General features: G+C 52.1%; 9 protein-coding genes, 1 long non-coding RNA gene and 1 other non-coding gene across 23 annotated transcripts; 6 read left to right on the forward strand and 5 right to left on the reverse strand.

The window, feature by feature from the left end:
- Nucleotides 1-6,147: 6,147 nt before the first annotated feature.
- On the forward strand, nt 6,148-102,649 carry GATAD2A (GATA zinc finger domain containing 2A). Of its 6 annotated transcripts, none has more exons than XM_070373416.1 (14): nt 6,148-6,494; nt 22,849-22,908; nt 45,309-45,397; nt 67,784-68,052; nt 91,178-91,310; nt 91,412-91,543; nt 92,783-92,872; nt 93,509-93,640; nt 93,777-93,944; nt 95,517-95,796; nt 98,067-98,365; nt 99,006-99,080; nt 99,403-99,598; nt 101,189-102,649. In XM_070373416.1, exons 3-14 carry the CDS (start codon nt 45,383-45,385, stop codon nt 101,317-101,319), a joined length of 1,920 nt encoding a protein of 639 aa, XP_070229517.1. In that variant the 5' UTR covers nt 6,148-6,494; nt 22,849-22,908; nt 45,309-45,382; the 3' UTR covers nt 101,320-102,649. The 6 variants fall into 6 exon arrangements, with proteins under 6 accessions (XP_070229517.1, XP_005910489.1, XP_070229518.1 ...); XM_070373417.1 differs by lacking the exon at nt 6,148-6,494 and adding an exon at nt 20,145-20,419 and having other exon boundaries at nt 67,789-68,052; XM_070373414.1 differs by lacking the exon at nt 6,148-6,494 and adding an exon at nt 20,146-20,419.
- Nucleotides 102,650-107,184: 4,535 nt separating this feature from the next.
- TSSK6 (testis specific serine kinase 6) lies at nt 107,185-109,451 on the reverse strand. The gene has a single exon (XM_005910428.3). It carries the CDS (start codon nt 108,697-108,699, stop codon nt 107,878-107,880), a length of 822 nt encoding a protein of 273 aa, XP_005910490.1. The 5' UTR covers nt 108,700-109,451; the 3' UTR covers nt 107,185-107,877.
- A 56-nt stretch (nt 109,452-109,507) lies between these two features.
- NDUFA13 (NADH:ubiquinone oxidoreductase subunit A13) lies at nt 109,508-117,887 on the forward strand. The gene is made up of 5 exons (XM_005910429.3): nt 109,508-109,645; nt 115,529-115,607; nt 116,897-116,968; nt 117,433-117,502; nt 117,694-117,887. The coding sequence occupies exons 1-5, from the start codon at nt 109,552-109,554 to the stop codon at nt 117,811-117,813; spliced, it is 435 nt and encodes a 144-aa protein (XP_005910491.1). The 5' UTR covers nt 109,508-109,551; the 3' UTR covers nt 117,814-117,887.
- Nucleotides 117,888-118,037: 150 nt separating this feature from the next.
- YJEFN3 (YjeF N-terminal domain containing 3) lies at nt 118,038-127,531 on the forward strand. Of its 2 annotated transcripts, XM_070373421.1 has the most exons (6): nt 118,038-118,528; nt 123,052-123,160; nt 125,064-125,174; nt 125,383-125,496; nt 125,580-125,730; nt 127,289-127,531. In XM_070373421.1, the coding sequence occupies exons 1-6, from the start codon at nt 118,470-118,472 to the stop codon at nt 127,492-127,494; spliced, it is 750 nt and encodes a 249-aa protein (XP_070229522.1). In that variant the 5' UTR covers nt 118,038-118,469; the 3' UTR covers nt 127,495-127,531. The 2 variants fall into 2 exon arrangements, with proteins under 2 accessions (XP_070229522.1, XP_070229521.1); XM_070373420.1 differs by lacking the exons at nt 118,038-118,528; nt 123,052-123,160 and having other exon boundaries at nt 123,169-125,174.
- A 392-nt stretch (nt 127,532-127,923) lies between these two features.
- CILP2 (cartilage intermediate layer protein 2) lies at nt 127,924-136,953 on the forward strand. The gene is made up of 8 exons (XM_070374799.1): nt 127,924-128,216; nt 129,112-129,210; nt 130,278-130,550; nt 131,127-131,282; nt 132,356-132,634; nt 133,517-133,625; nt 133,826-133,983; nt 134,207-136,953. The coding sequence occupies exons 1-8, from the start codon at nt 128,153-128,155 to the stop codon at nt 136,540-136,542; spliced, it is 3,474 nt and encodes a 1,157-aa protein (XP_070230900.1). The 5' UTR covers nt 127,924-128,152; the 3' UTR covers nt 136,543-136,953.
- Nucleotides 136,954-150,839: 13,886 nt separating this feature from the next.
- PBX4 (PBX homeobox 4) lies at nt 150,840-206,976 on the reverse strand. 5 transcript variants are annotated; one of them, XM_070373422.1, is made up of 8 exons: nt 206,727-206,976; nt 185,190-185,263; nt 160,975-161,219; nt 160,539-160,729; nt 160,160-160,295; nt 156,553-156,709; nt 156,099-156,205; nt 150,840-151,201 (listed from the first exon to the last, which is right to left on the reverse strand). In XM_070373422.1, exons 1-8 carry the CDS (start codon nt 206,876-206,878, stop codon nt 151,094-151,096), a joined length of 1,170 nt encoding a protein of 389 aa, XP_070229523.1. In that variant the 5' UTR covers nt 206,879-206,976; the 3' UTR covers nt 150,840-151,093. The 5 variants fall into 5 exon arrangements, 3 of the variants coding, with proteins under 3 accessions (XP_070229523.1, XP_070229525.1, XP_070229524.1); XM_070373424.1 differs by lacking the exon at nt 206,727-206,976 and adding an exon at nt 190,181-190,353; XR_011464742.1 differs by having other exon boundaries at nt 151,189-151,201; nt 156,543-156,709.
- LOC138988496 (uncharacterized) lies at nt 152,721-156,084 on the forward strand. Its single transcript, XR_011464743.1, has 3 exons — nt 152,721-152,787; nt 153,221-153,288; nt 154,511-156,084. It is a non-coding gene; the product is annotated as an uncharacterized lncRNA (long non-coding RNA).
- On the forward strand, nt 193,682-193,788 carry LOC138988732 (U6 spliceosomal RNA). Its single transcript, XR_011464987.1, has one exon. It is a non-coding gene; the product is annotated as a U6 spliceosomal RNA (small nuclear RNA).
- Nucleotides 206,977-208,162: 1,186 nt separating the features above from the next.
- LPAR2 (lysophosphatidic acid receptor 2) lies at nt 208,163-213,881 on the reverse strand. Of its 3 annotated transcripts, none has more exons than XM_070374800.1 (4): nt 213,589-213,879; nt 213,243-213,403; nt 211,866-212,607; nt 208,163-211,087 (listed from the first exon to the last, which is right to left on the reverse strand). In XM_070374800.1, the coding sequence occupies exons 3-4, from the start codon at nt 212,605-212,607 to the stop codon at nt 210,774-210,776; spliced, it is 1,056 nt and encodes a 351-aa protein (XP_070230901.1). In that variant the 5' UTR covers nt 213,243-213,403; nt 213,589-213,879; the 3' UTR covers nt 208,163-210,773. The 3 variants fall into 3 exon arrangements, with proteins under 3 accessions (XP_070230901.1, XP_070230902.1, XP_070230904.1); XM_070374801.1 differs by having other exon boundaries at nt 213,243-213,473; XM_070374803.1 differs by lacking the exon at nt 213,243-213,403 and having other exon boundaries at nt 213,589-213,881.
- Nucleotides 213,882-214,546: 665 nt separating this feature from the next.
- Nucleotides 214,547-224,394, reverse strand: GMIP (GEM interacting protein). The gene is made up of 21 exons (XM_005910432.3): nt 224,243-224,394; nt 223,162-223,246; nt 222,587-222,662; nt 222,419-222,476; nt 222,021-222,146; nt 221,864-221,928; nt 221,647-221,754; nt 221,131-221,211; nt 220,876-221,046; nt 220,655-220,792; nt 220,038-220,225; nt 219,682-219,788; nt 219,520-219,609; nt 219,111-219,188; nt 218,883-219,037; nt 218,503-218,691; nt 218,269-218,406; nt 217,971-218,167; nt 217,255-217,642; nt 215,455-215,521; nt 214,547-215,322 (listed from the first exon to the last, which is right to left on the reverse strand). The coding sequence occupies exons 1-21, from the start codon at nt 224,259-224,261 to the stop codon at nt 214,949-214,951; spliced, it is 2,898 nt and encodes a 965-aa protein (XP_005910494.1). The 5' UTR covers nt 224,262-224,394; the 3' UTR covers nt 214,547-214,948.
- Nucleotides 224,395-230,040: 5,646 nt separating this feature from the next.
- On the reverse strand, nt 230,041-245,570 carry ATP13A1 (ATPase 13A1). Its single transcript, XM_070373425.1, is given in 28 exon segments — nt 230,041-230,232; nt 230,235-230,286; nt 230,370-230,513; nt 230,597-230,613; nt 230,616-230,707; nt 230,850-230,992; nt 231,860-232,056; nt 232,144-232,258; nt 232,331-232,491; nt 233,641-233,737; nt 233,823-234,022; nt 235,485-235,593; nt 236,371-236,496; nt 237,484-237,594; nt 237,667-237,842; nt 238,146-238,303; nt 238,703-238,823; nt 238,903-239,040; nt 239,123-239,249; nt 239,666-239,721; nt 239,839-239,968; nt 240,484-240,590; nt 240,668-240,737; nt 240,841-240,996; nt 241,168-241,240; nt 242,639-242,829; nt 242,909-242,998; nt 245,159-245,570. Coding segments are annotated over 28 exon segments (3,594 nt in total). The 5' UTR covers nt 245,540-245,570; the 3' UTR covers nt 230,041-230,176.
- Between the last annotated feature and the right edge of the window lie 13,064 nt (nt 245,571-258,634).

Below are 258,634 nucleotides of genomic sequence, written 5' to 3' on the forward strand. Positions count from 1 at the left end.
AGGGTTGTAATATAACATAACAACATGTATTAACAATATTAAAGGCTTAGCCAAATTCTCTGGCTGAAAAAAGTTTGTTTTTTTTTTTTTAAGCAGGGAAAATCATCATAAAATCTCTACTGATATTTTGAGTCATTCTTTTTTAAGACTGTTCTTTTTTTGATGTGGACTATTTTTAAAGTTTTTATTAAATTTGTTACAATATTGCTTCTGTTGGTTTTTTGGCAGCAAGCCAAGCGGGATCGTAGCTCCCTGACCAGGGATTGAACCTGCACTCCCTGCATTGGAAGGTGTAGTGTTAACCACGGAACCACCAGGAAAAGTCCCTTGAGTCATTCTGATGTCTCCTGGAATTCAATGTGGAAAATTTTGCATTAATCAATGTAAGATAGCATTCTTGAAGAAAGCATCCAGGAAGAAACTATAGCGAAAAGAAGGGGCAAGTAGAGGGCTTAAAACATTAAGTCAGGATTCAATCTTTACCTTTGATGATGGAGATCATTAAAAAAATTTTTTTTTCTTCCTGATTTATATAAGCAATGCAATACAGTCTCTGTAAAAATCAGAGTGTTTTGAGTAGGGTGTCACGTGGTCCATGATTTAAGAGAAATTAGTCCGACAGTTTGCACACGGTAGTCCAGGCATCTGTGGTAGAAATGGAAATTGCAAAGAGTAGATAGAAAAAGGAGGGCTTCCACAGTGGTCCAGCGGTTAAGAATCCGCCTGCCAATGCATAGGACACAGCTTCTCCCCCCGCAACTCCCCAGCCCCGCATAGTCCAGGCGCTATTTGACTTTCTCTTAGGGAATCAGGGAGACATCGTAGGCCAACATCTTGATTTAGTGGTGTCTATTTCTCTCTGGATACAGGGATTGCCTGTTTTTTTTTTTTTTTTTAATTGAAGTATAGTTGATTTACAGGGCTCCCCAGGTACTGCTTGTACTGCAGGACTTCCCTGGTAGCTCAGACGGTAAAGCGTCTACCTACAATGCGGGAGACCCGGATTCGATCCCTGGGTCAGGAAGATCCCCTGGAGAAGGAAACGGCAACCAACTCCAGTATTCATGCCTGGAAAATCCCATGGACCTAGGAGCCTGGTGGGCTACAATCCATGGGGTCGCAAAGAGTTGGACACGACAGAGAGACTTCACTTCACTTCACTTCCAGGTACTGCTAGTGGTAAAGAACTCGCCTGCCAATGCAGGAGACATAAGAGACACAGGTGCGATCCCTGGGTTGGGAAGATCCCCAGAAGGAGGGCACGGCAGCCCAATGTGACTTAGCACAGCCCAGAACACACAGTTGACTTACAATGTTGCATTACTTTCAGGTATACAGCAAAGTGATTCAGTTATACATATACATACCTATGTATCTTTTTTTTTCAGATTCTTTTCCTTAAAGGTTATTATAGAATATTGAATATAGTTTCCTGTGCTATACAGTAGGCCCTTGTTGTTTATCTATTTTACATATACTAGAGTTAAACTGGGCTTCCACAAACTAAATAAAAAAAAAGACAAAAAGAAAGACATTTTTTTAAATGAAAAAAAAAAAAAAAAAAGGGCTTCCATGGTGGCTCAAACGGTAAAGAATCTGCCTGCAATGCAGGAGACCCTGGCTCAATTCCTGGGTTGGGAAGATCCCCTGGAGGAGGGCATGGCAATCCACTTCAGTATTCTTGCCTAGAGAATCCCATGGACAGAGGAGCCTGGCGGGCTGCAGTTCACAGGGTTGCACGGAATAGCAGCAGCAGGAGTTTCAAATTCAGTGTCTGGGACTAAGATATTCCTAACTTATCCCTCCCCAAAGGAACTGACTTATTACCACCCTATCCCCGGGAGAATCAAAGCTGATTCCAGTGGACCGGCCGAATGATGCATGTTTCTGTAGACTAGCAACTCAGATATGTGAATCTCATGCGTGTGTGTGTGCTAAGTCGATTCACTTGTGTCTGACTCTTTGTGACCCTATGGAGGCCTGCGAGGCCTCTCTGTCCACGGGATTCTCCAGGCAAGAATACTGCGGTGGGTTGCCATGCCCTCCTCCAGGGGATCTTCCTGATGCAGGGATGGAAACTGAGTCACTCATGTCTCCTGCACGGGCAGGCGGGCTCTTTACCACTAGCTTTACCACCTGGGCTTCCCAGGTGGACTTCATAGTGCTTGGCAAACCCAAATGAATTAGGCAATCCAAGAATCCTAGGAGGCAATGATGGAGGGGTGTGCACCTGTGTGCTCCTGAACTGCCACAATCACTGAGCCACACTTGTGGGCTTTGATTTTCATGCTTAGTACCCTTTCTACTCACGGTCAGCTGGTACTCTTCCTTGTCCAGGACCACGACCCCAAGAGAAGGTCTCTGCAGGGTGGCAGCCCCCCAGGTCCTCGGTTTTCTAACTACTGCCGAGGCCTTGCTCCCTCGCCGCTTGTGCACTCACCTGGCTCAGTTCCCATTTCCCCTATTTGGATGTGAATGTCACTTAGCCAGTTTGCCCACATGATTTCCCAGATCCAGGAAGGGACACGCCTTGATGCAGAAAGATGCAATCACTGCTACCAGTGTGGAAAGGAAAGCCCATGCTTGGTATGAGTTGAGTGCTCTTCTTTTTTAATGTCAGAAGCTGTGCTCCTGTCATCCATTTCGGTGGGTCATTTCACTCTCTCCAACGAATGCCATTTGCCTCTGATTCTTCAAAGATATAATTTTCCAGCCAAATGGGACTCTTGTTTACGCTTAGAATTCCAGATTTCATTGACATCTCTTATTTCAACCAATATTTCCTCCTCCAGGCAATGCTTTTTTTTTTTTCCCTTTCCCCAGAGAATCTGAGAAATTCTGTGCATTCTTAAAATAAAAAGGTGAGATGTAATTATATGTCCTGACATTTCCAGGGATCAATCTGGAAATTACATAGAGTAGCTCTGAAATATTAATAACCTCACTTAATTTGCAATTTCCCTTTGATAAAGTTAATTTAGGTAGCCTTGACCCTGGTCAAGGCCCCCACTTGCCCTTTGCTCTTGAGTCTGGGGACTCTATTAGAACTATTTTCAGAAGCTTCTCACAATTGCCTGAGACAGAGGTTAGGCCCAGGGAATTCTGGGTTCTTCCACAACTCTGCCTTGCACAATGGATCAGGGGCACAGGTCTCCCTCCTTCTCATCTTTCCTGCACAGAGGCCAAAACAGATTAAGACGATGCAAGTTTAGGATTCAGCCGTCAAGTGCCAGTGGGATGTGAACAAGTCACAGTTGCCCTCTGGGCCTCTCAGTTTCTCCTGTATAAAATGAAGGGGTTGGACAATGAACTGCTCTTTGATCCCAGTTCAATTCAGAACTATAAAAGCACTGAGGGATTACTTAAATGAATAAGGCTGTATTCTTGCTCTCAGAAAGCATCCTGGTTAGTGACTGGAATGAAACAAAAAGCTCCCAAGTCCTATTGCACACCAGGTACCACACAAGGCACTTGGAGCTCACAAACCTCAGTGCAACCTGTAGAGAACTGGTGTTCCCTTTTTTGATATGGCTAAGGGAAGTAACTTGGAGTAGGAAATGGTAACCCACTCCAGTATTCTTGCCTGGAGAATCCCATGGCCAGAGGAGCCTGGGGGATTACGGCCCATGGGATCACAAAGAGTTGGACACGACTGAACGACTAAGCATGCATGCACGGGAAGTAACTGGCCTAGCTAGAGAGTGACAGGTGTGGGTTCGAGCCCAGCTCTGCCAGTCACCATAGTCCAAGGGTTTACTGTCCACCCAGACTGCTTTAGACACTTGTAGAATGTGGCAATGGCAACCCACTCCAGTTCTCTTGCCTGGAAAATCCCATAGACGGAGGAGCTTGGTAGGCTGCAGTCCATGGGGTTGTTACGAGTCGGATACAACTGAACGACTTCACTTTCACTTTTCACTTTCATGCACTGGAGAAGGAAATGGCAACCCACTCCAGTGTTCTTGCCTGGAGAATCCCAGGGATGGCAGAGCCTGGTGGGCTGCTGTCTATGGGGTCACACAGAGTCAGACACGACTGAAGCGACTTAGCAGCAGAATGTGGCAAGTGCTACAACAGAGGTACAAACAAGGCACCCTGGGAACACGGTGTCTTCATGTTTCCAGAAGTTTCCCTTCCTAGCCAAGGATTCTGTCAGCCTTACCACTTAGGTCCAGGCTGAGCTCACTCGGGGAATCAGGCCCCACAGGGCTCTCTGCCAAGCCTCCCATCACTTTCTCAGCATTTATTTTTTACTTTTCTCCCAGGAATGTCAGCTCACTTGTAACAATAACAATAATCCTTTCTACAAGGGAACAGTGGTTCAAGGTTTATAAAGCACTTTCACATCCATTATTTCATTTAATCACTTCCTCCTCTACATTCCTAGAACCTATTCTTGGTATCTCTTTAGTGTAACAGTCTGCCTTGTCCAATAGGCCTATTTCCCTTTATTGTGTTCATACTGGCTCCCAAGTTCCATACTGTAGTTGAGGTATCCCAGCGTCTTGCATATTTCTGTGCATAGGTCAGTGGGGGTGGGGTGGGGTGGGGGCGATAACAGTTTGACATATTGAATCCTCAGAGTGTTGTGGATCTTTCTCATGGCTGCCTTCTTCACCCCTTCAATTCAATGGATGTCTGGCTGCATGCAAAGGGTCTAACTGGGCTCCTTGGGGATAAATCAGGGGAGGAGTTCACAAGGGCTGAGGGAAGACAGAGGTGAAAGCCTCAGACACCTGGTAGGCCATGGTGATGCTACAGCAGAGTTTAGTTACTGCTTAGTTTTGTCTGGGGACAGGTGAGAAAAAGGACTGCTTCTTGGAAGGGCCCCACTCAGTAGAGCAGAAAAGTGGAAATGAACAGCCCAATAGGGGACAGAATTAGGAAGCGCCACAGATTCGACCCTTGGGAAAGAACTGACAGCTGCTTGGAAAAATTCTCATAAAAAAAGAAAAAAGGGAAGGAGAGCTAAATGGATAACTCTTCTAGGGCAGAGGAGTCAAATGGTTGCAGTTCTTAGGAAAAGAGGAACTCTTTCTCCAACACTCAAACACTGCTTAGAAAAAGCACAGGGAGCACAACTCCTCGGCAATTATTGAGTAAAAAGGATGAGGCGCCATCAGTTTCCTGCAATTTCTCTCTGGAGAGAGGAAGGGTGCTTTAAGTTCCAAGTTTCTCCTCTGGTGGAAGGAAGGACTTGCAAGTTATGAATTTCCCAAGTTATCTTCAGAAGTGAAGGCCAAGGACATGCAACCCCCACTGGCCCTCAGACCAGGGAGGAAGAAGGCCAGTGGCCACCACTAGGGCTCAGAAAAGAGGCAGGGTATGTTCACTAAATATTCTCCAGGAAAGGCAGAGGGCCTCCAAATTGTCCTTAGTAAAGGGGACAGGGGCCCGAATCCCTGCAAGTTTTCTTAGAACACAATCATTCTTATCCTGGCAATTCTCAGAAAAGTGGGCAAAGCAAGAATCGCTAAAACTCTTCTCAGAAGAGGGGCCAGGGGTAAGATTCCTCAAAGTTCTCCTCAGAAGAGGGTCGAACCCGTGACTCTAGTCAGAAGAGAGCCCAGGGCAACGAATCCCCTAGGGAACAAGAGCTGGCCACAGTTCGCCCAGAGTCCTTAGAGCGCGCCTCATGCGGCCCCGCCCACTGCCCGGCGTAACCGCTCCACGCCCGGCCGGCCTAAGCCGCCTCCGGTGCATTGTGGGTGGGGCGCCCCTGCTGAGCACTGCGGGGAACCCCCTGCCCAGACAGTTGTCGGCCGCCGGGTAGCCGGGCAGAACCCCCCGCCAGTGTCCGAGCAGCCGACCACGGATTGACTCGTCCTCACGCCCCGCCCTCGCGGTGTTCCTGCCCCGAAGCTAAAGCCCCGCCCCCGAAGCGCCCTCACTGGACCTGAGGTCCGCTCCACTCTCCCATTGGCAAATCGCATGTCATTCATCTTGTCCCGCCTCCTCGGGCCCGCCCAAGCCCCCGGCGCGATCCCGAGGGCCAGCCGGCCCGTATGCTCATTGGCCGCCGAATGCTGTCCGTCACTAGGCTGGCCACACCCTCTCCGGGGTGCGGATCCCGGGAACCCTGGCCGGACCTCATTGGCCTGCGGCGCCGCCACTCGGTGAGACGTGCCTCAACCCGGAAGTGTGAGAGGCGAAATCTGCCTAGCAACCGGGGAAGCCGGGCTGCGAAGCGGGCAATTTCAGTGTGAGACGGAGCGGCGAGACCAAGCGGCGGCTTCGAGCGCGGCGCGGCGGCTCCTCCCGCCCGGGGTCAGCGCCCCGGCGCGCGCACGCGCACCCCCGCTGCCCGAACGCGCTCCGCGCCGCCCGCGCAGTCAGTCGGTCGATCGTCCGTCGTCCTGTCGCCGCCGCGGGCGCCGCCGCGGGCGCCACCTGAGGGAGCTGCCGCCGCGAGACCCGAGCGGACGGGATCCGACCCTGCCACCCGAGGCCGTCTGGGGCCCAGCAGCCGCCCGCAGAGGCGCCGAGCAACTTCGGTGAGTGAGGGGCGGACGCCGCTGGTGGCGGGTCCCCGGCTTCCGGTGCCCCGGGCTTCTCTGGGGCTTCCGCTTCTCCGAGGGGGCCGCTTCCATGCGTGGACCCTCTTGTCTGGGGGAACCTGCTTCTCTAAGGGACCCTGCCTCTCTGAGGGGAGCCTCCCTTCCCTGAGGGTGCCCCATCTCTTTGAGGGACCTCCTGCTTCGTTAAGGGGCCCGTTTTCTGAGGGCCCCGCGTCTCTGAGGCACCTCCTCTGAACTTCTCTAAGGGGACCCCTGCTTCTCCGAGCGGTTGCTTTTTATGTGGGACCGTCTCCTTTTCTGGGACCGACCCCCATCTTCGCTGAGGGGCCGCCACTTCTCTGAGGAGATACCCCTGTTTCTAGGGGACCCTGCCCCTCAGTTCTCTGGGGGACCCCCACCTCTTTAAGGAGAACCCTGCTTCTCGGAGCTGTTGTCCCACTGTGTACTGTGTTCCTTTTTTGCCCTTGCTTTTTTGAGGCGTCCCCTGCTTTTCATAGGTTCCCCTTCCTCCCTACCTTTCCGCGTTGCTCTCCCTGCTTCTCTGTCCCCAGTTCTTTGGGTGGCCTCCCCCTTGGCTCCCCTCAACTAATCTGAGGTGTTCCTGCTTCTGTCAGAATCCTTCTTGGAGGTGTTCCCCACTTTTTTGAGTTGTCCCCACTTTTGATGGGACCCCTAACTTTTTGATGAGTACCTCCATTTTCCTGAGGGGCCCACTACTCCAAAGTGCTCATATTAATGACTGGATCCTCATTTGTCTGAAGAAATGTTCCCCACTTTTCCAAAACAGTTTCCATTTTGTGGGGACTCCTACTAATCTGTGGGTGCCGCAGTGTTTGGAGGGGTCCCTGGCTTCTCCAGAGGTTCTCTTCCTAAAATGAAATGTCCCACTTTATTAGGCTCCTCACATCCCTGAAGTGTGCCTCCACTCTTTCAAGATACCCTCTCTCTGATTGAAGAGGGAATGAGTTTCTTCACTTCTCTGAAGGGTCCCCCTCCATTCCCAGGGGTTCTCCTTCCACTTGCCTGAGGACATTTCCCCTTTCCTAAGGTTTCCCTCCTGATTCTTTAATGCAAAGACTCTTCCTTCACTTTTCCTTTGAGACCCCAACTTCAGACCCCTGTTTCTGTTTTTGGTACTCAACTTCTGTTCTGAAAGGAGAGATCAGAAATATGCCCCTCCCACCTTCAGTCTTCTTTCTGGCCAGATTAGGGGTATTCTCTGAATTTTTACCTCAGCTTCAGAGGACCTGGAGGGAAATTGTGGCTGGAAGGGAAATTGGGAGACAGGCAAAAAACAAAACGCTGTTTTCTCTTATCCTTTAAGGCCTGCTAGATTTGGGGGAGCAAGAGCTGTTGTCAAATGACAATTGTGGTTACTCCATGTTTGAGTTATGGGGCCACTACAGTGTTGTCAGGCCAGTGCAGAGACAGGACGGACAGGGCTGGAGCACTGTACCCCATTATCACACCTTCATGTTGTGGGACTGACCCACTTCCTGTCCCATCCTCAGTCCTCCTCTGCACGCTAGAACTCACCCCCACCCCTGCAAAAGGAGAAGAAGAAAAAAAAAAAAACGCTCATTCAGGTCTTCCTGCTGTGTTTTCTCTCCTGAGGTCAATTCATTTACCCCTTGATCTCTAGTGGATCTTCAGTTTGTGGGACACTCTGGTTTGAAAGGCAAGGCAAGAAGCAGGAAATGGGTCACCTTCGATCAAGGAAGGGAGGAAGGGAGGCAGAGAACAGGGGATTTGAATTCATTTCTCTAAGTTAGGTGACTTCAGCTTGGCTCAAAGGAAGTTTTTACGTGGCTTTTACAAATCTCATGTGTACTTTATTTTAGTGGCCCACCCTGGATTCCAAGTTCACTCCAGTAGCTAATTTTATCTGTTTTGCCAAACGCAGAGCTCTCTGGAGCCCAAGTTGATGAATGCTGGCATTGAGAGATGGTCCAAAGGACAGGAATGAACTCAATTTGAAACCTGAGTAACTTGTAACCACTTCGTGTCCATGCACAAGTCTCAGGCTAAAAACGTGGGGAGAAATGTTCCTGGAGTTCCGAAATATAGGCTGAACTTGTTTGGTTTAGCATTTCAACCAGCTCTTCCCTCTGACTGCTAGAACTGCAGTTCACTTTACAGTTTGACTTAAGACTCTCTCTCTCCTGTTCATTTCCATCTGGGTCTTGCTTAATTTGCGTCCTTTGTGAAGACTCCTGCCGAGGCTATAATTTGAGTTCTAAATCTGTCGGTGGACCATGTGGACACAAGTTTCGACTCGAGCTATTTTCTTCTGTGGAGAAGGGCTTGGAGAGTTTCCTGGGCCCTCTGCTCCTGCAGTAGTCAAGTCCAGGCAGGAAGCTGCCCCAGACCTGGTTGCTTCTCTGCTGCCTCTTCCTGGTCAGCTGTAGGCACTGCCCTGAAGGGAAAAGGAAGATGGTGGGGAACTCAGGGCTTAAGATGTCCTGAGATAGGGCAGAGAAGTGCTGGCACATGTTTATTATTTGAAATGAAACCCACAGGACCAGCAGGGTTAGGGAAGGGGGAGCTTTGAAGTCAGAAGGACCTGATTCAGATTCTGGGCCTGTCCTTCCTAGCTGTGTGGCCTTAGATAAGTTTTGGCACAAGATTAGCACATTACTAAATATTTGAGGGGGGTCACATCTCCGTGAATATGTGTGAAGGTGCCTACAGATGGGAAGTGCTTCCTAGATGTGTGAATGAATGAATCTGGGATAATGAGCCGGAGGCAGCCAGCGCAGCATCTAGCACGTGGTTGGTGTGCAGTAAAGGTTGGGTGTTGTGCTCAGGAGACTATGGTTCTGGCCTGGACTCCCCGACCAGGAAGCATTTGATATTTTGCCAAGGCTAAATATGCCTGAAGAGCAAAGAGAAAGAAACTTGTCTCTTGCAAAATCCACTGCCTATCTGGGTCTAGCATTTTTCCACGTTCAGATAGCAGTTGTGAGATAGATTGGCTTTGTGGCAGGGGTTTGTGTTTGCCTTGGCCTTGCTTTCTCCCTCTGTAAAATGGGGTAACCTGTGAGTTAAGGACAAGGAGATATATTACTATAATTAGACCACAGGCCGGATAGAAGATTATTACAAACTTGAATTGTAGGAAGAAAAAGAAGGTGAACCATATAGGATCCTAGGCCAGATTTTGGGACCGCTTTACTGAAGGATATGCAACCCGATAAGTGATCTCTTCTTATATTAGAACCTTGGAAGACAAACCATTCTTTTTGGGTAATGGATCAGATTTGGGGACAAAAGACTGCAAACGTGATGTACAAAGGCATTTGTTGCCACACAATAATAGTACATTGAGTGTGTAGCGTAGTGCCCGTGAGATCAGAATTCACCTTGAGGTCCCAAATATCCAGAGAACTGTGGAGGTGCTAACTCAACCTCTGTGGATGGGGACTGGAATGAATGGGCAGGACACTTTTTTTTTCTGAGAAGCTGTTTTTCTTAGCAATTAGTGAAAGCCTTAAAATTGGGCCTGATGAGTTGGGCTCAGCCTTTTTCACTTATTCATGTGGGGACAGATGGCACTTGTCTCTGATAGCTACACCCTGGGTTGCAGGGGAATAGTGAGTGAGAAATCTGAGCTAGGCCTCCACTGCATTGCTCCCAAGTTAGAAGAAAAGGGTTCCCTCCAAAAAATATCCCCTCTCCCTTCCTCTGCCCTCCACTCCCCCTCTCCCTCTCTTTTTCATACACACACAGTGAATTTAACTGTTGAAGCTCAGAAATATCTGCCAGTCTTAAATTTCTCTTAATTATCTTAAGGACATTTATTCCATTATATGGGAAAAGAGCAAAGTTTATTATTTTTAAAATATAAAACACAAGGTTAAGAACTTTAAAGGGATTATTATCCCTTCTGAAATTATGTCTCTTATGTACCACAGACTTCACTTTGGTGGATGGTGGCGCCACCATCTCATCTCTTTTATCTAACAGGAAGTTTTTTAAACCTTTTTTTTTTTGAATTGAAAGATCCTTACAGCAATAAAAACCCTTGGATAGTTAGAAATGATATTGATCTAGGTACATTCATTAGATGTAATGTAACGTGGTTATCCGTTGGTAGGCTGCTCTAAAAGGCATGTGGGTCCCAACACTGCCCAGCTTCTAACTCTGGATGATAAACTGTTGATTTATGTAACTGAAATAGCTGGGGAAGTCAGGATTTCCTTCCTGTTGGAGACAGCACTGGGGGGCATTAAATCCCTGCGGGATTTTGATGATAAGAAAGAAGCTGACCTCTTTCGAAATTGGAAACTATTCTATGGAGTTGTTCTATTCAAATGAATGGATGTTGTTATTTTGAATTTCTAGTTTTAAGTTTGACATTATCCTCTCTGCACACTGTCTGCCTTTGTCTATATGGGTGTGTTGCTTGGATATGAATTTATCCCTCCAAACTGGCATATAAGGGACGTTTGAACACTCAAGTAAGGGCTTAACTTGCTACGAGTTTTCCTGTGTGGCCCTAAGGTAGGGTTTTTGTTTTTTAATGTAACTTAAATTGAATTGGAAAATAGAAAGTGTTAGATCTTCTGGCTGGTATAACTTCCTATGCCAGCAGATAATTCAGCAATAAGTGGGTGCCAGTGATGCACCAGGCACACCATGCTCGGTGCTGGAAGTCTGGCAGTGAGCTGGCTAGAGAGATGCAGTCAGGCCTCTAGGACCTTAAGTCCTGGTCAGAGACAAATAAATGAACGACTATCTCAGGGCTTCTCTGAGAATATCCCTGGATGTTGAGACTTTGGGGTAGGGTTTCTTGAAGGTTTGGAAGTGAAACCTTACTACCCTTCTAATTTCCTCACTGGACTCTTTTTTTCTGTTTCCTCCCTCTGAAAGAAGGCAGAAATTATGGTGTTTTCCCAGTTGATTGTTGGCTTTTGGCACTAGTTGATCCAGGATGACTGGGGCTATAGTCTTGGAGAAACAAAAGGGATTCTGGAACGGTTATTTCCCAGAGCATTTTCAGCTTTGCTTCTCCTGAAGCTAGTGGCAATGTGTTTTTGGAATCCCGTGGTATTTCTTCATGGCAGTGCCTATTATGCAAAGAGATGCATGCATGCATGCTAAGTTGCTTCAGTCTTGTCCAACTCTGTGCGACCCTATGGACTGTAGCCCACCAGGCTCCTCTGTCCGTGGGATTCTCCAGGCAAGAATACTGGAGTGGGCAGCAGTGCCCTTCTCCAGGGGATCTTCCCAATCCAGGGACTGAACCCATGTCTCTTCTCTCTCCTGCACTGGCAGGCAGGTTCTTTACCACTAGTGCCACCTGGGAAGCCCAGATATGCAAAGAGATACACAACTCTAAATGTCCTCTTGCGTCATTTGGAATCTCTTAAAAAAAATCAGACAAGGGTAGTACTTGGCTGTTGTTTATGGCAATGGAAAGGTGAGTTTCGAAGAGCTAAGTTGCTTTATCTTGTAGTATTCTTGGCGGAGTTCCCTCTGCCCTACGGTTCCTTCTTATACTGGGACTGGGGAAGCACTAGTTTGATTTTCCTGTGTTGTGGTCCAGATTTGATGTTAGTCCACGTAGAGCAATCATGTGACAGGTGTTTTTCTTAAGTAAGTGTATTTGTGAGGGGTGGAGCCAGAGAGCAGGGGTGGATACTCATTCAGGGCCCAGGTTCCAGGGGAGAGGGAGCATATTACAAGGAGTTCCTGGTAGTCTTCTTTTCCTTTCTCTCCACCCAAGTACTGACTTCTGAGGTGAAGAGGAAAGCGGAGGCCGGAAGTGGGCGTGGACAAGTATTGCAACTGTGCACGTGATCAGACTCCCACCTCTGGGCTCTGCTGCCCTTGGGAAGTGGATGCTTGCTCTCTCTTCACTTCCTGTTCCCTGCCCTCCAGGCTGCGTTCTTAGGCTCCAGTGTGAGCATAGAAAACATGTTAGGCTCTCACTTTTTGCTCAGTAAGCTGCTCTGTCAGAGCTGGGAGCTAGTGGACCTACACTTAGCAGGGCTGGGGGCCCAGCTCATGTACCCACAGATTCAGGACTGTCTGGCAGGGTGGTTAACAGGACAGTTTCCTGTTGCATTATCACAAGGTTCCCTGCAGTAGCTTGCCTGCAAAAGGCTGCTCTGGAGATGTGTATAGAACTTACGGAAGCGACAGTAGATAGATCCTTCTGCAAGAGTGTGTTCTTGGATAATCGTTTGCTGTTATTTGTCTTTACTGCTTGGTAAAAAGTGCCATGGGAGGCCCTGTGTGCAATAGAAACTTTAGAGCCAGAAGGCCAGATTCTGCCACTTGCTGGCTCTGTGCCCTTAGGAAAGTGGCCTAACATTGGAGCCTCAGTCTCTTCATTTGCTGGTGGGGATGGTAAGCACGAAGCAAGCAGCCAGACTGTTGTAGGTGCTTAGTAAAGGTAGCTTCCTGGGTGGTTCAGTGGTAAAGAATCCGCCTGCCAAAACAGGCGATCCCCTGGAGGAGGAAATGGCAACCCACTTCAGTATTGTTGCCTGAAAAATCCCATGGACAGAGGAGCCTGGCAGGCTACAGTCCATGGGGTCGCAAAGAGTCAAACACGACTTAGCAACTAAAGAACAACAGTAAAGGTAATTGTTATAGAAGCATACCAAGGCTGGCTATTCCTCTTGAGGTTGGCACCCGATAGCTACCAATGGCAGTTAACACTGCCTAAGAGCAAACCAGTCCATGTTGGGGCCACAGGCTGCTGTTTATGACTGAGGGCCAGTGATCTAGAACAGCAGTTCTCAATTTTTTTGGCACCAGGGGCTGGTTTCATGGAGGACCGGAGGGAAGGAGGAGGGTTCTGGGATGATTCCGGCGCGTTACATTTATTGTGCACTTTGTTTCTGTTGGTACATCGGCTCCACCTCAGATCATCAGGCATTCCCAGAGGCTGGGGACCCCTGAGCTGGAGGGTCCTGGATTGGCTGGTTTTTCCCAATGGGTTCCCTTAGTTCACTGTAGCCTTAGACTGCCCCTGCTGCTGCTGCCACCACCGCTGCATCACCTTGGTATATCCTGTGGACTTGCCGTGCCTTCTGAAGCATGACAGGGTGACTAGGAAAAAGGCTCAAACTTACACACTATGCGCCTGCAGTATGTTACAGTAAAACCCTTACCTTCGAGTGTGATGGGAGTGCTCATTTAACTTGTTAAGGGTTAGGCGCCTGGCTGGATACAGTGGCCCTCATATGCTGCTAGGAAAAGAGAGGTTCCTGAACTGGAAAGTGCAGCAAAATGCTGCAACTGGAATGTGGAAGGAGGGATGGATTGGAGAGCCTGCAAGGGAAGGGGAAATGTGGAGAGCTCCTTTTTAGGTGACTGGGCATTCACGGGAGAGGAACAGCATGGGCATCATCAAGCACCTGGATGTGAAAAACAGTCTGGTGAATTCTCTTGACCTGAGGTGGTTATGCTCACTTACAAATCAGTTTGAATGGAGCACCTTTGGCAAGAAAAGCTCAGTCACCTTCAAAAGTAGAGAGTCTTATAAAATGTGTCATAGTAGGATTCAAGATTGAACTATAAAGTTGTATTTAAATTGACCTCTGAATAAGTATTTTCAATCAGAAACCGGTGGTGGCTAGTGAAATCAGACTGTACAGACTGTCTTTGTAATAGTATGCAGTCTACATGGAGGACAGATAATGGGGACTGCTTCTGATTTTTCTTTTAACATTTATATATTTCAGCTGCACTGAGTGTTAGTTGCAGCACGCAGGAGCTTTAGTTGTGGCATGTGGAATCTAGTGCCCTGACCAGGAATAGAACCTGGGCTCCCTGCACTTGGAGCGCAGTCTTAGCCACTGGACCACCAGGGAAGTCCCTGTTTTTGAATTTTTTCTTTTCTTTGAGAATTGTCATTAAAATTTATTTTAAAAACTGTATTGATTTATTTTTGACTGTGCTGGGTCCTCATTGCCGCACAGACTTTTCTCCAGTTGTGGTGAGTGGGGCTGTGCTCTAGTTGCAGTGCCCTGGCATCTCGCTGCGGAAGGCGGGTTCTGGACACGCGGGACAACTTCGGGAGTTGTGGCGTGTGGTCTCGGTGGTTGCAGCTCCCGGGCTCTAGAGTGCGGACTCAGTAGTTGCAGTGCACCGGGTCAGTTGCTCTGTGGCATGTGGCATCTTCCTGAGTCAGGGCTTGAACCTGCGTCCCCTGCATTGACAAGTGGCTTCTCTACTACTGAGCCACTAGGGAAGCCCTAAGCTGGTCTAAAATTCTTAACATGCAGAACAGTTTTTTAACTTGCATGACATTTTCAAGGTTTAGGCTTTATATTTTATATTTATAGAGATTTCAAGTTTATTTTTATCCTCTTAAAGTATCTATACTGAAGGTTGATTTTTTAAAAATTTTATTTTTTATTGAAGGATAATTGCTTTACAGGATTTTTGTTGTTTTCTGTCAAACCTCAACATGAATCAGCCATAGGTATACATCTGTCCCCTTCCTTTTGAACCTCCCTCCCATCTCCCACCCCATCTCACTCCTCTAGGTTGATACAGAGCCCCTGTTTGAGTTTCCTGAACCATACAGCAAATCCTCATTGTCTATATATTTTACATATGGTGAAGGTTGATTTTTGACCCAAATTTGAAGAAAAGATTTTACTGGTCTCAAACCAGGAGTTGGTAAAATTGTAGGCTTGACTAGGTCAGCATGGAATAGGGCAAGCTGTGAGGGAGAAAACTAGAAAGACCCACCTCATGTATTTTCTATAGTAAAATGCTGGGCACCAGTGGAGGCGGCAAGTACTCATCCTATTAGGAAAACTTTGGGAGGAATGTTTTCCTCCTTCCTATGTCAAGTTGGAAGATCAGCCATTTAATAACTGGGAGATGGAGGTATGAACTGGATACTAAGGTTTTAAAGTATGTTTGTCTTCATGTCTAAACCAAGGATGTTTATTAGCAAATGAATGATGTGACTAACAGTTTCTTTGTTAAGCAGGTTTGAATAGATTTATTTCTAGACTTAAGACTGTCATATAGCACTTTTTTTTTTTTTCCTGGTCGTCTTCTGATTTTTTTCCCTTTTAATTCTTTAATTCATAGAAAACATGGTTCACTGACTAACTTTTCAAAGACTTAAAATAGATCTAAATTAGGTGTGCTTTTTTTTTTTGTCAGCCATGTATAGACACAAAAGAGATACTCCTTGCCAACTGGTGACACATGCAGATGAAGACAGAGTGGGAGATACACTTCCGGTTCACGGGTCACAGTGATACTTCTTAGCAGTTTGTATTTAACCCTTGAGGGAAGCACTTGTGCTCAGAACCCTGTAATAGAGGGGTATCATCAGGGTCACAGAGACTAACACGCGGAGCCTGAACTCCATGTTGCATTGACACGAAGTGCTCAGAGTCGTGGTTAGAAAGGATATTCAAACACGTGTTGACAAGGCGGCTCATCTCCAGAGAGCTGCACTTCAGAGAGCTTTCCTGGGATGAGGCAAACAGGAGCTGATATCTCCCACAAACTCCAAGACTAGTGTAAAAGTGTTGTGATTGTTTTTATTTTTTTATTTTTTGTGATTGTTTTTAAACAGTGACATTTGTGGTAGCAGCTGTAATGTGTTGGGAGTCTTGTATTTTTCTTAAAGTACATCCTCTTTAACTCTTTTCTGGTCCTTGAAGAACGTACAAAAAATATCAACGTACTAGGGAAATGAAATTCACATAGAAACGAATCTTTTCCTTTCCCAACCCAATTGCTTTGTAATCTCACCATCTGAATATGAATTTGGAGTGAAATAAGAAACTTAAAAATAATCCTCTTAGAGACTGTGGTTATATTGTCTCTAAACTCAATGAAAATAGTTTTAGACTTTAGAGTACTAAAAATGCAAAGTGTGGAAAGCAGTCAGTGCTCTTTTGCTTTCTTTCTTTTTAAATAATCTTGTTTTTAACTATTTATGTCTGTGTTTATGTATTAATTTTTGGTGCATTGGGTCTTTGTTGCTGCACGCGGGCTTTCTCTAGTTGCGTTGAGCTAACTCCTCTCTGGTTGTGTTGCACTGGCTTCTCCTTGTGGCTTTTCTTTTGCAGAGCACAGGTTCCAGGGTTTGCGGGCCTCAGTAGTTGTGCACAGGATTAGCTGTCCCTCAGCATGTGGAACCGTCCCGGACCAGGGGTAGATTCTTAACCACCGGACACCAGGGAAGTCTAGTGCTCTTTGTCATAAGGGTGCCTTTTAAAAAATATGTATTTATTTTTTATTTGGCTGCACTGGGAGTTAGTTGCAGCATGTGGGAGCTAGTTCCTTGACCAGGGATCCAACCCGGGTCCCCTGCATTGGGAGCTCAGAGTCTTAGCCATTGGACCATGAGGGAAGTCCCTTTTTTTTTTTTTAAACTTGAATGAACAACCTGTTTATTCTTTGGAGAGCTTCTTAGAATACAAGTTGGAGCTTAGTATCACTGTTTGATAGCGGCAATCTGAAAATTGGTTAAAGTCTTCATAACTAGGGCTGCTTAGCTTGTGAATTTAAGCATTCTGAGAGAGAAAGCCAACTAGAAAGTTTAAAGGATAATGAATCCACCCCTTTTCAGCCCTTTCTGCGCCGAAGCCACTCCAGGAGTAGCCAGCTCTGGCCCCTTGCCTCTGCTATTCTCGGTGCCTAGGATGTCCATCCATTAAGAGCTGGCTCAAATGTCACATCCGCAAAGATTTCCCAGAGCCCTTCCCAGGGAGGGGAGCAGTCCTTTCCTCTGTGAGTCCTGTCTTTCCTACGAATGCATTTTCTGCATTGAAATCATTCTGTGTCTTTCTGTGCCACCAGCCTGTGAACTTGTTGAGCTGGTGCCTCTAGGCTCCCCAGCCTACAAAATCCAGTTCTTGTTTATCACGTAAGACATCTTAAATTTTTGTCCAGCAGAAACTTCAATTTTCTGATTAAAACCCAAAAAGTACAGTACCTTAAACATTCAGTAGGTGATGCTACTCCTTTTCAGTTTCACACTATTTTGGAGCCTTTGACGAATTTCTGCTTTATAAATGAGGACACGAACATGGAATTTGGCCCAAATTTCTTTTCGTCAGTCCCTCTGTTGTACAGGAATTTAGCTCAGATGGTGTTTGGAAGTTTATCTAATAGTACATTAGAGCGATAATTAGAATATTTCTTCAGTGGTTAGGGTGGAAGGAGGGTTGGCTATTATTAGCAAGGATCTGAACGATATGAAGTGAATTTGGCAGAAAATTTTGTTTAACCTAATAACAGACGTGTTTTTATGTTAACTGGCATCTATAAGTATTAAGTGACTGCCTGTTCTTAGGGCAGAGGGAAAAAACTTCAAGAGAAACATAGTTCTAGCCCTACTTGTCTCTTAGTGTTTTCAGTTTTAGAATGGCATCTGCAGGTGATTGCAGCATATTTCTTAATCACCAGCTGAACTGTTTGCTGTTTAGTCCAGTACTATGGCACAAGGCCTCAAAGCCAAGCAGCATCAGCATTCACCCACCTGAGCATCTGGGACTCCAAACAGGTCTGGATTCACCATCACTTTTTCCATCTACACACTTGGTCCTCTCTTCCTATCACCCTTTGCCAGCCAGAGAAGTTGGCACTATTCTTTGGAGGACCACCTGTCACTAATTCGCATCTCAGTCCATGGGGCCGTGTCATTACTGCGTCACAGCTGATGCCTTCCTCTTTAAAACAGGATGGTTGTCACCTGGGTGATTGACACAGGGTTTGCCAGCTCAGATTCTGGGATCCCTATGTCAGGCTCAAGTCTTGGATCTCCCACCTGACCACACTTTGCTGTGTCTGTATTTAATTAAGTAGGATTAATCACGACCCAGTTGAGGAGCAGTGAGGTAATATTTTGCTTGTATTGCTTTAATATACATCACCTGATTAATTGTTGAGTAAAGCAGTTCTCAAAATACAGAGCTGCCAAATTAGAGTGAAGATCATATTTGCTTTACCTTTGCCTCTGGGATCAGGGATTTTTCTGCATTCCTCTACCCAGTTACCTGTTTGAGAATAAAATGTTTTTGTTTGGTTTTTGAATTTGAACATTTAAATTTCTTTGTAGCAAAGCAAATTGTTGACAAAACTGGGTCAGGCAAGGTGTCTGCGGGCCAACAACTTGTATTTTGTATCATTTTTAGTTTGAGGAATGCTTCTCTTTTGGCCCTGGAGAGATTGTACCAGATATTGGCTTTAAGCCCTTGGAAGATTTTTTGGGTGGGTTGGGGGACGGGGGAGCCTGGTGGGCTGCTGTCTCTGGGGTAGCACAGAGTCTGACAGGACTGAGGTGACTTAGCAGCAGGGGGTGGAATCAGCAACAAAAAGTTGCCAGTTAGGTATGGAACTCACAATTAAAATGGGCTTTTTTGAACTTCTTATTGAGGTGGGGGGGGGTGTGAAACATGGCAGAAAACTTTTTATTTGTAAAACTTATTCTACATTGTTTTTAAAGTTTGGGGTCAAGACCAGTTGTGGGTCAGAATTATATTGATTCTCTTTAAAAAAATGAAGTAGAAAAATATCAGTACATTTCAAGTGGTAAAGGTATGTTTGGTGAAACTTTGTTTCACTTGATGAATATGTATCAGGATGTGTTAACTAGGTGTCTCATCCTGAATTATTTGTATAAATGCCATAAAAAGAGCTTCCCTGGGCTTCCCTGGTGGCTCAGAGGGTAAAGTGTCTGCCTGTAATGCAGGAGACCTGGGTTCGATCCCTGGGTCGGGAAGATCCCCTGGAGAAGGAAATGGCAACCCACTCCAGTATTCTTGCCTGGAGAATCCCATGGACAGAGAAACCTGGTAGACTTACAGTCCACGGGATCGCAGAGTCGATACGACTGAGCGACTTGACTTTCATAAAAAGAACTTGGGAAGGGCCTTTTTGGTGATTCTTCAGAACCTAACCTTGATATTGAGAGCTTCTTGGAATACAAGATATTTTATTTTCCCTATTAAAATTGTATTTTGCTTTATGTAGTTGGATATCTCCAAAGCCCATCCTCTCGGTTTAGACTGTTTGCCGTGTTTCCTCCACGTCACTGCAGAGGGAAGGGCGCAGATTTGCTTTCTTGGGAGGTTTCACCTTCTCCTAGAGGCACGGGGCAGATTGGGAGGTAACTGGAGAAGGAAAGCAGTCATCTCTTAAGTGTTTTTAAGTGGGTGGGTCTGGCTCTTACTTTGTACAACTCTCTTTACTGAGCTGGAGGAATTATGGTTTTGCCGATCCCCTGGAGGGGAACTTCTGTGTGTCGACCCCGCGGGGGTGGCATTCGAACCTCGGTTTTCAGAAGCAGTTGCTGGATGTCTCGCAGCCCAGTTGGAGCGAGATCAGCAGTGAGCGCGCCGTGAGTCAGCCCTGGGCGCGGCCCGCTCGGCTGTGCCGCGCGGGTGAGCTGGCGACGACCCTTCGGCGCTGCTACAGGAGCCCGCCCGAGCCCTCGTGGGAAACCGGCGCACGGGGCAGGGCGTCCCGTGGAGGGCGGTCGGGAGGGGCGGTGCTTCCGGGGCGGTGCCGGTCAACTGACCCCGCCCACCAATACCAGGCCCCGCCCACAAACCGTCTAGCCCCGCCCAGCCGGGCGCGGGCGGGCGGCGTCGCCTTTAAGAGCTCCCCGGTGTTTTGGGGGCCGCGGGCCGGGCGCGCTGACCTGGTGCGCATGTCCCGGGCGGTGACGCCGGCGCCGGGCTCCATGTGTGCGGCCGAGGGGCGCATTATCTGGCCGGCGGCGCGGGCGGGCGGGCGGACCGGCGGAGCGAGCGCCGCGGGCCCGGGCGGCCCCACAGGCGGAGCGAGCGCGCGCGGCCAAGCGCCCCCAGCCCCTCGGCCGCCCGGCCCCGCAGGCGACCCTGACCCCGGCCCCGCGGCCCCTTGAATCCGCACACTGTCCTAGGGCCCGGCCGGCCCGCGGCCCGGTAAGTTCCGGACCAAACTTGGCGGGGGGCGGGGGCTGGGGTCAGGGCCGGGGTCGCGTGAGGGAGACTGGAGCGGCAGGGGCGGTGTGGGGTGGGCAGGGTCGGAAGGTCTGGGGGCTGTGAGGGACCCCGATGCGAGCGTGGAAAAGTGAGAGCGAGCGAGTTCTACTCCTTGTATTCCGGGAGCGTCCTCCTCGCGCTGCCCTGGAAAGTTCCGCGCTCCGACGCTGCCCGGGCACGTGGGGGCCGGGCCGGGCGGGGGTCCCAGAAAGTCGCGGCGTCGCCCCTCTTCCTCTTGCGCTTTCTCTGGGGGTCAGAGTCGGGGCCAGGTGCAGCATCCGAGCGTCCGGGACGGGCATGGGGGCAGTGGCACGTGGGCGCGCGGGGCGGGGGTCCCGGGCGGGAGACGAGGGTCGCGGGCAGGCCGGGCCGCGGCGCTGAACCCCGCGGCGACGGCGACGGCGGCTGCGGATCCCGTGTCAGAATAAGAGTCCCCGCGCGCCCACGCCTGCAGGGCTGGCCCTCCCCCCGGCTCGCGCCCTTCCTGCCTGACCCCGGGGAGCCACGGGACCCTTCCCCCTCTCTGGGTTCCGGCCTTTCTCAGGGCCTTATACTTTAAATTTGCCTCTCCATCTAGGCGTTGGCTGTATTGATTTCTTTTTTCCCACCTGGAAAGGGTTGGCATCAGTGACTAGACAGCAGCAGCTGGCCTTTTAAAGGGATTATTGCCAAGAATCGGAATTGATCACTTCAACAAGGAAAGGCTTATGGGCAGGGCCCTAGCCTAGAGCGTGACTGACACTTGGTGTGTGTGTAAACACTGGGACCCAGAAATGAATGGGGACCCCTCCCTTAGGCACTGAATGGGTTGGGAAACCTGCGTGCACGTTTCTCCCTTGCCCTGGGAATTTTGCAGGGACTGCTTAATTTTGTGTATTTGACTCTACCTTTTTACGTGTGTGGTTCATCCTTATCTTTAGAGCTTTGGATTCTTTAGATCAAAGTCCGAGTGAGTCACTTGAGCCTTTAATTTTTCTCTCTTCCTTACCCTTTTACTTCTTTCAGTTTTCTCGGAGTACACAGTACTGGTTAAGTCTGTGGTTCTTGTGTGTCCATTTCACACAGTGACACCTTCTGGCTGTGGTAGCACAGAGAAACTGCCGGACAGACAGCCTTCTGTGCAGTTCCTTCAGTCTTGGACCTACTGTCCTGTTGATATTCTTTTTCTTCTGATAGTGGTTACAAGTTTTCTTTTAAGTTCAGTTCAATTCACTCACTCAGTGATGTCCAACTCTTTCCGACCCCGTGGACTGCAACACGCCAGGCTTCTCTGTCCATCACCAACTCCTGGAGCTTGCTCAAATTCATGGCCACTAAGTTGGTGAGGCCATTGAACCATCTTATCCTCTGTCGTCCCCTTCTCCTCCTGCCTTCAATCTTGCGTGCAATGTTCGCTGGCACCAGAGTGGTGGTAGCTTGTTAGACCTGACAGCAAACTGTGGAGGAAAGATCAAACTGGCCCCGATTTGAGTGCCCACTGTATGCTAAGCTCAGTTCACAGACATATTATTTCAGTGTCACTAATAATCGGATTTGGGAAGGGAGAGTATAGTCTTCATTTTACAGGTGAGATAACTGGAGGCCAGGACTTCAGGAGGCCAGGCTGCTTGCCCAAGACTGCTGAGTAGTAGAGAGGTAGAGCTGGGCCTGCGCCTGCCCTGTGGGGCACCAGAGCCCAGGAATGCTCCCGTTTGCAAGCTGTGTATGAGGATTTTCTGGGAGCTCCCACAACACAAAGCCATATACTTGTCCAAGCTCCAGTACACCTCTGCTTGGAGTTGGGGGATGATCTGGTAACTCTGTTTCTAGCCCTGCTTTGTCCTTGGAGAGCAGAGTTACCAGGTGGCTTTTAAGAACCAAGCCACAGAGTCACCCCATTGCTTCGCTTCTATAGCCTATAACTCAGAAAAGTTGGCCCTTTTTTGGAGGAAGCGGTTTAGATTGGGGATTTTGAGAGTGATCTGCTAGACCCTCTCCTCGCTAACTCCCCCACCCTTCAGCTTTCATCCCCTCTGCTGCCCCTAAAATTCTGAAGCTGGTTTTTGCAGAGGATTGCCTGTCATCTTGGATGTGGTGTAGAGAATGGGATTAATGTATTAATGATTTGGATGCATTGTTATTTCCATTCAGATGACATCATTTTTTTTTTAAATGTCAAGTCATCTCTATTAATGCAGTATCATTTGGCAGATCCTACAATCTTATATTTTGATAGAGAGGAAAGAAATAATGCTGCTTTTGATAGAAAAAAATCCTGGAAGGATTTGTAGCAAGATGTCAACAAAATCTTTGGGTTAGGATTAGCAGTAGTTTTTTGTTTTAAACTTTTTGGTGTCTGTATTTTACTTTTTTTTTTTTTTTTTTTTAAGAAAGAAGACTTTTAAGTATTGAATGATAAAGCATTTAAAAGATTCCAGTTCTCAACTCTTGTAAGTAGTTTTTCTCACTTGTTTTGCATCACTTATTTTGTGACTTTGTGGCATTGCAAGTAGTGATTTCTCTATTGATTTATTCAATAAATATCAGAGTGCATACTGTGCCTCCGACACTGTGCTAGGAATCTCTCCCTGCTCAGTGGAGTTTACTGTGAGATTAGTGGGAGAGCAATTGTAACAAATCTCATAAACTTGGGAAACTTAACACGGGCCAAGGATAGAAGGATGCTGTGAACTGGTAAGCAGGACTCGAGGGGGCCTCCTTCCTTCATCTGGGATCAGGGGACATGTAGGAGCTAAATAAGTGGAAAAGGGAGAGCATTTCTGGCAGAGAGAGTGTTTGGGATTGAAGGAAGATCAGTGTGGTTGGGGCAGAGAGAGACAAAAGGGCAGGTTCCAGGGCTGAGGGGGTCCGGAATTTGCCATAAGAGCAGCGGGACCCAGCTGAAGAGGGCAAGGCAAGGGCCAGTGTGATGAGGGTGCATTGAAGCTCACAGCTAGACCTCCTTGGGCCTGAGATCGCAGAGGACTAGAAGATGCACCTGAAGGACACGAGTGGGAGAGTAGTGAAGCTGTTTCTGAAATGTTGGCATTTTCTGGTGTTCTGTTGGGAGAAAATAAAAAATGACCAGCAGAGTCCTGAATGTGTCAGTTTCCAAGACGCAAAAGTGTAATACTCTTACTACTGAATCCAGTTAAGGACTGTCAGTGTGAGTGTGTTAACCTCTGAAGGCATGGGCAACTCAAATACTTGTCTTGATAACTACCTGTTTGGACTTGGGGTGTTCCTGTGTCATCAAATGGAATGGACAAGACTGTTTTCCCTGGGCTTATTTTTTTCCCCCCAATAATTGAGATAATTTATGCTCATTGTAGAAAACCAGGAAGGTTATGAAACAGGGGAGTAGGTGAGGTCTTCATGAGCCGTCGTCCTGGGGTAATAGAGCATCGTTGGGATTTCCTTATAATAGTTGTCGGGTTGGGAAGTGCCGCAGAACCAGAAGAACGAGTTGGCAGTGTCATAGTTTGAGGCTTACAGAACTGTGCTGCCAGCTAAATGTGGTTGGTTGTTAGAATGGATGCTCTTGAGTTATATGAACTGTTTTAGGAGGTGAGTTAGTCGGTCTGGCTTCAGATTGCTATTTGTTCAGCTAATGAAACTTACTTCATGTGCCAACTGTGCAAAGCTACATCTTTGTCTTGAATTAGGAAGGCGGTGTGTAAAGAAGGTGGAGGTGAAAGGCAGGGGACCTGAAGAGGTGGCAGTGAGGTGGAAGGTGGTGAGACTGTTATTGGAAATGAGTAGCAGCTGGGGACCATCTTGCATACGTGTGGGTTTTGGCAAACGTGATGCAGGACTTTTTAGTCAAGAGGAGTGTCAGACCACAGGCTTCTTGCCCCTCCCTTTGCTTTCTAGGCTGTATTTGTGACCTCTTTTTTTGTCTGATGAAAATGTAGGTTAGTCTTTTAGAAGACAAAGAAACTTACTGTAATTGAAAACCTGCAGGTCGCCTTAGGAAGTGACTGGGAATCCTCTGGAACACTCCAGGGTATGTGAGAAAGGGTCTTTGCAGCTTCAGTGCACTGCATCCACTTTCTCGCTCTCAGTCTTCACAGGGGTACCTGTTTCACAGGTGAGTTTGACAGGGATCTTGCTTTCCTGTCCTGATCCCCAGTTCTTGGATTCCTTATGTGAAAGGACTGAAGATTTGATATGTGTCCGAGGAAATCTGAGGTAGAATGTGCTGGCTGGGGTGGGCTGTACCTGCAAGGGGGCTCTCAACAAAATTGAGGCAGGAGTTTAGAGGGAAGGTTTGATGAGGTTGTAAACTTTGAGGCTGTTTGGCCTCAGGTCCAGCCATAGCTGGGGGTGGGGTAGAGGGCAGAGGCGGAGTTGGAGGCAGCGTGGGATTGGAAAGAAAGTCTTCACTTGAGGCTGAAGAATCCTTCAGCTATTCTTCCTGTGTCTCCATCTCTACACTTGACACTACTTGACCTGCCTTGATGGCCAGGTCTTTTGATTTGAACCTTCAAACCTAATTCATCCTAAACGAGGTAATGCCTTTGAGCGCTCTCTAGTACTGCTGGATTACATGCTCATCCAGCTCCTCCTGGTGTGGGGGGGGGGGCAGGGTTCCCGGGCAGCAGGTCCCTTTAGAGGTGTCCTGGGCCAACCTTGGCTCTGCCTTAGGTTGGGTGTGGGCTCCACCCAGCCTCTTCGTAGTGACTTGACCTTGGTGAGCCTCATCCTCTGTTTCCCATTTCTTCTTCTCTTAAACATATTTGTTTTAATTACTTTATTTGGCTGTGCCAGGTGTTCGTTGTGGCGTGGGAACTCTTAGTTTCCTGACCAGGGATCGACCCCGGGGCCCCTGCGTTCAGAGTGTTAGCCACTAGGCCGCCAGGAAAGTTCCCCGTGTTTCATTTCTGAAAAGGAGGAAGTATTGTCTCCCATGATGACTGAGTTGGAAGTGAGATAATAAATGCAAAGGGGCATAGTTTAGCACCTAGTGTGTACCTGCTCACACTCGCAGGGCCACTGAGTGTACTCTTGTGGCTGCAATAGATGAGGCAGAGCTTAAAAGCTCATTGCGCTGCTTCTCACGTGTGGAGCACCGCCATGCTTGTGGAACAGATGTCGCTGTCTGCCCCTGAGAACCGCAGCCTGTCTGCACGTTTGAGATGGAAGAAGGTGAAGCCCCTACAGAGGGTGATGCTTGCCAGGGTCACCTTTTGCTGGGTTTTCTACATCTGGGCCTGGGCCCCAGCTTTTCTAATCTCAGACTGAATGTTTCTTCGTCAGCTTTGGTGCCTCCCTGGCAGTACAGAACGCCTGGGTTGGTGATGTCTCATGGGGCAAAGGGGACACAGCCCCTCTTCCTGACCCTGGGCTTTCTGAACCTCACATTTTGATTTTCAGGGGGCTGCTCTTCCAGTTGTAAGATGTTCACCAGGCAGGTCCTCATGGGGTCCTGCCGTTGAGAACCAAGAGGGGCTTCTGTACGTCTGGCCTTATCATCGAGTTCCCTTTGGCCAGGGATTGGAAATGGGTTGCTTGATGGTGCTTGCAGTGACTAATGGGAGAGTTTGGGCCTGAACCCTGTCTGTCTTCTGCACTTAGGCTGCTTGGGAATCTGAAGATCTGACAACAATTTACCATTTTTCAGCTGTGGGCAGGTTGCCTGGCCACCTGGCCTCAGCTTCCCCACCTGTAGATGGGCACTGTGTTTTTAACCTCATGGGATGGTTGCAAGGACAACTGAGAAATGTTTGAAAAAGTAGTTAGAGGTATCCTAACTCTTAGCCCTCCATTTACTTCTGAGATCAAACTCCTCCCCTGAGGGAATTCCCTGGTGGTCCAGTGGTTAGGACTCCTGGCCCTCCAATGCAGGGAGCGTAGGTTCCATCACTGGTTGGGGAACTAAGATCCAAAAACAAGCCAAAAACCAAAATCCTCCTCTGCCCAGAGGACAATTACAGGAATATCCCCCCCCAGTTTTACATCTCAGTTATCAAGCACAATGAAACACTCAGATGGAGGAGCTAGATTTTCTTTATAACAAAATTCTACCACAGCCTAACAATTTGGAGGTCTTCTGAACTCATTGTAAGGAGATCTCACCTAAAAAGGTCAGTCAGGTTGCCCAGAAGGGAATTAAAAAACGCCTTGTGGTCTTAACTCTGCATATAATCCCAATATAACATTTCCTCCAATTCCAGTTATTCTGTGCAATTACCCTTTGAGTCTGTGGCTGTTAAACTTGACCCAACACATTTTTACCTAAGAGGAAGGTTCTCACCAGGACCTTGGAGGTGAGCAGGTTTCCAGGCCAGTTTTTCCTTACTTGAGTTTACATTTGTTGGGCTTTTGTGGCAGTGACAACAGATTTAGTATTCTTGTGTGTTTTGGGCAGGCTCTCACTGCTAGCCAGCCAGTTGTGAAAATTTTGCTGCTGCAACTTTTATTCACCCATGGGGGAAAGTTTTTTTTCTCCCCCAGTTGTTCAGTGCTGTGGGGAAAGTAGGAGCATGGCAAACAGAATCCTTGGTTTGAAGGTGTTGGTTGCATTGGTTGAGTCACTCCAGACCTGTGATATTCTCAGGGCTTGCTTATCATTGACAGAACACTTTAACTTCTTTTCTTTCCTGTATTATTGTGTATGTAAAAGCTTAATGCATTCCTTCAATGGCAAGTGATTCTTTCAGAGGATTCTGGAGTCAGATCCCTCCCTGGGATTCTTGTTCGTGCACTGGGGAGATTTTGAGGGTTTGGTTAGTGTTTTCCTTGACACTTGTTTGATTAGCTGACCTTTTCAGCAGTTTGTGTGTTGGTCATCTGTCTCCTGCCTCTTTCCCCCAGACCTTTAAGGTTTTTATTGTTGAGGCTTTCTGTCTCTTTCAACCCCACAAGTAACATTTCCTGATACTAAAGTCTGGGGAGAAGGTGGGAGTCTCAGTTGTCAGTAGTAGTCATGCCCTGGTCTGCTTTTGAAGTTTTCTTGGTTAAGGATATTAACAGACTCGAGTCTGGATTGAAATATCATTGCAGCCTACTGTCAATTTCGGTTTGTCAGGAAGAGCATTAGAAATGTAACTATTTTTGGTCCTTGGGCAGCAGACAAGTTTTAATATTCACCTGGGACTAGCTTCTGTGTACTGTTTTGCTGAACCCAGCAGGCGGCTTACAGTCTTCCAGATGAGTGGGGCGGGGCTTGATGTTACAAACTGAAAACTGAGGCCTGAGAGGGGGAGTGGCCCGCCCTGTGTTAACTTGCAGAAGAAAGAAGGAGGCAGAGTTCTATTCCCTCCTGGAGCCTCCTGGTCTGATGCCTTATCCTTACTTCTTTATGGCTTGGTTAGTTTCACAAATTTTGTTTTGTTTTAGGTTTCTCTTCCCTTTATTTATGTAGTGTAGGTCCACTGGCAAATTTCCTTCCTCAGGACCTTGTCTTTTGAGGTCATCACGGTATCTAATGTGAGGATGGGACAGGACACAGGCAAGAATTAAGGCTGCTTCTGGAGTCTCTGGGCTGCATTTAAAAGCCAGCAAACGAAACAGACTGTAGCTATGTTTCTTGTTCTGGAATTGAGTGGTTGATGGCTTTTAGTTTTAACAGCATTAAACTGCTTTTCCCTATCTATTAAAAAACAAGAGATGGCACTCATTATTTAGGCATCCTCCAGATGAATCATTTTGAGTGACCATTTCAGGATTCAGAAAAGCTGGACATCAGATCCTGTATCAGGCTCTGCTAGTCTAGGGCAGGAGGGACAGTCCTTAACACTCAGGTAAGGGTGAGTCTAGAACAGCACAGGCTGGCTGCTGAAAAGCTTTGAGAGAGGTTATTTCTCACTTACCCTTTATATGTGGGGGGAGTCTGCTCTGCCTGCTGAAGTCATCTTTAAGCTGTTTCACAGGTGAGCTGGTTATAGGGATTGAATGTGTTCTTGGATGAGAGAAGATTGGGGTAGGGGGTGCTGAGGGGTTCCAGGAGGAATGTTAGTGATTTGGGAATCTTGGCTCAGGATTGGACAGTTGTCCTTTCCTGTTGCTGGTGCCATCACGTACCCACTCAGCCCCCTCAGGGAGGATGGAAGGGGTTCCTCTTAACTTTCCAGAGATAAAATCAGGTGGCTCTGCCATGACATGCAGCGAAAGTGGAAGGTCCCTGGGGAAGGTGCTCTGCATCGGGTGAGCACAAGAGAGACCTGCACGCACCTTCTGTGAATTTAAGATGGTGGGAGCATGCCCACTTTGTTGCCTTGGTTTACTGCAGAAAGGAGAAGGAAACTTAAATTGTAACCAGTCTTCTGTGAACCATTGTTGGCTGCTGCTTTTTCTTTTTTTAAGTTATTTTTTAAAAAGTTAGCCCGTTGACATTTAAGAGCCTAAGTTACTCTAGTAGGTGACCCATGGAGTGAAATGCAGTGCAGACGTCTCATCACTGCACAGTGAGTTGGTGACTCATACTTGGGCACACACTCAGGCCACGGCACGAGTTGCGGGCTCTGAGATTCCCTAAGGAGAGATGCTGAGCTGGGTGACAGAGATGTCCGGATGTCCTCAGGCCCAGGTGGCCCCAGCCCAGCTCCTCAGTGAGTTGCCCTCATATTACTGAAGTGCACTGTGCACATATAATTTTTGTTACATGTCATGACATGAGAAAGATGGGGCATCTGATCTGTGCTTGCCATGCACACCATTCTGAGAAGAGACGATTTCCTTGGTCTTGGGGGTCTTAACAGCTATTGTGAAGCAGGTTCATTGTGTGGGACTGGACTGTTGGAGGGAGTGTTCCCTGCACTGGAGTGTCAGGGAGGGATGGCACTGGCAAATCACTGTCCTGGACCTCAGGGTTTATGGAAAGTCTTAGTGGGAAATAAGTTTGAAAAATGATTATCGTTGATGACCTTAAATGGAGGGCTGATGACACTTGATACTAAAAGCACAGAGAGCCCTCCGGTTTGTGAGGAGGAATATGCTGACTTGAATTGGGTAGGGAAGCCAGTGAGGTAAAAGGGCCACTGATAAGAGGCAGGCATGAGCTGACGTTGCCTTGAATTTGCCTGATGGGGAGTAAAAAGCAGGGACAGGTGCCAGAGATCCTGTGCGTGAATATAGGGTAGGGATTAACTGGATACCAGGGGCTGAGGACAAGTCATCTGTTCATTCAGCAACTGGGGTCCCTTCTCTGCCTGACCTGTGCTGTGCCCCTGGGTTCTGGCGATGGGTGAGATGGCTGGCTCCTGTCCTCGGGGGTCTTAACTCTTCATGGGGAGATAGGGCGCGGTGCTCTGGGAAAGAGGAAGGGTGGGCAGGAGCGTGTCCAGGTGGTGGCTCCCGAGTGGGGACTGGAGGGTGGCACAGGCCCTGAGATGGTGGGCCTTAAGTTTTCAGGTGCTGAGTTTGAGCTAAGGTGAGGTGAGCTGGGTCCTAGAGAAGTGTGGTCTGAGATCGTGTCTCCTTCCTGGGAGAAGCCAGGCGTTGTGAGACAGCTCAGCCTGTGGGCCTGGATGGCCGCTCTCTGCTTCACTGGGATTCATAGTGGATTGAGGTATGGGGGGTCGTGTGTGGTCATCAGGACCCAGGACCCTCATGAACTGAGAGGTGTGTGTCTTTGACCCTTCTCTGGGGGCTGGGTGGGAACTTGATTTGTCCTTGTGTCTCCTCCTCCCCAAACTAGCAGTGCTTTGTGTTAGATGAAAGTGTGGTAAATAACAGATAAAAGAATAAAATATCTGAGGGATGGTCCCGTATATGAACAGTTTGTTCTGCTGTGTTCCCAAGAGTGAAGTAGTGATGAGTGGATTGAAATTAGGAGGACACGGCCCTTAACTTCGTCTGAGAAAGAGCTTTGTAGTAGTTAAGAGGGACCAAGAAGAGGCTCAGTGTGATTCCTGTGCCCCAAGAGCTGGTTGGTAATCAGCATTTTCTAAAGTCTGAGAATTTTCCAGCTTGAGGCTTTGGACACTTTTCCAGACAGACCTAGAGCGATTAAGACACTTCCCTGAAACATCCACATGAATTTTTCCAACAGCTGCTACTTTCTAGTTTGAAAAAGTTACCCTGTTTCATGCATTGCTCAAATGCTTTCAAATCCTGACTCTTCTGGCAGAGTTCAGGGAAGAAGACAGGTGGATGTCCTGCCAAATGACAGTACGGGTTTTGAGAGTAGGGAGGCGTTGTGGACGCAGGAAGGCAGGGGGCCTTGGAGACTTGGCCCTTGGAAAGAATGACTTGGTTCTGAGAGTGGCATCTGCCTGATGATGGCCAGGGGTCCCAGTTTTGAGGTTAAGGGTGGGAGTGAGGAATCAGGAGAGTTAGGCTGAGGGCATCAGACTGGTGCCTCGTGCACAGAGCTGGGCGGGCCAGCATGCATCCCGGCCTCCAGCCACCTCAGGAATCCCTCCCTTCAGGGCCCGGGCTGCCCCCGGCTCCATGCTCCGTGGGCTGGGGAGACTGCCGAGTCAGTGACCAGAGGACCTGTCTCCTTCCCCGGTCTGTGTCTGCTCTGTCTCCTGCCCACTGTGAGCACTTTGCTCTTCCGATGGAAGGAGAGCAGCTCAGTCTGCACGAGTCCTCTCTGCGGGCCCCAGGTCTGCTTGGTGGATGCTGAGTGTGGTTGGCGTATGTGTACATCTCACACAATGGAAAAGACGAAAGGGTCTTCATTTATATTTACGGCCCGGGCTGGCAGTGTTGATCAGGTCCTCTTCCCTTAGCTTGTGTGTACCCTGGCAGGTAGGCGCTTAGAAATCTGTGCTTCAGCACCCTCCGAGGGTTTTAGTGCCTCTCATGGAAGGTGAAGACCCACATAAGTCCCTGAATTTGCTGTATGGTTCGTGGAATGGGGTTTGCACAGCGAGGTTTCCTGAAATTCAGGAAAGGGTTAAGTTAGTGTGCTCTATTAAGAGGAACGGAGGTTGTACTGACCTTTGCTTTAGGACGTTCTCCCAGAACCTTGGGAAGGATCCAGCCTTAGGATGGCCTTAGTTAGAGACAGGCTGCTCCCCAAGGTGTCATGGTTGAGATTGGAGCCTGGGTCTGGATCCCCATTTAACCCTGTAACCCTGGCCAATCACCATGACTTCTCTCAGCCTGTTTTCTCACCTGTCAAGTGTTCGGTGTGACGTGTGGGTGACGTTGGCGGTCCCCCCGTGTGAAGTGTGGGTAGTGTTAGCGGTACCTGTGTGGAGTACGGGTAGCGTTGGTAGTACCTCATTCTGTGGTTATGAGGATTAAATGAAATCAGGCATGTAAAGTACTGGCACCATGCCTGGCACCAAATAAAGAATTTAATAATTGTTAGCCACTGTTACACTTTTTTTTTCCTCCTTTAGTAACAAAATCTCTTGTCAGTGTGCTAAAGGTGGTTCTCTGGATGTTCCCGCCTTTGTCAGCAGTGGGCTTTTTTTTCTGCAGTGGTTTGAATCTGTGTGCCCAGCGGTGGCTTTGTCAATGAAGAGTCAGGCCCTCCCCTTCCCATGCCACCAAAACTTGATGAACACTGGAAGGAGTCCTGGACCACGGGGGACCGCGGAGCCCCCACTTCCAGCAGTCATGTCACTGGGGCCTTGGGGACAGAGCTGCAGTGACTGGGACCTAGGTCTGTGTGAGGCGGCTGGTGACAGAGCATGGCAGTGGGGTGGGCCGTGGAGGAGGCCAGAGGGGTCCTGCAAGGTGCGCCCAGTAAAGGGGAGGTGACTGGACACCTCGCTCTTGCCTCCCTGGCACTCCTCCTCCTCCCCCCTCTTCACCCCTTTTGGTCTGGGAGGGCTGGGAACCTGGGACTCGAAGCGACTTCCCAGAGGATTTCTTGCTTAGGTTGGCTTATGTTGGCAGGACTTGTGTCATTGGGACGAGATGGACTTGTGGGCTCCTTGGGGCCACTTAGCACCGTGTTTCTCTAGAATGTGTGGTCTGTGCTCTCAACAACTGACAGCTTCGAAGTGTACCTTTGCCTGGAAGATAAAGTGTGTGCTGGCTGGTGTGTGTGCCCACGTGCTTGTGCTTGTGCACCCGTGTGAAGGCTCTGTGTGTGCCATGTGTGCCTGCTGGCTGGCGTAGAGCCCGACCCAAGCAGGCACTCTGCTGTTTGCAAATGGAGCAAAGACATTCAGTCAGTGTTGGATGTGGACTTTGTGTGGCAGAGTCCTGCCTTTTGTGGGGTCCCTGGCTTACTCTGGGGTGAGTTTCAGGTACAGGCAAAGTCCCCCTGAGGGCACAGCCCACAGGTTCTTTGGACTTCTTATCTTAAGGCAGAGATTCACATGGCGTTTGCATTGTACCTCACAGCCCATCAGTGTAGACTAAAGTCTACCACCAAGGAAAATTCCGATTTGCAGCAGAGGACAAAGCAAAGCATATTTCAAAATTCTGGTCTCACCGCTGCACCCCTGGAGGTAGGCACTCTCCTGAAGCCTTGGTAGGGGAGGGGCCCCGGTGCCTCTCTCCTGGAGCCGCTCCTCCAGGTGTCCATGTCCCTAGTGCAGTTTCCTTCCTGTCTGCTCCCCAGATGCTGGCTTCTTGGCCGAGTGGAGCAGGACTCTTCCTAGCCAGCGAGGCACCTCCTCTCCGCATTGGCCCTTCTGTGAGGAGGAAGCACTGACGGCCACAGAAGTGGGTGTCGCCCCGCTCCCCTCTTGCCCGCCTCCTCTAAGACCTTGGGGGCTCTGCTTCTCCATCTTGGGCTCCACTTACCCTGTAAGGGCTGGGGGCAGTGGACAGTTGGACGGTCCCCTGAAACACCCTCCCTTAGAAACCCCTCTATCCTGACGCTCTCTGAGCATACCTTTATTGTCGGGTACGTTGTCAGGAAGATGCGGTGTATGTTCATGTCATCTCTGTTTATTTTTAATTGGCTTGTGTAGTGCAGGCTTGTGTGTAGGACTTCCCCGGTGGCTCAGATGGTAAAGAATCTGCATGCAGTGCAGGAGACCTAGGTTTGATCCTTGAGTTGGGAAAATCCCCTGGAGGAGGGCATGGCAACCTACTCTAGTATTCTTGCCTGGAAAATCCCACGAACAGAGGAACCTGGTGAGCTACAGCCCATGGGGTTGCAGAGAGTCGGACACGACTGAGCGAGTAAGCACAGCCCAGTGCAGGGCCACAGTTCACTGGTGGGTGTTGCCATTGTGGTTTCTTTTTTGAAACTTTGCAGCATTCTAATCAGTTGTGCAATTTAAAAGAATTATTTTTCTTTATGGCTACGCTGTTTGTTGATGTGTGTGAGTTTTCTCTAGTTGTGGCAAGTGGGCACCACTCTGTAACTGTGGTGCTTGAGCTTCTTACTGTGGTGGTTTCTCGTGTTGCGGAGTGTGGGCTGAGTAGTTACGGCACATGGGCTTAGTTGCTCCATGGCATATGGGGTCTTCCCAGACCAGGGATCGAACCCGTGTCTCCTACATTGGCAGGTGGATTCTTTACTCCTGAGCCACCAGGGAAGCCCTTGCCAGTATTTTTTTGTGCAGTTTATTTGGGGAGTGGAGGGAAGGACTGAGTGATAGTGAAGCATGTCAGGGACTTGGGCCTGGTCTGGGAAGCAAGTTTCTAGAATTGTACTTGTAGCTGTGGGTATACCAGCCCCATGGGATTTGTTCTGTACACAGGCCTCAAAATGTTAGAATGATGTTGTTCTGCCTCGGAAGAGGCGTTGTGTTGAGTGAAATAAACCAGACAATAAAGCACAAGTACTGCATGATTTCTACTTAAATGAGATGCCTAGAGTAGTCAGATTCAAAAAAAAAAAAAGAAAAAAAAAATAGAGTAGTCAGATTCATAGAAACAGAAAGTAGGATGGTGGGTGCCTGGACGGGGTGTGAGGGAGGGAAGAATGGGTGATTAGTGTGTAATGGGGACAGAGTTTCAGTTTTGCAAGGTGAAGGGGTTCTGGAGATGGGTGGTGCTGATGGCTGCACAGCAGTGTGAGTGTACTTAATGCCACTAAACTGTGCACTTCAAATGACTAAGACCAGAAAAATGACTAAGTCAGTCAGTGTTACATATATTTTATTAATACCACATTGAGGAAGAAAAACAAAAGGGAACCTTTGTGAATATAGAAATATCCTGCATCTTTATGAGAGCATTATTTTTATCCTCCAAATGTTAGCTTAGAGAGAAATGAACAAAGGCACTCCCATTTTGATGGTCTGCCTTATGTCAGATACTAGGGGCTTTAAAAAGATACGCATAGTTCTAGAAGGCTCATTGTAACATCATCTTGGGAGCATGATTCCGTGGGTGTTCTTTGGTCCCTAGGAGGGTGGGGCCTGGATGCTCTTCTCCCCTCGGTGGGGTGACATAGGACTGGGGTCTGCAGGAGGTTAGGGGGGCAGTGTCCTGGAACACCTGAGGTCTCCCCCCCCGTGCCTGAAGAGGCTGAAGGTACCCCTTGTTTCCCGTGGCCCTTTGTCAGAGAACCCCTCAGGGTGGCGCGTATTTACGGGCGTGCACACAAGGGGGACTCGGGTTCGTAGGTCCTCGCTGCCAACACCGAAGTTGTTTCGTCTTTTGTACTGACATTTTCTTCAGGGTGTCCTTTCATAACGTAACGCACTAATGCTAAACCCTTCAAACACTAGTCTCAGGTCTGTCTAGAGGTGGACATTTGATTCCTGTGCATTTTAAATATGGGGGGAGGTGGTTTCTCTGATGTTTTGAATGCACCTGCAAGGTGGATTGCTTGGGCAGCTGCTAGGGAGTGAGCGTGAAGACACTGAAATGCTACTGCTAAGTCGCTTCAGTCGTGTGTGACTCTATGTGACCCCATAGACGGAAACCCACCAGGGATTCTCCAGGCAAGAACACCGGAGTGGGTTGCCATTTCCTTCTCCAGTGCATGAAAGTGAAAAGTGAAAGTGAAGTTGCTCAGTCGTGTCTGACTCTTAGTGACCTCATGGACTGTAGCCCACCAGGCTCCTCCGTCCATGGGGTTTTCCAGGCATGAGTACTGGAGTGGGGTGCCACTGCCTTCTCCAAGGACCCTCATTATAAGGAGGCTTAGGATTTTGAGGAACGGCAGTAATCATAGTCAAAGAACTAGTTGCTTCTGTTGGAGAGCCTGCCTGGAGCCAGGCTCTGTCGCTTGGTCCTCAGGCTGATCTTGAGTCCTAAGGGGTAGGCGAGCCCCCAGGGGCACAGTCGGATTTGGCCCCAGAGTGTTTGAGTTGTCAGGAGAGTCGGGACCGAGCAGTTGGTTGTGTGTGATTCATCAGGAGGACTCTGTCCATCATCATCAGGGTGGTCTGGTGGTGTGAAAGGGAGGGATATCCAGAATGCTTAGGAGAGAGGAGGGGGGTTGTGGAGTCAAGTCTTCAGGAGGGCATAGGTCTGTTGGAAAGATTGTTGATGGTATTTTTTCAAGTGAAGTCGCTCAGTCGTGTTCGACTCCTTGCGACCCGTGGACTGTAGCCCACCAAGCTCCTCCATCCATGGGATTCTCCAGGCAAGAATACTGGAGTGGGTTGCCATTTCCTTCTCCAGGGGATCTTCCCGACCCAGGGATGGAAGGGATGCAAAAGGAGAAGGGGGCGGCAGAGGGTGAAATGGTTAGAAGATCTCATCGACACAATGGACGTAAGTTTGAGCAAACTCCGGGAGGGGGTGGACAGAGGAGCCTGGCTTTCAGCAGTCCATGGGGTTGCAAAGAGTTGGACGTTGACTGAGTGACTGAACAACTACAACAAAATAGAGTTTTGGCCATAAGAAAGAGGGAGGGGATGTTGGTGAATGGGTGCTGGGGTAGCGCTCACTTCTCAGCAGTGACAGGGAGGCGCTTCTGACACAAGGCCAGTGAGGACTGTGGGAGTTTCCAAGCACCTTTCGCCAAACAGCCGTGTGAGGGAGTCGCGGGAGCGCCTCCCCCGAGAAGCCCTGGCCCCCAGGGGCTGTGGCGATGCTGTGGCCTTGCCTGTCTCCACGTGTTGTTTATTCCTAATGTTATTTATATTGTTATGTTTTTCCATCAAGTTGGTGGTGAAAACAGGCTTCCCAAGTGGCTCAGTGGTAAAGAATCTGCCTGCCAATCCAGGAGACATAGAGACGTGGGTTTGATCCCTGGGTTGAAAAGATCCCCTGGAGAAGGAAAGGGCTACCCAGCCCAGTGTTCTTGCCATGGGGTCACAGAAGAGCTGGGCACGGCTCGGCGCCTGAGCACAGTGGCGAGAGCGCAGTGGCTGGGTGCTTGTGACCGGCGTAGAATGCCGTGGTGTCGTCTCTTCTGCATTCCTTGTTGGGCCTTGGATAGGATGAACAAGAGCCCTTCCTCTTGTGGTACGTGGAGTGTTTGGAGGAGAGAACCGAGTGGGATGCTTGTCAGATGTCAAGGTCAGCCATGCCAAGTGATGGGGTTTTAACCCTTGGGGATGAAAGGGAGAGGGTTTCTGAGTAATACGTGTTTTGAGTCTGACAGATGAGTTGGGGGAAGGAAGTACTTTCCTAGGAGTGAGAATAGCATGTGGAAAGTCCGGGTCATAGAGGAAGGCAGATATGGTGGGTAAAGGAAACAAGACCGGTGTGGTTGGAGGCAGGAGTATAGTGTATGTACCCACACGTACGTGCATGCCTATACATACGTGCATGCCAGGTGACTTCCTGGGGTCGCCTGCCTAAACAGACAGGGTCCTAAAGGCTGTGGTGAGGTGTTGGGAGCTTTAAGGAGCTTCAGGAAGGGATGGTGTGGGGACACAGTCTGTCTCTTGGTGAGGCCATGGTTGCTGTGGCTGAGGGGGGACAGGCAGGGGCCCTTCAGAGGTCTGGGGGGCATGTACTGCTTGTTACCCCAGTGGGTGCTCTGGCTTGACGGTGGAGATCGTCCAGCTCTGGTTGCCAAGGATAGGCTTGTGCAGCTGGCCTCACTGTCAGCTCCGTGGCCCTCGTGGGGCTGAGTCTCCCTCTCCAGTCTGCCTAGTCATGCTCTTCCTGCCTCTGTGGGGATACAGGGTTAATGAGGCTCTGGGCCTGGGGGAGAGCAGGTACTGCTTGGTCCCGGGGGGTGTGGAGCCAGAGCACACCCTCGCTGCGCCTGCGCTCTGATCTTGTCTCAGGCAGGCAGCTTTGACCGAGTCACCTCTGTCCCGGGAATGCTGAGCGGAGCCCACCAGCTCGGTCTCGTTGGCTTTTGGGGTCCACGTTGTCTTTGTCACTGCTGCTCAGCTTTGCCCTGTGGACGAAAGCAGCCCTAGACAGGCTGACCCCGGGTGGATGCGGCTGTGTCCTAGGAAACCCATTTCCTAGAGCAGGCCCAGGCCGGAGTTTGTGATCCTGGATTAGGGAATTGACTCTGAGCCAAGTTAATCTTTCCCTAGCCAGGCAGCACATGTTGGAGCAGTGTGACCTTTGGGCTTCCCTCTGGTAATCCACTGTTGGCCTGCCTCAGTTTCTCCCTTTCTCATAGGGCTGGCTGGGGATTTCGTCTCCTTGACAAGTAGCAGTGCAGTTGCTTCAATTGTTGGCAGAAGGGTCTAGGGTAACCCTTTGTTTCCGGAGGTGGTGCTTGGACCTAGGGGTGGGAGACAGTGAATGGGATTGTTGGGTTTCACCTTGGCGGTTTTTTGGGTTTAATACCATGTTCTTGGGCCTGGATTGGAGCTAGGGTGGTTAAATGTTTGGATGAGACACAACTGAGGAATTTCAGAGGCAGCACAAGTGTTTGAGTGCAGACAGTGCTGAGGAGGAGACCAGAGGCGTGAGGCTTCCACAGGACCAGGCCTCGGAAGGGGCGCTGTGGCCCTCGGGGGAGCCCCTCAGAGAGCCCAGGCTTCCCCGGCAGGTGCCCTTGGCCCCTGAGAGCTGTCCCTGGGCTGGCTGTGGGCACTGCAACTTCAGTGTCTCTGAGGAACACTGGAGCTCCCTAGACAGCAGCCAGTGTCTGGCCGGGGCCTCCTCACCTCAAGTTCAAAGGGCGCGGACCTCACTTGCCTGACCTGGAAAGGAAGTGGCAGCAGTGGGCTTCTATTCCCTGAAGTGCAGTGGCTTGATTTCATGTAAATCACCAGTCACTGCCTCCTCACCAAGCGAGATCTCCCTCAGGTTGGGAAATCGTTCGGGTAGGTCGAAGGTTTGGGGTGTTGAGTGTGTGCATGTTAAGTGGAGTACCTAGGTGCAGGGTCAGAGCCAAACCATAATGATTTTTCAAGGGAGCGGAAGAGTCTCTTATGAGTTGGTAATTGTGTACTTAAGGGTTACTCGATACTGTTTTAAATGTATGGGTTGGAAATAAAAATAGTAAAAACTCTCTAAACCCCGGCTAATGTGGGGTCAATGGCACAGCAGCCCAAAGGATATATCCGTGAAAACTGATTACGGTTTCTTTTAGAGAGGTGCTCCCAGTTCTGTTGGTGCTAAGGGGTCTCTGCTTGGTTTCTGCTCCTTCCTGAATTTTGCACTAATTGTATCAAGGGGTGATTGCTTATGAACTCCTCAGGTTGATTCCTTCTCCTTTAGTGTTAAACCGTCTCTGCTCATTCATTCCATAAACATTTATTGAGTGCCAGACATGCTGCAGGTGCTTGAAATGAAATTAGGCCCCAGGCAGATACCCCTTTCCTTGTGGCGTCTTTGTTCTTCCTCTGAGAAAGTCCATAGACATGGTAACTATGTTGTGTGCAGTTTGAGGAGGGCTTGGGGTGTGGAAGAGAAGGGGCAGAGTGAGCAAGGTGGGCCTCTTTGAGGGAGACATTTGAGCAGTGATTTGGGGGTAAAGGGAGGAGTCAGTCCTCGGAGTGAGAGTGATTGAGGCAGAGAGAGCAGCTAGCACAAATGGTCTAACAAGTACAGTTGGAACAGACTGTATACAGACATTTCTGAGAAATCGTGTGAAGCCGAATATGGACTGGGCATTTGTTGACATTTAGGGCTTATTGTATGGTAGTTATGTCTTCAAAGGCCATTTTCAACTTGGGCTGCAAACTGAAGACTTGATTGTTTAAAATGATAGCATATCTGGGATTTTGTTGAAGATCTTAAAGGACCCCAAGGCAGAAGAGTGCATGGTGTGTTGGAGGCCAGCATGACTGGGAGGTGGGGTGGACATGCCTCTGGGATCAGGAGAGGACAGGACTTCACTCTGAGTGAGAATGCAGGGCCTTCGGGGGGTTTTGAGCTGAGGAGTAAAAGCAGGAGCTCCAGTTTGCAGACCTCCGCCCTACTGCTGGAGGATGGTGTGGCCAGTGGAGGTGTGAGAGGTGGGTGGACCCCACATGTGCTTGACAGCAGAATCAGTAGGATTTCCTGATGGACTGGATGATGGGTAAACTGATTAAGAAGGTAACACCAGATTTTAATCTGAGCGTCTTGAAAGACTGAATTTGCTGTGAGGTAAAGTGGGGAATGACAGAATGTGGTCCACTGGAGAAGGGAATGGCAAACCACTTCAGTATTCTTGCCTTGAGAACCCCATGAACAGTATGAAAAGGCAAAATGATAGGATACTGAAAGAGGAACTCCCCAGGTCAGTAGGTGCCCAACATGCTACTGGAGATCAGTGGAGAAATAACTCCAGAAAGAATGAAGGGATGGAGCCAAAGCAAAAACGGTACCCAGTTGTAGATGTGACTGGTGATAGAAGCAAGGTCCGATGCTATAAAGAGCAGTATTGCATAGGAACCTGGAATGTCAGGTCCATGAATCAAGGCAAATTGGAAGTGGTCAAACAAGAGATGGCAAGAGTGAATGTCGACATTCTAGGAATCAGTGAACTAAAATGCACTGGAATGGGTGAATTTAACTCAGATGACCATTATATCTACTCCTGTGGGCAGGAATCCCTTAGAAAAAAAGGAGTAGCCATCATGGTCAACAAGAGTCCGAAATGCAGTACTTGGATGCAATCTCAAAAACGACAGAATGATCTCTGTTCATTTCCAAGGCAAACCATTCAATATCACAGTAATCCAGCCTATGCCCCAATCAGTAACGCTGAAGAAGCTGAAGTTGAACGGTTCTATGAAGACCTACAAGACCTTTTAGAACTAACACCCAAAAAAGATGTCCTTTTCATTATAGGGGACTGGAATGCAAAAGTAGGAAGTCAAGAAACACCTGGAGTAACAGGCAAATTTGGCCTTGGAATACGGAATGAAGCAGGGCAAAGACTAATAGAGTTTTGCCAAGAAAATGCACTGGTCATAACAAACACCCCTTCCAACAACACAAAAGAAGACTCTACACATGGACATCACCAGATGGTCAACACCGAAATCAGACTGATTATATCCTTTGCAGCCAAAGATGGAGAAGCTCTATACAGTCAGCAAAAACAAGACCGGGAGCTGACTGTGGCTCAGATCAGGAACTCCTTATTGCCAAATTCAAACTTAAATTGAAGAAAGTAGGGAAAACCACTAGACCATTCAGGTATGACCTAAATCAAATCCCTTATGATTGTACAGTGGAAGTGAGAAATAGATTTAAGGGCCTAGATCTGATAGATAGAGTGCCTGATGAACTATGGAATGAAGTCTGTGACATTGTACAGGAGACTGGGATCAAGACCATCCCCATGGAAAAGAAATGCAAAAAAGCAAAGTGGCTGTCTGAGGAGGCCTTACAAATAGCTGTGAAAAGAAGAGAAGCAAAAAGCAAAGGAGAAAAGGAAAGATATAAGCATCTGAATGCAGAGTTCCAAAGAATAGCAAGGGAGAGATAAGAAAGCCTTCCTCAGTGATCAATGCAAAGAATTAGGGGAAAACAACAGAATGGGAAACACTAGAGATCTCTTCAAGAAAATTAGAGATACCAAGGGAACATTTCATGCAAAGATGGGCTCAATAAAAGACAGAAATGGTATGGACCTAACAGAAGCAGAAGATATTAAGAAGAGGGGGCAAGAATACACAGAAGAACTGTACAAAAAAGATCTTCATGACCCAGATAATCACGATGGTGTGATCACTCACCTAGACATCCTGGAAATGTGAAGTTAAGGGGGCCTTAGAAAGCATCACTACGAACAAAGCTACGACGAACACAGCTAGTGGAGGTGATGGAATTCCAGTGGAGCTATTTCAAATCCTGAAAGATGATGCTGTGAAAGTGCTGCACTCAAGATGCCAGCAAATCTGGAAAACTCAGCAGGGGCCACAGGACTGGAAAAGGTCAGTTTTCATTCCAATCCCAAAGAAAGGCAATGCCAAAGAATGCTCAAACTGCCGCACAATTGCATTCTTCTCACACACTAGTAAAGTAATGCTCAAAATTCTCCCAAATCAGGCTTCAGCAATATGTGAACCGTCAACTTCCAGATGCTCAAGCTGGTTTTAGTAAAGACAGAGGAACCAGAGATCAAATTGCCAACATCTGCTGGATCATCAAAAAAGCAAGAGAGTTCCAGAAAAACATCTATTTCTGCTTTATTGACTATGCCAAAGCCTTTGACTTTGTGGATCACAATAAACTGTGGAAAATTCTTCAAGAGATGGGAATACCAGATCACCTGACCTGCCTCTTGAGAAACCTATATGCAGGTCAGGAAGCAGCAGTTAGAACTGGACATGGAACAACAGACTAGTTCCGAATAGGAAAAGGAGTATGTCAAGGCTGTATATTGTCACCCTGCTTATTTAACTTCTGTGCAGAGTTCATCATGAGAAACGCTGGGCTGGAGGAAGCACAAGCTGGAATCAAGATTGCTGGGAGAAATATCAATAACCTCAGATATGCAGATGACACCACCCTTATGGCAGAAAGTGAAGAGGAACTAAAAAGCCTCTTGATGAAAGTGAAAGAGGAGAGTGAAAAAGTTGGCTTAAAGCTCAACATTCAGAAAACTTCAGATCATGGCATCTGGTCCCATCACTTCATGGCAAATAGATGGGGAAAACAGTGGAAACGGTGTTAGATTTATTTTTTTGAGCTCCAAAGTCACTGCTGATGGTGATTGTAGCCATGAAATTAAAAGACGCTTACTCCTTGGAAGAAAAGTTATGACCGATAGCATATTAAAAACCAGAGACATTACTTTGCCAGCAAAAGTCCGTCTAGTCAAGGCTATGGTTTTTCCTGTGGTCATGTATGGATGTGAGAGTTGGACTGTGGAGAAAGCTGAGCGCCGAAGAATTGGTGCTTTTGAACTGTGGTGTTGGAGAAGACTCTTGAGAGTCCCTTGGGCTGCAAGGAGATCAAACCAGTCCATTCTAAAGGAGATCAGTCATGGGTGTTCATTGGAAGGACTGATGCTGAAGCTGAAACTCCAGTACTTTGGCCACCTCATGCGAAGAGTTGACTCATTGGAAAAGACTCTGATGCTGGGAGGGATTGGGGGCAGGAGGAGAAGGGGACGACAGAGAATGAGATGGTTGGATGGCATCACTGACTCAATGGATGTGAGTCTCGATGAACTCTGGGAGTTGGTGATGGACAGGGAGGCCTGGCGTGTTGCGATTCTTGGGGTCGCAAAGAGTCGGACATGACTCAGCAACTGAACTGAAAGTGGGGAAGGTTGTGGTTCAGGGTGAAAGTCTGAGATGACCTGAAAACGTCTTATATGTTGCATAGTGTCCATTATGCACTGTGTGCACTACTATAGCAGGTTAAGGGACTTGGCATTCGCCCCTTAGGAAGATGTCCAGTGTGTCTTATGGTTTCAGAGTTGGGGTACTGGGTGTTGCAAATCATCTGTCCACATGAGCGTGGGTGTGTTCTGTTCATTTATCTGCTCATCTGCTTTTACCTGCATGTCACGCTCTTGGTTACATACTTGATGGTATGTCTCCAGATTTGTTTCATTTTCAGTGTTTCATTATTCTAGGTCTTTTGCATCTCCATATAAATTTTGGAATCAGCCTGTTTTTTTCCCAGCGAAACATGCTGGCAAATTTTTGATTGGGGCTTTGCATCAATTTAGGGGAGAACTGACAACTTTCTGATCCATGGAATAGTCATCTCTCTATTTGGGTTTTCTCTCACTAATCTTGGTGACATCTTACTGTAATTCAGGTTACAGGTCTTGTCCATGTTTTTAAAAATCAGGTTTATCCTTAGGTATTTTACATTTATGCTTTATTATTACTGTTTTTTTTAGAGCTTTGCGTTTGTTTTTTCCCCCAAAGATTTATTACCTCGTTCCTTGTCTGTGGTGGATCTTTGTTGCTGTGCACAGGCTTTTCTCTGGTCGTGGGCAGGGACTGCTCTTGGTTGTGACGCACAGGCTTCTTACTGTGCTGACTTTTCTTGTTTCGGAGCATGGGCTCTAGGCGTGCAGGCTTCAGTAGTTGTGGTGCTCGGGCTTAGTTGCTCCTTGGCGTGTGGTTCTTCCTGGACCAGGATCCAACCTGTGTCCCCTGAATTGGCAGGCAGATTCTTAACCATTGGACCAGCAGGGCAGTCCGAGCCTTGGGCTTTAAAAAACTGTATTTACTTATTTGGCTGCGCAGGGTCTTAGTTGTGGCATGTGAGATCTAGTTCCCTGACCAGGGATTAAACTTGGTCCCTAAGAGCAGGGAATCTTAGCCACTGGACCGCCACAGAAGTTCTGAATTTTGATTGTTTGTTGCCATTGCGTGGAAATACCTCTGACTTTTGTATATTGACCATGATCCTGAAGAGAGCAGGTGCTTGGAAAAGCCCCGGACTACTCCTGAGGTTTCCCTCTCCGAGGCAGAGAGAGGTGTTGGCTCCAGGGAATTAATGGTATCTACTGCATTTCCCAGACTGAATAGGGTCTAAAAAAGTGACAGAAAGGGCCCCTCTCCCTAGGAGCTAGCCCTAATGGTGGCTGTAGCCAGCTCTGGGCCCCACTGAGGAGGGCTCTGTGTGCTCCTTGGTGCCCAAAGGTCTTTCCATATGATGTTTGCTTATTTTGCAAGTTCTCCTGTGGGAGTGTTTCTCGACATCCATGAGCTGTGAATTTCTGTGACCCCAGTTTAAATATAAAGGTTTCATACCAGAGTGAGCTCCTGGTAGTCATGTGGGTGCAAAGAATGACAGCAGAGGTGACACTGACAATATTTGGCAAGCTACAACTGACAGCTGCCGGGGAGGCTGAGATTTGGCTGGTTCCCTGGCTTGAGCCTGTGTGCCCATTGCACTGGACATCTAACCTCACAAAGGAGGGAAACTCATGCTGTCTCTGTGACCTTGGGAGAGTTCCTGAACGTTCTTGAGCCTTAGTTTTTGGGTCTGTAAAACGAGGCAGCCCCTTTTTGCCTGGGCCGTGTAAGCCTTTTAGAGCTGATCCCTGGGTAAAACTTCTAGTTGCCCTGTGGCAGATGAAGTTTATCCATCCTTGGGCACCTCATGTCCCCAGCTTCATGAGGGCAAACTCTGCCCTGCCTGTAATAGTGGGTGGTTTTCTTGGGGTCTGTGTTTAGGTGTGGGGACTGGAGAGGGGAGAGGTCACCTCGGAAGAGGGAGATGTGGTGACCTTGGACAAGTTCCTGAATATCACATATGTCAGATCCCTTAGCTGTCAAATGGGAATGATTTTGTAACTTAACCCTGAAACTGTCCAGGGGATTCAAAGAGGTAACTGAATTTTAACGTAGTACCTGGAACTCACTACTGAACATCTATTAAATGCTAGTATGTCTGTTTTTGCTGTTAATGTCATTACTATTATAATCACAACCTTGAGCCGTTTTTTGTGTGTTCAGTATGTTGGCTTGTGGTTGTGTACCACCTATTGTCTCTATCCATATTGTTTAAGATGGGATCTTTCGTGTCTGAGATCTTCGTGTTGACTGGTTAGTGCACCATACTGGGTCATACAGACAGAGACTGATAGAAATTGATTTCTTCAGCTTGCCCTCCTGTGGAAGGGTGCAGTCACAGAGCTCTGGCTGAAATCTAGAATTTTGCTGTGTAATTCCAGGGATTGGAGACATTTAAAATTGTCACTATGTACCAGTAACTTTTTTTGGAAACTCAATGTTTCTTCCTCTGTTCTTTGTTTTAGGTTGGCCAGCACGTTGACAGAAGTTGCCTTTTGACATAGCTCCCACCATGGCCGGCTGGTAGGACCGCTGTCCCATGCCCAGAAGCCAGGTGAGTGCAAGGTATCTCGCATCTGTGGAATGGAGGCTGGCTTACCCCATAGGCCCATTCAGGTCCTTGGACATTGACACAGCACTGCTTCGGAAGCTGATGGCCACCTCCTAGCGAGGGAAGAAGGCCGGCACCTCGGGTTTTGCACATTGGGAGATCTCCTCGGGGCTGCCCAGGCCCTGCCTTCTCCGGATGGCCTTTTGCTCTCTTCTTATGTCTCACAGGTCACTTGTTTGAAAAGCCCAGGCCGCAGTAGAATGAGCCGTCCTCTGTGAGGATCAGGGGCAGAGCATAATCCTGGCCAGGTGGCCTTTGCCCTCTGGCCATTCCTGTGGTTTTCCAATGCCACGATTAGAGTTTATCCTTAACCACCCGTGCTTGGAGCGCATTGACCTTCCTGCACTCTGCGTCTGTGGGGAAACTGAGCCATCCCCCCCACTGCTTTGGGGTCTCAGGTGGAGACTGTCCAGGGCTTTTAGGACCCAACAGGACCGAGCCCAGAGCCGGGTAGTATTTTGTCTGTTACTATCAGGGTCTGGCTAGTGATGTTTTGGGCCAGGGCTACTTAACTGGAGAAGGTAGGACTGAAAGACGTCTTAGAAGATGAAGACACCTTGGAGACCTCCTCCTGGGTCAGTGAGCCGCTTCCTCTTGTAGGCCGGCCGGCGGGTGACTTTCCGAGGGGTGTATGCCCTTGAAACAGTGGCACAACCGCATGGGGCGAGACCTGGCTGCAGGGACACCTCTGCTGGGTGAGCAGGACATGTGACAAGGGTTGGGTGTTGGTTTGTGAGGTTTCAGCTCTTACCTACATAGAGCAACAAAGTATGGGAATGGTCAAGTAATCCTGGGGTCAGGAAAACATTTCCAGAATGCTTCCCCAGCAAAAATAAATTTTCCTGGTGTTTAAAAATTTTTAATTGAGATAATTTGTATATCATCTAATTCACCCGTGTGTAGTATACAATTCAGTGGTGTTTCGTGTGTTCAGGAGTTGTGCAGATGTCACCTTTGTGTAGTTAGGGAACACTTTCCTCACCCCCCAAAAAACCCCATACCTATTAGCAGTCCATCTCCAGTCCCTCTTCCTCAGCCCCCAGCAGCCACTCCTCTCCTTTATATCTCTGAATTTGCCTGTTCTGGACATTTCTTATCAATGGAGTCAGTCTATATGACCTTGTGCGTCTCACTTCTCATACTTAGCATGTTTTCAGGGTTCAGGGTTCGTCCACTCTGTAGCGTGAGTCAGTGCTTCGTCTGTTTTTGTGGGTGAGCGTATTCGATTGCATGGCTCGACTCCGTTTTGTTTATCTATTATCATCTGGGATAAATTTGGGCTATCCCCACCTCTTGGTAACTATGACAGTGCTGTGAAGATTTATGCATGCAGATTTGTGGAGGTGTGCTTTGAGGTCCTCTGGACGTGCACCTTGGAGTGGAATTGTTGGATCACGAGTCTAATATTCTGAGGAAATGCCAGACTGTTGTCATGGCAGCTGCACCATTTTACACCCCCATCCTACCCCCCCAGCCCTACCCAGGGACCCTATAGCTCTGGTGAAAATGTCTCAAAGAGTCTGTGCCGTTTCTTAGAGCTAGTTGAGGATCATTGGTGTTAATGGTGCTCGTTACCTGGTGCTGGTGGCAGCGTGCAGTAGGCTGGCCACCTAGAAAGTGGGTTTGGCCCATGGTTGTCAGCAGGCTTTCTTTGAACGTTAGCATTTAAAATTCATGGTACTTTATGTCTAGAAAAGGTCTCACTGCAGCCCAGGGTGAGGTGAGTGACCATCACTTGTCTAGTAGCCTAGGGCATTGTCTGAAGGCAGAGGGCTGGCTCAGGATTCTTTGAGGTCCTAGGCTGGATGACCTCATACCTGTCTGGCCCTTTGTTTTGTTTTGTTTTCAATTTTGACCATGGTTCGGCATGTAGGATCTTGGTTCGCTGACCAGGGATTGAACCTGCACTCTGCAGTGCAAGTGCACCATCTCAAACACTGGACTGCCAGGAAAGTCCCTGCCTGGCACCTTGTTTCCTGGGAAGCACATGGTCCGAGCAATAAGTTCTTGGTGAGAGAATGAATGAAAGAAAACTCCTCCTTTCCTATCACAGGGCCAGCAAGGAAGACATAGCCATAGCATTAGAAAGCAGTCAGGTTGGGGATCTGGGAGGGAATTTCTGGAAGCCACCTCAGGTGTTCCCTGTGGTCCTGCCTCTCTGTACCTGCTGTGTGAAGGGCTTGATGGGAAAATACGGTCTGCAGATGGCGGTGGCCGGTGATGGTCAATGTCAAACAGGCAAAAGCACCCTTGAGCAATTATTTTTAAAAAATGTATAAATACATCAGCTTGTGTACTTTTGGTCATGGGTGTAAGTCAGCCGAACAGATTGATTGATTGATTGTTCCACTTTCCACTGAACCGTGGCCTGTGGTCAGCTGGGGTCTTCTCAATCCTGCTGCCTGGGACTCAGTGGGCATGGAGAAAGAGCAAGGCGGGAGAGGGGCCGCGTCCTGGAGAGTCTTCCGACACGCACACAGCCCGCACACCACAGCCCGCGTTGTACGTGGTTGTCAGTGTGCACACTGAGGGTCGGTCTGCTTGCCTGGGCTCATGGAATCGGTGTCTACCCTTGGCTTCTGCCAGTCAGGTGTCTTGTCGTTTGGCAGCTGCAGACACTGCTCGTGTGCCCAGAGACTGGCCTCATGCTTGGTGTTAAGGACCAGAACGGGTACGACGTGCAGAAAAACAAACAGGGAAAAGCAAATGCAGATGACCTGTAAGCGAGGCAGGAAAGAGACTCAAGTTTTTCCCAGTACTGGGAATAGTGCTCACTGGAGCTTCCCTAGGACGCTTCTGACCCTTGGTCTCGAGAGGTGGAGACTGTTCTCTTGGTGGGAACCGGGCACCACCGTATATTGCGTTGGGAGGTTCGCAACACCTCAGAGAGGGATTTGCTCCAGTGAGTTCACTTCTCAAAAAGGATCCTGAAGATACTGTCAAAAGTAAGGATTGTGGCTGGGCTGTTCTCTACAACATTCTGAAGTAGCAATCTGGAACTCACCTAGCTGTTTGTCAGTTGGGGCCAGGACTGATGGGGCTGGGTCTGCCAGCGGGGCGGAGCTGAGCCCCTGAGGGAAAGAAGGGATGGCTTCATGTCACTGTGATGGGATTTCTAGGGTGAATTAAGTAGAAACAATAACAAACTGAAGGGTAGATGTATTGTACTCACTTTCATTCCCCATGATAAAAGGTTAGGGGTGGGATGGAGACATAATGTGTATTTGTTTTTATTTTATTTTTTAGAATGGATATACAAACCATAGATGAACTACATGGTCACCTCCAGAGGCATGATGAAAAGAGGATAGGATTATTGGGAGACTCCTCCAGGTTTCCTTTCTGTGTCGCACCAGATGCTTGTTTTATATAATTAGAAAATAAAGTTATGTCATGTTGGGGGAGAGGAACCCCTAAAAGCCATACGCAAAAGCAAGCTGAAATGAATCTAGGTACATACCAGTTGTTACTCAAGTGGGTAATTTAACCTCTCAGAGGATTTATTTTACATGGCTTTAAAGCATTGTAGTTTTGGAGACTTCCTGGTGGTCCAGCGTTAACAATCCTCCTGCCAAGGCAGGGGACACATGCAGCAGGATGACTTAAGTCCATGCACCTCAACCACTGATGCCTGTGTGCCTGGAGTCCATGCTTTGCCACCGGAGAAGGGCCGCGTGCAACAGCAAAGACCCTGTGCGGCCATAAATAAATACAATTGGAAAAATGGTAGTTTTTGATCACAAGGTACGAGATAATGCCATAAAGGTAAGAATTAGGAAAAAATCTTTAACTGCTTTTAGGAATCATATTTTTGGTTTCAGGTCAACAATGCCAGTAGTCTTATTATTATATATTGTAGGAGAAAACAAGTTGATCGATGTCTTTAAGAACCAAAATTGGGAATTCCCTGGCTGTCCAGTGGTTAGGACTCCGTGCCTCCATTGCAGGGGGCCCAGGTTTGATCCCTGGTCAGGAAACTAGAATCCCACTAGCCCTGTGGTGTGGTCAAAAAAAAAATTTTTTTTTTTTTTTTAAGGACAAAAGACATGTAAGTGAAAGATCAAAGCACTTAAGTGAAAATGTTTTAATTCTGAATTTGCATTGGCAATGTCCCAGTTGTGAAAGATCCTGCCAGGGTTGTATCAGAAGGACCCACAGGACCCCCCTGGCCCCCACTCCCGGCCAAGGATGGGGCAAGGGAATGTGAATGAAAATTAGTTCCCTGGGTTGGAGCATCAAATGTGTTTAAAAAAAAAATCCAGGGTTTGTATTGATGATTAGAGGAAAGGAAGAAACTCATGAGTGCCCTTCAAAAAGTGTTAGGGAATCAACTCATTTTGAAAAATTGGTAGAGTGAAGAAAAGCATTTATTTCTACAGCTGAACTTGCAAGGAACAAAATAGTGGGTGAGGGCTACTTTCCCTCAAAGGTAGATTCGAGCTGCCAGAATTTTCCAGTACGCTCTACTCATACTGTCTGATGTGGTACCTGGAATATTGTGATTGAGAAAGTCAAATTTTAGTTTTATTTGATTTAAGTCTTTTTAAATAGCCACATGTGGCTAACAGACAGTGTAGCTATTGACGCTCTGGCTAATGAGTATGGAACATGAAATTATAAGTTCATACACTTGCAGACACCTAATAAAATGGTGGGTCTAGACAGTGGTCCTCAGTAGCTGCCAGCCCTCCACCCCCACCCCCAAGGAAGGGTGCATGTGCTTTCAGAGGGATGTATGCTTGATTTGGCCTCAAAATCTAGTTTATAGGAAACTGGGGGTGTGTTCCTGGTGTGTATCTCTGGTGACTCAGATGGTGAAGAATCTGCCTGCAGTGCAAGAGAACTGGGTTCGATCCCTGGGTTGGGAAGATCCCCTGGAGAAGGGAATGGCTCTCCACTCAGTTTTCTTGCCTGAAGAATTCCATGGACAGAGAAGTTGAGCAGGCTACAGTCCATGGGGCCACAAAAAGTCAGATATGACTGGGTGACTGACAACTTTTCACACTTTCTGTTATACCACAAGGAGGCCCCTTGCAAAGCCCAGTCAAGGGAAATGGGACAGATGACCTGATTTCTTCAACATATGATTGAAAAGAATGCAATGGGGGAACCTGTGTATTTTAGACAAGTGTGACTTTGACAAAGATTGAGGAGTAATTGTTTAATTGTTGATGGTATGATCATGGAATTGTGATTTTGTGTCCTGTAGTGATAAATACTGTTCATTCATAAATACATGTTGAATGGTATTTGCTTCTTAAAGAGCCTAGGAGACGTGAGGTGGGTGAAAGACTGTGGTTGGTTGTCTGATGACCGTGGGATCTGGGTGGTGGGCATGTGCAATTTATGCAGCTTCTTTGGGCATGGTTGCAGTTTTCCATAAAATAATTTATTTTCCATAAAATAAATTTGGAAGATGAGTGTAACCCAGGCCTTCCTTCAGGGAGCTTTATGATGCATGTCACCCAGAGCAGGAAAAGTACCACTTATGAAAGTGAGGATGGTGGCTGCTTGTCGTTGGTTTAAGTTCAAGCAGAAGCCCTTCAGCAGAGGTCTGGCATTGCTGTGGGGGTGTGACAGTGGCCCATCAGCGGTGCAGCTTCCTGGTGAAGCATTCTTACTTCTGTAATAGCAGCACTGACCGTACCTTCGTGGAGCCGTGTTAGTGATAGAGTGGGTGTGTTCCCATTTCACAGGTGAGGAAGGTGAGGGGTGGAGGTGAGCCGGGTGTTCTGGGCTCGGCCTGGTGGAGGGTGGCGCTGGTAGCCCTGGCTGTTCTGTGCGCACCTCCCCCTGCCGCCCCCAGAACCCAGAGCGCATCGATCACTGCGTGTGCTGCTTCACTTCAGTACCCTGATGCCGCGATGTCCCATATGTTGTTTTCTGACACAAATTAATATATTATTCATTAGAAATCAATCTCACCTCTCCATTGGTGGTGTCTGTCCAGAGCAGCCATAGCCAATTAGTCTGGATAAAGTAGGTAGTTAGCTGGTCTTCAACGTGACTTTGTCTTATAAAAAAAGAAGTGCTTTATAAATTTGAGCCATAAGTGTGGTCCAGGGTTTATGACAGCTCCAGTGTGGGAGGGGCCTCTGCCCTATGTCTCAGCCTGCTGTGTTCACAGCCCGCCCCATACATCTGTGTGTGTCCCCAGGGGCTTCCTCGGACTGTGCTGCTACGGATGGCAGGCCTTTTGTTGGAGCCCTCAGTCAGCCCCTGGTCCGTGGTAGAAACTAAGCAAGTGTTAGGGTGAATGAGTGAGTGACGTGTCTGTGAGTCTGAGGCGCTGACACAAGCCCAGTGTGGGGCCAGTGACAGGCCTGACTTAAATTCTGCTCTACACTGGTGGCCTGTGTGACCGCTGCCCTTGGAGGTCTTGGCTTCTCACAGAGTTGGTTCCCTTTTGGTAAATTGTCCCATTTGTGTCCCATGTGGTCCCACTCTGGATCACGGGCTTGCTGCGGCCTCCTTGGCTGCTGTGAGAAGCTGATGAGGGACTACACTCCAGTGGACAGTGGCTCTTGGGTTGTTGGCGATCTTGTTACACAAAGGAGTCTTTCCTTGAGGACCATTTTCAAGTCCTGTTGGGATCAGAGTAAGCCTGCTTTTCCCTTTTAGTAGTTAAGCAGCTCTAGAGGCGCTGTGGCTCTTGAGGTTAAGATTATTTTGTTTTTGTTTTCCTGCCTTAATAAGATAATGTTCACATAACATGAAATTCACCATTTTAACCCTTTTAAAGTGTACATTGGCATTTAATATAGTCATAATATTGTGCAGCTATCACCTCTAATTCTAGAACATTTTCATCACCCCAGAGAGAAACCTGTATGTATTAGCCTCTACTCCCCCACCTCTGTGCCCCCATTCCCTAACAACCGTTAGTCTACTTTCTGTCTCTAGATTTTTTTTTCTTTGTCTCTAGATTTGCATGGTTCTGGGCATCTCAGAAAAATGGAATCATATACTGCGTGAGCTTTTGTGTCTGCTAAACATGCTAAATACTTACTGTGTTCTCACGGTTCATCTGCATTGTGACAGGGATCAGAAATTTATTCCTTCTTATGTCTGAATAATATTCCATTGTATGGATATACCACATTTTGTTGATTCACCCACTGGTGAACATTTGGGTTGTTCTTGGTGGTGGTTGTGAATAGTTCTGCTTTTTAACACTTGTATACAATTTTTTTTTTTTTTAATGAACACATCTCTTGGATATATCTAGGAGTAGAATTGTTGGGTCATAAGGGTAATTCTGTATTTATCTGTATTTAACTTTTCAAGGAGCTGCCAGACTTTTCCACATCACAGCAACATTTTACATTCCCACCAACAGTTTATGGTGGTTCCAGTTTCTTTATGTCCTCAACAGCACTTATTTTCCTTTTTTTTCTCTAAATAGCCATCCTAATGGGTGAGAGCTGGTTTTGATTTGCGTCTCCCTAATGATTGGTGATGCTGAATATCTTTTCATGTGCTTATCAGCCATTTGTATGTCATCTTTGGAGGAATGTCTTTTCAAATCTTTTGCCTGTTTTTTTGAATTGGGTTTCTTGCTAAATTCTAATAGTTTTTTATATATTCTGGACATGAGACCATTATTAGAGATATGATTTGAAATATTTTTTCCCCACTCTGTTGATTTTTTTCACAATCTTCTGCACAAAAGAATTTAAATAAATTTGATGAAGTCTAATTTATTTTTTTCCTTTGTTGATATGGAGCTTTTGGTGTATCTAAGCATTTCTTGCCAAATTGAGGGTCCTGATTTTACCCTTATATACTCTTCTTCTAAGAGTTTTATAGGTTTAGCTTTTAATCTTTAGGTCTTTGGCCAATTTTGAGTTGGTTTTTCATGTATGGTATGAAGTAAGCGTTTTGTTTTATTAATTAATTTTACTTATGTTTTGGCTGCTCTGGGTCGTCGTTGCTGTGCATGGCCTTTCTCAAGTTGCGGCGAGTGGAGGCTGCTCCTTAGCACAGTGTGCGGGCCTCTCGTTGCGGTGATTTCTCTTGTTGCCAAGCCCGGGCTCTGAACTGTGTGGGCTTAAGTAGTTGTGACTCCCATGGTCTAGAACGAGGACTCAGTGGTTGCAGCTCACTGGCCTAGTGCTCTTGTGTCCTGTGGGATCTTCCTGGACCAGAGATCGAACCTGTACTCCCTGCACTGACAGGCGGATTTTTAACCACAGGGCTACCAGGGAAGTCCCTGTTTTGCTTGGTTTTGATCATTTTATTTTCTATTGACATGAAGAGTTTGGGACTTATTTAATGAGGGAGGGTAGCGCCATAGTTGGGAGCACTGAAAGTACTTTTTCCTGTCTGTTTAACAAGTATGTATTGAACACCTATTCTGTCCTGGGCCCTGGGCTAGTATCACCGAACAGAGAGACAGTCTGTGTTCTTGTGGGGGTTGAAAGGAGGGGGACACAGATGGAGAGATGAGTAATTAGCATGTCTAGTGGTGATGAGGTGGGAAAGGGAGTAGAGACCCCCCGAGTCACGTATGTGGGGGGAGATCATGTCACTTTGCTGTTTCTGCTGAAGGAGAGAATGCTGTACAGAGATTCCGGGAAGGACCTAGCAGGAAGGACAGAGGCCCTGAGGTGGGAGTAAACTTGGCTTTCAGAGGAGCAGCTGGGATGTCTGAGTGGCTGGAGCTGAAAGAATGGGGTCGAGGGGTAGGGGGTACGTGAGAGGGGTGGTAGTAGACAGGTCAGAGGGGCTCTCAGGGCCTTGGCTGAGGCGAGATCTTGCTTTTGCCTTGAGTAGCATGTTGTACAAAATGACCACTCATGTGATATCCTTTAGGTCAGCCTAGCTATTTCTTGGAGGTTGTGATAGGTGTCTGTACCCAGAACAACCCTCTGCCCAAGGGGGAGATTTCTACTTACAGGATGGAGGAGAGAAGGAAGATTACTGTTCCAGCTCTCGCAGCTGTGCAGGAAGTGCTGGAGGAACTGTTCATCAGTAGGAACTGTTTCTTAGGCCCATGGGCTTCATTGAGACCAGAAACTTATTTAGTCCTAGACGTAGGTTTCCCTGCTGGCTCTGATCCTTCTGGGGCTGCCGGCCCTGCTGCCGCAGGATGCGTGTGGGGAGGAGCTGACAAGGGAGCCCGGGCAGGGCCTCCAGGCCCATGTCACCACATTGCTGGGTGCGCGTTTGGTTCTCCCTCTTTCCACTCCCATCTCCTCCTGAGGATGCAGAAGGCTTTTCTGGCCCTTCCTGGGAATTTCTGTGTAAAACCTCCTGCCATTTCCAGCTCGGTGGAGCTGGTGGTCAGGGCTGCTTTCTCAGCCAGGTCCTGAGGGAGGCAGCCCTGGAAGGGTTAAGGCCTCCCATTTGGTGATGTGACACCCGCTGGGCACATTGCAGATGGCAGGGAATTGGCAGGCGTAACCCTTTGTGGGCTGAGGAGGCTCAGTGACACATCTCTCAGTGACGTCCTGCGCCAGAGGGCCCCTGGCCACCGGTTCCCTGTGCGTATTTAATATCGTTCACATCCCCCTCACAGGTAGCGTCTTTATTTCCGTGTCGCCTTCTCTTCTGGTAACGTTTGTTTCTCTCTCTGGGGTTGCACTTGGGCTTCGGGTGCAGGCCCCAGCTATCAGAGGCTCAGAAACCCCTGTGGGGCCACTTGCAGGTGGGTGGTGTTGGGTAGTTACTGAGCACTTCTGAGAACAGAAACACAAAATCCAAGCCCCCTTCTCCAGAGTGAGCCCGGGGTGCTATCAAGTTTTAAAAACATTTGCTGCTGTCTCTCCCCCTCTTAAAGCATGGTCAGTTTAGGTGTGGTTTGTCCTGCCTGCTGTATGCTTGAACGTGGACATGTGGACAGGCTTTCCTCTACTGTTACTGGGAAGGGATACTCAGGCCAAGGCATGAGACTGAGGTGCAGACTGACTTCAGTGGTATCTGCGTGGCCTGGCTGGTCCGTGGTGGTCCCTGTTTTCAGAAGTTTCAAGAGATGGTCTGTGTCTGGGAAAGATAAAAACATACTCCCCACCTACCCCAGCTTACCCGACGGGACCTGTGCTTTCTCTGGCTGCCCCTCCCCGTGACTCCAGGGAGGGAGGAAGATGTTGCGGTCTGGAGACTCGGCTGTCCCAGGCCTGGCCCTGTGTGTCTCCAGGGTGAGTCTGAGTGGCTGGGCAGGCCACCAGAGGGCTGGCTGTTACTGTGGCATTGCCCCATTGAAGTCAGTGACCATCGATTTTTCTGGAGATGACTGGTCCCCAAACCTGCTCTGTTCCCTCAAGCAGTACTGGGGTGAGGTGCTGCCACCATCTTTCTCCAGGTCTGCGTGGCGTTGGCCTTTAGGAATCCGAAGACCTTTGAGGTTTTATTTGTAAAATGTTGGTGGTTGCTACCTGAGTATATTAAAATTTCTGCTTTCCGGATTAATTTTATTAAATATATCCCAAAAAAGCATTATTTCAGAAGCTGCATTTACATGTCCTCTACCTTAAAAAGGCTTCCCTGGTAGCTCAGCTGGTGAAGAATCTGCCTGCAATGCAGGAGACTCCAGTTCGATTCCTGGGTCAGGAAGATCTCCTGAAGGAAGGGATAGGCTACCCACTCGTGTTCTTGGGCTTCCCTGGTGGCTTAGACAGTAAAGAATCCACTTGCAATGAGAGAGACCTGGGTTCCATCCCTGGGTTGGGAAGATCCCCTGGAGGAGGGCATCACAACCCAAAACTAATCAGATTGTAAATGTGTGTTTATTTGTAACTGTAAGAGCCCAGGGTGTTTTATATATGGCTTTTTTCTCTTTCCAGTGTTAACAGTCTGCATATCTACATATCTGAGTGGTTATTGCACCAAGGGCTGAAGGTGACCTGATAGGACGGCTGCCTTGGTCTGACTGTGCCTTGCATGATGCCTGAGTGGTGATGGCCGTATATTTGATGTGTCATTATCATTTCAGATGGACGTAGTGTCTGGGCACGCTTGGCATGAAAGAAGTGCCCTGTTAGGAGGAGACTAAGATGCTCCTGAACTTAACCTTCACCTTTCACTCCCTAATCTGAGTTGAATCCCGCATTCTTAAATGTTGTCTCTTCCCTGAAGGGTTAGGTAGAGCACACCTCTGGGGACTAGGGTCAGAGAGTCCCCTGTGGAGAGCGTCGGTACTCAGATTGATTAGTTTGATGGAGTGACTGGAGGCACTTGATTGAAATTGCGTGCGCACTCAGGCCTTTGGGAGCACACTCTGTGCTCTCAGCACTTCCTCCCCTGTCCTTCAGGATCTAATGAAAGGTTCCAGCCCTCCTCACGCTCACAGGCTGGTGGCTGGCCAGGACCTCCCCCCCATCCCCAGTCCCAGACACCGCAGCCTGGGAGGCCCAGTCACCACTGCTAGCATGTAAGTGGCCTTACTGTCATGGGGGGATGTTTTCTCCTTCTAAGCAACCTCATGCCTTTAAAAAGTTGTTAAAAGTTTTGATCCCCTTTTATTTGGTTTCATGTACCTACTTGGGAGATGGGTTTTCACGTGCCTATATATTTCTGCCACTTCACCTTTTCTGCTCCCATTGCTTTCTCCTCTTCCATCTCTGCAACTCCAGATTCTGCTCATGGGGCCTACCTCTAATGAAACATTTCTAGATACTCCCCCTCCTGCTCCGGACCAGCAGAGCGGATTTCTTTTCCATTGTTGGCTTGTAACAAAATGATGATAGACACATGTATCTCACAGTCCTTACTGGGTCTTTGCTCTCATGAAGGCCAGTGATCCCCAAAGTGCTGCTCCTGCCTTCCACAGAGGTGGGACCCCCAGGTCACTGGCCCCTTGAGGTCACTGACTGGCACAGAATCAGTGTTTGACATCCATGTCCTGGATCAGACAGGCTGTGAACTAGGAGAAGGGTATCCCTGGTTGCTAGTAACTGACCAGGCTCCTCAGTACTGCCGAAGTTCCCTTCCAGGTTCAGGCATCACTCAGATATTAACAGCAGTAAACAGCAGTTGGTTCTTTGCCTTCTTTGGAAGTTTAAATTACTGTGTGCACAAAGTAGTAAAAATGAGCGTGGTTGCAGGTGCTAGTGATTTTTAAAACGCTCTCTTGTTCTACCCAGGTGTGAAAGTATTTGTCTCAGAGGAAGTGTGGGTTGAAGTGGTGGAGGTGTGCAGGGGTCTACACAGGGCCCTGCAGGGATTTTGCACGGCTTGTGGGCTCCTTCACTTGCTTCAGAAGTTGGTGGTTCTGGACCCTGTGTCTCATCTCATTTTCAGAATGGTTTTCCTTCCCGACAGTTGGTTCTGGAGCCCAGTGGACAGTGATCACGCATAAGAACTGCTGTTCTTTTGCTCATAAATGAATTACACAGAAAAGAAAGACCTTTTCTAAGATGATTGGATAAGATTTGGAAGTGGGAGGAAGGGATGAAAACTGTACAGACATGAGTGTGTGTAGGGGCACGTGTCTGAGTGTGGGTACACACGTGTGTATTTGTGTGACGCAAGGTTGCTTGGTGTTCAGCTAGCCTGGTGTATTGGATTTTGGGGAACAGGGAGGTATCTGCTGACACCCCGGTTTCCTGAGCCCCTCCTCTGCCAGTAAGTAGGGTGTCCATCAAGTAGGGTCAGATGCTCCCACGTCTGGAGCACCACGTGTTCATCTCTTTTATGCCCTTCTCTCTGCATACCCAGAGACTAGGCACCGCTGGCCACCGTTAGAGGCCAGCGATGACATCGCCTACCTTGTGCGAAACCTTTAAAAGAGCAAGTGAGCTCCTTTAATATGACAGAAGTGTTTGTTGGTCAAGACTTTAATTTTTGTAAAGTGGTTGTTTATCTGGCAAACAACGCTGGCTTCTCTTAACATTAAGCAGGAGGCTCAGAAAACCTGCATCGAGTCCCCAGGTCCAGGGAGCTCCAGCGGGATGGACACAATGCTGTCAGGTTGGAAGTGAGGTGGTGTGCCTGCCAGTCAGACCTAGCGTTCACATAAAGGTCAGGAGACTTGAAGGACCAAGGTGCTGACTGGGTGAAGGCTGAGCCCAGTGGCTGTTCCCAAAGCTGTTGTGGTGTCTCCAGGCTGGGGCTGAGCTGTGGAAGTACGGTTGCAGGCAGAATGCATCGAGGTTTATTCCAGATGCAAGGAGCAGGGCTGTGATGGCATTGCCTAACCCGCCCTGGAGTAGGACAGTGGGGGGCAGTGTGGTGTGAACCTGTGTCCTCCCGGACCCCACCCTGTCCCCCGCTGCCACCAAACCAGTTGAAGTGCGCTTCTTAGGGTTTCTCTGACACAGACTGCACCCTCCCGCGCCAGCCCTCCAGGGCAAAGTTAAGTCGGTTACCTGGAGAGAAACCTGATCCCGAGGCTCTTCCCAGGGACCCCTCCCCTCTCCACCCCAGGTCTTTAGCAACTCGGCTCCAGTGGACTTGATTTGCACTTTCTTTCCTGGCGGCTCAGATGGTAAAGCGTCTGCTTGCAATGCCGGAGACCTGGGTTCAGTCCCTGGGTGGGAAAGATCCGTTGGAGAAGAAAATGGCAACCCACTCCAGTACTCTTGCCTGGAAAATCCCATGGACGGGGGAGCCTGGTGGGCTGCAGTCTATGGGGTCGCACGGAGTTGGACACGACTGAGCGACTTCACTTTTTTTCTTTTCCTGGCTTAATCCTGCCCTGCCAGCCCCCACCCCAACCCCCGGTCCTCAGGCACGTGTGCTTAGGAACCATTTGTTTCTGTAACTGGGTTAAAGTTTCATCTGCTTCAGTAATTGAGTTTATAGCATGTAATTTCCTTCTATAAGGGGCCTATTTATCTCGAGAGTGTGTAGGGCTTTTAGAATGATGTAAATTTGACCCATGTAGTTGGGACAGACTGACCCTGCAGTAACCAGGATGCACTTGACACTTCTTGAAACTAAATTTCTTCTGATTTGTCAAAAGGGTTAACCTTGAGTCCTGGGCTTGGATTGAATTAACACATTCACATCCTTTTTTTGAAACCAGTTCTCTCTGTAGTCAGTTCTGCTGTAATGCTTGTTTGGAAAAGCAGATGTGTTCTAACACTGCTGGTACAAGGGCACGCGGTTTTGTTACATGAGATTTTGTCCAGGAGAAATGCTAGGTCTGGGGGCTTGGGAGCCTATGGCCCACAGGCTGGTGGCCTCTTTGGGTAAATAAAGTTTGATTGGAACACAGCCATGCCCATTTGAGAACAAACTGTCACAGTTGCAGGGCTTGAGTGACCATGGCTGAATGGCCTGCAGAGCTGAAAATACTTACTGTGTCTCTTTAAGAAAGTTTGCTGACTCCTGTATGAGATGAATCCAGAAAACTGCTCGCAGCTAAAAGAGCACCTTCTGGGACCCAAAGCAGAGTGCACGGACCTGAGATGTGCACCACAGCACGCCCATCCCCTTCTGGGTTAGACAGCCTCCTTCCTCCTGAGTTACTGTTGCAGTAACTCAGAAGCTGCACCCCACCCACAGTCACAGCAAACACCAGCTCTCCCCCAGGTGAGACACAGGCTTCGGGCAGCATTTGTGTGTTTCTTAGCTATTTAACACATTACCGTTTAAATATCAGCTTCCAGACTCTCTTTTTACTGTTACTGATGAAGTTTTGTGGTACTGCTCCATCGTTTGTACAAGCCCTGTGTTTTGACTGCATGATTTTGCACCGTGTGGCAGTTTTTAGGAATGTATATCCTGTACTCCAGCAGAATTTCTGTGCCCTGAAAGCAAACAGCAAAAGGCGTGGTTTCACTGATAACACTCAATAAAGTTGTGAACATTTAATATCTCATTTGGACCTCAGGGGCCAGAGCGAGCGGTCCGACCCCACTTCCTGCCTGTGAGGAGCTTCCTGTGTCCTTTGGACACGCCTGACTCTGGGTGGTTGATGGGCGTGTTTCAGTGGGCACTGCGCAGAGGAGCCTGGGCTTCCGTTCCCAGCGCCGTCCCTCCCACTTGCTGTGTGACTTTCACCTGCCTCAGTTTCCCTTCCTGTAAATCAGGGGCTGATGATAGCACTCACCTTGCACCTGAGATGACCCATGCGCGGCACATAAATGCCCAGTGTAAGCCATCTTGTCTGTAAACGAAGACCCCACATTTCTGTAAACAGAGGAGCATTAACCTTGGGTTGGGATCTGAAAGTGCCAGTGTTGAAAGGGAGCCCATGCTCCCCAACCCCCACCCCGGCCCCTTGGCTGGCGCCCCTCTGGAGCTGGGGACACACCAGGCAGGCGGCAGTGGCAGCTGACGCCAGGGGGCTCAGACCTTGCCGTTGCGGGGCTCTTCCTGGCCAGACCTCCCCACGGGTGCCTCTGTAGCCACTGGCAGGGCAAGTCTTAGTTCTCTGAAGTGGGGCCGCCACGGAGGCATGAGGACGGCTGTCCCACTGGTGTCATTTCAGGCCCACCTTGTGCTTGTCTCTCCAAGGTGAGGGGAAAAGAAGATTTAAGCATGATTAACAAAAGGCCTTTAGATTGTACGGTGGAATGTTCCATGGTGGGCAGCTGATAAGTATGCCAAGTAGAAGACTGTTGAACCTGGTTGCAGGCCCACTGGACTCGGATTTCCCCCCGTGTGGGATGACTGACTGGCCTTCTACCCACAGAGACTCTTGGTGAGTGTCACCTGCCCTCATGTGTGTGGGTGTGGTCGGTGCCCACCCGCATTCCTGGGCTGCAGCAGGGAGAGCCTGTTGTCCCTTGAAGGCCCATGGAACTTTTAGCCAGGTGGCGGGCCAGGGGCCCTTCTGATGATATAGAAGAGAAAACATGCACATTTCTGGAGTGTCTTTAAGTTTTCAGACCACTAAGGGTTCAGATGGCACCCCACTCCAGTACTCTTGCCTGGAAAATCCCATGGACGGAGGAGCCTGGTGGGCTGCAGTCCATGGGGCTGCTAAGAGTTGGACATGACTGAGCGACTTTACTTTCACTTTTCACTTTCATGCATTGGAGAAGGAAATGGCAACCCACTCCAGTGTTCTTGCCTGGAGAATCCCAGGGACAGGGCAGCCTAGCGGGCTGCCGCCGTCTATGGGGTCGCACAGAGTTGGACACGACTGAAGCGACTTAGCAGCAGCAGCAGCAAGGGTTCAGATGCTTTTGAACTGTCATGTTGGAGAAGACTCTTGAGAGTCCCTTGGACAGCAACGAAATCAAATCAGTCAATCCTGAAGAAAATCACTCCTGAATATTCATTGGGAGGACCGATGCTGAAGCTGAAACTCCAGTATTTTAGCCACCTGATGCGAAGAACTGACTCATTGGAAAAGACCCTGATGCTGGGAAAGATTGAAGGCGGGAGGAGAAAGGGATGACAGAGGATGAGATGGTTTGGATGGCATCACTGACTCCATGGACATGAGTTTGAGTGAACTCTGTGAGTTGGTGATGGACAGGGAGGCCTGGTGTGCTGCAGTCCATGGGGTCTCAAAGAGTTGGACACGACTAAGCGACTGAACTGAACTGAAGGGTTCAGAACTCAGCTTCAGTCAGTCAGTATGACTTGGGTTTCTTTTTGAGGATATCTTTTGCACAGGACTAACTGTGGCCCCTCTCCCTCTGTCTGAGATTCCCAGCTCAGCTGCTTTGGCCTATGCTGTTCCTCTACCTGAACCATCTCCCTGGATTCCTGTTCCTGCCTTGGCCTCAATCTGTGAGGCTCCATCTCGGTACGCTTGCCTTCCAGAAAGTCAGAATGCAGGGGTTTTTAATTAAAGCCCTTGACTGACTTGCTACATTTTGCCATGTAAGCCATCTCCAAGAGTCACCCCCTTCATGAGGCTGATTAACAGAAATGTAGGTCTAACTCAGCAGCCCGTCCTGAACCCATACTGCTCGCTCACACTGAAGATGAAGACAAATGGGGGATATCAGCCGTGGGGGAGGTGACGCCCCTGAGCATTGTGGGATTTGCTGCTGTGGGCTGTCTCAGTGAGGAGTCCTTTCAGGGAGAGCCTGCTCTGATGCTGTGGCCTGATGTCCCCTGGGGACAGCTAGTGACCCAGGTGGAAGGTGGGCTGTGGGGATGAAATAACGGGCTCAGGTTTACTGCTTAGAACTCAGAAGTTGCAAGTGGGCCAGAAGGTGGACTTGAAAGCTGCCAGTAACAAGTGGGAAGGTGGCAGCGGCATCCACTCTCCGTCCGCTGAAGGTCGAGGTTCCTCTTGGGCTCTTTGTTTGCCTGTTGGAGGAGCTGGGCTCCTCCCTCCACGAGGACCGACTCCCCTCACCGCACCTCGTGCCTCTCGTTCTGTCAGTTCTCACCCTCTGCAGTGGGCATGTTTGTTTAACTCTTCTTTTTATCTTTGTTTTCTTTGACTACAAAGAAGCTGATTGTCACTGTTAAGAGGAATAATTCAGTACAGAAATGCTTAATATAGACAGTGAAAGTTTCAGAGGGTGAGTGTTGTGGATTTTAGTCCAATTTCTTTCAGTTTCGATTTTAGTGCGCTTTTAGTATCTTTTTCTGCAGGTTGTAACTAAGCTTTGTAAAACTGTGAATGGTATCATACCATTCTGCAACTTGATTTTCTCACTCAAGGTTTTACTGATGTCACTGTTTCTCTTCACCCAGCACATGTGTGAGTTGTGGAGGGGAAACTGAGGCTCAGGAAGTAACAAGCTCCCTTGCCAGTTGCTCCCTAAGGTTCATCCTTGTTCTCTGCTGTATCTGGTGGGGGCTGGCCGTTGGGATCAATTTTTTATTTCCCAAGTTAAATTGCATCCCTTATATTTGGCCTTAATGAGGTTTGACATGATTTAAAACTCAAGAGCTGGTGTTTTTGGTGTGAGTTCCTTCCAGAACACAGCTGCTGCATCTCTGCCACTGTCTCTGAGAGACAGGCATCAGGAAGTAGCTCAGGCCGAGAGCAGAGTAAGGTCTCTGTGCTGGATGGGGAGACGTGTGCCTGTCAGCCAGGGGTTGTGGAGGGTGTGGAGCTTGGCCGCTGCCCAGTGCGGCTGGCATCTGGACCCTGTTGTCACTCAGCTCCGTGGCAGTCGCTGCACAAGCTCAGCCCCTTCTCTCCGCATGTCCCTGAGGACAGCGGCTGCGCCGTGTGCAGGCCCCACCTGTCCTCACGCTCCTAGCCTTTGTGCGCGCCGGCCCATCTCACTCCCACGTTCTTCCTCCAGATCTGCTCCATCTCTGTCCCACAAAGTCAAGTCCATCTTTTCTCAGCTGCTCAGACAAAAATTAAGAACAGCAACAAAACAGCCCTCTCTCACCTCCTGTCCAGCCGTTGGTTTGTTATGTTGTCCAAATCCTCTGAAGTTCACCCATCATTTGGTCATATCTCCCTGCTGCTCTGCCCCAGTGTGTCCCCAGATCAACCACATGATCGTTTAGAACAGATTGGACCCCTCTCCCCCTGACTTACCCTGTCCTCCATGCTCCACCTGAGGTCAGTCTGCACTCAGCATCCTCTTCCTGCCACCACCTTGATTTCACGCCCTTCTTTGGGCTCTGGAAAAAGCACCCCACGTCATCTGCTTTTCAGAGCATCAGCTCTTGTCACTTCTCCCAAACACATACTCCTAAGTCTCACTTTGCTCATGCCTGAAACAAGAGTATTACTAGTAATGTTCTTGCTGTTATGTTAGTAACAGTATACATAGCGTTTCCTAGTACAGAGAGTATTAATGATAACCTCAGGGTTAAGACTCTGACTTACACCTCTCTAAACCTCCCCTCTCCCAAATGAACCAGCCTGTGTGGGGTGCTGGTCCCCAGAGTCCTGTTTAAAAATATTGGTTCCTGCCATTGCACAATCACCCTTTTGGAGTTATTTATTTATTTATTTTTTGGAGTTATTTTAGAATAGATTTTCCACCTGAGGTCCTCAGACCAGTTGGAAGGTGACATTTAACTAAAAGCATCTTTTGGTAGAAGCAGTTGACATCTGCACCCCTCCCAGAGCCCTGTGTTAGCATTCTGCCTAGGACTTGGTGTAGCCCCCATGCTGGGATTTGTCTGTGCTGGGTGCTTGGGAAGCCTCTAGTGTAGCTGGAGCTTGTCCCTCTTGGGCCCAAGGACTACTTGGGCTGCGTCCTGCTGACCAGCCAGGTTTTGCCTGGAGAGAGTGAGAAGGGGGACGGAAGCCCCCTGGGTCCCGGCCCTGCTCCCCAGGTGGCAGCCTGTGCCCCGGGCAGCCTTGCGCCCTGGTGATGCCTCTTTTCGGCTGGCTGGCTGCTCTTGGGCTCTGCCGTGCAGGCAGCAGCCGGCTCGGATCCTGCCTCAGTTAGAGGGGCTGCTCTCTGCGGGCCAGCGGGTCTCCTCCAGCCTGTGGTGGAACTTAGGCGCTGTCACCTGTCACTGCTACTCTGCTATCCATCCCTTCGTCCTCTTCCCCTCACTCTCCAGGAGTTTTGAAGCAGATCCTAATTTGCCGGCTGGGGCGATATATCCTCTTCAGCTGCTCTTCAGAAAGCACCCTAGCGCTCTTCCTCGCTGCGTCTTGCAGAAATTGTCCGTCCTGCTTCATTCCTAGGTCACTCTTCGTTCCTCAAGGCTGGTTTCTTCCTCACAACCTCCCCCCACCCCCCCACCGTGCCTGCAGGGCGGTGGCCGCCAGCCCTGATGTGCTGGATTGGGTCACAGGTCCTTCCTGCTGAGAGGAGGGTGGGGCCCCTCCTTACTCGCACCTGCCCTCCCCAGGAGCAGTTGCCTGGCGGGATGGAGATTGGCTGACGGCAGGCCCCATGTGGGCACTAAGGCAACCGCCTTGTAGTGGTGGAGGAGGCTCCACCCAAGGAGGGGGAGGTCAGAGCCTGAGACTTCATCCCCCTCCACCCCACTGCTGTCCCCGCCCCCTCCAGCTGTGCACGTCCTTCGTGTCATGGGGGAAGGGTGCAGCAGCCGGGGCCCCCAACCCCAGCAGCCTGCCAGAGGCCCAGGGAGTGTCTGGGGTTGGCAGAGTTCCAGCCCCTCGGCTTCCAAGTGAGCTGCCCTGACGCTGCACACTGAGCACAAGCAGACGGGTCTCCCAGGTCCTCGGCTGGGGACCCTGACCAGACTGAGTCTGGAGAGAGCAGCCCCTTGGGACCACTTGTCCCACACCCGTGACGGTGAAATGAGGTCACTGGGGCACTGCCTCGCTGGTCTGATGGCCTCATGCAGAGCGACCTCCTTGTCCTCACTCCCCAGCTCTCCCCAGCCCCAACCTTGTTCTTCATATTGACAGTTGGGAGGAAGGGCTTCAGGCTGAAACTGGGGTTCAGATGAGCTTTATGGATTGGAGCCTGGGGCTTACCACTCTGGAGGCTGTCCTGGCGGGGGGGCCCTCTGGGCTGGCCAGACCGAGAGCCTCTTCCCTAAGGGACAGAATTTTCTCTGACAGCACTGGGGGACCTCCTTGCCTGAGATCCTGGACGCGCCACATCTTTACGCCCAGTAGGCTCCTCTCTGGTCCTGGAAGCACAGGTACCCACTACTCAAAGTGACCACTGAAATCTCTGCTCTCATCCAATTCCCCAAATGTTGGAACAGCTCCTGTTGTTTAGGCAGTGCCCCAAAGGAAAGTGACCGGTCCCTCCCACGATGAAGGAGAGGAAGGGAGGGTGACTTCCATTCAGGGCGTTGACTTGTCTGTAGCTCACAGGGAAACAGGACAGACTCAGCAGTCTGACAGTTTGTGCGATCTAGGGGGCTGAGGTGGGGTGGCAGGTGCAGGCTGGGGTGCCAGGAGGGTTTGGGGGCAGATCGAGGCCAAGCTGATAGCCTGTGCCCTTGAGCTTCAGAGTTCTCAAGCTCTGCCTGGAATGGGGAGCACCCTGGGGGGTCACATGGTCGTCGGGAAACCTTCTTGATTCCACCCTTTTGGACTGCCTGTGGGAGCAGATGTCTGAGTGCCCAGGCTCAGCCACGCTGGCCTAACACGTGTCAGACGGGCGCTCTGCCTCCTGCGCCAGGAGCATGGAGCAGCTGTCACTTCCCTTCCTTTCCGTTTGAGTCCAAGGCAGTGCCTTGCGCTGTTGCTCATTTGTGAAGTCGGCTCCTTTAAAGAGGTGGCAGATGAGTTGCCTCAGGAGTGTGTCCCACATACAGCGATGTGGCTCCTTCCCTGCCCTGTACCACCCCCCAGATTCCAGAAGTTGGGCTCTGAACTGATCCTGCCTGGCCCTACCCAGGACAGGCCTCCCAGGGGTTTTGCTGGGGAGAAACCCAGGTTCTGGGTGCCCTGCCTGCGTGGACACAGCCAGGAGGTCTTCAGTATGGGCACACTGCGGGGGTGGTTGGGGTTCCCCAAGGGGCTACGTGTTGGTAGGTGTGGGCATTGACTGTCCTGTGAACTGGTACTCCGGGAGTGGAGGGGCCTGGCAGCTAGATTCTTTTTTGTCCTGTGATGAACTCTCGCGTGGCTTCTTAGATCCTGACCATTGGAACTCTGGTTTCCAGTGTCCTGCCCTGTTGGAACATCAAGGCTGGTCTCTGAGCAGCCCCTTTAAGAGCAAGTACCTGTCCCAGACTGGGTTGTGGAATGCCAGCAGTCTCCCTGCAAACATCACTGCGGTCTTCCTTCACTGTCTCTGTGAGGGTTAACAACACTTCAGCTTGTTGTCTGGAACCGGTTCAGACTGGTTTTCTGGAAAGTGCTTTGTCTCTCAGACTGAATCCTGGGAAGGGTCATGTGGAGCCCAGTGATGTCATGGGATCAAAACCTGACTCAGCGTGTTTTTTTTTTCCCCTTCTTCTTTTCTTTCTTGTTTCAATCAAGATATGTGTGTGCTGCAGGTACAGGGTGCTGGCGGGGTGCTGGGCCAGGCCTCACCCCATTCAGAGTTCACTTTGTTGGCAGTCAAAGGGTTAAATGTGATTGGGTTGCGGGGGGTGGGGGGTGAGGTGAGCAGGCAGTGAGGGCTGCCCCTGGCTGAAGGGGGAGAAGGGTCACCCTCACCAGGGCAGGGCAGGGCTGGGCTTGGGCTGTGGCCCTGCTCCTGGGCCAGCACGTGCCCCCTCTTGGATTCCAGATCGCTCACGTCCAGTGCGCTTGATCCCGCCGGAGGGGGTCAGACCTAGAACAGTTTCCTCTATTTGCTCTTGAGTCTGGAATGCAGAGATTACCCCTTCTTTCTGACAAGCAGCCACCTTCCCTTGTTCCTGTCCCGGTCCCTGTAGGCTTCTGGTCCCGGACAGGGCAGTACATAGCTTGGCTTCCCAGATGCTCTGTTGCTCCTGCTCAAGGCCGCGAAGAAATGTTCTGGGCACGCTTTGTGGGCCCTTCATTTGTTGTGCCCACTTCTGCCATTGTCACGTGGTAGGGCAAACACTCCAAGCTGACATTGGGAAAAGTTTGAGAAGATAGCTACTTGGTCGTGCCAAGTTTAAATGTCGTGTTTTCCCCTTCCCCTAAAGTTCAGAATGACTGAAGAAGCATGCCGAACACGGAGTCAGAAGCGAGCGCTTGAGCGGGACCCAGTGGAGGACGATGTGGAGAGCAAGAAGATAAAAATGGAGAGAGGAGTGTTGGCCTCAGATTTAAACGCTGACGGAGACACGCGAGTGACGCCTGAGTCGGGAGCAGGCCCTGCCCAAGGGCTGCTGAGGGGGACAGAGGCGACGGCCATGGGCAGAGGCGAAGGGCAGGTGGGCGACGGGCCTGTGGACATGCGAACCACGCACAGGTGAGCGAGAGGGGCCGGGCACCGGGGACAGCCGGGGTGAGCAGGTGGAGGCGAAGCTGCCTGTCGGGCCTGCGGGAGGCAGCTTTTGGTGGGTGGTCGTGGAGACGGCTGTGGGCTACAGCTCTGACACCTGCCCACTGTCCTGGCCAAGGGACCTTCGTCCTGGGGCCCAGGCATCTGTAGTGTGGGGTGGGTGTCACAGGATGGAGCGGTAGCCTCCGTCAGCTCCCCTGCTGGGCAGCAGGTCTTAACTGAACGTGTACCTGTGTCCAGTTCTGTGCTTCTGGTTTATAGGGAAACTTGAGGTTTTCATTTGGTCCTGCCTCCCTGCTTTTCACGTCCAGGGCACCCGGGGCCAGAGATGCTGCCGCCCCCTGCCTGGGTCACTGGGCTGTGGGCAGTCTGGAGCCACCACTCCTCCTAGGCGGGGGATGTGGGAAGGGAAGCCCCTCTCTTCCCAAGTTCGGTACCATGTGCTTCACTGGTTTCCCCTTAATCAGTACTGACGGCTTCAAGAGTAACTTCCCCAATCTTCAACTTCAAAGAAATAAGACTCAGCTCACCTACCGCCGCATTTCTTCTCTCCCTATGAAAAGAATTGCAGCGCCCCACCCCTCCCCCTCCCTTCCCGGGTCCTCCCTTGAGCTCAGGTGAGCTCTGCTCTCTGCGGTGTTCACCCCTCTGTCCTGTGAGCCCCCCGCTGGTGGGCATGTGCTTGCACTGGTGGGCGTGTGCATGCGGCTACAGCCTCTGGGCAGCCCCTCAGCCGCCTGAGTGCATCTCCTGTCCTCCCCAGCACGTCCTCTGCTCTCTCCCTCCCGGCTCTGTTCGCCTGGGGTGGGGGAGGGGGCAGTAGGTGGGAGGTGCAGCTCTGGAGAGCCTGGGTGCTCTTCTCTTTCTTGTGCTGACTGATCCCACAGAGGGACCCCAGCCTGCAGGCTTTGTGTTAAACTCACTGGGGGTCCAGACGGTTGGTGTTCTAAGGACTTCAGAGATGGTCTGACTCGATATTTCTCAGCTTTAAAAATTTTACCTCCTCGAGATAAATGGAGAACTTAACTCCCTCCTGCTGGGGAAGCCCGTTAGTTGGGATGGTATGCTTTGTGTTCTTGCTACCCAGAAAGGCCTTTTCTGTCTGACTCTGCCTTCTGCCCTCCCTGTTTTGAAACCAGAGGCCTCTCTTAAAGTTCTGGAAATTAAATTGTGAGTTTGGGTCTGCTTTCCTTTCAACAGTGTCACATGTGGGTGAAGAGGGGGAATAGCCCGCATTTATGGAGGTTTGCTGGGTCCCTCTTATGTTCTAGGCGGCAGTGGTTTAGTCATTAAGTTGTGACTGGACTATTGGAACTCCATGGACCTAACCCACCAGGCTCCTCTGTCCAAGGCATTTCCCAGGCAAGAGTAGTGAAGTGATTGCCATTGCCTTCTCCAGGGAATCTTTCTGACTCAGGGATCAAACCTGCATCTCTCGCATTGCAGACAGTCTCCTGCATTGTAGGCGGATTCTTTACCACTGAGCTGCTAGGGAAGCTCTGTTTCTAGTTGTCTGGTCTGCATTTTTTCCCTGTAATCACCATGCTCCCCTGTAGGGCAGGCCAGGGAATTGTGAGGGCATTGTGAGGTTACGTGAAGGAGCATAGAAGAATGTGGAGAGCAAGCGGCAGACTAGCCCAGGCACACAGAGCAGGGGTCCTCCTTCGGGACGAGACACATCCTGGTGTCTCCAGACGTGAGGCAGTGTGAGGTGTGGAGAGTCTGGTGTTGGCAGAGTGGGGGTCAGCTCACACTCCCTGGCTGACCTTGGGTGGATGACCTTAGTCTGTGGTTCTTCATTTGTAGAATGGGTGATAATGTCTGCTTTGCATCTCTAGGTAACAGATGTGTACGCAGAAATTGACCATGGTGCGTGGCATGAGAAGTGTTGGTGACAAGTACTCTTCAGTTTTAAACTTAAAATAAGATGTCCCATAGAGAGCTTAGTGTCTCCTTGAGTGCCCACACAGAATGTTCTGTCTGGTTTGTTGGAGAGTTTTGACAGACTAATAGGATCAAGTCTAGCCCAGAACCATTCTAGAACTAATCATTTTTGGGGTGGGTGGCCATGGTTTCTGTGTTAGAAGCTGGTAGTCTTTGGATCCTCCTTGAGAGCATCTGGCTCATCCCTTGGGAACCTCCATACAGAGAATTTCATTTGATGGAGGTGTAGCATACGTGATAAAAAGTAGACATGTGCCACTTGGTATGTCACAAACCGATCTCTTTCTTGTAGCTCGAATCAAGAAATGTAATGTTTTTTACCCCCTCATACCCTCTTGTTGTCATTACCCTCTGAGTAACCACTCTCTTGACTTCGAACAGCAGAGGTTAGTTTTTCCACTTTAAATAATTGGAGTTATGTAGTCTCTAGCCTTTGCTTACTTTCATTCAGCATAGTGTTTGTGAAGTTTACTTATGTTGCTGCCTTTAATGTTTTACTTATTTTTGAGTCTTAGTTGCGCATGTGGCTCTTTCATTGTGGTGTGTGGACTTAGTTCCCCTGCGGCCTGTGGGATCTTAGTTCCCTGCAGGGACTGAACCCATGTCCTCTGCACTGGAAGGCAGATTCTTAACCAGGGGACCACCGCGGAAGTCCCCGAGGTACTTGTGTTATTGACTGTTGGAATAATCTTTTTTTCAGTGCCATGTAGTATTTTTCTAGAATTTCTGTTTGGCTCTTTTCATTTTATTAATGAATTCTTATTGTAGTATAATTGTTTTACAGTGTTCAGTTAGCTTCTACTGCTTAGTGAGATGAGCCAGCCATACATTCACATACATCCCTTCCCTTTCGGGCTTCCGTCCTATTTAGGACACCACAGTGCATTAAGTAGAGTTCCCTGTGCTGTGTCGTGTGTTCCGATCAGTTGTCTATTTTATATAGCATATCAGTAGTGTATATGTCTTAATCCCAGTCTCCCAGTTCATCCAGTACACCCCTTTCCCCTTGGTCTGGCTCTTTTTAAAACCTGCTTCTTTCTTTCATGCTGTTCTATTCTTATGATCCAGTTTAGGCATATTGAAGACTAGAGGGAGTTTCTGGTGGCTTCTAGCAGAGAGAATTTCCTTTTTCTTTAAGGAAGTGGCTGGTGAATTTAAATCAAGATACAACTTAAAAAACAAACTGCTCTGGGGGATTTCGAGCATGTGGAGATTGGTGAAGAGGCAGCAGGATGAGTTTCCTCTGTCTCTTCGGTTCCTCTTTTCATCTCTGGCATTTTTTTCTGACATAGTCTTCCAGTGTGTATGTTTTATTTTCAAAATGAGTCAAGACTGGAAGGCAGCTTCCAGCAGTGATTGAGTAAAGAGAGATTGTCAAATCCTTTCCCCCCGCAAAAACAGCTCTAAAGCAGGACAGAATTGACGGCCCAGCCCTCCCTCCTTCCCTGAATCAACTATTTCAGCATCCTGGAAATGGACCAGAAGCATGCAACAATCTGAGAAGGGTTTATGCTTAAGAAACTGCTGAAATTTGGGGTTAAAATGGTGAAAATCTGTGCCACTTAACCTGATGCTGCTCTCATGGCCTCTGCCCAGCTCTGTTCGTAGGGAGGTTCTGCCTAGCCAGCGCAGGCTGTAACGGTGAGAAGGAACTCACTCAGTTTAGAGTGGCAGGCAACAGCCTTGGTGGCTGAAGTGACAGTTTTGAAGATGAACACTTGGGGAGGGACAGTAGCCCTGTTAGCCCACATTTGCAGGCATATTTGGGGCAAGAGAGAAAACCTGCTTGAAGGAAGAATCCCTAGAAATGTATTTGAGGAGAAGCTTATCCAGGAAGCTCAACAAATCTCAGGTAGCATATATGCAGAGAGATCTGTGCCTGGCACATCATAGTCCAACTGTCACAAGCCACAGAAAAAGAGAAAAATCAAAAGTAGCAAGAGAAGAGCAACTCATGACATAAAAGGGAAGCATTAATATAATTAACAGCTGACTTCTCACCTGAGACATTCAAATGGAAACCAAAACGGAACTGAATGCATTCAAAGCACTAAAAGAAGAAAACTATCCACCCAGAATTCTCAGTGCATCAAAACTGTCCCTCAGAAGCGAAAGCAGAAAGACATTTTCAGATAAACAGAGACTAAGAGGATTTGTTGCTGGCAGATCTGCTGGTTCTTCAAGCTGAGAGGAAATGACATGGTGGTAACTTACGTTCACAGGAAGAAGTAAAGAGCTCTGGAAAAGGTAAATGTGGGCTACTGTAAAACATTTTCCCTCATTTCTTCTTAGTTAAAAGACATAACATCATCTAAAGCATTAACTATAACACTGGGTAGAATTGACAAAAATGACCATAGCTCTTTGGCAGTTGATCAAAAGTACATAACAGTCTGTTGTATTTATAACATATAGAGATATATAATATATGGGACAACAGTAGTACAGAAGGAATGAAATGGAGCTGTATGGGATTAAAGTTTTTCCATTTTACCAGGATCAGGTTAGTGTTAATCTGAAGCAGATTGTGATCTTAGTAAAATGCTGATTGTAATCCCTAGAGCAAAGATCCCCTGGAGAAGGAAATGGCAGCCCACTCCAGTATTCTTGCCTGGAGAATCCCATGAACAGAAAAGCCTGGCGGCCTACAATCTATGGGGTCGCAAGAGTCAGACATGACTGAGCGACTAAGCACAGCACACAGAGCAACTATTAAGAAAATCACTTTAAAATATTGTTTAAAAAATCAACAGAAGAATTTAGTGGTACATTAAATATTTGGCACAAAAGAAAGCAGTCAGTGAGGAACAGAAGAACAAAAAAAGAAGGAAGACATGTAGAAAACCAATAGCAAAGTGATAAATGTGTAAATCCACCCAGATCAAAAATATAGTAAATGTGAATGGTTTAAATACTTCTATCAAAAGGCAGAGATTGTCAGACCAGATAAAAAGGCAAGATAAAGCTTAATTATATATTGTCTATAAGAGACACTCCTTAGATCCTTACATAAAAGGATAAGGAAGAGACACCATAAATAACCATAAGAAAACTAGAATGACTGTATTAATTTCAGATAAAATTAACTTTGGCTTCCCAGGTGGCACAGTGGTAAAGAATCCAGCTGCCAATGCAGGAGATTTGTTAAGAGATGCCAGTTTGATACTTGGGTCAGGAAGATCCCCTGGAGGAGGAAATGGCAACCCAGTATTCTTGCCTGGAAAATTCCGTGGACAGAGGAGCCTAAAGGGCTACAATCCATGGGGTCACAAAGAGTTGGGATGTGCCTGAGCGTGTGTGCATACACGCATACACAATCGAGTTTAAGACAAAAAATATTCCTAAAGCCAAAGAGGGAGTTTTTTGTTTGTTTGTTTGTTTTTTTTTAATGTGGACCATTTTTAAGTTTTTGTTGGATTTGTTACAACATTGCTTCTGTTTTATGTTTTGGTTTTTGGCCACAAGGTTCCCCGACCAGAAATCGAACCCACACCTCTCTCAACCAGAGAACCACCAAGGAAGTCGCAAAGAGGGTCATTTTTTTTTTTAATGGCACAGCAGGAAGTTGTAACAGTCACAAATGTACATGTACTGAACGATAGAGTCCCAGAATAGCTGAAGCATAAACTGACAGTCTTGCTAATAGAAATAGATAATTCATAAATTGTAGTCAGAGACTTCATACTTCTCTTTAAGTAATTGGTAGAGCAACTAAGCTGAAAATTGGCAAGATTCTGGAAGACTTGAAGAGCACTGATTCTGTTTGGCAAAAGGGTGTCTATAGAATACTGGGAAATAATAACATCTCATATGCACGTGGCACAGGGTGGATCGTAGGCTAGGCATGAAACAAGTCTCAAGGGTGGCTGTATTAAAAAAGACAATAACAGGTGTTGATGGGGATATGGAGAGGTTGAAACCCTTATACGTGGCTGGTGGGAATGTAAAATGACATGAGCAGTTTGGGAGTTTCTTAAAAAGTTAGATGTGACCAAGTTAGCACATGACCCAACAATCTCTCCAAGGAACGTACCTGAGAAAGTACATCTGCACAAAGACAAGTGCATGGGCATCGTAACAGCAGCATTTTGGGGTAAGGGACGTTTTCTAAGCTTTGATTGTAGGGATGGTTGCACAACTCTAAATTTACTTAAAAATCATTGAATTATACTTTTATAATGAATTTTGAATGAATGAATGAATGAATGAGTGAATGAATTTTGCGGTATGTAAATTATGTCTCAGTGTGGAAGAGTTGACTCATTGGAAAAGACTCTGATGCTGGGAGGGATTGGGGGCAGGAGGAGAAGGGGACGACAGAGGATGAGATGGCTGGATGGCATCACCGACTCGATGGACGTGAGTCTGAGTGAACTCCAGGAGTTGGTGATGGACAGGGAGGCCTGGCCTGCTGCTATTCATGGGGTCGCAAAGAGTCGGACACGACTGAGCGACTGAACTGAACTGATGGGTGTTTAAAATTTAAAAATGGGGTTAAAATAGTTCAGTTTCCTTTATGGCCTCCATAAATGTGCTCATGGAAAAACAGAATCCCACAGAGGTGGAAGTCGAGCCTGTTGGTCTTGTGAGACCAGCCCAAAGGTCATAACCTGTGCTGCCCTCCCCCCACCCCAAGTCCAGACTGTTGGATGTGGCTGGAGCTGGGACAGACAGAGGAAGCTGTTTGGGGGTTCTCTCTCTTTTTTCCTCTCTAAGATAAATAGACTCCATTCCTACACTTTGCTATAAAGGAGACTCTGTCACAAATTGATCTTCAGAAGTAATCTAGGCCCACACAGGTGAGAATAGCTTTGTTTTTCCTCTCTTGGGTGGAGGTACATTTAACTCAGTAAAATAATAAGCCTCTTTGCCAGGCCTTCTCCACCTGAAAGGCTAGGACGGGGTCCCTCGGCTCCCCTGAGTGTGTGAGGTGGGAGGTGCATGCTTACACCCCCATGTTTCACTGAAAACATCTGTGTGTGCCTTTTTCTGAGTTGCCAGCTCGCCCTTGATTCTCTGGCAGGTCCTGTGCTGGTCCTTGGGGGCAGAAGTGATGGGACAGGGTTTTCTAGGGTACCATAGTGTGGTCATGCATTGGAGGATGAAGTGGCAACCCACTCCAGTGTTCTTGCCTGGAGAATCCCAGGGACGGCAGAGCCTGGTGGGCTGCCATCTATGGGGTCACACAGAGTCAGACACGACTGAAGCGACTTAGCAGCATAGTATGGTCAGAGAACCTGCAGAGGTGTTGGGAGCCTTGATTTTAGGAGTGTGGCTCAAAGGCTGAAAGTCACTGGGCACCTGAGCAGACCATCTCTATTTCCTTATTTTACCTTGGGGGGAAACAAAGCTAGGGTTCCTAGGTCTTGGGCACAGCAGGGGCAGACTTGGAGCCCCATTTCTACTTCTCTCCAGCCAGCCCTGTGGGCCCTGAGTGGATATGTGGGGTGGGTGCCATGGTGGCTGCCTTTGCTGGCTTCCACTGGGTACGTGGTCTTCAGGCAGCTGCTTCACCTGTTCTTCCTTCCCCATTTTGCGTCGTGTGTCTCTCTTGCTGTGGGACAGAGCTTTACTTGGACCAGTGGTGTGCCCTGTGGCGTGGATGCGAGGCACTCGGATGTGTGTTCTTATCCCCACCAAGGTGCCCGCAAAGCAGGCCACCTTTGAAGCGGGTATCCTTGATGACAGAATCACTGCCCCGTCCTTCTTTGAGACTCTGATAGTGGTGGGCGACACTCTGTATAGAAGCCAGGGTTCTCAGATCATTTGCCGGTAAGACAGGACTTAGCCACCCATAGTGGTGAGTGGTTTGTGGGAGCACGCCATCCACACCCAGGTTCATGCTCGAGTCCTCTTCCAAAGTGAATATGAATCTGAGGGTAGCATGATAGTGCTTGTGCCTGTCGTCTGTAGCGTGGGCTTGTGTGGATGGCCTTGTTCTGTTCTGAGCAGGAAGTGAGTCCACGGGACCAGGTGTGTGTGTCCCTGACTGTTCATGGGTTGTGGAGCCCTTGTTTGTTCGCACCTGCTTTACCAGCAGTCTTTAGGAGAGGGTGTACACAGTAGACACTGGGGTTGGCATTGCTCGGCCAGGAGCGCTGCTGGTACCGGCTGCGGATGCCTCTCCTGCCGCGGTTTTCACGTGTGTATCCACCTGTGTAGTCCGAAGGCTTACCAGGGTACAGACCCTTCACACCCCAGATGGTTCACTGGAGACTTCCGCACATACACTGCCCTTCCTGACGGGATGTATTCTCCCACTTACCATCAGTCTTGCTTCTTCTCAAGCCTCCTAGAAATAGTGTGTCCTTGGAGGGTCTACCGTCTCTGACTCCGTGTGATTGGGATTCATCCCTGTGGTGTGTATCAGCATCTCACTGAGCAACTCCTGTGTGGATATGTGTAGTCGCCCACTCACCTGTCCACGGATACTAGGCAGTCTCCAGGTTGGGGCTGCTGGGAGCATTCCTGTGGAAATCTTCACGTGAACGTGGATCATCTTGTTAAATAGGGATCAGATTGCTGGGGTCACAGGGTAGGTCAGTATTGAGTTGTTTTAAAAGAAGTTGCTGCTATACCTTTCCTCTAAAACGTCTGAGTGGTTTTACTTTTGTATGGAGATTTGGCTACTTGATCCTCACTGAGTGTCACGTCTTCACAGTTTTAGCCATGAGGTCTCCAGAGAGGTCTGAGCCCACGTCCTGGTCTGCGTGTGTGACCACCAGCCCTCTCCTTTCCGTGACAGGGTTGAGGCCAGTGCAGTTGCCACGCCAGCTTCTGTGTGGGGTGGTGGGGGTCCTCCATGGCCGTGTGCAGCCCCGAGCCCCCTCCTGCCCCGTCCTCCCCACTGTGCCCCACTGCAGCTGTGCCTGACCCTCCGGCCAGCTGTCTGCTGGAATGCGCGTCCTTGAGTGATTTGGGGGAATGTGACACGGCTGTGGGCCTGTGAGGGCTCTGCAAAGGGCTCTGGTTCCCACAGCCCAAGTAGGTGTGGTGGCCCTCACCTCGGCTGTCCACAGTTGCCAGCGGTTGACCCCCGTCTCTCCCGTACCGTGTATGAGAGCTCTGGGAGTCCTGTAGCCTGGACCTGTTCTTTGTGGCCCTCATGTCCCTTAGGTGGGGGCTCTGATACTCCGTGGAGCCCAGCCCCTCCCCAGCCACCTGTTGTGGGCTGGCCTTTCATTTGCTAATTCTCTGTCTGCCGCTGGGCGACTTCCAGGAGAGGCCAGGCAGGCTGCGGAGCAGCTCTGTCAGCTTCAACTGAAGTCCATAGCTTGCTTGCATTTCAGCATGTGGAACCGAGGGGTGTGTGCCTTCAGAAATCAGTTCCTCATTCTGTACTCCTGGCCTCAGCTGCCACCTCCCCGAACCTCTGTGACTTCTCTCCATCTCCTCCTCGTCCTCTGCTTCTCCCCTTCCCTCGGGGCTGCTCATCCCAGTTCTTCTCTATCCGACCACATCTTATCACAGGTTTGTAATTGAAATTTGAGGGAGTTCACCTGTACTTCTAAAAATCATTATTTTTGGATGGCAGCGTGACGGACTTGAGGTGCCTTGTTTTCTAACTCTCAGAGTGACCTAGGGGCATATTGTGAGCCAGCCTGGTCAGCTAAGGAGCCCCACAGTTTTGCCACTTCCCTGTCGCCTTCACGGCGCCCTCGTCTGGCTGTGGAGGGCATGGCTTCTCACTGGATAGTGCCAGCCTTCTGGGGATATTACTGTGTGACTGCCCCACCAGGAACCAGAGGCCCCTGTGTACATCATCTAGGTAAGCAGCTGGGAATTACCAGGTGGTGCTTGTGTTAAAAGAACCTGCTTGCTGATGCAGGAAATGCTGGCTTGATCTCTGAATCAGGAAGATTCCCCTGGAGGAGGGCATGGCAACCCACTCCAGTATTCTTGCCTGGAGAAACCCATGGACATAGAAGCCTGGTGGGCTGCAGTCCATAGGGTTACAAACAGTCAGACGTGACTGATGCGACTTTGCACGCACAAGGAACTTTTGGCCTCACACACATGTGAGTTAAGCAGATTGGCCGATTAAGCAGATCACTTCCTTACTTTGAAATGACTCAGTCTCATTCTGCAGCCACAGCTTCTGATGTCCGCGCATGGTGTGTGTTCCTGCTGGAGCTGTGTCCTCACAGCAGTGGGTCGTTGACGCATTCTACCTATGGGGGTTCATGAGGGAGGGTCTCCGACCAGCCCTCCGCTGTGGAGGCTCTGCTTTTGTATGCGTTGCTTTTTATCTTGCAGCTGGTATCTCTGACCTGATGAAAACAGGTGTACCAGAACCTTAACCAGCCCTGGGGGTAGGGATGGCGTATGTGCCAGCCCGAGGGATCCCATCTTGACCCTTCAGCCACCTAACCCAGTGAAGAAGTGGGCTGAAGGGAGCTCTGTGTCTGACCCCGGGCCAGCGGGGGTGACACCAGGAGAGGGACATTTCCCCAGCAGAGTGTGCCCTGAGGGAAGGCAGAGCTGGCCTGATTGCCAAGAGATTTCTGGTTTTTTTTTTCCCTTAAGATGAGCATTTGAATTGTAATTTGTGAGCCTGAAAGGGAGTGGGAATGGCAGGTGGTTTAAAAAAAAAAAAGAATGTGGGTCTGACAGCTCAATTTCACTCACACTCCGGGGTAGCCCAGGACAGGCCTCTCCACCCTCGGAGTCCACCCTCTGCTGTGAAGTGAGGTTGGTCATACTCAAACCGCAGAAGGTCCAGCATCATTCAGTCAGGTTTGTCCCAGTGCTGGTGGGAAGGAGCCTTGGGACTCATGGGTGTCCAAGAGTGAGGGAGGGGGAACTGAGTTCTCTTGTAACTCTGTGGGCCCACCTGAGGGAGGGGAGTGCAGAGGAGGCAGGGAGTGTCTGATGGGTGGAGAAATGGGAGACATACCAGACGTTGCTACGTGTCCCATCCCTTAGGTCCCAAGCTGTCAGAGAGCTTATTTTTAGAGCTTAAATCTTGAAAATAGTTGTGATGTAATCACACGGAAAAGCTTCGGGTCTTAGGGGTCTGAGACCTGGTGACATACAGAGTTTCTTGAGGCAGGCCCTTGACTGCTTTCAAAAGCAGCTTCAGCACAGTAGTGCTCTAAGGAGACCAGCCAGTCCAGGCATGCTGTGTGCCCTTCCTTCAGGAGGACTTGGGTACCCATCCGTGGGCAGTATGGGCAAGAGCAGTCTGGGGGCAGTCTCTGGGATCTCACGGCCCAGAAATAGGGGTGTTCAGGTGTCCAGGTCCCTGGAGCCCGCTGGGTTTGCCTGGAGTCAGGGCCAGAGAAGGCCCATCGTGGTGGGAGTAGGGTCGGCTTGTTGGGGTGGAAGTGCAGGCCGTGGACCACCCTCTGGAGCAGGGAGAGTTGACGCTCTGGGTGTGGGTGAAGCCCAGAAGCATGCCGGATGCCTGCTGTGAGAGCAGAGGTGCTGGAGGAGGGAGGTGCCTTTGCCTGGAGGACAGTGTAAGCAGGGAGTGCGGCGTGAGATGCAGGGCAGTTTCCCGGCGTGGGAACTGGGGTCCCCGACCTGCCTCCACAGGACGCCAGTGCTTCGCCTGCCCCTCCGCAGATGCGGGGCTTCCCAGCCGCCCCGGGCAGTGGCAGGTTCTCTGTGAACTGGCAAACTGTGGGGCTGGTACAGTTGCTGCTTTTCAAGGCCTCAAGAACAAGATTACCTGTTCTTATAAGACAAGCATCCTGGTCTTATAACCGAATAGGTTTTACAGAGAAATTACAGTGTTACATGTGAGGTGAGTCCTATTAAATTTTTAGCACACCTTGCTTTTCAAAACACAGCTTTGGCAACAAGAAAGAAACAGATGGGTTGTGGCATGTCAGGAGGACTCCATTTGGGGGGACTCTGCTCAGACTGGCTGGCATCTTCCTTCGATGGGGACAGAAAACCCTTTGCTGGAAGCGCTGACCTGGCCCCTTTTCCATCTCTGGACCCCAGAGAAGCTTAGTTGTGTGGAAAATATGTTGACCTTTACTGTGTTAGAAAAATTTGAAAATACTTGTTTATTTTTAAATAATAATAATGAACAATAATGAACCAATTCCATGTTAGCATAAAGAACATTTTTCATTTAAAAAAAAGCTATTTTGCAGCTCTCTCTAATAAGCAGACAGCTGGATTCTCCTATCTGCTTCTCCGTTTAGTCTCTCGTGCTAAGTTGCTAGGGGTGAAGCATGTGAAGGAAGTCCAGCCTCACACAGACAGGCAGGTTGGGGCAGGAGGAGTGTTTGCTTGTCGCTTTGCATAATTGTGTGTTTCTGCTTTTAGCGCAAGACACAGAGTGGCCATTCCCAACAGTTAGTTGCACTGTGGACTCTAAAACCTTGATTAGTTTTTGTACTCGGTTACATTAAAATCTATCAGTCCCTCTTGTACTTTGAACAGAAACAATTTTTTAAAAATTTTAAGATTGCTTTAGACTTAACAGAAAAGTTGTGAAGACCATTCCTACACACCCCTTCCCAGTCGTCCATTGCTAACAGACTGTTGGGGAACATTTGTCCCAAGTAGTCCTCTTGCCTGGAAAACCCCATGGACGGAGGAGCCTGGTGGGCTGCAGTCCATGGGGTCTCTAGGAGTCGGACATGACTGAGCGACTTCACTTTCACTTTTCACTTTCATGCATTGGAGAAGGAAATGGCAACCCACTCCAGTGTTCTTGCCTGGAGAATCCCAGGGATGGGGGAGCCTGGTGGGCTGCCGTCTATGGGGTCGCACAGAGTCGGACACGACTGAAGCGACTTAGCAGCAGCAGCAGCAGTTACTACTAACCACAGCCTGTATTGTCTGTTCTGATTTCCTGTTTCCAGTTTTTACCTTTTCTGTCCCACAATCCCACATGACATTTTGTCGTCATGTCTCTTTCGTCTCCTTTGGGCTGAAACAGTTTCTTAGACTTTCTTGGTTTTTATGACCTTGACGGTTGGGAGTCAGGTGTTCTGTAGGGTGGCCCTCAGTTGAGATTCGTCTGCTGTTTTTCTCATGGTTGAGCTGGGTTTTGGAGAGGACCACAGAGGGGAGGTGCCCTTCTCATCACACCCGTGTCCAGGGCACATCCCATCGGTGTGAGTTGTCACTGTGGTGTTGATCTCCTGGGTGTCTGTCGGGTGTCTTCACTATAAAGTTATTTTCTTCCTCCCTTTCTGTGCTGTGCCCTCTGGAAGGAAGTGACTGTTTACAGCTCATAAAGGGTGAAGCATCAGGGTGTTCTGTTTCTTCTCTCCCTGAATGATCCTTTACTCATATTTGAGTGTGTAGTCATACCACTGAACATTAGAAAATATTAGTTGACTAAGTTACAGAGATCTTTCAAATTCTGATACATTTTATTTTTCAGTATTGCAGAAAATCAGATTAGTTAATTATCTGATCTGTTGGGAAGCTGCTGGGCTCACAAGTTTTCCAAAATTCTACATTTTGCTTGTTGGGAGCTCAGACAGTATCATTGGTGATACATTATTGGTTGTTTTCCTGTCGGTGAACCAGCTTTGCTCTAACCATTTTGGGGAAAGTGCATGCCAGACACCCGCGTCTGAATGGACATGTCTGTCCGTGGACATGCACGGACAGCATGTCTGTCCATCCTTCCTTCAAACGTGGCAAATGCCCAAATGTGGTTTGTTTTTTCCCCTACATGGCTCTTCTGCTTTGGTATGCAGCAGGAGTGCTTTATGTTGTCACAGAATATTAAAAAGACATGTGTACTCAAATGCTGAGTTTTAATAAAATCAATAGCTTGTACTTCATCCAAGGCATTGCCTACAGTATGACGACGATGTGGATCTTGGCACAGTTTGCTGCAGCTGTTCTGATTTGGTACAAAAGGCAAATGTCGTCTCCATATTACAACAACCTGGCAGAAGCCCCGAAGGGGTCCTGAGGCCCACTCTGGGGGGCCCTGGCGGGCTATCCAGGGTGGGCACAGGCACAGATGGCTGGCAGGACTCCGAGCTCACATCACAGGCAGGACAGTGGTTAACGGCCTGATGGGGTCAGAAAGTGGGGGTAAGAGAGGCCCTCAGCTGGGGACCTTGTCACCAGAGACCTCGAATTGCAGGGCAGGTGGCCAAATGAATTGATTCAGAGCTACATTGTAGCAGAAAAGGTGATGGGAGCTGCCCTGAGTGTGCATGCACAGTACATTCTGTGAGCCTGGAGGAGGGAGGCGGGGTGATCATCCGTTGACTGGATGCACTTTCTGTGCCCGCTGCACTTCACAGCATCCTCTCAAGGTCAGTGGCATCCCATCCTGCAGATGAAGAAACTAAAGCTCTTTGAGGCTTGGTAACTGGCCCAGCCCCCCACAGCCCTCATGGCTGACCTGGGTGGAGCCTCACAGCAGCTTTGCTCAGAGCAGCTGGAGCAGGTCTGGTGGGGGTGGCGGACTCCAGAGCCTTGCTGGGAGGACATCCCCTGGGGTTTGCCAGGGCGTGGTGGGGGAAGATCCAGCAGTTCGAAACACAAGAAACTTACAGGCAAACAAAGCACTTTCTATTTATCACAAGAGTTTGTGAAGGTGTTGCAAGCTGGAAAGCAGTGTTTGTTTCTTGAGTGTGGTTTCATCTGTGCACAGCTGGCTTTTTTCTTGCTGTGAGTCGATTAGGAAGCTGATCCTAGGGGGTGTGTTTGGGCTCATCTGCTGTAGGGGGTCCCCCCATGCTGCAGAGTGCTCCTGAATTGCTCCCTAGAGGAAGGTTGGCCTGGCACATGGGTACAGTGACAGAGGGAAGAACAGATGCTAGCGATGGTGGTGTGGCTGGCAGAGGGTCCCACACTCCTTTGACCTTCACTCCCCAGGCCCAGGCCCTTTGGAAGCGTGAGTTCCCGAGTGCTGAAACATCACCCAGCTTCTTCGAGTAGACAGCAGTCCACATGTAGCAAGAGCTGGTTCTCAGATAAGTCTGAGGGCCACACCTGCGTCCTTGCTCTGTTATCTCTTTATCACCTCAGGGACTCAGCATGCAGATGCTGCTGACTATCCAGGATCTTGCAGGTGTAAATGAAAATATTTTCCCCTTTAACCTAGTCCAAAAATGGTATTTGATAAGCTGAGTAGAGGCCTCACCTGATGGTTGTGTGAAACCCGCCCTCTCTCGCCCTGCACCCTCTTTTCTAGGGTGCCATTTAGCCCTCTGCAGGCTCCAGGTGTCCAGCTGCTCTGAGCAGATGGGGGCTCGGGTTCCAGTGCAGTGTGGGGTGCGCGTGGCAGACCTTGGTGTGCCAGAGTTGAGCAGACCTGCTGTGGGCCCAGGTTATCTGCAGGCCTTGGGGCTGTGACCTCAGGAAGTCACTCTGAAGACCCCCTCCTCGCCTGTGGGTATAGGTGACAGTTGAGAGGATCGTACAGAGGCATGCATCTTGGTGGTGGGCACAGAGGTGGCCACCATAAAAGGTCAGCAAACGTCCAAATCTGACACAGGCCAGCATTTCAGTTCTGTGACTGTGGTTGTTTCCTGACAAGTGCCCCTTCCCAGATTTCTGAGCAGAGCACGTGCTGAATCGAGTTTAGCCTTCCTGGTGGTGCCCGACTGGAGCGTGTTCCTGGCTGGCAGGCCGTGCTGCAGTGACTGTGGACGGGCTGACCCTGCAGGCTGCCCCATTGCCGTTTGGAGGTCAGGGTCTTTCTGTGGGTCTCTGCCAGTTGTGGCTCAGGGAACACTCCCTTCTGCCTGTCCTTGACTTGTTTCTCCAGTGATTTTTCATGCCCCCATACCTGGCCCCCATCTCTGCTTCCAGTCCCAGGAAGGTCCTCTTGGTTCCCCTGGCCAGACTGAGTGACTTCAGGGGCTCCTGTGTTCCTAGAAGGAGCCCCCGGCAGGACAGGCCGGATGCCTCCTGGCTTTACTGATGGCACAGTGCTCTTCCGCTGCAGCTGCCTCTGCCCCCCTCTGCTCTGGGGGCCTTGGTGGGGGATGGGCTCTTGGGGCCAGACCCTGGTCACACGTATTCCCTTCCTTCCTTCTGAGATCTTTGGCCATAATGGAGTCCCGGAGCAATAGCTGGACTTGAGTCTCCAGGAAGAATTTTGGCTGGGTTTCAAAACTCCCATCTCAGCTGCTCACCTCCATGGCCTCTGTGGCCTAGAAGCACGATGTATTCTGACTTCCTGGCCCCCACAAAGCAGGCTCTGGGCTTTTGTCTTGACATCCCAGCCAACCGGGTGTCAAGTTACAGGGCTGGGAGAGGTGGTAATGGATGCCAAGAAGGGGAGCTGAGGGAGTCTCAGAAGAGCTGGGGCAGGCGGGGAGCAGGTGGGCTCCGGGGGTGCTGCAGGGACCCCGCACTCGTCAGTGCCTGCCAGTCCCCAGGGCAGGCAAGTGTTGGGCTTCGGGGCGCAGCCTGTGTCTGCATATGGCAGTTCCCTCTCTGATAACGCTGAGTGTGTCTGAGTGGATGGGACCTCGTGGGAAGGGAGGGTCCGTGTGGGGTCCCAGTGAGTAGCTCTCACGCCCAGATGACTGTGAAAGATCCCAGTGGTGTATGTCTACTGAGACAAACAGCGTGCAACTGGAAACTGCCAGTGAAACGTTACCAGGCAGTAGGACTAACCTGGAAACTGGTGATAAACGTCTTACTTTTCTCTCTTTAGAAGTTTCCTAGAAGTGCTTCTGAAATAGGGGTGCTCCCTGGCTTAAGTCTATGGAATTGCTTTCCAACATTGGCTCAGACAGCCTTCCCGGCAGTGCCCGAAGCCGCCAGTGGTGGCTCCCAGGCCTGAGGATGGCCCCCTGCTCCCCTGGGACTCCCCATGCACCCCTTTCTCTGTTGGGCCGGGCCGTCCCTGAGCTGTACACCAGTCTCCTCCTGAGTGGGCATCTGCCCCGGGGCACCCTCTGTGTTCGCAGAACTGCGCTCCTCCTTTCAGGGGAGGAGAAGGGGCTTTGAAGTTCAGCGGGGGTGGCTACTTGGATAAGCCCTTTCTTTCTCGCCTTCTCGCTCCCAGGGTAGTGTAGTGTCTGGAGTGGCCAGCCTCGTTGAGGACAGTCTGCGGGAGGCCGTAGAGCCACACTGGCATTGGCTGGCTCTCGGGGGCAGAGCTGGGCTGCCAGCCCCAGGAGTCGAGTGGCTTAAAGTACCTGTGATGCCATAGCATTGGCTGTCAGCTCTGCTGGCTGACTGGTCCCAGCTGAGCGTAGCTTCTTGGGTTCTCCTCTCCAGGGGCTTTGTTGCTCGTGTTGGGGGGCTGGGGCCATCTCTGTCTGTCTCTGTGACCCTCTTGCCAAACAGCTAGTTCGGCGTCCTTCTGTGGGGGGTGGTCTGTCAGAGCACATGTTCTCAGGGCCCAAGGGGAATCTTTAGAGCCTGTGACCTTGCTTTAGAGCTTGTGCTGCTGCTTCCTCTCTGCTCCTCACTGGAGGCCGCAGGGAGTGAGCTGCCTTCAGGGCGCACTGCAGCCTGAGTGGGCGGCTTCAGAAGGGTGTGGTGCAGTGGTCCTTTGCACAGCGTTTTGGCAACTAGGAGTGTTAGGACGCCTCATTAACATCGATCAGAGTCCTGGGCTCGCGGGAAGTGGATTTCTAGGGCCTGGTGCTTGAAAATACATAATGACACGATTCAGAAATCCTTTGATTTCTGAGTTGACCTCGCACCTCTTTGAGCAGCGTAGTATCTGTGCATGTGGAAAGACCTCCCACAGGCGCACGGTGATCAGTCTACAGGCGTTGTGGATTCTTCGTGAACTCAGACTCTCATGGAGCCAGGTACAGGCAAGAGGAGGAGGTCGGTGCACACCAGGGACGTCACCTGAGCACCCAGAGAGCAGATTCAACACCTGTCTTCACTGGGTTTGGCTGTTACCTGATTGTCCGCTGTCTGCCGAATTCACCTTCACAGCGAGCAGCTCCTTACTGCCTCAGGGGAGGTTGGGGTCCGAACTGCCCCAGTGACCTCCTAAGGCATCTGAACCTTCTTGGCATTGAGGTCTCACCTCACCCAGCAAAGCTGAGGGGCAGTAGGGCAGGAATTACTGTCCCCAACCTTGTAGGAGGCACAGAGAGGGAATGTCCTACCCTGGGCTTCTCACTTGTAAGCGGCAGGACCAAGTGGGGCAGTTTTGCAGGAGTGTGACCCCCCCCTTCCCTCAGCACGCGCAGGCTCGGTGCACCGTGCCTGCTCTGAGAGGAGGCCCTGTGGCCTGTCCACCAGGCAGCATGGTGCCAGGAGGAGAGTCCTGCCCCTCTGGCTCAGGGGGCCTCAGCCCCTTTTCCGGGACTGTGGCATCGCACCAGGGCTGGATCCCTGTTTTTGCCCTTGTCACAGCGCCCTGGGAACATCCTGGCCGTCACCGGGAGCTGCAGTGCCCCACCTTTCTGGAGAGAGGGTCTAAGTGGGAACACCGGTCCCTGGCCCCAGCCCTGGGTTGGGGCACCCACCTGTCGAGTAGGCAGTGGCAGTGTCACCCTGGGAGGCTGAGGGAGGGTGGCCCCTTGTAGGAAGGCCAGGGCGCTGTCCTTGGACGAGCTTGTGGAGTTGAGGGGTGAGCGAGCTGGGCTCTAGCGGGGCAGGGCCTCTGCTCAGGCTCTTGCCGCCCTTCAGTGTAAGGCCCCAGTGTTTTGCCCTGAGCTCCCTGCTGAGGGTGGGCAGTTTGGGGGTAGAACTAAGCAGCCTTCCCCCGACTGTGTGCCACTGGGGGACGGTCCCCTGAGTGCAGTGGGGTAGTGCTGACTCCTTCCAGGCGCCATTCAAGAAGGGCATCTTCCAGTGTGAGTTGGGTCTGTCACAGGGGGGATGAGAATATGATGGAGGGACATTCCTTGGAGTGGATGGTGGTGAAGGTGGGGGCAGCTCAGGAGCAGGAGCTTGGGGTTCAGGGGTTTGGTACTGGAGAGACCTGTGGGCCTGGAGGGTGTGAATGGGCCCTAGTGGGAGGAATGCCCAGGGAGAGGGTCTGGTGGGGCCAAGACGAGTGTTTGCTTGGTCTAGCAAAGCCTCCCCCACCCGCCTAAACAGTTAGCAACTACCTGCCTCTCCTCACCCAGCCGGGGCCAAAAGATGGGGGGAAGAGGGAGGGTTCTGGCAGGGACTAGTTGGCTACCAGCCCTGCTTCTCTGCCCCACGTTAGCCCCAAGGAGCAGTTCGTTGTCCTGAGACCTCACTGGGCCCACAGCTGCCCCCGACTTCACTCGTGTGTGCAAGCGTCTCAAGGATCTTACAAAAACGCAGGCTTCGGTCAAACAAGTCTGGGGCACTGATGCCCTCTGGTGAAGCCGGGTGGGTGGTGGTCTACTCCCGCGTGCCCCTGTCACTCCTGGTGTTGGATCTGTCCCTCCTGGCTGACCCTAAAGACAGAACTGCTTTTATCCAGGGGTTTCTCCCCACTGCTGGACACACCACCCACTTCTTAGGTTGGCTTCCAGCAGCTAGGAGTGAGTAAATAGATGAGTGAGTGTGGATCAAGTGCACCTTTCCCGGACATCAGGCAGGCACATATAGAGAACAGCAAAGGTCAGGGCTGCGTTCCCTTGATGAAAACTGCTTCCCCGGCACAGGCCAGTGAGACACTCAATGTTAACCCCGCACTGACCACTGATGGGTAAGCACCTGGGATGGTGGTGCTGTGAATGCAGAGATCTTGTTTTGAGTTAAGTTTTAATCTCCAGGAAACTTCACGGAAGTTCCGGGCATGTAACAGAATTTTTGTTTGTTTAGCCTCGGGTGGCATACAAGGGAGGAGGGTAGTGAGAACGTTTTCACGAACAGCCTGGCTTGCTTCCAGGTCACATAAAATCTCTTCTGATCATAATTTATATCAGGATTCCCAAGATGGGCAGGCTAGGCTGAATGCATTTGCCCTGAAATCATAGCTTTCAAATAAATGTGGTGCCCAGGCAGCCTCCCTGGACTGAAATAATACACGTGGCCACTACACTGTTTCCCTGGCATGTTGGGCTAGATGGTTTTATAATTTAAAATACGTTTTTTTAAAAAAAGAATGCCCATGATAATCTTGAGCCGTTGTCAAATGATTGTCCTTTTCCTTGAATTAAAAGAACTCTCTGGGAAAGTACTGAGAAATTTGAAGCACCTTGGTGTTAGAATTGAGCTTTAGGAAAGTTTTCCTTGTTGGAAACTAGTTGGGGCTGGTGGCCCTTCTGCGTTTGGAAGAGGCAACCCAGGTCCCTGTAACAGGCGAACAGTCCCCTGAGGGCCGGTGCCACACAGGAAGTGCCTGCAGCCCCGCAGCCCCAGGGAGAGCTGGCGCCTCCATTTCCTGACAGCACCTGAACCCTACCTCACTTCTCAAAATGAAGGCTGCATGTCACAAACTGGTTAGAACTGGCTGTTGCCATGGTTTTCACGTTGGAAGGCACAGTTAAAGGGTCACATGACCAAAGAGGGAAATGCCTTTGTCACATGACTTTTTGGTGGCCTGATTAGCATACAGGAAGTTCACTCCCTGCTGGCTGCTGGGATGCTGAGTGATCACTGATGGGAGGTGATGTCATCTCTTGGACGAGTTATTGATTAGTCTCGGTCCAAGATGGGACCTGGGAGAGCTCTGGTCACAGTGGTCATCTCAGGAAGCTTCAGCTTCCATGTGGTCCAGCCCCTAACCCTGCCCTCTTACCTCAGGCAGATTTGAGCTGTATTAGGCATCTCACCTTTGGGAGATGGGCACGTGCTCCATGAGATGGTAAAAAGTGATAAATCCCCGTAGGTTACTGGTGCCTCCATTTGCCCTTGCTCAGGAAGCACGGGCAGTCTGTAACTCTAGATGTGGTTCTGCCGAGGCTGCTGCTCTGCTGTGCAGCCGCCTGGGAGCCCGCCTGGGCTGCGACCAGCGGCTGCAGCTCCCGTGCCAGAGCCTTGTGTCTGCGCAGTGCCTGTGCGCATGCCCACAGAACCTGGATTGGAGCCCCGGGGTCATCTTTTATGTGGATCTTGGGCAGAGTTGGCAGCCAGCAGGGAGACACAGACTTGAAATTGAAAGAGTAGTGGTTCCTGAACTGCATTGGTTTTTGGTTTGTTGAGGCCCTAGTAAGACATCCTGGGTTATTTTATAGACAGCCAGCCAATTCCTGGACTTGAAAACGTGGGCTGCTAACCCCAGAGAGGGGGTTCTGTACCTTGAAATGGGCGCCTCCTGACTGCTCTTGGAAGCCCACCCAGTAGCTGTACCTGAGGTGGTTCTATCGCATCAGGGCTGGGCTTGCTGCGGTGCGGCAGCTCTGCTGCTCTGAGAGCTGGGATAAGGATGGCCCAAGGGAGAGCCCTGAGGGTTGAGGGGTTGGGGGCGTCAGTGAACCCGGAGTGCGGTCCTCTGTGCCCCGCCTTCCCTGAAGACATAGCTCACTCTGAGAGTGGAAAGGGCCGTTCAGTGGGCTGTTAAAATACCAGTTTCCCATCTCTTAACTCTGCTCCCCACTCAGCTGGAAGGAATGGGACAACTTTGAGCTGTTGTTATTCCCAGTTAACCTAACCGAGTTTGTTCTTTGCGTCATAGTGCCACCTAGTGGGTGAATTCAGTCCTTGGCTGGCTTTCCTGCTGATCTGATTCTTTCAACACAGATGCTGAGGCTAGATCTTAAGGGAGAGTTTACATTATGTCCTCAGCAAATGGAGCGGCTTGGCTTGGCACTAAGCACTGTCTCTAAGACCCGTTGGTCCTTATATATGTGGTCAGCAATGCCGTTAGCGGAAGCCTAGCACTTCATGGGAAATAGATGGGGAAACAGTGGAAACAGTGTCAGACTGTATTTTTTGGCGCTCCAAAATCACTGCAGATGGTGACTACAGCCATGAAATTAAAAGATGCTTACTCCTTGGAAGGAAAGTTATGACCAACCTAGATAGCATATTGAAAAGCAGAGACATTACTTTGCCAACAAAGGTCCATCTAGTCAAGGCTATGGTTTTTCCAGTGGTCATGTATGGATGTGAGAGTTGGACTGTGAAGAAAGCTGAGTGCCGAAGAATTAATGCTTTTGAACTGTGGTGTTGGAGAAGACTCTTGAGAGTCCCTTGGACTGCAAGGAGATCCAACCAGTCCATTCTAAAGGAGATCAGTGCTGGGTGTTCTTTGGAAGGAATGATGCTAAAGCTGAAACTCTAGTACTTTGGCCACCTCATGCGAAGAGTTGACTCATTGGAAAAGACTCTGATGCTGGGAGGGATTGGGGGCAGGAGGAGAAGGGGGCGACAGAGGATGAGATGGTTGGATGGCATCACTGACTCAGTGGACGTGAGTTTGAGTGAACTCCAGGAGATGGTGATGGACAGTGAGGCCTGGCGTGCTGCGGTTCATGGGTCGCAAAGAGTCGGACACGACTGAGCGACTGAACTGAACTGAGCATTACCAGATGCGCATATACGTTCTGAGGAACTTGAGTGTTAGGATTGGGGAAATAGGGCAGAGGATAATGGGCAGGGGTGGCTGGGAGCTAGTTTGTGAGCAGATTAAGTGGGTGGGTAGTACAGCGGTCCGTGAGAGCAAATGTGTTCCATGCTCCAGTCAGTTTCAAAGCATGCAGCCACTACTGCCACGTTGCCACTGGCAGGACAGAGAGCCCCCCTGTAGCCCAGGAGGGACCCCGCAGCAGGCTGCCTGGGCTGCCTTGTGGGTGCTGACACCCCGCGCTGGGGACTCAGGCCGTTGGCTGACGGTGTGTGCCTCAGCACCTCTGTCACCTGGGAAGGGGCAGGTGGGCTGTCCAGGTGTGAGGGTCGTCAGGGAGTCTGGGTTCAGCAAAGAAAGGCTGATTCAAGTGGGGCTGGCCTTCCCATCAGGTGGCTTCCAGCATGGGAAGGTAGGCGCTCCACCAGCAGGCCCAAGATCCAGGAGCAAGTGTTCTGGTTCAGTGCTGAGCCACATGGTATGGAAAGGGGCTGTGGTGGGTTCCAAAATGTGATGTTTTCCTGCAGACACATAGGTATCCTCAGCCCAGGGGACACAGAAGTGGTTATCGGGAACAGTCCTGACTTTTTAAAGGGCTCAGACGTAAACTGGCAGGTTCGAGGGCCACGTGGTGAGTGCAGTGAGAAAAGGCAGCCCGGGCAGGCGGTTGTGGGGAGGAGTGGGGAGGCCAGCCTGCTCGCCTCCACTTCACTGTGTCTGTGTCTGAATCCCGGCGTCCGTGGGAGTGCTGCCCACCACAGGCGGGGTGCTCGGGTGACAGCCCTCCTCCCTGCCCCACAGTGACATGAAGTCTGAGAGGAGGCCCCCTTCGCCCGATGTGATTGTGCTGTCTGACAACGAGCAGCCTGCGAGCCCGAGGGTGAACGGGCTGACCGAGGAGCCCCCGAAGGAGACCAGTGCCGAGGCCCTCATGGTGAGCTCTGTCCCCGCACTGGGGAGCTGCCTCGCGGTGGGGCCAGCTGGTGCTCCCTGGCCCCAGCCTCTCCCTCAACCCGTGTCCTCTTGATCTTGTAGAAAAGCAGTCCTGAAGAACGAGAAAGGATGATCAAGCAACTAAAAGAGGAGTTAAGGTTAGAAGAAGCCAAACTGGTTTTGTTGAAGAAGTTGCGGCAGAGTCAAATACAAAAAGAAACTCCCACCCAGAAGGTATGTGCATGGCTGTTCACTCCTCAGGGGTCAGTGAGAGGTATTTAGGACCAGGGATGGGAAGGCATGGGCACTTGCTTGGCTCCCTGCTGCCCCAGGAGCTGGGTCTGTGAGGAGTCAGGTTTCCTCGGGGGCAAAGGGGCAAGGTCTGAATTGGAAATTTGCAGGCTCAAGTTCATGTTTTGGATTTAGCTTAGAGGAGATCAGACTACATTTCAGTCTAGAACATTCTGGATCTGAGTATGAGAACCTCATTCCCTGTAGACTCCCATCAGGGAAATGGAGAGCAGACGTCTCTGAAGGTGCTGGAAACACAGCTCTGTCCTGAACCCCTTTCAGAGGGGCGCCCTGCCCTGTGGGTGCCTGTGTGGCCGGCAGGGGCCGCTCTGGATTTCTGGACAGACTGCTGAACGCCTGCTTCAGGGTGCCCATGCCCAACCCCAGAGGCCGTGTCCCGGGGCTTCTGCCCCGCCACCTCCCCACGCCTCACGCTCCTCGTGCGGCTTCTAAACGGGGCTTACCCTGTAATGCAAGGTCAGGCTGGTTTTGTGGGCCTCTTTTGTTATCCCATTCTGGAGAGGCTCCTGGTCTGTGACATGGCTCCCCTTCCTTACGTTCTGATGACTCTCTCGGTGAACCAGAAAGTGAATGCATCTCGGGCAGTGCAAGCTGACAGTGTGTAGACACTGCTTCCGCCTTGAAGGGAGCGAGACAGGAGGACAGTCGTGGTCTGACTTGGGGATTTGCTCAAGCTCCCACTCCACATCTAGTAAACAAGTGGGCCAAGCCTGGCATCTGCTAATACCCTGATGGATGAGCCTGCTCGTTACTTGTTTCCTTGTTGATGGCTGAAGAGTTGGTGATGGGGACCAAGTCTGTCACTGTCCCTGGTGGACTGTATGCCTGGACCAAACAGTTTCTCACCAGGGTGGGGATTGATATATATATATAATAAGCCTCAGCCTTTCCCGCCAGCCTTTTATCGTCCCCTGGAGGGCAGAGATGGCACCCGAATCTCAGTGATGCCAAGCACCCTGGGGCAGAGGGGTAAAGGGCCCTGGAAAATCCGTCCTGTGTGTTTCAAACATGTTAATTCCCGCTGCAGTGACGTGGCAGGCAAGCAGAACCTTTGAGAGCTTGATGCTTCTTAAAGAAAAAAGCAATGCTCCTGAGAATCGTGTGTGGGGAGAAGCATGGTTGGTAGCCCTCTCATCTCCTGCCTGTCCTGATCTCTTGCAGCCTGCAGGCTCCACTGGGAGCTCCGTGACCACCCCTCCCCCGCTCGTACGGGGCACCCAGAACATTCCTTCCGGCAAGCCATCACTTCAGGTCAGTGTTTACTCTGCATCATGCTCCTGAGCAGCCCTGATCCGGTTTCTGCAAAAGGCTGCTCATTCCTTCTCGTAAGACTAGAATGAGGCCTTCCAGTGGGAGCACCCACGCCAGTCACATTTGCGTCCCCGTACCCAAACTGGGCCCCTGTTCATCATGAATCACACAGACGCTCGGAGGGCCCCTCCCACGGCTTCCTCTAGTGAGACTGGAGAGACGGCCAAGATCCTGGGCGCTCTGGGCCCCCACCACAGCGCAGCTTTCTGAGCCTGTCACAGCCTCCTCTGCCCACAGGGCGCGATGGGCAGAGCTCCCACTTCAGCCGTAGGACAGAGGTCAGGCCAGGCCCACCTGCCCTCACTCAAGCCAGAGACCGCAGCTCAGACCAGCAAGCGGGTAGTGTGGATCCCAGCTAGCTTCTTATCGTGGGGGTGCCCGATCCTGAGTGAGTCCAGGTTGGCCTGGCTCTTGTTGGGAGTCTGTGTTCCTCGTTCTTTTGTGTGTTCAGAGTAAGTAGGCATTTTAGCTTTTTTCTACCACCGCCATTTTGGTGGGTATGTATATGTAGCTTTATGAAAACAACAAACCCGTTTAAAAAGCTGTGTGAGATCTGAGGGTTGTTGTTGTTGACAGACCTCTTCAGCTCGGATGCCTGGCAGTGTCATCCCACCACCCCTGGTCCGTGGCGGGCAGCAGACGTCCTCAAAGTTAGGGCCTCAGGCGAACTCCCAGGTCGTCATGCCCCCGCTCGTCAGGGGGGCCCAGGTGAGCACGGCTTACGGAACAGCCCCAAGCAACCGTCCCTCCCGCAAGAATGACCCCGGTGCTCAGACTGGGTCTCTTCCCCCCAGTCTCTCTTTATTGGCCTCTCATTGTCTTGTCTCTGCCCCACACCCGACAGCAAATCCACAACATCAGACAACATTCCAGCACGGGGCCGCCGCCACTCCTGCTGGCTCCCCGGGCTTCTGTGCCCAGTGTGCAAATTCAGGGACAGAGGATCATTCAGCAGGGCCTCATCCGTGTCGCCAATGTCCCCAACACTAGTCTGCTCGTCAACATCCCACAGGTGAGTCGTGCGACAGATAGTCCAGGCCCGTGGACTGTGGTGCTGTGGCTCCTTGGACCTTGGTGGGTCATGAAGGCTGTGGACAGGAGTCTCCTGTTGTCCTCTGCAGTCTAGCAGAGGCAGATAACTGCTCAGGGGGTGAGGGTGGGGTCACCAGAGGCTCCCCCGGCCCCTCCACCCACCCCGCCCTCTTTACCACCGCTGCCAGGCGCAGGCACGTGAGGGGAATGTCTGCAGATGTCCCTGCATCGCCAGTGCATCTATTTTTAGCCACGTGACCCTTCATCTCTGTACAGAGCCTCTGAGGTGGTGAGGGTTTGTTCCCACCTAACAGAGTGGGGGAAGGTGGAGCCAGGGCGGCAGGCTGAGATCCTCACTGACAGATGAAGTGGCTGGGTCCGCATGAGCTTTTGTTGATGTGCGAGTTAGCTTCTTTTCCTCCTCTGGCGTGGCTCATCCGTGTCTGCCTTTCTCAGATAAGAGCATGGCCAGCAGTGCTCTTCTGAAGTCAGGTTCAAGGACAGTCCTGCTACCCAAATGGAGATGTCCTGGGCAGGCCGTTGATCTACCCCATAGACGCTGATCAAATCCCTGCTGTGTGTCATGCTGCCCTCATGTCAGGAGGGTGGCAGCCAGGCAGGCAGTGGTGATCCGCGGCTCTGCTCCCTGAGGGGTCGAGGGAGCCGGCGAGGGGAACAGCGAAGCGCTGGCCGGTTAGAGGCCGGTGGCCGGGTCAAGGTGCAGTGGCGGCACCCTCTGTGCTGGGGCATCTCGCTGCCCTTTGGAGACCCCCGGGCCAGTGTCATGGGCTCCCCGAGGCCCCCGGCCTGTTGCACACCAGTTGTCAGGTGCGTGCATTTTCCTGCAGACAGTGTACACAGCTTTCCTGTTTCCAGAAGGTCTTCGGTCCCGGAAAGCTTAAGGGTCCTGGCATGGTCTGCTCCCAGTTTGGGGGAGAGCATTTGAGTGTCGGGTGGCAAGTGGGCTGGAGCGAGGAGATGGTGGAAGGTCAGCCACCAGGATCGAGAAGATGGTGAGGGGAACACAGGAGCAGTGAGGATGGAGAAGGGTGAAGGGCGGGGGCACACAGAGGTACTCGTGAGGGAGATGCCGTTGGTGCCACAGTGCGCCACCTCTGCAGCCAAAGGAAGGGGGCCACCCGGGCCTGTGCTGGAGGGGACCAGGCTACAGTGGCAGGGCAGTGGCCATGCGCCTGGGCGGGGATGGCTACCACAGGGGCACCCGCCGTGATGCTGGTGGCTTTAGGAGTGTCCTTAGTTGATAGAGTGTAGCAGGTTACAGATTTTTAAGTCATCTGGGTATCAGCTAGACCTCAACAAGTTATTCGTAAGCTTGGTCATCTCAAAGCAGTCGAGTGTGATGTCTTTTTTTCTGTTGCTTGTTGATGGCAGGCAGCTCCTGAGTTACTTTTAAGGACTTATTAGAGTAGCTGATGGTGCTGACCTGGAGTTAACTTTTGTAAGGACTTAGCGTAGCTGATGGTGCAGACTGTGGGGTTCTCCTCAGGGTGGGCCCCTCAGGCACCCTGACCAGGTCATTGCCTCCCCAAAGCCCTCCCCAGCATCGCTGAAAGGAACGACAGCCACCTCTGCTCAGGCCAACTCCACCCCCAGCAGCGTGGCCTCTGTGGTCACCGCTGCGGATTCTCCAGCCAGTCGGCAGGCGGCCGCCAAGCTTGCACTGCGCAAACAGCTGGAGAAGACGCTGCTTGAAATCCCCCCACCCAAACCCCCTGCCCCCGAGATGAACTTCCTGCCCAGCGCTGCCAACAACGAATTCATCTACCTGGTCGGCCTGGAGGAGGTGGTGCAGAACCTGCTGGAGACACAAGGTGAGCGGGCCATGGGCCCAGGGCTGTGTTCCGTCTTGAAGCTGAGGTTTCCATCATGTTGTTTCCGATGCATAGCGCGTGTGGGCACGTCTGCTGTGTACGCACGGCTGTCTTGGAGCACATTGTGGATGATCTCTCGTCATCAGTTCTTCACTTGCTCTGAGGTTTAGGTAATTTCTTTTTTTTTTTTTTTTTTAAGTTTTTCGTCAAGTGTAGTTGATGTACAGTGTTGTTTAGGTTTCTCTGCTGTACAGCAAAGCGCTTCAGTTATATACATATCCACTCTTGCTTAGATTCTATTCCCATGAAGGTCATTACAGAGAATTGAGTCGTTCCCCATGCTATACAGTAGGTCCTTATTATCCATTTCACATATGGTAGTGTATATACGTCAATCCCAGTCTCCCAGTTTATTTTCCCTCTCCTCCTAGATCACTTCTTACATGTACAGTAGGCAGCTTCTTTCTGATGGGGCCTCCTCTGAGAGCTGGGGAAAGGTGGAGCTTTGCAGAGCACTGAGTCCCCACGTTAGGGATGGATGCCTGTGCCTGGGCCAGCTTCACGTTATCACCTTCTCTGGAAGGTCTGGAAAGCCACCTGCATGTTAAGAGGTTTTAGGAACGAAAGCGCACACACCGGGTAGTGAGGAAAAAGGATGCTGGAAAGTAGGAAGTCAGGTTTGCCCCGAGGGAGTCACCAGCGGATGCGGAACTGAGGGCTCTTCTGTCCTTAAATTGGGTGCGTGGTGATGCCGATTGGCCAGCCAGCCTGGATTGCCTCCCCGCGTGGGCTCATCTGTGCTGAAGAGTGGACAGCGCTAAACCTCCTCAGGGCCGGGGGTGGCCAGGTGGACTGCACCGGAGGATCTGGGGGCCCACGGCCAGGCCCAGGGAGGAGAGATGTGGGCTCTGACACAGCTCGGACGTGTCTGCACTCCTTCAGTGACTCCTTTGGGATGAGGTCAGGTTGGCAAAAGAGCTGCTACCAGGCTTGTGTGGTGTGGCAGGCAGGAGGCTGCAGTGCCCGCCGGCCTTGCACTGGCCTGTGCTGGGCACCTGCTCTCCCAGACTAGTCTGTCTGCGCTTGTTCTCGTCAGGGGTCAGTCTCCATCCCCTGTCGTCAGAAAACAGGCCCTAGCCGTGAGAGGAGGCCCTGAGTCCTGCCTGAGGGGGCTCTGACACCGAGGGCAGCCGCCGCTGCCTGGGCAGCAGGGGCCACCTCCTCGGGGTGGGCGTGTGGAAGGAGAAGATCCAGGCTGGGGACCGGAGCTGGGGCCCACAGTGGACCCCGGGGCCTCCGGCAGCTTGGGCAGGTGGCGTCCTGTCTGCTCTGTGGAGTGGCAGGAGCCCCCTAGAGTCAGATCCCCCACTGCAGCCCCTCAGCAGGTAGAGGCAACTCAGCCAGGCCCCAGGCAGGATGGGGTGCCCGGGGTCTCTCCACATCATGGTGCATGACCCCAGGAGGCTGTTGAACTTTTGAGTGCTGCCCATGGAAGAGATAGAAACAAAAGGCAGAGTTACCCTTAATGCATATTGGATGGCACACGTGTGTGTGTATACACACTGAAGAAAGCATGACCTCACACCTCAGCAGGCGCTTTTTGTGGCTGCCCTGGTCACCCCTCCTGGAGCTGAGTGCCACCAAGTTCCCGTTCCCCAGGGCATCTGGCTGTGTGTCTGGCCAGCCGTGCACAGTCACTTCAGCTCCCCAGGCTGTTTCTTCTTGAGACAGGGCGGTAGGGGTGTCCCCTCAAGAGCTTGTCATGCGGCCCGGACGCCCTGCTGCGCACAGGACGCCAGGCACAGTGTCTGTCGTGAGCACTTTATAGATGCGGTTACCTCGCCCCTTGGCAAGGGTGCCATCACCTTACAAGGTGGGGCCTGGAGTGGCCACCGTCTCCCCCACAGGTGATGCCGTGCAGGAGGGTGGGAAATGCCAGCCCTGTGGGTAGGAAGGATGGCCGGGAGAAGCCGGGTGTCTGAGAGTTGGTATGGAGGATGCCGAGCCCACGGTGTTTTCTAAAGTGCGTCAGCGCTGTTTCTGCAGCAGAGCTTCTGGAGGCTGGTCCTGTGTCTGCACGCAGTTGGCACCCGTGTGTGTGCCGAGGGAACGAACGTCGGGGCCTCGGTGTCCCGATGCCAGTTGGACCCCCTGACCCAGGGCGCTGCCTGGACTCTGCCAGCGCGCACATCCCTCCTGGGGGTGGCGCAGGCTCTGGCTGTGCTGTTCCCACCCCTCCGATGTGAGCCGCGTTTGTCTCCCCCCTGCAGCGGGCAGGATGTCGGCTGCCGTCGTGCTCTCCCGGGAGCCCTACATGTGCGCACAGTGCAAGACAGACTTCACGTGCCGCTGGCGGGAGGAGAAGGGCGGCACCATCATGTGCGAGAACTGCATGGCGTCCAACCAGAAGAAGGCGCTCAAGGTGGAGCACACGAGCCGCCTGAAGGCCGCCTTCGTGAAGGCGCTCCAGCAGGAGCAGGAGATCGAGCAGCGTCTCCTGCAGCAGGGTGCCGCCCCCGCGCAGGCCAAGGCCGAGCCCGCCAGTGCCCCGCACCCTGTGCTGAAGCAGGTGAGAGCCGCGAGGGGGTGGACGGACAGTGCCCTCCCAGAGAGGGGTCTTGTTCCTCGCTCCCTCGGCAAGGAGCTGTCGCTGGCAGGCAGGATGTTCCGGCATTCTCTCCCACACTCGGCGATCTTCTGCCTGGTTGTTAACTGTGCGTCTAAATTGCATTTAATGGTGGCTTTTGGTGGTGAAAATACTAATTTGCAGTTTCTTTAGATTTTGTAGCTTTCACTCGCAGTTTGCCGGCTGACAAGTACTTCTTGTCTGAAAGGACTTTTCTGAAAGCCACATTGAGCTGCAAAAGGGGCGCTGGAAGAAATGTTCTAGCTAAATTAAGGAGAGAAACAAGTTTGAAATCAAGTTTTTTTGGCTGCCCTTTTTTTTCTAATGTTCTGTTTTCCCACCCCTTGTAGACCCAAAGCTCCCTGTTGGCAATTTTTTGTGTCCTTGGAAGTCATTGATAATTCATCTAACAAACTCATCTCCTCAAGACCCCTGCACAGTGGGTGGCGGTGCTGCCTCAGGAAACCGCTGTCCTTGTGGGGACTCCGCCTCGCGCGGCCACAGCTGCTGCCCCTCGGCCGCGTGGTCGCTGAGCTCAGCCTCTGGGCGGCGCTGACCTCGCTTTCAACCCCCGTTTGTGTAGGTCATAAAACCCCGGCGGAAGTTGGCGTTCCGCTCAGGAGAGGCCCGCGACTGGAGTAACGGGGCTGTGCTACAGGTCAGAACTGGGGCGCCGGGAGCCCCCCGCACCGCACAACCAACCAGCCCTCACGCCCCCGACCGTGACCGCGTCAGTCGCCGACTGTCACACTGCCTGCGTCCGTCCGTCCGTCTGTCTGTCTGTCTCTCTCTCGCTCTCTCTTTCCCTTCCTCCTTCCCCTCCTGTCTCGATGCAACTTACCTAGTCTCCTGATGTTGGACTTCCGGGATCCCGTGTGGGTGGGAAGAGGTCAGCTAGATCAAGGAGAGGCTGCGCTGAGCACCGTGCCCTCCGCGGCCCCCTTCCCTGTGTGAGCTGTGGCCCTCTCTCTCCCCCACAGGCCTCCAGCCAGCTGTCCCGGGGCTCGGCCACAACGCCCCGAGGCATCCTGCACACATTCAGCCAGTCGCCCAAACTGCAGAACGCAGCCTCGGCCACCACCCTCGTCGGCAGGACGGGCAGACATTCTGAGAGGGCCGTGAGCGCTGGCAAGGGCAGCACCACCTCCAACTGGAAGAAGGCGCCCCTGAGTACAGGTGGGCGGCCCTGGAGGGGCTCAGCGGGGACCTCCCCAGGGGCGGGCCCTTCTCGTCCTTACTTTTAACAGAGGCATGCACACGCCCAGGTTGTGGCGCCAGGGTCCTGAACCTGTACTTGCTTTCTTAAGAGCAGCTGCCTCCGAGACTACAGCCTCACCTCTCTGTTTGCTGAATAGGACACCCTGAACTAGTGGTAGCCCTGGATAAATGCTAATCACACTTGGTATCTCCACCCCCATACCTAGACTCTCAGCTCTTGACCCAAAATGTGGGACAGAACCAGTTCAGGCAGTGCCTGTCACAGCCCTCCTCCTTCCTGCCACAGAGAATGTTTGTTTCTGCTGCTACAGCGTACCTTTCACGGTGTGCTGACCCGGTGTCCTTCATGCCCCACTCTGTGGGAAAGTCCTGCCCGCTTGGGCAGGTCAGATGGTACAAAGTGCAGGATAGAAGGAGGCAGGAGGAGGGGGCCCCTGGGGAGGTGGGCAGCAGAGCCCTGTGAGGAGCAGGCATCTGAGACTCAGCTTGGGGAGGCGGAGACCCCTGGTGGCTGCGCCCGTCTGCCACAGCTCCCCCTTCCCAGGGTTGTCCTCTGGCCGCCCCCCACACCACTTTCCTGCTTTTCCTTACTCTTGTGCTCGCCTTGAGATGAATGTTAAATATCTCTTGTGTCCATCAGTAATTGGAAAGTGAAGTCTCGGCACAGAGGGCTGAGAGGAGGAGAAGGGTGAGAGCTCTCTCCCATCTCCCTCCCCAGCCCACCCCCAGGTCCCTGTAGGAAGAAGAGGCGCCATCATGAGAGTCCATCTCAATAGTCAGAACTGGGAGAGGACTGTCAGTGGAAACACAGCACAGAAAAGCCGGCTGTGCGTGCGGCTGACCTCGAGTTAGAAACACGCCCAAAGAGCAGAGCCTGCTGGAGGGTGGGGAGGGGTCATCCAACTGCAGCAGAATCCAGCTCTCCTGGAGAGCAGAGAGCATTTGTGAACATGCCAGACTGATGGCAGCAAAAAACTCATAGGCTGGTCAGAAAATTTGGGGGGGGGAATTTTGAAAGTATATGGGAAAAGTCACACAGGAGACTACGTATGTGTGCACAGTGGTAGCACCCATGGGAAAACTGCGCACTACAGGTAGCGTTTGAAGCAGAACATGAGGGCATAAATAGTTGCTCTCTTCAAATACTTGTACGACTAGATACGAAAGTGTCATGGCTTAGGAGCGGCACTCCTGGTTGCCCTGGGTTTCTGGATGGTGGTTTGAGGAAAGCTGGGCAGGACCTGGCAGGACCTCCGGGTTTCTGGAGCGCTGCCCTTGAATGCTCATGGAGGGTTCTGTGGTGCATTCAGTTTGGAAGTCTTGTTCCACAAAATAGATTAACTTGGGTCCCCGCTGCTGCCGGGGCTTCAGAACAGTCTTTGCTTCGTGCCAGCCCAGAGCCCAGAGTGTGCTGGTTGGAGGCTTTAGGGGCTTCCCCAAGCTGGCCTGTGTGCCACCTGTGCCCAGTGGGCCCAGCCGAGCCGGGGGTCTTCCCCGGAGCCTCCCCTGACCGGGGCCGTTGTGGCCTCTTGCTCTGTCCTGTCGCAGGCGGGGCCCTCGCGTTTGTCAGCCCGAGCTTGGCGGTGCACAAGACCTCCTCAGCCGTGGACCGCCAGCGGGAGTACCTCCTGGACATGATCCCGCCCCGCTCCATCCCCCAGTCAGCCACGTGGAAATAGTGCGAGCCAGGCCCAGTGGAGAACAGGCTCCCTCCCTCCCACCTGGCCCCACCACCCTCCGCTCGGGAAGATACCCCGCTCCCCAAGAGGGTGAGCGCGCGCAGGCCACGCTGCCGAAGTGAGAGCTCCAGTCTTGGCTACAGAGTCTCGTCGCGTCACGGAGGGGCGCTCCACAGGTGGACCAGGATTCATACTGGGGACCTTTCCCGTGGGCTTCCTTCCTTTCTTTGCCTTTAGTTTGCCCAACACCAGCAGAAAAGCGGACCTCGGGGCCGGCTCTGCTCCTGGCCCTCCCTCAGCCCCTGGCAGGGCTCGTGGATGGCGCGCCCAGACACTGTGACACGCTCGGGCTGCCCGGCGCTGCGGAAGTGGGGCGGAGCGTTGTTCTGTTTTGCTTTGCCCCCGTCTTAGCCTCCTAATCTTTGACTGCCTTTCTTCATGGCAATCCCTAGATTGACAGATTTTTTTAAATCACCTCACGATGATGGAGTTTAATGTAAACGGTGCAGACCCAGGGTTCCCTGGGTTCCCTGCCAAGCGCGACCCCAGTGCCCTGGGGGGTGGGCTGCTGACCCCCCAGCCCTCACTCCAGCAGAAGGCTGCTGCTCATCCCGGAGACATCCTCCGACCTTCCACACTTAAGCAGAAGAACAAACTGCAACCCAGACCGAGCCAGGGAGCCTGGGACCCTGGGGCCTGAGTAGGGAGGGGAGAGTCGGCAGCCACACCCAGAGCTGGAGCAGGAAGTCGAAGGGGCCCGGCCCTTGTGTTTTTTGTTGTGGTGGTGATTTACTTTATTAAATTGTTTCCTTTTCTCTTCCTCCTTATTTTGATGGACAGCATCCTGAGCCCTGGCCTGTGCTCCTGTCAGGCACGTGCGTGTGGGGGGGCGCCCACACACCCCCAGACTTCAGGGTTTGCGTTTGGGTCTAGTTTAGAAGCTCCGTTGAAAAGCAGGGCCATGCTGCCAGGGTCTGCCTTCAGACTTTTTTTTAACCCCCTAGCGTCTACAGAAACGTCTCAAAGGATCAGGTCTGCGCTTAGCTGTGTTCCGTTCTGTTTTCTCCCTCTCCTTAAAAATCAGTCCATGAGGAAAGGCAGAAGCTGTTGTGTGTGTGCTGCACATGGGCCAGCTCTGTGCAGGTGTGAGGGTGTCATGTGTGCATGCACACACGTGTGGAGACGGGGTACGCTGCTCCTCACTTCAGCCCCAGCCCTGGTTTTCCTGTCCATGCAGTTAGGGACTTAATTTAAAATTCTTATTTTGTAGGGCCACCTTCCTCAAATACACTGCTGCACCGTTCTAATAAAGGCTCATTTAACCCCCCCTCATGTTGTGTGAATATCCGTGTTTAGAAGACATTTTTGACATGCAATAGAAGACCTAGTTTTGCAAAATGTTTGAATTTTTTGTTGTCTAAAGCCCTAAATTTCTCATTGATTTTTGTTTTGAGTGCATAATGAAGGTGGCCTGAAGGAGGGGAGGGCTGGAGAATGGTGGCTTTCATTCCAAGATCCAGGGATTTGGGGAAAAGGGGAAATTGACCTTTGGGGGAGGGGGGAGTGGGGAAGGGTGTGTTTTTACACCAAAAAATCAAGAGTATGCAAGCATTTCTATTCCTCGCATTTTTCTGTGTGCCTGGCAAATAAATACCTGTCTTATACTACTCTGAGCTGTTAGCTCTCTCTGTTCGATGACATGGGCCAAAACTCCCAAATCCTACCAGGAGTGCCCAGCTGGCAGACCCGGGCAAACTGACCTCAGTGCCATGCAGCAACTCGGGCGTCTTGGCCAGGGTCACTTCTGCAGTGGGTGTGCCCAGGGCGGCTGCAGCCCCACAGGGCTTGACAAGGTCTGTGATCCGGGGCTCAAAACCAAGCCACTCGCATTGGCCCCGGATCCTCGCCCCATCACTCTCCACCATGCTCAGGATCCACCTCTCCTCACCTCATCTGGCCAGACTTCTCCAGGCTACTGCCTAGACCTTGTGAGCTGAGTACAGACTGACCGCCGTGGGCAGAGGACGCGGTGGCTGGGCCCTGACCCGTTCTCTGCCTCCTCCAGCCCAGCATTTGCAGGAACATTCCCATTGGTAGGACTTACTGTGACATAAATGTAGCTTTTTAAAAAGGGATCAAGAAAAAAAGGGGGGGATCCAGGAGGTGAGATGCCTTAATCTTGATTCATTTCCCCTGTCTCAAAACTTCTATCCCCCTCTTTTTCCCTTTAGTTTCCCCTTTGCATTGTCACTCCTATAAGCCTCAAGTGCATGGTTCTGTGGTGAAATTTATGATGTTATTAAGAAAGGGCATTAAATACCTTTCAAGTATGGGAAGGATGTTAACATTAAAGGTATTCTCCCAGCCCCAAAGCCCACCCCTCAAAATGGGCCACGGTTCTGGGAGTCTGTAGGCTGAGAGGATCTGGTTCCCAGGAGAACCAGAGAACGTGGGAGCCCCCAGTCCCAAATGACAATTGTAACTGCCCAGTAATCTGCAGCAGGAACCCCCAGTGGCACCTGGAAACTCTTCAGAACGTTGGCTGTTACGTGGACTGGGGTGCAGGGCTCACCAGGCTCCCTTTCCCATCTGAAATGCCTGTGTGCGGAGGCCCGCAGGTGCCCGTGGGGTAACTACGTCCACTCAACTGCCCATGGCTCTGGCCATCCCGACTGTTGTGGGGACCCTAGTCCTTAGGGTCCCGAGTGTATCTTTTGGGACCCACACCGTTGACAAGGTCAAGAGTGACTGCTCTGGGAGGTAGGGGTGGGTGGTGGCTGTGGTCTGGAAGCAAAAGGTCACTGAAAGAGGCGACAGGACACCCCTGCATGGCTCCCGAGTGGCCCACGAGTCACTGCTGTGGCTGGGGAGACACGGGAGGAGTCCTCTGTATAAATCATACGTTCTCATCACAGGCGTGGGTAATGGAAAGACGGCCCTTGCTGCTCTGCCATAGGGTTTTTCTTCGATGCCTGGTTATGCTGCACATGGCGTTTGCCTAAAGAAGTTGGACTGAGTTTTTTTTTAAAGGACAGCTAAAGTTTTATAATCCTTAAAGAGTAATAGTCACACCAGTGTAGGGTATTTGGGAGGTGGTTTGATTAGGGGGAGGAGGTTGTCACTTGTATTTATTGTGACTTTGATGATAATGTTAAAAAACAAAGTGACCACCAAGGCGGCATAGAAGTTCTAATAAAGACGCTGGAATCAGTGGCTATGTGTTGTGTCATGAAGTTTTAGAATCTGAAGGACAATAAAGAAACGGATGATGTGTTGGCTGTGTTTTCTTTTTGACTGCTCGGCCTTGGGGTCCCGCATTGTTTTCCTCCCAGCTTTGGGGCAGCTTGGAGACGGGATGGCAGGGTGATCCTTTCTTAACAGGTAAGCGAAGGATCAGACACTTGTTTCCATGGGCTTCTTTCAGATCTCGCTTGCCATGGGGATTTAGTCTTCCCCAGCTGGATACTTGAGGTGAATAGCTCAGTCGTGTCTGACTCTACGACCCTGTGGACTGCAGCACGCCAGGCTTCCCTGTCCATCGCAGAGTGGGGTACGACTTGAGCGACTGAACAGAACAGAACTGGATGCTGGGGCTTCCCAGGTGGTACTAGTGGTAAAGAACCCATCTACCAGTGCAGGAGGCATGAGAGATGCGGGTTCAATCCCTGGGTGAGGAAGATCCCCTGGAGGAGGGCATGGCAACCCACTCCAGTGTTCTTGCCTGGAGAATCCCATGGGCAGAGAGCCAGGCGGGCTACATGGTCCATCGGGTTGCAAGGAGTCAGACATGACTTGGCACACCAGCACGTACCCAACTGGATGCTATGGCCTTACCTCTGGGTGGCGCTTTGTGGCCTGTTTACCCACAGGCCCTGGGAGTGCATGCAGTGAGAATGCAGTGAATTCTGCCCCTTGGCTTGGGTTCTAGCCATCAACAGCCTCCATCCCAGAGTGGTGGGCTTTTCTGGCTCAGCATTGGGTGTCTGCTGCAGGACAGATGGTGCAGTGTGGGAGCCACCTGGTTTTGAAAACAATTCCTGGTGCAAATTTGTTTTCAGAGGTTGACACACTGTTTCAAAGGTTTACTCACAAAATGAAACCTGTGAGCACTTTGAACTCCAATATGCATAAAGCGTCCCCTTGTTTTCCTAGGTGCTTTTTTCATTTATCTATCTATCTATTGCTGCCGCTTGTTATTGGGGCATCTCTGCCTCCAGCCTGGGGTCTGACTTCCCGCCCCTGTGGCCATGGCCAGCCTGGTCTCACCTGGGCAAGGCACAGAACAGGTACAAGACACTACTGAAGTTAAACTCAAGCCTGTCACCTCTGACACGTGCTGATTGCACCCACACCCCTCAACACTGAGAGAAGCCCATTTCTGGGGTTCCACAGCCCCCTCTTCAAGTGCGTCTGCTGGATCAGGCACCCAGGCTCCTCAACAGAGGGAGGGCAAGTCTTAAGCATCTTCTCCAGATAACAGATGGGACACCACCAGCCTGGTTCCTGAGACCCTGTCCCCTCGTAACTGAGTCATGGGTGTGGCCAGGAGGGGAAGGACCCCAGGCCCACTGCTCACACACAGTAATCAGAGGGCACAACAAGGCACGTGCCCCACCACAGCCATTGGGAGCACACCTTGTGAGGGGGGTGAGGAGGGAAAGAAGGGCGCCTCGTGAGGTGCCCTTTTTAGGCCAAGTCTTGCATGAAGAGAAGGGAAAAGCGCTGGGAGTGGTGTCAGCCCATGCAAATGCTCAGAGGTGAGACCAAGCAAGGCAGGTTGAGGACAGAGGAAAGCGGTGTGCCTGGGCCTTGGGGGCACGGGGAAAGGATGTGAGCTTTTTCTTGAGTGAGCAAGACATTTCCCTCTTCTCACCCTGCTTCTTGCTCTGTAAAATGAGGTGGTTGGGACCACATCCTATTTGAAGGGAGTGGAGGGAGAGCTGGCGCATAATCCCCAAGGGAGTGGAGGGAGAGCTGGTGCATAATCCCTGAGAGCCATGGAGAGGGAGGGAGCAGAAAAGGACCGCTCTCCTCAGGGACCCGGGCTCTGGTGGAGGCAGACAGGAGGAGCACCGAGGGAGCTGCTTCCCATACACCCAAATGACAACAGCCACCGTCACTACGCTCAGTAACCTCATCACAAGCGAAATGACCCCCAGCCTTCCCCAGACCCTGTGGGGTCCCTCTCCAGACACCAGACATGTACCCCTTTACCTCTCTACCTCCATTCCAGCTATGGGAGTTCCTCGCATTATTCAGACACACCAGCTCCATCCTCTCCTGGGAGCACTCCTGTTTCCAGTGTTTGAGTCCTTCCCTTCAGCCCCTCCTTGCTCACCCCCACCTGGCATTTAGCATAACTTAAATTATTTTATCTTCACGCCATTCTTACACTTGCCACGTGCTCCCTCACTGGGAGCACGGATGGATCCAAGCCACTTGGCTGTGTCCCAGTGCCTTGCACACAGCAGTTGCTCAAAAAATGCCTGGATGAACAGAGCATGAATGAAAGCAGGAGTGGGACGGCGGGTATAGGGGTGGGGGGGCATGTGTACCTGTGGCCGATTCATGGTGTGAAAACCATCACAGTATTGTAAAGTGTATTGTAACTGTTCTACAATTAAAAAAGAATGACCGGCACACTCCTTTGCCTCACCAAGGAAGGTACCAAACACTAAGGGGAGCTTCCACCACCTCCCCACCCCACTTCAGACATAGCTGGGTGCCAATCCTGGCTGTTCTTGGGCAAGTGATACCTGTGTGGGCCTCAATTTCCTCTTTTGTAAACACTGTTTCTGTCTGGACAGACGCCCCCCCCCCCACCCCTTGCTGTCCCATCCTTAAACACCAGAAAGGTGCTGGGGTCCCCAATCCAGCACGTCCATTCCCAGGGCCATTACGTTGCTGAAAATGACACCAAGGCCCCTTCGAGTCTGCCCAGGATGGGGAGCCCGAAAGGTCTCTGTTTGAATCCTCCTAACTCCCTTTTCAGACCTGGAGCAAGAACCTCCACAAGTCTCTCTAAAATGGGGTGCTCGTGCCTGCCTTGCCCCGGGGAGTGATCCCCTCCCCACTGCTCCATAAAAGGGGGCCATTGCTGGAACTAGGTGCGAGAAAGAGCGAGTTTATTGCAAGTTCCAAGGAGGGCAGCGCCTGGAGCGCGCCTTCCCTCACCGGTATGCGAGGCTGGCTGTGGATTGACGCCCTCCGCGCGCGTCCGCTCGCCAGCAGCTTCTCCAAGCAGCCACCGCCCACCTCGTAGCGGTCGCTCACCTAGCACCCGCGCAACGTTTCTGTCTCCTCTCATCTGGCCCCCTCTTGGGGCCTTCTCGCCGGTAACCGAGGGGGCGCACGCGCCCTCCTGCTCTTGGGATCGTGTTGTAGTAGCTGAATTCCAAACAGGGGCGACTGCGGCCCCCGGCGTCGAAGTAGGGAAGGGGGAAGGGCGCGTGCACAGCGGTGCGCGGCGGCTTCGCGGAACTACCGAAGCGCGCTTCTTGCGCGTGCCCTGCGCTTGCGCAATGCTCCGGGCGGCGGGAACGGTGGTAACCCCGGCTTCTAGCCGGAGTCCCCCGCACGCAGCCAGCCGTTGCGCGCTACTTGGCCCGCGGAGGGCCTGGCCGACGGACTGAACTGCAGCAACTCGGCTATTAGTGCTTTGCAGCGCTCGGACAGCTCGAGGCCGTCCGGGTAGAGAACGCCGCGCTTCTGGCGTCGGGGCAGGCCGGCGATGTCCGAGTCGTCGAAGGGCATACACCCGGTGACCATGACGTAGAGCACGACGCCCAGGCTCCATACGTCGTACTTCTTGGGGTCGTAGGGAATGCCCAGCAGTACCTCGGGCGACGCGTAGGCAGCAGAGCCGCAGTAGGTGGTGCTCAGATCGGGGTATCCGTGAGCCTGACGGCCGAAACCGAAGTCGGTGAGCTTGACGCGGCGCTCATCAGGGCTCAGCAGCACGTTTTCGCACTTGAGGTCGCGGTGCACCAGGTGGTGGTCGTGTAGGTAGCGTACGGCACCGGCGATCTGCGCGAAGAGGTCGCGAGCCTGCCCCCCGGGGATGCGCCCGTTTCGCTGCACTGCCTGCAGTAGGTCGGTGGCGGCCGCCTCCATCACGATGTACAACTTCCCGTTGCACACCTCGATGAATTCGAAGACGTGCACGATGTGTGGGTGCCGCACTCCCCGAAGGATGGACAGCTCGCGTGGCAGGAACTTGTTGACAAAGTCGGGCGGCGCGCGCCGCCGGTCTACCACCTTGATGGCCACTGTGCCCTTGTATTTCTTGGACGTGGCCACTTTTACCTTGGAGTAACTGCCCTCTCCTATCGTGCGGCCCAGCTTATAGCCGAGTTCGCTCAGAAGCTTGTCGCCCGACATGGTGGCGCCTGGGGCGCGTGGGGAGCAGGAGGCGGCTGCTGTCGGGGGGCGGCCGGACTCCGATCTCGGGCCTAACCCATGGCGCTTGGCACCTGCACACCCGCACCCCCATGTGCCCACTCCCCGGCCCCCTCCTCCGCGGTGCCTTTTATTGCCCAGGTAACAATTTCTGCCTTGTGAAGTGACCGCGGGCGTCACCCTGCCTCGGGGTGGGGGGTGGGGGCCCTGACCCCGCCCCGTGGTGCTCTCCCCAAGGCCCTACGGCTTTGTGACTCATAATCGCTCTGAATGATCCAGTTCCCGATGAGAGGACACTAGCAAGGCGTCTTGACCGTCACCGGAGTGGAATCAGAGCCTGGGGTTGGGGCGGCTCCTCAGGAGTCCGAATCTGAGCAGCAGCCGTCCCGAACTTCGTGTAATCCAGTCCTAACCCTGCAGACCCCTGGGCTGCCCGCAGGGGGCCCCAAAGGGAGAAAAATGGGACGATACCTGGCTCCCTCGGGAGCCTGGGGGTTTCTAAGTGGCCTCACATTGCCCCAGAGGGAAGGTGAGTGGGAAGGTCCTTTGGTGCAAGAGCTCTGGCGACCAGACGGGCTGCAGGCTTTAACACCGACCAAGCCATGCCTCCATCTAGGAGAAGAGAAAATAAGGACTTTTTGGTCGCAGCTGGGGCGCGCAGTCGATCCCAGGCCCCGCTACGGAGCTCTCGCACGAACTGGGTTAGGTGCAGCGGCGCCCTAAGTTTCCCAGTCGAGCCCGAGACCTGCGCCGCAGCTTCCGCCACACTCAGCATGGTGTCGATCGCCGTTGCGTAACTTCCTCCTGCGACCGGAAGTGCAAGGTCCTGCAAGCATGGCGGCGTCGAAGGTGAAGCAGGACATGCCCCCGGTGGGGGGCTACGGCCCTATCGACTACAAGCGGAACCTTCCGCGTCGGGGACTGTCGGGTCAGTGTTGCCCTGCCCCGGGTGTCAGGGTCTGGGCGTTTTAGGCGCCGCGGCGGGGTCGGGACGCCAGGGAGTCTAGCGGGCCAAGGTTTCCCCCTCCGTATGACAGGAGGCGGCGCCCTGGGATCCCCAAAAGCTTCAGTACTAACAATAATGAAAACTGCTGCAGTTTGTCGACCGTTTACTAAGCCCTTTGCTTCCTTCTCGTAACAGCCCTGAGGTCGGTCCCGTTAATTATTTCCATTTTACAATTCATTGATTAAACCGAGAGAGGGCTTCCCCGGTCGTTAGGCGGGTAAAGAATGCGCCTGCAATTCAGGAGACACAGGAGGCGCAGGTTCGATCCCTGGGTCAGGAAGATTCCCTGGAGGAGGAAATGACAACCCACTCTAGTATTCTTGCCTGAAAAATCCCATGGACAGAGGAGCCTGGCGGGCTACAGTCCATACGGTCGCAAAGGGCTGGACATGGCTGAGCGACTGAGCACAAACTGAAGTTAGTTTAGCTCCCATGAGACACGAGAGAGGATGCGACTCCCCACTGGGCCACCCAGAGCAAAGCTGGGGCCGAACCTGGAATACCCAGGGAATTTGAAAGATTATTTTTGGGGGGGGGGGGGAGGGCGGAAAAAGTTCTGCAAAGTGGTTCCTCGCTGGTAGCCCCCACCTGCAGGATATCCCATAAATATGGATTCTTCTAATTGTCAAGGGCTCTAAATAACGTTGTAAAATTTTTTTATTGGGGTCAACACAAAAATATGTAAGAGAAAGTAAAAAACGCCCATACACTGCACACAAGATTAACAAATACAAAGAATGTCAACCAAGTTAAGAATGAATATTTTGCTGTAACTCATTGAGCTTTACATTTAAAACATGTGCATGTTTTGCAAATTATGCCTCAGTTAAAAAGCAGAAAAAAATTCACGGGCATGGTTTTTTTAAATGTTATAATTAAGACAGAGAAAAGTTAATGTTAGGTTAAAAACTCAAGTCTTCCCTTGCTCCCTACTGGCTTTTTTTGTAATTTGGAACAAAGGTTGGCAAACTTTTTCCGTAAAGAGCCAGGTAAGTATTTTCTGCTTTCTTGGCCAGACAGTCTTTCTCCCCTGTTGCTTATTTTACAACTTTACCAACCTAAAAGTGTGCTTAGCCTGAGGACCATACAAAACAGTTACAGGTTAGAGTTGGAGCACTGGGCACTGGACTGTAGACTCACTCCTAGATTCAACAAATATAATGCGATCTGTGTCATCTTTTCTCACAATCTTAACTTAGCACCCAGGCTGGAACGCTCCTCGGGTGTGTGGCATGAGTTTTGTCTATACATGTGTCCTTCTGTGACCTGTGTCCAGACCAGACCGCACAAGAACCCCAGCCCTTGGGTCTCCCTGGGCTTCCCACAGCCAGCCTCTGTCTCATTTTGCAGTCCCACACGTGGCCTCTATCCTGTTGTCAGCAGCACCTGCTGTGGGTCTTAAACACCCCCGCCTGCGCTTGTGTCTCTTTCCGTCAGCCCTTTACACCCGCTTCCCCTGTTGCATGTCCAGACCACCTCAGTCTTTCCTGGGTGCAGAGGGATGAGGAGCATAACCCTTTCCGAGGTGTGGGCTCTGTTTATGTGCCTGTGTCTAGTCAGTGCGCCTCCGTTTAGTAACTGCTGAACGCGTCCTCAGTGCTGGGCTCTATGCTGAGGAGCTCACCCAGCAGAGGAGACAGACACACTGCTTGTAATCGCCCATTGCGGCCAGTGCTGAGGCCCAGGGTAACTGGGGCCTTACCGAGCCAGAATGGGCGAGAGGACCTCTCTGAAAGGAGTTGCCCAGGCAGAGGGAACAGCAGATGTAGAGGCTTCACTCAGCCTGCACCCTGCCCTCCTTTCTGTCCTCCAGCCTTATCCGCAGCTGCTTTCTCTCCATCGGTCTTGCTCTTGTCCAGGCACTGTGACCCCCAGCTCGGCACCCACTCCCCTTTTCTCTGCCTGGACCACTCACCGCCAGCATGCCACACGTGCCAGGCTGGCTCAGGCCACCCTTGATCCATACAGCTACTGAAGTGACTGTTACCCCACCTTTCCCCTGGCCACTCACACCCCTCTCTCCTCTCTCCACACCCTCCTGTACCAGTGAGGGGCCCTTTTTTTCTGATATCTTTAACATTTTAATTGAGATTCACATGCCATACCATATAATCACCCATCTCATGTGTACAGACCGATTTTTAGTCTGTTCCCTGTTGTGCAACCATTGGGATGATCTAAGTTTACATTTTCATCACCCCAGAAGAAATGCTGTGATTAGCAGTCGCTCCACATTCTCCCCCAGCCCCTGACAATCACGGATCTGCTTCCTGTCTCTAGGGATTTGCCTCTCATATAAACGGCATAGTTAACGATGTGTCATGTCTAACTTTTCTTAGCATTTTTTTTTAATATATATTCTGTTTATTTTCGGCTGTGCTGGGATTCCACTACTGTGTGGGGTTTTCTCTATCCGAGGCGAGTGTGGGGCCACCCTGGTTGTGGCGCACAGCTTCTTGTTGCGATGTTGTCTCTCGTTGCGGAGCATGGACTCTAGGGTGCGTGGGCTCAGTGGTTGCAGCACATGTGCTCAGTAGTCGTGGCTGCTGGGCTCCAGAGCACACGCCCAACAGTCATGCAGGGCCTTAGTTGCTCTGTGACATGTGGAATCTTCCTGGATCAGGGATGGAATCAGTGTCTCCTGCGTTGGCAGGCAGAGTCTTAACCACTTGACAACCAGGGAAGTCCTCACGGCACATTTTTAATGTGTATGTTGTAGGATGCTTCAGTGTTCCGTCTTCATTATGGCTGAATAACCTTGTATGGCTGGACGTTTTGTGTGTCCATTTACTATTCGACGGACATGTGAATTGTTTCCATCTTTTGGCTGCTGTGAACATTCTTGTGTGGGTTTCTGTGTGAACATGCTTCCTTTCTCTTAGGTGAAGCGGGGCTGCTGGGTCACATGGCAACTCCACATTTAACATTTTGAGGAACTGCCAAACTGTTTTCCAGATCGGCTATACCAAATTACGTTCTCACCTACAGTGTATGGGCGTTCCCATTTCTCTGCGTCTGGACAGCACTGATTGTTTTCCAGTAAAAAAATTTAGCCATCCTAGTGGGTGTGAGTGGAGAAGGAAATGGCAACCCACTCCAGTGTTCTTGCCTGGAGAATCCCAGGGACAGGGGAGCCTAGTGGGCTGCCGTCTATGGGGTCACACAGAGTCGGACACGACTGAAGCGACTTAGCAGCAGCAGCAGCAGCAGCAGTGGGTGTGAGGTGGTGTCTGATTTGCATTTCCCTAGGGACTGATGATGTTGAGCACCTTTTCATGTGTTTCCTGGCTATTTGTGTAGCTTCCTTGAAGAAATATCTATTCAGACCCTTGACACATTTTTCAATTAGGTGGTTAGTCTTTATTATTGAGTTTTAAGAGTTCTTTATATATTTTGGACACCATTCCCTTATCAGATACATGGTTTGCAAATACTTCCATTCTGTGGGTCGTCTTGTCAGCTTGTTGGTAGAGTCACTTGCAGCACAAAAGTTTTACATCTCAGCAGCGTCCGATTCATCTGTGTTTCTCTCGTCACTTGTGTGGCCAGTGTCTAATCTAAGAAACGGTTGCCTTATCCTAGGTCACGGAATGACTTCCCTGTTTTCGAAGGGTTTTGCAGTTTTAGCTCTTACATTGAGGTCTTTGATCCATTTTGAGTTAATTTTTGTGTATGGAGGGCGGGAGATGCACACTTTATTCTTTTGCATGTGGCTACCCGGTTGTCCAATTTGCTGAAAAGACTGTTCTTTCCCCATTGAATTATCTTGGCACCCTTGTCCAAAATCAATTGACCATAACTGTGAGGGTTTATTTCTGGACTGTCAGCTCTGTTCCACCGATGCACACGTCTGTCCTTACGCCAGTGCACACGGTCTTGTATACACAGCTGCGTGCTAAGTTTGAAGAGTCCTCCAACTTTGTTCTTTTCCAGAACTATCTCAGCTGTTCTGGGCCCTTGCATTTCCACATGAATTTTCCGAGCTGCTTGTCAATTTCTGTGGGACTGTGGGGGGAAGAAGGGATTCTGATGGGAACTGGGTTGGATCTGTACCTCAGTTTGGAGACTGCTGCCATCTGAACAACGTTGAGTTCGGATCCATGAACACAGGATGCATTTCTGTTTATTCAGGCCATCTTTACTCGTGGCCTGCACCCTTTTCTGGATATGCCCCCCCCCACCCGCCCCATTGTCGTCTCCCTCCAGAGGAGGCGTGGACACCCCCGGAGGGCCTGGGGCCTTAGCCTCAGGCTGTCAGTGAGGACTAGATGAGTTGGAGGGAAGGTCGCCTTTCCTTCTTGTTGCTTAGTCCCTCCGTTGTGTCTGACTCTTTGTGACGCCACAGACTGTGGCCCACCAGGCTCCTCTGTCCATGGGATTCTCCAGGCAAGGATACTGGAGTGGGTTGCCATGCCCTCCTCTAGCACCCTACCTTACTCTTGGACCCGCACATGGCGCCCAGTGTTGGGGGTAGGAGGCCCTTACGAGGACAGTCCAGGTCTGTTCTCTGGGCTGGGTTAGGAGGAGAAACCCCTGAGCCTCTCTGCAGAAAATGGGCAGCTGTGGTCAAACACGCATCACCCAGCAAAGAGAGCGCTGCGTGCCCAGCACGGGTGGTCAGCCACTGTGTGCGAGCCACGGGCGCACTGCGGGCTGGTCCTGGGCACTCGGGCCTCTCAGTGCAGGGACCAGGGTGCCCCACTGCCTTGTCCCCCATAACTCGGGAATGTCTTGCCTTGAGCTTGTGTTTTAACAGGTTGAACTAAAAGGAGTAAAACACTGAGCCAGTTTCTCATTTCTCTCCGGCTCCAGCAGAGGTGCCAGATGAGTCCTGTGCTAGCCAGGCTAAAGGAGAGAGAGCCCGCAGGGAGTGGCTTTACCCACCATTTGCTGGCCCTTCACTGGGTGTTAATGTGGGGCTCAGTCTGGCTGAGCTTGTGAGCTCATCCCAACAACCATGAGTTCCATCCAGAGGAGAGACCAAGGCTGGAAAGAGAAGGGGGTGTGGGATGAGCCAACCCCAACCAGGCCCCAGGCATCCAGACCTCCCTGAAGACCCCAGCAGGCCCATAGCCTGTCAGTCAGAATTACAGCGCAGGTGCCCCGGGGGCTCAGTAAATATTCATTTGAGCCCCTGTCTCCTGGGGTCCCAGGAAGGGGGCTCAGTCCCACGAGGCTGGAAGGCAGCAGCATCCTGGGAGCCCAGGGCGTGGCCAGGTGGCCCCTGCAGGGCACCGCCTGCCTCCGGCAGCCCCATCCAGCCTCTTGTGGGCAACCCCCGGGGAGGTGGCCCCGGCTGCTGGGCCCTCTGTGGGGCCAGGACCCAGCGTGGACACCGTCCTTCGCCACGGGGACCAGGTGGCTGAAGGAACTCAAGCAGCCTTCTGGGCACTGGTGGGCTGAGGCCACCCAGCCATAACCATTTAGACTACCAGGCTCCCCCATAGCCTCTGCCCAGCCTGCGCCTTCCAGGAACCCTGGCATGGGGCTGAGGTGTGGCAGCCGCAGCAGCCTGGTGTGCCCTGTCCGCAGAGTGGGTGATTGGGACGAAGCGTGGGGTCTACAGTTGCCGGGGAGCGGGTGTCAGCGGGAGGGGTGGGCAGATTCTCCACAGAGACAAAACAAGTAGTCAAAGAACAGGCGTTAGAAACAGCCCTGGCTGTCTGGGCGGGGCTCCATGAGGGCTTTCGCCTTCTCCCTCTTTCCTGTTTCTGGAGCGCCTGCCATGGGGGGGTTGTGGGTTAGGAGAAGGGTCGAGGTGGCCTGTCCCTTGGGCAGGTGCTGAGCAGTGCCCTCTCCCTGCAGGCTACAGCATGTTCGCCGTGGGCATTGGGGCCTTGCTGTTCGGGTACTGGAGCATGATGAAGTGGAACCGCGAGCGCAGGTAGGCCCCGCACTGGAGAGGCGGGTGGGGACTTACGCCGTGGACTCGGGGTTCCTCCAGGCCCCCATCAGCACCTCAGGGAGCTCAGGGCCTGAGCCAGCGAGTCCATTTCTGGGCTTTACCATCAAGGAATGACTGACTAGTAAGTAAGAAGCTTTCCTCCGGGTGTTCACTAGGTACCCTTGAGCTCCACCCCCAGGTACCCCAAGGTCTGGTTTGCATAGCCCATCAGGCAGAGGCAGGGGCAGGGGGACAGGCCCTGTCCCTCAGAGGGTGTTTGTCAGTGGTGCCCGGGTAATGATACCAGGGCTTCAAAGGCAGATCATGCAAGACAATGGCCGGGCCAGCCACACCGGCCTGAGGGTCCCAGTCTGCCGTGGCCTTGGTTTGGACCCTGGCCACCTCTGAGACTGCCCAGCACTCTGTCAGATGGCTCCTCCTCACTGGCTCCCAACCAGCAGTCCCCCCCACCCTCCCCCACTGTGTCCTGAGCATCCACCTTGACCCTGCTCAGCCCTCTATGGGGGCAGTGCTGGAGAAGGTCCAGCACATGGAGGGCACTCCGCTTTGTTCAGTGAACTCAGGGCACCTGGGGGGTGCTGGACACGAGGCCCCCACCCTGGACAGGCGAGACCAGGCCCAGTCCCCCGGGGGGCACCAGGGTAGCCATGGTATGTGACTGATGAGGACAGCAGCCCCAGTCCCTGGGCCCTGGGGGCTGAGGTGGAGGCGGAAGTTCCCTGGGACCCTTCCCTGTGCTGCTGTGGATTCGTGGTGATGGGGGGACAGGGTCAGGGGCCACCCCCTGGGCTGCGTCACTGGGACTGCTCTCCCCACTCCCCCAGCAGACAGGGCTGGTGAGTTAAGAGACGCTGAAAAGCAGGCAGAAGAAAGAAGCTGCTCATGATACTCGCCCCCCCCCCCCACGGTTATTTTGAGATGAAAAGGATGTGGTTCTGTACGGCCCAGAACCTCATGATGAATGTTCCCCCCAGTTCACTGCAATCATCAGGCCCGGGCTATTTTTAGGATTAAAAAAAAAAAAGTTTTGAACTGAAAAGAAAGTGTGAAGCCAGCAGTCTTGTGGACTGCTGCCGCCTCTGCCAGCTGCGTTTCCCCACATCCCCCATGCCCATCGCAGGCTGCCGGTGGGTTGAACCCACTTCCCCCCTTGCTTGCCTCTGCCTCGCCCCCGAGCCCCGTGCCAGGGTAATGCCTGTCCAAGGGCCTCATCGTCTGCCCGCATCCCAGCCTGAACTGATCTGAGTGTTGGTTTTGGGGTTTCACAGGCGTCTACAGATCGAGGACTTCGAGGCCCGCATCGCGCTGATGCCTCTGTTACAGGCAGAGAAGGACCGGAGGTAGGCCGCTGGGGTCAGGAGGTCACAGGTCAGAGTGCCCCAGCCTGCACCGTGGGACAAGGCCAGAATGCACGTGGGGATCCACAGCCATGACCTTGTACTCCAGGGGCTGCCATCGTCCTTGGAGAGGACCCCATACTTGACTTGCAGGAGAGACCCAAGACAGAGAATGAATGTTTCTGGAGGAGGGGGCTTTGGCATTGGAGGGCTGCAAGAGTTTGCCAGGGGAAGGAAGTAAAGTGGAGAGGTCAGCGTGTGTGCGGGGCTGAGAGCTGTGGGAGGTGACGGGGGCTGGAGGAGTTGCCAGGGGAGGAAGTAAAGCGGAGAGGTCAGCGTGTGTGCGGGGCTGAGAGCTGTGGGAGGTGACGGGGAGCTGGAGGAGGGGCAGGTCTGGCAGGTTTGTTAGGCAGGGGCCCGGGGAGGGATCAGCCCTGTCCCCCACCTCCCACCTTGTCTCCCTGCAGGGTTCTCCAGATGCTTCGGGAGAACTTGGAGGAGGAGGCAACTGTCATGAAGGATGTGCCGGGCTGGAAGGTGGGTCCTCAGCCCCCCAGGGTCCAAGCCGCTGCAGAAACACAGCCTCCCACAGAAAATACAGGGCTTTGGGGGAGTGGTGCCAGGTGCCAGAAGGGGGAGGCTGTTCAGGGTAGAGGCACAGGGGCTGCCAGTCCTGGTGGGGTCCCAGCAGACTCATGAGACCTACCCATACCCCTTCATCCCCACAGGTGGGTGAGTCCGTGTTCCACACCACGCGCTGGGTGACTCCCATGATGGGCGAGCTCTACGGGCTGCGCGCAAGCGAGGAGGTTCTCAGCGCCACCTATGGGTTCATATGGTACACGTAGGGGCCTGCGCCCCAGAGACTGCTGGACCCGCGTCCCCTCCCCACTAGGAGAGAATAAACGCTTTGGAGACTGGCCTGCTTGTGTCCCAGGGACTGAGTGATTGGGGGTGGGGGTGTCAGAGGAGGTGTGGGGACTAAGCAGAAGATGCCAGTGGGGTGGCCCCTGGATTGCCCTGCAGTGGCGGCTGACGAATGTGCCTGGACTTTTCCCTGCCTTTCTCGAAACCCTGCTTGTCAGCAGCCAGCTTCTTCAGCCTGGGGATCTTCCCCACTGGGGTACCGGCTGGGTGGATGGGCGACCTGTATTGGAATGTGCCGGGCTGGAGAGGGGCGCAGCAGAGGCGGGCCCACTTGCACCCAGGCCAGGACCCTATAGCGGGGGTGATGAGCCCATCGCTGTCCTTCCAGACTTTGTTTCCCTGCCAGTATTCGGAACTTTGGGATTCCCGCCATCCTATAGGCAGCTCCGCTCCTGGCACAAAGGGGTTAAGTCCACTTGCACTTTACAGCCAATGGCCATGCGCAGCGCCTTCGCGGCGTCTCCTGATTGGCGGACACACAGTGGGCGGGAGGCGAGGGGACGCCCCCTCTGCCCAAGGATGCGTTTAAAAGGCTGGGGCAGTGGTGGCTGCCTGCGGCACACAGATCGCCTCCGCCATGAGCAGCACGGATGGCCCGGATCTAGCGGAGGCGCCCGAAGAGCGGTGTTTCCTCAGGTCAGCCAGGGAGAGGGACCAGAGGGAAGCAGGGGCATGGCTGGAAGAAGGCCTGGGGAACCAGGGGCTGTAGATGGGAGGCAGAGGCAGGGCCGGGATAGGGGGTGGGGAGAATGCCAGGCCCATCCCAGAATTTCGAATTTCCTTGGAGGGATTAAACCTGCGGCTGCCAACACCTCCAATGCTGCGTTGCTAGGGAAACGGTATCTGCAGCAGGCCCGCCCCTCATGAATTATTCATCAGCACCACTGGTTGCTCCCTCAACCCCATCCCCGCCAAATACACAGAGCCTAAGCAGGCCCACCTCCTCTCCATCTTTCCCAGGGACCCTGGAGCCGTGCGCCTTGTTCCCCATCTGGGAAGAGCTGCAGGCTTTCAGCTCCTCAAATGCTCACACCCTCCTTGGTAGTCCCCCCTGCTACTAACCCCCTTGTTCAGAGAATAAAACTGAAGACTGGGGAGGGAAGCTGCTGGCTGAGCTCGGATTAAAGCGATTTTTAAATACACGGGCCACTTGCCAGTGGGCTGATGAATTTGGGGTCTGGAGCCGGCAGCTGCGGTTGTGTCTTCCCCCTGATCCTGAGTCGCCCTCCCGTGTCCTCGGCTAAGTGTGCAATACGGGCCCCAAGCCGGGCTCTCTCTAAACCAGACCCAGCCCGCTGGCCACTCAGCCCCTCTCCTCAAGGCAGGTCCTGTGCAGCAGTTGGCTGGTACCCAGAGTCCGCTAGAGACCCAGCACATGCGAGGCAGGGGGAGGAAAATGTTAGAAGCTGGAGCTGTGACTGCACCTAGTGTGGGGGTCGGAGAGGCCTCAAATGCCACCCGGGGAGTGATGAGGTGCTGTGTGTTGGGTCAGAGTGGAGCACGGGGAGAGAAGGCCAAAGTGGGAGACATACTGGGGAGCATGTAAGTCTGGTGAGGAATTTGAATAAATATTCTCTGAATGCGGGGGAGGTTTGGGAAGTCTAGCATTCAAGTTTTCAAAACCCCCATGGCTCGTGTGGAGTTTGAGGGGACGGGATTGCAGTAGTAGCCAGGTGAGCCGGTGATGGAGGGCTGGAGGGCAGAGGCGGGAGGGTGGAGAGAAGCAGATGGAGCTGAGAGAGCAGGGAGCGTCTGGCACAGACACCCTGGCCTCAACAGCTGCACCTCTAAAGAGCCCCCTCTGGGGCTTTTGCTCCTTCTGGGGCTGGTGGGCAAATCCTGGGGCCTTGCAGCTCCTCTCCTGGGGGCGGAGGTTGGGAGAAGCAAGAGGCACCTTCATAAACTGAGCACCTTCTGCTCCTCAGCCCCATAGCAGCTCTGCCATATCCCCTGCCCGACTTGGAGCAGCTGCTGCCCCAGCCCTCAGGTTCCCGGACTGCCCTTTGCCTGTGGAGTCGCGGTTATCACTCTGGTGACCTGCTAGGCAGGAAGATAATGGAGTGAAAGCCGCTCAGTCATGTCTGACTCTTTGTGACCCCATAGACTGTAGCCCGCCAGGCTCCTCTGTGGGGATTCTCCAGGCAAGAATACTGGAGTGGGTTGCCATGCCCTCCTCCAGGGGACCTTTCCAAGGGATCGAACCCAGGTCTCCCGCCTTGCAAGCAGATTCTTTACCGTCTGAGCCACCAGGGAATCCCAGGAAGCCTCCAAATGGAGGCCAGAGGCCAAATCTTCAGAACAGAGGGAAAAAAGAGGAGGATGGATGATCTTCCCCAGCCCTCCGAGGGGGGCAGCAGAGCTGTCTCAAGCTGAAGATGGGGAATGAGCCGTGTTACTGCACACGGGCTTTCTCTGGTTGCAGCGCGTGGGGGCTACTCTTTGTCACGGAGCACTGGCTTCTCATTCTGGTGGGTTCTCTCGCTACAGAGCACAGGCTCTAGGTGCGTGGGCTTCAGTAATTACAGCTTGCAGGCTCGGCAGTTGTGATGCAGGGGCTTAGTTGCTCCAAAGCACGTGGAATCTTCCCAGGCCAGGAATCAAATCTGTGTCCCCTGCATTGGCAGGCGGACTTTTATCCACTGTGGCATCAGAGAAGCCCCTGGGCCTGCCTGCCCTGGGGTGCTCTTCATATGGCCCCACCGGGAGCTCCTTTTCCCTACCTGGCCCTTCAACCTACAGCGTCAGCCGCAGACAAGCGTGGGCTTGAATTGTGGCTCTGCTTGCTGGGGTCACAAGGCATGTCACCTTGCCCTGAGCCTCATCTCCATCATGTGACACCCTGCAGTGTGTCTGACCAAGTTTCTCAGCCTCACTCACTCTGCCTCTCTCCTGTCCCTTGAATCTGACAAGTTCACTTCCACCACGGGAAGATAACGAGCCTCGTTATTCTTGCCACTTGGATTACCTCCCACGGCACTCCAGGTCAGCTCCTCCAGGAAGCCCTCCCTGACTTCCCATCCCATAGCAGTCCTGGCTTCCCACCTCCAGCCCTCCTGCTGCCCGGCCTGGTCACACTACAAAGTTAGCTAGCAGGTTGTAGTCTCCTGCTCACAGAACTTAAGAAGGGAGCCTCAGGATTCACCCCAATAAGCCTCTGCCTATCTGTAGGTCGGCCTCGGCTTCTTTGCTCATACCCCATCCACAGCTCTGGAGACAGACCCGTGGGTAGAAGGCTCAGTTTTCCAGTTTGCTTCCAGTGTGACTCTGGGCAACCCATTTTACTTCTGAGTTGTTATATGTTCCTCCAACTCTTCTGAGCCCGATCCTTTTAAAGTAATAATTATTATTATGATGCTTTGTATCATCATTATTATTATTATACTCAAGGGTGTGCTAATAAGCTGGGGGCAAGTGCTCTTCCTCACCTGGGAGGGGTCCTGGCTAGGGAAGCTGGCATCAGGCTATAGACTCTGCTCAGCTGCTATAGACTCTGCTCAGCTGCTCCAGCCCCTGATTCTGGCACGAGGAACATCTTCCCATCCCTAGTGCCAGCTTTTCCTCTCGGAAGCCACCAAGCCCATGTCCCTTGGAAGGCCCCCTAAACTGGGGCTGGGCCCTGCTCTTAGAAGAGCCCAACACTTGGCTTAATGCTCTGCCATCACCATCTTAAAATTCTTAATAATTATTGATCAAGGGGCCCCACATTTGCATTCTGCACTGGACCTCAAAAATTATCTAGCCTGTCCTGCCTTTTGCAAAGGAGGAAGAAAGCAAGGCTCAGAGAGGAGTCAGACCTGTCACTCAGCAAGCTGGGGGCGGAGCTTCACCTCAACTACATTGGCTCCATCTCTCTGGCCACGATTATTCGAATTTTTAAAAATTAATTTATTTTAACTTCTTTTATTTTTGGCTGCCCTGGGTCTCTCTGGCTTTGTTTGGACTTTGTCTAGTTCCCGTGAGTGGGGGTTACTCTTTGTTGCAGTACCTGGGCTTCTCTTGTTGCAGAACATGGGCTCTAAGCACGTGGGCTCTTGAGTGCAGGCTCAGTAATTGTGACGCATACACTCAGTTGCTCTGGGGCATGTGGAATCGTCCCAGGCCAGGGATCGAACCTGTGCCCCTGCAATGGCAGGCGGATTCCTATCCTCTCTGCCACCAGGGAGGTCCACAGTCATTTGAATTTTATCACTCATCTAAAGTAGAATCACCAATGAGTCTCCTGGCTGCAGTCCCGACAGCCACCACCTCATGTGAACCATTAAAATCCTCTGCAGCCTTTAAAACCCGCCTCTCCCAGGCACCTCCAGTCCAGTCTGCCCCCTCCAGTGTCCTAGAGTTTCCTCAGTGGCTTCCACTGCCTAAAATCCACACATTGTCCCAACAGCTAAGTCCTTCATGCTCTGCTACCTGCGCTGGGTTCCTCCTGCTCTGGGGGCTTCAGGCATCTGGGGGAGACCCCACTGTTACTGATGTTTGGTCACTAAGTCATGTCTGACCCTTTCCGACCCCATGAACCGCAGCACTTCAGGCTTCCCTGTCTTTCACTATCTCCCAAAGTTTCCTCAAACTCACGTCCATTGAGTTGGTGATGCCATCCAACCATCTCATCCTCTGTCACCCCCTTCTCGTCTCGCCCTCAATCTTTCCCAGCATCAGGGTCTTTTTCAGTGAGTCGGCTCTTCTCATCCAGTCGCCAAGGTATTGAAGCTTCATCTTCAGCCTCAGTCCTTCCAATGAATATTCATTGTTGATTTCCTTTGGGATTGACTGGTTTGATCTCCTTTCAGTCCAAGGGACTCTCAAAAGTCTTCTCTAGCATCACAATTCGGAAGCATCCATTCTCCAGCTCTCACATCCGTACAGGACTACAGGCGCCCATGCTCTGGGGCAATGGAACGAACATGCACTGCCATGTGCTTCCTCTACCACCAGAGGGCTCCCGTGCCTCAGGCTTGTGTTCGAAACTCCCACTGCCTCCCTGGCAGGCTTCCGTTCAACCATGTATAGGACAGATGAGGGAACTGACAGAGGGTCTTCAACTCTGGGCGCGGGAGTGGGGGCGGTGTTAGGGCCTGGCTCGGAACACTAGTGGCACATTTCTGGCTCCAGCTCAGTGTCTGTCTCTCCGTCTCTCTCTGTCTCCCTGCTCTGACCCTCAGCACCGCGGAGGCAGCGGCCCTGGAGCGGGAGCTGCTGGAGGATTATCGCTTTGGGCGGCAGCAGCTGGTGGAGTGGTGTGGCCATGCTAGTGCCGTGGCTGTGACCAAGGTACCTGAGCCTGCTTCTCAGCCTCGACCCTGAGCAGACGGTCGGTTCACCAAAGCAGAGGCCTAGCTGCATGACCCCCCGGCCAGGATGGTCATTTCTGCCCTCAAGAAAGCCCTCTTGGCTTGGGGCCACCCCAGCCCATCACTCAGATGAGGAGACCAAGGTCCGTCACTGGCCCTGGCCAGGGGGTTGCTGAACGTCAGGACAGAGACAGGGGTCCCCAGAGATGTAGAAGCAACTACAGAGATGGGTCTGGGGCCCTTGACTGCCTGTCTGCCACCTCCACCTCTTAGGTCTTGAGCAGAGGGGACGTCAGCTTCCTAAGTCTGAACACCCCCAAACAGCTACCTGCCACGGGTCCAGGAACTGAGGCCCAGAGGTGGGGAGGAGTAGAGCTATATTTGGCTTTGCGACAAACCCCCAGGCTTCAAAGTGCCTGCAAGAGACCAATTGCTGTCCAGTGGTCCATGTCATGCTGCCAGACCACGCTGGGCCTGTTTCCTCGTCTGAAAAAGGGTAATAAACTGAGACCAGTGAATAAACACAAATTCTAGAAAAGTGCCCAATCGAGTCAGGGCTCCAGCAGGTAACCTCTTCCTCTTCCTCCCCTTCTTCCTCTTCTTCTGATCACCACTGTATACTTTTGAAAAAACTTCGTATCTTTCTTTACGTGGATGCCACTGTTTTTTAACTTAAACGTTCCTATTTCCAAGTGAAACGTATCCTGAGTGAGATGCTCAGAGGAAAGAAGAACAATGAAAATCAAAGCCACAAAAGCAAACCCAGTAAAGTAACCTCATGCTTGGCTGTTGAAGACCAACCATCCAGTTTTCACATTGAAAGCTTTGTGTCTGTCCAGAAGAAAGCCAGCCAGACATTATGACTCTCCCTGACTAGGTCAGGTCTGGGGCTCTGGGCATGGCGTGGTGGGGTCATAGGTATGATCAGGGTGAGTCAGGACCTTGGTGAGACCCTGGGGAGGAGACTCCAAGAGGAAAGAACTCCCTTGGTATGGTTGGAAGTTAGAGTATAGTTTGGCCCCCTGGAGACCTCAGAAGCCCATCAGAGTCACTGTTACTCCTACCTGATAGAGGTGCAGGGAGGAGTGAGCTGAGGCCGCAGAAAGTCTGGGCTGAGACTCAGCTCCTGCGTCAAATAGAGACGCAGAGTCTGAGAGAGACAGAGACGGAGAGAAAGAGACACAGGGGTGAAGACAGAGACTGGAGAGAAACAAGTATAATATTATTATCATTACTTTAAAAGGCTTGGGCCCAGAAGAGTTGGAAGAACAACACGTAACAACTCAGGAGAAGTAACATGGCTTGCCCAGAGTCATGTAGGAAGCAAGGTGGAAAACCGAGCCTTCTACCCTGGGGTCTGTCTCCAGAGCCACGGATGGGGAGTTAGCAAAGAAGCTGAGGCCGACCTATGCACAGTCTGAGAGACACAGAGAGAAAGACAGGGAGCGGGACAGAGGAGAGAGGCAGGGCACGGCTGGCTGGAAAAATACCCCCGCCTCCCGCCCCCAACCCTGGGGCCTCCTGGAGGGATGCAGGCCTGGAAACATGGGCGGGGGAAGGGGCAGCCACTGCAGCGGAAGAAGGTGGAAGACTGTCTGCAGCTCAGGCCGAGAATAAACAAACCGCACTCCGGCTCGGGTGGTGGCAGGAGGCACGTTTCTCTGCTCAAGCTTGAGAGAGCCCGAGGCAAGGACTCTGGGTCTCCAACAAGGAAACTGAGGCCCCTAGGGGCCCCGTGCCACCCCCAGAACACCTCTCCCCGGTCTCACCCTCTCGCCTCCCGGCCCGAGCCCCACTCCTTCCTCCACCCCGGCCTCAGTTTCCCCGCCGGCCTCGGGAGGCGTTCCGAACTCCGCACCTTTGCCTTTGCCGTGCCCTGCCAGGTGTTCCCTCTGCCCGCTCTCCCCCGGAAGCAGAGGACGGCGCTGGTCGTGTGCGGCCCAGAGCAGAACGGAGCGGTGGGGCTGGCGTGCGCCCGGCACCTGCGCGTGTTCGTGAGTAGCAAGGACGCCCTTGGCCTCCCAGTGTCACCCCCCTACCCGCAGCCCTGAAAATATCTCTTGCTCCTCTGCTCAGTGTCTGGGGGGAGAGAGAATACGCCCAGTGCTTGCGTCGGGCAGTTCCTGCCAAGTTGGGAGCATCCGAGGCCCAGTGGGGAGCTGGGGAGGGTCCCAGTGCCGACCCCCTTCCTGCTTCCCACAGGAGTACGAACCCACCATCTTCTACCCCACGCGCTCGCCAGACCCACTGCACCGGGACCTGACTACTCAGTGTGAGAAGATGGACATCCCCTTCCTGTCCTATCTGCCCACAGAGGTCAGCTTGGGTGGCAGCCGAGGGGTGGTGGGGGAACACAGCCCCCAGGCCGCCCTGACCCTGCCTCTGCCTCGCTCTCCCAGGTCCAGCTTATCAACAACGCCTACAGGCTGGTGGTGGACGCTGTGCTGGGCCCTGGTGTGGAGCCGGCCGAGGTCGGGGGTCCCTGCACACGCGCGCTGGCCACGCTCAAGCTACTGTCCATCCCCCTCGTGAGCCTGGACATCCCCTCAGGCACGCCAGGTGGAGGGGGGGCATGAGGGGCGGGGAGACAGGCTTGGGCGGAGGACCCTCTCCCCTGGTTTCTGGTGGTCCCAGCCTGTTTGCCCACCCGAGTATGCTTCCTCATCAAGGATGGCTTCTACACTCTGGGTGAGGCCGAGGGTCATGTCCATCCTTTGGATGGGCAGTGCCCAGGCTGGCGCCCAGGTGACCCTGGTTCCCCTCCCCCTTACACCCAGCACGGCGTGCCCTCTGCCCATCCTGGCCCAGTCGCCCAGGCAGACGTGAGCTCACTCGGCAAAGGCCTCGCCCATCCTGGCCGCCGCCCCATGCCTGTTGGAACCATTAGGCAACGGGCAGACGGAACAAACAGCTGCTAGCCAGCCGGACCCTCCGTGGGGGCAACCAGACTCGGGGGACATCCTCCGGCTTACAAGAGCCCAGGGTCATAGCAACAGGATGCCACAGAGCTGGGGATGGTGGCCAAAGGAGGAGGTGGGGTGGCTAGTCAGGGGGAGAGGCTGCAAGCTGGTGTCTGAACAGACAGCCTAGGACAGAGGGGGTCGCCCTCTTAGCTCAGGAGGGGTTATTAGTGCCCCTAGTCTGAGGGTGGAAGCTAGGGTCAGAGAAGGCAGGATTAAAGTCAGAGGGAGAAGGAATTCCCTGGTGGTCTACTGGTTACGACTCTGCACTTTCAATGCAGGAGGCACGGGTGTGAGCTCTGGTCAGGGAACTAAAATCTCACATGCTGCCCTGTGTGGCCAAAAAATAAAGAAACACACATTTTAAATAAATAAAAAGTCAGAGGGAGGAGGCTTTCAGTCAGTGGTCCCAGATGGGTTGGAGGGGGCAGAGAAGGCAAGAGCCCAAGTCTGAAGGTGAAGGCTCATCTGAGATATGGCAGAGGCTATGGTCCAGTGAGGGAGGGGCTGGGACCTGCCAAGCCGAAAGGCAAGATCTGGTCTGAAGATGAAGGCAGGTCAGAGGGAAGAGTCTCCAATCAGAAGGAGGAGGATGGATGCTCACGTTGCTAAGGGCAGGGCATATCTTCAGAGGCAAGAACCTAGCACAAAGAGACAGGTCTGGTGGGGGAGGCTTGACTGAGGATGGAGATGAGAAGTGTATTCTGAGTAGAGGGTGGGGATCTGGTCAGAGGAGGCTGCCAGGTCTGGGTGGAAAGGTCTAAGAGGGGGAGCTTAGGGCTGTTAGGGAGGGAGGGATACAGACACACAGGTCTGATTGGGAAGAGCCGCAGGTAGAAATGTAGTCTGATGGCAGAGGTTGAGTCAGATGGAGGAGGAAGATTGGGTCGCAGGACGGGAGCAGAGACAGACAAGTATGAAGGCAAAGGCTGTGGTCAGAGGGGGAGGGAGACATATCCAAGGAGGGAGGAGAAACTGGGCTGAAGGCAGACGCTCAGTTTTACGGGGAGGCCGGTCTGACCAGGACTCACGTGTCAGAGCCGAGGCCGCGCAGGCTGGGGAAGGGAAGTGGGTGGTGGGCGGCGGTTCTCCTGAGAGCGAGCACCCCCCCCAGCCTCGGCTCCCGCCTCCCATCCTTCCTCCCCCAGGCTGGGACCCAGAGACTGGCGGCGACGCCGAGGACGGGCTACGACCCGACGTGCTCGTATCGCTGGCGGCGCCCAAGCGCTGCGCCGGCCGCTTCTCTGGGCGCCACCACTTCGTGGCGGGCAGGTTCGTGCCCGACGACGTGCGCCGAAAGTTCGCTCTGCGCCTGCCGGGGTACACGGGCACCGACTGCGTCGCGGCGCTCTGACGGGCGCCCGCGCCAATAAACAGACGTGCCACCACTGCCCCCTCGCCTGGGCCTCCTCTGTGCGCCGCGTCTGCCGCGGGGGCGGGCAGCCTCCGGGGGGAACTGCCCACCGGTCCTCCGGTGGCCCAAGGCGGGAGGGATGGAGGGCAGACGCACATGGGACTTCCTGCTGGCCTCCGAGAAAACCGGAGCCAGAAGAGTGGCGGGTGGATTCCGGGTGGGATTGATTACCAGCGTGCTCGGGGCGACCTAAAGCCAACAGATTCGAAGTGAGACCCGGGGGAGGATTTCTAGCCGCCTAAAGGGCTGCCTAAAGCCTGAATGTCCGGACGGCTTCAGGCTCTGTTCCAGGAGGCACTTCCAGACGTGGAGAAGGGAGGGTGGGCTCAGGAAGGGACTTCCAGTCGGCGACGAAGGGACGCAGGCCAGCCCTAGGGCGGAGGTACAGCCGGATGCACCGAGGGGGTCGCCCCAGAGGGGTGGTCACCCAAGTCACCTCGGGCCCGGGAGTTGCCCAGACGGGGCGTGGCCTGCATGGGGCGTGGCCTGCGGCCGCGTCCCTCCCCCATCCTCAGCCCCAGCGGCCGCCAGACCCGCGGGAGTCCGACCCGAGTGCGCAGCGGAGCTGGGACCCTCCCTCCGATCTTCGGACCTGACCATGTCGTCACTGCCGACACTGCTCTGCCTCTGTGTTGCCGCCGCACACCTGGCGGGGGCCCGAGGTGAGGCGCCCCTAGACCCCCGCCCAGCCCCCCTCCAGGCGCCCGAACGTCTGGCAAGCAGCCGGAGCCTGGAGACAGAAGCAAGGGACCCACTCGCTTCCCCACGCTGCAGCCGCCTTGCCCGCCTCGGGAGTGGAGTGAGGGGGCAAGGACAAGATGGAGCTCCCTCCGGGACCACCTGGGGGCAAGAGGGGACTGCAGGGTATCCATCGCAGCCACAGCGTTTGGGCCCTGAATCATCCAGTCTTGTCGCCAGGATGAAGGGGTCAGAACTGTCCCCTCTCACCGAACTCCTCCCCTCTTGCACACACACACACATACCATTCAGAAGAGAAACTCCCATCTCTGGAACACTCAGTAGAGCCGGGCACTGGGCCTATTTTTCAGATGGGGAGACTGAGACTCCAAGAGGGAAGGGACTTGTCTGTCACTGCCCAGCCTGGCTATCTCAGACACCTCAAGGCCAGAGAAGTCAGGCTAGATTCCAAGGACTTCCCCTTGGCAGCCTGGGCCCCGAGTGCAGGGATGTAAGGTAGACTGAGGGAGCCAGCAAAGGGATGAAAGAAAATTCAGATCAAGATGAGGGCAGAGAGAAGCACAGCCAACTGAATTCATGGCCATTGAACACAGTGGGAGAACTGTGTCTGGGGGAGTGAAGAGGACAGACTTCCCCAGCCTAAGGGGCTGTGTCTGAGTGAGGGATGGGCTGTGAGAGCCTGGGGGTGGGGAGGTCAGGGGAGGCTTCCTGGAGAAGGGGAGGCTGCTGTGCTTGGGGTCCACTGAGGTTGGAGTGTGGCTTCTCCTCTGTGAAATGGAAGAGACTGTGGCAGCACCTCACATACCAGGAGCTCACAGAGGTCTCCCCCCACCCCGCCACGCCTTACCCCTTTGATAGGTACTCCGGACGCCGAGGAGCCCACGGTGACCGCGTGGGGCCTTGAAGGTTCATCGTTGCGCCCTGGCCAGCCCTCGCCAGCCCTGGAGGACTGGGAAGGTGAGCCAGTTTGGGTCTGAGTCCTGGTTCTGCTGTGGGCTCTGTGTGAGCTCTGGCTGGTGGGGTCATGTGAGAAGGGGGATGCAAGCTGGGTGAAGAATGCAGGAGGCATCCCTGGGTGTGGCGGCCCCTGGAAGTGGTGCCCTAAGAGGTCTTCAGTTTTAGGAGCAGGGAGAGTCCAGGCTGTTTGTCCAGGAGGAAACCAGGGGGGGCAGATGGAGTGGCATGGTGGGACAACCAGCTCAGTTCAGTCAAGGAAGCAAGAGTTCTGGTACTCTTTCCCAGATAGGAAGCTTCTATCTGACGTGCTCTTGAATCAGCAAAGGAGTGAGCACCCCCTGGGGGGCTGATGGAAACAGAAGCTAACCTGTGCGAGGCCAGACCCTTCCCACCTCTGGCTTCCCCGAAACTGAGGGTGCCTGATGGGTTCAGTGGGCATTAGTAAGCAAGGTCCCTTAGCGGGTTTCCCTGGTGGCTCAGGCGGTGAAGAATCCGCCTGCAACACAGGAGGCCTGGGTTCCATCCCTGGGTTGGGAAGATCCTTTGGAGGAGGGCATAGCAACCCACTCCAGTATTCTTGCCTGGAGAATCCCCTGGACAAAGGAACCTGGCGGGCTACAGTCCATGTGGTCGTGAAGAGTTGGGCACGACTGAGCGACTAAACACAGCACAAGCAAGATCCCATTTGGCACTGATGGGGGCCTGGGGAAGGGCAGCAGAAGGGCTGGTCTCAGGCGCGGCTCCTCCTGCTGCCCTTACATCTCCTTACCTCTCAAGAGTTCTGAATTCTCAGGGTGGGGGTTTGGTGACGCAGTGGCAAGAGCTCAGCTTGCACTCCTGGGCCAGCTCAGGTACTGAGCAAGGGGGGCTGCAAGAGGAAAACAACCTCCCTTGATCCCTTTGCAGCTCCTTCTGTGCTCGAGGGCTCTGGATCTGGGAAGGCTGGGCTGGCCCATGCACCAACCCGGCTTAAACGCGAGATGGGGGTGGGCAGGCCCGGGTTTTCGCATGAATTGATGGGGCCCGACCGGCGGCAGCCCGGGTTCCAGCGCCTGTGGTCCCCGCAGAGGCCAGCGAGTGGACGTCCTGGTTCAACGTCGACCACCCGGGCGGCGACGGTGACTTCGAGAGCCTGGCCGCGATCCGCTTCTACTACGGGCCGGCACGCGTGTGCCCAAGGCCGCTGGCGCTGGAGGCGCGCACCACAGACTGGGCGCTGCCTTCGGATGTCGGCGAGCGCGTACACCTGAACCCCACGCGCGGTTTCTGGTGCCTCAACCGCGAGCAGCCCCGAGGCCGCAGATGCTCCAATTACCACGTGCGCTTCCGCTGCCCGCTCGGTGAGGGCGGGCTCAGGGGGCCGCAGGGACCGGCGGGAGGTGGAGGAGGCCTGAATGTTCGGATCTGGGGAGAGGGCAGGACCGAGAGGATGTGGGCGTGGCTAGGAGGAGGGGGGGTCCTTTAGGACCAAGGCCACAGGAGAGGGCTGGAGCAGGGGAGCAGAGGGGGCTTTGGAAGGGATGGGCTGAAATGGCGGGAGCCCAGGTAGCGGGGGCAGGAAGGGGCCCCCAGGACCGCGTATCCGTCTTGCTGCCCTCATTTGCTCTACAACAGCTTCGTCCTGTGAAAGCGTGTTGTGAGCCCCAGACACGTGTGAGACGCAGAAAGAATAGCTCGGCTGGGAGGGGAGGAAAGAGAGGTCGCGGGCGGGGTGGGTGGGGCGGTGGTGTGCTGGGGGTGGACAACTGTACCTCCACTGCACATTCGACCGGTTCGCCTTGAGGGGGGAGAGGGTAGGACTTCTCTCTGACTCAGATGCACGTGCCACGAACGTTCTCCAGCCCCACACTGTCACCAGATTCTGGGTTTCTGGGGTGGGCGGCCACCTGACGCCCCCATCTCTGCCCTCTCCCCAGAGGCCACGTGGGGTTCGTGGGGCCCTTGGGGTCCCTGTTCGGGGAGCTGCGGGCCAGGCCGTCGCTTGCGCCGCCGCCGCTGCTCAAGCCCCGCGGGAGATGCGTGTCCCGGGCGTCCCTCGGAGGCGCAGAAGTGTGTGAGGCCTCGGTGTCCAGGTAGGAGGGGCGGGGCCTGGAGGAGATGGGAAGACTAGAGGCGGGGCCTGGGTGTGATGGCAGCGGGGCCAGTTGAGGGAAGTACCTAGAGGGGCTAATTAGGGTGGAGTCTGATGGGGAGGTGCCTGGAGGGAGGAGGCGGAGTCTGGGCGTAGGGGCGGAGCCTGGAGGAGCGGAACCTGGACCACGTGGAGACTGGCTTCTCCTTCCCTTCTGCGCCCCCGAGGAGCACTGGGAAAAGTGTACATCTGGACGGGTGGACTTCACGGGGGTCATGTGCAGTCATGGGCAGATCTGTGGAGGCGCTTCCTCCGTGTGCATGTTGGGGTGTGCGGATATCCCGGTGGACGTGGACACACGCAAAAGCTGGCTCATGCACTCGGGGTGCACACTTGCATGGCATTGGCAGGCCCCGCCCGTCCCCCCACGCCCACGCGGACACGCGCTCACACCCTGGCAGACACGATGCCCAGGCCCTCCCAGGGCCGGACACCAGGCCAGCCAGGAGGCGACTGGAAATTCCAATCAGGCCTGGGCTCCACAAACACGGTCTGGAGACTGCCCCAGCAGAGCCCGCAGCAGGGTGGGGGAGCAGTGTGGCCAATGGGGTGGTGGGGTCCCCACCCTACTCTGCTTGGCTGTGCGTTCTCCATGCCTCTGCCCTGAAGTTTCCAGTGGAATTTTCCATTTTATGGAGAAACCGCAGGATTGGGACTGGAGGGAAAGGTTCTGGGCCCAAGACGCAGCCCCTTGCTGGGCCCCCAGCCCTGGCCTGAACATTTCCTCTCATGCTAGAAGGAGCCTCTCTGGCCTGTGAGAGTCAACTATCCTGTCTCCTCCCTGGGGCATCTCCCTCACACCAGGACCCCGGGTACCCCCCTCGCCCCAGCCCTGACCACTCAGCCCCATGTCCTTTACACCAGGGGCTGCTCCAAGCAGGTCCATGCTGAGGACTCTCTGAGGGGAACGAGGTGGGCAGGGTGCCTAGGTGCCTTTGCTGAGGGACTGATGGAGAGGAAAGCCCTCCCCAGGAAGGGGTCAAGAGCCTTCTGTGCCTCCCTGTGTCCCTCCAGGGTGTGGCCCCAACACCTGTGGGTGCCCCGACCACATTCTTCTGGGCTCGGTGGTCACCCCATCTGGGCGTCCACTGCCAGGAGCCAGGGTCTCCTTGAGAGACTGGCCTGGCACCATAGCCACTAGTGATGCCCATGGAACCTTCCGGATGCCTGGAGTCTGTGCCAGCAGCCGAGCCAACGTCAGTGCCCAAATGGACGGCTTTTCAGCAGGCATGGCCCAGGCCCAGGCCAACAGCTCCATGTCAGCAGTGGCCACTGTTGTCCTTAATAAGTTGGGTAAGTGCCTCATGGCAAGAGGGATGAGGGGCCGAGGACCTGAGGAGGTAACTCTGGGTGACACCAAGCACTTGGGACGATATGATGCACAGCGAGGTCAATGGGGCAAGAAATAAGATGTCACAGTCCTTGGAGAAGATGTGGGGGTGAGACGTGAGTTGCAAAGGGAAGCATTAAGATTAGGCATTAAGAACCCACTCCAGTATTCTTGGCTGGGAATCTCATGGACACAGAAGCCTAGCAGGCTGCAGTCCATGGCATCGCAAAGAGTTGGGCACAACTTAGCAACTAAACTCCCGAGTGGCTCAGTTGGTAAAGAATCTGTCTGCAATGCAGGAGACCCGGGTTTGATCCTTGGGTCGGGAAGATTCCCTGGAGAAGGAAATGGCAACCCACTCCAGTACTCCTGCCTGGAGAATTCCATGGACTGCGGAGCCAGGCAGGCTATAGTCCATGGGACTGCAAAAGGTTGGACACGACTGTGCAACTAACTTTCACTTTAGCAACTGAACAATAGCAACAACCCACAATCAGGCAGATTGCGCTCTAGGGAAACACTTCTTGATGGAAATGTGCCATAAAATGGAGAGTGAAGTGACCCAGCAATAAGGAATACAGAGTTCTATAAGAAATTAAAATTTGTGTATAGAATAATAGCTGCAAATATTCAAACAATAAAGTCCGTGGCTAAAGGGGAAAAAATAGATTCTGCATTAAGGATAGAGTCTCCAGCAGATGTGAGGTGAAAGAGAGTGGGGCGAGAGTCATCAGAAAAGACCCAGGTGAAACAGGGCATCACAGTAAGAGACTGGATGGCACCTGCCTCTTGGGAAGGATCACTGGGAGAAGCTGGACCCTGACCTTTGCTGCTTTTGCCCCCAGAGAAGCCCTACCTGGTGAAGCACCCCGAGTCTCGAGTTCGAGAGGCTGGCCAGAATGTGACCTTCTGCTGCAAAGCCTCAGGCACCCCCATGCCCAAGAAATACTCCTGGTGAGTGCCCTGCCTCGTGCTCATGGGTCTCTCGCCCAGCTGTGGGCGTGGAATGGGCATCCTGTGATTCGTGGTGCCTCGGAGACCCAGAGGAAGCTGCTCTGCAACCTCCCTGTGCTGCATGGAGGGGTGGAGGGTGGATGCAGCCCCTCCCCTCTGCCAAGGACACCCATGGTGTTGTTCACCCGCCCCCCACCCAGGTTCCACAATGGGACGCTGCTGGACAGGCGGACACACAGGTATGGGGCCCACCTGGAGCTGCATGGGCTCCGCCCAGACCAGGCAGGCACCTATCACTGCAAAGCATGGAATGACGCGGGGGCCGTGCGATCGGGCGCTGCTCGACTCACCGTACTTGGTGAGCATCTTCAGTAACCCTCCCCCCAATCCCTGACACCAAACTGAGTCCCACCTCCAGCTAAAACTCAGCCTCACATGGAATCCCAACTTCAGACTGATCTCTGACCTTGCTCAGTTGCTGAGCCCCTGGCTTGAGCCTCTGACCCCAATCCAGGCCCCCAGCCTTGGCCTCCCTGGAGCTCTCCCATTTACCCTGATCTGCCTGCTTCCTTGCTCCACAGCCCCGGGCCAGCCAGCCTGTGACCCCCGGCCCCGAGAACACCTGATCAAGCTTCCAGATGACTGTGGTCAGCCAGGCAGAGGGCCCACCTACCTGGACGTAGGCCTTTGCCCTGACACCCTCTGCCCCAGCCCTGCAGGCTCCAGCCCCCGGTGTGGGGACGCAGGCTCCCGCTGCTGCTCCGTGCGCCGCCTGGAGAGCAGGAAGATCCACTGCTCTGGCTACACTCTCCCAGTCAAGGTCGTGGCTGAGTGTGGCTGTCAGAAATGTCTGCCCCTTCGGGGGCTGATCCGGGGACGCGTGGTGGCCGCTGACTCTAGGGAGCCCTTGCGCTTTGCTCGCATCCTGCTGGGCCGGGAGCCCATTGGCTTCACGTCCTACCAGGGTGACTTCACTCTCGAGGTGGCGCCTTCCACTCAGCGGCTGGTGATGACCTTTGTGGACCCCAGTGGCCAGTTCGTGGACACTGTCAGGGTCCTGCCTTTTGACCCTCGAGGTGCTGGCGTGTACCATGAGGTCAAGGCCATGCGAAAGAAAGCCCCCATCATTTTAGACGCCCGCCAGAGCAACACCATATCCCTCGGGGAAATGGGAGAGGAGGCCCCCTTAGGAGAGCTGATCATTCCGCCCGGGGCCTTCCGCAGAGCTGACGGTCAACCCTACACGGGGGCTGTGGAGGCCCAGGTGACCTTCGTGGACCCCCGAAATCTCACTTCGGCAGCCGCCGCGCCCAGTGACCTGCGGTTCGTGGACGGGGACGGGGAGCTGGCCCCGCTGCGCACGTACGGCATGTTCTCGGTGGACCTCCGGGCGGCCGGCTCCGCCGAGCAGCTGCAGACGGGGCTGGTGGCTGTGCGCGTGGCCGCTGACCAGATCCGGATGCCGGGCCACGTGGAGGCCCTGAAGCTGTGGTCGCTAAACCCTGACACGGGCCTGTGGGAAGAAGAGAGCGGCTTCCAGCGCGAGAGACCGGCGTCCCAGCGGGCCCGCCGGGAGGAGCGGGTCTTCCTGGTGGGCAACGTGGAGATCCGCGAGCGCCGTCTGTTCAACCTGGACGTGCCCGAGCGCCGCCGCTGCTTCGTGAAGGTGCGCGCCTATGCCAACGACAAGTTCACCCCCAGCGAGCAGGTGGAGGGCGTGGTGGTCACGCTGGTCAATCTGGAGCCCGCCCCCGGCTTCTCGGCCAACCCTCGCGCCTGGGGCCGCTTCGACAGCGCGGTCACCGGCCCGAACGGCGCCTGCCTCCCCGCCTTCTGCGACGCCGACCAGCCAGACGCCTACACCGCCGTGGTCACGGCCACCCTGGGCGGGGAGGAGCTGGAGCCCGCGCCCTCGCGGCCGCGCCCGCTCCCGGCCGCCGTTGGCGTGGCGCAGCCCTACCTGGACCGGCTGGACTACCGCCGCACGGACCACGACGACCCTGCCCTCAAGCGCAGCGGCTTCCGCATCAACCTCGCCAAGCCCAGGCCCGGCGAACCCACCGAGGCCAACGGCCCCGTGTACCCGTGGCGCAGCCTGCGGGAGTGCCAGGAGGCCCCGGTGACCGCCAGTCACTTCCGCTTCGCTCGTGTGGAGGCGGACAAATACGAGTACAACGTGGTCCCCTTCCGCGAGGGCGCGCCAGCCTCCTGGACCGGAGATCTCCTGGCCTGGTGGCCCAACCCGCAGGAGTTCCGGGCCTGCTTCCTCAAGGTGAAGATCCAAGGACCCCAGGAGTACATGGTCCGCTCCCACAATTTGGGAGGCAGCCATCCCCGGACCCAGGGCCAGCTCTACGGGCTGCGGGATTCCCGGAGTGTCCGGGACCCCCAGCGCCCTAGCTCCTCTGCCGCCTGTGTGGAATTCAAGTGCAGCGGGATGCTGTTTGACCAGCGTCAGGTGGACAGGACGCTGGTGACCATCATGCCGCAGGGCAGCTGCCGGCGTGTGGCGGTCAACGGGCTCCTGCAGGATTACCTGACACGGCACCCACCACTCGCGCCCACTGATGACCTGGCTTCCTTCTCCATGCTGGCCCCGCTGGACCCTCTGGGTCACAACTATGGTGTCTACACGGTCACCGACCAGAGCCCAAGGCTGGCCAAGGAGATCGCTATCGGCCGCTGCTTCGACGGCTCCTCCGATGGCTTCTCCAGGGAGATGAAGGCTGACGCCGGCACAGCCGTCACCTTCCAGTGCCGGGAGCCAACTGCGGGCCGGCCCAGCCTCTTCCAGAGGCTGCTGGAGTCCCCATCGGCGGCTCTTGGGGACATCCGCAGGGAGATGGGCGAGTCGGCGCGCGTACAGGCCCGAGCCTCAAGTCCACTCCGCACCCGCCGAGGCAGGGCCCAGCAGTGACCTGGCCCCCAGCCTCGTCCCTCTGCCCTGCTCCCGATCCCCCTGTCCTTGGGAAGCCAAGCCCCCTTCTCCAGAGGCTTGCTGTCTCTTAAGGTTTCTGGGCTCCCCTCCCCTGCCCAGGATTCAGAGTCAGGTCTGATGGTGGAGAATCCCAGCAGGTAATTGTTACTGTGTGACATGAAATGGAGTTAGTTTGTCCTGATTGTGGGAGCCAGTGTTGTGGGGTGACCGTGGGGGCATGGTGACCTACTGGGGCCCAAAGGGGATTATTCCCAGCTTGCATACCAGCTCTGATTTCATGTGTATTCAGATAATCCGCGTCTTCAGATTTCTGTGCTGAGCTGGATGCTCTGTTGGGTCCCCTACCCTGAGCTTTGTTCTTGGGGTTATTTATTGGAACAAAGCCTGCAAGACTGTCCACAGGTGTGAGTGGGGAGGGGTCTGGAGGTGGCGCATTGAGGGCGCATTGGCTCTGGGGCTGGGGGGCCCAGTTCTCACATGTTTGGTGCTTGGAGATTCTCTAGGGGGTTGAGGCAGGGATTCAATTAAAGATGCTTCATTTCCTCCTCGTTGTGTCAGTCTTGGTGAGGGAAGGATGGGGGTTGGTACCGCTAGATCCAGAGGCACCTGGGCAGGCAGAAACAGGTCCGAAGCACATACGGACATGAGTGTGAGAGCAGCTTGCAGGCCTGCATGAGGTTTCAGGCAGGCACACAGGCCCCAACTGATGCCCACAGAAGTGTGTCTGCAACACGTGTGAGCGGAGCTGACCCATGAGCCGCCCGAGCCCGTGCAGCCCTGACCGCTGAACACAGTAGCAGCTGCTGCCCTGGCATTCTCCTCCTTGCCTGGCTGTGGTCAGAGGCTCCCACCTGGCCTCGTGCCCAGGGGCTACAGTGGGCAGGGAGGAACCCTGGCCAGGGCCGCTTGCACCAGGAGGCAGGAATTGAGGCCGCCCTGGACTTCCGCAGCCGGGGCCACAGCTGCCCTGCCCTGGGTCCCACCCAGCTGAGGACTGGCTACACCTTGACCACATGGTGACTGAGCTGCCCAAGGCCATGGTCCCGAGCCCTCTGTCCTCACCAAGCCTCTCAGTCTGGACGCGCAGAAGGCACCGGACCGTCCCTTGCACGCTGTGCGCTTGGCTGGAAACCCCATGGGACAGGGGCTATTCTGACCACACCCCCACTTTCCAGACGGAGAAACCGAGGTCCCACAAGGAGAGGTGAAGAGCTGCCTGGGCTCTGGAGTGAATCCTGGCGCCCTGGATGGCCCAACAGCCCCCTCAGAACATGCCTAAGACTCCCTTTGCCTGGAGATGTCAGCCACCAGAAAGCAGGGATGTGGCATTTCTCAGGGCCCGGAAGGTGCCTGGCTGAGTTTGAGTGCAGAGTGTTCCCTTATTCCAGGGCACGCTGAGGCCTTCTGCATCCCCACCCTCTCACCCACTTCCCCTTTTAACACCCCCCTGCCCACCTGTCCACCCCGCCACTCCAGTCTCCCTTACGATTTGCCTTTACAGCATTAAGAGGTGTCAGCTCTGTGCTAACAATAGGGGCCCAGAGAGGGCCTGGCCCTGGGGAGGAGAGAGGCTCACACACAGAGCCCTACACACTGCGGGGTCAGCACTCGGCGCCCATGGCCGGCCGGCTCTTGTCTATCTGCTGAACTCTCCGTGCGCCGACCCCCAACCTCCCCAGCCCTCCCTCACACCTTTGCTCAGGCCAGATCTTTCAGGGGAACTCCTTCCTCTGTCTAGGGGGCAGACTCGGGGGCTTGGAGGATCTGGAAAAATCCAGCAAACCCGGACTATGGCCCCAGTCTCTGAAGGTGGGCCCTGGAGCTCTGCTTGGAGACCAGCAGAAGGTTTGGAGCCCTGGTGCCAGCACCCTAGCCTCCCTTGGGTCGGCTGTGACGGACAAGAGAGGGGAGATGCTGGGAGGCCCCTGGAAGCCAGGGGCATGTGCGTGTACCCGGACTTCCTTATCCAGTCTACACCCTCTGCTGGCAGAGGGCTCAGAGGGGTAGGTTCCCACCCCAGGCAATGTTGGGGTCCTGGGAAGCAGCAGGAGTGGAGGGTGTTCCTCCTGCAGCTGCAGGAGAAGCTGGCTTTCAGACCGAGTGTGATGAGGTGTCAGGCTCTGCTGCCAAATACCCTTTATTGAGAAAGTGTTGGGGCCGCAGCCGATGCCAGGCCTGGGGCAGCTGAATTTGGAGCGGGCTGCTGACCCCCACTTCCTAGGACAGGGGTGGCTGGGTGTCATCCTGAAACTCCCTCCCCAGCTGCAGTGGCCGGGCCAGGCGTGAGCAGGGGCTCCTGGAGGCAAGCGGGCCGGGACACTTGCTGGCCAAGTGTCAGGCCCGAGAGAAGGCTTGGCAGTGGCTGTAGCCCGAGAGCCTCCTCGCGCGTGCTGACAGCCCTTCAGGAGAACAGCACTCAGCTCCAGTATTCAGATGAGGAAACTGAGGCTCCAAGAGAAGGAAATCATGGCTCTTAGCTGACAGCTCTGGGCTTCTTGACACTACAAAGTGACCCCATTCTAGTTCTGAGCCAGGAGTCCCGCCCCTTCCCTCCTGAAACGTTTGCCATCTGCCTCCTGCTAAATCCATCGCTCTCCCCCTAAAACTGGGGCTGCCAGACCACACCCCGTCAGCTTGGGGCATGGACGGGCATAAGGCCTCCCCCTAGAGACCCCGGCCTCAGCCACCCTGGGGTCAGCTCAGGGCACAAGGAGGTCCTTGGTCCTGCCCACGGCATTTTAGGCTGTTAATTTTAGAACCAGGGGTTCTTCAGATTCCTAGTACTGTGAGTGGGAGAAAAATCTTGGAACGGTGCTTAGAACAAGAGGCTCTCAAACCAGTAGAATCCAGGAAGAGAAAGGAAAATGAGCATGCATCGAGCACTGACTGGATACAAGCCCTCTTTGCCCCCTCCCCCAGCCCTAACTCACCTTAGGGCCATTTTATTCTTGCCTGGAGAATTCCGTGGACAGAGGGGCTTGGCAGGCTACAGTCCATGGGGTTGCAAAGAGTCAGACACGACTGAGCGACCAACACTATAATATATATTTATTGTCATGGGCCCCTAAATGTACTTTTCGTAAGGGTGATTTTTCACACATATACCTCTCATTTCATAACTGAAGGGACTTGCCCAGGGTCACACAGGAAATGGGGACACCCTAGATCGAGAGAAGGGGTAATGTTTCCCAGAGAAAGGGACATAGGCAGTGGGTCTTGAAGGATGTATAGGAGTTTTCCAGGTGGGCAAGGCAGGAAGGGCATACCAGGCAGCTGGAAAGATGCATGTGAAGGCTGAGAAGGGAGACCTCAAGTGGGCCTGGAGATGGGAGATACCCAGGGGAGATGAACAAAGCCTTGAATGCTGAGTGAGGAGCTGGAGAGTCTCTGGAGGTTGGTGGGGAGCTACAGAAGGTGCTGACATGGGGAGGGAAAGATCATATAATTTCTCATAACAAAGACTCTTCTAGAACTGTTGTGGGAAAGCATGTTCGGAAGTGTTTCTTTTATGGAACTGGGGTCTGCCGCCTCCCACATGGCAGCCCTTGCAGGGTCCAAACCTGCAAGCCGGAGCCCCCTCCCCTCGGGCGGCCTCCTGGCCTGGCTGGACGTTGCTGGCTCCTCGTTCAGGGCCTCGTGGCCCTGGCGCAGCCACCCCCAACTTCCCTAGCCCTGTCTGTCTCCCTCATTAGCCCTCAGGGTTGGACATGACCCAGTCATAGACCCCAAAGACTGGAGCCAGCCTGGCGGGGAGACCTGGCTTCAGTCAGGTGGTGGAGGGGAATGTTTGCATTTTAATGGTGGAAACAGAGGCAGAGGGCCAACAGAGAAAGAACAGTCTAGCTGAATGCCTATGTCCAGCGGTCTGACCCCTCCAGGGGCAGGAACTGAAGCCAGACCCCAGGGCCTGGGGTAGGAGATCTAGGCAGGGAGGAGGGAGGCGACCCCAGGGGTCGGGGGAGCAACAGACGTGCAGGGAGCACCTTCCGCCCTACCCGGGTCACAGGTGCCATGCAGCCCCAGAGATGTGGCACGTGGGGTCAGGTGTCCCCGCCAGCAGTCCTGAGGTCACACTGTCCTGGCAAGCCCTGACCCTGTCCTCCCCCGTCAGACGCTCCCGCCCACACCACCCAGCCACCTTCCTGTCACTCATTCGGCTCCCCCGTCACGCTTCATCACAGTCCCACCTGCAGTCTGCCCCCTCGAAGTGCACGTGGCTGGATTTGCTGGTCACGCAGCATGGGACAGCCTCTCCGGTCATTGTGGCACCATCACAGCCACCCAGGCGGATGCGCCCGGCAAAAGCCTATGCAACGGGGTCCTGTGAGGTGCCAGCCGCCAAGCGCATTTGCACACAGTGGGGCATCAACACTCACAGTCGCCCTTGTAACACCCTGCTCTTGAGGACACGCGACCCTCAGACGCCCAGACTGCCGATTCTAAGCCTCCACGAACACCCACGGTTCAGTCCCACAAAACACAGGGGGCACCGCCCGGCGCACGTGGCACCTCCCACCTTCCGGCAGCCCTGGGGAGGGCGTGGGCTGGGGCTGGGGCCGGGGCGCCTCGGAGTCCCAGATGCTTTTCCTGGGAAGTCCTGAATCTCTTCCTGCTGACTCAGCCCTGGGGGCTGTCTGGCCGGGTGTTGCCAAACCTCAGGTATGTCCTCGAAGGCTGCTTGGTGGGGCCTCCCTCAAGGCAGTGGTGACGGGAGCCCACTCAGGACTCAGTCCGCCCCGCCCCCCGGAGCCCCAGCCCGTCCTTTGCCCCAGATGGCGCTTGAGCTCTGATGGTGGGTCTTAGGGCACGGCGCCTGTGTGGTGGAGGCTGAGGCCAACAGCTCACACCCCTGCTTCTTTGCTGCTGAGAGTCGGGAGACGGATGAGCTCCCAGCCAAGTCAGGGCCCCCAGGGGCCTTGCTCAGCCCACGCCGCTTGCCTCTGGTGAAGGTGCCTCTGTCTTGGGTGGTCTGAGGGGAGTTCACCTGGCTGCCCCTCCTGGGGCCCGGCACAGGCACAGGGCCAGGGCCAGACAGACAGACAGACACACAGATGTGCACCCGTGTGCTCTCACGTGATGTCTCCATGCAGACCTGTGGGCACGGGGATGTTTGATTGCGCTTAGGCTGGTCTTTCTAGAACCCCATTCTGAAGAGGGACCTGGAGCCACACACAGATACCTCAGCCTGTAGGGGTCTGATTTGGGCCAACAGGAGGGTCAGGGACAGGAAAAAAAAAAACACAGAAGGGCTGAAGGAAGGCTTTCTGGAGAAGAGGACATTTGCTATGGGCTTTGAAGAGTGAATAGGAGTTTGCCAAACCACTATCAGATATCCGAAGGGCTTGAATGCTGGTTTTTCACCTTCTGTCTGTGAAGGTTCTGAGCAGGGGAGGGACACAGACAAAATTCCATTCGCTACCTCCTCTTGAAGACCCAGCCTCTCCCTTCAGTGAGCTTTCGGTCTGATGGGGGAGGCAGCCAGACCCAGCATGGAAGAGTCCTCAGGTTTGTGAAGCACCTGCCAGGCATTGGGTTGGATCTCATCAGCGACAGGTTCCATTATCATCTCTAGTTTACAGCCAAGGAAAGCTAAGGCTGAGAGAGGGAAGTGCCACATGGAGGCAAGGCTGTTCACATACCGTGCTCGCTTCTGACTTACAGTTGTGGCAGCTGACATGGTCGTAAGCTGACCCTAAAGTCTGAAGGCCAGCGTGGAGGGGTTCCAATAAGTCAGCTTTGCCCAGGGTCGTGTCTTTGCCCCTGGGGTCCTGGTGAGGGGGAACCCCAGCTCATGGGACACACAAGCTCCCCCTGGCCCTCAGCACGATTGCCCCATCTCCCATATCCCACGTTATTCTCTGCTGAATGGCTTTAATGAGCAGCTTTAATGAGCGGCTTCTGGGCCAGAGGGCTGTCTGAGTAGGAGGCTGGGGGTGCTTCTCCAGGCTTTCTGGGAGGCCAAAACCATGGGCCCGCCGTCTGGCCCAGCTAAACACAAACACTTGGAAATGGCCGGCCCGACGGAATCTAGGTTGTGGTCAGGCTGTGGCTGAAGAAGCCACTGGAAAAACACGCAGTCCACGCGGCCAGACCCAGCTTACGTTTCACCAGGCAGGAGCGGCCTGCCGGGCGCCTGGAGCTGAGGAATGTCCGTTCTCTAGCTCTCTGGAACCTGCTGCCTCTGACAGGGGCATCCAGCTGCCGGGCAGTACTCCCCTCAGTCTCCTGCGGCCAGGATGTGACCTGCCTCTTAATGGGTCCTCAGAGAATCAGGCCTCTTGGCTTGTCCCCTGGCCCAGATGCTGTTGGAAACCTTTTGTTTGCTTGTATGCCCCTGACCATGGGGAGCTCACTCCTTTACACCTGTCATAGCCAGCAGCCGGGGGCCTATAACTGGACTGATTTCCCACCAGAAGCTCTGGCTCCCTTGACCACATGAAGGGGAGGTCATGCAGCCTGAGTAAATCCCACCTCACACCCTTCCATGGGTTCAGCCCCTTCCTGGGCCTCCAGACCTCCCCCATGCCCTTGGCGTCAGTGTGCCCTAAGTGGACCCAAGTGTCCTTCCCCCAGAAGGTGCTCCTTGCCCCACGGCCATGCTTCAGAGCTTATCTCCCTGTCCAACTGCCTAAGCCCTGGGATGGGCAGATGGCCCACACATCCGTTGAGCACATGCTAGATGCTGAAGCGTTTACCTGCATCGCTTCACCGACCCCTCCCAGTGAGGCTGTTCCTATAATTGCTCTCCTTTACAGATGGGAAAACCAAGGCTCAGTGAGTTTGCTTGGTGTCCCGGGATAGCTCAGCCAATTCTGGAATAGGAGACATTTCCCCGCTGGTGAACTAGGATAGGGCCCTGGTGACCTTGTCTTTGGGGCTGGGATGCCCCCTGGGGGTCAAAGGGGGAGCTGCAGCCTGTGCCTGGGTCGGCCTGAGCGGCCCAGCTTCCCACAGGCTCTGTCGCTGCCCTGCTCACATCGGCTCAGTCGGTGAGGGGCAGGGGCTCTGCGTGAACCCTTGCTGGGTCACCATGGAGACCCCTGAGCACAAAACCAGCCTCTCACGTCATACTTAAGCTGGACCCAGGGCTGGGGAGGGACCAGAGGAGGGGAGGGGCCGAGTCCAGTCTGCCTGTGGGTGAGGAGACGATTCAGGTGAGGGCGGGAGCAGTCCAGGCGGACCGGGGACGCGTGCCTGCCCAGCCTCTTGGTTTCACTCCACCCCAGGAGAGACGGCGAAATTAAACCCGAAGCTTCGGGGGGACTTTGACGATCTAGCAATACGGGGTAACTGGGGCGTCACAGACCTCCCCTCCACACAGACCACAGCTCTCATCATCTCTCAGCGCTCCCCAGGATTCGCTTTGGTCTGGAAAGTCCCCATCGGCCAGTCAGGAGTACGACTGAGGACCAGAGGGAATTCCCTGGTGGTCCAGTGGTCAGGACTCTGAGCTTTCACTGCTGAGGACGCTGGTTCAATCCCTGGTCAGGGAACTAAGATTCAGCAAGCTGGGAAGCCAAAAAAAGAGAAAATAAACCAAAATCTTGAGACCACAGAGGGGAAGATCCTCCCTGGACATACAGCCCAGTCCCGTCCTGCCCCGCCCAGTCCCGTCCTCCCCCAGGTGACTTGGCGGCATTTGGGTGGAGGTGGTGGGGGTGGTGGGGGAGGCTGGGGCGGGGCATGGGCCCAGATTGGGAACAACGGGAGCCGCAGCTCCCGCTGCAGAGGTGCCCCATCTCTGTTCTTTTATTTTATATATATATTTTTTGGTCGCGCCTCCTAGCTTGCTGGATCTTAGTTCCCTGACCAGGGATCGAACCTAGGGAATTCCCTCCCCCGCTGTTTTTGGAGTTGCCCCATCTTTATTCCAGAGGGGAAAGAAGGGCCAGACAGGAGAAGCCAAAATATTGTGGCCCTTGAAGTGCCCGTGGCCCTTGGACGCTGGTGAGGGGGCGGCGGCTGGAAAGAAGGCTGGGCAGCGGGCAGTAGTGTGTCAGGGACCCTCAGGTGTCAGGTCCGGGGAAGAGGGGCTGTAGGAAGTGGGCTGGGAGCAGAGCAGACGGGTGGGATCTTGAGGGGCCGGGTAGAGCAGCTCACGGGGCAAAGAAGCAAACAGAGGGCCCTCGGGCAGAGGGAACAGCCAATGCAAAAGCCCTGGGGTGGGAGCATGTTTCTGGGAGGGGTAGTGAAGGAGGCCAGTGAGGAGGGAAATGACGTTTAACGACACCGTTTGTAAGACCTGGAGGAGGAGGAAAAGCGAATCGGAGTCTGAGAGGAAAGTGAGCCGAGGCCTGGACTTGCTTCACGTTGTCAGTGCGCCCCCTGGTGGCCGCGTGAAGGAGAGGCAGGGAGTTGGGTCTGTCCACCGTTGACCCTCACAGGCGGTCACAGACACTGTGGCATCCTGAGCCGGGCTGCCCTTGGTCAGACCTCTGCCCTCTTGTCTTCCTGTCTCTGTGTTCCCCTCGAAAGGGGGAAAAGATGACCAGACTCTCCAAGAGCATGGACACCATGCTTCGGGTCCTCAGCGCTCTTGTGATTCCTACCAAGCCTGCGGGGGCAGGAATTACTTCTATTAATATTTCCACTTCGCAGAGGGGAAAACTGAGGCTCAGGGAGGGCAGGGCATGGTCAGACCACCTCACACCATGGACACCTGCCAGGAGAGAATGGATCCCCCCCAGGGACCAGCCCAGTGGGCCAGAACTCAAGTTCAAGTTCTGCCACTTCATATCCTCAGGGTTACCTCTGTATGCCTCAGTTTCCCCAGTGCTTCAGTTGAGGGAGGCTAGCAAGAATAGCTCCAATTCATTCTTCAAACTTTTATTTTTGCTTATGTCGGTGTCCACTTGTGGTTGTACAGTTGCTCAGTTGTGTCTGACTCTTTGCGACCCCATGGACTGTAGCCCACCAGGCTTCTCTGTCCTTCACCATCTCCCAGAGCTTGCTCAAACTCATATCCATTGAGTTGATGATACCATCCAACTATCTCATCCTCTGTCATCCCCTTCTCCTCCTGCCTTCAATCTTTCCCAGCATCAGGGTCTTTTCTAATGAGTCAGCTCTTTGCATCAGGTGGTCAAAGTATTGGAGCTTCAGCTTCAACATCAGTCCTTCCAGTGAATATTCAGAATTTATTTCCTTTGGTTTGATCTCCTTGCAGTCCAAGGGACTCTCAAGAGTATTAGTTTCTGCTGTAAAACAACATACAACGTGAATCAGCTATGTGTTCTGCTCAGTCATTCAGTGGTGTCCGACTCTTTGTGACCCCACACACTGTAGCCCACCAGGCTCCTCTGTTCATGAGAATTCCCAGGCAAGAATACTGGAGTGGGTTGCCATTTCCTCCTCCAGGGAATCTTCCTGACCCAGGGATAGAACTTGCATCTCTCGTGTCTCCTACACTGGCAGGTGAATTCTTTAGCACTGTGCCACCTGGAATGCCCAAAATCAGCTATAAGTAACATATATCTCCTCTTTCTTGAGCATCCCTCCCAGCCCACCTCCACTGGCGATTCTTTTTTTTTTTCCCAGAGCGAAGTTTATTGTTGTGTGCATTCACACAGCAAAACTGTATCTGCCAACATAGGAAGTCTAACTCATGCTGTGTATTTCCCCGCCTTCCTGGGCTGCTCCAGATGCAGATGGAAGGAGGCAGCAACACCAGACACCAGAGGGACTGGAGGTGGGGGTTAAGTTTAATTGGTCTTCGATTTGTGTGTGTGTGTGTGGTTGCTCAGAATGTGGGATCTTAGTTCCCTGACTAGGGATCGAACCCATGCCCCCTTGCAGTGGAAGCACAGAGTCTTAACCACTGGACCACTGAGGAAGTTTTAATCGTCCTTAAACGTGCCATCGAAGTAGGGCACTCATTCCAGAATCGGTTACCACTGGGTGGCCCACACTAGTCCCACAGTGCCCACGGTGCCCCTCATGCCCTCCTTAGGAACCCAATTTCTGGCCAGCTCACAGTAGTGTGGGCCCAGGAACCTATTCAGCACCCCCAGGCTGGCTGGTGATTCTTGCATGAATCAGCGCAATCATGGGCCAGTAGGAGGCCCTTCCACACTGCTCCTGCATCTGTCAGTTACCCTAAAATTCAGGTCCTCTGGCTCCCTGACCTCAGGCTCCTACACATTAGGATGTGTGTTTGAGATTCAAAGTGCTACCCTTCATGCCTGAAGAAGGTCCCTCAGCACCTGGTTCTACAAGGTCAAGGTCATGAGCCACTGCGACTGCTCACCTTCAACAAACCCTGAAAGGAGTTCAGGGAAGAGATTAGGAATGGAGCTCTCAGGGCTCTGGGGAAACTGGTTGAGTAGCCCTTCAGATAGGTAGGTATTTTCAGGAGAAAACTTTTATGAGCTCAGTTTCTTGCATCTTTTCATACTTAGAAGAGCGCTGAAATCATTAACTGAGACATCTGGTTTGTGTGAGTAGCAGCTCTTCTGAGATATGTGCTTGATTGCACATTCTCCTTCTCCAGGATCACGTACATGCTGACATCCTCCTATCCCTTTGGAGCAGTTGCTGGGAACTCTCTGAGAGGCTGTCCGGGCTACAGTCTTCAGTCAGTCCCCAAATAAAACTGGAACTCACAGGTCTCATGCTGTGCATTTTTCAAAATTTAATTTTCATTTTATATTGGAGTAACTCAACATTCAAAAAACAAAGATCATGGTATCTTGTCCCATCACTTCATGGCAAATAGATAGGGAAACAATGGAAACGGTATTTTCTTGGGCTCCAAAATCAGATGCAGATGGTGACTGCAGCCATGAAATTAAAAGACGCTTGCTCCTTGGAAGAAAAGCTATGACAAACCTAGATAGCCTATTAAAAAGCAGAGACATCACTTTGCCGACAAAGGTCCATGTAGTCAAAGCTATGGTTTTTCCAGTGGTCATGTATGGATGAGAGAGTTTGACCACAGAGAAAGCTGAGTATCAATGAATTGATGCTTTTGAACTGTGGTGTTGGAGAAGACTCTTGAGAGTCCCTTGGGCTGCAAGGAGATCAAACCAGTCAATCCTAAAGGAAATCAATCCTGAATATTCATTGGAAGGACTGATACTGAAGCTCCAATACTTTGGCCACCTGATACGAAGAACTGACTCACCGGAAAAGACCCTGATGCTGGGAAAGACCCTGATGCTGGTCCACGCCCAGACAGGGGCAGTTACCCCAGTCAGGATCACGCATTCCAGGCACACGGCTGCTACTTGCAAAACTCTAACCTACAACCAGACTTTTTCTTTCTTTAAATCACCAATCAACCTCAGACTCTTTGCTAATTGAGTATCATGATGAATACTGTTGTTGTTGTTTGGTTGCTAAGTCGTGTCTGACTCTTTTGCGACCGCATGGACTATAGCCTGCCACATTCCTCTGTCCATTTCCCAGGCAAGAATGCTCGAGTAGGTAGCCATTTCCTTCTCCAGGGAATCTTCCCCACCCAGGGATTGAACCTAGGTCTCCTACATCGGCAGGAGCCGCATGGGAAGCCTCTATGGTTAATATTAGAGTGAATTTTTCTCTGGTGGGAGCCTTGGGATTAAGCCTTTTTCTCTGGTCAGAGCCTTTCTCTGATGTGTGGATCAGAGAGAATATTAGCGGGTTTTCTGCCCAGACATCTGGCCAGAATGCCAGCCTTATCTGGGAGCTGGTGGAAATGCAGATTCCCAGGTTTGGCCTGGATCCAATGAACCAGAACCTCCATTTAAACCCATCTCTGGCCTAGACACCTCAGAGTAGCCCTCAAGACTCTTGTGTCCAGCAGCTTGGAGCCCTGCCCATGTTATGGTGGCTTTTGTCTCAGAGGGTGCGTGGAGCTCTAAGCAGACAGACTGTGCCTTCCTGGGGCTCCCAACCAGGTGATGGAGATGAGATTCCACAGAACCTGGGGGAGGTGTCCACTCACCTCTCAGAGGCTGCCCAGGACATGGATTCCCAGTCTCCATCTCCCAACAAACTGGCTCACAGAAAAAAGATCTCTAAAAAACTACACAATGGCATGCAAAAATATGCAAATCACACACGTGTTTAATTCAAATAAAGCAAATCGTGCATATTATATGCAAACCACAAACACACATGCAAATATCATGAGAGGGAGAGTGCCTGAGTGAGGGTGGTCAGACACTTTGCAAGGGACACATTGAGCAGAATAGTGACCGTGGAGGTCTTGTTTCCTGCCCTGAGCCTGACCCTTTGTGTGGATCTGCCTTTGAACCCCACAGCTACCAGGTAAGGGGTCTTCCATCCTGGGGTCCCTTGCCCAGGAGCAGCAGGTCTCCAGGCCTCCAGCTCTGTAGTCTCTGCAGGGCCCTGGCGACCCCTGGTGGACGATGGTGGGACACAGAGCCTGAATCTCCTGTGCGGTGGCTTCCAGATCCTTCTGTGAGCCTCCTCTCAGGTAAGATCCCGGATCATGTGTTCCAAGCTAAGGATTAGTGAGGGGGTAACAAGCAGAACTGACTGGGGCGTGGTCAGTGTTCCAAGGGCTCCCTCTCCTCTCCCTGCACAAGCCTCTTTTTGTTCTTGTTTAGTTGCTAAGTCGTGTCTGACTCTTTCGACCCCACAAACTGCAGCCCACCAGGCCCTTACGGATTTCTAAAATGCAGACTGCCCAAGGGTATACAGAGAAAAGAGAGACTGCTTTCCCACCAATCCCTGATCCTTGGTTCCTTCCCCAGTGGTCCTGGCTGTGACCTGTGTCTCCTTCCAAAGATATTGGATACCTCATTTAAAAAAATGTATGCAAATGGTTATCTTCCTATTCTTTACAGTAACACGTTGTGGAGAAAAACTGCTTCAGCTTTTTAAATGGTTGTATACTATTCCACTACATGACTCAATAGCCTGATTGGCGTGCTGTGATTCATGGGGTCACAAAGAGTCGGACACGACTGAGCAACTGAACTGAACTGAACTGAACTGTGCTTCGTGCTTAGTTATGCAGTCATGTCTGATCCTTTGTGACCCCATGGATTGTAGCCCACCAGGCTCCTTTGTCCACGGGATTTCTTCCAGGCAAGAATAGTGGAGTAGTTTGCCATTTCCTCCTCCAGGGGATCTTCAAACCAGCATCTCTTGCATCATAGGCAGATTACTGCTGAGTCATTGGGGAAGCCCCAAATAGTTCTCAACTGACAAATATTTCTTTTCCTTTTTTTGCAATTACAAAAAATGTAGCAGGAAATGCATCATTTTGTTCCTGTAGAAACATGTTCCTGTAGAAAAATTATTAGAAGGCAAACTGCTGAGGGAAAGTGTGTGTGCATTTTTAATATTAATAGATTCTAGAAAATTGCCGTCTTGAGCCGCTGTACTGATGAGCAGTCTCCCCTGATCAGCTTTCAGGCTCAAGGCCTTGGGTCTGCCTACCTCTCTCCTGACTGGGGGCCTGGGCCACAGGTCACCAAGCCTCTGAGCCTCAACGTCCCCTCCTGTTGCATGCAGGTGCCATCAGCTCCCGCTCTGCCAGCAGCGTGACTCCTCTGAGCTCTTGTAATCCTTCTAGTTCGATTACTGTCGTATGGCCATATTTCAGGCATTTTTTGAGTAATATAATATGAAATGTTAGTAAAGTGCGACTTTAGGTGCAGAATTTGACATAGGGAGTTTCCTCAAATTGAAACCCTCTAAGAGACCCAGCCGGAAGCTGGAGGCTAAACCAACCCAGAGCTGCATTCACACCATGGCCAGGAGAGGAGGCAAGTGAGTGGTGAGCACCGGACATTTCACATACACAGGCCTCAACCAGGACAAACAAGTTGCAACACTGTTTCCCTTGGGACACCCCTGCAGGGTTTTCTCCAGCACCTGTGCTCTCTGCCTCCTCTCCAGGGTTCAGACGACCTCCCCTGGTGCATCCCACTTTTCCCTCCCTCAGGACCTGCCTGGCAGCTCTCCCCACGGGTGTTTCCCTCTCACACCCTACGGCCCCTGGCGACATTTTTGCTGCAAATGTTCTCAAGAGCTGACTGTGCTCTCTGCCTCTGATTGCTTCCTGAACTGGCTTATGGCCCTGTGGTTCCACTGAGCCCATGCGGCTCAGTCCGGCCACGCTGGTGAGGCTTCACTTTCTGCTCCTGAGATCTGTCTTTCTGACTTGTGACATCCTCTCTTGATTTTTGTCTTGTATTTTGGCCTCTCCCAACTTCCAAATTTTTTTTTGAAGTTTTGCAATATCTCCTTTATTTCTTTCACTTTACAAAAGAAGTTCTTTTAATTTTTAAAAAACTTTTTATTTTGCATTGGTGTATAGCCAATTAACAATGTTGTGATAATTTCAGGTGAACAGCAAAGGGACTCGGCCACACATATATACATGTATCCATTCTCCCCCAAACTCCCATCCCCTCCAGGTTGCCATATAACATTGAGCAGCATTCCACGTGCTATACAGTAAGTCCTTGTCCCGGCTTCCACATTTCTATCCTGAACACGACTCTTCTGCCCAGCTGTGTGGACGCACCAAGCTGCAGGACCAGAGCTGAGCTGCCTTCCCTCTGCGACTTCCCGTCTAGTTTCCCTGTGGTTCAGAGTGCCCTGGTCGACCCAGAAACAGGCCGAATGGAAGAAGCGGGACACAGAAGGCCTCAAGCTGCGTGATCCTGTGTGTGTGAAATGTCTGGAACAGGCAAATTCACAGAGACAGAGAGCAGATTAGTGTTTGTCAGGGGCTGGGGAGGGGGACTGGGAAGTGACTGCTCATGGGGGTCTTCTTTTGGGTGGGCTGCTCAACAGCCTCGATTGAGACTCCCCCTACCCCAGGCTGTGGTTTTGGGGCTTCCTAGCATCTTAACCATTTCTGCTGAGGGAGTGCGCAGTGGAAATGTCACAGGTGCTGGGGGAGGTCCTGATGGCTGGCCCCTGCGGCTTTCCAAGCAGCTCAGCCTACAAATGCAGGAGACACAGGTTTCATCCCTGGGTCAGGAAGATCCCCTGGAGAAGGAAATGTCAACCCACTCCAGTATTCTTGCCCAGAGAATCCCATGGACAGAGGAGCCTGTGGGCTATATAGTCCAGGGGGTCACAAAGAGTCAGATACGACTGAATGCTGCAACAGTGCACTGAAGGCGAGAAAAGAGGCGCTGACGGTGCAAAGAGCCAGGCCAGGGGCGGCTCGCTGACCAGCACTCATCACTCAGGAGTTGCTGAGCTGAGGGGCAGTGAGGGCCCAGGGCTGCAAAGATGGAACTACCCTAAGGACCCAGTACCAGGAACGAGGGGCTCACTCACTGGAGGAAGATCTTCCCAGATGCAGAGGCAGGCCACTCCAAGATACATCATGTGGAGAAAGGCAGGGCATGCCAAGTGGGGACATGCTCGCAGGGACACACAGACCATCACAAACCATCTTGGTAGGACCCAACCCTAACTCTGAAGATGGGTCTGCAGGGATGCTGGTGGCGAAGGGGCCAGGGCCTAGATGGGGTCAGCTGAGATTGTAGTACCTTCACTATAAATCTATTTCTTGAGACTTCCCTGGTTGTCCAGTGGTTAAGACTCTGTGCTTCCAATGCAAAGGGTATGGGTTCAATCCCTGTTCAGGGAACTAAGATCCCACATGCCGTGCAGTGCGGCCAAGAAAATATATTAAAAAAGAAAAAAGAAATCTATTTCTTGGTTCTCAAACAGAAATGGAGATGTGTGGTAACAGGTCAGGTGAGAGCAGCAGCCTTGTGGCTGTGACAGTTAGGTAAGGGTGGGCAGGTGAATGGAAGCCAGAAGGGAGGGGGCTGAGGTCCTCTGATTCCTGGAGACCACTGTGCTTAGCCTTTTGGGGTGCAGGCTGTGATCCTGCCATGTTGCATGGCTGGGCCCAGCGGACTTTCACTCCTGCACCTCGTTTCCGGTCTGCACCCCTCACTAGAGCATCAACACCACAGTGGTGGCACCGCAGGGGGCGGGACAGGAGGGAGGGGGCGGAGACAGGAGGGAGGGGCGGAGACAGGAGGGAGGGAGGGGCGGAGACAGGAGGGAGGGAGGGGGCGGAGACAGGAGGGAGGGAGGGGCGGAGACAGGAGGGAGGGGCGGAGACAGGAGGGAGGGGGCGGAGACAGGAGGGAGGGGGCGGAGACAGGAGGGAGGGGCGGAGACAGGAGGGAGGGGGCGGAGACAGGAGGGAGGGGCGGAGACAGGAGGGAGACATGGCGGGGCTTGGAGGCCAAGAGTCAGGAGAACGGTGACGCAGTCAACTGGCCAGGATCTGGGGTGAGCTGTGTGGAGGCGTGGGGGAGTTGGAACACACTGTGTGCAGAGAAGAAACCCTCTGGACAGAAACTCAGGGGCTAGTCATGGAGTCAGCTGGTAGTGTGGGGTCAGGGCCCTGGTGATGTAGACTAATGGGCAGATACAACATATTTGCTCAGGGCCCTGGGCTGTCTGCAGTCCAGGCTCTTTTAATTCTCCCAACAGCCCAGCCCTACCTTCTTGTTTTGGCTGCACCAGGCCTCAGCTGTGGCATGGCGCACCTTTAGGTGTGGCATGTGAGCTCTGCTGTGGCACGTGGGATCCAGTTCCCTGACCAGGGATAGAACCCGGGCCTCTTTTTTTTTTTTTTTCCGGGCCTCTTGCATTGGAAGCCCAGAGTCTTAGCTACTGGACCGCCAGGGAAGTCCCCCAGCTCTACCGTCTTCGTTCCCAGGGAGGGGAAGAGGAAGAGGAGACGGAGCGAAGCCCCGCCCACCCCGAAGGATGAAGCAGAGGAACCAGGTGAGGGGACCGAGGGACGCCTGGGAGGCGGGGCACGCTGAGCGCCGAACCTCAGGCCAGCGGGATTTCAAGAGCACAGAGGCATGAAAGCGCTTGGGAAGTTTATTGTCTTGAATGACATTTCAACTGAAAATGGTATAACTTGCATTAACAGAAGAAAGAAAGTGCCAAACTAATTCCGGTAAAACCCTGAGCTCACAACAGACTTAAATCAAAACTGCATTTTCATAACACAACACAAGTCAGGGTGGGAGGCAGTGCCTGGGCGAGTTGGCACCTGGACGGACCAGTGAGCAAAAGGTCACAACTCGCACAACTGTGCTTGTGTCGTCAGCGGCTGCCAGCAACAAATCTGGGGTGAATGGTGGCAAAATTAAAATCAGTTCAAAATTTTAATGGCAGAATTGGTACCAGAATTTCCTGTAGAAATAGTTCATAGTCTTAACCATAAAATTACTATATATATATATATGTATGTATAAATATAAAGACAAGAGTTGGGAGAATAAGCAGCATCTCAAGCTGTTTCAAATCCCAGCTGATAAGCGGACGATGGCGTCAGTGTCTCTGGCTGGTGGCTTAGGGAGAGCCCTCTGCTGTCAGCTCTGGGTTTTCTGAAGGAACTCGAGGGCCAGGGAACCACAGCAGGTCACACCGTCCTCTTTTCTGCTCGCCCCAACACTTAATTAGATGCATCTGAGGTGACACTGCTGGGGTTGCCAACGGGTGAAGCGGTTGGCATTTGCTTCACCTGCCAGCCGCCCCTGGCCTGAAAAGGCAGAGACAGAGACTCAGAGGGGGGCCATGAAGACTGGTGGCCCGTCCAGCCTCCACGTCCCTTAGAACGTGCTGAGAGCTGCGAGAGGAGCCAGGAGACGGGGGGACGCAGGGGTCTGCCCTGAGTCGCAGCTGGCCTCCACATGGACGTGCTTCCTTGGCAGGGTCTGCTTCCGCTAGCCGGGCGCTGGCAGGGGAGGGACGGGGCACCATGGTACGTGCTCTGAGGGGGAGGGAGACCCAGGCAGGCCTGGAGCTAACAGTGGGCCCTGAAAGACTGTGGTGAGATGTGCTGAGCAGCAAGAGATTCAGGAACCCTGAACCCAGCAGGACGTGCACCTGACTGGAGTTAGGACGGAAGGGCCCATGGCCGCTGGCTGGGGGGACTCTGTCTGCGGTGTGGGGATGTACTGGGCACACGTGACCATGGGGTGTTCATCCACAGACCCCTCCCCCTGGAAACCACTGTTGACAATGGCTGTCTGCTCTAAGGTGAGTCCTGTGTGCAGCCCACGAGAGCAATAACGCACAAGCTCCCCTTCTCTTTCCTCATTCTCAAACTTTCCTGAACAGGCTGAACCCTCCTGCCTGCACCCTCTAATGCATCCAGCCCCACGAGGCCCAAGACCCTGCTCCCTTCCCCCTCTCCCCACAGCTGTTACCTCCCACATGTGCCAGAGGACAGTGCTGGGCAAGAGAATTGGGAGGCCGGCGCTGCTGCTCTCAGCCTCAGTCTGAAAGCGCCTGGGGCGGGGATGCTGGCCGCAGGGGGACATGCTCTGCCCTGGGGTGGGCACCGCAGGCCTGGGACCCCAGCAGGAAGACATGAGTGAGGAGGGGAGGGCTCACCTGGCAGGCCTGGGAAGTGACAGGCTGGGGCCCAGTGTGGGCCTGGGAGCCAAAGGGCAGCTCAGGGCTGAGGAGTCGGCGCCCAGCTGGGTGGGGGGTGGTAGGGGAGTGGGGGTCCTCAGCCTGGAGACCTTCTCTTGGGAAGAGCATCTGTGCCTGCCCACGCCAGGGGACTGGGGCACAGTTGGGGGTGCACACCACATCCCACGCTTTCCCACTTACTCCGTGGGGCTGACAGGACCCGGCCCCCGGTCCATGGACCCCTCACCCTGTGTCACTCTCACAGGCTTGCCCCTACTGTGGTTGCGGCTCTGGGCCTTGGGCAAGTGCAGAGCAGGACGAGCTGGCCACCTGGTGGCATCAGAGTGCTGGCTCTGCCAGGTGCTCACTGTGGGCTGTGGGGTTGCCATGGTGACGGGATGCACTGCACCAGCGGGCATCCATTCCCTGCATCTTTAAGAGGGGTACACTGAGGAGGGAGGTTTGACTCTGAAGCAAACAGTCTGGCTGCATAAGACCCTACCCACTGCTGGGTGGCCGTGTTACACCTGTGCCTGCACAGCTCTGCAGGATAGCCCTGAGCGTGCAGCCAGGCCCCCTAGCCGCCCCCCACCGTGGCTGTCAGTGGGGGGCCAGGAGGCCCCAGGGGCCGCGAGAGGGATGGCCCACACCCTGAGAACGTTCCTGAGGGCACATCCTGAGAGCCGTGACCCGAGGCCCATGCTCCTCCCAGTCGCCAAAATGGACCTTCACTCTGGCCCAGCTGGGCGCCAGCAGAGGGGGTGGCCGGGACAGTGAGGAGTGCTGAAGGCTCTGAGCTCAGGGGGCTGCACCTTCAGACCATCGAGGCCTCGTTTTCCCACCCCACCCTCTGCCTCCTCGGGGAGGGAGGGCCCCTTCCCAACAGGCAGAGCCCGCCGTGCCCACTGAGTCTTGTGAGGACTGAGGTCTCTGCTGAGCGGCCCACGGTGCTGAGCTCCCTGAGGCGGCTCTGCCCTCCTGCACCATCCCCGTGATGAGGGCATGGCAGGCCCAGCTGGTTGTCATGCCCTTCATGAGAGCTTGCGGAGACCACGATGTGGCTGAGGCCGCCGGTCCCGAGGACCAGCCACCACGGGGGCTCCAGGCCTGCTCGTCACTGGGTCGGGGACCCCACAAGCCTTGGGGTTGTGCCACAGACTCACCTGGGCCAGAAGGCCTCCTCCCCGGGGGCTGGGCTGGACGCAGGCCAGCGTCTGCAGGCGGATAAGCGCGTCTCCGGGGCCAGTCAGCGGAAATGGGCCAGAGGAGCCTGCAGGGGTCGGAGGGTCAGGACCAGCATTCCCGCCCTGGGAGGCGCAGCGATGCCTCAGGTGGCACTCGCCAGCCCCTGGGTCAGGAGGAGGCCATGAACGTGACTCCCACGGCTCCCAGCCCTCCTGCAGCCTGTGTGGGTGGGGAGACCAGCCTTCTGGGGTGCACCTTCTGTCCCCACAGCACCTGCACAGCCGGCGGGGCTGTGTGACTTGATGGGGACCATCTCCAGTGGGAACGGAAACCCCACAATGTGAGCAGAGGAGAGGCGTGTGCAGGGCCCGGCAGCTGCCCTGGAAGCGGCTCGGTGTGCGCAGCCTCGGGGGGCCACTGACCCTCACTCACTGGAGTGGGACATCGATGGGGGGCTGGCCTGGCGCCCTGAGCCCCTGACTTCGGTGGCGTCCACTGCCGTCTTGGCTGTGTAGATGGTAGCCTCTTCTTGAAACTTCCTCATGTTCTTTTTATACCGAATTCTTTTGTTGCCGAACCAGTTGGAGACCTGTGGACACACAGAGACAGAAGTAGCTGGAAGGCTGCTGGAGCGATGCGGCACGCAAGGAGGGGCGTTGCTGAGTGGCAGCACGCGGCCCCAGGATGGGGTGAGGGGCTGAGACTGTGAAGCCGGCACTGACAAACCCTGGGCACAGGGAATGTCTGCTGTGTGTTGGGGGCGCCCTGGAGTCAGCGTGGCTTACAGAGAGGGAGGAGCTGCGTTGCTTGAGGACCAGGCGCTGCTGGAGCCTGGGATGAGGAGGGAGGTGGGAGCAGGGCAGGCATGTGTCACACGCTTGGAGAGACCAGTGTGTGGTCACTGCGGCAACAGACTGAACCCTGACGCGGGACACATGCACCAGCAGCCGCGTTTCTGGGAATGCGATTGAAGCAAAGAACACAATCAAATCCAAAACTTATCAAAGGATAAAGGACCACCTGATGGAGCAGGGGAAGGAGCTGAGCACGGAGCAGCGCACGGGCAGCCTTCAGTCCTCGAAGCCGGTTGGGAGGGAGCTGCAGTCACACACATCTTGCAAGCACAGGGCCCAGCTCTGATGGCATGTCTGCACGAGCCCTCTGGGTCAGGGCTCCTCCCTGTTGATCATTCTCTGGGCGGGTCCTGAGGGTGCTGAGCAGCATCCCTGGTCTCCACTGCTGGGGGCCAGGTGTGCCCTTCCCTGCCCTCAAGAGCTGTGACAACGAAAACGTCCCTGGCTGGCTGAGAGGCTGGACAGCGCTCAGCTGTATGAGCATGGAGACGTGCACAGCCAGAAGCACCGCGTATCCCTAAGTACGGCGCCTGGAGCTGCAGTTTCATGCACACATGAGACATGTGCATTTTCATGAACAGAAACACACAGCTGAACTGCATGGCAGGACTGTGGATGACCTTTTCTCCTTTAAAATTAGTTTCTTTAACGTCTCTCTACAATCCTCTCAATGTTAATCATGGACAGAAAAAGCCCTGTGTGTGTTCCCTGCTCTCAACTCTCCTGCCCTCAGTGTTGAGTGTGACCTGCTCGCAGCCAAGCTAGGTAAGCACCTGGCTCCCACTTACCTCCAAGGAATGCACCCACACGTCTGTGCTGAAGTTTGCAGAAGAATGTTGGCAAGTGGTTTTCCATGGTGAATTCAACTGGCATTTTAGAGGGGCGAAGAGCAGACTTCCCAAGTGGGTGTCTGCGGGGGAGCTGGTTCAGGCTGGGGTCCGCCCTCCCTACACGGTCTGTCCCAGCACCTTGGACAGGAGTGAGATGCCCTCTCTGCAAGGCTAGCCACAGCTCGGTGTCACCGGCCACTCCCTGCCCAGTCCCTCTGGCCCCTTTGGTCCATGTAGCTGTAGCCACTGAGGTTTCCACCCATTGCCCTGTCCATGGGCTCACTCTCCTGTCCTTCCCCCTCGGGCCTCCTCAGCCTGCAGTTGCAGCTGATCCTTCCTGAAAACATCGGTGGTCTCGTCTGCAGCACCCTTTGCCTAATGTTGCTCCACTATTTTCTCCTTAAGTGAACCTCACAGCCTGCACCACATTTGGAGCCCTACTCAGCTGTCAGCCATTTCTACCGAGGCACCACCACAGCGGGGAGGGGTCCCAGGACAGAATTCTGCTGCTGGTGGGTGGGTGGGGATGTCAGGGCCCAGCCACTGAGCAGGAGTTGCTGGAATGTGGCCAGTGCTTTTCAAACTTTTGTTTGTCACGAGCTCTCTCCTCACATGAAATTTAGACCCCAGACCCGCCTGCTGTCTGAGGTGGCAGGCCCTGAAGTGAATCTGGTTGTTTCCAGACAACTGCTTGTGGGGACAGATGGGCTGCCAGGCCTCCCACTTCTTCTGGGCCTCAAGGTCCTAGAGGCACAGCCCTCACTTCAGCTCTGCGCTGAGGACACCACAGCAGTTCCAGGTGAGTGAGGACACCTGTGAGGCCTCGCTGCCTGTGTGACCCCGCAGGCCTCCCGAGCGCCGCTGCCCCTAAGGTGCTGCCGCACTCGGCAGGGACGGGGGCAGAGGGTGGTGACTGAAGGCACAGGTTGGCTGGGCTGGAGACTCAGCCTCCCCCTCAGCACAGGGGGCGGGGGCGGTCCCGCTTACTGAGTCCGGGCCCCTGACGGCCCTCTCTGTGGCCACAGGCGGGCGCCGACCCCCACGCTGCCCCGTGGGTGTTGCCTGGTCTGGTCTCTCACTTGCGGTCTGCCTGCACTTAACTGTTCTCATTGTGAAACCTTTCGAAAGGGCTTCCCTGGTGGCCTGGTGGTTAAGAATCCACCTGCCAATGCAGGAGGCATGAGTTCAATCCCTGGTCCAGAAAGGTCTCACATGCCTCAGAGCAGCAGCCCAGGCTGGAGCACCCATGTTGTGGAGCTCCACAGCAAGAGAAGCCGCCCGATGAGCAGGCCGCACAGCACAGCTAGAGTAGCCCCCACTCTCTGCAGCTAGAGAAAGCCCGTGCAAAGCAGCAAAGACCCAGCACAGATAACAATCAATAAGAGAAACAACAAAACCTTCTGATGTATTTCTTGGGCTCTCGCCTTAGCCCCAACCCCACCCCAATCCCACTGAGATGAACAGTCATCCCAATATGGTCCGAAGTTGTCTGAGTCTCTTCTCCAACCTGCGCCCCTGTTTCCCATCTGGAGCCAGCTGTTGCCTGTCTTGTGCCCCCAGACTCACACACTGGACTGTCTGAGCAACTGGCAGGTGATGCCCACGCCTGAATGTACTCCAGGATAACTGAAGTGGTGCTTTTGCACAAGAGCTAGTCTGTCGCTCTAAGTCCTAATTTTGCTCCAAGTTCTTTTTCTTCTCCTAAGCTTGCACCCCATCCATCTTACAGAACACAGCAAATCTTAACGACTGGGCTTCCTTGGCGGTTCAGTGGTAAAGAATCTACCTGCCAACGCAGGAGACACTGGTTCAATCTCTGATCCAGGAAGATCCCACATGCCATGGAGCAACTCAGCCCATGTGTCCCAACTACTGCGCCTGCGCTCTGGAGCCCACTTGCCCTAGAGCCCGTGCTCCACAAAAGAGAAGCCACCACAATGAGAAGCCCGGGCACCACAGTGAAGAGTAGCCCCTGCTCGCCACGGCTAGAGAGAAGCCTGCGCAGCAGGAAGACCCGGCACAGCCAAAACTAAATACATCAATAAACAAAGAATGTAAGGTTTAAAAAAAATCCCTGACGACTGCAATTCACTAAGGATCACTACTCGGTGCTATCAGGACCGCGCACTCCACACCCATTGCCTCGGGGAGCGCGGGAGGGTAGGTATGGCTTCCTGCCTGAGGCCCACGGTAGCCCAGACCCGGGACCTGAGCCCAGACGGCTGGTTCCGAGGCTGCACTGCACATGCTTGGCTGTGGCTGCACACCACATTCGACTCCTGCGTCACACGTTTGATGAACCTCCCTGGGTGTCCCTTTCGGGCTCAGGGAGGTGTGGCAGGAAAGGACCATCACCTGGGAGACCGTGATGCCACCCCTCCTGGCCAGCTCCTCTTTGGCTTCTTCACTGGGGTATGGGTTGCTCAAATGGGAATAAAAGTATTCATTCAGCACTTCTGTGGCTTGCTTGCTGAAATTCTGCCGCTTACGCCTGAGAAGACAGACAGCCTCAGCCGGTGATCGTCCACGGGGCCTCGTCCCCGTCTCTGATCTCCTAGAGGCTGTGACAGCAGCAGTCAGCACTTCCTAGCCTTCCTGGAGGCTGTATGAGGGCCGCACCTACAGCTGTGGTCATAGCCCCTGCTTAGGCTGGGAGGCTCCCGTAACTCAGACCCAAACCAGCGCAGGGCTCGCTTCCTCTTCCTGAGGTCAGAGGTTAGGGGTGGGGCCTGACCTGGCGTCGAGGAACCTCGCGCGCAGGGCCATCACAGCCTCACAGGTGCTTTGCTTCAGCTGCATCTGGATGCTCTGGAACTTGCCGTGGATGACCCCCACCATGTGCTCTATCTCCGCGGGCGAGACGGGCCTGATCCTGCTCTGCTCCTGGAGAAGGTTGGTGACGTGCATGGTGAACTCACGGCAGGCCTGGGGTGGGGACACATGCCAGTTGGTGACCACCTAGCAGGTTGGCACGGAGCCCCGGGTGGGACCTGCCCCCCGAGCCTCTCATGCAGGCTGGCTACTGAGAAATGATGGCAAGGGGCTGGGGGCAAATCAGCCACCCCTGCTATGAGACCAAGCTCGTGGGCTCTGTGCTTGATGCTGCCAAGGGAAGGCAGTTTGTACTCCATGTTTTCCTTTGACAAACGTGCATTCCCATGGAAGATCACCTGTTCATATTTCTCTAGCTCGGAGTGGTACATCTGTCGGATCTGGGACAGCTTGGCCCTGTAGTCAGAGTGCTCAAGGCCACTGTCGTTTGGACGGCCACCTGGCGTTGCTGCGTTGGCTGCTGCCGATGCTCCCCTCCCTTGCTTCTCAGGCCTGGACACGCCCTCGGCCAGCAGCATGTTATCCAGCCTCAGGAGCTGAGCATCAGGGGGGCCCACTTCCTGAATGCCATGGATGCTCGACACTGGATCAGAGAGAGGAGATGGAGTCAGTGCTTGTTGTTGGAGCAAAACCCACCACGACAGAGTGCTAGTACTGACCACATGTCTGAACATTCTTTATGCAGCCCTTTCGGGAAAGAGACTATCTCATAACAGACATCAAATAACCCATGCTGATGCTGGTCTAGGTGCTGTGCTCAGGAGCCCAGCTGGGGTGCCAGGAGTGCAGGCAGGCACGCCACAGCCCACAGCCCACAGCTGGGTACATGTGGAGCTCCAGGCAGGGCAGGAGTGAGATGGCACTGGGTGCTGCAAAGCCTGAAGCCCTGAATCACGCCTCCAGATGGGAGAGGCGGCACCTTCCAGAGGCTCATAGTGCATGGACAGGAATATGAAGCCTAGTGGCACCCTGGCTTTGGGAAGGCTGTGCTGGCATGTGTCTGAAACCAAGCCCCCCCAAAACCAAGCTCCCTCACTGAGTCTCATTAACTTCTCTATCTAAAACCTTATTCCCTTTCTCATCCCCTTTGACTTCAACCCTGTGTTGTTCAGTCACAAAGTCATGTCTGACTCTTTGCGACCCCATGGACTGTAAACCGCCAGGCTCCTCTGTCCATGGGATTCTCCAGGCAAGAATACTGGAGTGGGTTGCCATGCCCTCCTCCAGGGGATCTTCCCAACCCAGGGAGCAAACCTGAGTCTCTTGGTTGGCAGGTGGATTCTTTACCATTGAGCCACCTGTTAACATGTTAACTGAACACTAATCAACCAGTCAGATGACTAATATTCTGTTGTTGATGACATGGTTAAGGTGCTAAAATTGCTATCATAGATACTTCATCATTCATGTACAAACTCAGGTTGTGTCTCCAGGGCAAGATGAGCTAACAGGCACGGACCACCTGGAGAGTGAATCACAAGCCAGAAACATCCTGACTGTTGAAACTGTGATAATGAAATGTCACAAGATGATGCTTAATTCCAGCCTCTCTGTTCTCCCCCTTAAAAAAAATACCCTCATTCAAAGACCGAAGTGGGGTAGATCTGAAGCTTGTCTTCCACTCCCATGCTTGGCGCCCTTAAATAAACGCTGTACTTTCCTTCACCATGATCTGGTGTCAGTAGAGTGAATTTGCTTTTCAGGTGACTGAATTTTGGTTTGGTAATACATCTGTTGTGTGAGTGTGTTGAGGGGAGGGTTTCTGCTGTAAAATCAGAGAGGAAAAGATGGATCCAGAGGTGCCAGAAGAGATGAACTAACCCACTGAGAGATGGGTTAGTTTGAGCACAGACACAGCCGACTGGCTTTATAACATGCAGGAGGCATCCTAGCTAGGCGACGTGCTCAAGGGCAGGACTGGACAGGCAGTGGGTGGGCAGGGGACGAGCTGCTGCTGTCCAAGGGGTGCATGTCAGCCACGAGGCGGCCAGAGGGAGAGGCCTCAGACTGTGACCACCAGAATATGAAAGTCTTAATCGCTCAGTTGTGTCTGACTCTTTGCGACCCCAGAGACTAGCCCACCAGGCTCCTCTGTCCAAGGCATTTCCTAGGCAAGAATACTGGAGTGGGCTGCCATTTCCTCTTCCAGGGGATCTTCCTGACCCAGGGATCCAACCTCTGCCTCCTATGTTTCCTGCACTGGCAGGTGGATTCTTTACCGTCTGAGCCACCAGGACTTGAGAAAAAGGAAGATGCTGTGACAACTCCCACATTCACCCTGGAAGGCGCTACTTTTTCCCACGCAGAGCACTCAAAACAGCAGGCAGGCAGGTGAAAAGGTGGTGTCAGGCTGGTCCCTGACACAGCTCAGCACAGATGTCTGGGTGGCTGCGAAGGAGCTGCTACCTGGGAGCTGGGGCTGAGCTGACCAGTTCAGGTGCAAGTAGGTATTTCTGAGTCCTCGGTGTGTGGCGTGTGTCTGGGAAGTCTGTTTTTATCTGCCTGTACCTTCAGGTACACCTATGAGAAGGCCACACCCCCTGAATGCTAGAAAATCAGCGTTTAAAGGGCAGGCAAAGGAGGGGATGGAAAGAGTTATGAGGCAGGTGGAGGAATAATCAGAAGTGGTAGCAGTGGGGTGAAAACATAGGCTTGGGGAAGATTGTTAAGTTTGGTTCAGTTCAGTTGCTCAGTTGTGTCCAACTCTTTGCAACTCCATGGACTGCAGTATGCCAGGCTTCCCTGTCCATCACCAACTCCTGGAGTTTCCTCAAACTCATGTCCATTGAGTCAGTGATGCCATCCAACCAGGGGAAGATTGTTACCCTCTGCAAAAGCAGCTGCAGGGCATGGTGGGGTGAAGCCTGACTAGCAAGTTCAGAGGAGGACGGGAGGCAGGCAGTGGAGGGAGGAGGCTGCTGCAGGGGTTACAGAGTGAGGCTCGGGTCCAGGGAGGACCTGTTTTTGCTCTGCTTTTTCAGTGATGGAACACATACCTGTGGAGACACAGGAAGGAAGGTTGAGGGGTGGTTCCTAAGGGGATGGGAGGCAGGGAATGCAGAAGGAGGTGATGACAGATGATATAGATTCCATGTAGTTCTGACTTTCAAGAAAAACAACGTTTTAAGTCTTTTCTTAGAAACAGACTCTCAATATTATCAGCTACTACTTGACTTCAGTGCTCAAATAAGAACTGAGCTTAGGGAATTCCCTGGTGGTTCAGTGGTTAGGACTCAGCACTTTCACTGTTATGGCCTGGTTCAACCCCTGGTCCTGTAAGCCGCATGGTGCAGCTAAAAAACAACAAAAAAAAGGATAATCCTATCATATAGACATTTGCTTATTAATCATGTGCCCCTTTCTTGTTCCCTATTTAACGGATGAACTTTTTTTGGTCAAAAACTCACTAGCGAAAACTGAAGGCGTTCAAGAGATATCCTTGCAGGAATTTTCCTCACATGCAGATTCAGGGACTCAACTCACACAAAAGAACCCTTTCCATTTAGTCCCACTGGGCTGCAACAGGGCTCTTTCTGAAAGAAGTAAAGGAAAAGGGTCCCTCTTATGAGTTGCAGGCCTTCCAGTTCAGAGACATAATGCTCTAATGACCTTACTTGGTCTTCAAGAAGCGCCAGATGTAAAGGCTGGGGACTTCTGGACAGAGTGGAGCTGCGCTGCCTGATCCTTCTAAAGGCGCCCCCCTCCTAACCGCTCCTAACCCAGAGCAGATTATGGACATGCTCTTCCCTCATCCCTCTGTGTGTGCAGATCCTATTGATTCTACCTCGACACCTGACCCACCATCCAACCCCTCCCTTCATGCCACTCCTGGAACCCTGCTGCATTGACCCCTTCCTGCCCTCTGTGGCCTGTGGGGAAAGCTCTGCCCTCTGGTCCATCAGGCACACCTGCAAGCTGACTACCCTCAAACGCTGTCTTCATCATGCCAGTCTTCTGTTCAAAGACTTCAACCAGCTCTGCATCCACAGCGGCAGCCTAGACTCTGACACCTGGCACTCAGGGCCTTTCCTGACAGCCTTCCAAACCCGCCCTTGTGAACTTTCCCTCTTCTCGGCCCTTCCTTGGAAGCACAGCGACTGTCTCAGGCTTGCTCAGCAGCTCCTCCCTAAGCACCCATGGGTCTGGCCTGGGCTCAGGAGTGACCGAGAGGGACACACACAGCACCCCCTACCCCCCAGAGAGGGCCCCCAGCACAGCCTGCCTCCCAGGGCTGGAGAGGTCCCTTCACCTTCTCTCGTTACAGTTAGGGGCAGGAGTGGTCTGGACTGGACACACGGCTGAGTGAAGGGTGGCTGGGAGCACGTGTGTGTGTGTGCATGTGTGTGTGTATGACTCTGGGCTGTTGAGGATTGCTTAGTGGTCTGTCTTTTGTTCTTTTTTTTTTTGGCCACGCCTTGCAACTTGTGGGATCTCTGTTTCCCAACCGGGGATTGAACCTGGGTGAAGGCAGGGAAAGCACCAAATCCTAACCACTAGGGAACTCCCCTTTTGCTCTTTTATTTAACCAACAGTGTGAAAAGAATACACTGGTCGTAGCAAACACCCTCTTCCAACAACATGAGAGACAATTCTACACATGGACGTTATCAGATGGTCAATACCAAAATCAGATTGATTACGATTTTTGCAACCAGAGATTGAGAAGCAATATACAGTCAGCAAAAACAAGACCTGGCTCAGATCATGAGCTCATTGCAAAATTCAGGCTTAAATTGAAGAAAGCTGAAGTTCCAATACTTTGGCCATCTGATGCAGAGTCAACTCATTAGAAAAGACCCTAATCCTGTGAAAGATTGAAGGCAGGAGAAGTGGGTGACAGAGGATGAGATGGTTGGAGGGCATCATCAACTCAGTGGACATGAGTTTGAGCAAACTCTGGGAGATGGTGAAGGACAGGGAAGCCTGGTGTGCTGCAGTCCACAGGGTTGCAAGGAGTCAGACAGGAATGAGCGACTGAACAACAATAACAAGTTGAAGAAAGTAGGGAAAACCACTAGGCCATTCAGATATGACCTAAATCAAATCCCTTATGATTATACAGTAGAGGTGACACACAGATTCAAGGGATTAGATCTGGTGGACAAAGTGCCTGAAGAACTACGGACAGAGATTTGTAGCACTGTACAGGAGGCAGTGACCAAAATCATCCCCAAGAAAAAGAAATGCAAGAAAGCAAAGTGGTTGTCCGAGAAGGCTTTACAAATAGCTGACGCAAGAAGAAAAACAAAAGGCGAGGGAGAGAGGGAGAGGCATACGTGGCTGAATGCAGGGTCCCAGAGAACAGCAAGGAGCGACAAGAAGGCCTTCCTCAATGGGCAATTTAAGCAAGGGGGTTTCAGAAAAACATCTCATTGACTTAACTGAAGACGCTAAAACCTTTGTATAGATCACAACAAACTGTGGAAAATTCTCAAAGAGATGGGAATACCAGACCACCTTACCTGTCTTCTCAGAAACCTGTATGAGGGTCAAGAAGCAACAGTTAGGACTGGACATGAAATTGGTTCAAAACTGGGAAAGGAGTACAACAAGGCTGTAAATTGTCACCCTGCTAATTTAATTTATATACAGAGAACATCATATGACATGTTGGGCCGGATGAATCAAAAACTGGAAATAAGATTGCCGAGAGAAATATCAACAACCTCAGATACACAGATGATACCACTGTAATGGCAGAAAGTGAAGAGGAACGTAAAGAATCTCTTGATGAAGGTGAAAGAGGAGAGTGAAAAAGCTGGCTTAAAACTCCACCTTCAAAAAACTAAGATCATGGCATCTGGTTCCATTACTTCATGGCAAATAGATGGGGAGAAAGTGGAAGCAGTGACAGATTTTATTTTCTCAGGCTCCAAAATCACTGCGGATGGTGACAGCAGCCATGAAATTAAAAGACGCTTGCTACTTGGAAGGAAAGCTATGACAAACCTAGACAATGTATTAAAAAGCAGAGATGTCACTTTGCTGACAAAGGTAATATAGTCAATGCTATGACTTTTCCAGTAGTCATGTATGGATGTGAGAGTTGGACCATAAAGAAGGCTGAGCGCTGAAGAACTGATACTTTGGAATTGTGGTACTGGTGAAGACTCTTGAGAATTCCATGGACTGCAAGGACATCAAACCAGTCAATCCTAAAGGAAACTGATCTTGAATATTCATTGGAAGGACTGATGCTGAAGCTGAAGCTCCAACACATTGTCAGTGAAGAGCTGACTCACTGGAAATGACACTGATGATGGGGAAGATTGAAGGCAAAAAGAGAAAGGGGTGTCAGAGGACAAGATGGTTAGATAGCATCACTGATTCAGTGGACATGAGTCTGAGCAAACTCCAGGAGATAGTGGAGGACAGAGGAGTCTGGCGTGTTACAGTCCATGAGGTTGCAAAGAGTTGGACATGACTTATTCACTGAGCAATGACAGCAAAGCATCTGAGAACCCGTCATAAGTCAAGTACCCAACCAAGTGCGGAGATTAAAAACACACACACACACCAGAAAACTATGGGACTTATTCTCAACTGAAAACCCTCACAGAGAACTCTGAGAACAAAGAGAGCACCCTTTTCTCATACCTCGTTATGGGGTATGCATTACTGTGACCTTTTTTGGAGGGGTGCTTTGAAATGCTGATTAACATCTTCAAATTCCTGTTCTGAGAACTGACCCTACAGGAACACGGACACCAGTAGATGTTATATTTATAGGACACACAAGACCACACTGAAACTGTGAAAAACCAAACCTGCCTAGATGCCCAGGAATAAGGATACTCCTGGGCAGTGGATTGGCCCCAGGGCAGCCAGCAGCAGCAGAGGGACCCTGGAGCCCTCTGCTCCTAGGCGTCCTCCAACATACGCGCCAGCCTTCCCCAGACTCCCTTCCAAGCTAGTCCAGCAGGAGCTTTGCCTTGACTTTTGAGTTGCACGGCCATTGACGGTTTACATGCTCAATGAGGACCAGCAGTGGGACAACCAGGGCACCAGGCAAGTCACCCAGCTACATGGAGCAGCTGAAGGGCATGTCCCTGCTAGTCAAGGCCTGACAAAACATGGTCCACTGGAGAAGGGAATGGCAAACCACTTCAGTATTCTTGCCTTGAGAACCCCATGAACAGTATGAAAGGGCAAAATGCTATGATACTGAAAGATGAACTCCCCAGGTCAGTAGATGTTCAATAAACCAATGGGGAAGAGAGGAGAAATACCTACAAAAAGAATGAAGAGGTGGAGCCAAAACAGAAACAACATCCAGTTGTGGATGTATCTCATGGTGAAAATAAAGTCCAATGCTGTAAAGAACAATACTGCATAGGAACCTGGAATGTTAGGTCCATGAATCAGGGTAAACCAGAAGTAGTCAAACAGGAGATGGCAAGAGTGAACATCGACATTTTAGGAATCAGTGAACTAAAATGTACCGGAATGGGCAAATTTAATTCAGATGACCATTATATCTACTACTGTGGGCAAGAATTCCTTGGAAGGAATGGAGTAGCTAGCCCTCATAGTCAACAAAAGAGTCCGAAATGCAGTACTTGGTTGCAATCTCAAAAATGACGGAATGATCTTGGTTCATTTCCAAGGCAAACCACTCAACATCACAGTAATCCAAGTCTATGCCCCAATCACTAATGCCTAAGAAGCTGAAGCTGAATGGTTCTATGATGACTTACAAGACCTTCTAGAACTAACACCAAAAAAGAGATGTCCTTTTCATCACAGGGGACTGGAATGCAAAAGTAGGAAGTCAAGAGATACCTGGAGTAATAGGCAAGTTGGGCCTTGGATTACAAAATGAAGCACAGCAAAGGCTAACAGAGTTTTGCAAAGAGAACACACTGGTCATAGCAAACACCTTCTTCCAACAGCACAAGAGATGACTTTACACATGGATATCACCAGATGGTCAATATCGAAATCAGATTGATTATATACTTTGCAGCTGAAGATGAAGAAACTCTATACAGTTAGTAAAAACAAGACCTGGAGCTGGCTGTGATTCAGATCATGAACTCCTTATTGCAAAATTGAAGAAAGTAGGGAAAACCACTAGGCCATTCAGGTATGACCTAAATCAAATCCCTATGATTATACAATGGAAGTGACAAACAGATTCTATATACTAGATGTGGTAGATGGAGTGCCTGAAGGACTATGGAAGAGGGTTCATAACACTGTACAGGAGGTGGTGACCAAAACCATCCCCAAGAAAAAGAAATGCCAGAAAGCAAAGTGGTTGTCTGAGAAGGCCTTACAAGTAGCTGAGAAAAGAAGAGAAGTGAAAGGCAAAGGGGAAAGGGAAAGATACACCCAACTGAATGAAGACTTCCAGAGAGTAGCAAGGGGAGACAGGAAAGCCTTCTTAAGTGAACATTGCAAAGAAATAGAGGGACACAATATAAAGGGAACGTCTGCTGCTGCTGCTGCTAAGTCGCTTCAGTCGTGTCTGACTCTGTGCGACCCCATAGACGGCAGCCCACCAGGCTCCCCCGTCCCTGGGATTCTCCAGGCAAGAACACTGGAGTGGGTTGCCGTTTCCTTCTCCGATGCATGAAAGTGAAAAGTGAAAGTGAAGTCGCTCGGTCGTATCCGACTCTTAGCGACCCCATGGACTGCAGCCTAATAGGCTCCTCCGTCCATGAGATTTTCCAGGCAAGAGTACTGGAGTGGGCTGCCAAAACTAGAAATACCAAGGGAACATTTCATGCAAAGATGGGCTCAATAAAGGACAGAAACGACAGAAGCAGAAGACGTTAAGAAGAGGTAGCCAGAATATACAGAAGAACTACTAAAAAGCTCTTAATGACCCAGAAAACCACGATGGTGTGGTCATTCACCTAGAGCCAGACATCCTAGAGTGTGAAGTCAAGTGGGCCTTAGGAAGCATCACTACAAACAAAGCTAGTGGAGGTGATGGAATCCCAGCTGAGCTATTTCAAATCCTAAAGGATGATGCTGTTAAAGTGCTGTACTCAATATGCCAGCAAATTTGGAAAACTCAGCAGTGGCCATAGGACTGGAAAAGGTCAGTTTTCATTCCAATCCCAAAGAAAGGCAGTGCCAAAGAATGTTCAAATTACCATACAATTGCACTCATTTCATATGCTAGCAAGATTATGTTCAGAATTCTCCAAGCTAGGCTTCAGCAGTACATGAACTGAGAACTTCTAGATGTACAAGGTGGATTTAGAAAAAGCAGAGGGATCAGAGAAAAAAATTGCCAACATCTTCTGGATCATAGAAAAAGCAAGACAATTCCAAACAAAAACACATCTATTTCTGCTTCATTGACTACTGTAAAGCCTTTGACTGTGTGGATGACAACAAACTGTGGAATATTCTTGAAGAGATGAGAATACCAGACCACCTTACCTGCCTCCTGAGAAACCTGTATGCAGGACAAGAAGCAACAGTTAGAACTGGACATGGAAAAATGGACTGGTTCCAAATTGGGAAAGGAGTATGTCAAGGCTGTATATTGTCACCTTGCTTATTTAACTTACATGCAGAGTACATCATGTGAAATGCTGGGCTGGATGACTCATAAACTGGAACAAAGATTGCTGGGAGAAATATCAAACCTCAGATATGCAGATGTTATCACTTTAAGGACAGAAAGTGAATAAGAAGTAAAGAGCCTCTTGATCAAGGTGAAAGAAGATAGTGAAAAAGCCAGCTTAAAACTCAACATTCAAAAAACTAAGATCATGGCATCTGGTCCAATCACTTCATGGCAAATAGGTGGGGAAAAAGTGGAAACAATGTCAGATTTCATTTTCTTGAGCTCCAAAATCACTGCAGATGGTGACTGCAGCCATGAAATTGAAAGGTGCTTGCTCCTTTAAAGAAAAGCTATGACAAACCTAGACAAAGTATTAAAAAGCAGAGACATCACTTTGCTGACAAAGGCTCATATAGTCACAGCTATGGTTTTTCCAGTAGTCATGTATGGGTGTGAGAGCTGGACCATAAAGAAGGCTGAGCACCCAAGAATTCGTGCTTTCCAACTGTGGTGCTGAAGACTCTTGTGGTGCTGAAGACTCCTTGGACAGCAAGGAGATCAAACCAGTCATTCCTAAAGGAAATCAGTCCTAAACATTCATTGGAAGGACTGGTGCTGAAGCTCAAGCTCCAATACTTTGGCCACCTGATGTGAAGAGCCACCTCATTGGAAAAGACCCTGATGTTGGGAAAGATTGAGGGCAGGAGGAGAAGGGAGTGACGGGATGAGACGGTTGGATGGCATCACCGACTCAATGGATATGAGTTTGAGCAAACTCAGGGAGATAGTGAAGGACAGGGAAGCCTGGTGTGCTGCCGTCCATGGCGTCACAGAGCAGGACACAATTCAGCGAATGAACAACAACAGCAAGGAGACACTGGGCCTGTCGCACCCCAGGCCCCGTGGTGTCAACTGTGCGTATGTTACGGCAGGCGTACACACGTTAGAAGTTTTGTGTCTTCAAAGTTGTGCGTTTTTGCGAACATACCGTGGTCCCAGCTGTGGACACAGCTCTGCTGAGCACCTCTGGGATCTGTCAGCGGCCCCCGTGTGGAGCCCTTTGCTGCTGTCAGCACGGCCCAGCCGTTTCCCAGCGCCCTGTCCCTGGCTTGACTGCGGTCATTAGCACATGTCACATGGGCACATTAGCGTGCAGATGACTCGTTACTATCAATTACGACAAGCTCATTTCCGGTCCCAGGGGTGCTCCTCCGCTCCCCCAGGGCCCTAGATTTTGGAGCGGGTGGCTCTGGAGACCGGGAGCTCAGCTCAGGGACACTGTCAGAGGCATTCAGAGGAGGAGGGGGGGTCTAAAGCAGAGGCACTCCCCGCCAAACCACCAAATTTCCATATGTTCCCAGTTTACTGTGGGTTTAAAAACCACACAGTAAGGTAAAATAAAATTATGAATGTCAACACATTATGTTTTTTTATAAGAAACAGTATGGAACTGCTATGGACTAACTTGTGTTCCCCAAATTCACACATGAAACCCCAAATGTCCATGTGAAATAGGGCCTGTGAAGAAGTAATTAAGGTCAAATGAGGTGATAGGGGCAGGGCCCTAATCCACAGGACCGTGGCCTTGTAAGTGGAGGACAGGGCTTCCCTGGTGATTCAGACAGTAAAGAATCCACCTGCAATGCAGGAGACCTGGGTTCCATCCCTGGCTCGTGAAGATCCCCTGGAGAAGGGAATGGCTACCCACTCCAGTATTCTTGCCCGGAGAATCCCATGGACAGAGGAGCCTGGCGGGCCACAGTCCATGGGGCTGCAAAGAATTGGACACGACTGAGTGACTAACACTTCATTTCAAGCAGAGGAAGAGAGACCTCTTCCATCTACAAACCAGTAAGAGAGCCCAGACTAGGAACTGAACTTGCTCCAGGCAATAGTACACCAATGAGCAGCGGAGTTCCAATAAAACTGTTTACCAAGACTGTGGTCTGGGACTCTGCTCCTCTGTCTGTGTGTCGCTGAGCCTAACACGTGTCTGAGGAGGAGCCCACGCGTGCGGGTCCAGACGGGTCCTCATCCCTCTGCTTCACTGCCTTCAGGTCCCCCCGTCCCTAGAGTGCCTCTGGACCCTTCCCCTTCCCTGACAACTTTTCGTCCATGCGTGCAGTACAAAGCAGGAGATTTTAGTGTGTTTCTTTCCGTTTTAATGCAGACAAGGACTCCTCTAAAAGTCATGTCTGGTCTGCCTTCTGTCTCCGTAAAGGCCAGCAGCGTGACAGGGTAGACTTATGTCTATTGGAGCTAATGAGATTTTTGAGCTTATTCTTTTAGATTTCTGCTGCATTTTTTGTTTCCCTTTCCTGGTTTCCTTCCTTGCGTTTCGCATTGGTCCTGGGCAGCGGTGAGCCAGAACGCTTCCTGTGGCCAGGGGCACACTGCGCCTGGGTCGCTCTCAGAGGCTGTGGGTGCGGCCCGGGGGTACCCCAGCCCCACGCACAAGGTCCAGGTGAGGGGCAATCCTGCAGTGACACCCTCGGGGGCAAAGCTGCTTCCTCTCACACATGTGCGGGGGGCCTGCCTCCCTGCGTGTCACGACCATTCTCAGTCTTGGGGTGGGGATGGTGCTGCTCCCCTGAAGGAGTCTGGACATGAGATGCTGAGGGAAAGCCCCATGTGTGGTAAAAAGGCTCATTCCAGGTGCTCCCATCGAGGGAACACGGAGGCGCTAGGCGAGGAGGAGGGGGTCGGGCCCGGCTTGTAAGGGAAGAGCAATCCATTCTCACGGGAAGATCCATGTAGTGAGGAAGCAAGGCCCTTCAAACCCCAACAACGCCACGTTGGTGGCATCACAGATGTGGCAGGAATCCAGGCTGCGGGCGCTTCCTTCACAGAGAAGGCAGACCAGGTTTCCTGACCCAGGAGTGAACACCTCAGCCAAGGCAACAGCATGGGAACAGGCGGAGGTGGGGGTGATGCCCTGAGGAAGGCAGGGCATCAGCGACTGGGGTGAAGAGGTGGGCTGGGCAGGGTGGGGGGCAGCACAATGAGAGGGCAGTTTGGGCAGTGGGAGGCCCCCAAGGGGCCCAGGGACCCACCCTGAAGGCACGGGGCCAGAGCAGGAGCAGCAGGTGGCCCACCCCCCGGCCCCCACGTCCTCAGGTTCTGTTCTGGGAAGCTCCCTGGCACTGCCTGCTGCTGCCCACTCTCCTCACTCACTCAGCTCCAACCTGGCCGCCTGCCTGTCTCCCAGGCCATTCCTGCCTCAGAGACACTTTCCCAACGTGGAAGCAGAGATGTCCCATCAGGCAGGTCCTGGCTCAGGTCAGGTCCCCTGGGGGGACTGACCTACCCAGCTGCCCACCCCACCGCCCCACTGCCTGAAGGGGCTCTGAAGGCCACAGTGGTCTCTGCACGGCTGTGTGGGACCACCCTGCTCCCCAGGGACCCAGGGACTGTGGCTGGCTCCTTCACTGCCAGGGCTCTGGTTCCCGTAACATTCCTGGCCTCACAGAATCATGGCCCAGAAATAGGGACCTGTGCCAAGAAACCTCTCCCCAAAGGCTAGCAGGGCATTTTAGGGACCAGCACTACCAGGCCCTCAAGGAAGAGAGAGCACCTCCTGCAACACTTTCAGAAAAGAGAGACACAGGAAAACCAGCCGCTCACAGATGGAGACTAAAGGTGGGGGCTCGCAGGCAGAAGCCACAGCCCCACGCGTCCATGACCAGAGCTGAGACAGTAAAACGTGGCCAGCAGCCCCAAGTCAGCAGCATCTGTGTGCATGTGTGAGCGCAGATACAGGGGCCACAGCCAAGGAGATTCCCCTCTGAACACGGGGGCTTCCAAACTCTGTCAGTAAAAATCACCATTGTCAATGAAAAGCAATGTAAATCTATCAACATAAAGCACCACAGCAACCCCAAAGAGAAAAAGCATATCTCAAAAGATGCAAAAAGAAACAAATCGATTAAAACAACACCCGTTAATGATAAAAACCCTTAGCAAACCAGGAACAGAAAGAACCCTCCTTAACCTGATAAGGGGCATCTCCCTAAAGCACGTGCGCACACACATACACACACACTTGGATGTACTGGGGACCCTTTTGAGGCACTACCTCAAGTCAGACAGTGTCCTGTAGGTGCCAGTCAAGTGGATGGGACCAGAACCTGGAATGGGACAGACAGGCAAAGTAAAGATGGGAGACGTCACCTACTTACAGGCTGAAGGGCATCCCTGTGTGGCTGGAGTCACCCAGGGAGTCATTGATGCCACTGACAACTCCCGTCTCATCCTCTACCTCACCTCCAAACTGGCTTCCAGGTGGGGTCGGTGCTGAGCAATGGCATTCGGACCAGCTGGCCACCCGCACTGCCAAGGGGCCTTTAGATTCTTGCTTCCTGGGGATAACTTGGAACACAGCCTGCTGGTGTTGAGAACTGTCTGCATTTACCTTTGAGGCAATGTTTCCCAGGTCAGTTCTTTAAGCAAGATTCTAGATGAAGCCTTGTTTGATTAAAAAAAATTTTTGTATGTTATTTCTTTGGCTGCACAGGTCTTAGAGCAGCATGTAGGATCTTTAGTTGAGAGGCATGAGGGGTATTTTAGTTGTAGCATGGGGGATCTAGTTCCCCGACCAGGGATTGAACCCAGGTCCCCTGACGAGTCTTAGCCAGTGGATCACCAGGGCAGTCCCTGAAGCCTTGTTTCAAATCACTAGACTTTCTCAGTCCCATGAAACTGAAAGTGTTCATCGCTCAGTTGTGTCCAACTCTTTGTGACCCCAAGGACTGTAGCCTGCCAGGATCCTCTGACCATGGGACTTTCCAGGCAAGAATACTGGAGTGGGTTGCCATTCTCTTCTCCAGGGGATCTTTCCAACCCAGGGATCGAACCTGGGTCTACCACACTGAAGGCAGATTCTTTACCATCTTTCCCATAGGACTTCACAAAGAATATTTCTTTAGGGAGTGCCCTGGTGGTCCATTGCTTAGGTCTCTGCGCTTTTACTGCCAAGGGCCCTTATCAGGAATTAAGATTTCACAAGACGAGTGGTGAGGCCAAAAAAAGCAAAAAATCAAAGAATATTCCTTTAGCAAACACTCATCAATTTCTGAAATCACAGCTGACATGAACGTTAGATATTCATCAGACTGAAGGGGTATAACACTATGAAAATTCCCATCAGTTCTAATGAATCCTTAGTTAAAATACATCACAACCTAAGCGCTGAAATCTCAACCAAATATGCAAGTCGTTTTCATTTCAATACATGCTTGCAGTTGTTAATTAAAGGCCTGTGATTCTGTCATAAACTACTGAACTGCTGATGTTCAGTAAAAACGGCATGGAGTTTGCTTTAGCTTTGTCTTCTTGTGGCAACAGGGCAAAAGGACAAGACAGAGAAGTGTTGTCATAGAAAATGCAGCCAAGTAACACGTCTAGAAAACTAGTCCATGCTCTCCTGTGAGGCTTGGAGAACATTTAAGAGCAACAGCCAAGAAAAACAGCACTTATGGATGGCTTCTGTCTACCTTAAACAAACTTATTTCTTATCCCAAGAAATGCTCTAATTTCAGCAGAACGATATCTAGAAGCTTCTGAAATTGGTCTACCCAAGGTGTGACCTTTACTTTGCCGAGTCCTGCACAGGGAGTGACAGCCCAGCAACACGCACAACCATGTCCAACCCATTCCCAGGCTGGAAATCAGATTTTCAGGCCCGCCCTGGACCTAACTCCCTGGGATTGGCCCAGGGACTGCTGTCTGAGGGATTGGCCCAGGGACTGCTGTCAAGCAGGTTCTGCTGCTGCTGCTGCCAAGTCGCTTCAGTCGTGTCTGACTCTGTGCAACCCCATAGACGGCAGCCCACTAGGCTCCTCTGTCCCTGGGATTCTCCAGGCAAGAACACTGGAGAGGGTTGACCATAAAAAGGAGCATTCTCTGTCAAGAAAGGTTAGTCACTTTCACACCATGACCAGGTTTACCGATATCGACTGTGGGCCAAGCCCGTAACTGGGCTGGGATACGCTGCAGGCACGTCTGTGCATTCGTGGGCCAGCGTTCCAGGAAGGGGATCAGGAGACACACCAGAGACAAACCCGCAGGATAATTTCAGCGAATGGTTAAGCCCTAAGAAGAAACTGCAAGAGAGGTACAGACACTGCAAGAAAGTGATGCTTTATAAGAATCTGTGTACTAAGTCCTTAAGCTGTGGGCCCCTGACTAAAATCCATCAATCTTGAGTGGTTTGTATAAAAGCTTTATTGATAAATAATTCAGGTGACATACAATCCACCCATTCCCAGTGACTAACTAACTGGTTTTCCAGCACTTTCACCAGGTTGTACAACCATTGCCTAATTTTTCACCACCTCAGAGAGACCCCAGGCCCAGCAGCAGTCACTCCCCAGCCTCCCACCCAGCCGCTGGTAACTAGTAACCATCTCCTTCCGCCTCTTCTGGACAGTTCACATAAATGGAGCCACATGCTATGTGGACATTTTCGTCTGGCTTCTTTCACTCAGCATAGAGGTTTTTTCTTTTTTAATTGAACTATAGTTGATTTACAATGTTTCAGGTATACAGCAAAGTGATTCTGTTATATATACATTATTTATATAATATAGAAACATATATATCCTATTAACGTACTATATATGTTATATGTATAATATATATATTTCTCAGGTTATTTTCCATTATAGGTTATTGCAAGATATTAAAGCTCCCTATACTATACAGTAGGGCCTTGTTGTTAGAATTAAGTTTTCAAGGTTCATCAATGTTGTCGTTTGTGTCAGAAAACTTCATTTCTTTTCATGGCTGAACAGCAGTCCATCGAACAGATGGACCATATTTTGTTTCTCTGGTCATCATCATGGACATTAGAGGTTTTTTGTTAAATTCTTGATTTGTGTATTTGTCTATACGAATCCATCTGTCTGTCCAGTAGAATTTCCCCAGTGATGGAATGTTCTACATCTGTACTGTCTGATATGTGAACCACCAGGCATGTGGCTGCTGAGCACTGGAGATGTGGCTAGTGTGGCTGAAGAACGCCTTATTTTGATTTTAGTTAATTCAAATGTAAATTGTCCCTGGGGGATGAACCGTTCATAGATGAACAGTCTATGGCTGCAGAGGAGCTATGATAGGCTGGTCAGAACTGGAGGCTCAATTCACGAGTCACCCTGAGACTGTGGGGCCAAGAAAGGATACTCCAAGCAACCTGAAAAATAACCCCCAGCTCTAGGAGATCCGCTTCCTGCGCAGCCACAGTGAACTACTCCTCAGGTCCCGCCAAACACAGAAGGGGCCCGGATTCCGAAAGAAGTCACACACTGGCCCAAAGGGCAGTCTCTGGGACAGACCCAACCAGAAGGCTGAAACTACCGATCACGATGTTACAATTGCAACAGCTCTGAGTGGCTGAGGAAGAAGGGAGACATAAGTAAAAAAGCAAAATCAAAAAAATGCTGGATGACTATGCCTGAGAGCTCCCACCCAGGCCCAGGGAGCAGTGGTGAGGAGGATGGTCCTTTGCGTGGTGTTTACACCCACTCTGCTGACAGCAGCTGCCGGTGCTCCTCGGCTCCAGAGCAAGGCTGGCAGAGCTGGGACGTCTCGCTCCTCAGAGACGAAGTAAAGCACAGAGGTGTGCTCCAGGCCAGCACAGGGGACAGGCAGGCTTGGAGGAGACAGGGCAGGGCACTCTGTGCGGATTGCCTGGGATGCCTGGCAGCTCTTCCAGGCGCTCCAAGAGCCAAAGCTTTTTACACAAGCTGGCACTCGAGCTAATTTGCAGGTACAGCCTGAACCACACCAGAGTGTGTGGCTGTTCCTGCTCCGAGGCTCAGGCACTTCACACAGGCTCTGCTTCAGTCCTTGTCAGCACCACATACCTGAAACCCAAACACCTCAGAGTCCTGTCCTGCACACAGCCCCAAGGGTTTCAGGAAGAGGACTGGGCCAGTGCTGGGTCCTCCCAGCTAACTTCAAAGATCTCCAAAAAGGGTTTATTAGTTCTCCTCAGGAGCGCTAACCCTAACCCAATCTTCCTGAATCCCATGAGATGTACAAGGTAAAAGGATTTCACTTAATAGGTATCAGTCACCAGAAACTGCTCTTAATTCAACAAAAATACAAGCTGTGTACACTGTGTGTCGGGTACCAGGGCAGTCCTAGCACACGGCCAGAGACCCTGCACTCATGGGAGGAGACAGATGCCAGAGACCTAGGACACGGCCAGTCAGAGACCCTGCACTCACGGGAGGAGACAGATGCCAGAGACCTAGGACACGGCCAGTCAGAGACCCTGCACTCACAGGAGGAGACAGATGCCAGAGACCTAGGACACGGCCAGTCAGAGACCCTGCACTCACGGGAGGAGACAGATGGCAAAAACCTAGGACACGGCCAGTCAGAGACCCTGCACTCACAGGAGGAGACAGATGGCAGAGGCCAGGAGCCGCCAGTGGAGCCAACGAGAGCAGCAGACATGGAGGCAGCGCCTGGGGCCTGTGGGTGCAGGGTTCCCTCCCTGAGCCAGAACAGCGTGTGGAGGGGCAGCACGGGGCCTGGCTATGGGTTACTGGGGTGCAACCCTCTCTCTGGACTCCACTATGCTCATCTTCAAAATAGGAGTGAAGTAAATGTCTGCCTGGGGCCACTGGAAGGTTGGGGCAATGATGCTGAAACTCGCGGAGCTGCCTTGCTGTGGCCCACACCCCATCAGTGCCTCGAGTTTGTGCTCAGTCGTGTCTGACTCTCTGCGATCTTATGGACTGTAGCTGGCCAGGCTCTGTCCATGGGATTTCCAGGCAAGAATGCTGGAGTGGGTTGCCATTTCCTCCTCCCGGGCATGTTCCAGAGCCAGAGATCAATCTAGTGTTTCCTGCATTGGCAGGCAGATTATTTTATCACTGAGCCACCTGGGTACGGGCCTTTAAATCCTCTGTGCAGGTTTGGTTTTAGTTCTTATCCTAAACACTTGTCGCAGACATTAGCCAGAGGCAAATTTGGGTTAAATAAAAAAGCCGATGTGGGGCTGCTCTGGTGGTCCAGTGGTTAAAACTCTGCCTTGCAATGCAAGAGACACTGGTTTGATCCACCCTGGTCCAGGAAGAACCCACGTGCTGTGAAACAATCACAGAGCCTGCGCTCTGCAACAAGAGAAGCCTCTATGACGAGAAGCCTGTGCATCGCGATGCAGAGCAGCCCCTGCTCTCTGCAACTAGAGAAAGCCCCTGGGCAGCAACGAAGACCCACCACAGCCAAAAAATAAAATTGTGAGTGCCCCAGGAGGCCCAACCCCCAGGACTGCTCACTGGACAGAGGCCCCCAGGAACCCAGTGCAGGGTCAGGACCGCCAGCAGTTTTCTCTGGGCCAGGACTTGGTCATTCCTGGTCAGGGCGTTGGGGAAAGCTCAGGCAGAACTGAGATCTCGCTTCTTTCCTTTATGGTCCGTCCTGAGACGGGAAGGCCGGCGGCCCGCGTGTTGGACACACAGTACTCCCATGACTGTGCTTCCTACTAATATGAAAAGACGCCTGGCCACACTGAGCCTGACGTTTAGGCAGCTCTCGGCAGTCGTGATGGCTTGTGTTTTTCAAGGCTGAGTGGTGCTGCTCCATCCTGATGCCATGCCCCCAAATGTACCAGGCACCCTGATGTTTGAGTCAATCAGTGGAAAGGAAGCATGATTTTCTGGAAAAAAAAAAAGCCCAGATCTGACACGTGGCCTATACTGTGGGCCCCACAGCTGCCTTGGGACTCAGGCTGGGTGGGGTCAGAAGCCCTGAGTGTGACCCCTACAGCCTGGGAGGATGGGCCAGGGCAACGGCGTGGGCTAAAAAGGGCACCTCAGCCAGTCCTGATGGCAGTAAGTGTCGAGTTGTTCTTTTTCTCCTGAAATTGCTGAGTTGGAAGCTGACTAACGGCTGTTGTCACGTCCGTACATACAGAATCAGATGAAGCAAAAGTAGATGCGCCCAGACAGTGCAGCCGCAGCACTCAGGAAGCAGTTTTCTGATCAGTCCCAGCACCTCGCTGATGGGAAAAGCTTGTCAAGAGCCACAGCTTCTTGAGATGACAGCTGATGAAACGACTTTTAAAGATTGGTTATTATTTGCATAGCTAAGTTGTCAATAAAAACCTCAAGGATCCACACAGCCGAGGCGCTCTGACGATAGGGCCAACTGCTGGGGGCCGTGGGGAGCCCCCAGAGGGCTGTTTCTCCCCTCCAGGGGCAGGTGGGGGCTGGCTGGGCGACAGCACGCCTCAGAGAGAGGCACCAACGCTGCACAATTTTGAGGAAGGTGATCGACATCACACAGTCCACCTGGTGCTAAGGAGCACGTGACTGTGCCAGGAGCTCCAGGCGCTGGACACACACCACGTGTCCCGAGGGCAGTGTCTTCCAGCCCACGGGACTCCTGGGTTGTGCTGCTTTTCAGTTGCAGGAATGCTGCTTATCTGGTTCACACAGAGTTCTGGAGGGAGGTGCTGTGAGGCGTTGAGAGCAAACTTGTTTATAAACCCCCCAAAAGCCCGACCTTTGTTTACTGGAAGCCATAATATCTGCACCCCATAACAGAAATAAGGAACACAAATAAAAACATACATGAATAAGGAACAGAGAAGACAGACCACTAGACATTCAGACACCTGTGAGAAGCACCTGAGCAGGAGCTCAGGGGTGGGGCATTATAGGCCTGTTGGGCAAAGGCCTGTCCACAGGGCAGGGCGACCTGGCTCCGGCCGTTGGAGGCTGAGGAAGGTGAGGAGGGCAGCCGGCAGGAGTGGGCGGGGATCCGGGTCAGGGGCTGAGGTGGTGAAAAGGGATCCACGTGGGGAGGAGGAGGGATACACACGAGACGGGAGGGGTGACTGATTAAACGAGTAAAGCAGCAAGGGTGGCGGGCACAGGGTTCTGACTGTCAGAGAGGTGAGTGACCAATCCAGAGAGAGAGAGAGAGAGTGAACCCTGTGGTGCTGAGCTGCGATTAAAGATACTGAAGTGAGCGCGTTTCCTGGTGGTCCAGTGGTTAGGACTCCATGCTTCCACGGTAGGGCGCATGGGTTCCACCCTCGGTTGGGGAACTAAGATTCTGCGAGCTGTACCGCATGGCCAAAAACAGAGAGAGAGAAAGAAAAGAGATACTAGTAACTCACTGTGTTAAATAATACTCCATGAATCAATAGCGATACAAAACCTAAAGATGAATAAATGGGAAATTTAATAAGGAGTAGTCTTAGAGTACCTCCGACAGAATACTTATTACAAAGGGAAAAGGAGCGACTTTAAAAAGGAGAACTCTGGCAGACACCACCTTACTTGAGTTATCAGAGTTAGTCACCAAGAGGGGACAGAGCCACTGTGGGCACCACTGACCAGTCTTTGCGTGACAAGAGGCATGGCTTCCTTTTGAGGATGTGTAGTAGAAGTCTCATCATGGGGAAACACCACGTAAGCCCAAAGGAAGAGGGCTCGCCTGCGATCTTCCAGATGCTCAAGGTCATGAGAGTCAAGGAAACACAGGGGTCTTATCACAGATGCAACAAGACCAAAGAGATGTGACAACTAAAGGCAACATGAGGCCTTGACTCTTTTTGTCCTTTTCTCTAAAAGACATCACTGGGACAACTGGCAGAGCCTGAACGAGATCTGAGGGTTCCTTGGTGGGTGACGTATCAGTGTTCCTCTTCTGACCATGATGGTTGTTCTGTGGGTAAACAGGAGACGGTGCCCTGTTCATTGGAAATGTGCTCAAGTGTGCAGGGGTCATGAGGCATCGCGGCAGCAACTTACCCTCCAACAGTGCAGAGAGAAAATTTATTTGTGCTATTCTTGGAACATTTATGTAAATCTGTGATTGTTTCCAAATAAAAAGTTAAACACGCATAAACAAGCTTATCAGAACAAACGCAGACCACTCAAACTATAGTGGCTTTGTAAACCAAATGGAATGTAAGTTTCTGGGTTACAGAGTGCATGGAAGGTAAAATAATTAAAAAAGAAATACACCACAAGCTGGGCTTCCCAGGTAGCGCTAGTGGTAAAGAACCTACCTGCCAATGCAGGAGATGTAAAAGATATGGGGTTGATCCCTACGTCAGGAAGATCCCCTGGAGGAGGGCAGGCAACCCACTCCAGTATTCTTGCCTGGAGAATCCCACAGACAGAGGAGCCTGGCGGGCCACAGTCCACAGGGTTGCAAAGAGTCAGCAAGGATTGAAGCAACTTAGCATACACACTCATACCACAGGCTAGTTCTTATGAAAAGTCTCAGTTTAGGAAGATGAAAACGTGTGGAGGTGGATGTGGTGATGGCTGTACAACGATGTGCATGTACTGAATACCACTAAACTGTACACTTAGAAGTGGTTGAAGGGGTAAATTCTATGTTATGTATATTTTATCACAATAAAAAATATTCAAACTGTGGGAGAAAAAAAGAATATTATGTCCTTACAGCATTTAGGTGAAACTTAAATAGGTTTAAAATTGAATTTCTCTTTCAGTCATCAGATAACTATTGGAGGCCAGCACTGCACCCATAACCTTACATCTATGAACTCACACAGTCTTCAGTCATCATGAGCTAAGTGTTATCACTGTCCCCACTTCACAGGGAAGGACTAGGGACAGGAGCATTTTCAGTCACGTGCCAGGGTGACGGAACCAGAAGCAAAAAGGAATTCAGGCCATGTCACTGCCCTCTGCCACTGTCCATGTCAAGTATACATCAATCTTGCACCAATCTTGGACTTCCCTGGTGGATAGGAAACCACCCACCAATGCAGGAGACGTGGGTTCAATCCCCAGTCTGGAAAGATCCCACAGGCCGGAGGCAACTAACCCTGCACCATCACTACGGAGCCTGCATGCTCTGGGCCCGCCAGCTGCAACTGCGGGAACCCATGCACGCCTAGAGCCTGTGCTCCGCAACAAGGGAAGCCCACATAAAGCAACGAGGACCCCGAAATAACTGAATTAACAAATAGAAAAAGAAACATACTTTTGTACCACATATGTACTTTCTACAAGCCCCAGTCTTACTGAAGAGCTGTGCTCTAAAGTGACACGCAATGTTCAAATAACTGCTCTCAAGAGACCAACTCACTCTAATCAAGTGACAACCCTTCTATTGAGGACTTTAGTTTTAAAGATATCTTCACCATATTTGCTGGCTTCTCTTATAAACCATCTTTAGGGGACTTCCCTGGTGGGCCAGTGGATAAGAATCCCCCTGCCAGCCCAGGGGACACAGGTTCGATCCCTGATTTGGGAAGATTCCACATGCCGTGGAGCAACTAAACCTGTGTGCCACAATTACGGAGCCCATGTTCCAGAGCCCACGAGCCGTGACTGCTGAGCCTGTGAGCTGCAGCTTCGGAAGCTCACGTGCCTAGAGCCTGTGCTCTGCAACCAGAGAAGCCCCCACAACGAGAAGCCCGTGCAAAGAAGAGCAGCCCCTGTTTGCTGCAATTAAAGGCCTGTGAGCAACAACGAAGACCCAGCGCAATCAAAAGTTAAAACAAACAAACAAACAAACCTTCAAACTGTTCCTAACCTTTACCAAGTGACCAAGGCCAGAACTATCAGTGGTAGGATTTATTGACAGCACATACCTCAGACATGATTTCTGCCAAAGACGCACAACCTCAGTCTAATTATGCAGAAGCAATGGACAAACAACTGAAGGACTCTCTATAAAATGACTGAGCAGTCCTCAGCACAAGTATGAACGTCATGAATGAGGAACAACGACGGAGAAAACTTCACAGATTGGTGGTAACTAAGGAGACTCGATGACTACATGCAACGTGGATCCTGAAACAGAAAAAGGGCATTTAGGACCAAACCCAGGGACATTCAAATAGGGCCTGTTGCTCAGTTACAGAGCATTGTACCAACGGCAGTTTCCTGGTTTTAATCACTGCACAATGGAAACAGTGACAGACTTTGTTTTTTTGGGCTCCAAAATTACTGTGGACGGTGATTGCCGCCATGAAATTAAAAGACGCTTACTTCTTGGCAGAAAAGCTATGACAAACCTAGACACATATAAAAAGCGGAGACATTACTTTGCTGACAAAGGCCTGCTCAAAGTTATGGTTTTTCCACTAGTCATGTACGGATGTGAAAGCTGGACAATAAAAAAGGCTGATCACCAAAGAATTGATGCCTTCAAACTGTGGTGCTAGAAAAGACTTGAGAGTCCCTTGGATAAAAAAGAAATCAAACCAGGCAATCCTTAAAGGAAATCAAGCCTGAATTGGAAGGACTGATGCTGAAGCTTAAGCTCCAATACTTTGGCCACCTGATGTGAAGAACTGACTCACTGGAAAAGACCCTGATGCTGGGAAAAATGGAAGGCAGGAGGTGGGAGAGGTGACAGAGGATGAGGTGGTTAGATGGCATCACCGACCCAATGGACATGAGTTTGAGCAAACTCTGGGAGATAGTGAAGGACAGGGAAGCCTGGCATGCTGCAGCCCATGAGATCGCAGAGTCGGACACGACTTAGTGACTGAACAACAACGGTTTTGAGGGTGTTGCCACTAGAAGAAGCTGGGAGAAGGGTATATGAGAATGTTCTGTACTAGTTTTTCAACTTTCTGCAAGTCTAAATTAGTTCAAAATAAAAAGACTTTTTTTTTAAACAAAAGAACTTCCAATGGCAGAAACTTCCATGGGGCTTACTTTGGATGCTTAAAACAACCAAAACAAAATTATTCTATTTTCCGAATTCTGTCATGGTAGATCCTTTTGTAAAACAATGGAATGCCACAATGCCTCTGACATCTTATACACAGAATGTAGCTGCTTGTTACTTGCTGGCAACAGTACTTCTCCGTTACAAACTATGAAATAAATGAGGGTAATACACCAGAAAGTGGGGCTGTGACAAGTCAAAAGTGAATCATCTGAACCACTGCTGCCAGAGAAGGATGTGACGAGCAAGATGGCTCAGGATGCGTGTTAGGACTGAGCCGGGACCAGAGGTACAAAGTGGCTGTGGGTCTGGATCCACACAGGAAGTGCCTTCTCAATGGCCTACCTGTCTTTTCCTTGATCTCACAGAGCACGCTGAAGAGCGCAGGCTTCATCCGATGGCAATTCAGAGCGTGCTTTCTGAAAGAGAGGGGACAGAGGCGCGCGTGAGAAGGTGAAGAGTCATTCTGGGCACGAGAGTAAAGATCCTCCATATCGAGCCTGCCAGTTCTGCTGAAATTTCCTATGAAAGGACAGAACTGTAGTGTTTCAAATAAATTCAATTTGTACCAAATCCAAACAGTAATATTCAAATATTCAAGACATTTCTCCTTAAACACTGCAAATTCAAATAACACAAATATGAAATTTCAAAGTCCAGTAATTTGAAAGCTGTTCACATGTTGCCCTATTTATTTATGCCTTTCAGGGCATAAGTAAAACCCCAACGGAACTATCCTAGGGTCCTGCAATGTTAATTTAGCAGGACTGATGCTGAAGCTCCAATACTTTGGCCACCTGATGCAAACAGCCAACTCATTGGAAAAGACCCTGATGCTGGGAAAGATTGAAGGCAGGGGGAGAAGAAGAGGGTGACAGAGGATGAGATGGTTGGATGGCATCACTGACTCAACGGACATGAACTTGGGCAAACTCCGGGAGATGGTGAGGGATAGGGGAGCCTGGCGTGCTGCAGTCCATGGGGTCACACAGCGTCAGACACGACTCAGTGACTGAAAAGCAGCAACTGAGCAGCTTCTAGGTGCCACACATGATTCCAGTGTCACACAGACACCGATGAGGTCCCGAGCAATTAGGATGGAGACGATGAGACACCACACGAACAAACATACCCCATCAGCGGGGGCAGGCGCTTTCTGGTGACTTAAGCTAGAGTGACTAGAAGGCTTGTTGGAGTTTGCATGTCTCTAAGGTGACATCAAAGCCGAGATCAGAGTGACAAGGAGAAGTCAGGTGGGAAGAGGGCCAAAGAGTAAATGTTTAGGCAGAGGAAACAGCCAGTGCCAAGGCCCCAGGCGTGGGGTTTCCCTGGTGGTCCAGTGTAAGAATCTGCCTTGCAATGCTGGGGACACCGGTTCCATCCCTGGTTCAGGAAGCCCCCTCGTGCCTCATGGAACCACAGCTACTGACCCTGCGCTCTGGAGCACACGTGCAGCAACTACTGAAGCCTACAGGCCCGGGAGCTTGTGCCCCCCAAGAGAAGACCCTGCAACGAGAGGCCCAAGTACTATAACTAGAGAGTGGCCCCGGCTCTGCGTAACTGGAGACAGCCTGCGTGCAGCGACAAAGACACAGCACAGCCAGAAACAGTAAAGAGTGTGTAAAGAGACCAGGACGCTGTCGGGTAAGGGGAGAGGGAGACAGCCGTATGGCTAAGTTAGAGAGGCAGGCGGGCCTGACCGGAGAGTCTTGTAAGTCAGGGCAAGGACTCTGGCTTTTGCTCACCTGTGATGGAAACTGTGGCTGGTGGAGGAATGGCCCCCAAAGATGTCGGTATGGTGATCTCAGAACCAGTTACAAGAAAAGAACTCTCAAGAAGATTGATGTTAATGACTTTGAAGTGGAAGGATTAACTTGGATTACACAAAGGGACACAATCTAATTCATGTGTCCTTTTTTTTTCCTTCAAATTGAAGTACAGTAGAAATGGCAACCCACTCCAGTATTCTTACCTGGAAAATCCCATGGACAGAGGAGCCTGGAGGGCTACAAGTCTATGGGGTCGCAAAGAGTTGGACGCGACTGAACACACACACACACACACACACACATACATAGCTGATTTACATCTAATCATGTGTTCTATAAAGTGGACAAACTCTCCCAACTGTGGTCAGTGAAAGAGAGGCGATCACATAGAGTCAGAGACGCTGTGTTGTGGGCTTTGAAGACGGAGGGACTGTGAGCCACGGAACGCAGGTGGCAAAGGCCAGGAAGTGGCCACTGCTCCAGAGCCTCCAGGAGGAATCCCCTGCTGACACCTTGATTTTAGCCCAACAAGAGCCACGTTGGACTTGGAACCCACAGAAACGGAAGATCATAAATTTGTGCTTTGTAAGCTACGATGTGTTTATTTGTCACAGCTGGCGATAGAAAACAAACACAGGAAGCGACGGAGCATTTTACAGGGTGGTTTCATGTGATATGTATTGCACTTTTATTAGTGCTGATTTTTTTGAGATATAATTCACACATCATAAAGTTTACCCTTAAGGGTATATATAATACAGTGACTTGTAGCTAATTCATGACAGGCAATTCTCACCACTACCTAATTCCAGGACACTTTCATCGCCCCAGGGAGAAATCCTGTTCTCATTACTAGTCATTCCACATTTCCGCCTCCTCCCGCTCAGCAACTCCTGATCTGCTTTCACAGATTTGTCTGGACATTTCATATAAAAGGAAGTCACACAGCATGAGGTCTTTGGTGACATAGAGCACGTTTTCAAAGTTCATCCAAGATGCTGTGTATCAGTGCTTCTTTCCTTTTTACGGGCAACTAATACTCCATTCGGAGAAGGCGATGGCACCCCACTCCAGTATTCTTGCCTGGAAGATCCCATGAACGGAGGAGCCTGGTGGGCTGCCGTCTATGGGGTCACACAGAGTCGGACACGACTGACGTGACTTAGCGGCAGCAGCAGTACTCCATTGTTAGATTATATTTTGTTCATCTATTCATCAGTTGATGGACATTTGGGTTATTTCCACCTTTTGATTATTATTAACAATGCTGCTATGAACATGCATGTGTAAGTTTTTGTGTGACCACTTACCTAGGGAGAATGGTTGGATCATATAGTAACTCTACGTTTAACTTTTTAAGGAAATGGCAAACTTTTGCAAAGTGGCTGCACCATTTTCCCTTCCTATCAGCAACTTAAGAGGGATTCAATTTCTCCACATCCTCAACACTTGTTACTTAAAAAAAAAAAAAAAAATATTATAGCCACCCCTGTGGGTGTGAGGTGGTATCTCACTGCGGTTTGGATTTGCATTTGTCTAATGGCTAATGACGCTGTACATCTTTCCAAGTATTTATCAGTCACTCTTTTTCGGTTGTACTGGGTCTTCACTGCTGAGTGCAGGCTTTCCCTACTTGCGCTGAGCAGGCTTCTCATTGTGCTGGCCTCTCTGGAGGAGCACGGGTTCTAGGCGTGTGGGCTCCCCTGGCTGCGGTGCGTGGCTCTAGGCCCGAAGGCTCCAGCAGCAGTGGCACTGGGGCTCAGTAGCTGCGGCTCTCGGGCTCCAGAGAGCCGACTCAGAAGTTGTGGCACGCGGGCATAGTTGCTCCAAGGCTTGTGGAATCTTCCTGGACCAGGGATCAAACCTGGGTCCCCTGCATTGGAAAGTGGATTCTTATCCACCATGCCACCAGGGAAGGCCTATCAGCCTTCTTCTTCTTCTTTTTTTCTGGTGTATTTGGTCTTCTTATTTTTAACATTTACTGGAGGATAATTGATTTATGGGTTTCCCAGCTGGCTCAGTGGTAAAGAACTTGCCTGCCAATGCAGGAGACCATGGATTCCATCCCTGGGTTGGGAAGATCCCCTGGAGAAGGAAATGGCAACCCACTCCAGTATTCTTGCCTGGGAAATCCCATGGACAGAGGAGTCTGGTGGGCCACAGTCCATGGGGTCACAAAAGAATCGGGCACAGCTTAGTGACTAAACAACAACAACAACACAAATCGTTGGTTTACAATATTGAGTACTTCCAGGTGTACAGCAGGCTGTTCTTTAGAAAAATGTCTATTCAAATCCTTTACTTACTTGACTGCATTGGATCTTAGTTGCAGCACTTGGGGTCTCCAATGTGTCCTGCGGGATCTTTTGTTTTGGTCACGGACTCCGCCTTTTGTTTTGGTCATCGACTCCATCTTTTGTTGTGGCCTGCCGGCTCCAGAGTGCATAGGCTCAGTAGCTGCAGGGTGAGGCCTTAGTAGCTCTGTGGCAAGAGGGATCTTAGTTCCCCGACCAGGGATCAGACTCTAGTTCCCTGTATTGCGAGGCGGATTCTTAATCACTGGACCATCAGAGAAGTCCCCTTTGTTCCTTTTTATTTTATTTTTTATTTTTTTGTTCCTTTTTAAATTAGGTTCTTTTTTATTGTTGAGTTGTAAGACTTCCTCATATATTCTGCATACTAGATGCTAATATGATTTGCAAACTTTTTTCTCCTATTCTATAAGCTGTCTTTGGACTTTATAGTGTCCTTTTGAGGCACAAAAGTTTTTCATTTTGATGAAATCAAATTTATCTCTTTTTCTTTTGCTGTGTGTGCTTCAGGGGTCATATCTAAGAAGCCGTTGAGACTGGAGGGCTTTGGGGGTTTGAGCGTTGAGCACGTTTTGGGGAGGGTCTGGAAAGGAGGGCTGTGTTTTGATCAGGTTATACCTGAGATCCCTATAAGCTTCCCAAGAGGAGGAATCAGGTAGGCAGATCGCACACAGGCATGGACTCAAGGCTGGAGATAAACAACATAAATGTTAGGAGAAACACTGACTGGAACTGCCCACCCTGGCCAGGTGCCATAGTAACCATTATTGTGTTATTTTATGACAGGAGGTCCTGGTAAGAAATATGGAACTAACAAGCCACCACCAACGGGAAGAATATGCAAAAGGTCAACAGGAGACGTCGCATGTCCTACCAACCTCCCAGAATCCTCCCCGCTGGAATCCACCTTGGCTGAGTGATGCGTGCACCACCAGGATGGACCCTGAGTCACAATGATTGGCCAGAGACAATCTGGAAACTAACCCCATCACCATAAAACCTGAGACTGTGAGCCACGTGGCAGAGCAGTCCTCCTGGGTTCCCTGACCCTCCTTCTCTCCGCCCAGGCACCCCTTCCCAATAGAGTCTCTTGTTCTGTCAGCTCGTGTGTCCTCTCGGACAATTCATTTCCTAGTATTAGACAAGAGCCCACTCTCTGGCCCTGGAAGGGGTCCACCCTGCCTTCCTGCAATGTAAAGACGGAGCCCTGGGCATAGAGATGGCACTTTTAAGTCACAAGACTTGAGGGACTCACCACGGGAGGATGTAGATAGAGGGACCCAGGCCCCAGGCTCAGCCACCTGCTCTTGGAGAGGCCAAACAGATGAGAAAGTCCTGCAGAGGAGACTGGGGCCCAAACTGCCAGGTGGGAGGAACCAAGAACAGTTTCAAAGACAGAAGCGTATTCTGTGAGAAATGCCTCTGAGAGGTGAAGCAGGAGAGGAGACGTTGGATTTAGCAACATGGAGGTCATTGGTCACTGACTCAGCAGAGGGAGGAGAAGGCTGGGAGAGGGTGGGTGGAGGTGGGAGAGGAAGTGGAAGTAGCAACCACAAACTCTGACATCATCACAAAAAGCAGCAAAGAAATGCAGCAAGTGCTAAAAGAAAGGGTGTACATTTTTTTATATACTGGAGGGGAGAATTTTTCTTATTTATTTTTAAAAAATTTATTCATTCCTTCATTCATTTGGCTGCACCGGTCTTAGCTGCGGCATGTTCTGTCTTTTATGATGCTTTGACTTTGACATCCTGGGGCAGGGAGAGACGGACTTTCCCAGAGCTAGCTAAATCCACACACACTTGTCTGAGAGTGTGTCTTTCATATGCAAACTCAAATCCAAGGCCCATACTCTTAACTACTGCTTTAACTCTCAGCACCAGTCAAGATGCCCCTAGCCCTAAATCACCCCAGGTGCCAGGTACCAGATGAGGAGAGAGAAACTGCTGAAATTATTGAAACTATCCAGTCCCAAATTTGCTCGGTTGTCTACCCAGCCTCACTGCTTCCTTCTCACACGTGCACGCTAAGCCGCTTCCATCATGTCCAACTCTTTGTGACCCTATGGACTGTAGCCTGTCAGGCTCCTCTGTCCATGAGATTCTCCAGGCAAGGATACTGAAGTGGGTTGCCATTTCTTCCTCCAGGGGATCTTCCTGACCCAGGGAGCGAACCTATGTCTCTTATGTCTCCTGCATTGACAGGTGGGTTCTTTACCACTAGCGCCGCTTCGTGCAAATCATAATAAAGGCTCCAGGCCATGCTTTCTCCTCACGTCTGCCCATATGGCACTTCCCCATGTAGCCCTGCGCGGCGTGGACTGCCTTCTCTCAGGAATTTTAAGTGATAACTCTTCTTTTGAAGTTGTCTCTGTCTTTCATCTTATTATACCTGATTAAAAACAAATCCTAGGGATTTCCCTGGTGGTCCAGTGGTTAAGAATCTGTCTTCCAATGCAGATCCAGATCTGGGTTTGATCCAGATCTCACATGCCTCGGGACAAAGCACATAGCAACCACCGGGCCGATGTGCTCTAGAGCCTGTGCCCCACAGCTAGAGATCCCCCACGCACTGCAACTAGAGAAAAGCCGGCATGCCACAATGGAGAGCTCATGAGAGGCAATGAAGACCCAGCACAGCCAAAAAAACAAAATAACACCCACCCAAATCCCAGGCACAGGTCAAAGACAGGGAGAGTCAAGGGAGGTTTTTGTTTCTTTGTCTGTTTTTAAAGATGGGAGACATTAGCACATGTTTATGTGCCCAAAAGCCAGTCTAGGGAGGGGATTTGGCAACACAAGAGAGAGAGTGAGGATAACAGTAATCTCCAGGGTGTATATATATGTGAGAAGTCAGCATACAAATTTGATTGTTTGTAGCTAGGCTTCAACAGTACATGAACTGAAAAATTCCAGATGTACAAGCTGGATTTAGAAAAGGCAGAGGAACCAGAGATCAAATTGCCAACATTCATTGGATCATAGAAAAAGAAGCAGAATTCTAGAAAAACATTTACTTCTGCTTCATTGACTACACTAAAGCTTTTGACTGTGTGGGTCACAAAAAACTGGAAAATTCTTTAAGAGGTGGAAATACCAGACCACCTTACTTGCCTCCTGTGAAACCTGGATGCAGGTCAAGAAGCAATGGTTAGAACCAGACATGGAACAAAAGACTGGCTCAAAATTGGGAAAGGAGTACATCAAGCCTGTATATTGTCACCCTGATTATTTAACTTACGTGTAGAGTACATCATGCGACATGCCCAGCTGGATGAGCCACAAGCTGGAATCAAGATTGCCAATCTGAAGAGGAGAAGCGGATGGGAGAAATATCAGTAACTTCAGATATGCAGATGATACCACCCTTATGGCAGAAAGCGAAGAGGAACTAAAGAGCCTCTTCATGAAGGTGAAAGAGGAGAATGAAAAAGCTGGCTGAAAACAACATTCAGAAAACTAAGATCATGGCATCCAGTCCCATCACTTTATGGCAAATAGATGGGGAAACAGTGACAGACTTTATTTTTGGGGCTGCAAAATCACTGCAGATTGTGACTGCAGCCATGGAATTAAAAGATGCTTGCTCCTTGGAAGAAAAACTACAACAAATCTAGGCAGCATATTAAAAAGCAGAGACATTACTTTGCTGACAAATGTCCATATAGTCAAAGCTATGGTTTTTCCAGTGGTCATGTATGGATGTGAGAGTTGGACCTTAAAGAAGGCTGTGCACCAAAGAATTGATGCTTTTGAACTGTGGTGTTGGAGAAGACTCTTGAGAATCCCTTGGACTACAAGATCAAACCAGTCAATCCTAAGGGAAATCAATCCTGAATATTCATTGGAAGGACTGATGTTGAAGCTGAAGCTCCAATACTTTAGCCACCTGATGCGAAGAGTCTACTCATTGGAAAAGACCCTGATGCTGGGAAAGACTGAAGGCAGAAGAAGGGGACAACAGAGGATGAGATGGTTGGATGGCATCACCTCCTACTCAATGGACATGAGTTTGAGCAAGCCCCAGGAGATAGTAAAGGATAGAGAAGCCTGGCATGCTGAAGTAAATGGTATCACAAAGAGTTGGACACGACTGAGCAACTGAATAACAACAAAAAGCTATTATTTTAACATTTACTGCTGCTTTAAATGTTTAAAAGCATTATGACACCTATAATGCTGTCACCCAAGCATCCCTTATTAAAAGATGCTGCCAAGGACACATAATGTACCTGAAAACCAGTAACTTCATCATGGAAGCCAAATGTGATTAACACCATGAGAAAGGTCAAACATCTGCACAACTCACTATAATGTTGATCCAAGGGAGCATGCCCTCATTTTCAAATGCTTTCCAAATTCACCACGTGCCCCTGCAGGATGCCTTTCAAAAGGTTAGGGTTGGGGTGCAGAACTAAGATACACATCTCTGAAGCCAAATATGAGAAGGTTAATGGGCGATGAGATTTGGCGTTCTGTAAAGCTGAACGCAAATGTTAGTCTTTCTTACACAGTGTACAGTGGTTGATCACATAGGATATTATGCCAAAATGGTTTCCTTCCATAGAAGCAGTTATTATCATCACAAAAATGGACTCTGGTTAGAGCTTGTTACCCTCTGTGATGTAATTCTAAAAATCCAAGGAAAGAGCAAAGAGAATAAAGTTGGCTGCTTTGCTTCTCAAAGGGGATTCTAGGGAAGTGTATTCCCAGGTCAGTTTCCTGCTTATAAAACATCTTACTTAAGATACAGTACAGTGCTCGCTTCGGCAGCACATGTACTAAAATTGGAACGATACAGAGAAGATTAGCATGGCCCCTGTGCAAGGATGACACGCAAATTCATGAAGCATTCCATATTTTTTTAAAAAAAAGATACAGTACAAAGGCACCTTTGAATGAACACAAAGTGATTTCACAGAATGTTTTTTGTGGTTTATTATGAACAGTCTCACCTTATACAAATGTCTCATCTTCCAGCATGTTCCTGGCCTAGAGGTGATCAGCTGACAGCAAACCATTAATGATCTCATAAAGTATGACAGACCAGGGAGTTCACGGCGTCACCAGAAAGGATGGATTATTTTCTGCGATGGACACACCCTGAGGTGACCCCCACTGAGTGGGATCTTCTCTCCTTGAGTTTGGGCAGATTCTGTGACTTGCAGGGCAGCAACGGTGATGATATAGTCTTGCCTGCGGTTATGTTACATTATGTTATGACTCCAGTTTAGTAGACTGGGGGATGCAACCTGCCGTCCCTGAAGCCAGCTGCTATGTTGTGAGAGGGCCGTAACGCGGAACTCTAGGGAGTCTCTTAGAGTTGAGAGCAGACCCCATCTGACAGCTGGCAAGAAAATAAGAACGTCCATCCTATAACTGCAAGGAACAGTTCTGATAACAACCCTATGAGACTAGAAGAGGACCCAGAGCTTCAGATAGGAACACAGACCAGCTAACACCTTGCCTGATGCCTTGCGAGACCCTGAGCAGACGACCCAGCTCACGTGTGCCCAGATTCCTGCCCATGGAAACTGAGATCACAAAGGTATGTCGTTTTAAGCCATCAGGTTTGTGGTAACTTGTTACATAGCAACAGATAACTGGCCAGATAGCAAGGTGCTGAATGGGGACTGCGGGCAGAAGAACAAGGTCTGTGTTGGCACCTCTAGCAGGCACAGGACATGTTCTGCCCAACCAAGTATCTGCATTAAAACAAAACAAAATGTTAATATTTATGAAGAAGTAAAGTTCCAATGAATGAGAAATGATAAATCCTTTAAATAAAGAAACTTCTGAGGATAAACTAAATTAAAAAACAAATCTGTGAATATCCTTTTAAAACCAACCTGCAACAAAACTATTATCACATAGAACCATGCCAGAAAATGAAAGCATTCAGCTTTACCACCCTCCAACCCCACTTATTCAATATTTACAGGACAGACATGAGGCACTTCTATATAGTGGTCACTGTATAAGGAGAGAGGACTGTGGTGATGAATAAAGCATCAGTCACATCCTGGCTTCTACCAACAGCATACTACAGCCTCTAATGTTAGCTATTACTTACTTTTCCAAATTATGGAATGACCTGCCTTCCTGAACAAAGTATTGTTTCATTTATTTTTGGGGTAGTTGTTTACTAATTTTTTATTAAAGTATAGTTGACTTACAATGCTACATTAGTTTTGGGTGTGTGTGCGTGCTAAATCACTTCAGTGGTATGCAGCTCTTTATGACCCTATGAACTGTAGCCCGCAGGCTCCTCTGTCCACGGGATTCTCCAGGCAAGAATACTGTAGTGGGTTGCCATTCCCTTCTCCAGGCGATCTTCCTGACCCAGGGATCAAACCCAGGTCCCCTGGGGCTCCTGCTTTGCAGCCGGATTCTTTACCACTGAGCCACTAGGAAGCCCAGACTGGGGTGTACACCACAGTAATTCAATATTTTTATAGCTTATACTCAAAACAAAGTTACTATAAAATATTGTCTATATTCCCTGTGCTGTGCATAACATTCCTCAGTTCAGTTCAGTTCAGTTCAGTCGCTCAGTTGTGTCCAACTCTGCGACCCCATGAATTGCAGCACGCCAGGCCTCCCTGTCCATCACCAACTCCCAGAGTTCATCCTAACCCATGTCCATTGAGTCGGTGATGCCATCCAGCCATCTCATCCTCTGTTGTCCCCTTCTCCTTCTGCCCCCAATCCCTCCCAGCATCAGAGTCTTTTCCAATGAGTCAACTCTTTGCATGAGGTGGCCAAAGTACTGGAGTTTCAGCTTTAGCATCATTCCTTCCAAAGAACACCCAGGACTGATCTCCTTTAGAATGGACTGGTTGGATCTCCTTGCAGTCCATGGGACTCTCAAGAGTCTTCTCCAACACCACAGTTCAAAAGCATCAATTCTTCGGCGCTCAGCTTTCTTCACAGTCCAACTCTCACATCCATACATGACCACTGGAAAAACCATAGCCTTGACTAGATGGAGCTTTGTTGGCAAAGTAATGTCTCTGCTTTTGAATATGCTATCTAGGTTGGTCATAACTTTCTTTCCAAGGAGCAAGCGTCTTTTAATTTCATGGCTGCAGTCACCATCTGCAGTGATTTTGGAGCCCCCCAAAATAAAGTCTGACACTGTGTCCACTGTTTCCCCATCTATTTCCCATGAAGTGATGGGACCAGATGCCGTGATCTTCATTTTCTGAATGTTGAGCTTTAAGCCAACTTTTTCACTCTCCTCTTTCACTTTCATCAAGAGGCTTTTGAGTTCCTCTTCACTTTCTGCCATAAGGGTGGTATCATCTGCATATCTGAGGTTATTGATATTTCTCCCGGCAATCTTGATTCCAGCTTGTGCTTCTTCCAGCCCAGTGTTTCTCATGATGTACTCTGCATATAAGTTAAATAAGCAGGGTGACAATATACAGCCTTGACGAACTCCTTTTCCTATTTGGAACCAGTCTGTTGTTCCATGTCCAGTTCTAACTGATGCTTCCTGACCTGCACACAGGTTTCTATAACTTACTTGTTTCACAGCTACTAGTTTGCACCTTTCCACCCGCTTCACCCATTTAGCCCCCGCCCTCTTCCCTCTGGTAACCACCAGTTTGTTCTCTGTGGGTCTGTTCCTGTTCTGTTTGTTCACTTGCTTTATTATTTAGATTCCACGTAAAAGTGAAAACACACGATGTATCTTTTTCTCTCTTATTTCCTGAACAAGGTCTCATTTTAAACTATTGAGAAATTTGACTTAGAGATACATCCAGAGATCTTATCCCTTAGAATAGGATACTTCTTGAAAAAACTTCCCTGAGAACAACAATGATCGAATACCTCAACAAAAGACGGAATCACATCCCCTTAATTATTTTCATTTCTGAAGAACTGTTTTAGCTGACAGCTCCAGCTGTCTCCTGGAGACAGACCGAGGTGAAGAACAACAATTAGAAGACATGGTCCCTACCCTGAGGAAATAAAATCTTGATGGAAAACCTAGAAACTCACAGAGGGTGCCGAGCTCCAGAAGCGAATGCAGTCCAGGAGGCAGATGCCCCTGGCATTTTAAAATAAACTTCTTAGTAAACTAGGAAGAATCAGACTATAGTAGGTGCCATCAATCATTTGTACAGTCATTCAAAAAACAAAGGTATACACAATGAAACAAAAAAAGATAAGTAAATAGGAGTTGAGACTATGTCCTGATGCCCAAGTTCAACCATGGAAATCATTACAGCAGTTTTAGCAAAATGAAGCCTTGTATCAGGAGCTAACTTTGGCACCAGGAAACAAGGAAAAGTGTTCAATACAACACAAGAAAAATTCTGTAGGACTTGAATGAAAGAGCAACCTTTATGTAGAGTAAGTTTAAGACTGCGTAAAGCTCATTTCAATGTTCTTATTTCCTAATTTACATGTGGACTGGTCACGATTGACACGGCCCTGAAATTTCTTACTGAAAACCATGGAGAGATGAGAATCTCTCTGGGCACAAGATGAAATGGCTACTCACTATCTGGTCAACCCCTCAGCAAAGTGTTTGAGGCTCCTCACCAGCATCTCTCTGACCTGCTCCCTCCACTGGTCTTGAGAGTGAAAAGTGAAAGTGAAAGTTGCTCAGTCACATCCGACTCTTTGCAGCCCCATGGACTCTACAGTCCACGGAATTCTCCTGGCCAGAATACTGGAGTGGGTAGCCGTTCCCTTCTCCAGGGGTCTTGGGGAAGTCCTACCTTTCTGTCAAGTCCAAGACTCCAATGGCTTGGCCTATCCCAGCCTGGATTCATTACTCCCTCCTCTATTCTATTGACAGAGCTTACCAAGTCTGGCCTGGGCATGATGAAGGCCTCAACTTACACATTTCAGGAAGTCCAGGCCAGCACCACGCTTGGCACAATAACTGAGCAAAGATTTGTTGAATTTTACTGAAGGAAAGGCAGAGACGTCAAACTAATAGAGGAGAAATGAAAAGTGGCAGAGCTCCGACAGCTCTAGGCTGAAGTAGGGCAAGTGGAGAATCAAAAACTAGGGTGAGGACTGTGGCTTCCACGGCCAAAGAAGAGAGAGAAGCCAAAGGCACACAGGGCTCGGTTGGGAGCCCCTCCTTCCTGGTCTCTGTTACAGGGCTGAGCTCCTGGACACTCATCCGCTCTAGGTATGAAGAGAACATATTAAGGAGTTTAATAACGCTGCATGATGAGAGAGACAATCAGAAAGGATGATGGCCAGAACACACCACATTTGGAGAATTCCCTAGAGGTCCAGTGGTTAGGACATTGGCGCTTTCACTGCTGGGGCCTGGGTTCAACCCGTGGTTGGGGAACTAAGATCTTGCAAGCCTCATGACATGGCCAAAGTGAGGGGGTGGGGAAACACTACACTTGGGCAGGAGAAAGTGATAAAGAAGAAAGTTGCTTTAAGAAGAACTAAGAGCAAGAGTCCTTAAACCACTGGAAGGCTCAATCTGCAAGAGAAATGAGTGTCTTAAGACATTTCTGAAGAATGGATGGTAGAGAAGAGCCAATGACTACTCAACTTTCTTCTGATCCAGGACCAACACCTTAGAAAGGCTGGAGTACTTCAAGAAGTACTTATACAAGGAACAGAATAAACTTCATGCTCATTCCTTCCTTGGTGCTTGGCAAGGAATTCATGGTTGACTGGACAGCAGAGAAGACAGGCAGTCACCCCACTGAGTCCCCTCCTTGAAGGCTGTGCCCTCCACTCAGGTCTGATAGAACCACATGTTCCATGCCTTCCTTGCACTCATGCCTGCCCCAGCCTGGAATACTGTTGCCTCCTTGGCCTAGGCAAAGCCTCTCATCCAGGCCACAGTCATCTCCTCGGGGGATGCTTCTGACACCCAGCCTGACTTCAGCTGGACTCTGGTGTCCCAGGTGCACATTCCATGGGCTCTCTTCTTGCTGACAGGTAGTCTCTCTGGCTGATCAACTCCTCATCACCCTCTCTCTGGTCGCCCCTGCACTGCATTCTGCAGTGTCTGCCTCTCCTGAACTGTGAGCCTTTGGGACTCACTGCTGTATCCCTGGAACCTGGCACAAAAGGAAAGGTTACTGAGCAGTTGAGATTAAATGCTTAAGAATGAACTTTAAAAAACAGCCTCTGATGCTCCAGTCCAGCTTTCTAATCTTCCACAGTACTGGATCCGCTCCAAGCTGCTCTGAGTGATGTCATGCTCTAGGGAGCCCGTGGGGCACTGGGAGAAGCAGGGAGCACAGCAGGTCAGCACCAGAGTTCAAGAGAATAAGGCCAAATCTCCAACCACCCACACCCTAGCCATCTGACCTCAGGCAAGTTCTTGCTCAGGTCCAGTTCCTCTTCTAGAAGCTCAGTGAAACCACCCACTTCCTAGGGTTTTTGGGAGATTTAAATGAGAGACAGAAATTATGGCTGTCGTCATCATCATCAACCACTGTATTCTGAAAGAGGTGCTCAGTGCTGTGCTACGCTTAGTCACTCAGGCGTGTCCGACTCTTTGCAACCCTAGGGACTGTAGCCCACCAGGCTGCTCTGTCCATGGGATTCTCCGGGCAAGAATACTGGAGTAGGTTGCCATGCCCTCCTCCAGGGGATCTTCCCAACCCAGGGATAGAATCCAGGTCTCCTGCATTGCAGGTGGATTCTTAACTGTCTGAGTCACCAGGAAAGTCACACTTTCACTTAAATGACCAAAACCTGCTCATTTATGAAACTTTTCTGAATCACTCACATATTGCTTTACTTACTGATAAAACCACTTCAAAAGGGATTTTGCTGTGATCCTAGATAGCTTCAGGAAATCATTTTAAAACCAGCAAAGTCCAACTCTTGGGAAAAGTACACCAAGGGCAGCAAGACTTTCCCTTGGCACTAGACCAAGTCAAGCTCAGTGCGGTAAGCTAGGAGCAGAGCTAAAGCCTGCAAGCAGGCTAAGGGCACAGACTGCCAGGCACCAAGTCGACCTGCATTTACAGAACCTCCCTAAGGGTGGTGAAACAGAAAACTTTAGCGCTGAAATTTTACTTCCCGGGTTTGGACTAATAGATCCTCTCTTGCTAATGCTATCTGGCTTTAGGAAATTACGAACCATAAATTCCTCTTCTGACTCCTTGCATTCTTTGACGGGTGTGCTGAAAGGCTGAATGCTCTCTGATATGCACTAACATGCTTACTTCTAATGGTCTGTGTTCCCATATTTAGTATCCCAGAGGTACCGAGACAAGAGCCACACCATTCATTTGACAGCACATGCCTCGCCATTTGAGTAAGTTCTAAGAATAGTCAAATTTATGTCATCACCATCTTTTAATATTCAGAACTTAATCCATATTATAAGTAAAATCTGCAGAAATACTGGAGGAATTAAGCAAGTCTTACAAATTTTGACCAGTAGAAAATATCTTACAAGTCATAGAAGTAAAAATCAAATTAAAAATTGTTTCTTCCTAAGGAAAGCTATGAAGGTCCTAATTGAAGTGTCCGTTATGTTGCCTAAAAGCCAACCTGTAAATATAACCTTTTTAGTTTCAGGTACACCACTCCATATGCCGTATAGCTAGCTCCTAACACATGTATAATAGTGATTTTTTTTTAATCATATAATCTCATCTGTTGCATTGTAATCCCTTTTAAAATTTTCATTTATTAATGAATTTCTTATTTGGCTGCATCAGGTCTTAATTGCAGCATGCAGGGTCTTTTAGTTGTGGCATGTGGGATCTAGTTCCCCAGCCAGGGATTGAACCCAGGACCCCTGCATTGGGAGCACAGACTCTTAGCCACTGGATCACTAGGAGTCCCTCTTTGTCATATTTCATTTGTTATATTTAAAGCTTTTTTGCCCTAAAACCTGAGTACCATTCCCCACTGGTCATTTGCTATTATACTCAAATTCTACAAACTAACACAAATTTGAGCTGTGGTTTTATAGACTGCTGCTGCTGCTAAGTCGCTTCAGTTGTGTCCGACTCTGTGCGACCCCATGGACTGCAGCCTACCAGGCTTCTCCATCCATGGGATTCTCCAGGCAAGAACACTGGAGTGGGTTGCCATTTCCTATGTACAGGAAATATTAGAAACAATGCCTGGAGCCTCTAAAACCTGATTTCCTTGGACTGGAAATTAAACAGACCCTGAAACAACAGGGCCCCATCCCCCAGATCAAAAGTATCATCTAGTGGGGAAAACAATCAACAATTTTCTGATTTTTATTTGGTTCATTTCTAATTTTCTTTCTATATTAAGTAGACAAAACAATGCTAATATGTGACTCTTGTGGTTAATTTCAAATTCCTTATGCCCACACACAATTTGGGCTCAAAAAATAATTTCCATTTGTCAGATTAACCATCTACTCAAGGAGATCAAACCAGTCAATCCTGAAGGAAATCAACCCTGAATATTCATTGGAAGGACTGTTGCTGAAGCTGAAGCTCCAAACTTCAGTCACCTGATGTGAAGACCCAACTCATTGGAAAAGACCCTGATGCTGGGAAAGATGAAGGCAGGAAAAGGGGATGACAGAGGATGAGATGGTTGGATGGCATCACTGACTCAATGGCTGTGAATTTGAGCAAGCTCTGGGAGATGGTGAAGGACAGAGAAGCCTGGGATGCTGCAGTCCATGGGGTCGCAAACAGTCAGACACTACTTATCGAATGAACAACAAAACAAGGTAAAATGATCCGTGAAAACTGAAGTAAGTGACACACTCTCATCCCTACTCTTTTTTTTTTTTCATTCCTACTCTTGAGAGTCCAACCTCTCCAAGGGTGGTCAGGGATCAGCACCCTTGGGAGATGGTTAGAAATGTGGACTCTTTGGCCCCACTGGGACCTGGCACATCAGAATCTGCAACGCAACAGGATTTCTGCAGAGATCTGCTGCAGGTGCAGCTGAGAGACGCATTGCTCTAAAGCACAGTTGTCTGGAAATTTCTGCAGTGATGGAAACGTTTTTTACCTTCATTAATATAATAGCTATTAGCCACATGTGGCTACTGAGTACTTGAGATATAGCTAGTGTGACTGAAGAACTGAATGTTTAATTCTATTTACTTTTAATGCATTTTATTATTTCTAATTATTATTATTTTTTTGCTGCTCTGCATGGCATGTGGGATCTTAGTTCCTCAACCAGGGACTGAATCTGTGCCCCCTGAAATAGAAGTGCAGAGTCTTAACCACTGGGATGCAAAGGAAGTCCTCAATTTTAATGCATTTTAATTTAATTTATGGCAAGGGGCTACCACAATGGACAGTGTAGCGAGTACCTGCGTTTCCTTGCAAGCAAATGGTCAAGAAGTGACCACAGCAGCCAAATCTGCCAATCTGGCAGCACAATCCTTCTATCCTTCCAACATGCAAAATGACTTGAAGGCCAGTCCTCTTTAGCTGCTTCTCCCAGAACATCAGGCCTGAAGCTGGGCCTCTAGGGTGACACCGCTGACCATTCTACTTCCCTTTTTTTTTTTTTTTTAAGGTCAGAAGTGGATATATTTAGATTCAGAGAGAAGTACACTCCACAGACAGAGTGCGGGCCATCACAGAGGGCAAGTGGCGAAATTTGGCGTGGTTAGTTTTTATAGACTACTTTTGCTCAGGTTCTTGACGTCTCATTGCAGAAAGAATTCAGTGAGAGACAAGTGATAGGTAAGAAGTAGGTTTATTTAGATTCAGAGAGAAGCACACTCTGCAGACAGAATGTAGGCCATCACAGAGGGCGAGTGTGGCCCCTTTTTATTAAATTTCCAAAACTCACCTGTCAGCTTTCCCAGGTCCAGAGTTTTCACCCTGACTTCTTAGGAATCTCACTACTAGACAAAAAGTAAGTCCACCAGCCTTTGATGACTGGCAGCTTTCAGACCCCAGGGCACCTGAAGCCTGAGGATTCTCAAAGGTGTGGTATACAAACACAGTGTTTGGGGCCATGGTAGTGGGGTGGGGGACCCAGAGATTGCACCAGACTTTCAAAGGGGCCCATGATTCAAACACTGGCTAAGAACTCTGGGAGGAAGGAAGAACTTTGGAGCCTGGCAGTCCTGACAAAAGAGGCTTCAACCCGAATCTGGCAATCTCATAAACCTTTCATAGAGGGTTTCAAAGGTATTCACAAAGGCATTCAAAGATATTCATAAAGGTATTCAAAGGAAGCACATGAAAAAACTACGTAAACTTCAAAATGTAAAATGTACTATTATAAAAAATAAGGCTATACGTGATAGAGCGATATACTCAGAAAATCTTTGGCAGATGAGAGAACATTTTCTGCCTTCCTGGTTCCGTATAAGAAACGAATGAGGACATGGTCAGTGAAAGGTCCAAATCAGAACCTGTAAAACTCTCCAGGAAAACCTCAGGGTATCACCCAAGAAAGTCAGAAGATCATTCAGGGAAACTGGTTATCCCTCACACAGGAAGTCTCCAGCTGATGAGGGCTGAATTTCAACTAAGATGGTGCATTCCAAGGTCCCCGGTGTCCACCTACTATCTGTGTAGCCGGAAGGAAGAACAATACACAGTTCACTGTTCAAGACTCCATCAAGCTGAAGCCATAACGACAAAATGAATCACACACAGGCACATGGAGCTGCCTTCCTAATAACGTAGAAGGGTGTAAGAAAAACCCAGGTTTGAGGAGGACAGGTGTGCTTTCCTTCTTTAAACACATTCAATGGTGACAAAGTGGGCTTCCCTGGTGGCTCAGTGGTAAAGAACCCGCTTGGCAGTGCAGAAGAACTGGGTTTGATCTGGGGGTCAGGAAGATCCCCTGGAGAAGGAAATGTCAACCCATTCTAACGTTTTTGCCTGGAAAATCCCACAACAGAGGAGCCCTGCAGGATACAGTCCATGGGCTGCAGAGTCAGGTATGACTTAGCAACTGAACACGCACGCACGGACAAAGCCGGTTGAGAGGGCGTCAAATCTGAGATGAAAAATTCTTTCTTGCCAGCCAGTTGAGCTAAATGGACTCCAGGGGCTATGAAGGGGTTGGCAGGGCACAGAGAGAGCGCAGGGTCAAAATGACTCAGAAAGGTCTCACTCAGTTGGCCAATCAGGAAAACACAGTTTGCTCCCCTGCCCAGGTTGATAATCTACCTGGCTGCTGGGTTTACTATGAGGAATGAAGTTAAAGTGTTAGTCGCTCAGTCATGTCCGACTCTTTGCAACCCCATGGACTTCAACCCGCCAGGCTCTTCTGTCCACAGAATTCTCTAGGCAAGAATACTGGAGTCAGTAGCCATTCCTTTCAAGGAACAGGCCCACCCAAGCTGTGTTTCTCCGAAGTGGAGTAAGTGGCCTGCCCACTAGAGGACTAAAGACTGGTGTCTGGACTTGGGTGACTTTTAGGGCCCTGAATTCATCTAGAGGCTACGCAAGAAGCAGATCAGATGTGAAGCTCCCCAAAGTCTCAAAATAGAAACCCCAGCGCTCTTTCTACCGCAGAAAGAAAACAGGAATCAGCTACTTAACAGCTATGTGGTGGTAAAGCAAGTACCATACCCTCCCTTTTCAGTTTCTTAAGCTTCAAAGAAAAAGGACTCTCTGTGAGAACATCAAGTAGTGACTGAATTCCATTCTAAAGCCTACCTAAGGGAGTTGAGAATCGAGATTGACAAGAGAAAAGCAGCAGCCTCGGGGCTGTGCTGGGGTGCCACATGCCTGAGGAAGGCCGTGTCTGAGCAGAGTTCAAGCTGCTTAAGCAGCTCCAGACCTAGAACAGAAGGAACACAGGTAACTTGGCAAACAAGAAAACACTGCTTCTGTGGTTCCTGGGTGTGAAAAGCCCGTTTTCCCTTTTCCCTAGCTCCAACCAATCCTTTCAGAATCTAAGTGCCACAAAACTCGACTGAATACTAGGTGCCAGGTATTGTTCACAGCCCTGGGAATACCAAGGAAAGCACAACAATGCCCTTGCTCTCAGACTGGCTTAGCAGACAAGGCCTCACAGAAGGGCACCCTCTCCCGGCTCAGCTCTTTGTGCCAGGAATCACCTCTATTCAGCACACTGCTGTTATGATGACTGTTATAAGTCAGTCTCCCCCACCCCTTACTTCTGAATGAGCTTATTATAAGAGAACCTCTTAGCCATCCTGGTGTCTGTAGCACCTAGCACACTGCCCCAGGGGGTGGGGGTGGGGGTGGAAGTATGTATATGTGACACTCTTAACTTTCCAGATAGAGGCCTTGAAACTGGATAAGAATTGACATGTTATAAGAAGCAGAGGAAAGAAAGTTTGAAGAATGCCTGCCACATCCATCTTTAACTTGCCTTCTCTGTTTCTGGGGCTGCTGTTCACCTGGCTTTGTAACCTGTCCTCCCTAGAAGGTTCTAGGCACTGTACAATTCATACCTCCAGACCCTGGTCCCATCCCCAGGGACCCCAAACAGGTCCCATTCAACAAAACCTCATCTTCCAAAAAGTGCTTTGCTATTTTCTAATAATTCAAGCAGACCCCAAACACAATGGGCTGCCTTGTGAAGCACATTCTAACCAATCCTAGCTGGCTGACAAGTGGTAGGTGGAGGTGAGACATAAAAACCACTGATTTTCCCACTACACCTGAAATAAAACCCAGACTCCTTCCCGAGGCTTGTTATCCCCATGTGATCCTGGTTCCAGACTCTCTCCAATCTACTGGGGACTTTCAGTCCCTAGCTCTGCTTTCTTCCTGCCCTTTCCCACCCTGGGGCTTCTGAAGGTGCGGAGCCCTCTCCACCTGGCTTCCCACAGCTTTCCATCCCTTTACTTACAGTTTTTCTCACAACTTAGTTTTGTTATTATTTTCTCTCTCTCAAACCATTAGCTTGAGAACAGTGACTATGTCAGCACCCAGCTCTGTGCCCCACACATAGTATCTTAACAAATATTCGCCAAATTAATTTAAAAAAAGGGGGGATCCTTTGTCTCCACTCAGCTTCCCCACTAACTTTTTTACTGGATCATTCCCAAATCAAATGACTGCTGCCGCTGCTGCTGCTGCTAAGCTGCTTCAGTCGTGTCCGACTCTGTGCGACTCCACAGACGGCAGCCTATCAGGCTCCCCAATCCCTGGGATTCTCCAGGCAAGAACACTGGAGTGGGTTGCCATTTCCTTCTCCAATGCATGAAAGTGAAAAGTGAAAGTGAAGTCGCTCAGTCATGTCCAACTCTTCCTGACCCCATGGACTGCAGCCTACCAGGCTCCTCCGTCCATGGGATTTTCCAGGCAAGAGTACTGGAGTGGGGTGCCATCGCCTTTCTCTTTATTCCCCAGTCTTATTTCCCACAACTCATTCTCCATTACCAGCCCCCCTAATTACCCATCTTCGTAAGTACCACCTATTTCATTCCGTTGTCCATTATTCACAAATCCTGTGTGTACCCACCTCTCAGCCCTTACACCCCTCATCTCCAAAACAATCATCTCCAAACCCCTTATCTCCAAAACAATTCCATAAACCTTGAAACCACCTTTCACCATAAACCTCTCCATCCACAAACTCTCCTTAAACTCATCCCTCTCACCTCAGGACGAGCTCTTAAAATCTATCACTCAACTGCTTAGCTCCATAAGCCCCCTTTGAATCCGTTCCATTTTAACCCCTCACGTCCCTTCGGCCTCAGAATCCGGCTTCAGTCCTCCTCAAGCCTCCCCCTCCCATGCGCCCTGCCCTCCCTCTCTCCGCCCAGAGACTCATAGCATCTCTCACCTTGCACCTTCCTCACCCCTCACGACCCCAGCCGCCCCGGTCCTGGCCCCTCGGCCCGCCCCCTCCAGAGAAGCGACTTTAGATGGCCCCCCGCCGAATCCGCGCCAGCACCTGGCCTGCGCCTCGTCCAGGCTCTGGTCGGTGATGGCCATGATCTGCTGCAGGACGTCGCCTGTGTTGGAGCCCGGTGGGGGCCCAGGCGGCGAGCGGCGCGGGGCAGGCGGTGGCGGCGCGGGGCGCGGCGGGCGCTGGGGAGCGTCCATGAGCTGCGGGTGCTCAACCAGGAGCTGGGGAGACTGGAGAGCTCGCGCGGACGTCGTAGCCAACTGCTGCCGTCCGTGCGCCCCGCGCGCACACTCCGGAGCCCCGCCCCTCGCCTCTGCCTACGGCCAACCGCCGCCAGGCAGGCGATGGCGCCCCGCCCAGGGACACGCCCTACTATCGCCCCCAGCCAACCATCGCCGCCCAAGCAGCCTCACCCCGCCCACAGACACGCCCCCACCAGCCCCTCTCAACGGCCTAGGACTCTTTTGGAGGTTGCTGAGCAACGGCGCTTTCCATTTTAACCCCCTCCCTCTTCCCTGCTGGCTCAGACCTTAAAGAATCCGCCTGCAATGCGGGAGACCTGGGTTCGATCCCTGGGTTGGGAAAATCCCCTGGAGTAGGAGAGGGCAATGGCACCCAACTCCAGTGCTTTTGCCTGGAAGATCCCATGGACGGAGGAGCCTGGTAGGCTACAGTCCATGGGGTCGCTAGAGTCGGACACGACTGAGCGACTTCACTTTCACTTTTCACTTTAATGCATTGGAGAAGGAAATGGCAACCCACTCCAGTGTTCTTGCCTGGAGAATCCCAGGGACGGGGAAGCCTGGTGGGCTGCCGTCTATGGGGTCACACAGAGTCGGACACGACTGAGGCGACTTAGCAGCAGGGCATAGCAACCCACTCCAGTATTCTTGCCTGGAGAATCCCCATGGACAGAGGAACTGGCGGGGTACAGTTCATGGGATCGGACTGAGCGACTAAGAACACATTCTTCCAGCCGGAAAGGGCGACGCCGGTTTTGCTCTGCTTCGAGACTCCCACCTCTCACATCTCTGCCTTCCGCATTTCCTCAGAGCTACCACTCCTGCTCAGAGCCAGAGCCCACCCCTCTCCCCTTTTCATAGGCTCCCATGTCTCAGAGCATCCCTCAGGAACCTATACATCTCAGATCCTAACTTCTCAGACACTCCACTCTTCCTTCAAGCCACCCTCTGTTTTCAAACCTTCCCTTGCCTTTCAGAACGGCATCAACACCCGCCCCCCCCCGCCGCCCCCCCCCCACACACAATCTCCAGAAATCCTGAGCCCCAGACCCCTGCTCAGTGAGCTAGTGCGTCCCTCAGCCTAGGTCCCATCAGGTAGGTCACTGGGGCTTCTAGCCTCCTGGCTCCCCCTGCTGCAGCTCTAGTGTTCCATGGGTGGCACAGGAATATGTGGTGATGGTGGCTGGGAGGTTAAAACTGAGTGATTTTCTCAGTTGCACAAACCAATTCACCTTTCAAGATTCAGCTTAAGAGTGACCTTGCTTGTTTATTCATTCTTTCGCTCTACAGCATTCCGCTAGCACGGGAAGGATGCTTTCTGAGGACCTACCCTGTGATGCATCCCCAAATCAGAGTGAATCTTCACAGGCCTTTGTTTCTAGCTGTTAGGACTCCCACCATCGGAGGATTCTTGTGTGAGAGAAAAGGATTTATTATTGGACATAAATCACTTCTCCAAAGTCATGGGACCTCCTAGAGCCTGTTTGCTTTGGGGACAGATTTCTGACACAGGCTCAGAAAGGAACTTCAACTTCCGGGGAACATTTCAGAATCTTCTTCCCACTACTGTTGGAGAGGAAATGCAAACACCATCTAATGTGAAAACCACTACATGGTTTTCACATTAGGTGTGAAACAGAAGTTAATAGAAGTACTAGAACACGTGGGGACCATGGAAATGTCAGTGACTAGAGTCGTCAGTGACCACACGAAAGACCTGAAAAGTGGTTGGTAACTTTGGTGTCCTTCAGAGAATAGTGGTGGGGGGAGGGGGTTGAAAGCTATGAGTACCATCTGAGACAAAAAAAACCTGGTCACCTGGTAGACAGGAGAGAACCTACAGGGGAGGGAAAAACTGACGGCACAAGATCCCAAAGGAGACCAGAATTGTGTGGGTTAGAACCTGGAAGATGCTGATGCAACAGCAGCCCGCTCAGAGCACATGAAACAGAACTACCTTTGGAGACCACTGGGGGTGGTTCCCACCCCACAGGAATTGATCGACTGCCTCTGCATCTGGAGCAAATACTCCTGTCCAACAGGCACGGAGCTCCATGGAGACAAGGACTGCGTACTCATCTGTGTGGTAGAAGGCGCTGGCCAAGGTCATCACTTCTGGCAACTCAGGGCCCGGGCTCAAGGAACCACACTGCCCACCTTGGACCCTGGGATACCTAGCACCCCAGTTTATTCTTGCCTCCTCACAGAGCTGTTGTGGGGCCGGGAGAGTTTCCCAAAGGGAAACCCAGCCCCATTCCATGTAGAAAGACCTACATGTTTTTGGTTCTTTGGCAATGCATGCTTTAGTAGTTTAAGAATTTGGTCTCTGATGGGAGGCCTGGGTTCAAATTCTGGGTAGGTATGGAAGCAGAGAATCCAGATTCTGGTTCACTCTGTGCCTAGCAGATTGCCTCTATGAGCATCTGAGAGGGGGTTCATCATGGGCCTGGCACATCTGAGACCATAGAGGGAAGTGGGCAAAGCCGGGCTGAGCTTGTGACCAATTCCAGACTTTATGGAAAACTGAAGCCCTTTCTACAGGGGCCTCTCTAGCCCCCTCTGTGTCCTTCTGAAGCTATGTGACCATGGGCCAAATCTCAATCTTTTTGGGCCACTGTCCCCATATGAAAAATATGTATAATACCTTTGCCACAAGAAGCAGATGGTAATTAAATAATGTACATAAAGTACCCTGATGCTGGGAAACAGAGGGCAGGAGGAGAAGAGGGGACAGAGGATGAAATGGTTGGATGGCATCACTGACTCAGTGGACATGAGTTGAGCAAGCTCTGGAAGTTGGTGATGGACAGGGAAGCCTTAACGTGTTGCAGTCCATGGGGTCGCAAAGAGTAAAGTACATATCTGTGTGCCAGGCACAGCAGAGGAGCTTGAGAAATGGCAACTTTAAAATCGTGCATGCTGGTCCATGGACCCCACAACCCCTAGCCCATCTATTATAGGTAGGTGATAGAGTGGGCAATGGGATAGACACATCTGACTATTAACAACTTGGACTCAGACCAAAGGGCAAGCAGCAGGCTTACACAGGCCAGGAACCACTCTGGGCTCCAGAGGATGGAGACAGGCAGGTGGCAAGATGGAGGCAGGGGAACAGGTGGAGGAGACAGAGGACAAAAGGAAAGAGACCAAGCGGGAATGAGAACAGGGCCGAGGAGATGCCATGTTGAAGGATTCCAGCTCAGTCTGAGCCAAGGTGGACAATTCTGGGACACAGGGACAGACAGACCAAGCTGACAACAGAAGAGGCTTTGGAGATCTCAGAGTAGAAAAGTTTACTCCTTAAATCATGCCCTCCTTGTAGACCGCCTCAGTTCTCATGGGACAGGCAAGACCCCTGGAGGCTGCAAGGGGTCACAGACCTTTCCCAGCTCACACTTGGCACTCCCGTCTGTGCCCCTAAACAGTCAGCCTCAGGCAGACGGGGCTCCCATAGTCCGTCCTCGTCACCCTGCTTCCCCGGGCTGCATGGCCCGAGAGTCCTTGTCTCTCTCACATTTATCGTCTACACCACCACAGACAAGAAAGCAGTCCACAGGGGTTACCAGGCATGTGCAGAAAAAAAATAGAAAAGTGTCTGTTAAAAAGCCCCCCAACCTGAGATGACTTCAGAGCCCAATTCTTGCACCCCATTCAACTCTCTCCCAGTTGCATAGATGACCCTAACCCGCAGGCTCAGAGACAGGCACAGCTGTGTGCCTGGGTAGGGCTGGCAGTGGTTCATGCCATGTCAGACTGATGGTCTGCCTTTCAGTCTGGCCCGCAGGTGCATCCACAGTGGCCCGGGGCAGCAATGTGGCATTTGCTGTACCCTGCTGAAATCCAAGGTTAGCTAAAGGGTGGAGTCCATCAGGGAATGGCCATTCTCAGGAAGCATGATGCGAATGCCAGTGCCTGTGGGAGTGGAGGCTGTGTAGCGAACAGACTCGTGGGTAGATGGGCGGAGGCAACGACAGCAGAGGAGACGGCGAAAAGTGCGGCGCATCTCAGCATCACGGCAGGAGTACACCGCGGCGTTGACCAGCGAGTTGGCCTCGGCTAAGAGTAGGAAATACTTCTCCACTGCCAGGACGTTGCAGGACTTGCAGCCCAGACCATCCAGGAGCAGCACCACCTGGCCCGGAGTCCAGCAGACCACAAATGCCCCTGTGGGATACAGCCTGACATGAGCAGGGCCAGCTGTTGCAACCGCTCAAAGCTGGGGGGAATCTCTAGATCTTGGGCGACAGCTGAGCGGTTTACAAGGAAATGCTTCCTGTCTTGCTGCCTTTGCAGCATGATGGGCAGAATGGCTAAGAAGGGGAACCTTTCTCCCATTTGTCTGCCTTTCCTAACTGGGACATGATGGACAGGTGGAGTAGGAAATGGCAACTACAGTACTCTTGCCTGGAAACTTCCATGGACAGTGGAGCCTGTCGGGCTACAGTCCATGGGGTTGAAAAGAGTCAGACATGACTGAGCACGCACGCACACAGTGGACAGGACCCTGGACACTGAAGATTCGTTAGTGGGAAGGAGTCACCGTGGGACTGGCCAGTTAGTTGGTGGGGGAAAAGGAATGATTGGGAAGAGCTGCTCTGTTTCTTGGGGGTGGTATGTGTCTTCAACCCAGACCATTCATTCTACATTTAACAGCTGAACTGACCCCATTACTCCTGGCTAAGAACCCTTAAGTTCCCACGGAACTCAGAACAAGCTATGACTCCTGTCTGTACCCTTTAAGGCTGTGCTGACCTCTCCTCACGTGGCCTTCTTCTGTCTTTGGGCTGGTCCTGTTGCAGCACTCACTTTCTGTTCCCTCTGCTTGGAACTCTTCCCTGGCCTCATCTCAGCTATCACTTCCTTGAAGAACATTCCCCACTCAAATCGTCCCCTCCCATCACGCTCGATCAGATTGGCAGTTGGGAAGCAGGGTACCACTCACCTAGGATGATGACAACAGTTTTGACCAGGTTCAGCGTTGTTTCACGGTAGCGGGGGTGGCAGCTGACATGCTCGGCCATGCGCTGCACTCGCCGCCTCACATAGAAGAAGATGCGGGTGTAGACAGCCACCATGAGCAGGAAGACGAGCAGACTGGACAGCGCCCAGACGGCGAGGTAGGAGCGGCTGAGCAGGGGGGCCATGCGAGAGCAGCGGTCCAGGGCACAGAGGCAGTGCCAGGAGTGGGCGGGCAGCAGCCCCAGCCCCAGCGCGGCCACCCACACGCCCACAATCAGCATGATGACCCGGCCTGGGGGCAGGCGGCTGTGCAGCTGGACGGCCATCACACTGCGGTGCCTCTCCACGGCAATGGCCAGAAGTGTGGCCACGGAGGCCGTCAGGCTCGTGTCCAACAGGCCCTGCCGCACGAACCAGCCCTGGAGTGACAGCCGGGCTGTGCGCGGGCCTGTGTGGAACATGAGGAAGAGGTAGGCCACACCGGCAAAGAGGTCAGCTGCGGCCAGGTTGCCGAGCAGGTAGTAAATGGGTTGGTGGAAGCGGCGATTGGAGGCGATGGCTGCGATGACCAGCAGGTTGGTCAGAAGCACCAGCACGCTGACAGTCAGGCCTAGCGCCACCACGACCAGATCTTTGGGCCGCCAGTGGGAGCTGAGCTCCTTGCCACTGTTGTTGTAGAAGAAGCCGATGGTCTCATTGTAGTAGCACTGGCCCATGGTGACCATCTGGGGGCAGAGAAGGGGAAGTCAGTACAGGCAGTCCTTGGTGGAAGGACACAGAGGGGAGCAGCAGCCAGAGGGAGGGTTAAGACAGGAAGGGCAAGCGTCTCAAACTCAGATGAAAGTGAAAGCGAAAGTCCACGTATAGTCCACGGAACTCTCCAGGCCAGAATACTGGAGTGGGTAGCCTTTCCCTTCTGCAGGGGATCTTCCCAACCCAGGGATGGAACCCAGGTCTCCCGCATTGCAGGTGGATTCTTTACTAGATGTCTGACCACCAGGGAAGATGCCTCATGGCAAAGTGGCAAAGTGGACAGGGCTGACCTGGAAAGAATGCTCCATGAGTTGGGGGGTGGGCGGCTGTTGCTTAATTACAAATAAGCTTCTTGTAAAGATAGCCCCTGAATCAAATGACTGGGCAGCTTTGTTTTTAACTGAAAAAAGCAAAACAAAATTCATTTGCCCACCCGGGGCCAATCTGTAACCAACTTGTGTTGGGTGGTGGTGGGGGGCGTAGATTAGGGCAGGACAAAGGGGTGTGAGCCGTGAAAGCAGACAAGGGAGGGTCAGTTTGGTGTTGGGGTCAGTGCAGGGAGCAGAAACCAGCGGGCGTGTTCGCAGGGTGGGGCCACTGCTCGGACCTGGCAGGAGGTCGGTGCAGGGGTGTGGTGACCTGGGCGATCAGATTGGACAGTGAGGCAGCTCCATGAGTTGGGCGGCGGGCTTTGCTTTGCGCGCGAGTGCTCCCGAAGCAGGCGGTGCGTCGGGCCGCTCCGGGTGGGAGTGAAGACGCTGGCGGCCTCTGGGACAAAAGGGGCTGTCAGGAAGGCGGTGGCAGGCCTGGCCTAGGGGGGGTGGGGGTGGGACCCAGGCTGGGGGAGGAGAAGGAGGAAGGAGAAGAGGGTGAGGCGCCTGGGCCCCGCGGGCACGTGCCGCGCCCTCCCCGGAGCCCGCGCGCACCCAACCCCCAGTCGATGCCGGCCTCACCTGAGCCGCCCGTCACGCCGCAGACTGGGCGGCCCTGCGCCCGAGACCCATGGCCGGGCGACCAGAGCGGGAGCAGAAGAGCGTCTGGCAGCGCCGGGCCGGAGCGGCCGGGGAAGGGCGGGAGGCGGGGTCCCGCCGCCACGCCCCCGTCGCGGCGTCCCGCCGCCACCACCTGGGCGAGCCCCGCCCCGTCCCCGCCACCTGGAGGAGCCTTGCTTCCGCGGCCGCGGCGGGGACAGGGGCGTCCGGAACCGCAGCTCCCCGTTTCCTCTCCGTCTCGCAGCCCCTCGGCCGCCCCCTCCACTTCCGGCGCGGGACCCCCGCCTCCTGTCCCCGCACACCTCTCGCGCCTGCAATTGTGGGCCTTCGCGGGGCTGGCCGAGAGTTCCCGCCGTGACCTGGCGCCGCCCGGGGCCGCGTCCGGGTGGTCGCTTGGTCCTCGTCCCCGCGCCGACCCTCCCCCGCCCGCTCCCTCGCGTCCAATCCGTCGCCGAGTTCCAAGCCACGCCCTGATCCGACCCCGCTCCCCACGCCCGGACCCCAGCCCCTCCTTGGCTTCGCCGGCCCAGAGCTACCGCTCGCCTGGCCCCAGCTGACTGTCCTGTCGCACTCAGGTTTCTCGGAATGCCTCCCTCCTCAGCGCTGTTCCCTGCCCGGCCCACGCCCGTGGCAGCCCTGGACTCCCACGTCCCAGAGCACACAGCCCTATTGTCTCGGTTATCTGCACTTTGTTTGATTTCGCAGGACTGGATCGCACGCGGAGCTCTGGGAGGGCCGGCCCGTGTGACTCAGCCAGGTGTCCAGGCCCAGCCTCTACCGCCTGTACGTGCTCGGCGGTGTTCTGAGGTGAAAATAAGAGGGCTTTGGCTTCTGTAGTCGGTGAAAATGAAGCGGAAGACTGCTGCCTTATCGACCTCTCCTGTGTCACCCTCCCCCAGCAAAGAAAGACACTCAAGGATATAAAAGACACAGTTTATTCAGAGGCCACCAGACCCCAGGCACCACCAGGATGCTGAGTCTGGGTTGCCACACCCTCCAAGATCTGGTCACTTGGGATCAGCTAAGGAGGCAGACAGAGATGGGGGAGTGGCCACAACCAAAGTAGCAAAAAGCACCCCTGTCTCAAGGATCCCATGACCTATATTGACCCTGAGTAACCTCTGAACCTGAGTGGCCCTGATACTTGACATTGACCTGTGTCTTGTAGAGGGTAAGCTGGTACCGCCAAAAGAGTTTTAGTTCTCCACTAGGCCATGTAGTCTTTCCTCAGAGGAATTCTCCAGACACCCCAACATTTAACTCCTGGGAAGTTGGGCCCATCTTCTCAGTCCTGGCCTTCTTGATCAGAGTGCTGGAATAGTCAGAGGCGATCCTCAGCCTCCTCAGTTTGGGGGTCTGGGCAGCAGGTGGCCGTGGGCACAGACTCGCTGTGCAGCTTGGAGAGTAGCCTGGCTGTCTCCTGGGTGATCTCAAAATGCTTGGGCAGAGGGGTGCGGCGCAGAGGGCTGTCCTCACGGATGGTAGCGGCAGGGCTGGGTCCTCGCCTCTGCAAGCTCCCTTGGGGCACTGATGTGACGGAGGTCTCCTCGGACAATTTGGAAGCCACCAGGGCCAAGCCAGACAGCTGGTGGGTGACAGGCCGCACACCTCCCCGGGGATACTTCACTGGCTGGCGGCTGAAGTGGCCACGAGGCTGTGTCCCCAGGGGTGAGTCCTCAGGCCCTTGGCTGGACACTGTGGGATAGGGTGGTCAATGCTAAGCACCCCAAAGTCCTCTGGATACCACCCTCCATTGTCATCACAAAGTCCAGCAACCCCAGGGCAGGAGCAACCCCAGAACCCTGGGCTAACCTCCAACACACTCACCTTCCCCTCCCTCATTTTTGATGTCTTCGGTTATTTCCTCTTCCTGCTCACTCTGCAGAGTTGAAATCTGTAAGAAGAAACCCAGGAATGAGACCTCCAGCAATAAAATCCCAGTTCTTGGAGATTCTTGAACCAGCAATAAAATCGCAGTTCTTGGAGACTCTGCTGCTGCTGCTGCTAAGTCGCTTCAGTCGTGTCCGACTCTGTGCGACCTCGTAGACGGCAGCCCACCAGGCCCCACCGTCCCTGGGATTCTCCAGGCAAGAACACTGGAGACTCTAGAACCAGCAATAAAATCCCAGTTCTTGGAGACTCCTGAACATGCCAAAGCTCCTCGTTTCAGTTTTGTTATTTGGGGAGAGATGATGCCCTCAAGAATGTACTGCTTGCCCTCCTGAGAAGAGGTGTCATTAATCTCAACTGTGGGCTCTGTAAAGTGGGAATGTCTTTGTTCAGCAGAGGTTGTTGGTTGTTAGTCACTCAGTTGTGTCTGACTCTTTGCGACCCCATGAACTATAGCCCACTGGGCTCCTCTGGCCACAGGATTCTCCAGGCAAGAATACCGGAGTGGGTTGCCATTCCCTGCTCCAGGGGATATTCCCGACCCAGGGATGGAACCCAGGTCTCCCGCATTACAGGCAGCAGAGGACCAGCCTGGAAAGTGACAGCCATCTCTCCGTTAGGAAGGGGTGAACTACTGATCTCCATCCTGCTATACTTTCTGCAATTTTAGGCCTGCTTTTTTAGCTTATCTGTGTACCTTTTAGTTTATCCTTTCGCTAAATGCTAATAGCAGTTGGAATGCTCTCTCTCGGTCCTGAGCACTTTCTGAAGTTCTGAGTCCCACACCTCACTCACAGCCCCTTTTCCGGCTCTGGGGTGCTACAGGGGAGATCCAAGCTCTCAGGAATGGTGAGTATATCAGGACCTGAGGGACAGGAAGCCTCCCCTAAGAGTCCCATCTATATATGGTTTTCACTAACAGTAGGTACCTCTTAGGGCACTTACTATGCAAACTCACCTGCACTGTAGGTATGCAGTCAATGGAGGCTTGCACACCCCTCTTTGGCCTCACTTCCTACCACCTTCCCCTCACTCATTCATTACAGCATAAGGCTGTGTCCTGAACACAGCAGGCATGGTCCCACCTCAGGGCTGTTGTACTGGCTGTTCCCTTTGCCTGGAACACCCTTTCCCTGGTCTCCACCTGGCTTACTTCCCCCTCACATCCTTCTAGTCTTTGAGCGGACTCATCTTCTTCATGGGACGCACCCACAGCCTCCTATTTACCGTTACAAACTGCCCATTACCTCTCACCTTGGTGCCCTTGACGTCTCTTACTTTACCCAACCCTTTCTTTCCTTTAGAGTACTCATCACCTTGTAACATCCTATATACCTTTGTATAACTTTGTATCATATATCTTGTTTATTGTTGGTTTTTTCCTCACTAGAAGGGAGGCAACCAAGAGGGTGGAGTCTGAGTATTTTGCTGATATATATGTAATGCCTAGAACAATGCTTGGCACACAGTAGGTGTTCAATAAATATTCTGTTGAAGGAATCAATAGTATTCATGTTAGGATCTCTGCAAGGCTGTACCCTGTTGTTATCCCATTATTTCCCACCACTCCATTCCTTACTTTTCCTTTCAGGATGAGCGCAGGGTCAATAATAAAGGAGGAAGGGAATGAAATAGACAATTTTAAAGGGGAAGGAAGGAAGGAAGACAAGAGAGAGAGTGGGAGGATTACATGGAGAGCAGGTTCTCCCCATGTCTGTGGGCCCAGCAGGTTCCTACCTCTGGGAGCGTGGCCTCGGGATGCTTCTCCAGGGCACCAAGGAGCATGGCGTCTGGGTCCCGGTCTGAGGCTAGGGATAAGGGCAGGGGGTCCAGGACAAGTTGTAAGTGTGGTGGCTGGAGGCTAGCTGGGAGGGTCGCAGGAGGTGGGCTGGGGTCTCGGGGCAGGGGCTCAGTGGCCAGGAGGAGCTCGTCAGGCCCAAAGATCTGCTCATAGTGCACAATGAGGAACTCGACGAGCTGAGCCTGGTGTGCGGAATCCAGCAGGCAGGTGACAGGTCCGGCACCTGCTGGCCCTGGACCGTCGGGCAGCCGCAACAGCGTCGGCCCAAATACAATGCCCAGGTTGTTGGCAGACATCTTGTTGTCCTCAAACTGTGCAGCCACCCTGGAGCAGAAGGAGCAGAAGGATCAGGGCCCTGAGTGTCTGATTACTGGTCACTGGGTAGGACCTGCAAACCAGGCTAGTGGCGACTTGCTCAAGTCATGGGTAAGAGGTCCTGGTCATTGTTTGTGACCAGTAGCCACAAGCCTGGAGATGGGGGTCAAGGGTCAGCATCCAAAGTCAGAAGTCATGTATTAAGTTTCAGAGCTCAGAAAACACATACAAAGGTCAGAAGTCAGTGTCAGGGGTCAGTGGTCCCATGTCTAAGGAGGGCACAACAGTCTGAGCCTCAGATCAGAAGTCACGTGTCAAGATCAAGGACAGTGCACACCTGAACAGATGGGCCACCAGGTGCCGCAGGGTGCTGTAGTTAGAGTCGGGCAGCTGCACCAAGAGGGTCTTCAGCGAGCGGATAACCTCAGGGCTGGGGCTGGGGGTCCCAGGGTCGTGCACAGGGTCTGCATGCAGGGTCTTAGCCAGAGAGATGAAGGCATCGTAGAGGTGGAAGGGGACCACGGGGTCAGTGAGCTGGGGGTGGAATGGCAGGGGGATATGGGTGTGGGTGGGCTGCAGAGGGTCCTCAGCCTGAGCCCATCTGGCCCATGAGTCCCAAGCCACTGAGCACCCACCTCCTGGAGGAATCTCTTGAGAACACTCGAGACATCATGAGGTGAGTTCCCTGACAGGTCAACCAATGCTCGGCCATTCTCAAAAGCCTGGCACAGCCGTTCCACGCGGACCCTGGACCCGCTGACCCGATAAATGCCCTGCAGGGCAGGGGTGGGAAGTGGACACCTGGCTTGCAGTCTGGCCATTGAGAGGGCTGGGTCACTACTGGGGGTGGTCAAAGGTCAAGGCAGCACCTGCACGTGGAGCGCGCGCTGTTCTATCTCGGCCGTGCACCTGGTGATCACAAAAGGCACCTCCTCCGGGAAGTCCCTGGGCAGCTGCAGGAAGCTGACCCCAAACAGGGCTGTCCGGGCTGGTAGCCGCTTATGTCCACAGAGGATCAGTAGGGTCTCGAGGCAGCGCTTGTGGCAGGCCAGAAAGCACTGAGGGACGGTAATGAGGGTCAGTGGGGAGAGAAGGTCATAGAGATACTCAGGGGGTTCATAGGGGAGCATCAGATCAGGGCAGGCCTCTCATGGGAAGGTCTTAGGAATCTCAGGTCACGGAGATGCCTGTGGTCAGAGAGGTCACTGGGGGTCAGCAGAAGTCATTAGGTCGTCAGCCCAGGCCGTACCTCCTCGCACTCTGTTCCGCTGACCATGAAAGCCTCACACTCTCGGCACTTGGCTGGGCCCCGCAGCCGCCGCAACCGGTGGGTCTGGGCCGCGTTGGATAGTATCCACTTCTTGAAGGGGGTCCCTGGCCCGTTCTCCAGCCCATCTCCCAGGTCTGCAGGGAGGGAGACAGGGGTCAGAAGTGCCTAGTCCATCCCCAGCCCACCTCCACCTGCTTCCAGCCTCACCAGGGTCTCGCTCCTCAAAGTCATCTGAAGACTCGGTGCCTATGGATGACACTTTTACCAGCCGCCTTGTGCCAGAGCCTGGAGTCAGAAGGTTACAGAGGGTGAGGGTCACAGAGGTCATGGGGGAAGCTCCAAGGCTAAGGAGACCTTCCTGGTCTTCAGCCTTCCCAAAGCACCCACGGATGCCCTTGGGGAAAGGGTCAGAGGTCAGGGGGGTCAGACAGATCAGGGGTTAGGGGCTGAAGAATATAGGTCAGTAACCTGAGGGTAGTGGTGGTTCCAAGTTGGATCAAGAGAATGGGTCAGAGGTTGAGAAAATAGGTCAGGGATGCAAGGTAGGTCAGAGGTCAAAGAAAGAGGGTTTGAGATTGAGGGTCGGAGCCTGGCCAGGGGCCGAGGATGGTCCCACCTGGACTGGAAGTGGGAGAGTCCTGGGAGCGAGACTCGCTGCTGCCGCCCACACTGTCCACATCGCTGCCCACAGTGGGGCCCGGAGCTCCTAGGGAGGGGCAGGCCAGTCAGGTGTGGCCTTCTCCCCGCACCACGCCTGCCCGCCTTCCACGGTACTCACCCTGGCAGCCTGTGCCTGTGTCCTCCCAAGGGCCTGGCTCAGCTGCACTCTCATCCAGCTGTGGAGGGGGTGCTCCAGAGAGCTTCTTTCTTGTGTCCAGGGGGGAACTGAGAGGAGAGGTTTGAGGGCTCTGATAATCAGGAAGCTGGCCTGGGACTGACATCACCCCTGGCATCCCTTTTAGGACCCAACTTCAAGGACTTAGGTCTGCAAGCCCTTATGGCCATGGGCATCATCGCCCCCAGTGCAGTAACCCCAAATTCCCAACCCTCCCACGACTAGGACAACCCCACCCAAATGCCTGGCGCCGCCGCGTCTCCCTGGCTTCCTATTTGACCCTGCTCCTGGGGACCCACCTGTGCGTGAACTCCTGGAAAGAATAGGCGGGTGGCGGGGGCGGTGGGGAGTGGGGCCCTATGGCCCTCACGAACTCTTGGTATCGCTGGCCGGGCTCGAAGGGAGCGCAGCACTCGGCCAGGGCAGCGAAGGCGCGGGGGCCATGCTCTGCCTGAGCCCCTCGAAGCCCGAACAATCCCAGGGTCACCTGTGGGCGGAGCCCGCGTGTGAGAGGGGCGGAGCCCGCGTGTGAGAGGGGCGGAGCCCGCGTGTGAGAGGGGCGGAGCCCGCGTGTGAGAGGGGCGGAGCCTGGGAGCCTGGGGCGTGGCCTGACCCTGAGCGACACCAGCTCCATCCAGGCTGGTCCAGGCTTGGGGGCCGGGCAGGGCAGTGGGAGGTGGCTGAGGGATTGAGCCTGCCGCTGGCATAGGGGTGTGATCAGAACCCGGGTGGGTCAACCTCGGGGGAGGACCCCTTGAGTGGGGAACGAGAAAGGAAGTGCTGTCAGGGTCTGGGGGCGGGAGCTGGCTGTCCCAGGAGAGGGAGCGAGTCCTGGTGCACCAGAGGCGGTCTAGGGGCAGGTGAGGCCCAGTGGTGCTAATGAGCGTGGCGGGCAGCCGTCGGGTTAGGGTCTCACCCGCCTCAGCACTTCGTCCCCCTGCAGCACCAGTTTGCGCACGTGTGACACGATCCGCTGCTTGGCGGCCTCTAGTTCCTGTTGCCGCGCGTTGGCCTCTCTGACGCAGGCCTGGTACAGCGCTTCGGCCTCCTGTGCCTGGAGAAACCGAGGCAGGGAGCGTGTATGGGAGAGATCCGTGGGGCTGGGGGCGCCGAAGCGCAGCGGGGCACCGTCCCCACCTTGGCCTGGGCCTCTTCTCGAGAGCGCCGCCGCCGCTCCTGCTGTTTGTTGGGGCCTGGTGAGGCCTGGAGAGCCAGGTCTTCCGGCGATACCTGGGAACGCACCCGCAGCTCCTCGCTGCGCTGCGTGTACTGGAGCTGGGCCCGCCGCAGCGCCTGCACCGCCTCGTTCTAGGGGCGGAAGAGGGACGAGTCTTCCGGCTTCTTCATCTCCTCCCCCAACCCGCTTTCCCAGCCCGCAACCCTAGGCCTCACCATCCGCTTCTGCTCTTTCATCCACTGCTCCTTGAACTCCTTCCGCCACTTCTCAATCTCAGTCCGTTTGGCAGCCAAGGGCTGGGAAGGATGGGGAATGAGGAATGCTGCCTGGGTTGCTTGGTCATCCCATTCACCGGGGCCACACGTCTTTCACCCTCTGGACCCTTTTCTAGGTCTACACCCTCTCCTGGGTCTTCTCCCCCAGATCTGCCCTCCCCTACCCCCGTGGCCTCTCCGCAAAGAATCTCGGTGGTCACTTCCATCCTTTGGGTCTGGAGCTGGGGATGCCAAGGCTCTCTTCCTGAGTACACTCAGCATCTTGCCCCATGGCCCGCGGACAAACAAAAGCAGTTTTGTAATCACACAGGAAGCCTGGTTTGAATCTCTGCTGGGTAACCTTGGGCAAGTTCCGCAGCATCCCTGGTCTCGGCTTCCTCATCAGCAAATGGTGCTGATGGTAATGATGCCTCCCCGGATGCTTGTAGAGAAATGATGCATGAGGGGCCCCCTCACCTGGTAGTAGTCTCTTTTCTGCTGGGCCAGTGTCTCCATGGCCAGGTTTCCTAGGCTGAGGTCGTGCTCCAGAAACAGGAGGTAGATATATTGCAATGACATTTGGCTCTGGGCAGGGGAGAGGCAGCTGGTGTTAGAGGATGCTGAGGATCTAGGAGGGCCCAGCTGGGATTCTGAAGGGGTTGGGCTCTGGGGGCCAGTGTCTGCTCAGGGCTACCTGCTGCTGGATTGACACCTTGCCAGCCTCAGCAATCTTCATGATGTTTTTGGCAAACTCCAGCTCTGGGGGTAGACAGCAGGGGTCTGAGTTAGGTGGGGTGCGAGTACTGCAGGGTGGAGCACAGGGCCTGGGACTGGGCCCAAGGAGCCCTCACCATAACTGGCTCTCTTCTCAGTCCAGGCCAGCAAATCCTTGACGTAGCGGCTCCAGGTCTTGGCGTACTCCAGGGCTGCATCCACGCCCCCCTTGGTTCGGATGAGCCGCAAGTCCAGTTCCTCCCCTGGGGCAGATGGGTGGACCTCTGAAACTTCCCTGAGCCCTCAGACCAGACCAGTGAACCCTGTTCTACATCCTATGGCTTCTCCAAACACTGCCTTGCTTTTACGTATCCAGGTTGCTATCTTACACGAATTCTCTGCTGAGACTGGGGCTCCCTGAGGACAGGGGTTCATGTCTGCTGTGTGCACTGCCATGTCCCTGGTGCATGGAACAGGCAGTTGGTGATGAAGGACTCCTTTCTGCCCCCATGCTTCTGGGCCCAGAGCCCCCTACCTGTAAGGGGTGCAGGATCCTCTGGGGAGGGGCCACTCCAACGGCTGGTTTCACTGGTCTGAGGGGTGGGAGGAGACAGCATTCAGGAACACGCAGTGCAAGTGCCCCACTTTCCTCGGTCTGTCCTCTGAGGCCCCTTCTCCCTGTCCCCTGGGTTCCATCTCTCACCAAAGCGGCTGTGGGGTTCTTGTCAGGTTCTGGGTCTCCTGAAATCACAGGGTCTCCAGCCAGCATCTCAAGAGTCCTGGGAAGTCAGGGAGTCAGGATGCCACCCTCCACCGAGTCTGTCCCACCTAGGGTGCTAGGGACCCCAGGGCAGTTTGGGGATGGTCCTAGATATCACCTCTGTGACATCTGTCATATCTGGGGGTCCTGAGGGATGGGACTTTAGGGAGGGAAGTAAGTGAGCTTTTTTTTTTTTTAATGAAATTTGAGATAGAATTTGAAGGATCCTGGGTAACTTTGGGGTTTAGAGTAGCATTATAAAGCTCTCCAATGTTTTAAGGGATCACAAGCATCACAAGGATACGTGGGGGCCCTAGGATCGCTCTGGGGGTTGCTGGTGGGTTTAGGGGGTTGAATTTGGGGATACTCAGATGTGTTGAAGGCCCTCTCTTAGGCTTCTTGGGTTATTAGGTAAGTGCATCCAGAAGCTGCAGGTTCCTAAAGGGGCTTTGGGCATCTAAATGGTTAGGGATTTAGGGATCCTGGCAGAATTTGGGGTGACTCAGGCTCAGACTCACACGTTCCCCAGTGAGATCTCGAGGTTGTCCAGGCTTCGGAAGATGTCACTGTACCTCTTCCTGCTCTCAGGAGCCGGGGGTAACCCTTGGAGAGGGGAGTATCACACATGGGGCAACAGAAGCCTCTCTCCACCCACTGCACCTTGGCAGGTCGTTTGGAGGGTGAGGATGGCGAGCAGGGGTGGGGGTGGGATCGGGGAGGGGAGGTGGGGTGGGAGGGTGGAGGGAAAGAGAAACGAAAGAAAGAGAGAGAGAGTTCTGGTCCCATGGGGAGTGCAGGATGGTGTGGGTGTTTGAGCTGGGATGGCGGGAGTGTGGGCTTGGGTGGGGCCCGACTCAGGACAGGCAGACGGACTCAGGCACAACCCAACACAGAGACCGCTGCTTGGAGAAGCAGAGACACCCACACATGCATGGGCCTAGAAGCAAAGTGACAAAACAGATGTCCTAGATACAGCCACACTATCTCCAGGGACAGAGACAGCTTGACAATGGAGCCACATGGACCTCAGGCCAGACAGATGGAAATACACGTGGGACAGACCAGCACAGGGCCCGCGGCAGAAACACACACGGGCAGATTGAAACCCGGAGAGGCATAAAGACCAAATGACACTCAATATGCAAATCAGAGACACAAAGACTGGCGGAAACAAAGTCGGACCTCGCCACGTTTCTGCTGCGGGCACCCCTTCTAGGGGGCGCAGACCAGCATGTTCCCCTCCCTGCGCAATGGAGTAGCTGGGTGGGGATCCTGCCGCGTTGCCCTCTCCATCAGCAGTCGTGACACCCTGCCCCCATCACAAATATCAGAAGCAGAAGCGGCCACTTCCCCTTCCTGGGCCCCCTCCCCCAGACATCCGGGGTGAACTCCTACGGGGGAGGGGGTCAGGGGCTGGTGTCCCGGACCCCCTCTCAGCTTGGGAGTCCCCACAGTGGAGAATTCCCGCGTCCTCCCCATTCAGGAACTCCTCTCCCAGCTTTCCGGACAGAGAGGGACAGGAGGGGACTCTCACTGATTTAGGAAGTAGGATACGGTCGGGAGAGGCCCCTCGAGGATCACGAGTCCCGGACCGCCTACCCGGCTCTGTTGAGTCCATGCTCCGGCCCTAGGGTCGCTCGGCTAGGACGGGGACTGGGATGGAATCGCGCGCCGGCGCCGCCGGGGCCAAGCCCCGGTTTCCTGCCTCGGCCGCCGCTGCCGGGGTTCCGCGCGGCCCCGCCTCGCGAAGGCCCCGCCCCCAACCACGCCTCTGCTGCTAGGCCACACCCTCCAGGCAAAGACGCGCGGACCACGGCCCCTGCCGGAGCGGCCGGGGGTGCACTCAGGACCTCCTGAGTGACCGGCCGAAACAACTCCATCCTGGCCAGGGTTTCCTCTTTCCAGATCTTTATGGGGCCCCCTAACCCCAGCATACTCCCTTTACAGTGGCCAGAGGAGCCTGTCCCAAACTTTTCCGGTTCTACGACCCAGTGACACCCCTGCCCGTCTCTTGGAACTCAGTGGGAGCCCCCTGGTGGTGGTCTGATGTTCTGCCCCATTCCGGTTGAATCTGAAGTCTCCGAAAGCTGAATGCCGAAGAACTGATGCTTTTAAACTGTGGTGTTGAAGACTCTTGAGAGTCCCTTGGACTGCGAGGAGATCAAACCAGTCCATCCTAAAGGAAATCAGTCTTGAATATTCACTGGAAGGACTGATGCTGAAGCTGAAACCCCAATACTTTGGCCACCTGATGCGAAGAACTCATTCATTGGAATAGACCCTGTTGCTGGGAAAGATTGAAGGCGGGAGGTGAAGGGGACGCCAGAAGATGAGATAGTTGGATGGCATCACCAACTCGATGGACATGAGTTTGACCAAGCTTCCGGAGTTGGTGATGGACAGGAAAGCCTGGCATGCTGCAGTCCATGGGGTCACAAAGAGTTGGACACAACTTGAGCGACTGAACTGACTGAACACAGCAGTCCTCAATCTTTTTGTCACCAGGGACCGGTTTTCTGGAAGACAATTTTCCCATGAATAGAGGGGGTCAGAGCACGGGTATGGTTTCAGGATGATTGGAGAGCATTACATTTATTGTGCACTTTATTTCATTATTACATTGTGATACATAATGAAATAATTACACAACTCATCATAATGCAAATTAGTGAGAGCTCCGAGCTTGTTTTCCTGCAACTGGATGGTCCCATCTGGGGCTGATGGGAGACAATGACATCTGAATTGTGTTGCTTATGTCCAGTCTACTCTGGAATCTCATTCTGGTTGCTGTCACTGCAGAAAACCCTGCTTCACAAAGATGAGATGAAATAGAAGTGGAAATGGAAGCAGGTTTTTCAGTGCTTTTGTGGCAATTGCAGGATATCCTGCTTTGACTTTAATCCAGAACACGTGTGCGTGCTAAGTCGTTTCAGTTGTATCGGACCTTAAGGACTATGGACCATATTGTCCATGGGATCCTCCAGGCAAGAAGACTGGAGTGGGTTGCCAAGCCCTCCTCCAGAGGATCTTCCTGACCCAGGGATGGAACTGGAGGCAGGTTCTTTACTACTAGTTAGTTGCTCAGTCGTGTTTGACTCTTTGCGACCTCATGGACTGTAGCGCACCAGGCTCCTCAGCCCATGGAATTTCCAGACAAGAATACTGGAGTGGGTTTCCATTCCTTTCTCCAGGGGATCTTCTGGATCCAGGGATCAGATTCTTTACCATCTGAGCCACCAGGAAAGTCCATCCAGAACATACAGAAATTTGAAATGACCTCAAACATACTTTTAAGGCCACCGTCATTTTTGATCTCAAGCAGTTGATCCTTTTCTAGCATGGACAAAGTCAGTTCACCTGGCTTTTTCACAAATGGGTTGAGGATCCATTCCTTCCCAATTGGGGGGTTTTCTGGGGTTGGGAAGTAGTGCTCAAACTCTTGAAAGCTGTGGTAGGCGATCATTCATCAGCTGGGAGAAAGTAGGCCCTGGCTCAGTCCCTTTCAAAATCTCTGCTAACGTTTGAAACACGTCAAAAATCCCCAATGTTCACTCGTTGCCCCCATAATTCTGGTGTGGGTTTGAATGCAGCCACTTTATCTGCTGACTTGAATATAGTTGTTTGCCCCTTAAGTGACAGATTGAGTTCACTGGGCAGGTTGAAGATGTCACACAAATAAGCAAATTTTGCAACCCATTCTGTCACTGGAATATGCTGCCCGTGGTGACTGTTTTTCTAGAAGAAATCTCTAGAGCAGCTCCCATAACTCAAAAACTCTGGCTAGGGGTCTACTTTTACATAATTTATTTTTATCTATTATTTTTGGCTGTGTTGGGTCTTCGTTGCTTTGTGTGGGCTTTCTCTTGTGGCGGCGAGCAGGGACTACCCTTCGTTGCAGTGTTCGGGCTTCTCATTGCAGAGCACAGGCTCTAGGCCCATGGGCTACAGCAGTTGCAGCTGAGGGCTCAGTAATTGTGGTACATGGGCCAAGTTGCTCCTTGGCATGTGGAATCTTCCTGGACTAGGGATCGAACCCATGCCCCCTGCATTAGAAAGTGGATTCCTATCCACTGTGCAACCAGGGAAGTCTGGGTGATCTGCCATGAGAAAGCATCTCACTTCTGTGCAGAAGAGATGCTTGTGCTCTGTGTCTGTCTCTTCACAAAGCTGCTTGGACAGATGTGAGTTAAGGGCATGTGCTTTAATGTGGTTGATAATTTTAATCACATCATACAAAATATTAAGTTCAGGTGACATTTTTCGGCTACCAGCATTTCTTTATGGATGATACAGCGTGTAGACTCACACTCAGAAGTGACCTCTTTGACCCAAGCAGTGAAACCAGAAAGCCTTTTAGTCACGGCAGCCCTTCAGTTAATGCACATACTGATACAGTGAGCTGATACATAATTACTCAGACTTGTGGTGTTGGTTGGCAACTGAAGTGCAGGTAACATATTCTCATGAAAAACATACAGAACAAACCCTGCTGCCTTGTCACACTGGTGAATTAGTCAACCTGGATTGCGTACCATGTCGATTTGTTAATCCTAACAACTGTGCCTTAATATTCTCTATTTCATCAGTTAGTTTAGTTATGAAATTGAAAAGTGAAAGTGCCAGTCACTGTCGTGTCTGACTCTTTATGACCCCATGGACTGTAGCCCGCCAGGCTCCTCTGTCCATGGAATTCCCCAGGCAAGAATCTTGGAGTGGGTTGCCATTCATTCCCTTCTGCAGGGGACCTCCTTGACCCAGGGATGGAACCTGGGTCTCCACATTGCAGGTCTAAGCCACCAGGGAAGCCTAATTATGGTATCCTCTAGTTAAGGCACTAGCCAAAAGAGGCACACACGCCACCTTTTGAACTGCAGCCTCTCCTAAAAGTTCATGACAAATGTCCTCAGCAGCAGGAAGGATCAACTCTTCACCAACAGTAAAGGGCTTAGCTTTAGCACTAGGGTTAGCCACTAAGAATGATGTTTTCTGTTCAGACACATTTAATGAAGTGGTGGCCTTCAATAATTGCTTCTGTTCTTCGGTTCACTTTTTTTAATTTTTCTTTTGAAAAACTCCAAAGGCTTGTCTTTTAACACAGGGTGCTTGGTCTCCATGTGGCAAAGCAGTTTCGAAGTCTTCATGGCTTTGTTGGATAGCCAGTTGCCCATATTATACAACATGGTCTTAAGAGAGTGTGAGCCACCTGTTACAATGAACTCGTAAATTAACTCTGCTAGGACTCTTGGTTGCTGCTGTTTGGTTGCTAAGGTGTGTCTGACTCTTTTGTGACCCCATGGACTGTAGCCCACCTGGTTCCTCTGTCCATGGGATTTCCCAGGTAATACTGGAGTGGGTTGCCATTTCCTTCTCCAGGGGATCTTCCCAAACTAGAACTCTTGAAAATTTTTCTTTCAAATGCTTTTTTTTGGGGCAGTCTTGGAGTCTTCTGCTGTCTCACCACTGGGTCTTTCCTCCCTTACAGAGAAGCTCTCCAGGGACATTTGTTTCTACACACTTTGGCTAGGGTCAGCTTGTGGGCTTATCAAAACTGTAACTGAGTGCAGTTCGGGAAAGAGGCACAGACAGAAGTGGCAGATAAAACGGGCAGGCCACACATGGACTAAAACAGTGTCGGATTCTGACTTTAAGCCTGCCATCAGAGTAGCTGTATAATCGAAGTACATCAACTCACTGGCCACTATAAATCCTGCTAAGAGATGCAGCTTAACTGGCACTTGCCACTCACTGATAGGGATTTGAGTCTGCAAGCAATTTATGTATGGTCTCTGTGGAACCTCTCTACTACTGACAACCTGGATCTGCAGCAGCTTGCTGTGCTAGCACTGCCGCCTCAGCTCCGCCTCAGAACACCAGGTATTAGGTTCTTCGAAGGAGCGCGCAACCTAGGGATCTCGGTTTGAATCCTTGCATGTGCAGTTCATGATGCTCAGAGACTCTTAACGCTGCCACTGATCTGACAGGAGGTGGAGCTCGGTGGTAATTCGAGAGACGGGGAGCGGCTGTAAATACAGATGAAGCTTCACTTGCCCACCTGCCGCTTACTCCCTGCTGAGCAGCCTGGGTCCTGAGGCCCAGGGCTTGGGGACCTCTGCCCTAACATGCTGGGGCTGAAGACACTACTGGGGAACGCCCGGGAGGGCCCATTGTCAGGGCAGTCAGAGCACCCCTTGGACCTCTCTCATGCACGGAGGGTACAAGAACCCTTGATCATTCCCAGCAAACTCCCCCATCCAGAGTGTTCTCCTTCCCCACCCGAGTGCCTCAAATGGTCTCAGGGATCCTCTGCTGGATGGGGTCTGGCACCTCTGTTGTTGTTCAGTCGCTAACTGGTGTCCAGCTCTCTGCAACGCCATGGGCTGGGAGATGAGCAGAGAACAGCAGGCACCTCTTCCCCTCTGGACACCGTGGCGTGTCCAGGGCCCATGTGATGCTCACAGCTGGTCCCAGCCCCTTCCTCGCTCTGGCTTCCAGGGCTCTCGGTGGCTGTGGGCCACACCCCCTCTGATGGAGAAGCCTGTTGGGTGGGGTGGCTAAGGATGACCATGAGGCAGGAGCAGAACAGGGTAGAGTCCCTCACTGAGCATGAGCGGGGAGAAGAAGCAAGTTGTCCAGAAGCCTGGGCTTGGGCTCCGTGGCCTGAGGTCGTCACATGCAGCTTGTCAGTTATCAAAGGCACCCACACCGCACACTCTGGAATTTCTAACTGGAAATAAAAGGCTTTTTCTAGTTTTTTTGGCTGTTGAAAAGCTAAGAAATCTCTGACTGTGGCTCTTAGCTTTCATGCCACCAAGCCCACAGCTCCTCAACTGTAGTGGGTGAACGCTTTCTGGAAGGAAAGACAGTGTCAGTACTGAGAGCCAGACTGCAGGGCAGACCCTGGCTAGGATATGACCTAGTGCTGGTACCCGTGTGCTGCAGAATCCTGAGGGCTGCGACCTGACTCAGTACTTGTAATGACTTCAACTTCCTTGTATCTGGCACCATGAGACGAAGGCATGCTGTTATTTTGCATGTTACTTAAAAAGGAAAATTACCATGATCCTAAGACCTGAGTGCCTGAGGTGTCAAAAACAGTGAAGCTGCGACGCCATGGAGACATGGAAATGCTTACGAAACTGGAAAGTACACAGAGCATGCTCTGGGCCCCGAGCTTGGCCTGTCCAAGTGCCACATGTGTTGCAGAGCAAGGTTAGAACCTCACACTGCCCACAGCGGGAGGCAGGGGCCAGGACCTTCCTCGGGGACCACTCAGAACCTGACAACCCCTTCCGTGGCACAGAGATGCAGGTGAGGCTTCTTAAAATCATCAATGCTGCTTTATTTACCAAAGGTGCTGGCCCGGGGCTGGTTCCGCCAACCAGGCCCTCAGACAGCCATAGCGGGTAGGGCAGGGGGTGTCCCAGCTCAGTCTTGGTGGGCAATGCCAAGTCGGCCTCGCTGTGGGGGCAGTGCTCCCTCCTGGGGCCCTCGTGGGGCTCCTGCCCAGTGGCAGCAGGGGCCAGCACTGCTGTCTCAGGAAGGCACTTTCAGCTTTGGGGTTCCCAAGAAGAACTGCAGGACGCGGTCGCCAGGAACGCCAAGCAGAAGTCCAGGAGGAGGACCTGGGCGATGACCAGCTTGAACTGTGGGGCAGGGAGTGCTGGTGAGTCAGGTGCCCAGACAGGTCCAGGCCGAGTCCCAGGACCATGTCTACAGAGTGACTCACCTCCACAGGGATGTCCACGAGCCCAAACTGGCTGTTGAACTCAGGTGAGGAGCCGAGAAGCAGGCCCACAATGGCCAGGAGGGACACGGCCAGGCTCCACACCAGGGGCCTGTTCTCAGGCAGGCTCTCCATGAAGGGTGGGCCCTGTGGGGACCGACGGATAGAGAGCTGTGTCACGGGGGCCCAGAGGGTGGGCAGGGGGTGCCTGGGCAGGGGCTGGGCCTTACCTTGTAGTTAATGGCAAGGTGGCCATCTGCATGGCCATGGCCATGATATACACTGTGCTGTTGACTAGGCTCGGCTCAAACTCTTTGTATAGGTCCACAAACTGCTCCTGCCTGCAGTGACACGGGGTCAGGGCCCCTTTGTGACCCCTGCTGCACCCCCTGCCCCTCAGAGCCCAGACTCTGCTGGCCTGGCCACCCCAGGCCAACGTCTGCGCGTGTCCCTCCTGCCCCCCGGCCCTGGGCGGGCACTCACTTCTCAGGGCTCCGGGCCTGGGCCTCACGGTACAGGTAGACGAGACTCGCAAAGTGCACGCAGAACTGCAGCGTGACAGTGAGGATGGTGTACAGGTTGAAGATGTTGGGCAGGGGCCGCTCTCGGGACAGTGTCTTCAGGGGCTGCAGAGGCAGGCTGGGGGTCAGGGCCCAGGCTCAGCCTGGGGTCACCCAACCTACCCTGCTTCCTGGCAGGCCTTATGTAGAGAGTGGTCACTGAACTCTGGGGGTTGCAGGTCGGCACCAGTCCCCTGCTCACTCCTCCAGTTCCTCAGTCCAGATGCCACCCCAGCCTCGCTCAATGCCCACATGCTGCACGGCTATCACAGGGGTCTTATGACCCACCATGCCCCTGCTCTAGAATAAACGTAAAGCCCCCCGCCCCCACTACTGCTCACGGCACAGGCACGGTCAGTGCAGACCACCGCCCATGCCCTCTGGCCTCCAGGGCCTCCTGCACCAGCCCTTGACCACGTGCGACCTTTGTGGGGTTCCCGGCTGCTTCTCTTGCTCTTTATGTGCTAACTTGAGTGTCGGTACAGGCCTCCCTGGCCGGCCCCGAGGCCATTCCTCACAGCCTGTGTGGCCCCACTGGTGTTCTTCCCAGCATTGCACTTTCTGAGTGGTCTTAATCATCGTTTCCCCATCTGTCTTGTCCTCACCTGTGTGGCCCACCTGAGACCCCAGCCTGTGGACAATGCTGGGCCAGAGATGCTTCACTCTGAAGAACCCAAGTGGGCGCCCACCCTACCCTCGATCTCACCTGAAACCTGGAGGTGACAGTTCCCACCCCAAGGGCTGCTGCGCAGGTAAGTCAGACCTGCGGCTCCACCTTTAACAGCGTGCCCTGGGTGGCCCAACTGTCAACTGATGGCCAACCAGCAATCCGAGAAGCCTCTCAAGACCTCCAGGGCAGGAATCATGGCTCAGAGAAGCAGAGGGTACCCTGGGGCTGGGGCAGAAGCCCCCGCTTTTCGGCTCCTGGCCCACCTTGGAGCGGGAGATGAAGAGGAAACAGCCAGCTAGCAGCAGCCCCTGCAGCGTGGCCTGGAAGTCACTGAACTTGACGCCCTCCAGGTATAGGACGCTCTGGCTGTAGGCCAGGATGAGGGCGTTGAGTGCCAAGATCTTGAACATCTGCAGCGTGGTCACCAGTGTGCATCGGCCCTGCTTGATCACGTGGCAAACTGCGGGGGAAGGCAGGTGTGGGCGTGGGGGCCAGGCAGCACGGGCTGAGGGATGGGGCAGCGGGCGGAGCAGGCAGCAGGACTCACTGCATTGGATGGAAGAGAGCTTGGAGGTGAAGGGCGCGGCGATGCTGGCATCCCCCAGCTTCACCATGGGCGTGCTCTCGTCCTCTAGGTCCCGCAGCACCTGGCTCAGGCGGTCCTACGAAGCAGGCAGATGGGTGAGACCTGACCACAAGGGGGCACTGGTGCCCGTCCTCCTCTGGAGACTCACCCGCTGGGAGGCCAGCTGTTCCTCAGGGGCTGGGAGCCCTGACCTCTGCTTGGCAGCCCTGGAGGTGGCCCTGACTCCGCTGTTGCTCAGGATGGGGCTGTCCCGGGGCCGTCGCCGCCGTTCGACGACCCTCTCAGGGGCATTGGCCAGGAGGGCCACACCTGGTGTAAGAGTGTGTCAGGAGCCAGAGCATGGAGCCTCTGCTCAACGCAGCTCACCCAGTACCGATCCCCCCATTTCACCTGCCCACCCAACCCAAGGAGTGAGCACCTCAGAGAGAATCCATCCTACTTTCTACAAACTACTTATAGAAAAACAACAAGAAAAAAGCAATACCCAAATAAAGTATGTGACACTGCTGCTGTTAAGTCACTTCATCGTGTTCGACTCTGTGCGACCCCACAGACGGGCAGCCCACCAGGCTCCCCCGTCCCTGGGATTCTCCAGGCAAGAACACTGGAGTGGGTTGCCATTTCCTTCTCCAATGCATGAAAGTGAAAAGGGAAAGTGAAGTTGTTCCGTCGTGTCCAACTCTTAGCAACCCCATGGACTGCAGCCCACCAGGCTCCTCCAGACATGGGATTTTTCAGGCAAGAGTACTGGAGTGGGGTGCCATTGCCTTCTCTGTATATGACACTATATAGGTCCAAAGTGATTTCCAGAGAAGTTCATTGCCAAGAGTCCTGCGGTCATGAGAAATGAAGCTGATAAACCAAGTAAGTATCTGAGAAGCACTGAAAGAAGGTGGGGCTTCCCAGGTGGTGCTGGTGGTCAAGAACCCGCCTGCAGTGCAGGAGACCTGGGTTTGATCCCCGGGTCAGGAAGATCCTCTGGAGGACAGCATGGCAACCCAGTCCAGTATTCTTGGCTGGAGAATCCCATGGACAGAGGACCCTGGTGGGCTACATGGGGTCGCAGAGTCGGACATGACTGAAGCGACTTAGCACGCATGCATGAAAGAAACGAAGACAAACTGTCTTTAAACACCAACTTGCTATCTGTGCTCTGCTGACACAGAATCAAGGTGGTAAACTCTCCTGGCCTTGGCTTTTGGTGCTCACACAGTGCCTGGGGGGAGGGCTGAACAAACCGAGTTGGGTCTGTCCCATGGAACCTGCCTGGGCCCCCACCACACTCTTTCCCAGGCACGTGTATCCCTTCCTGGCCTTGGAGCCCTTCAGATCCCCAGCCCCACCGGTCCCTGCCCCATCTCTTCACCACGGCCGCCTTACAGAACTGGCTCAGTGGCGTGCCCCTGATGGTAAGCCAGTGATGGCATAAGAGCCCCCTTCCCCCAACCCCAGGCTCACCCACATCGGCATGCTTCAGGGCACCCACGTCATTGGTGCCATCTCCGCACATGAGGGTCACGTAGCCCAGCTCCTTCAGGCTGGTGATGACAAACTCCTGTTTGGGGAAGAAAGAGCGTGAATGAGGGCTCTGTGCCATGCCCCCAACGCCCCACCTGCCCTCTGCCACCCTCTGTACCCACCTTCTGTTTAGGGGCCACTCGGGCGAACACTTGCACGTAGGGGATGAGGCGAAGCAGCAGCTGGGGGTCCTCGGCCTGCAGGTGGGCCAGGCCGTCGCCCGTGAGGCACAGAGCGTGCTCCCGGGCCAGGGCCTTGGGGGAGCCCTGGGCCAGGGGCTCTGAGATGCTGCCGTCGATGGAGTGCCACTCACACAGGCCACCTGCAGAGCCAGGGCCCAGGGTCAGGGCGGGGGGTTCAGCTGTCAGGTGGACCCTCTCACGTGGACCCCACATATGCAATCCTTGTCCTCCTCCTCTGGAGTACCTTCTTACTTCCTACCCCTCCTAATCCAGGTCCACACCAACCTGCACCCTAGACTCAGCACCCCATAGAGATCATCCATGGAAGGCTCTGATACAAAGAATCAGAAAACCTAAGGCCTAAGCCACTAAAGACTGCAAGAAGAGGCCAGATCCAAACCCAGATAGCGTTTATGTACAACTCTGCTCTTCTAGGCCAGGGCACCCCATGTCACTTCCTCAGGCCAGACACTTCTTGCTATCTACTTCCCCTTTCTAGCTGGTAGGTCTAGGCCCAGATGGTGAGTGGCAAGGACGGCTGAGGGCAGTCTACCAGCCCTTGCAGCACTGAGCTGGCCCTCAGCTGTCTCAGCCTGGAGGAAAAGCAGTCTCCACCTGGCTTCTGTTCTAGCTGTTTTGCTAAAGTAGCTTGGCTGGAAAACTAACAGTCTTGGTACCTCTGGGCCACCCACCTATGATTTCCCAGGCTCTGGAAGAGCGCAGTGCCTGGGGCTGGAACTGAGATCTGGGATACAACACAGACCGAGAGAAGGGCGAGGCGGCTCCGGAAGCCCCCTTGGCTGGGCCACGCCAGCATCCTCCTCCGTCTGGCCTGCTGCCTGGTGACACCCCTGCTGCGTGCTGCTCCCAAGCCAGGCCCCGTGCTGGGTGCCACCCTAGGGCATCTGACAGATTCCACCCCACCCGCTGGAGGTGCGAGAACTGGATGTGCCTCTTGACCAGTCTGATTCTGAAGCACCGCTCACAACCAGTTCGGTTACTCAGGAGACATCAGAGACCACGAGCTCCGGACCTGAGTTCAAACCCTTAGTCACAGTGTCTCCAAATGACCCAGGTGGAAGGATTCACTTCTGTTTCTTTATCTACAGAGCAGGGACCCCCAACAACTGATCCAGCTGGGTTCCTACATGGTGCGGGGATGGCAGGCCCTTCCACATGGAGCAGAAGGGCTGACCTGGTGAAGCAAACCAAGGTCTCTGGCCTGGGTCTGGCCACGCCAAACACGAGCACCAGCAGTCCCCATGCTCTCAATGGGAGCACTCAGGCAGCCAGCCGGGCCCAAGGTGGGGGAGGCTATGAAACGTGGGCTGCTGTGAGTATAACCCATCGCCTTAAGATTGCAAGTCACCGCCGGTCCTGGAGCCAGGGGTCATCTGCAAGCTGCTGCACGGGCGGGCTGTGGAGTTCCCTGGCTGGGTAGCCCGAGTGTGCTTATGAGGCAGGGCTGTGACCAACAGGCCTGTATCACAGGTGCCGGAGGATGCCAGGCGTGCTCACTTAGGCCGGGCACAGGGGTGAGCCACCAGGTGGGAGCTGCTCTTAGACTCGAGGCCCCCCAGCTCACGAGACAAGGGGCCTCACCTTTCCCCGTGGGAGGCTGCAGGATCAGCGTCTGAGCCTTCTCAATGAAATGCAGCTCCCGAGCCACGTGGCAGGCAGTGAGTGGGTTGTCACCTGTGATCATGACCACCTGGGGAGAAGGCAGACGCTCAGGAAAGCAGGGCTCAGTGGTCAGAACTGCAGCCTGGAGACACGGGGGCTAAGTCTCTTCTAAGGAAGGCCGCAGAGGGAGCTCTTGGCCTCCTACTGGGGACTGGGCTTCCAGGAGCCGTAACGTCTGGTAGCGGCTTCTGCAAATAGTATACGTATCTGTGTCTTTGTGAGGACACTCACAGCCTTTAATCATAATATATACCAAGAACCAGCCTTTGGTGTGGACCCTCTTGGCTTGGAGCCTGGTGATGGGAAGACGGGCCCCGACTGCTGAGGGCCAGGTGAGGACGAATCATATCACCACCCCTGACACTTCCAGCTCATCGTCCACACCCTAAAACCGCATCCTGAACCCCCAAATAGAAGACACAAAACGCCAGGACTAACAGAGCAAAGCCACCGGGACGGACGCGGCCTGTCTGGGTGTGGTCTCCACATCCCCTCAGCCAGTCTCAATGTCTCCCTAAGATGGGGTGGAATGGGGGAAGAGCCCTCATCTCCCAGGGATGCTGGGGGCCTGATGAAGTGAGGTGAGAAGGGTGGGCATGGGTCCTAGAGCATCCTCAAGATGGGTCAGCATGAGTGTAAGTCACGGTGGAGCTCAGCCAAGAGCCGCGCTCTTTGCTCCAAGGCCCAGACGCCCACCCCGGGTGCCCCATGGAGGGCCAACTGTCTTCCGCTGTCACATCCCCTCTGTAAGGAGCAGCCAAGACCGCCACCCAGGGGCTGGCAGGAAGGGGGCCGGTGGCTGTACCCGATGGGAGGCATTCTGGATCTCACGGATCACAGCCTTGGAATCAGCCTTGAGCGGGCAGGAGACCACGATGAAGCCGACGAACTTGAGGTTGCACTCCAGGGCCTCCCGCTTGACCTCCCGGGCCTGTGGATGGACACACCGGGGCCCTAAAGACTTGTTTCTCTTCTCCTTCCCCAATACCTAAGCTCTGACATGACAACAAGCTGGGGATGGGGGTCAGAGACAGCCCCCTCCTTGCAGGAAGGGAACCTGAGGGTCAGAAGGTGAGAGATGTGGGGAGGGTGAGGCGCTCTGGTGGCAGAGGGGCTGAGCAGTGGCTGGGCGGTCCTGGCTCCCCAGCAGCACCTCTACCCTCTATCACAGACAACAGCGTGGCACAAAGTCCCTGTGAGTCCACTTCTAGGACCAGAGAGTCTGGACTCCCCTTTGATAACCACTGAGCGCAAGCTGCCCCTCCTCACCTCGTACAGAAAGCAGAAAACCTCTGCCCTCAGAGTACCAGGAGAGAGACGAAGGCAGGGGGTGGGGCGGAGGGGCGTGGGCTGCGCAGGGCTCGGGGGCTCTGACAGGTCTGTGAATGAGGCTTGGACAGAGGTGTGACCTGCTGTGCTTTCAGGAAGGATCTCATGGCCACTGGGTGCAAGCAGATGAAAGCCACTCGGATGAGGGTGAAGTGGAAGCAGACAAAGGAGCAGCGTTGGTGATGGGGGCGGGAGGAGAGGCTACAAGGATGTGGGCTGTGACCAAGGGCCGGGGATACCCCAAGACAGTACAGTGGCCAGGCGGCTGGGCGGGGCAGGGGCAAAGCTGGGGAACCCGAGGTGCCCCAAGGCCTCCTCAAGGCGGGTGTGAGCACAGGAGGTGAGACCTGGGTGTGTCCTCCAGGAGCAGCCCTGGATTTGGGGATGGGATGGGGTCCTGTAAGGGAGGGGGCATGCTGGGGAGAAGAAGAAACCACAGATGGAGTGCCACCTGGGGCCTCCAAAGGTAGAGGTCAGGGAGGAAGATGATGAAATTGCCACCACCGCTCGTGGTGGCACCACAGGGGGTAAAGGGGGGTTGGGGGGTGGGGGGCATGGGGGGTTGGGGGGTGGGGGCCTGGGCCCTTACCTGCTGGTGAGTGAGGTGCCCCAGCTCCTTATACCCCAGCGCCAGAACTCGGGCTCCTTCCCGGGAAATCTCCGTATGAATGTGGTGGTAGTCAGGTGGGCACTGGGCGAACTGCAGGGAACGCAGGGGGAGATCACCGACCGCCCTGGACCCCCCTCCCGACCCTGGCCGGGGCTGGCTCACCATGGAGTGCAGGGTTTCGGGGGCCCCCTTCACGGCCGCGATGTAGCAGAGATCAGTGGAGCCAAGCTTCTCATAGGAGGCGAGCACGGACATTCGCTTTAGGGCACTGGCAAAATGAAAGCGCTGGTGAATTTTCAGCCCCTGAGTTTTAATACTTCGGGGGAATACTTTCTCATCTGGAAACAAATAAGCACGAGTCCTGAGGGCCTTCGCTCCAAAGAGGCCGCCAAGCCCCCACCCGCCCCCGCCGTGCCCTGCCTCCCTCCGCCCCTGTCCTCCCCGCACCTCCACACACGGGGTCTGGCTCGGGGAGGGGTCAAAGCTGGGCGATCTGGGCACAGAGGATCCTGCCCCAAGTCAGAGGCGAGCCTGTGCCCACCCGCCTGCCCCTGAGTTGAACACACAGGCATCTGACAGGTACCCGCTGCCTGTCTGGGGATGTACAAGCTGGTGGCGTGCCCGAGGCTCCAGCCCCTCACCTCTAGTCAGTGTCCAGTCCACGGCCGTCAACATGGCTTTCTCCAAGGGGTCACCCACAAGGGTCCCGTCGTCCAGCTGCATGAGGGAGTGGCACGAGGCCAGAGCCCGGTGTGTCTCTATGGGGATGCTGGACACAGGAGTCACCTCCTTCCCGTCCCTGCAAGGAGGAGGACCCGCTGCTTACTGAGTGGACGGGAGTGGGCAGAGGAGCCCCTGGGGATTGCCAGTCAGGACGAGGGATGGGCCCCCACACTCCACTCCAGTCACAGGGAAGAGGGCAACGATGACAGGGTGTTAGGGTGTTGCCTTGGTCCTTATAACGTCTGCGCCTGCTTCACGATGCCCCCAGATATCATGTGGCTGCCTGAGGCCTGAGCCACGCCATGTGTCACTGTGATTCACACTGAGAGCTGCTGGGGGGACCCCTGGAGTGGGCCTCAGTGGGAGGGCCTGTGCCAGGCCCTCACTTTGAAAGCTTGGGCTAGGCAGCTCTCTGTCCCGAGTGCCCAGAAACACCCCTGGTGGGCACCTGGTGACCCCGACGCCCCATGCTCACCGGAGCCCAGCCACACCGCGCACCACCAGGCTGTCACTGGTCAAGGTCCCTGTCTTGTCGAAGCAGCACACCTCCACCTTGCCGGCAAAGGGGATCCGGAAGGGCTCCGTGCAGTACATGTCTGGGTGGTGGGAGCCAGGGTCAGGGGTCCTGCTGGGCCCCAGCCCACTTGGCACCCCGTCCCTGCCCCAGAGACTCACAGAGCTTGGCCAGAGCGATGAGAGAGGTGTTGACGGCCAGAGACAGCTCAATGGGCAACTCAGGGGGCACGACAGAGGTGAGGATCAGAGTGCATTCCAGAAAGAGCTTGTAGCGGTTCCGGCTGGGGTCCTTGGTACCTGCACAGACAGGGCCTGCCAGTCTGGGGGCCTCAGGCCTGGGGCTGAGCAGATGGCGGGGGCAGGGGGTCAGGGCTCTTACCTTCGATCCACACGTAGGCGGCTGCCGCAATGGCAAAGACCAGGAGAAAGAGGATGAAGATGAAGGTCTCCAGGTTGTTCGCCGTCACCCTCTTGACCCCAAAGAGAATGGTGCGCAGCAGCTTGCCCTATAGGGACGGAGGGGCAGAGGTCTTTCCTGGGAGGGCGGCAGCCTCTCCTGCCCCGCGACTGAAGATGGGGGTCAGGGAAGGAAGTGGCTGTGACTGGGGCAGGGGTTGAATTCTCCAGAAGGAGAGCTGACCATCATCTTTCCTAAGGAATCCTTAAGCCACTTCAGTGTTCACTTGGCCCAGACTGTTTGTGATCCCCAGCTGTGTGGGGTCACAGTCTGGGGTCTCCACTAGAGCCCCAGCCAGGGAAAGCGGACCTGCTCTGGGGCTTGTCTCTGCACTTGCCCCCAGCCCAGCATTTGCTACCAGAGCGCTTATGGGCTGTATGTTCTGGGGTCTGGAAAGGCTGCCACCTCAGCTGCCCGCCGGTCGGCCCAGGTACCACCCCCCTCAGGACGGGGCAGGTGCCACACCTGGGATGTGTTGAATCCGGTCCTCAGGACGTAGGCCACGCACCCATTGTCCACGGCTGGGGAGAGAGATAGCAGGCGTCACTAGTGCCTGCACCCCCTGGGCCTCTCTCGGGGCTGAGCAGACCCGGGTATGGGGTGGCAGGGCGGGGACCCCCCACGCCCGAGGCACCTACGCTTCAGGCCTGCGGCGGCTTTCTGTGGGGGGATGTGCTGCACAACTTTGGTGCCCCCGAAGACGACGTGGAGCCGGGCGTCGGCCTGAAGGTCCAACACCCGGCTGGGGCTGAGGTCCTCGATGGGCTCCTAGGGAGGAGGGAAGGATGGCAGAGTCAACGGCTCATCCCACCCTGGCCTTCGTCCCTGGTCTGGAGTCTGCAGGGAGCCTGCACGACCCTTACAGGGCTCCGCATCCAGCCTGGTGCGTGTTACCAGGGTCACGGCCCCGGTCTGTCTTCTACCTTCGTGCACAGTACTGACTCCCTGGGACCCTGTACCCAGCCCCACCCTGGAGTCACACCTTCTACTTCTCCCTCAGCCCACCTCAGCCTGAGACCCCAGAGTGCCTGACTCCCCACTGATGCTGCTGCCTCTCGTCTCCTCCTTCTCCTCCTCACCACCAGGCTTCCCTTAGTCCAGGGTGTTAACCCACCAGGAAAGCCAGGAGCCCCGTCTGTGCCCCCTTTGTCTCCCAGGCTCCGTCCCTCCTGGGTCAAGCCCGGGCAGGACCCTGGCCCGTTTCCTCCCCGGTGAGTGTGATGCTGACAGGCCTGAGTAGACGGAGGTGCATGCCCCCCACCCCCCGACGCCCGAGCCGGCACCTTCATCTGGGGCACTGACTCCCCGGTGAGCATGGCCTCGTCCACGATGCAGCGGCCCCGCAGCAGCAGCACATCGCAGGGCACCAGGTTCTCCTGGGGGGAGCGGCCTGTGGGGCAGGGCGGGGGGGTTGGACTGAAGCCCGAGGCAAAGGCTCCCTCGGGGCGGAGCAGGACTGGGCCTCACCGATCGAGACGATGTCCCCGGGAACAATCTCGTCGCTGGCGATGGGCCTCCACTTCCGGCTTCGGTAGACCTGGGCGGGGACGGGGTGCCGTCAGTTCTGGGGATGCTCCCGTGCTGCACCCCGCCAAGACCACAGGGACCCTCCTACCCGCCCAGCGCCCCACTGGCTGCACCTGGATCATGTGGGGCTTGTTGCCCATCTTCCGGATCTCTGACATGTTCCGCATCTGCTGCTGGACCAGGGAGGCCTCGAAGGCCACCAGCATGGAGAGCGTGAAGACGCTGTAGTACCAGTACTCGTCCAGACACCAGAGCCCCACGCAGAACACCTGCGGGGCACGGGCGTCTGTTCCCAGGGACGTGGGAGACTGCCCGAGGCGGGCTGGCCGGCAGGCCGAGGGCCGCTCTGCCCACGAGGGCAGGGGAAGTTCTCACGTTTGGAGGTGGGCTGGGAGAGCCCCAAGAACAGGTGGGGAGAAGGACAGGCACTGCTGCTTTACCTGGAACACAAAGAAGGGCGCCGTGGCCCTCTCCTTGAACAGCTCCGAGAAGTCAGGCACCACCATCTCGGCCCTGAAAGACAGACGGCTCACCCTGTTACAGGCAGGAAGCCCCACCTTAACTCCTCCACTTGGGGGCACCGAGGGCCTCCCTGGGCAACGGGACGCTCCGTTCAAGCCCGTCTTCTTGACTGTGCAGCGCCGAGGCGGGCATGCTGACTGCCCTAGCCCTCTGCTCTGCAGAGCCCTGATGAAACCTCTGAATCTGCACTACAGGCACTTCAGGGAGCGGCCACACGCTCGGCCGGGCTGGTGAAGACGAGAACCTGTCAGGTGGTTGGGGGACAAGGCTGGGGGGAGGAAAGGCTGACTGTGGGCTGGGAGCCCTGAGGCTGCAGAGGAGGCTGGGCAGCTGGGGGCTGTGGGGCACCCTGGGGCATGAAACAACGCGCCTGAACCCCACCCTACTGTCGAGAGGGGCGGTCTGAGCTGCGATTTCCCAAAGACTCCTTGGATGAAAGCCTTGGAATTGGAGGAGGGCTGAAAGGTGCGCTCTGCAGTGCTCTGGGTGGTGGCTGGCTCTGCCCAGGAAACCAGGTCAACTTGGGCTGTCTCTGTTTGGCCCTGCAGAACTGCAGTGATGTCCAGGATGTGGGACTTGAGAAAAAGAAACTGCACAGTGGCTACGTTGTGATACAAACTGAGCTCCGACCCGGACTGTCCAGGGTGCCTTCACCCAAGTGATGGGGGTGTGAAACGGGACACCCCAGGCTGCCGGCACACTGACCAGGGTGGGGTGGGAGGAGAATCAATAAATGTTTCCGGCAAGACTTCCGATTAGATTGCTGGGTGCGGTAACGTTTGTAATTTTTGAAAAGCAGCTAGGTCAAGAAATAATTTCCTAGAGGTTCTGAGGGTTTTCGAGTCAAGGACAATCACCAGCAGGATGGGGGCTCTGAAGCCCAGCTCTGGTCCCACCCAGCCTGGTGTTGACACAGGTGGTTCTGGTGAAGATGAAAGGAGAGAGTGCTAACAGAGCGTCTGCATTCCACCTGGCACAGACGAGCTGTTCTGATCACCACCTTTTTTTTCTTATTATCACTCATACGCTGCTGGGATACGTAAGAGAGTGACAAGAATTCACATCTATAGACAAAATCTCAAACAAAGAAGAGAATTAGAAACACAAGGCAAGGATGAACAGCCCCGGGCCAGGCTCCCAGCTGTGGGCCCTTCAGGGGATCCTATCAGCAGGCAAGTTGGGAGAGGCCAGACTAGAACATCTTTCTCAAGGGGCACCTGCCACATAGTCACCTGGGACATTTTGTTGAAAGGCAGACTCCCCCAGACCATTGAGCATACATAAACGGGGCAGGTGCCACTAACTGGAGCAGGGACTCGGCCTGTGACTATAGGGCAGAGCCCCAGCCCTGTCTCAGCAGGGGCAATATACAAGCATGCTGGGACTCACTTGTTGCTCCCAAACTTCTTCTCGGCGGCACGGATCTCCGAGTCCTCCTGGAACCCTCTGTTGCTCTGGTAGAATGAGAAAGCGTTTCCCACTGGAAAGGCCACGGGGAGAAAACGCTTCTTCTCCAGGGCATCGTAGGAATACTTGATCTTCTGGAATTCGAAGGACAGCACCTCCTGCCCGTCCTCGCCCTGTGGGAGGTGAGTCTGTGGCAGGGGCCCCTGGTCTGGGAACCCCATCTGAGCCCCTGCTGGAGCTGGTGGTCCCTACCTCATCGCGATGCAGGGCCACGAGCTCGGTGGAGCCGTTGTTGGGAGTAGGCACCACCTTCACGAAGGTCACTTTGCGGGCGTCGTACTCCTGTGAGAGGCAAAGTGCCACTGCTGAGCCCTCCTCAAGTCCCAGCTCCACATTCTGGAACATGCCACTGGGCTGGCCACACCCAGGTTACCACTGGGACAAGGGACAGCATTTCACTGGGCCTTTGGTCCCGCCCATATCATAAAGCCAGAGTCATGAACAGTGCCAAAAGCCCAGGGCTCTGCTGACGAAGACAAACTCCAACAGGAAAAACGCTGTCTGGCACGAGGTACGCTCTCAATCCGTGTGAGTCAGGCCCCATCCCAGCCCACCTGGCCTGCTGCTCCCGCTGACCCCCTGCCGCCCATTACTATTCTCACTGTGTTCTTGAGTGACAAGGAACAACAAGGCTCATCCTCGCTTCAGCAAAGGGCACATGCTGTTTTTTTTCTGCCTGGAGCGCATGGTCGCCACCGCCGGCTTCAGGCCTTTGCTCAAATGTCTCCTCCTCACCACCTCAAGTTCCCTCACGGAACCCGTGTCCTGGTTTTCCCTTTTGCACTGACTGTGGAGTTCCATCTCCCCCAATGACACCAGGAAAGCAACGCATTCTGTCTGTTTTGTTTGTTGTTATTTCTCCAGCACTTAAGACACAGAGGCACCGAATAGAGCCGTGTTAGCGCTCTCTGCTGTGAGCTGCATCCACTCCACGGCTGCTCCACCAGAACCTGCGTTGCCCTGTTTTTTTTTTTTTTTTTTGGGGGGGGCGGTGCGGGGGCGGTGCGCGTGGAGGACACAGCAGTGATCCTAAGAAGCAAGGCCCTGCCCCTCCAGGAGTTCATGGTCCCCAGAGCAGGCAGAAACTAAGGACAAAAGACAGAACTCCCAACCCTGGGACCACCAGGTAGAAAGGTGCAAAGCAGTACACGGGACCAGCCGCATATCGCGTGCTCTGCAGACGGCATCTCAGGTTCTTCTTACACTGGCACCCTGAGCTAAGTGTTACGGGTCTCACTTTACACTAGGGGAAACTCAAACCCAGAGAGGAGAAGCACCCTTGTCTGAGATCTCTGATGTAAACTCAGATCTGCCGGTCCTAACCTCCAGCTGTTGAGCTCTCCGTTTCTGGAGAGGAAGTTAGTAAGTCTCACTTTTTAGCTGCAGGCTAACAGGCAGCTGGAAGTTTGGGGGTGTCACCTCCCCCAACTTCCCTCCATTCTTTTGTCCCTCACTGGGGTCTTTCATTGCACTGACTGGAAGCTACCAATTCCAGAAGTTTGAGCCTCCCTTCTGGGATAAGATATTTCAGTTTCTCAAAAGAGAGAATTCAGTCCATAGTTGGAGTCAGACAGGTAGTAGGGTGGGGTTGTTGCTTCCCTTTCTCTTTCTGGAGCCCTTGGTGCTGTTCCCTTTCTCTTTTCTTTTAGCAAACAGGTCTGGGATGAGAGCGGAGGCTGGCTGAAGGCTGACCTCAGTCCCCATGGCTCCACACCTGCTGGTATCATGAGGCAGGCCCAGAGGGAAGTGACAGTCAGCTGCTGAGTGGGCAGCGCTCATCCAGACCTCAATGCTAAAGGTCACATGTAATAGCGTGCTGTTGTATTCTGAGGGCGGCCCTCCTTAACATCATACCCTTGCAGACAGACATAACGGTCTCTGAGCAGTTAAGTCACTTGCTCACAAATACCCACTGCTTCTCTTAAACGCTGCAATTAACTGCATTTCAAGCTCATTTTAGTCGTTGCGGGGTGGAGGCTCACAGCACTGGCCAGCAGGACTGATGCTCAGTTCTCAAGATGCATAGACAGGGATATCCATCCTACAGGTCTAGCCTCACACTTTGAAAAACAAGGTAGGAGACAGACAACAAAGAAGGCAGGACCGATTCTAGGAGACTCATACTCGACAGTATGGGAGCTAGCAAATGGTGACATTTGCTAGGCTCTGCGCTAAGCTTTTTACAGGGTACCTTACCGAATCTAATTGACCTCACCAGGGAAGAATTTCAGAGAAGGGAAGTAACCTGCGCCAGGGTCGTACAGCTAAGTCAGTAACCTGTCGGAATTCAGCGAGCAGCGCAAAAGGATGCAGGGCGCCCGGCGACACCTGGGACCGGCTGAGGCAGCCCCAGCTGGGTTGGGGACCGACACGAACGCAGAAGCTGAGATCCGCGGTGAGGCCTGACCACGGTTGTGGCCGGTCTCGGGTGCGCACACTTACCGGGGTGCAGGTGAGCGCGCAGTGCGCGTGCACGGACCAATGCCCCGAGAGGACGGTGAGCGCGTGCGCCAGGCAGATGGTGGCGAGCACAAGCAGCGCGGCCTCGGGGATCTGCGCCCAGCTGCTGCCCCAACCCCAGAAGCCGGTAGCTGCGGAACCCAGCCAGGCCGGGTAGAGTAGCCCCACGAATGGCAGCAGCGTGAGGCGCCGCAGCAGTGCCAGCCGCCGGTACGGCCACACAGCGGCGACCAGCTCGTCGCCGCTCTGTATGAGTGCCGGCCCAGCGGCAAGGAGCGTGCGCTGTTGCGGCCTGGGCTTGGGCTGCCCGGCGGGCCGGGCCCCGCAAGGAACCGCATTGCCCACCGCCGCCTCCGCCGCCATCTTTCCCAGCGCCGCGCTCGCTTCCGGGCAGAGGGACCGGCTCACTTCCGATGTTTTACTTCCGGTAAACCCTGGGGGACGCCATGACACATGGGAGGAAGAAGAGCCCAGGAAACGTAGATGTTTGTGTCTGAATTTGGCTACTCAGGGCATCGCCATGACAGGCTGTGCCCGGAAGGAGACGCAGGGCACCGCCATGATAGAGAGGGCTTGAAATGACTAACACCGCCTACCTACTCTGCCACGCCGGATTGAGACCGGAAAAGACGAGGCAAAGTGGGCTGGGCGCCACCATGACAACCTAAACCGGAAGAAGCGAATTCTCCTCGGAGTCTGCACTGTCTGGCTCGGGAAGGGTGGAGCCTGGACGCTGCGGAGGCGGAACCAAAGAAGCGCCGGTGCTGTGTGGGCGGGGTTTATCATAGGGTGGAGCTTGTGTGGATGGGGAGGGGGTGAGGCTTCCCTCCCTCGGGGCTTGGGTTTAGCTTGAGGAGCTTCAAGACAGGATACAGTTCAGCTCAGTCGTGTCCGACTGTTTGCGACCCCATGGACTGCAGCACGCCAGGCTTCCCTGTCCATCACCAACTCCTGGAGTTTACTCAAACTCACGTCTGTTGAGTTGGTGATGCTAACCAACCATCTCATTCTCTGTTGTCCCCTTCTCCTGCCTTCAATCTTTCCCAGCATCAGGGTCTTTTCCAAGAGTCAGCTCTTTGTATCAGGTGGCCAAAGTATTGTATTTTCAGCTTCAACCTCAGTCCTTCCAATGAATATTCAGGACTGATTTCCTTTAGGATGGACTGGTTGGATCTCCTTGGAGTCCAAGGGACTTGTCTCCAACACCACGGTTCAAAATCATCAATTCTTCAGCGCTCAGCTTTGTTTATAGTCCAAATCTCGCATCCATACATGACTATTGGAAAAACCATAGCTTTGACTAGATGGACCTTTGTTGGCAAAGTAATGTCTCTGCTTTTAATGCATTGTCTAGGTTTGTCAAAGTTTTTCTTCCAAGGAGCAAGCATCTTTTAATTTCATGGCTGCAATCACCATCCACAGTGATTTTGGAGCCCAAGAAAATAAAGCCTGGCACTGTTTCCATTGTTTCTCCATCTATTTGCCATCAAGTGCTGGGACCAGATGCTGTGATCTTAGTATTTTGAATGCTGAGTTTTAAGCCAACTTTTTCACTTTCCTTTTTCACCTTAAAGAGGTGGTCTAGCTCCTCTTTGCTTTCTGCCATAAGGGTGGTGTTATCTGCATATGTGATAATATTGACAATTCTGCCAACAACCTTGATTTCAGCTTGTGCTTCATCCAGCTGGGCATTTTGCATGCTGTACTCTGCGTGTAAGTTAAATAAACAGGGTGACAATATACAGCCTTGATGTACTCCTTGCCCAATTTTGAACTAGTCCATTGTTCCTTGTTTGGTTCTAACTGTTTCTTCTTGATCTGCATACAGGTTTCTCAGGAGGCAGGTAAGGTGGTCTGGTATTCCCATCTCTTTAAGAATTTTCCACAGATTGTTGTGATTCACATAGTCAAGGGCTTTAGCATAGTCAATGAAGCAGAAGTAGATTTTTTTTGTGGAATTCTCTTGCCTTTTTTATGATCCAATGGATGTTGGCAATATCACAGTCAATATCACAGTAATCCCAGTGAGAACCCAAACAACTAATGCTGAATAAGCTGAAGTTGAACGGTTCTATGAAGATCTACTGGAGAAGGCAATGGCACCCCACTCCAGTACTCCTGCCTGGAAAATCCCATGGACGGAGGAGCCTGGTAGGCTGCAGTCCATGGGGTCGCTAAAGTCGAACACGACTGAGCAACTTCACTTTCACTTTTCACTTTCCTGCATTGGAGAAGGAAATGGCAACCCACTCTAGTGTTCTTGCCTGGAGAATCCCAGGGATGGGGGAGCCTGGTGGGCTGCCATCTATGGGGTCACACAGAGTCGGACACGACTGAAGTGACTTAGCAGTAGTAGTAGCAGTATGAAGATCTACAAGACCTAGAACTAACACCAAAAAAAGAAGTATCCTTTTCATCATAGGGGATTGGAATGGAAAAGAAGGAAGTCAGGAGATACCTGGAGTAACAGGCAAGTTTGGCCTCAGAGTACAAAATGAAACAGGGCAAAGACTAACAGAATTTTGCTAAGAGAATGCACTTGTCATAGCAAACACTCTCTTCCAAGAAAATGAGAGATGACTCTACACATGGACATCTCTAGAATGATTACACTCTTTGCAGCCAAAGATGGAGAAGCTCTATACAGTCAGTATAAACAAGACTGGGAGCTGACTGTGGCTCAGCTCATGAACTCCTTATTGCAAAATTCAGACCTAAATTGAAGAAAGTAGGGAAAACCACTAGACCATTCAGGTATGACCTAAATCGAATCCCTTATGATTATACAGTGGAAGTGACAAATAGATTCAAGGGATTGGATCTGATAGACAGAGTGCCTGAAGAATGATGGATGGAGGTTCATGACATTGTATAAGGGGGTGTGATCAAGATCATTCCCAAGAAAAAGAAATGCAAAAAGGCAAAATGGATGTCTGAGGAGGCCTTACAAATAGGTGAGAAAAGAAGAGAAGCTAAAGGCAAAGGAGAAAAGGAAAGATATATCCATGTGAATGCAGAGTTCCAAAGAACAGCAAGGAGAGATAAGAAAGCCTTTCTCAGTGATCAATGCAAAGAAATAGAGGAAAACAATAGAATGGGAAAGACTAGAGATCTCTTCAAGAAAATTAGAGATACCGAAGGAACATTTCATGCAAGTTCAGTCACTCAGTTGTGTCCAACTCTTTGCAACCCCATGGACTGCAGAGATGGGCACAATAAAGGGCAGAAATGTATGGACCTAACAGAAGCAGAAGATATTAAGAGGAGATGCCAAGAATACACAGAGGAACTATACAAAAAAGATCTTCATGACCCAGATAATCACGATGGTGTGATCACTCACCTAGAGCTAGACATCCTGGAATGTAAAGTCAAGTGGGCCTTAGGAAGCATCAGTATGAACAAAGCTAGTGGAGGTGATGGAATTCCAGTTGAGCTATTTCAAATCCTGAAAGAGGATGCTGTGAAAGTGCTGCACTCAATATGTCAGCAAATTTGAAAAACTCAGCAGTGGCCACAGGACTGGAAAAGGTCCGTTTTCATTCTAATTCCAAAGAAAGGCAATGCCAAAGAATGTTCAAACTACCACACAATTGTACTCATCTCACAGGCTAGCAAAGTAATGCTCAAAATTCTTCAAGGTAGGCTTTAGCAGTATGTGAACTGAGAACTCCCAGATGTTCATTTCAATACTTAGTGGTACTACTAATAGAAAACGCATAAGAACATGTTTGACATAAATTTGTTTTGATATGTTTATAATTTTTTTCTGTCCTCTAATACAGTAGTTTATTTGAACTATTTTTAAAACTTTCATTGGATATTAAATTTGTAGGTTTATATTGTTGCCTATTAAGGTATATACATGTAAGACTGCAAAAGGAGAACAGAAGTGCAATGACTTGGATAATATTGTATGTTTAATCAAAAATATGACATTTCCATGTTCCCCATTTTCCACGGTAGGATACCTTTACTCTTTCAATTTTGTTTCCCAGTACTGCTTCTTTGACTGGACTGCAGTCTTTAGAGCATCCTTTTCACAGGAACTCCCTGGCGGTCCAGTGGTCAGGACTCTGTGCTTTCATTGCATAAGGGCAAGGGTTCAGTCTCTGTTTGGGGAACTAAGATACTACAAGCTTGGCCAAAAAAAAAAAAAAAAAGAATGTTTTTTTTTTATTTTATGTGGTGATAAAACTGGCCCAGTCAGGGGTTTCCTTGTTGATCCAGTGGTTAAGAACCTCCCTTGCAATGCAGGTGACATGGGTTTGCTCCCTGGTTGGGGAACTAAGATCCCACATGATGCTGAGCCTGAGCGCCCAAACTAGAGAGTCTGTGTGCTATTTCGAAAGATCCCATGTGACACAGGGTGCTGCAGCTCAGGTCTGACACAGCCAAATAAATACACATTACACACAAAAGCTAGCCCCATCACTTGGGGACTTCCCTGCTGGTTCAGTGGCTAAGATTCCCGGGGCCACGGTTCCATCTTTGGTTGGGAGACTAGATCACACAAGCCGCAACTAGAGATCCGGCATGCCACAACTAAGACACGGCACAGCCAAATAAATGAAAAGAAATATTAAAAATGGTGACATCACTTTCACTCGCTTCCCTGCTGTTAGCAAACCCACAATTACACTGATTCTTGGTGTCATTCCACTGTGAAGACATCAAGCAAATATCCTCCCACCTGAAGTCTTTCAGCATGGATTTTACTAATTATTAATAGCAGCAACAAGCTTTTTGACTTGCAAGAATTCGCTTCTATTAATAGCTCTCCAGACCAGATTTGTTTTGTAGACCAGCTGTTTGTCAGTCAGGTCTTTGCAGTCGATGATGACTCTGTAGTAAAGTCATCGCATGCCACTACTGGTGCCCAAGGTGTTCATCAGTTTTGAACACTCTGAAGCACAATTCCAGTGTTAACTTATTCCAGGTTAACTGTAAGTGAAACCTCCCTTGCTCAGGGAGAATGGTTTTAAAGCCTAGAGGTAACTTGTGAAATCAGAGTTAGATTCCAAATAGTTACATGTTTAGGAAAGAAACAGTCTATCCCATTTTAATTGACTGCGCCTTCCTGTTGACATTTTGAGTTCCCAAGCAGTCATACTTCAAAAAAATGAGTCATTGTTTGTCGTATGAGCTTAAAAAATTTCATTTCTGTGCTTATATATTTATTTTTGGTTGCACTGGATTTTTGTTGCTGCACGTGGGCTTTCTCTAGTTGCAATGAGCAGGGGCTGCCCTTTGCTGCAGTACATGGGCGTCTCTTGTGTGAAGCACAGGCTCTAGGCTCACGGGCTTCGGCAGTTGTGGCATGTGGGCTAAGTAGTTGTGGCACACGGGCTTAGTTGCTCCTCAGCGTAAGGAATGTTCCTGGACCAGGCATTGAACCCGTGTCCCCCGCACTGGGAGGTGGATTCTTACCTGCTATGCCACCAGGGAAGTCCCATAGGAGTTTTTGTCACACCCTACACACGACTAAGATGTTCAGCAACTTAGGGGTAATCAGTCCTTATCTGGGCTCCTTATGGCTTCTTTAAACAAGTGTTTTGGAGGAACAGCTTGTAAATTTCTGCTTTGCTATCGTGTTTTCATTCTAATTCTCCATGCATTTGCAAATTAGAGAAAGTCATTTTTCTTTTCTAACACTTTGAAAATAGGTTTTATGGCAGGTCAACTTAAACTTTATTTTATTAGAGCAAATAAAACTTCAAGCTCAAGCAAAGCTGAGAGAAAGGTACAGTAATTTCCCACATTATCACCTGCCCTCCCACATTTATAGCCTTCCAGATTATCACCTAACTAAATGGACATGAGTTTGAGCAAACTCTGGGAGACGGTGAAGGACGGGAAGCCTGGCATGCTGCAGTTCATCGGGTCACAAAGAGTCAGACACGACTTAGCGACCAAACAACAGATTATCAATATCCTCCACCCAAGTGGTACATTGTTAAATTGATGAACATATATTGACACATCATAATCATTCTAAGTCTATAGTTTGTTGTAGGGTTCACTTTTGGCATTGCACATTCTTGAAGAAGTGAAGTGAAAGTCACTCAAGTCGTGTCCAACTCTTTGTGACCCCATGGACTATACAGTTCATGGGATTCTCCAGACCAGAATACTGGAGTGGGTAGCCTCTCCCTTCTCCAGGGGATCTTCCCAACCCAGGGATCGAACCCAGGTCTCCCACATTGCAGGCAGACTCTTTACCAGCTGAGCCAAAAGAGAAGCCCAAGAATATTGGAGGGGGTAGCTTTCCCTTTTCTGGCAGATCTTCCCCACCCAGGAATCAAACCAGGGTCTCCTGCATTGTAGGCAGATTCTTTACCAACTGAGCTAACAGGGAAGCCCCCTCAAATAAAGATGTCATGTGACCAAGCCTGCAGTGACCCAGCAGACCTGACAGGTAAGTCACACCCCATGGACGATACAGTCCATGGAATTCTCCAGGCCAGAATACTGGAGTGGGTAGCTGTTCTCTTCTGCAGTGGATCTTCCCAAACCACGGATCAAACCCAGGTCTTCCACACTGCAAGTGGATTCTTTACTAGCTGAGCCACCAGGGAAGCCTGTACATTTGAAGTGAAGTTGCTCAGTCGTGTCCGACTCTTTGCAGCCCCATGGACTGTAGCCTACCAGGTTCCTCCATCCATGGGATTTTCCAAGCTAGAGTACTGAAGTGAGTTACAATTTCCTTCTCCAGGAGATCTTCCCAACCCAGGGATAGAAGCCAGATCTCCCACGTTACAGGCAGACACTTTACTGTCTGAGCCACCAGGGAAGCCTGTTCATTCTATGGTTTTGGGCAAATGTATAATAAAATGCATCCACCATTATAGTATCATACACAGTAGCTTTACTGTCCTAAAAATCTCCTTTGTTCTGCATATTCACCCCTCTTCCCCCAAACTCCAGGCAACCACTGACTTTTTTTTTCCTGTCTCCTCTGTGTTGCCTTTTCCAAAATATTATATAATCGGAATCATGCAGTATGCAGCCTTTTCAGACTGACTTTTTCACATAGTACTACATTTAAGCTTCCTCAATGTCTTTTCATGGCTTGATAGCTCATTTCTTTTTAGCACTGAATAATATTCCATTATCTGGATGTACCACAGTTTATTTATCCATTTCCCCTACTGAAGGACATCTTGGTTGCTTCCAAGTTTTGGCAATTATGAATGAAGTTTTGCTATACGTGTATGCTGTGTGTCACAAAATGGTAACATGGTGACATATATATCTTTTTTCTTCCTTTCATATGTTCTAGCTTTATTGAGACACAATTCACATATAACACTGTATAAGTTTAAGGTGCACAACATGATGATTTCCTATGCTTATGTAAACCACAATGAGTTAACACCTCCATCACCTCACATAGTTACGTGTGTGTGTGTGTGTGTGTGTGTGTGTACTGAGAACATTTAAGATCTACTCTTTCAGCAATTGGGCTTCCCTTGTAGTTCAGCTGGTAAAGAATCTGCCTGCAATGCAGGAGACCCTGGTTTGATTCCTGGGTGGGGAAGATCCCCCTGGAGAGGGAAATGGCAACCCATTCCAGTATTTTTGCCTGGAAAATTCCGTGGATAGAGGATCCTGGTAGGCTACAGTCCATGGTGTCACAGAAGAATCGGATATGACTGAGTGACTTCACTTTCTTTCTTTTATCAATTTTTAATTATACAGTACAGTATTAACTATAGTCATCATGCTGTCCATTACATCCCCAGAACATATTCATCTTGTATCTAGAAGTTTATACCCTTTGGCCAACATCACTCCATTTCCTTCACGCCTCAGCCCTGGGAACCACCCCTCCACTCTCTGAGTTCCAGGTTTTTAGATCTCAAATATAAATCGTGTGATCATAAAGTATTTGTCTTTCTCTTCTCTCTCTGACTTCTTTCACTTACCATAATATCCTTAAGGTCCATCCAGGTTGTCTCAAATGGCAGGATTTCCTTTTTTTTTAATTGGCTGAATGTGTGTATGTACATATACCACATTTTATTGATATACGTATTTGTAATATGTATGTTTTATAAATACATATACACATATATTTGTACTATGTATATACCTCACATTTTCATTATCCATACAGTGTCAACAAACACTTAGATTTTTTCTGTGTCTTGCCTATTGTGATTAATGCTGCAATGCACACGGGAGTGCACATAGCTCTTTGAGAGACTGATCTAACTTCCTTAGATAGTGATTTCTTTTGCTTTGGATATATACCCAGAGTATGATTGCTGGACCACACGGCAGCTCTAATTTTAAATCTTTGAGGAAACTCCATGCTGTTTTCTGAAGTGGCCATGCCAGTTTAACATTCCCACCAATTGTGCACAGTTTTCTCCAAATCCTTGCCAGCTTTTGATATTTCTTGTCTTTTTGACAAAAGCCATTTTAGGGATGAGATGATATCTCATTATGATTTTTATTTGTGTTTCTCTGATAGTCATGTTGAATACCTTTTGATGTACCTGTTGGCCATTTATATAACTTTGGAAAAATGTCTATTCATACCCTCTGCTCATTTTTAAATTGGATTTTTTTTGCTATTGAATCATAGGTGTTCCTTTTATATTTTGGATATTAATCTATTATCATATATCTGGGGTTAAAATATTTTCTCCTGTTATACAGGTTGCCTTTTTTGTTATTCTTGTTGATTACTTCTTTTACTTCTTTTAGTTTGATGTAGTTTCTCACTAATTTTTGTTTCTGTTGCTTATGCTTTTGCTGTCATATTCACAAAATGGCTATCAAGACCAATGTCAAGGAACTCATTCCCTTTTGTTTTCTTCTAGGCTTTTTACAGTGTTAGACTTATGTTTAAATCTTTAATCTACTTCATTGTGAGTGGTGTAAGATAGGTTCTAATTTCATTCTTTTGCATATGGATATCCAGGTTTCTCATTGGCATTTATTCAAGAGACTGAGTTTCCCCATTGGGTATTCTCGGCTTTCTTGTCACACATTAGTTGACCATATATGCATGGGTTTGTTTCTGGGCAAATGATTCTGTCTCATTGGTCTATGTGTCTGTTTTTATGCAAATACTGTACTGTTTTGATTACTATATTTTTGCAATAAGGAAATCAGAAGTATGATGCCTCCAGCTTTGTTCTTTCTCAGTATTTGTCTACTCAGGGTATTTTGGGTTCCATGCAAATTTTAGGATTGTTTATTTTATTTCTGTGAAAAATGCCGTTGGAATTTTGACAGCGTTTGCATTGAATCTGTAGATGGCTTTGGGTGGTATGGAAATTTCAGTGATATTAGCTCTCCTGATCTGTGAACATGGGATATTTTCCCATTTATTTGTCTCTTCCTCCATTTTTTCATCAATGTCATATAGTTTTCAGTGTGTCTATATTTATATCTATATATATTTGTATTTATCTTTCTCTTGGTTGAATTTACCCCTAGGCATTTTATTGTTTATGATGCTACTCTGAGTAGGATTGTTTCTTTCTTTTTCAGATAGTTTATTGTTGGTGTATAGATATGGAACCAATTTTTTTATGTTGAATTTTTTTTTTTTTTTTTAAGCACTGTTCAGAATGCAGGATCCTAGGGTCCCCTACCAGGGATCAAACCCACACCCTGCAGTGGAAACACAGAGTCTTAACCTCTGGACTGCCAGGGAAGTCTCTTTGTATGTTGATTTTGTATCCTGAAATTTTGCTAAATTTGTTTGTTTTAACAATTTTTTTGAGGAGTCTAGGATTTATTAAAAAAATCATATCAGCTGATAGAGAAAATTTTACTTTTTTTTTTCAATTTGGATGTTTTTTGTTTTATTTTTTTCCTTGTCTGATCACTCTGACTAGGGCTTCCAGTACTGTGTTGAATAGGAGTGGTGAGAGTGAGCATGCTTGTCTTATTTCTGATCTTAGTGGGAAAATGTTCAGTCTTTTTCGATAAAGTATGATGTTAGCTTTGGGTTTTTACTTATGACCTTTGTTATGTTGAGGTATGTTCCTTCCATACTCACTTCTTTTGAGAGTCTTTATCATGATAGTATGTCGAATTTTGTCAAATGCTTTTTTGGCATCTACTGAAATGATTACATGATTTTTGTCTTTCATTCAATTAGTGCGGTGTACTATATTTACTGATTTGTGCGTCTTGAACTATCCTTGCATCCTAGGGATAAATTTTGCTTCTTCATGACGTGTGATTCTTGCAATGTGCTGTTGAACTTGGTGTGCTAATATTTTATTGAGAAAATTTGCATCCATGTTCATCAGGGATATTGGCTTATAATTTTATTTTCTTTTAGGCTCCTTATCTGGCTTTGGTATCAAGATAGTGTTGGGCTTGTAAAGTAAATTTGGAGATGTTCTTTACTATTCTATTTTTTGGAAGAGTTTGAGAATGATTGGTGCTAATTTACCCTTGATTGGTAGAATTGGTAGAAAACTGGAGTTTTCCTTCCTGGGAGTCTTTAATTCCTGATTCAGCCTCCTTACTTGTTATTGATCTGTTCACAGTTTCTATTTTTCCTTATTCAGACTTGGTAGGTGGTATGTTTCTAGGAATTTATCCATTTCTACTAGCTTGTCCAATTTGTTGACTATTTTTTGACTGTTACTGTTTATAGTAATCTAAATGGCTGTCTGGGGAGGCCTTACAAATAGCTGTGAAAAGAAGAGAAGCAAAAAGCAAAGGAGAAAAGGAAAGATATAAGCATCTGAATGCAGAGTTCCAAAGAATAGCAAGAAGAGATAAGAAAGCCTTCCTCAGTGATCAATGCAAAGAAATAGAGGAAAACAACAGAATGGGAAAGACTAGAGATCTCTTCAAGAAAATTAGAGATGCCAAGGGAACATTTCATGCAAAGATGGGCTTGATAAAGGACAGAAATGGTATGGACCTAACAGAAGCAGAAGATATTAAGAAGAGGTGGCAAGAATACACAGAAGAACTGTACAAAAAAGATCTTCACGACCCAGATAATCATGATGGTGTGATCACTGACCTAGAGCCAGGCATCCTGGAATGTGAAGTCAAGTGGGCCTTAGAAAGCATCACTACGAACATCACTAGTGGAGGTGATGGAATTCCAGTGGAGCTATTTCAAATCTTGAAAGATGATGCTGTGAAAGTGCTGCACTCAATATACCAGCAAATTTGGAAAACTCAGCAGTGGCCACAGGACTGGAAAAGGTCAGTTTTCATTCCAATCCCAAAGAATGCTCAAACTACTGCACAATTGCACTCATCTCACATGCTAGTAAAGTAATGCTCAAAATTCTCTAAGCCAGGCTTCAGTAGTACGTGAACTGTGAACTTCCTGATGTTCAAGCTGGTTTTAGAAAAGGCAGAGGAACCAGAGATCAAATTGCCAACATCCGCTGGATCATCGAAAAAGCAAGAGAGTTCCAGAAAAACATCTATTTCTGCTTTATTGACTATGCCAAAGCCTTTGACTGTGTGCATCACAATAAACTGTGGAAAATTCTGAAAGAGATGGGAATACCAGACCACCTGACCTGCCTCTTGAGAAATCTGTATGCAGGTCAGGAAGCAACAGTTAGAACTGGACATGGAACAACAGACTGGTTCCAAATAGGAAAAGGAGTACGTCAAGGCTGTATATTGTCACCCTGGTTTTTAACTTACATGCAGAGTACATCACAAGAAACGCTGGACTGGAAGAAGCACAAGCTGGAATCAAGATTGCCGGGAGAAATATCAATAACCTCAGATATGCAGATGACACCACCCTTATGGCAGAAAGTGAAGAGGAACTAAAAAGCCTCTTGATGAAAGTGAAAGAGGAGAGTGAAAAAGTTGGCTTAAAGCTCAACATTCAGAAAACGAAGATCATGGCATCTGGTCCCATCACTTCATGGCAAATAGATGGGGAGACAGTGGAAACAGTGTCAGACTTTATTTTTTTGGACTCCAAAATCACTGCAGATGGTGACCGCAGCCATGAAATTAAAAGATGCTTACTCCTTGAAAGGAAAGTTATGACCAACCTAGATAGCATATTCAAAAGCAGAGACATTACTTTGCCAACAAAGGTCCGTCTAGTCAAGGCTATGGTTTTTTCAGTGATCATGTATGGATGTGAGAGTTGGACTGTGAAGAAGGCTGAGCGCTGAAGAATTGATGCTTTTGAACTGTGGTGTTGGAGAAGACTCTTGAGAGTCCCTTGGACTGCAAGGAGATCCAACCAGTCCATTCTAAAGGAGATCAGCCCTGGGTGTTCTTTGGAAGGACTGATGCTAAAGCTAAAACTCCAGTACTTTGGCCACCTCATGCGAAGAGTTGACTCATTGGAAAAGACTCTGATGCTGGGAGGGATTGGGGGCAAGAGGAGAAGGGGACGACAGAGGATGAGATGGCTGGATGGCATCACTGACTTGATGGACATGAGTCTGAGTGAACTCCGGGAGTTGGTGATGGACAGGGAGGCCTGGCGTGCTGAGATTCATGGGGTCGCAAAGAGTCAGACACGACTGAGCGACTGAACTGGACTGAACTGAACTGAATTATCCTTTGCATTGTGGACCCTTGAACAACTTTGTGTGTTGGGGCGCTGACCCTCTCTGCAGTAAAAAAAATCTGTGTATAACTTTAAGTCAATCCTCTATATCTGTTATATTGTGAATTCTTGAATTTAACCAACTGTGGCTAGTGTAGTATTGTAGAACATATTTAGTGGGAAATAAATCCATGTATAAGTGGACCCACACAGTTCAAACCTGTTGTTCAAGGGTCAACTGTTTATCTGTGATATTAGTAAGATATCTTTTCTTTCATTTATAATTTTATTTATTTAGTCCTATTCTTTTTTCTTGGTAAGTCTGGCTAATGGTTTGTCAATTTTGTCTTTTCAAAAAACCAAAACTCAGTTTCATTTTCTTTTCTGTTGTTTTACTAATCTCTATTTCATTTATTTCTCCCTATGATCTTGTTATTTCCTTCCTTCTGCTAACTTTGCCCTTTGTTCTACTTTTTCTAGTTCCTTGAGGTAAAATGTTAGGTTATTTGAGATTTTTTAAAAATGTAGGCATTTATCGTTATGTAAGTGCCTGACTTTAAGCTTTTGATTGTTAAGGCATTCATTTCAAAAGATATCCATCTTGAATAAACATCTTGGTAACTGCATGAGGCAATTGATAGCCCAGGGAAGGAATTAGACCACCTCTGCTCCTGAAGTTCGCTCTTTCAGAAAGCCCCGGGTAACCTAGATACCTGACCACTTGAGTAACCCTGCTTCTCCCTTTCTGTGCCCTAATCCCTGCTCTTAAGCTTTAAATTAACCAATAAAGGGTGAATCTACAAAACTCTGGACACCCCAATCTTAGATTCTTTGAATCCCAATAAAAACAGCCCCCCATGGCTACTCTTTGTCTGCTACCCACTCCAGTACTCTGGCCTGGAGAAGTCCATGGACTGTATGTATAGTCTGTGGGG

Source organism: Bos mutus, chromosome 7, assembly GCF_027580195.1.
Source record: "Bos mutus isolate GX-2022 chromosome 7, NWIPB_WYAK_1.1, whole genome shotgun sequence".
Classification (NCBI taxonomy): domain Eukaryota; kingdom Metazoa; phylum Chordata; class Mammalia; order Artiodactyla; family Bovidae; genus Bos; species Bos mutus.

What these genes read in the sequence shown, in the direction of transcription:
- GATAD2A (XM_070373416.1), top strand. An exon ending in AAGAAACTCCCACCCAGAAG is followed by an intron (nt 91,544 to 92,782) that starts GTATGTGCATGG and finishes GATCTCTTGCAG; the next exon opens with CCTGCAGGCTCCACTGGGAG. An exon ending in TGCTCGTCAACATCCCACAG is followed by an intron (nt 93,945 to 95,516) that starts GTGAGTCGTGCG and finishes GCCTCCCCAAAG; the next exon opens with CCCTCCCCAGCATCGCTGAA.
- YJEFN3 (XM_070373420.1), top strand. Translation starts at nt 124,710, where the DNA reads ATGCAGGCCTGGAAACATGGGCGGGGGAAGGGGCAGCCACTGCAGCGG. An exon ending in CCCGGCACCTGCGCGTGTTC is followed by an intron (nt 125,175 to 125,382) that starts GTGAGTAGCAAG and finishes TGCTTCCCACAG; the next exon opens with GAGTACGAACCCACCATCTT. An exon ending in TGTCCTATCTGCCCACAGAG is followed by an intron (nt 125,497 to 125,579) that starts GTCAGCTTGGGT and finishes TCGCTCTCCCAG; the next exon opens with GTCCAGCTTATCAACAACGC.
- LPAR2 (XM_070374803.1), bottom strand. Translation starts at nt 212,607, where the DNA reads ATGGTCACCATGGGCCAGTGCTACTACAATGAGACCATCGGCTTCTTC. An exon ending in AACTGTTGTCATCATCCTAG is followed by an intron (nt 211,088 to 211,865) that starts GTGAGTGGTACC and finishes TGTATCCCACAG; the next exon opens with GGGCATTTGTGGTCTGCTGG.
- NDUFA13 (XM_005910429.3), top strand. Translation starts at nt 109,552, where the DNA reads ATGGCGGCGTCGAAGGTGAAGCAGGACATGCCCCCGGTGGGGGGCTAC. An exon ending in CAGGCAGAGAAGGACCGGAG is followed by an intron (nt 116,969 to 117,432) that starts GTAGGCCGCTGG and finishes GTCTCCCTGCAG; the next exon opens with GGTTCTCCAGATGCTTCGGG. An exon ending in AGGATGTGCCGGGCTGGAAG is followed by an intron (nt 117,503 to 117,693) that starts GTGGGTCCTCAG and finishes TCATCCCCACAG; the next exon opens with GTGGGTGAGTCCGTGTTCCA.
- CILP2 (XM_070374799.1), top strand. Translation starts at nt 128,153, where the DNA reads ATGTCGTCACTGCCGACACTGCTCTGCCTCTGTGTTGCCGCCGCACAC. An exon ending in ATGCCCAAGAAATACTCCTG is followed by an intron (nt 133,626 to 133,825) that starts GTGAGTGCCCTG and finishes CCCCCCACCCAG; the next exon opens with GTTCCACAATGGGACGCTGC. An exon ending in TGCTCGACTCACCGTACTTG is followed by an intron (nt 133,984 to 134,206) that starts GTGAGCATCTTC and finishes CTTGCTCCACAG; the next exon opens with CCCCGGGCCAGCCAGCCTGT.
- PBX4 (XM_070373422.1), bottom strand. Translation starts at nt 206,878, where the DNA reads ATGGACGCTCCCCAGCGCCCGCCGCGCCCCGCGCCGCCACCGCCTGCC. An exon ending in GTGGCATCACGGTCTCCCAG is followed by an intron (nt 156,710 to 160,159) that starts GTGATGGTCCTT and finishes GTGTGTCCACAG; the next exon opens with GTCTCCAACTGGTTCGGCAA. An exon ending in CCCATCGATGTCCCACTCCA is followed by an intron (nt 156,206 to 156,552) that starts GTGAGTGAGGGT and finishes CGACCCCTGCAG; the next exon opens with GCTCCTCTGGCCCATTTCCG.
- TSSK6 (XM_005910428.3), bottom strand. Translation starts at nt 108,699, where the DNA reads ATGTCGGGCGACAAGCTTCTGAGCGAACTCGGCTATAAGCTGGGCCGC.
- GMIP (XM_005910432.3), bottom strand. An exon ending in GAGAAGAGGCCCAGGCCAAG is followed by an intron (nt 220,793 to 220,875) that starts GTGGGGACGGTG and finishes CGGTTTCTCCAG; the next exon opens with GCACAGGAGGCCGAAGCGCT. An exon ending in CTGGTGGCCCATCTGTTCAG is followed by an intron (nt 217,643 to 217,970) that starts GTGTGCACTGTC and finishes CTTCTGCTCCAG; the next exon opens with GGTGGCTGCACAGTTTGAGG.